The sequence below is a fragment of the Chlorocebus sabaeus genome, chromosome 8, assembly GCF_047675955.1.
Source record: "Chlorocebus sabaeus isolate Y175 chromosome 8, mChlSab1.0.hap1, whole genome shotgun sequence".
NCBI classification, from domain to species: Eukaryota; Metazoa; Chordata; class Mammalia; order Primates; family Cercopithecidae; genus Chlorocebus; species Chlorocebus sabaeus.
The window spans coordinates 56,301,648-56,590,005 of record NC_132911.1 but is presented as its reverse complement, the minus strand read 5'-3'; the positions used below and the strand labels follow the sequence as shown (position 1 = coordinate 56,590,005).

General features: G+C 39.3%; 1 protein-coding gene and 1 long non-coding RNA gene across 5 annotated transcripts; one reads left to right on the top strand and one right to left on the bottom strand.

The window, feature by feature from the left end:
- Nucleotides 1–149,408: 149,408 nt before the first annotated feature.
- ST18 (ST18 C2H2C-type zinc finger transcription factor) lies at nt 149,409–286,499 on the top strand. 4 transcript variants are annotated; one of them, XM_038000511.2, is made up of 25 exons: nt 149,409–149,487; nt 165,974–166,019; nt 174,582–174,735; nt 175,488–175,595; nt 178,532–178,691; nt 182,166–182,220; nt 184,299–184,329; nt 216,414–216,604; nt 224,131–224,922; nt 230,043–230,177; nt 231,789–231,879; nt 232,918–233,022; nt 235,796–235,989; nt 238,254–238,465; nt 247,356–247,601; nt 254,355–254,470; nt 259,949–260,011; nt 260,785–260,853; nt 264,091–264,153; nt 264,255–264,335; nt 265,222–265,443; nt 271,214–271,302; nt 278,928–279,031; nt 280,936–281,079; nt 284,015–286,499. In XM_038000511.2, exons 6-25 carry the CDS (start codon nt 182,166–182,168, stop codon nt 284,153–284,155), a joined length of 3,144 nt encoding a protein of 1,047 aa, XP_037856439.1. In that variant the 5' UTR covers nt 149,409–149,487; nt 165,974–166,019; nt 174,582–174,735; nt 175,488–175,595; nt 178,532–178,691; the 3' UTR covers nt 284,156–286,499. The 4 variants fall into 4 exon arrangements, with proteins under 4 accessions (XP_037856439.1, XP_007998807.1, XP_072874182.1 ...); XM_008000616.3 differs by lacking the exons at nt 149,409–149,487; nt 165,974–166,019; nt 174,582–174,735; nt 178,532–178,691; XM_073018081.1 differs by lacking the exons at nt 149,409–149,487; nt 165,974–166,019; nt 174,582–174,735; nt 175,488–175,595 and having other exon boundaries at nt 178,579–178,687.
- LOC140712308 (uncharacterized) lies at nt 197,116–202,545 on the bottom strand. The gene is made up of 2 exons (XR_012093834.1): nt 201,965–202,545; nt 197,116–197,523 (listed from the first exon to the last, which is right to left on the bottom strand). It is a non-coding gene; the product is annotated as an uncharacterized lncRNA (long non-coding RNA).
- Nucleotides 286,500–288,358: the final 1,859 nt, after the last annotated feature.

The following is a 288,358-nucleotide window of genomic DNA, read 5'->3' as shown; positions in this document are numbered from 1 at the left end:
GGGGCTGATGGGGAGACTGGGACCAGTACTCAACACTTTATTCGTGGCACCTTAAGACACAGATGGAAACCTAGTAAAAACGCTAGCACTTTCATCCATGGTACATGGCTCAGCCGTGTGCAACGTGCTGCCATAAATATGGCACTTTACCTTGAGAAGGAAGACCCAAGGCTTGTTGTGGAGGTGGGAGTTGGAGGCGGATGGGAGGAGGAGTCTGAACTCGAGGAGAGGGGACTCACGATGAGTGTGGGTGGCTGAGGCTCTGCAGCTCCTGGGAGCTGGGAACCTGCAGGAATTCAAGGTGTGCTTGGAGCGCGCTGGCGTTTTCCTGGGCCCTGCTCAGCCGGGTGCACATCTTCGTGTTCGCCCAGTGTTTCTCACAGATGACATCGCACATAAGCAAAACAAAATTTGCCTTATGCTCCTTATGCTCAAATTGCTCCTAGTATATCAATCACGTTGGAACAAACTCGCATTTTCAAAACAAGCGTTACAGCAAAACTGACTGTATCTATTATATTGAATCATTTCATCTCTCTCCCCTGCAAGCATAGACTCCGGTCAGAGCGGACACTCTGCTAGCTTTCCACCTTCTGTAGAATAGTGCCCGGCATGAGGGGAGGGTGGCGGGGTGCTGGCAGTGACCTGTCCAGTGGACAAATGTCAGTGTTGGTTAAATGAACTCAAAACAGGAGTTATGTTTAGTCACTGATCATGTCACTTTTACTTAAAACTTTAGAAGTTACCTGTGTTCACAAACCAGTTCTTTTCTTTTTCTTAAAAAAAAAAAAAAATGTTGCAAAATATCTTAGGCTGTCAAAGGATCTATCCAGACATTCCTGGCAGGCAAGTTAGTGTAATTATTCATCTGGTTGGGTCATGGTAACTGTTATGAACGTACACTTTTTATGCCTTTTCTAACACTAGCCCTGAGAAGAGTCAGGATTTTGTATATCCTTCAACAGTGGTGGAATAATGAAGATAATGAAAGCGAAATTTCTATTTTGTGGAGAAGCAATCTTCTCCACAAAATAAGCCTGACCTGTTAAAAAAACACCATCTTTTAGGGAAGGAAACCCAAAGTCAAGCAGAGACAAACAGTTTAAGAGAAATACGATCTCGCATTGCCTTGGCTATTGACAATAATGATTCTGAGTTTGGTTTAACCCTAAACCTAGGGGCACACTCTAGTGGAACAAACATATTGGTAATAATGACAGTGACTTTTTTTGAAATATTTTTACCAAAACAAAGATTCCATCAAAAATGTTACTTGAACTCTCCAAGACAGAGGAGAAAAGGTAAAACAGGCTGAAGATAACTTGGCAAAGAGATTTAGAGATGATAATTTTTCATTGTATCTATCATCAGTTGAAATTTTAAAATCTCTGGACTTTTTCAGTTTGGAGATAGAAGACAAAAAACCAAAAGGAAGGAAGGGACGGATAGATGGATGCAGAAAAGAGGAAAGAAAAAGGCTAAGAGAGAGAAAGAAGAAAGGAAAGGAATGAGGGAAGAAATTATACGTAAATTTGGTATTATAACTTATCATGGAATGACAGTGACAGACTTTTTTCTTTTGGTTTTTAAAAAAGCTGAATATGTTTTCCAAAGTGCTTCCATTTAGAAAGCCCATTTAGAAAGTGTTATTTTAATTATACTAGTTGGATTACTAGAGCATTTATCTCTGATAGCTTTTCGTGGATTTGAGGAACAGAAAACCTACAGGATGATAAGATAATATGTTATGATCTTAGGATAGTGTGACTGTTTTCTGGTCTTTAAATTGGTGATTGTAGTAGGGTGGTTGCTTTGACTGGCACAGTTGACATGGCCCTGACACAAACTCCACTAAGGCAATGCTTTGATGTCTCTAGAGTTAGCAGGCTTATAAGGAGAACTCTCTACTTTTAAAATAAAAAGAAGGATAATATTCAAAAACGAACAAAAGTATCTATTCACAAATTTAGGAAGAGATGGCTTGGGTTGTGTAAGACATCAAGAGTAACATTCCTTTATAAAACTAACAATTTTGTTTTAGCATTAGTTTTTTTTTTTTTTAATATAAAGAACCAAAATTTGTCTCCCTAGTTTTTCTCATTTGCTTGCATTTTTTTTTTTTTTAAATACAAGACTGCCTTTTCTAATTATGAGAGTGGTAAAAACTCATTTAGAAAGTAGAAAAAACCTGGAAATAAAACCAATAATACCATTGCACAGAATCAAAGTGCTAAACATTTTGATAGTTCATTGCAATCTTTTTATGTATTCGTATTTTTGACATAGTTGGATACACTATATATACCAGTGCATTTCTTATTTTAAAATTTTTAAAAATTTATTTAAAATTGTATAATATAAATTCTATCATGGCATTAAACATGTTTTATAAAAGTAATTTTCAATGACTGTCTGATATTTTGTCCTATTTTTTGTAACCAGTCCCTTCTCATTGGATGGACGTTTCTACTATCTATCGTTTTCCTGTGATGAAGGAGGCAATCAATGTCTGTGTGTATGTGCATCTTTGTTTGCATTTGGATTTCCTTCTTCATAATCAAGTCCCAGGCATGGAATGACTGGGGTCAGAGGGTGTGATGAAGTAGGAGGCCTGTAAGCTACAGAAGAGGTGCTGACATTTGTGAGGGCCCTTCCCTAGGATGCGGCAAGAGAGTGAGAGGTTTTCCTTATTCTCAAACCAAGTTCAGAAATCTCCACTGCAGCACCCTGACAGGGGTCCCTCGACTCTACTGCAATTCTGTCAGCTGTTCTCTCTTTTACTTCCCTCACTGAAATCCATGCAAATAGTGATTACATGATGGCTTTATTGCATGCATGAACTGGAAAAGTCTTTTTTTTTTTTTAATTTGTTTTCTGTGAAGTTAAGTGAGAGGGCTCTGGGATAGTAGGAGGCATGGCAGAGTGGGCAGCAGGTGGAATGGGAGACCCAGGAATCCAAGCTAGGATATCCTTTTTTTTTTTTTTTTTTTTTTTTTTTTGAGTCAGAGTCTCACTGTTGCCCAGGCTGGAGTGCAGTGGTGCGATCTTGGTTCACTGCAACTTCCACCTCACGTGTTCAAGCGATTCTCCTGCTTCAGCCTCCCAGATAGCTGGGATTACAGGCTCTTGCCATCATGCCCAGCTAATTTTTGTTTTTTTTAGTAGAGGTGGGTTTTCACCATGTTGGCCAGGCTGATCGTGAACTTCTGACCTCAGGTGATCAGCCTGCCTTGGCCTCCCAAAGTGCTGGATCAAGCTGTGATCTCTTATGTGTGCTTTGTCGTTTCAACTCTCATGCTTAGCGTCCCTTCCTAGGGAGTTCCATGGGATACCATAGGGTGGATTAACAGTTGGGGATGCATTTCTTAGCCATGACAAGAGTTCCTGAGGGAACCAGCTCATCCCTGCCAGCTTCAACATACATTTACATTCTGTATTTCTAGTTCAATCTTGTCAATCAGAACCTTAGATGTCAATTATTCTAGAAACTGAAAAATTTCTGAGTCTCACGTTTCTATCTTAAGATGGGTAGAGGGTTGTTGGACACATTAAATGAAATAATTTGTGTGAAAGTACTAGTCAATATAAGGTACTACTATTAGTAATGTTAGTATGTTTCTCTTGAAATGAATTAACCGCACTGTAATTAACAGCACTGTAAGTGCTGCCGATTTCTTTCATGTCCTCCAACAGTACCCGGTGTTGGTACTGATGCCATACTGTGCTCACAGCACTGAAGATATCCAAAGTGGCACATGGCATAGTTCCACTTTTAAGGGGCCCAGTGATGGTGATAGATACACATACACATACACACACCCCTGTGCACACACATAAAGCCAAAATGCATGGTAGAAATGGATGAGTGTTATAAGAGGGAAATGAATGTATAAAAGTAAAGTGAAAGCAATTAGAATGACACTTGGGAAAAGGCAGCCGAGACACCTCTACCCAAAAGTGATACTTAAATTAGCCATTGAAGATTTTGGACAGGCTGTTAGGAGGGCAGGGGGGTGTGTGGCATTGTAGATTGGAGAGAGAGTTGAATTAAGGTGTGTAGCAATGAAAGAGAATGGCTGAATCAGGGAATATGGAGTAGCCTGGAGCGTGTTTGTGAGAGAGTGTGTGTTTGTATGAGTGTGTATTTGTGTGTGAAATGGGAGTGTGTGAGAAATTGTGTGTGTGTGTGTGTGGAGAGGATGAGTGAAGTGGGGAAGGAGGAAAGAACAAAGTGGGGGGACTTGGTAGGAGGGAAAGCGGAGAAGAGTTTGGAGCTGGATTGTGGGGTGCTCCCTGACTGCTTTGTTCCTGAGATTTGCCTGTAAATTATCTACTAAAATAGGAGAATAATAGAAGTGACATCCAGCAGGCACTTAGAGATTATGCTGCTATCATCAGACCTTCTCTTTGCTTTGATTTCTGTAAAAAGGTTACCATGATGGGACAGTAATTGCCAGGGGATAGAAATAGGTTGTAATTTTGGCTATACTGCATGTTTGCATGTTCAACATTATTCTCCCATTTATGTTTCCAAAATCTCAACTCTGATTTAGAGTCTTGCTGTATGGCAAGGATGGAATGTATGAAGTATATCCTGAGTATGGTATAGAGGTGCATTTCTTTTGGAAATCGTGTTTAAAAGTTAAAAGTCCTATAATCCCAGCACTTTGGAAGGCCTAGCTTGAGCCCAGGAGTTTGAGATCGGCCTGGGCAACATAGACCTCCTTTCCAAAACAAAGCAAAACTAAAACAAGCTGTGTGAGGTGGTGCGGGCTCATAGTCCCAGCTACTCAGGAGGCTGAGGCAGGAGGATCCCATGAGCCAGGAGTTTGAGGCTGCAGTAAGCCATGATTGTGCCACCGCACTCCAGCCTGGGTGACAAACTGAGATCCTATCTTTTAAAAATAAATAAAAATGGGGCCACGCACGGTGGCTCACACCTGTTATCCCAGCACTTTGGGAGGCCAAGGCAGACGGATCACGAGGTCAGTAGTTAGAGACCACCCTGACCAACATGGTGAAACCCTGTCTCTACTAAAAATACAAAAATTAGCTGGCATGGTGGTGCATGCCTGTAATGCCAGCTACTCAGGAGGCTGAGGCAGGAGAATTGCTTGAACCGGGGAGGCGGAAGTTACAGTGAGTCGAGATTGTGCCACTGCACCCCAGCCCAGGTGATAGAGCAAGACTCCATCTCAAAAATAAATAAATAAATAAGTAATAAAAATAAATTAAAAAATAAATAAAAGTCATCAAGGTGAGGTGGTTTTTCAGATCATTTTATGTGTTCATTATATATTTATCAGGACTCAGGGCTAACTTTGAAAACATTTCTGTTTGTGTATTTTTCTTGGGGAAGGAGCAAGGAAAACAGTTTAGAATAATAGAATTTGTTCTCCTTCTTTAAATGACTAGCAGTAAGCCACACTGAGAACTTGCACTTGCCTGTTTATCTTTCTAATAAAGTTAATTTGAAGGCTGAACCCTGAAACAGAAGTCGCCCTTTGAGTTTACTCTTCTCTTTGAGTTTCAGAACATAAAAGGTTAAGAGCTTGCTTTGAGTTCAGTAGCAGAGAAGTGAGGGAAAGTAGTAGAGAAGAAGAAGAGAAGAAGAAGAAGAAGAGGAGAGGGGAGAGAAGAGAAGGAGAACCCAGGCTTTACAATAGAAAGGTTTACTGGAAAGTGTGTACTTTGTGTTACCAGACAACCCTTGTGACACATTTGCTCTGAGCCTCTTCCTCAGAAGCTGGCTGCTGTCACAGAATGTCCACTTCCCCAGGGAGTGTCCCCTGAGAGCCATCTCTCCTGGCTGTGCTGTACTTTGTCGCCAGGGTCTGAAAATTTATTAGTTTCTCTTTCATGTGGCACTTTCTTGCCCTATATCTTTATATAAAAAAAATTGTAAATGAACTTCCTTGAAGGAGCTTCTCTTCCTTCCTGCTTCTGACTGCTTCACGGTGACTGTACTCCTTGGATTCCTCGCCTTTTCTGTGAAAATCTCTTCTGCTTTCCTTTCCTTTCATCTCTGTTCATCCTCTTCTTTGTGTCCTTTGGACGAGATGTTTTGTGTCTCAGCGATTCCAAGCAAACAAACTGTTCTGCTATACAAAAAGAATAAGAAAAAAAAAAAAAAAAAAAGAAAATGCCTTGAAACACTACAAAGTCAATCACTTGCCTTCAAGATTAAGCTAAAAATGTTTTCTTGAGCTTCATGCTTCATGTCTGAACATCTGAACATCCCACCACTTAACCAGATGATAACAGAGTGTTTTTTATTTTTGCTTCTTCTTTTTTTTTTTTTTCTGCCAGTAAACCATATCTGTACTAAACCAGGGCCACCTTTCAGTGAGAATGAGGCAGGAAGCTGCCCTCTGCCATCCAAACATGCCTCTAGCCCTATTTATTTATGAGAAGCTTTGTACTGGATACAAACTGCTGTAAATGTTATCCAGCTTTACGGGAGACATCACACGGTCCTGGTAATCTGATAGAAGGCTTTAAATGGATAGGCGGCTCTGCCAGGTTTGGATGCCAGGAGGTTTTGGGCTTTGAGAGAAATAAATAACAAACAAACCCCAAATCAGGATCCCTGACTACTATTGAATCACATACCGTTGGAAACATCTTAAGTTTTTCCAGAGAGGGTTTTCTGTAGCCTGTGGCAAATCTGTAACTTAGGTTTTTATTTATTTATCTTTTTAATTTTTTTTAATGCAGCATATAGCCCTTGAAGCTTACTTAGTAAGTTATTATTGTATTCTTTCAAATTTCATGAATTTTGTTCACAAAAAAGCAAGATTAATGAGCATTGTGCATTGTTTGTAATGTGCTTCAAATATAGTGTTTCCAGTTTGGAAGGAAGGCGGGGAAAAATTTGAGAAAATACTCACAGGTTGGCCTCAGATGGGAGAATTCTAGTCCTGATTAACAAGAACACATACTAATAACACTCAGTGTTCAGTATTAATTGATGACATTCCAGGATCTGGTGCAATCTGCCCAGCAGTGTATGATAATTATTAACGCGATGAGTTAACATGTTGTACTTATGAGATGAATCCAAGAATCTTTGCTTTTGGGGGATGGCAAAATATATTATGGCCAGTTTAGAATATTAATAGTATGTACTAAAATAAGTTGTAAGAGCAGCTGTTTTGATAGAAACCAATGAATTTGTAAATATTTTTAAGTAGTTATGAAGTATTTGTTAAGTCTTGGAGATGGACTGTAAAAATTAAAGTTACTCCCTTCAAGGGTTTCTGTCTCATTTGGGAGGCAAAGCTACACAGAAGAAAACAGAGAGAAGCATAAGATGGCGTATGAATCCGCTCCATGCTCCATGGTGCCGACTGTCTTTGTTGGGGAATGACGTCTGGAATCTTCCGAGAAGACGTTATGGAAGGTGAGATGACTCCCCTCACTGGATAGGAGCTATGTATAGGGTTCCAAAAGCATGTGGCCTGTACTGGTTCTTAGTCCGCAGGTAGCTGGGCCATGCCTCTCCTTTTCCACCCTACAGAAGAACTTCCTTCAATTGCTAAATACAGGGAACTTGTGGCGAGAATGAAAGTTAGGTAGCAGTGAGTTCCACGTTCCTTCATCAGGCCACCACAATACTGACCATATTTATAATCTTCTTCTCTTAACACTTTCTGTATTTGCAGTTAGGAGAAAATACCAGAAGGAGAGACTGTTGTTGAGAGGGGCCCTGCCCGTGAGCATTCACGGAACTCTAACGCTCCACCCCTGGGGCACAGCCTGAACTTTCCCTCCTGACACCCAGTACAGCTTCCGTTGCAAGGATTCATTCATTCATCGTCAATAGGTATTGACTGAATGCTGATTCTCTCCTGAACCATCAATCCCCCAAAAACCATGATGTTAGGGTCTAAAGGTAAAGCAGGGAATAAGATCAATTGCCAGGCCTCTAGGAGGAGATTAATACTTTTTTTAAATGAATGAATTTAGGCATCGGCATTTCCATAATTGTTAGATTCTTCTGGATGACACTGGATAGTATATCATATGGGAAGATATTTCTAACTATGAGATTGGAATTTGCCTCTAATGTTTTACACAAAGATAGAAGAATATATAGGGAGTGCTAGGGAGAGGAGACAGATGTGTTCTTTCTCTGTGGATCAATGCAACATTGTGCAGTGCGCCTTTGAACAACATGGAGATTAGTGGTGCCCGCCTCCCACGCAGTTGAAAATTCCTCGTATACTTTCCACTCCCCCCAAACTTAACTACGAATAGTAGTAGTTGACTAGAAGCCTTACTGATAACATAAACAATTGATTAACACATATTTTCATGTGCATTACATACTGTATTTTTACAATAATAGTTAGCTGGAAAAAGAAAATATTAAGAAAAAATAAGGAATGGAAAATGCGTTTATAGTTCTGTACTGTATGTATGAATATCATAAATTTATGTCATCTGTTTGCAAGATGATTCGTCTGAAATGGCAGGCAATTGCAGACCTCAATTTACTGTCCATGTCAAACAAATCAATGATTTCTTGTAATGTCATGACTTTTCTCTGCTTCTTGGGAGCTCCTGCAGGATCCCTAGTGATACTTTGTGTGGGTCCCATGGTGTTACTCAAGGTTTATGGTATTGCACTAAACACGATGAAAAAGATTCGGGAACTATGAGAGATCGCTTTTTACCATGAAATGCAATTTACTGGAGAGAAGAGCTGCTCACTTGGAGATGATGAATGTCACATGGCATTTTGAGCAGATACTAGCAACACTTGGGCTCACCACAATCACAACAGGAGGTGGCTACAAAATTATTATGGTAGTACAGTGTGTTCTAAAGTTAATCTTATACAGTTATGATTTTAATACTTCATTTTTCTATTTGTTTACATTTCTCTCAACTGTGAATGATGCCATGTATAGTCTGTAAGTGTATGTGTGAGTTTTGATAAACTTTAACTTTTTTAATATATTCGTGTGTATTTTATGGTAGTAAATGATACGATAGACTAGTATCTACATATATTAATATTTTATGTATTTGTGACATACCTTTTTCTATTCTTTTCAATATTTATAGGCTACAAAATCCATCTGCATTTTTTTTTGAAGTTTTGGAAATGTCCCCAAAATTTTGTAATATATTCGTTGAAAAAAATGTGCGTATGTGGATCTTTGGAGTTCAAACTATGTTGTTCAAGGGACAACTATACTTCATGGTGCACAGGAAATAGTTACCTATGAGCTTGGATCTATCTTAGCCTTAGAAATAGATTGTACTGGCTGGGCGTGGTGGCTCATGCCTGTAATCCTAGCACTTTGGAAGGCTGAGTCAGGTGGATCACTTGAGGTCAGGAGTTTGAGACCAGCCTGGCCAACATGATGAAACCCCGCCTCTACAAAAAATACAAAAATTAGCCGGGCATAACTGCGCACACCTGTAATCCCAACTATTTGGAGTGCTGAGGCAGGAGAATCGCTTGAACCTGGGAGGTGGAGGTTGCAGTGGTTGAGATCGAGCCACTGCACTTCAGCCTGGGTGACAGAGCAAGACCCTGTCTCAAAAAAAAAAAAAAAAAAAAAATTTTATTATTACTTTAAAGGAGATGTGTAGATAGCATTATTTGATGTGGCAACATTTGATCTTTAGTAAAATTTCGAATGAGGTACAATATATGGAATACAACAATTACGACACAATCAAAAGCATGATGAGGGACACAGAATCATTGCTTGCAGCAGCTCGTAATGACTCCGTGGTTCTTACTCGTATCACATAGATCTGTTTTGTTTATCATTACAATGTTTGATGCAATCAAGAAAATGAGGTAGGAATTCTAGCACATTCAATATTTGAGTGATATTCTCTCATTGAAAAACAAATGGGAGAATAACATTTTAGTTCTCCAAGTACTCAGTCTTTATTATCTCTAAAAGTATTCAGATTAAGTAATTAACAGATAAGTTATGGCACAAAGGGAAATCAGTCAGAGGTGAAGTTTCACACTCCCCAATGTGTGAAAAACTTATGCTTGGGTAGCATATATATATACAGGATTTATTATATCTTAATTAAATGTACACCTGAAGATCTGCTTCTCTTTTTCACATGACTGCCTGCCCTCTTGGCTTAGGAAAATGACACAACACTTTGAGAACATTAAAACATGTGATTTTCAGTGCACATGCACGTTACTTTGTGGTTCAGCACAGACATTTTTGTAAGAAAGGATGCCCTTTTTAGCAATAAATAGCTCGTTGCTCTTTTTATAAAAAAATTGTAATTATTGTAGATACCTTATAGTTGTATATACTTCTGGGGTACATGTGATATTTTGATAGAGACATACAGTAGGCAATGGTCAATCAGGGTAACTGGAGCATCCATTACTTTAAACACGTATAATTTCTTTGTATTAGGAACATTCTAATTCACTCTTCTAGTTGTTTTAAAATATATGATAAATTATTGTTGACTCTAGTCACCCTGCTGTGCTACCAAATACTAAGTTTTGTTTAATCTATTGAGCTGTATTTTATATGCTCATTAACCATCCTCTCTCTATTCCCACTACCCTTCCCTGCCTCCGATAATCACCACTGTATTCTTTATCTCCATGAGTTCCCAAACAAATTTTTATCTCCCACGAATAAGTGAGTACGTATGAAATCTGTCTTTGTGTTTCCAAATTATTGTCTTTCTATTCCAAAATTATAATGCCCTCTGGTTCCATCCATGTTGCTGCAAATGACAGAATCTCATTCTTTTTTATGACTGGATAATATTCCATTGTGTATATATGTACCACATTTTCTTTATCGATTCATACACTGATAAAGAGTTTGCTTCCTAGTCTTTGCCATTGTGAATAGTGCTGCAATAAACAGGGGAGTACAGATATCTGTTAGAAATACTGATTTCCTTTCTCTTGGGTATACATCCAGTAGTGGGATTGCTGGGTCATATCATAGTTCTATTTGCAGTGTTTGAAGAACTTCCACACTGTTCTCCATAGTGGTTGTACTAATTTACATTCCCACCAACAGTGTATAAGGGTTCTCCTTTCTCTTCATCCTTGCCAGCATTTTTTATTGCCTGTCTTTTGAATAAAAGTCATTTTAACTGGGTGAGTTGACATTTCAGTGTAGTTTTAATTTGCATTTCTCTGATGATTAGTGATGCTGAGCAGTTTTTCATTGCTCTTTCTAAGGTTGAACTCCCCTCATGAACCACAACATGAAATGTTATCCTTTCACTATATCTTGGAGCTGTTTCTTCCCATCATTTGGCCCATGTCAACTTATAGAACAGTAACTAAATATCCCGATTTATCAGTTACCACATAGATCTAGAGTTGTGAGGTTGTGTTGCACTAAATCAGATATAGGTAGAAGCATAAACACCAGAAAAGAACAAAGCTAGTTGTCCTGTGCGTTCTTTATTGAATCTTACTTGAATGGGTATGGTCAGCATTTAGGTTATGTAATTTTTTTTTTTCTAGGTTGAAATATTTTAACCATGTTGTATATAGCAATACATTGTGGCCTACATCACCAATGTTTTCTGTGTACTAATAGAGGTTCAAAAATACATTTGGCTATGGTTATGGTGCTCCCTTGATCTACCTTCGAGTGTATGTGGCATCTTTCTTAAGTACATGTATTGTCATAAGAGGACATCAGTGTTAACCCTAGACAGATCGCTAGTTAAGATACATGGTTTCACATTTAATTAATTGGGAACAGAGTTTAGCTGCATTTTAAGTACTTAATAAGGATGAAAATCCTGGACCCTTAAAGCCCAAATTGACTGAGCTTAGATTTATGAAGGCATTATGAAAGGAAAGGCATTCTTGTATTACCTTAGAATTTGATCATGTAAACTCAGATTCAGCCAGATCAGTGATGGGGCTGCCACCGACTTCCTCATCCTGTCCTCCCTAGAGAACAGGTGTGGCTTAAATGCTCACTGTGTACCGGGCTCTGTTCTAGGTGCTTAGGATGCACAATGAGTGAAGGAGACAAAGACGCTCCCCATAAGGGGCTTGGCGTCTAGTGCAGGGAGACAGACCATCAGTAATAGCAATAATAAATAAGTGAACCACAAGTATTTTAGAAGATGATGAGTACTATAGATGGAAAGAAAGAGTAGGGCAGATAGGGGAAGCCAAGGACCCTGGGGGTGAGTGAGAAGCAATTTGCAGTGTTAAGTAGTCATTGTGGGCTACATAGGGAAGGTGAGGTTTGCACAAAGATTTGAAGGAGGCCACAGAATCAGCTGAGCAGCCTCCTTGGAGAAGAGTGTCTTGGGCAAAGGAAAGAGACAGCACAGAAGCCTCATGGTGGGTAAGCTGGGTGTGTTCAGAAAAGGATCCCGTTGTGTTGAACTGTGTGTGGGTGGAGGAAAGAGAGAAGGTCAGAGAGACGAAACAGCAATGAACTGCACGGTCCCTTAGAGGTCACCGTGAGAGTGTTGGCTTGTACTCTGAGTAGTATGGGGAAACATTGCAGGTTTCGAGCAGATGAATTTTGATTTCTGTGCTGATAATCGGTTGTGGGGGGCAGGTGAGGGCAGAGGCGAGGAGACCTGTAAGGGGCTGTTGCTCTCCAGGTGAGAGATGGTGGCGGCAAAACCTGGGTGATCGTGACAGAGCTAGTCTAGACAGCCAGAATCTAGATGTGTTCTGAAGATAGAGCAAGTACAATTTCCTGAAAGACTGAAGATAGAATGTGAGCGAAGTAGTAGATGCAAGGCTCCATCCTAGCTTTTGACTTGAGTAAGTAGAGGGAAGAAGTTGCCTCTTTTAATATGGGAAAGGCTGCAGGTGGAGCTGGTGAAGAGCTGCAGGGGGGCTGGTGAAGACCTGCGGCTCGGTCTGGGCTTGTTGATTTAATGTGTGTGCTAGACATCCTAGTGAAGATACCAAATAGGCAGTCGATGTGAGTGTGGAGTGCTGGAGAAAGGTCTTGGCTGCAGAAGCACATCTGGAAGTTGTTGGCTTACAGAGAGTGTTTAAATCTGTGCCATCGCCATGGGATTGAGGATAGAGAGGAAAGAGGACCAAAGGGCATTCCACTGGGGCATTCCACGTTTAGGATGAGGCAAGTAGGAGGAACCAGTGAAGGAAATTGAGAAGAAATAATCAGTGACCACGAAGAAAAACAACAGAGTGTGCTTTCCTGAAAGCTGAGAGAAGAGAGACTTAGGAGAAGAGAGTAATAGCTCGGTCAGATGCTGCTTATTGGTTCAGTAAAATAAGGCCTGAGAATAGGTCCTTGGATCCAGCAAGTCAAGGTTTTCTGGGGCCCTGGTAAGGGAAGCTTCATGAGAGGCAAAGGCTAAGGCCGTGGTGTTGAGAGAGGATTTGAGGAAGAAGGAGTTTTCCTGCAAAAGGGAGCAAATAAAAGAGTTGATGGCTTCAGGGAACGTGGAGTCAAGTGAAGATTTTGTTTTGTTTTGTCATTTTGGTTTTAAGATGAGAGAAATAACAGCATGTTTCTGTGCTGTTGGGAATCATGCTGCCCAATTTAAAAATAGGCAGAGAGGGGGGGGGGGGAGAGAGAGAGAGAGAGAGAGAGAGAGAGAGAGAGAGAGAGAGAGAGAGAGAGAGAAAGAGAAAGAGAAAGAAAAAGAAAGAAAGAAAGGAAGGAAGGAAAAGAAAGAAAGAAAGAAAGAGAAAGAAAGAGGATGTTCCTGAGTGAGAGGAGACAGGATCAAGTTGAAGAGGGATTTGTTTGGACTAGGAGTCTGGAGAGTTTGTGTTAACACATGAGGAGGAAAGGTGTGTGGCTTCTGCAGCCTTCAGGTAAGTGCATGAGTGGAGTCTGTGAGTTTCCTGTGGCTGCCATAACAAAGTACCACAGATGTGGTGCATATACACAATGGAATACTATGCAACCATCAAAAGGAATGAGATCCTTTGCAGGCATATGGATGAAGCTGGAAACCAGTATCCTCGGCAAACTATCGCAGGAACAGAAAACCAGACACCGCATGCTCACACTATTAAGTGGGAGCTGAACAGTGAGAACATGGACACAGGGAGGGGAACAACACAAACTGCAGCCTGTTGGTAAGGGGGCGGGTGGGTGGAGAGCGTTGGGGAAAAGAGCTAATGCATACTGGGCTTAATCCCTAGGTGATGGGTTGATCTGTGCAGCAAACCTCCATAGCACACGTTTACATATGTAACAAATCTGTACTCCTGCACATGTACCCTGGAACTTAAAAAATAAAATAAAGAAAAAAATGGAAATTCATTTTCTCATAGATCAGGAGGCCAGAAGTCTGATATCAAGATGCCAGTAGGGCTGCTTCCTTCTGGAGGCTCTGAGGGAGTGTGTTCCTGCCTCTCCCACTTCTGGCGGCTGCCAGCGCTCCTCCGTGTTCCTGGCTTCTAGATGCATCACCCAGTCTCTGCCTCCATTCCACATGATCCTCCTCCTCACGTGCCTCCTTTGTGTCCCTGTATCTTGTTTCCTATTCTAAGGACACCAGTCATACTGGATTTAAGGACCACCCTAATGCAGTAGGACCTTATTTCAACTCCGTTACATCTGCAAAGACCCTATTTCCAAATAAGGTCATTATTTATGGGTTTTTGGTAGATGTGGATTTTGGGCACACTCTTCAACCGAGTAGAGAGTCTCTGGAAATTATCTTTGGATTGGCTGAATTTTCTCTAAGTAGAAAGCAAGGCCATCTGCTGAGAGAGAGGCAGGCAAGGAGGTACTAGAGAACTGAGAAACAGAATAACAGCGAGAACTGTTTGCCCTGGAGTGTGAGGAGTGCACGCCCCAGGAGGATGTTGTAATCTGTGACCTGGAGGCCCCACTTGAGATGCGTGCTTCTGAATTTGTGGGAGCTGGGTCAGTGTGGTATTGGGTGCTTCTCCAGCCTTGCTCAGTTACATGGGTGCGGGGATGGAGCAGGCATAGGGCTGGATGCTTCTGCCAAACAAGTACGACATAGCGAGGGAGAGGCAACAGAGTTGGGGGCATATCTAAGAAATGTATTAGAATAACTGACCCTGAAACTTACATTAGGAAAAGAGGAGAGTGAAGACAGGAAGATCATGAAGATCAGTGAAAAAGACAGGTCGTCCGGTGACCTAGGAGGGTTTGGGGTGGGGGTATTGGAGGAGGTGCTAGCAGATAGCACTCAGGGAGTGGGATGCATGAGACTGGCTTGTGTGGAGTCTGCTGGCTTTGAGTCTGGGAAGGAGCTCCTGAGAATGGGCGAATAACAAGATCACTGGAGAGGAGGGCTCAGGAAACCGAGAGGGCAGGGGTGGGAAGCATCACCTGCACATGCACTGACATTACCAAAAATTAATACAGGATGGCGGTGGTCACAGCAATAGAAAGCAGGAGCTAACATCTTCCAGAAATGAGGAGAGATGATTGGGAGTTGATAAGTAATTGTAAGTTGGAGATGGTGTGTGATACCACTTGATTGCGTAAGATTCAACAGTGGGGACTTTGGGGAGGAGGGAGGGCTTATTCTCTGAAAGGGGAAAATGAGGATGTCACCTTCTGTCTCCCAGGCTGATTGAACTGTGTGACCCCTTCCCCTCCTTTCCCAGAAACAAACTCTTATATGACATATGAGGTGTAAGTGGAGCAGCTCTGGCTGAAGGTGGGCAGAGACCTAGGAACTCTGTGCTGACCTCATAACTGAGGCTCCTCTGCAGAACTCCTGGGTACCCCCAGAACATGGCATTCTGCTGAAGGGAGTTTTAAGAATAAGCTGTACAAAACTTTTCATGGTGTTTTAAAAAATCCTTTCAATTTTTTATTTTGAAAAAATGCAGGTATGCACTGTACAATAAACATTTATACTATCCATTACCCAGCTTCATAAGCATAAACATTTTGCTATATAGTTATGTGTCACTTAACAATGGGGATACGATTTGAGAAATGAGTTGTTAGGTGATTTTGTCATTGTGCAAACATCTTAGAGGGTACTTACACAGACCCAGATGGTACAGCCTACTACATACCCAGGCTGTATTGCTCCTAGACTACAACCTGTACATGTACAGCATGCTATTGTAGGCAGTTGGAGCCCAGTGGTAAGTATTTGTGTATCTAAACATATTTAAACATAGAAAAGGTACTGTAAAAATACACTCTAAAAGATTAAAAATGGTCCACCTGCACAGGGCACTTACCAAGAATGGAGGTGCAGGATGGAAGTTGCTCTGGGTGAGCCAGTGAATGAGTGGTGAAGGCCTAACACATTCTTGTGCACTGCTGTAGACTTTATAAACACTGGACACTTAGGCTGTAATAAATGTATAAAAACTTGTTTTCTCTTCCATAGTAAGTTAACTGTAGTTTACTGTAACTTTTTAAATTTATAAACTTTTAACTTTTTTTTTAGCTTTCTGACTCTTTTGTAATAACACTTAGATTACAACACGAATACATTGTACAGCTGAGTAAAAATATTTTTTCTTTACATCTTTATTCTGTAAGCTTTTTACTATTTTTAAAATTTTTACTACTTAAAAAAAATTTTAAAAACTTTTTTGTTAAAAACTAAGACCCAAACCCACACAAAATCCTAGGCCTACAAAGGGTCAGGACCATCAATATCACCATCTTCCACCACCACATCTTGTCTCACTGGAAGGTCTTCAGGGGCAACAACATACGTGGAGCTGTCATCTCTATGACAACAATACCTTCTTCTGTAATCCCTCCTGAAGGACCTGCCTGAGGCTACTATATACTTAACTTTTTTTTTTTAAATAAGTAGAAGGAGTACACTCTAAAATGATGATAAAATTATAGTATAGTAAATACACAAAGCAGAAACATATTTATCATTATTAAGTGTCATGGACTGTATATAACAGTATGTGCTAGACCTTTACAGACTGGCAGTGCAGTAGGGTTGCTTACTCCAGCATCCCCACAGACACGTGAGGCATGCATTGCTCTGTGATGTTAGGATGGTTGTGATGTCACTAGGCGATGGGACTTTTCCAACTCCATTATAGTCTTATGGGATCACCGTGTGTATGCAGTCTGTCATTGACTGGAATGCCATTATGCAGTGCATGATTCCGCTATTGCCTTTTCTTTGGTGGAATGCTGCAAAAGCGTAAAGCTTATCATATCATTTTATCCAATATACTTCAGTTCAATATGCATCTCAAGAAAAGGATATTTTCTTAGATGATCACAATGTCATTGCCATAACTAAAATTAACAATATATATTTTTTAACAGCACCTAGTCTCTTGGTGTCTTTTCAATAATACATCATATGCATGATTTGACACAGTTTTGAGAACATCATTGTCACACATGAAAGCCTATATGGCTTCAGTGAAAGTTTGAAAATTGCTGTCCAATAATAACCAAATGATTGGTTTGCAAACTAGTATATTTTTAGTTACCACTTATTGGCCACTTTCTATATACCAAGAGCTGCTTTCAGAACTTTGATTAGGACTAGCTCATTACATTCATTAAATTCTCTCAATGTTATTATGGAGTAGATGCTACATTATTTGCCTTTGTTTTACCTAGGAAGCTAGGAGTCGAGCAGCATACAGCTCATAGGGCCAGGAGGCGGTGGTGGAGCACAGTGGTTGGCAGCATAGCGCCCAATAGTGAATTGCCCAGGTTCAAGTCTTGTTAAACAATAGGATACTAGTAAAACCACCGTGCAGTATTGTTTTGAGGATTCATGAGTTTATATGCATAGTACCAGGCACATAAGTGTTGCCTAGTGTTGTATTAGGATTTTAGGATTTTAATCCACTTTTATCTGACTCCAGAGCCCAAGCATTACCCTACTATAAAAGCCGCTACATTTTGTAAATTAAGACTTAGAAACATGTTTCTCCTTCTACATAGACTGGATCAGTTGGCTTATTTCAGTACACACATGCAAAAATTAATTGGTGGGGATATACATAGGCAGGGAACTAGGTTTTGTGATCGCCTCTTAGCAACTTCAGAGAGGAAGAAGAGACAATGAGTAAGAGCACCTGAAGGCAAGGGGTGATAATAGAAAGGAGCCCTCATACCTGCAGAGTCAGAAGTGCAAGGAAAGTCCATCAGTCCCAGAGGCAGGCCGTCATGAGGAAGCCTGCTTGATGCTAGCAGTGTGATTATTTCAGTAACATTGAGTATTAACTTCAAAATCTGTACACTTGTAGTTATGTTTTGTTTATGGAATGTCCAGAATGCTTAAACATGCATGTGTAGCTCCTTTAAGACTCCAGAAGGCCTGACCACTGGGCACATCATGGGCCTAGAAAAGTGTTGTAGCTTCCCCCCTCTAAGCAGTTCTAGCTCTTTGCTGCTGAACATGTGCACACACACACACAGTGACACGCATGCACACACACATACACGCACACATGCATGCATGCACACACACACACACATGTGCCTGCCTGATAAACATCCTTATTAAAGAGCAAAGAAATATTCCCATTAGGTGTTTGCATCTTTCATATTAGAGCTTAACCTACTTTGGCCCTTTGTTTACCTTGTCTTGGTTGTCACAGGAAGTTCCTTATTAGAGGCTAGACCCCTCACCTCAACCCTGAATAGCAACGGTCTTTGTCGTCTCTTACAACAATCCCCAGTGCAAAACCAAAGTGGTGCTTCTATTTTGGTTGGGGTTTTATTTACAGTGTAGTTTCCATGGAGCATGAGCTCTCACAGCTAACCTGGTCGCTGTGTGCACATGCGTGTCTGTGAGGAGTGGGTGACCATGCGTTGTGAATGACATCTGAAACCTGCATTGGTCTGACTAGGTGAATATTCTTTGGCAAATACTGCCACATGCTATTCTAGGGAAACACAGAGAACCCCTCCAGAGCATTTTCAGGCAATTGTCTAAATAAACCATGCAGCATTTTTCATGAACATCATAAGGATGAATTTGGCCCTTGAGCAGGGATAGTGATTATTTTTTATTATTACCTCACCTTTAATAGTCACACATTTAATGAAAAAGGCCACTAATATCTAGTTCAATTTGTGTTGTATGACTAGAATCAATACGTTTATATTTTCTGTCTTCAGCCAAGTTTCTTTTTTTCTTTCCCTTTTTATGACATTTTAAATGTTGAATCAGGTATGAACAGAATTCCATATTGTTTGCCATATGTATTAGTTATAGGTTTGGCATCTGTAATGGAGATTTATTAAAAAAAAACAGTGGCTTAAACAAGATAGAAGTGTATTTCTCTCTCATTTAACTGTCTGGGCATAAGTAGGCTGGTATGTTGTCAGAATCTGGGCTCCTTGAATCTTTTTGCTCAATGATACCAAAGGTTTTGCCCTCATCAACACAGTACCAGATGGCTTACCACGTCATCCACAATCCAGTCAGCAGGAAGGAGAGAGTATTTCTCTTTTTCTTAAGGGCATGACTCAGAAATAGTATACTCCAGTTCCATGCTTTTCCCTTTGGCCAGAACTTAGTGACAGGACCACAGCTAATTACAAGGGAAGCTGGGAAAAGTGTCTTTAGTCTAGGAGACCATTTGCCTGGTTAAAATTTAGGGGCCTTATTACAATAGAAAAAGAAGAAGAATTTGTTTGAAGGTCAATTAGCAGTCTCGACCGCATCATAGAAATATAATTTTCATTCAGATTCCAATAGACATTATTAAATAGTGCATATCTTTTGATATCTGGCAGATATGGCTTTCGGTCACTAGAATCTGTTTTTCCTTTATTCAGCAAACGTGATTGCTGCGGTGTGGTTGTCAAGCAAAGGACTGACTTTCTGGCCCTTTTTGCTGTTAGGTATGGTTAGGTGATGGTTTCTCAACAGTGGAACGGGATGTAAAAGGAGGAGAAGAGTGCCCCACCTAGACTGAGGGTGGTATGTAGTGGGTACCAAGGACCTTTCTATGTTTATGCCATTTGATTCCAATTGGTAGTGATTCTAATTTCTGAATATTTATCCTAAGGATATTTTAACTACTCTTTTATCAGTCAGTGTATTCATCCTGTTATTGTTGTTGCCCACTATTTTTTCAGGCATTTTTATAGATGTTTGAAGTATGTATGAATCTTCCAGGTTATTTTCTTTGGTTGTCAGAAGACTCTAAGGAATGATGTGGCCACAACATGCGGAAACCTGGATCTCTGAGTCACTATGTGGCAGTGAGCTCCCCACTGACCAACAACTCTTCCTTGGATTGTTATACGAGAAAAAACTAAGAATCCGTTATGTTTGAATATGATGCATTTTGGCGTCCTTTAGTTAATATCACTTTAGCCTACCCTAACTAATATATTCTCTCTTTTTAGGTCTCCATTTGCTATTGATTCTTTTAGTCATTGTGTTGTGGAACTAAATGATCCACAAGAAACACCAGAATTTTGATTTCTAAGCAGCTGGTGAACATTTTTGGGTTGTAACATTTCTCCAAATTTTGTTGTTATTCACAAATTCTCCATTTGTTTGTGAATTTTGTTCTCTGTCAAAACATTTAAGACTATTTTCCTTCTTTTAGAAATTAAACAGCAGTTTTTCTGACACTGGTATTTTTTTATGACAAATAGGTTTTTTTCCTTCTATTTTTGGGTGTTAGGGATGCTTAATGAAAAAAGAAACACAGCTAAGTGTGTACCGAGAGGCAGGAATTCCATATAAAACTTGCAAGAATTTTTCCCCCAAGAGATTGCCATTGCAATATATTCTTAGAAAGCAAATATCATGTACCTAGGAAATCCAAAGCCTATTAAGCTAGAGAAATAGACAAGACCCTATCTTAACACTAAAATCCCAAGTGAAAATGATGTTATAATCCTGCAGAAGTGCTAACTCAGACACCTTGTCAATAAGCTTCACTAGACTACTAATTTTTACAAAGTCAATCAAAATACTTAAAAGGTCAAGAAAACATGGCAGTCATTTGCTTCCCCCCTCCAGCTTTGAGTTCTTAGTTGAGGTTGGAGTTGTCATAGATTGAGGAATGGAAGGTGATTAGGGGCTACCGGCTCAAGCACCCTATTTTCATGATGAATCTCCCCACCCCCAAGCCTACCAGTTTAGTCAGGTTTGTTTAACTTGTTAATTGGTCACAATAAGGTCCAAGAGATGAGACCAAACACTAATTGGTGTATGGATTGGACAGTCTTAAACCATTGCCCCCCTTTTGGGGCTATTTGTAATTGGTTGGGTTCTTTAATGCTTTTGATGGTTAAAATTTAATGTAATATTCATCACACACATTTTCCAGAAAGAAAATTGCAACATACATCAATGACCTTTATATGTTTATATACTTTATCTGGTAGTGATTCCAATTTCTTAGTATTTATCCTAAGAATATTTTTTTAAATTTTTAAATTTTTAAGTTTTATTTTTTTGAGACAAAGTTTCACTCTGTCACCCAGATTGGAGTGCAGTGGACCGATATTGGCTCACTGCAACCTCCGCCTCCCGGGTTCAAGCGATTCTCATGCTTCAGCCTCCCGAGTAGCAGGGATTCCAGGCATGCGACCTAGAAGGCAAAATATATTTTTTGTGTGTGTGACAGCGTCCTACTCTGTCACCCAGGAGTGCAGTGGTACGATCTCGGCTCACTGCAGCCTCCACCTCCACTTCCCGGGTTCAAGCGATTCTGGTGCCTCAGCCTCCCAAATTGCTGGGATTACAGGCATGTACCACCACGCCCAGCTAATTTTTGTATTTTTAGTAGAGATGGACTTCACCATGTTGGTCAGGCTAGTCTCAAACTCCTGGCCTCAAGTGAACTGCCCGCCTTGGCCTCCCAAAGTCCTGGGATTACAGGCGTGAGCCACTACACCAGGCCTATCCTAAGGATATTTTAACTGTTTAATCAATCAGCTCATTCAATCTGTAATTATTGTGTCCCGCTATTTTCTAGGCACTTTTATAGATCTTGGGAACATAGTATAATGAATGACACACAGTCCCTGAACTCGTGGGGTTTGCACTACATTGGTAAAACTGATAAACAAATTAACAAATAAGTACAAACAATAAGACAATATCAGGTAATAAATTGGTGAAGAAAATAAAAGCAGGGTAAGGAAGTGGCTGGTGAGGAGGCTGATGTGGGTGCTTTTTCTACAGTTCACATAAGGCAGGGCAGGGGCATCTTTGAGGAGGTGATGTGGGCAGTTACCCAGATGAAGCGATGGGTCTCGTCCTGTGAACTCTCACTGTGTGAATATCCCAGGCAGGGGAAATAGCAAGTGCCAAGGTCCTGAGAGAAAACGAACAAGACTTATTCACAGAATAGCAGGAAGCCCAGCATTATTGGAGTGGACAGTGAGGCTGGAAACAGAGACAGGGGCCAGATCTTGTAGGGCCTCCTGGGGCAAGGGGAAGCCCGTAGGTGTTGTTCTGAGGAGAGGGGGAAACACGGTGGGATTTATGTTTTAGAAAGCTGCCTCTGCTCACTGTAGAGAGTAGTGGCTTTTGTGAGGGGCAACATTGAAACAGGGAGAGGCCAGAAAAGAGGAAGCTCAGAGGTAGGGGAGCAGAGGTGGGGAGCAGGTGCAGTGGGAACAGGTGGGCTAGTGTCCTGAGTGCTGAACCAATTGTGACTGAGGTCCTGAGACTGCATCCCTGGGATCAAGTCCTACCTACACCACCTCTGGACAAGTTGTGTGTCCTCTCCCAGTGTCATTCACCTCATTTGTAAAGTGGGAACGATGATGATAATTCCCTCAAAGGCTATTGTGTTGTCTAATGAAGTAATAATCCATGAGATACACTCAAAACTGTGCCTGGCTTTGGTAGGGCCGAGGCAGGAGAATTGATTGAAGTTAGGAGTTTGAGGCCAGCCTGGTCAGCAGAGTGAGACCCCTATCTCTACAAAAAATAAAAAATTAGCCAGGCATGGTAGCATGCACCTGTAGTCCAAGCTACTCAGGAGGCTGAGGTGGGAGGATTACTTGAGCCTGTGAGGTCGAGGCTGTAGTGAGCTGTGGTAGCAAGAACACTCATTCTATCTTGGGTGACACAGCAAGACCCTGTCTCAGAAACCACCCCCCCCAAACCCAAAACTGTGCCTGGCATTTGATGAGTATAAGATATTTGCAAGCTATTATCTTTATTGATGTGTTATAGTATAGTCATGAAAATAAATACGTAACTTTTTTTTAAAAACCAGTTTCTGGTTTCTATGAAGAAAGTTACCTCTATATATTATGTATATAACATTTTTTAGTCATATAAATTTTTTAAAGTTTCTTTGTTTTCAGGAACACCTCCATTTCATTTACTTCTGTTTAAAATATGTTCCTAACTCTTAACTCAATTCCCTGTTTTTATTTTAAGAAGTTATAAAACATGTCCTCCGTTTTCAGGGTGGTCTGCAGTGACTGAGTGTGACACGACTCAGTCATACAATCCTGGTTCTTGCTACAGCCTAAATTATGAACCAATTCCAATATTATACTGTGTATACCCATTTGAACACAAGCAATTGTAGGCAAGCGAGATGTCAAAGATATGGAATGGAGCGAGAAAGACATGATGAGCCTCAGGCCTGGCTCCCACTCTCCTATTAACCAGAGTCCTTTTCCTTGCAGAGCTGGTCTTGGGAAGTCTTCTTAGATTTCCTCATTTCAATGTATTTTTTTTTTTTTAAATATGGGCCAATCTACTAGAGGATGAAAAAAAAGGCAAAGGTTAGCTATAAAATAAGAAATACATATAGGAGGAAACCCATGCAATGATAAGTCATTATCTAATTTTCAAAGAAACTTTGCTGCAGCCTTTGTTTTACAAACTAGTGAAAGAGTGTAAATTGTCTGAAGCAAGAGCTTAAAGATGGTTTTGTGTGGTTGAATAATCCATACTGTCAGGAAAGTACCCCTACAACTGGAATAATGTAATAGATACCATAGTCCTTTCAAATTGTGGGGATCTTGAAAAATAATGTCAGACATCCCATGCTTTGATTGAGCCATTGACTTTTGCCAGTGATTCCTGTACTTCCTTCTTTGTAGAATAATCTTGCCAGAGACATGCCTAACGCACCTAGAATTAGGACTGGCCTTACTTTTATAAAACTGGATCATGGTTATTATAAAAGTTCTGAAGTTATAGAAAAACTCTCACATGCACAGATAATATCTACCACAACAATTGAAGTGAGAAATAATATAACCCTAGGAAAAAAAAAAAACCACTTGAATTCTTCTACATTATTGGCTTATAACCAAATTGAGGGTCTAAAGAGTTCCTTAGTTGGGCTCCTTATCTTGCTGAGGCCTAGCACATGTAACATGCTTAATATATGTTGAATGCATGAATGAACAGGCACTGCTAGATAAAAAAAATTATAAACCAATTCCAATATTATGATAAAAACACAATACTTTGCCAATGTAACGATCCAAGAAAATAATGGCATACTTAAAAATATGCAGCATAGAGTTCTCTATAGTGTGTATAATTCACACTGAGCCCATGATAGAAACCAATCATGTGATTGTTTTATTAATTAACAGGCTGAACATGAGAAAGAGATATATAAAAGACTAAAAGGAAACAGCTAGGAAGATATTCCTAAATAACCCCCAAATGGGCTGATTCACGAGAAAGATTCAAAAATTCTGAATGTTTACCCACTTAATATCATAGCCTCAAAATATGAAGCAAAAAATGGAAAGAATGTACAGGTGAAATAGACAAATCTACAGTCACTGTGGGAGATTTTTAACACACCTCTCTAGTCATTGACAGGGCTTGTATTTGAGGGAGGGTTTTGAATTCCTGATGCTGAAGTCCAGACGATGTGGACCTTGGGTACCAAAGGCATAAAGTGTAAGAAGGACCCTACAGGGAAGTCTGTGTCCTGCTGGAAGGAATAGCCTGGAGAAATCTACCAAATACATAAATTTGAATAACTAAATTTAAATAGTCATGGGTCAAGGATTGCTTGTGTCCTCAGCAATGCATCAGAAAGGGCACTGAAAAATTATATTTGCAGAATTCTATGGGAAAAATGTATTATATAATTATATCTAACAAGAATGCGACTTAGTCTGTGTGCCAAGCATTGCTCTAAGTATTAACTCACTTATTCCCACAATAATCCTATGTTTGTAGGTTGTACTATGATTGTTTAATCTCATAAATGAAAAAATCTAGGCAAAGAGAAAATAAATGTGCCTAATGCTGCCGGTTGATGAAAACAGCATTTGAATGGAGGCAGCCTGACAGCCACGGCTACTCACTGAACTGTGCTGCCTAAGACTGCTGGTCACTGATTATTTCTTGGTTTGATTTGATTTCTGGCAAAATTGCTAAATGAGCCTATTTTGTCTACCTTTAAAAATATGGCAGCTTACATTATTTATATTTGTGCAATGTACCTTTCATACCCAATGTAAGGGAATAATTTTTAAATGTCTATGAAATGACATCACATTACTGTATTTGTAAAAGTGACCATTAATGCAACCGTTGGTTAATCTGAATTGACTGGGAAAACATCCGAGGTTCAAATTCACTCGGATAGCATGAAATGAAAGCTGATTTTCTAACCCCCCTTTTTTTTTATAAATTAAAAGCCAGGTAGTGTTTTTAAAATTTTGAACTAGCATATTGGTTCAAAGTGTAAAGAATATAGATAAACCAATAATTAACCTAAGACTGAAGCAACACCTGTAGAAAAATTATTTTCAGACATATTGGATTTCATCCTGAAAGAAAAAAAAATAAAGTGTGAAATCAACAAATGCTTGGAATTGCAGAGATGGAAATAAAGGTCTGATCCCTAATCAGTTGAAATGATCACTAATAAATGAAATATAGAAATAAAACCCTACCTCTCAGCATGATCCCAAATGCATTTTTTTAATAATTAAAAAATGTGTTCTTAGAGATGTTAACTCTTTCTTTCTCTTTCAGCCACCTTAATGTTTCTTAGCATCGTTTAGCTGTTATGCAAAAGATTAAGATTTGAAATTAGGTGAAAAAAAATTGTTAAAAGGAATAGAAATACATAAAATAATTCATGCTACTTTATGAATTATAGAGAAGTCTCAAAAACATGAACAAAAGGAATTATTTAAATGTCATCCCATTTAAATGGTAAATTCTCCATGACATGTTTTTCAGCTTATTGGCAATGAGTGAACTGATCGACATGGCCCCTTGTTTTGAATGTCCTTTCTCTCCCTTCTCCCACTCTCAGGCATTTTCATGCCTTCCATATGTCTTGATCAATCTGCTGATTTCACTAATACTTTCCCATCCCCCTCAAGACTCTAGTGATTCATCTGAGACTCTGGTGTGATCAGAAATTAGAAAGTCTATTGATTATATATTGTCTTTTTTATAAATATTTCCCTGGTCCACTTCTTTCTTCTTGTTTGATGATTGAAGGTAAATTTCAAGAGTATTATAGCCAAAGATAATCGATTCTATATCTAAGTAAAGGAAGCTATATACGCTTTAAAATGTTGCACGATAACATTTTGGGGGGAAATATACTACAGTGAAATATTTTGAGACCAGGAGCTGATAAAATACATCACAAGCTTATATGCAATGCATGGTTTTCAATTCAGGAAGTAGTCAATGGTAAGAGAAAACTCACAATGGAAGGCTTTACAATTTTTTCTTTGAAATCCTCATGCAGTTTAAGAAGATTGGAGAAAACACATTTCAGCAGGCTTGGCAGTCACTCAAATTTGTGTGCTCTAAGTTTAGAACCAAACTCAATCTGCACCTCCCGTTCGAGTTCTGTTCTGTGCTGGCGAAACACCACTTGCTTGTTCAGAGGGAGAAGGAAGGCTTTGTAAAACTCAAAAAACTTACTGGGCATTAAATAACTCCCCAACAATTATATTGTTCTCAGCTTAAGTGAAATTGAATTAAACACATATGGGTGACATTTTCCTTCTAACACATGGGTATAAAATAAATCGAAAAATACTTAGCAACACCTGTTTGGGTTTAGCAAAACTTAATAATGCCTACAATTTGTCTCAGTTCACTTGATTTTTCCAAGGTGCTGTAGGATTTCCTAGCTCTTGTTTCTATATTCTCATCATCATGTCCTTGTATATTTTAAGAAAATACTTGTTTAGGTATAATAATTTTTTTTTTCATTATTTGTTGAAGTCCAACTACCACAATATTTTGTTAAGGAGCAAAAGCTGATATGTGAAAAGATGTACCATAATATATTTACATTTAATTATGTAGCCTGAATGAAGCATACTTCACAATATATTTATATTTAATTATGTGGCCTAAATAAAGCATTTATTTAAAATGATATTTTAAATATATATTTGTATATGCTTGTAAAAATTTCAACCTAAGTATTTAATATAAATATGCATATTTAATTATTTTTCATACCAACTCTCTGAAATTTGAGAGCTGGATCTACGTAGGTACAAGTACAGTATGCTGGAAAGACTGACAGGTTAAGATTTAGGGGATTGAACTATAAACTTTGGCACAAAGTAGCAAGTTATTTAGTTTATCCAAAATATTTTCCTAACTATAGAAGAATGGAGTTGAACTTGATGATATTTAAATTAGTTTCTCATACTAATTTTATATAAGTCAGTGATTCCAATAAGAAGTTTGAAAATTACTTGTGATTTCATGGTTAACAATGTGAACTTGGTTTGCTACTTGTTGCTGTATTTATTCTTATCACAAATGGATGCAAGGCAAATGGCACATTCCAAGTTCTTTTAAAATTCTTCAGACTATTCACTGTGTACTTTTATCAATCTTAATGTGTAGCAGCCAAATTTAATTATAGCAATCAAAATGTATGTCAGTAGAGTACTTAGGAATCTCAGCAGTGCCATCTCCAATACCCTGCTTTATTTTTTGCTCCCCAGAGCTGTGACATTATATAGTATAATAGTTATGAACATAGTCTGTGAAGTTCGACTCTTTGGATTAAAATCCCGGCTCTGCCATTTTTTTACTACTTGAATTGGGACAAGTCATTTTATCTCTCTGTGCTTTGATTTCTTTATCTGTTAAAAGGAGATTACCTGTTTCACTGGAAAGTTCTGATGAGTTCATGATTTTGTACTCAAAGTGCTTAGAATAGTGCCTGGCACGTAGTAAGTTTTCAACACATGTTAGTTATTTCTTTGCTTCTTATGTGTCTACTACATTCGCATTTAAGCCCTACAAGAGCAGGAAACCCATCAGCCTTGTTCATCGTGGTTATGGCAGCTATGCTTTCTTTGCCTCTTCCTCCTTCTCCTTTTTTAATTGAAGTAAAGTTCACATAACTGAAAGTTAACAACTTTAAAGTGTAAAATTCAGTGGCATTTAGTAGATTCACAATGTTGTGTATCTGTCACCTCTATTTAGTTGCTTAAATGCCTTTTACCATGTGGAAGCAGTTCTCTTCTCTTTCTATTATAGTTTGTTGAATGTTTTTGTCATGAAATAGTATTGAATTTTTCTCAAAGCTTTTTCTGTATCAATTGAGATATCATGTGTTTTTTTTCTCCATTCTATTAATGCCATGTCAATGTAGTTGGTTGATTGTGCACATATTGAACCATTTTTTTGCATTCCAGGGATAAATCACACTTGGTCATAGAGTAAAATACTCTTAATATGATGTTATTAAATAGATTTGGTTCCTAGTATTTTTGTGGAGATTTTTGCTTGTGTATTCACAAGCAATATTGATCTAGAGGTTTTTGTTTTTTTCTTGTGATGTCTTTATCTGGCTTTGGTATAAGGGTAAGGTTGGCCTCATAGAATGAGTTAGGATGTATTCCTTCTTCTTCTATTTTTTTTGGAAGAGTTTGAGAAGAATTTGGGGTTAATTCTTCTTTAAATGTTTGATAGAATTCACCAGGCCAATTCACTGATACTGGCCTACTCTTTCATGGTAGTTTTGTGGTTTATTATTATTGTTACTTCTTCAATCTTTTTACTTGCTAAAGGTATATACAAATTTTCTATGTCTTCTTGAGTCAGTTTTGGGAGTTAGTGTGTTTCTAGAAATGTTTCCATTTCATCTAGGTTATCTAGTTTGTTGGTATACAATTATTCAAAGTATTTTCTTGTAATTCTTTTTATTTCTATAAAGTTAGTAGCAATAGCTCTACTTTTATTTGTGGTTTTAGTAATCTAAGTCTTCTCTCATTTCTTGTCAGTCTAGCTGAAGTTAGTCAATTTTGTTCCCTTTTTAGAATAAACTACTTTAGGTTTTGTTGATGGTATTGTTCTTCTACTCTATTTCATTTAACTCCACTCTAATTTTTATTCTGCGGTTCCCTCTAGTTTTGGGTTTAGCTTGCTCCTATTTTTCTAGTTTCTTAATGTGTAAAGGTGGTTATTAATTTGGGATCCTTTTTCTCTTCGAGTAGAGGTGTTCATAGCTATAAATTTCCCTCTGAGCTTGGCTTTCAGTGGATGCCATAGATGTTGGCATGTTGTATTTTCATTTTCATTTATCTCAAAGTATTTTCTAACTTCACTTATAATTTATTCTTTGGCCCACTGGCTGATTAAAAAGTGTATTGATTAATTTTCACACACATGTAAATTTTTCAGTTTTCATTCTGTTATTAATTTCAACTTTTATTCCATTGTGGTTAGAGAAAATACTTTCTGTAATTTTAACCTATTAAAATTGATTGAGACTTGTTTTGTGGTCCAACATATGGCCTATGTTAGAGAATCATCTATGTGTGCTTGAGAAGATGTGTATTCTGCAGCTGTGAGGTGGAGCCATCTAGACATGTCTTTTGTGTCTAGCTGGCTTATACTATTGTTCAAGGCCTCTATTTCCTTATTGATCTATTCATTAACACAAGTGGGGAATTAAAATTTCCAAAAATTATTGTGGAACTATTTTTCCCTTTGAGTCTGTTTTATATATAAATACATATATTTATAGATTTGGGGAATTTGTTATATGTAAATACGTTTATAATTGTTATATCTTCATGATGGATTGACACTTTTGTTGATAAACAATATCTTTTGTGTCTCTTTTAACAAATTTTGTCTATATTTTATTTCATCTCACATTTGTATAGTAAAATCATCTCTGTTTCGGTTACTATTTGCTTGGAATATTTTTTCCGTCCTTTCACTTTTAATCTGTGTATTTGGAACTAAAGTGAGTGTTTTATAAGTAGTATATAGTTGGGTCATATTTGTTCATATCCATTCTTTTGATGACTGCATTTTAATTGGATAGTTTGTTCCATTTACATTTAAAGTAGTCACTGGTAAGAAAGGACTTACTTCTGCCAGTTTTCTGTTTCTTTTCTGTAAATTTAGAACTTTTGTTTCTTAATTCTTCCATTAATGTTTTCTTTTGTGTAAAAGAGTATAATTAGATTGCTTGTAACACAAAGGATAAATGCTCGAGGGAATGGAAACTCCATTCTCTCTGATGTGATTATTTCACATTGCAAGCTTGTATCAAAATATCTCATGTACCCCATAAATACATACACCTACTATGTACTCACAATAGGTTTTTTATATTTTTATTTTAAATTCAGGGGTACATGTGGAGGTGTGTTACACAGGTGTCATGGGGGTTTGTTGTACAGATTATTATGTCACCCAGGTATTCAGCTTAATACCCATTAATTATTTTTCCCGATCTTCCAGACTGAATAATCTCAGATGACTTATATTGAAATCCATGAATTCTTTCTTCTGCCTGCTCAAATCTGCTGTTGAACCATTCTAGTGAATTTTTCATTTCAGTTATTGTGGTTTTCAACTCCAGAATTTCTATTTCCTTTATTTTGAAAATTTCTCTCTCTCTTCATTAATATTTTCTATTTGGTGAGGCATTTTTAGTTTGTTTTCTTCTTTCTAGAAGGCATTCTATGGTTTCCTTCAACTCTTTGAACATATGTAAATTTTAAAGTTTTTGTCTAGTAAGTCCTATCAATGTTCAGGCTTCCTCAATGACCATTTCTACTGATTTCTCTTTTTCTGTGAATGGGCCATAATTTTTTGTTTCTTTTGCATGCCTTATAAATTCTTGTTGAAAACTAGACATTCTGAATATTATAATGTGACAACTCTGTATATCAGACTCTCCGCCTTCACTGAGGTTTGTTTCTCCCGCTTGTGAGTTGCTACTGTTTGCTTGTTTAGTGACATTTCTAAACTATTTTCATAAAGTCTGCCTTTGTGTGTGTATGTGTGGCCGCTGAAGTCTGTGTTCTGTTAGCTTAGAGGTCACCTAGTGTTTTGACAGAGTTTTCTTAAATACTTGGGGCTAATGAAAGAAAAAGAAAGAGCAATAAATATTAATAAATACTCTCCCAGTCTTTTCAAACTGACTCTGTATTGGGACATTCCTTTAATATTTAGCCAGGCTATTTACAACTCCACTTTAGCCTTCAGTTCCTGCTTGTGTGAAGCCTGAATGTCAGCCAGAGGTGACAGCTTAGGGTTTTCTCAGGCTTTTTCAGAACATACATCCAACTCTAAGCTTGTGCATGTCCTTCCTGATTCCCTGTGTACATGGGAACTTTTAAAATCCTTTATTCTCCCATGTACTTCCTTTTCTAACCCTTTTCTTCCACTGCTTTTCAGTCTGAGTGTTGCTTGTCTGGTTGTTATCCCTTGCTCCTGGCTGCTGTGCTCAATACTTGCAATTTTTTAGCAAAAACTTTTCAGGAAGCTGCCCTAGTCCTTGTAATGCTTCAAGTCAGATGAAATGAAGGCAAGCCTTGTTCCATTTGTTCAGGGAGCTACTCGGCAGATCAAAATAGACAACCACAGTCCCTTGAGAATAATGCCTATATTGCTCCCTTTGAAACTAGAAACCTGAACCAGCAGTGTGGGCTGCTTGACCTCACTATCACCACTTACCTAATGATTGGAGAATGGTAGGCAGTTTAAGATGTCACGGTAAGTTTTACTGCAAAACAGTGGCTTCTTTTATTACCACACCTATCACTCATTGTCATAAGTTTTTGACGGAATTCCAAAATTCTATAGAAGATGATTCTGGTGGTTGTTGCCAGCTTACTGCTTTTGTGGATGAATAGAGACCTAGAGTTCCCACCTCTGTCATTTTCAACCTAGCTTTATGTCTCCTTTTTTAGTAATCTTTATTATCATTATCCACAAATGTGAACATACCAGCCTGTGTGTCCTCATTCTGTCTACATTTTTGCAAACAACTACATTTTGGCTACTCTAGGGATTGGGGGCATACAGTTGAGAGGATAAAACTGGGAGGAGGCCCACACAGGCCCCGGAGGTAGGTTCACGGCCATTAGATAGATCCTTCCATGAGCCCGGTTACCAAAGCATGGTCTATAGATAAGGGCACTGGCTCCAGATGGGAACATTCCTTTGGCACTGTGAACTTCTTGATGGAGTGGAAGGGAGAGGGTGGTCATTAGCAGATAATAAGGGCCTAAGTCTTTTCCAAGTCTAGGAGTGAGCTGGGATGTTCACACTTGTGTCTGCAGGAATCCTCACAGTGTGGGAGGGAAAAGGGGATGGGCCAACACCCCTGTGCTGCTGAGTTCCCTCTAGAGCTATGAGGAGTCTGAAAAGTCTCCATTTGGACATGGCCTTCTAGGCTTTTATGAAGGTGTAATTCTCAATGTGAGAGAATGGAATATGTTTTATCTTAACAGTCTTTGAATTTGATTTATAATGTTCAAATATTTAGACACATGGGGAGCCCATATTTGTGCTCTAGTGCCAAGCACTGCCAGCATTAGAGGTGGGCTGTTGAAGGACGTCTGTCTTGACCAGTCTAAAGCTTGAGCCTCTTGATTCCTTCTCTTTCTTGCTCAACTTCTTCACTAGGCATCAGGGACAACACACTGTCTTGAGTTTCCTCCTATCTCACTGGTAACTTCCCTCACTTTCCTTTGTTTATTCCTTTTCTCTTTCCATATAAAATAACACTGGAGGGCTCCAGGGCTCAGTCCAGGGTCCTCATCTCTTTCTGTCCATGCTCTTATTATTATATCTCCATCCCAGACTTCTCTTGTGAAGTCAAACACTATGTATCCCCTGCCTGCTCAAGATTTTTACTTGGATGTCTTGACTTTCTGTATCAGAGACCTGCTTCATCTTTCATTTACTCAGGCTTCACATATTATCCTTGACTCCTTTCCTACTCTTGCATACCATATCCAATCATTCAGGAAATTGTCTTGGCTATGCTTTGAAAATACTGTATCCTGAATCGGACCACTTCTCAAGACTCCTCCTGCCTTTACCCAGTCAAGGCAACCATCATGGCTCATCTGATTGCTGCTAGAGCCTCTAGACTGGATTTCCAAGTTTCACCCTCACTTGCCGCAGATTGTGTGATTCTTGTAAAACTAAAGTCACATCATGCCTCTCTGCTTCTCAAAAATCTCCAGTCACTCCCCATTTCATTTTTGGTAAAAGCAAAAGCCCTTCCAGAGGTCAAGTGGTGAGCACATAACTCAGTAACTCAGTCCTGGCTGGGGACAACTGAGTATATGACAGTGATTCAAACATTTGGAAAGATTGGTGCTCTCTGGTGCTGGACTTGGGCAGGGAGAGTGAAAGCCTGTATTCGGAAGACGCTGTTCAGCAGGTGGAGTGGGCTGGCCCAAGAGCAAAACACTGAGGAAAGGGGCTGAGAAATAGAAATAGGCATCTTCTGGACTTTGTAGCTACACCACGGGCCAATATACATAACCTAGTTTGGCTTAAAGCAGATGGAGCTGTATTCCTATTTCCTGCAACTGGGAGTCTTAAGTACAGCAGAGGCAAAGGGAGAGGCAGAAATTGACATTCACTGAACATTGCCTTTTGGTCAGGCACCATGCTAGGTGAGTTACACTAATTATCTTATTATATTCAACCCTTTCTTTTCTTATTTGTTTACAGTTCTAGTCCATTTCCCTTATCTATAATTATCTTTCAGTTCTTCTCTGGCACATGCTTTGAAACACCTGATTAAAACTCTTATTTTCATAATAGTACATTCACTTTGCCTCCCATTAATATTTATGTAAATAGTTTCTCTATGTTAATTCCTAGTTGCTCATACATTTTTGTGTGTGTGTCTGTGAGAGTGTGTTTTTATTTAGACTAGAAACTTTCTGGCAGCAAATGTAACATTTTCTATTTCTTCTTTATCTCCTCTCAGCATCTAGTACCATTGTTTGTTGTGATCAAAGGACTTTCTAAAACATTATTTATAGTGGTTAAAAATATTATTTGCCACAGGGCACTACATTATTTATGGTGGCTTTAAAATAATTTATTTATAACGAGCCATCTAAGAGAGATTATGCTTATTTTATCCTTTTAGAAATTTAGACAAAAACATGTAAAGTGCTTCGACAGTGTGAGGTACATTATTAAATGTTCAATAAATGGTATTATTATTAGTATCTAAGAATTGTCCCACATTAGCATATTCTATTTGTCTTTTTACTCTATCTTTGGATACTGTCATTTATGTCCACATCTTACTCCCTTTGATATACAACAAACCCCTTGATGCTGGATCGCTGTGTACTGCCTGTTTGTGGGAAAAAGTGTGGAAAAGTGGAAAGAACAGGAGTTTAGAATCAGACTGGACTGGATGATTCTTGAGTCTACCATAGTAGCTGGAAGATCACAGCTTGTTTATTTTATTACGTGCTGAACTTCAGTTTGACCCTTCCGTGAAATGAATATTGGTCACCTAACTCTTAGAACACTCATGAGCAAGAAATGAGGAATTTTAAATACATACTGCCTGGTATATAGGTGGTAATTCAGCAGTTAACATTTCTTCTCCGACAGTTCTCTGCAATGTTTTGCCCAGTACCGTGATTTTCCCTTTTAATGAAGGCAGATTGAAAACACACAGGGCTTATTTATTCATCCCACTGGAGCAGGGGATGGTGTCTTCTTCATGTGTGTCGCTAGTGCCCAGCGTGGGGCCTGGCAGAGAGTAGAGGCTCCTTGATTGTTGCTGATCCAAACCTTTCACACACCCTGTGTCTATCTTCACCTGGAAAACAGCCCTAGACCTAGCCAATGGGTTCATTCAGGTGACATTGTGACTTTCCCTTAAAATAAACTCATAAATATACAGAGAAGAGATGCACACATAGATTCTGGGGAAAATGAGGATTGTGAATCTTTAAATCTCTGAGCACTCTCTGGGTTCCATGACCATGTTTAAGCTAGTTTCAAAAAAAGCACCCAGTTGAGAGTATTGATTTGTCTTTGTGCTCACTGTGTTGCTTGGATATTGAGGAAATCTTACATTACACAATGTGCAAGTGAGCCCAATGCCTGGGGAAAGCTGGGGCTTGTGGTCTTGTCTGCGCCAAGTGCAATCTAGGCTGACTTTGTCTCCATTGTTTCTCCATCGCCTCTCACTCCTCAAGAGTCACTCTTAGCAGACGTGGCAAACCGTGCCAAAGTATATGGGTATACAAAGAGGTGGGGGGCAGGTGCTCTGTTTGGCATTGGAACCTGCCAAATCGACTACACTTTGCATTTTGGCTCTTTCATCCACCTGGTTTCCAACTCCAGGTGCTCTGCAGGTTTGGGTTTTCATCGATGCCACATGTACATTGTTTTCTGAATTTCCATTGCAGCTACTTGCATATAAATTGTTTTGATCTCTATAAAATTGATTCCAGTGTTAACACACATTTGTACCAATGATTGAAGTACTCTTCTCGGACTCTGTGACTGCATAACTTGAAGTTCTTGTTTTTCTACACAATCTTTAGATTCTAGAGTTTTAACTGATTGTTCATTGTTGTGAACCACCCGAGGTCATGCCATTTGTCCTTAAAATAAATCAAAGTTAGATCAATGGAGTTTTAATTTGAAGTTTAAAGAAGTTGCCCCACATCTTCACTCATAATATAAATATTTGAAGATCACATTTAACTTTTTAAAAGTATTTTTCCCTCTCCCACTTGAGCTGGTATAATTAACATTAGTTCCACTTGACAGGACAATTCATGTGTTTGCTTCCAGAATTACAAAGAAGACGTATAAAAAATTTGTCAAAGATGGCAAATAGAAAAGATGCTGTTATGTCATGAGAGTTCAGTATATCTCAGTGTTGATTTAATAAGCATTGGGCCCCTATGGGGAAGGAACCATTGTGTGAAAAATATGTAGTATGCAATTAAGTTTTGTTTTCAAGGAATCTGTAATTAAGTACCTGGTAGTGAGGAATAACTGGTGTGTAGAAAAAATTGCTAACAAGACCTGAAAGGCAAGTCAGTGTACTCTGCAGATTCGGTGGAGACAGCACTTTCAATTGTTCATGGAAGGCTTCCTGGAGGAAGTGTCACTTGAAATAGGAGTTTATTGTTTTCTCATCTCATCAGATGCTGATAAACTAGAAAGTGGTAGTGAGGTATTCTGAAATGATCCATTTTGTACCAAGTAAGCCTTATGCCAAATAATGTGTTGGAAAATAAATATATTTTGATATTCATTCATTTAACAAACATTAATTTAGCATCTACTAGGAGATACCAAGACAGACTTATTATCTGTTATTAACACACTAACATTTATTGAGAGTAGCTGTCAAAAAAAGACGGCCGGGTGCGGTGGCTCACGCTTGTAATCCTAGCACTTTGGGAGGCTGAGGCAGGTGGATCATGCGGTCAGGAGATAGAGACCATCCTGACTAACACAGTAAAACCCCATCTCTACTAAAACTATGAAAAATTAGCTGGGCTTGGTGGCACATGCCTGTAGTCCCAGCTACTCAGGAGGCTGAGGCAAGAGCATTGCTGGAACCCGGGAGACAGAGGTTGCAGTGAGCTGAGATTGGGCCACTGAACTCCAGCCTGGGCAACAGAGCGAGACTCCATCTCAAAAAAAACAAAAAACAAAAAAACAAAACAAAACAAAAAAAACCCATCTCAAAAAAAAAAAAGTATATATATATATACACCAAGTGATACGAGAGGTGAGTGTTGTGATGAAAATGGCATAGAGGGATGATAGAAGGCCCACGATCTTGCCTCCCCCACTTCCTCTCTGGGAACATACAGGGTTTGTTGTAGTCTGTCTCAAAACTTTGAAAACAAGTTTTCAAGAGTTAGAAAAGGATTGTTCAGTTTGCAGTTGCTGTTTCCAAATGAAGGATGACTGTACCTAATTTCACATTAAAATAGGGATGGTACTTGAGTACCCTCTGATGTTTGGGGCCATGACATAGTTTTCTGGCCATGGGGATCTCTTCTGTCTAAATCAGACCTTGCATATTTGTACACAGGAGATCACCAGATTCATTTGTCTTAAGGCCAAACATGTCACAGAAGTTTATTTTCCCTCAGATTTTTGGGAAACAATCTCTAGTGCTATAATCCACTGTGTTGCTCTGTCCCTAATAGAATACAAGGACAGGGATACCTAATAAGAGCTTCTGATGCAAGGAGTTATTTTTCATGAGCATAATGATCAAGTTAGAACCTCAAAGGATATTTTAACCCACACACTTTGGGTTTTCTGTCTTGGGAGACCTGGATGGCTATTGTCCCTGGTCCCTCCATGCTCATCCCCACACTTCCCACCCTGCTCCCTCCTCAGACTTCAGGCTGGGTTCTGTGATAGGAGGCCCTGCGGGGTGTGGAACAGGAGGAAGGGCGTGGAGCTGCTGTGTTCAATTCCTGATCCCTCTGTTTCTCCCTGCACAGTTGCTGTGGGGAGAGGTGTGCCTATCTCAAAACGTCCAGCCCCTGCTAGGTGCTTTCCAAACAGTCCTCCTCCTTCCCCCTGTCCCCCACCTCCCCCTCCTTGCTCTTCCTGGGATATTCCACGATTCCTTACTGATTCCCACATCCTGCTCACACCTTTGCAGTCTCTTTATATAACACTCCTCACATTACCCGGCTTGAGCGTGCCATCTGTTTCCCACCAGGACCCTGACTGATACACAGAAAACCTAGATTTGTAAGTTGAGCTACACATTTGTGCTAGAAATCAGAAATTTGTTTTGCTTCGATCCCTATAAGTCAGATTGGTTTCCACTCAGTATTCTCACACCTTTATATTTGTCCCAGAAAACAGAGTTAAATGACTACTTAGGTATAGGAAAAGATGATCATTTTGTTTCAATTTGAAAAGCATTACCCTATAATATGGAGTGAGGACCTATTTTTAGATGGTTGGGCGGGATGAGCTCAAACTCTATGCAACATCTTTGAGTAAGTTACATTAACAAAACATAAGAGTAATACATTGTCATATTTTATTGGTAAGCAGTAGGTTTAGCTGAGAGAAGCAAATACTTAAAATACAGTGATTAATAAAGATAAAAAGGCATCTCTTATTCACATGAAGTTTAGAAGGTTGGCAGTTCAGGACAATTATGGCAGCTTTACCCCACAAAGCCTTCAGGACACAGGCTCTCTACCACGTCTCCTCCAGTGGGAAAGATAAAAGGAAAAGAAGAGAAGGGAGAAAGAAGGAGATATTGTCAAGTGCTGCAACGTGGATGAACCTGGAGGACCTTGTGATCTCCAGATTGAACAAAAAACGAGCAAGGCTTGGAAAGGCAAATACTGTACAGTCTCACTCATACGTGGAATCCAGAAGTGCAGAGGAGCATGGTGGTGACCAGAGAATGGTTGGGGCATGGGGGTTGGGCGTGGGGGAGATGTTGGTCAAAGGGTACAAAACTTCAGCTAGAAGAAATCAGTTTGAGAGATCTATTGTATGATAGGGTGTTGCAAATATATTGTATCCTTGGAAAATGCTAAGACAGTGGGTGTTAAGTATTCCCAGCACACAAATGATAACTATATCTAATAATGCATATGTTGATCAGCTAGATTTAGTCATTTCACAATGTATATATACTTCAAAACATCATACTGTACAGGATAAATATATACAATTTTTTTTTTGAGATGGAGTTTCGCATTTTTTTGGCCCAGACTGGAGTGCAATGGTGTGATCTCGGCTCATAGCAACCTCCGCCTCCTGCATTCAAGCAATTCTTCTGCCTCAGCCTCCCAAGTAACTGGGATTACAGGTGTACACCACCATGCCCAGCTAATTTTGTATTTTTAGTAGAGACGGGGTTTCACCATGTTGGCATGGCTGTTCTCAAACTTCTGACCTCAGGTGATACGCCCGCCTCGGCTTCCCAAAGTGCTGGGATTACAGGCATAAGCCACTGCACCCAGCTGAAATATATACAATTTTATCTGTCAGTTAAAACATTTTTTAAAAAATAGAAGAAGACAGGACAGTGGTGAGGCATGTCTGCTGTTTTGAACCAAGATGTTCAGAAGCTGCCGGTGGTTGGGCTTTCTCTTATTCAAAGCAAAGCAAAGCCTCATGGTCTTCCTTAGTTCCAATGAGGGTGAGAGATGCAGTCCTTATCTGAGGCATCCACTTGCCTGGCTTTTAACTGTAGAACTGAGAGAACTGGGGTTGGTAAATCATTTCTGTAAATGATCAGATATAAAATATTTTAGGTTTTGTGAGCCACATGTGATACCTGTTTCTCCTCTCCTTCTTTACCTCCCCTTCTTTCATCTCTTCCTTCCCCTTCCTTCACACTTAAAAAATGTAAAAACCAGCTCATGAGCCACTCAAAATCAGGCTTCAGTCCACATCTGGCTCATGGATCGTAGTTTGCTCACCTCAGTTTCTTCATCTGTAAAATGAGAAAAATATTGATACACATCTATATTTAAATATATGTTGTCTTAATATATGTCCATATTAAATCAACTCATCTAAAGAAATTGGATTGGTGCCTGGCACTCTGGAAACACTCCGTCTGTGGTGCTGTGAGAAGGAAGTTTATACCTTGATCAAGTGCACAGGCTCAAAGCCAGACGAGGTGGATTTGAATCCAGGCTCCACCATTTCCCGAGATGGGTTTCCCTGGGCAAGTTCTTTAACATCTCTGTGCCTCAGTTTCTTCATTTTTCTCTTTGGGTTGTTGTGGGAATTAATGCATAAAACTTCCTAGTATAGTACTTGGGATACAGTAAGTAGTCATTAATGGCGAACTATTCATACTATAAACCGTGTTTTTATTTATGAATTTTAGGAAATATCTATTGACTCATCAACAAGAAAAATGAGGAAAAATCACCTTTATTCTATCCTTTCTCCTCTCTCTTCATCCCAATGTTTGATATATAAATATTTTTAGCTCTTCTATTGATTACTTTGACATTGCCTATAATGTATTTGAACTGTTCTGGTCCATATCGATCACACCATTTTCTATCAACACCCTGCTTTGTAAGATGAGTATAAGCACCTCTGCTGTTTTCAGTGCTTTCTTGTCTTTTATGTCCCACTTCTCATCAATTTATACTTTCAGAATGTTGAGGAATGTCTGTATTTCATCTTGTAGTCAACACTAAGCTTTTCCTGCTTTTATAGTAAAAGCTATGTATATTTTATGTCATTATAACCTTACAGATTTATATTATTTATTACTTCTTACTTATTATTTCTTGCTTACTATTTATGTCACCATAACCTTACAAATAACATTTTGTTCTAGACCAAGAGGCATTGTGCCAGGACTACCTAGCTACCTTTGTGTGCCCAATGCTCTGACTGCTGGATCACTCTAGGGAGATTGTTTCCATCATCAAGGCCAAATGAACTCTTTTCTTACACGCCTTTTATTTCTTCAGATGAAACCACAGTTTAAATTACTTTTTACTTAGACCATGGTTTTGTTTATATTTTTTGAATTTTCCAGAATTTCTCTTTGCTTTCCCCTACTCCAGCCATTTCCTCCTTTCTCCCCAAGAGATTGTTCATCTCCCCAAGAGATTGTTCATCTCCCATTGTCTTTTCCTAAAATCGTACCACTCATTCCCATTTAGTCCTTCTCCATCTCTCCCCACCCTTGAAATCTTTCTATCCTCTTGAATCCACAGCTATCTAAAAATGTCTTTATTTTGATCTCGCACTTGAAGTTTTGCTGGAGCTAACATTCTAGGTTAAAACAAATTATTTTCCTTCAAAGCTTTTAAGGTACTATTCTACTAACTTGTAGCAACAGTGTGGCTAGCGAGAAGGCTGATGCAGTGTGTTTATCATTGCTTTACAGTTGGCTTTATTTTTCCTACTAGAGCTCGTGATGCTCTGACATGTGATGATAATGCGTGTGGGTCATCACATTGTTTATTTATTGAGCTGCCCACTAGGGGCCTTGTAGTTTGGCAATTCAACTCCTCTTTCACTATGGGAAATTCTTTTATTGTCATTTCCTCCTTTCTACTTTCTCAGTTTTTCTAGGGGTCTTTTTCATTGCATGTTGGAACTATTGGACTAGTCTCATCTTTTCTCTCATATTCCTGGTCTTTTTGTCTTTTTATTTTACATAATATAAAATTTTCTTTTTTCTTAACTTTGTGTTTTAGGGCTTCTCTTCAGATTTTTATTTTGGCAATTCCATATTTAAATTTTAAGAGAGTCCTCTTATTTTCTGTTTAAAAATTTTACATACGGCCTTTTTCTCATTGTATGCATATAATATCTCAGCTACTATTTTTAATTTTATTATTTGGGGTTGTTAGTTTTTCGTTTTTATTGTGTTCCCTGAATTTACTCTAATTCCTCTGGGGTCAGTTTTTCCATTGATATGTTTGGTCTTTCTCTTTCTAGTGATTATTTTTTCATATAACTAATGATCTGTTTATGATTTCTTGGGTAAAAAGTATAACTGTTTTTTGTTATTATATATTTAAGATATTTTTGAAATTCTGTATCTCTTCTTTGAGTAGAAATTCTGGCTGAAGATTCTGGGCAGAGTAGAGAAAGTTTTAATCACTAGGAATCTTTGCTTTCTAGTAAGCAGATAAGAAAGGAGTCAAGCTGAGGCCCTACCAAATGTCAGAATAAGAAGGCTTTTCCCTGAAGGTAGAAATGCATGCATGAGATGTCTTGGAGCTTCCCAGACACTTAATGACAAGTATTTAGAGGACAGCTGTCGAGTTTTGCCTGTGTGGACATTTCAACTTCACATCCTCTATGGGAGTGGTTGGAAGAGCTGGGGTTGAGATGAAGGCAGCTGGGACTGCTGCAGGTTTACTCCTGCTTACGCCATCCCCATCACTTTTAGACTCACTGGAGTTTGTCAGACAGACTGGTATTATCTCTTCTGCAGCCTCTTAACAGAACATTCTGGGTCATAGCTTTCTCCCTTCATTTCATGCATCCATTCACTCTTATCTGCTTTTCATTTTCTTGAAATATAGTGAAGTCATCATTCTTTGACAAGCCCTCTCCAATTGTTGATGTGAGGTTCTTTCCTTTTTTTTTTTTTTTTTTTTTTAAATCAGTTTTAACATTCATTTCTGTGGGATATCAGGAAGGATAAGAGACAAATCTGGCTGACTAATTTGTCATCTAGAGCCCCAAGTCTAGGTTTATCTTTTAAATTGAAAAGTAAGGGATATTGTTATGATGAGTATGTCCTGGAGATCTAGTGTACAGCATAGTGGCTATAGGAAATAATAATAAATACTTGAAAATTTTTAAAAGAAAAAGAAAAGTGACATTTTTCCTAGTTTTGGTTTGTTTGGAAATTAAAGAATATGTTATAATTGTATGTATTGCGAAAGCAAAGCATATTAGCCAAGCACATAAACTTTGGAGTCAAAGTCACTTAAGCTCAAATTCAGTGACTGCCATATTGTAACATCTCAGTTTTCTTATTTATACAATGAGAATAACAATGACAATAATAATAACAATAATACATACCTTACAATCAAATAATAAAATAAAGTATTAAACATGGTTATTGGCACATGGTAAAACTTGCAAAGTTATCAGCTTTATTATTATTTATTAAACCTTTTATGGTTAAATGTATATATTAACTACAAAATGTGAATAATTTCAGGTGATGTATCTATTTTGATATGTTACTGATTAAGATCTTCCCTTATTAGAAATGGCAGTTATTGGTCGGGCACGGTGGCTCATGTCTGTAATCTCAACACTTTGGGAGGCTGAGGTAGGCGGGTCACCTGAGGTCGGGGGTTTGTGACCAGCCTGGCCAACATGGCAAAATCCCGTCTCTATTAAAAATACAAAAACTAGTGGAGCAAGGTGGTGGACTCCTGTAATCCCAGCTACTTGGGAGGCTGAGGCAGGAGAATGGCTTGAACCCGGGAGGCAGAGGTTGCAGTGAACCAAGATCGTGCCATTGCACTCTAGCTTGAAACTCCGTCTCAAAAAAAAAAAAAAAAAAAAAAGACTATTATTGTAGGGGTCTTTAATCAGATTTAATGTATTTCATTAGGGATGTAAGACACTTTCCAGGCTCCTGTTTAAATTATTCTAACATTTTTCTACATCTTAAAAAATGGTAAGACTCTAAAACTTTGTTACACACACTGTATTAGTTTAGAAAAAAAAATAAGGCTTCTTTTATAGTATCTTGCTCTTTATTAATTGGCTGAACTACTTAGAACGCTTTAGGGGCACATTAAAATTCTACATAAAAGGAGTCTTAATAACTTTTTGATAATAACAAAAGTTCTGACTAAATTTAAATTGATTTTGTACCTCAGTATTAATAGCTGTACAGCTATTATATAGCTATTAATGATGATACAGCTATTATAATTACAGCTATTATAATAAATGAGGGAATTATTTTACTGGTTAAACATTACATTATCATCTGCATAAAATGGTAATTTTTTGCTGCTTGAAAATACTTTATTAGCATAGCCATACTGTGTGTTTATGTTAGCTGAGAATACCTTCCCAATAGAGTATAATATTTCCTTTAAAATAGCAGGAAATATTAATACTTTCCAGTGAAAAGATAAATGAGTACTTAAAATACCTTTAGAAGTATTTTAGGGATGTGGAATCTGGGTTTGAAAAGAAATTTTTACAAATCTGTAATTAAATAACGTAATCCCATTATTCTACTTAACTCCTTAGCTTGCTGAGTGGTATCTGTGTATCAGAAATTGTTGATTCATAGCGACCATTTTAATCCTGTGGTGAGACTTTTAATTCACTTACAAATGACTCTCTGTGTGAAAGGTCATAGCTGCTCTGTCCTTTACGGTCAGCGATGGCTCCACTGCGTGTGAGGGATTTGGTTTTTGGCCACGGGGACTTTGCTCGGAGGACTAATGGAACTTTTATAAAGCTAGCACAGTCCCCACCGTTTGTTCTTAGGGGAGATTTTATAATCAAGCTTTAATGATAGAAACGTCTATGGTTGGTACATTCAAGGACATCGTTCCCAGCTCTGTGAGTAAAAGATATGATCACCTCATATAAAGTAGGAAGGGAGATGAGGAGCGTGAACCTGAACTGTGCATCTGGGAGCAGTTCAGGCACGGTGCTTTGTGAAATATGGTAGTAAAACCCAACTCTCCTGAAGCTTTATTGTCTGGCGGGTTAGTAACGGCCTAGTTTATTTCCATACGCAGGGCATTCACTTGCCCTCCTTGCCCCCACCTCTGCCCTGGCTAAAGAGCTTTACTTCCTTGAAAGCTCTTTCTGAACCCTCCAGTCCCTTGTTTATGACAGGCACCTCTTCCTCATCCTGCTGACAAATGCCGCACCTGCTTGCTTCGTCAGTTCAAGAGCTTCAGAGCTGTTGACATTTTGAGTCATTCTATTTTGATGACTGTAGGCAACGTATTTCCAGATTGATACCTCATCCATATGTCTCTCCCTCACACAAAAATGAAAATATACCTTGTTCTTTCGTTTTGCCATTCACTTTTATATGACACTTACAAAGGTCAACATCCAAAAAGATTATTGCCTTGTGTAATATAGTTGTGCAGTAGTGATGGGGAAACATATCTTGTCTCAGGATTTCATAAAATGTTCTTAGGAGAGAAACAGTGAATTGAGGTGGATGAAACAGAGTCCTGGATTATAGTGCCCTGCTACTCAAACTGCAGGCCCTGGACCAGCAGCTGCACCATCTTTTCACATCCCATTAGAAATGCAGGCTCTCAGGCACGACCCCAGACCTCCTGCATCAGAGTGCTCCTTGCAGGCCCCTAGAAGGTTTGTGTGCACGCTGAAGTTTGTTATGTGCTGCACAGCTGGCTGACGCACATAAAGTTGTTTCTAGAAATGTCACATCTGATGAAAGACTTTACAACATAATAAACTAACACTCATGTTCTCATCTCCATCGTGGTCTGGAACATCATAAACCATAATGTTTGTTGAATGAATAAACAAAAGACCTGGGCTGCTCTTTGGCAACAGCTGTTGGTCTCCTAGATGGTCTTGTAATATTTTGGGGGTGAGAGTTATGTGGAGTCATATATAAGGTCCTAGAGTCTTTTTCCTTTTCTCTTTCTTTTGGCTTCATTTCTGTTCTGGATTCCTCCCATGAATATGATTTCTTTGTGTTTCTTTTTGGCTGTGAATACAACGTATTTTTTTAATTGACAAGTAAAAATTGTACATTATTTATGGTATAAAACATGATGTCTTGATATGTATATACATTGTGAAAGGGCTAAATTAAGCTATTTAACATGTGCATGACCTCACATATTTATCATTTATTTTGTGGTGTGAACACTTAAAAGCTACTCTCTTAGGAAGACTAAAAAGTAATCAGTATACTGTTATTAACTGCAGTTACTATGATATGTAATAGATCTTTTGAATGTATTCCTCCTGTCTACTTGAAATTTTGTATCCTTTGACCAACATCTCCCCAGTCCCTCCACCCCTCTAAATACAGCAGATTTCTAAAGGCCATGCTCTTTGGAAAAATATTCCTTAAATACAAGGAGGTGGGTGCTCTTTGGCAGCCCATGAGGGGATCCTGCCACACCAGCTGTCCCCGCACTGGGCCAGGCAGTGGGGAGCTGGGAGCCTGAGGGGCAGAGGCTGCTCTGCGTCCAACAGTACAGCTCTGGGAGCCATGGATCCTGGATGTAGAGCTGCAGCATTGAGTGGGAAATGCAAGGAAAATCTCACTATTCTATCAAAGTGAATCTCAGGGAGCACACACCAACTCTGTCTTATTTGTAACAAATTCTGACCACAGACTCTTTGGGGATAATTTAAAAATCTGGACATATGTGGGAATATGATGTAAATTCTAACATTGGTTGAAGGACTCTTGTGATGACGTTGGGCCCTCCTGGATGCCCCAGGAAAATCCCCTCATCTGAAGGCCTGTTGATTAGCAGCCTTGATTCCCCTTTGCCATGCAAGGCAACGCAGTCTTCATTTCTAGGGATGAAGATGCGGACTTCTTTAGGAGGTTGTTACTCTGCCCAACACAAACAGATGTGCAGAAAAGGACTCCAAGTCTTAGCAGATTTTTAGACATTTTAGATACTTTCCTTCAGTGTCTTAAGAAGTTGAACCTTATTTGCATGTATTTCAACTCAAAGTCAACCGTATCATCCTGATGGAAGTCAAGTGGAAGAACTACGTTTTATCTCTTTCTGCGTGTTTGATTTTGGGGTCTCCAAAGTGAAAAACAAAACAAAAAAAAAAACTTTAACTTTTTTAAGGGGAGTGGATGGCAATTTATTTCGTGTGAACTAAGATGCCTAGTAAGCTGCATTTTCTCATGTGAACTACAGGGTGCAGTTTGATTGGGGGGAGGTTGCAGTTAGAAGAGAATAGACTTTCCTAGTATTTAGCATGATTTAGGGTAATGTCAATCTCATTCACCCCTGTATTTTTATGCTTTTGGCCCCAGGACTCCAGGAAATCTTAGGTTTTCAGTTGTGCCCATTTTGAACTCAGGAAGGAGGCATAGAAACTCAGTTCTTTCGTGAAGCATTTCTTGGAACGATCCCTTCTCATCGTTGTTAAGGTTCATTGCAGGCACTTCACAGTTCTTTATTTCTCACTACACAATTAAGACGAGTTTGGTGACGACAGGGAGGTATATTTGAACTTTGGAAGTAGGTGGAGAACAAACAGCACTCCTATTCCTTGTGTAGACAGCACTAGAGTGTGTCTTAAGGAAAGTGGGTCATGTTTTCTAGCAGTTTTGTGGGGTGAGGGGCAAGGGGACAGATAACAAAGGGAGTGGAGAAATTTTTGTTTTTTATTTGAGAATGAGTGCAAATCATCCATCTCTTCTGCACTGAGATACAAATGAAATCATACCCACGTGATATCGCAGGCCACTGATACATGATGAAAACACTATAAATAGACTTTTTGGAACATTAAAATGTGGCTCTTTTCCACTTTGTCCATGTGGTCATAGAGCCACATCTTGTCTCTGAGTTTCCCGCACTGGATCCAGGCCCGCGGTAACGGAGGACCAGAAGGAAGTCTGAGTAGTTCTCTGTTTATTCATATGAGTCAGGAACAAATATAAGCTTCAGGGCACATCAAACGTACACCAATGAAATGTGCCAGGGCTTGAAGAATTGTTGGTCTGGTATCGATGGTAATAGTTCTGTGCTTTAGCTTTATAACGACTTTGAAAGAATTTCAGTGTTGGAATAATGTTGTAACTCTTTCTTAGAGTTGAGGCTCACGGTCTGGCTGAATAGGCACACTGTAGCTGTGCGCCAAAAGATGGCATTGAACTTCAAAGCAAATTTGCATTATTAACTTGCCTTTGCTTTTAGTCAGTATACATATGAAGAAATAAGACTTTGAATCTAGGAAGCCCTACAATCTTGTGTGTAAAATAACCCAACTTCATGCTATTTAACACTTTACAGCAAAATTAATACAGGGTTAAAGGCAAAGCAATGTAACTTACAGAAAACAGCAGTGGTAAAACATTATTTGGCAAATTATTTAAAATGCTCCTAATGCCAATATCAAAGGGTGAGAAAACTTAATAGGCGTGGGAAGAGAAGAGCAATTAAAGGTGTCAAAAGATCCACAAAAATGAGTAACATCCAAATAACTAAAATAGAACTAGGAAAGAGGTGACACAGGAAAGAAGAGATGACAGCTCAGAGCAGTGGCCCCCGAGCGCCCTTTGTGTGGCCGTGAGGAGTGGCCTTGGGCTGGCCTCAAGCCCAGCAGAGGGTGAAGCGATGGTGCTGAAGGAGTGAGCTGAGCTGTCTTTAGACCTCAGACCTCGGACCTCAGCCCAGTGCTCCGCCACTGTACACCGGGTAGAAGCCATCAGGCAGATCTGTGAAACTGGGGACTCCTTAAAATTCAAAACTTGTATGGAGGCAGGATTCTGAGGTGGCCCCCAAGATCTGCGAACCCTGCTGTATGTGCCCTGCAGGATCCTGGGACTGTGAGCAGGATGGAGCGTACCTCCATGGTGAGGTTTTGTTGTGTGGTACAGTTGGTTTAGGAAGGGAGCTTATCCCCAGTGGCCTGACCGAATGTCCTGAGCCCCTGAGATCTAGGTCTAGAGGTTGGGAAGGAACATGTCAGAGAAGCCCAGCAGGAGAGGAGTTTGATGTGAGAGAGTTTTCTGTAGTTGACTTTGAGGATGGGGTCCACATGGTAAGGACTGAGAATGGCCTCTTGGGGCTCAGAGCAGTCTGGTGCCAGCCAGCAAGAGAAGAGGGACTCAGTCCTAAAGCTACAGGAGTGAATCCTGCCATAGCCTGGATGGGCATGGAAGAGGTTTCCAGCCTCAGATGACTGTAGATCCTGCCAAAGCCTTGATTTTGGACTTGTGAAACCCTAAGCAGAGAACTCAGCCATTTTGCAGGTGAACTTCTGACTTAAAGAACTGTGAGTATGACAGACTGGATTAAGAAAATGTGGCACATATACACCATGGAATACTATGCAGCCATAAAAAATGGTGAGTTCATGTCCTTTGTAGGGACATGGATGAAGCTGGAAACCATCATTCTCAGCAAACTATCGCAAGAACAGAAAACCAAACACCACATGTTCTCACTCATAGGTGGGAATTGAACAATGAGATCACTTGGACACAGGAAGGGGAACATCACACATCAGGGCCTATTGTGGCTAGGGGGGAGTGGGGAGGGATAGCATTAGGAGATATACCTAATGTAAATGATGAGTTAATGGGTGCAGCACACCAACATGGCACATGTATACATATGTAACAAACCTGCACATTGTGCACAGGTACCCTAGAACTTAAAGTATAAAAAAAGAAAAAAAAGAACTGTGAGCTACTTGGGAGGCTGAGGTGGGAGGATCACTTGAGGCCCAAGTTTGAGATTAGTCCGGACAACATTGTGAGACCCTCTCTCCCCCCAAAAAATTTTTGAAAATAGCTGGGTATGGTGGCATGTGTCTGTTGTCTCAGCTATTCAGGAGACTGAAGTAGGAGGATCGATTGAGCTCAGAAGGTTGAGGCTGCAGTGAGCTGTGACTGGGCACTGCGCTTTAGCCTGGGTGACAGAGCAAGACCTTATCTTTAAAAAAAGAAAGAAAAGAAGAAAAAATAAAAGAAGCCAGGTGTGGTGACTCACACCTGTAATCCCAGCATTTTGGGAGGCCAACACGGGTGAATCACTTTAGTCCAGGACTTTCAGATCAGCCTGGGCAACATGGCAAAACCCTGTCCCTACTAAAAATACAAAAATTAACTGGGGGTGGTAGCCTGTGCCTGTGGTCCCAGCTACTTAGGAGGCTGAGGTGGGAGGATCACCTGTGCCCAGGAGGTCAAGGCTGCAGTGAGCCGAGATGAACCAATCTGCCTTGGATACTGAGGGATGACTGTAATTCCTGTAATTCATAAAATATTTTAAATCAAAATTATAGATTTTAATTTTGTATTAGGAATCCCCAGAAGATATGCCATTTTAAAGGATGCCTGGCTGGGCACAGTGGCTCATGCCTGTAATCCCAGTACTTTGGGAGGCTGAGATGGGCCGATCGCCTGAGGTCAGGAGTTCGAGACCAGCCTGGCCAACATGGTGAAACCCTATCTCTACTAAAAATACAAAATTAGCCAGATGTGGTGGCACATGCCTGTAATCCCAGCTACTCAGGAGGCTGAGGCAGGAGAACTGCTTGTACACAGGAGGTGGAGGTTGCAGTGAGCCGAGATCGTGCCATTGTACTCCAGCCTGCGCGACAAGAGTGACACTCTGTCTCAAAAATAAATAAACAAGTAAATAAATAAATAAAATTGAAAAGGAAGTCCTTGAAATAGATGTAGCCATATTCCCTACATAAAAATGCCATCTAATTCATCCTGACATTCTTAACCTGGTAGATACTGTCACCAAATATAAAGGGTATGGGCTAGAGTTTTAGATCAATTTGGCCTTAAAACTTGGGAAACAAGGAAAACTGGTTAGGCTTATTCACACAGTCTTTCTTCAATGACCACTGCTGAGTGAAGCAAGGTTTTGTACAACCACTGCACTGAGGCTGAGGTGCCCTGCGATACAGCTTACTGAGGGCTTTGCTGTAGATAGAGAAGCTTTGGTATCCCTGAGAATTGTCTATCAGCAATAAAGACAGTTGATGGCTTAGCCTGAATAAATTAGTTCCAAGAGAGCATGTGATATATCTTTCTGGGTTTAGCCCCACACCCTCACACTGCTCATCAGAGATATTTCCCTGATACATATGGGAGAGGCTAAGTAATTGAACCACCAGTGAATGGAGCTATATAGATACATCACCCGTCTGGATCTTTCGAGCCAATGGTGGAATAGTTTTCTTTTAATTCCTTTTAGTTCCTGTTCACAGGCTCATTTCTTCTTTTCACTCGTCCAGGGTGGAAAGACAGAGAGAGTACTTGCAGTTTCCACTCACTAGTAGACAGGCATAATAATAATCAAAGAACATGAAGCTGAAGCCAAAACCTTTGCCAGACGAAGAGAAACAAATTGCACCGAAAAATCATCCCAGACTTCCTGGCGGTTGCAGTGGCAGCTCTTGTTATTGTATTTCTCAGCCCCATCTTTCTGTTTTTCTTATGGCAAATGTCACATTGTTGACTTTCCATCGTGTAATGTCAAAAAGAATGATCATTAAGCAACCTTTTGAAAAAACAAACATCTTTACTTGGTCTATGAAAGATCTGGAATAAAGACATTTCTGAAAATGTTTCCTGCATATTTCAATGGAGTGGGCACTTGAAAAGGCGATGTTATTCTGAAAGCACTAGTTGATTGTTAGAAACTGGTTGCATTACTTTGTGTCAAAATCATGCACAATGAAGGTAGATGGTTTTCCTATTATTTTAAGGTAGAAAAATATTTTATGAATGACTAAGGAGTGTGACAGAAACTACAGAAGGGGCATGGTAGGGGTCACTCTGAGCCTCAGGGCTTACAACCTCTGCCTGCATACACCACCCTGGAGTGTCAGAAAGTGTGGTCTTTAAAAAAAAAAAATTAATTGATTATATTTCATTGACAGATACAAACGTGGCTTCTTGCCCAATTCCAATGTTTATGTATTTTCTTTCATAATAAATATGCTTGTATCACTGACAAGATAGGAAGCAAGATGTCACTAGGTCTACCCGCTTCCCACCTCACCTCACCTCACTTGTGAATAGAGAAAATCTATGGCAAGGCTTTTCCCGATTTCCTCCTTCTCCAGTTAATACTGGTGCCATTGTTTTTATCCAGCTAGCTATGCTCATCTTTCCTTTCTTCCTGACTGTGGGAGAGCAGAAAATGTAGACCTGGCTCCAGAGACGACTCTGTGAATTTTCTTGCATTTTCACCTAAATAATCCAAGAAGTAGGCCGGTGTGGTGGCTCATGCCTGTAATCCCAGCACTTTGAGAGACCAAGGTGGGCAGATCACTTGATGCCAGGAATTTGAGACCAGCCTGGTCAACATAGTGAAACCCCATCTCTACTGCAAATATAAAAAATTAGCTGAGTGTGGTGGTGCGTGCCTGTAATTCCACCTACCTGGGAGGCTGAGGCAGGAGAATCACTTGAACCTGGGAGGCAGAGGTTGCAGTGAGCTGAGATTGTGACACTGCACTCCAACCTGGGCAACAGAGGGAAACTCTGTCTCAAAAATAATAATTAATAATAATAATAATAATCCAAGAAGCAGTAGGGACATCGGTTAAGAATCCCATCCACTGCATTTCTGTTCACTAGTGCCTCTTGAGATAGGAGTTAACTAGGTGAAGAGGGCTTGAAGGAGTATTCTTTGTGAAGAATAGACAAGATGGGCAGCAGGGAAGGGGAGATGATGGGGCAAGAGGGGAGACGGATGGGGACCACACAGGCTGACCCTGTAGGCCACGTGGAGATTATTGCTTCTATTCTAACAGCACTGAGAAGCCTCTGAAGTGTGTAATCGGAGGGCGAAGGGAGGTGCTTACAGAGGACACCTTGTTGGCTGCAGTATGGAGAATGGATTAAAGGAGGGAACAGAGAGGATATCCAATCAGGAGGACATTCGAAGGTCCTGGCAAGAGGTGGTACAGGTTGAGCACCCCTGATGCAAAAATCTGAAATCTGAAATGCTCCAAGATCCAAAACTTTTTGAGTGCTGACATGACACCACAGGTAGAAAACTTCAAATGTAAGTACTTCATACAAACTTTCATTCATGTGCAAAATTACCAGAAATATTGTGTAAGATCACCTTCAGGCTAAGTGACTAAAGCATATGTGAAACATACATGAAATCCGTGCTTTGACTTGTGTTTCATCTCCAAGATATCTTATTATGTGTAGCAAAATGTTCCAAAATACTAAAGTATCTGAAACTTGAAACTTTTCTGGTCCCAACCATTTTGGATAAGGAATAATTCACCTGTATTCCCTTGGGTTTGGGAGGAGGTGGAACAGAGAGGATTGGTGGTGGATCGTCTGAGGCAGGTGAGAGGGAGGGAGATGTCTAGGAAGATTCCTGGATCTTGGGGTGGTTATGCTATTCTCTGGAACCTAGAACCTTGGAAAAGAATATTTACTTATTTAAAATTTTACTTTGTTTCAGATAGAGAGCTTGCATTCCATTTTGGATGTATTAAGTTTAGGGTTCATTTTAGAAAATCAAGAGATGTCCTGAAGTCATAAGATAGCTAATTTCTCTATCACCTGGTGGGAAAAAATTGAGAAAACAAGGTAAAATTCTAGAAATAAAATTCTATAGTGTTAAGGCAAAAATCAGAGAAATTTCCAATTCAATTTTCAAGATTCTCTTTCACATACTGTAATTTTGTTATTTTTCCAACAAATTGTGGCAACATTTACATTTTCATGATGACTTTTGAGACAAGAAAAGGGACGGTGGTGACAGAAGGTGGGTGGAGCAAGCTTGGAGGTAGCTCTGTGGGTTGGCATGCGGGAATGGGCAGTTGGTGAAGGGTTCCTTCTGAGTCATCGGATTTGCTGAGAGAAATGAGCAAGGTGGAGCAGGTGAGCTGATTTGATCCAATCCTTAGAACCGTAACTGCCAACAGAGAGAAAATACAGAGGTAGCTTTAAGGAAAACGTAATTTTTTTTTCACATTTCCCTTTGGGAAGACATACCATTTAGCTTGATTTTTGAGCACAGAGATACAAAAAGCCCCATAGTCCCTCTTAAACCTCAATCCTTGGAAACATAATTTATCAGATCCTTAAAATGAGTCAAATATTTTCCTATAAGAATGTCCTATAGACCATAAGAAGGAAACTAAATAAAAGTTCAGTATCTGTCTGGATATCCTTGTACACATTTAAATTTTCTAGTGGTGTCATTGCATGATCCAGATTTCTACAAGGAAGAGTGAGCTTTCTATGGAAATTTCAAAGGTGAGTTATACATGTGAGTGCTTTCCTTTTCAGCCAAAACACATACTATTAAGAACAGTTGTAAATCAGGTGAAATAATTTTTTTCCTTCACATTTTAAACCATACTATCAAGGGAGAATTAGGAAACAGAATTTGCCAAATATGACATTTTTTAGTGAAAATTTATTTATTTATGTATTTATATTAAATTAGAGAATGAAGGCAACAAATAGAGATAAGCTAAATGTTGTTGGCTAAAGTGTGGAAGAAAGATTCAAATCATTTCAACTAAATAGGGATTCTGTGGCATCAAATACCCTGCAGAGAATATAAAACAAAGTTTTAAATGTACAACATATGTCTGTTCTCAGGGTCATCAAACTGCATTTTTATCATTTTTATCACCTGGTCTGAGAGAGCGAAGGGCCTCTCCTGCGATATCTGAGTGCTGCCCTGTAGCTGACAAGTGTCTCTCCGGGGATAGGGCTGACCCACTCCCCCAGAACAATTCTCTTTCACCGAAGTGGAGCCCCCTGGCTTTTCTGAGACCTTGCAGAAACTTGTCTATTTCTTCTGTTAAAAGCAATAAACTTGCGCAATTATTAATACTGAATATATGTAGAAGTAAGATATTCTATTTGGCGTGGCCCAGTTTCAGTAGCAAGAGAGTCATACTTTCCTGGGACTGAAAGATTGTACTTAATAGTTTTTAATGAAAGTCGGCACAATTTCAAAGTTTATCAAACATAAAGAAAGAACTAGAGAAGTATGTTCCTCTTTTTCTTTTCTAGAACTTATTTTTCTTATTTTCAGGTTTCCTTTTTCTCCTCCCTGGCTTCACCCCCACCCCAGTTTTCTTTCTCTGACTTTACTTTAGCATTGCCTATTTCTATCATTTGCTCCTTTCAAGAATCCTATTGTTCTCAGAGTTCTTTTCTCTCTTTTCCTTCACCACATTTTTTTCTGTCTCCTTTCAACTGAAACTACAACCTATTGGTTCAGCCCACTGGCTTCCTAGGTAAGAAAATGTGTCTGACTCATTGGCTAAATATAGGTGCCCCTGCTGAGCTGGTTGCTTTCTTTAAAGAATTCTCAGTGGTGTTCTCTCAGCTGCTTGTCTTTTCTATTTAACCTCTTTTTTTTTTTAAAAAAAAAAAAAAAAGAGCATAGAAAATGCTATGCAGGTCTTATTTGGTAGAATGATTAGTTATACAAGAAAATGCAGAAAACTTTCCCTTGAGAAACACTTAGGATAACCTAGTTGAAAAATTTCCTCTTTAATACCTCAAATATGTATCTCACTTTACAGCTCATCAATGGCTCAAAGCAAAGTTGAGTCTCTCCTCTGGCCCAGAAAGGTGGACATCAGCTTGATGGATGAAAACTTGGGCTCCAGAGTCGGACAGGCTTGGGTCTGAATCCCGCCTCAGTTCATGTTGTTCTACATTTGTGGCAATTGATTCAACCTCCCCAAGAGCCAGTATGCTCAGCTGCAAAATGGAGGTAGTAATAAGGTCCTCTAGGGTTGTTGAATGATTAGTTCTATGTGCCTTGTGCATAGGCAGGACCCACTGGATTTTTTTTTTTTCTTTGACAGTCTCACTCTGTTGCCCAGGCTAGAGTGCAGTGGCACAATCTCGGCTCACTGCTACCTCTGCCTCCCAGAATCAAGCAATTCTCCTGCCTCAGCCTCCTGAGTAGTTGGGATTACAAGCACGCATCACCACGCCTGGCTAATTTTTGTATTTTTAGTAGAGACGGGATTTCACCATGTTGGTCAAGCTGGTCTCGAATTCCTGACCTTGTGATCCCCCCACCTCGGCCTCCCATAGTGCTGGGATTACAGGCTTGAGTCACCGTGCCCGGTCTGAATTTTAATTTTAAAAAAAGCTACTTTGGATGCTCTTGGGAAAGTGGAAGTAGTATCTTTAACATGCCTTCTATAGCAATAAGAAAGATTGAGTTCTAGGTCCAAGTGAATATGCTTCCATCATAAAAGAATTCTCTTCTCTTAAATTGAATGTGGAAAGAAACATTGACCAAGGTTTAGGCACTTCAAGATATTTCTTAGAGAAAATGTTGTGATCATAGTTCTTAGAAATGATAAAAAAGAAAAACATACATCAATACAGCATAAGCGGGACCATGCTCAAAAATTAAGACCTATCAATCAAATATTTCTTCCTGTTACAAATATTATTTATCCAAAATAGTAATTTGATTTTAATTTAATTACTGTTTAGGTTGTTTAGTATCATATTTAATATATAACTGGTAACAATGAGTAGTTATACTTATAATGGCCAATGTAACTCATTTGGTTATATTTATTTTATATATTTGTTTTGTATATGTATATATACATACACACATAAATATATATTTGTTTTATATGTGTATATATGCATACACACTCACATAAATATATATTTACATATACTTTTTCACACAGAATTATTTGACAAAATTGCTTGACTTTTTAAAAATAATTCTGTGATGATGGCAGAATGTGAGGAGTCCTTCCTTCTCTCCCCAAAAACCCCAAAACATTTACTGAGGGCTTGCTAAATATGAAGATTTGGCTCCAATTATCTATTATTATAGGTAATTGAAATGACCACCTTAAGCCAACCGCTCACCCACTACATAAAATCATGATCCCCAAACTGGTGTTTCCCAGTGGGGCTTTGCACTTTGAGATGCACACGTGTCCCCCATGAAGGACCTGTTTGAAAAGAAAAGTTTCAGTAATTATAACAATGTGTGATAGTTCACTTATTCATTCATTCAGTCATTACATTTATTCTGTGACTATGATTTTTCAGCCATTTTTCTAGTTTTTATATATGTAGATGTTAATGTCCTACGTAAAGCCGTGTCTTCCCTGAGTTTTCTCCCTCTTCGCTTCTCATTGCAGCGACGGGCTGGTTGTGTCAAGTCTTGGTTACTTGTGTATGTGTGCATAGGCCCATACAATGCTCTGGAAGTAACCTCTTAAAAAATAAATTTTGTATTTACACGGACCTTAAGATAATTTAGGAGATATATGTGTGTGCATAGATATATGCATATATTAATATATGTGTATATTATATAACAAATATTCATAAATACAGATAAACATATATGTTAATAAATATATAAAGGACATGAACACATATTTGTTTATATCTATATCAGAGCTTCAAGTGGAGGTGGGTTGACAAGATGTACAGTGTGCTAATTGAACCTACCTCTTCCAGTCGAAGGTGTGGCTCCTCAGATGGCTCGGCAAACAAGAGGTTAAGGGAGGGGGAGAAGCAGACAAAGTCAATAAAGTCAGTTAATTGCAGGAAGCAGTTGCACAGCAACTGCCGCCAGGGAAACTGTTCTCTAGGAGCAGCCAATCACACAGGGGACCGAGTTCACCAGGAAGTGCTTGCCTCCGCCTGCCCCTTCCCCTGTGCCTTGGCTCTTTGCCGTCTGTATGTCTCTCCATCTCTCTGTCTCTGTGGCTTTCTTTTTCTGTGCCTCTTAGGCGCTCCCTCTTGGTCTCTGCTTCTTTGCCTTTTTTGTCTATGGGCTCGCTAAGATGTACACACACGAGGTTTATAGAGGCAGACAAGGAGCCCTTTTCTAGCTTGTCCTCTTCAGTTCTTTGCCCATTGCCCAGACACAGTGTTCACGTAAGGTAAAGGCAGACTTTGCACTTCCTGCCCACGCCATCACCTGCCAGGTGAGCACAGGGCATGCCCAAAGTCAGTCATCTCCACATGTTGGATGTGACGTCATAATGTGTGGAAGCTGTATTGTATCAGCATAAACTCCAACGTAGCCATCAAAGTAACTTGACTTATGATAGAGAATGACCTGGATGCCATATATTCTATCAAAAGATTCCTGGGCCCACCATTTATTTTTCCGTTATCCCCTGTAATGAATTTTAGATTAGCTATTCTTTGAAAAGGGACATTTGCTATCAGAGTTCTAGTTAGGCTTTTAATTTTTATGAAAGAGGTGTATTGGCCTACAGCCTAGAAGAGTCTTATTATTTTTTGTCTGTCAAAGCTGGGACTGGCAGGGGATTTCCCAGTATTAATTAATTAACTCCAAGCTCTTTTGGCAAAATGCCTTGAAAGGGATGGCCTGTCCTGAGTGACCCTCTCGTGTACTTTGTGCCAGTGATCATTAAACTCGCAAAATTGTCTCACCTGGTTCCTCAGGACATTAAATGAAGATAAGAATAATAAACTCTCATATTAACATAAAGGAAATATTAATCTACTAGACACATAAAGAAAACGGTGTAAAATTCCTTCTGCATCCTAGGGCAAATGAATATCTTAAGATCATTTTTAATGTTTTTTTTTTGCCCAAGGTTCAATAAGAGTCCTGAGATATTCAGGGCTCTGTCACACTCAGTCATTTATAAAACATGTAAACATGCAAGACAAAGGGCCCTTGGAGCCCACCGTGGCACTCCATAGCACAACAGAAACATTCACTAGCCAATCCACTATTAGCTAGGAAAACAGATGGCTGATCCTTTTAGATATACAGAAGGGTAGGTAGTGATATTTTGCAACCTCTTTAACCTTCTGGAGAAGCACGAATAGAAATTGGGTTTGGGTTCAACCTTTCCTGGTTTCTTTCTTTTCTTTTTTCATTTATTTATTTATTTATTTATTTATTTATTTATTTATTTATTTGACAGAGACTCGCTCTGTGGCCCAGGCTGGAGTGCAGATGCAGCGGTGCAATCTCGGCTCACTGCAACCTCTGCTTCCCAGGTTCAAGCAATTCTCCTGCCTCAACCTCCTGAGTAGCTAGGATAACAGGCACCCACCACAACACCCGGCTAATTTTTGTATTTTTATAGGGACGGGGTTTCGCCACGTTGGCCAGGTTGCTCTTGAACTCCTGACCTCAGTTGATCCGTCTGCCTCGGCCTCCCAAAGTGCTGAGATTACAAGAATGAGCCACCATGCCCAGCCTCCTGGTTTCTTTAGAGACTTCAGGATTTCACAAACAAGGAACATGTTCAGAGAGGATCCTGTGCTGTCATGAATGTGCAGTTTGGGATCTGCTGGAGGCTATCTCCATGAAGCCTGCACTCACAGGAAGTAAGAAATCTCCCAACACCTGTAACTCAAAGGGCAGTGCCAGTCTTTTTTTACCATTCCCCTCACATGGAAACACACACACATACAGAAACACACACACATGCACAGAAATACATACATAGGAATACACACCCAGAAATGCATACAGAAAATCAAATGCAGAAACACAAACACAAACACACACAAATACACACAGTATTCCTCTAAAAAGGTTCTCCTGTTTTTTAGTCATTGTAATATGCTGAGTGACAGAAAGCAGAATTAATACCAAATTTTAAAATGAACTGAAATAAATGAATCATCAGGGCATAAAAGGTGATGTTAGAGAACCAAGGAAATATGGCTGGGGAAAGTTGTGTTTTATGAATCAGTCACATTACCAAGTTTCCATGTGAATTACTTGAGGGCTGGGGGAGAGCCAGCACTCCCTACCCCAGCAGACAGAAACTTCCCCTGTTTATCGGCAGTGGGCCTGGCACACTTTCATCCACATGCAGTCCACTTGCCGAAAAATGCTGGGTTTTTTTATTGGAAAAATTAAACTGTAAATTATCTCTGAAAGGCTTGCATCTTTATGATAATTTTCTAAATTATTATCATTTTTACAAACATGTGAAGTCACACATGCCTAGGATAATGCTGTATACAGTAGGCTGGAGATCTCAGTGCTAGGGAACACATAATGTGAGGTGCTGCTTAACCAGACCTAGGTGATGAAGGGAGCTTATGTTGTCATTAAAATGTCTTTAAGAGTTTTGTAAATTCTGGAAGTATGAACACCACGTGCTAAGTTGTGGATGTGAATCGTGATTCACATCCGTGTTTTCATTTCTCAGTAACAGTCAATAAATGCTAGTTATTATTATTATCACCATAATTATTAACAGATGGGGTGGAAAGTTATATCAGAGAGCAAACCAGTGTTGAGCCACTACTGTGTCTAAGCCTCGTGGCCATATGGTGAGGTGTCTTCGTCCTACTAATGTCATTTTACATACAGCAAGTTATGGCCAAGACCACCCTGTTAATAAGTTCTCATTCTGGTTCTATTACTCTAGGCTGCTTATGATTGAATAGCTTAGGAGACAGGAAAACTATTGAGGCTTTATTAGTACAGGATTTGCACTTCCCTTGTGTGATTCAAACTTAATCACAAACCGAAAGTAGGATAAATACTCAGAGACAGCTCTGTTTCCTGGGGCTATTCTCTCACTCTGCTAAGGCTATAGGATGCACTTTAGGCTTTGTTTCTTGAGTTAAGATTATTCTCATGTTCCTGAAAGAAAAATGTTCCTCCTCCCATTTTCCAGATGGGATATCAGCACACGTAGCCATCTCAGCTATAAAGACAATTGCAAGAATAAGATCTCCGAACATGAATTAATGATCATGGCTGAGTCTCCTATTGAGTTTTCCTATGGAGGCATTTCAGGGGCCTGAATTACAGCTAAAATGGAGTGGCTTTGTGTGTGCCCTGTAAGAGGGAGGTATTGCATTGAAGCAAGTGTTGGCTCAACTTCATAATGAGAAACCTGGATACTGATGAGGTTTAGCTTTGATTGCATTCTGGAACTTACTGCACTCAGCTGGGTGTAGTCCAGCAACTGGGTGGCACTGGCAGAGGGAGGCCTGCTTCTACAACAATTACTGGTCAATTGCAAGTGATTATAATGGCACCATGTCTAAAACAATATGGAGAAAAATCCTGCCTGGAAAACATAAAACAGTGGTGCTCTACCACAGAATGAGCAAGATGCTGAGAATATCAGAGTAACCAGAGATGCTGGAAATTCAAGTTGCTACTCTAGATCACAGGATGATGGTATCCTTTTAAAAAATCTCCGTGGTATATTTTCAACTACGTTCTTCATCACAGTCAGAAGAAGACTCAGTGGGTTTTATACAGACTCTCTTTTGGTGAGTTGAGACGGCTGGACAGAATTCAAGAAAGAGCAGGGCTGACCAGTCTTGCCACATGAATCCATCCAATAAATAAGAAGAACTGAGAAAAATACCTTACTGCATCTAACTTCACTTCTACCAAAAGAGACGTCCCATTGGTATGGGAGAATGCAGATTCCAGGAGATGACTGTACCTGGAAAACATCCTGGAAATCCTTATGAGTACATGATCAGTAGGTAATTGCTCTGATATTTGCAGACAGAATAGAAGAATTATCACTTTTGCTTTTACATCCTTTATTGGTTGTGAGTGATTTGGCCAAAGGAGGTTGCAAGCAACTGTGGACCAAGTGACAATAAAACCAAGCTTAAACGAAGGCTATGGGGCTCCCTCTCCAGTGGCACCTTGAGAGAGTGGGCAGTCTCCCTTGAACACTGCCTCTCTGGCTCCCCAGAAACACTACTTGGAGTTGGCTTGGGCCAGTGGACTCTTTGCAGGCTGTCGATTGGCTGCTGCCAGTCCTGTGGTGGTTTCTTCACTCCTGTGAGAAGCTGTGACATATTCATTCTTGGCAGTCACCATCTCAGGCGTTAAATCACTGTCCTCAAATTTCCAGAGTTCTGACACGTATAATGGGCTTGGTAGGGGACCTGCAATAATTCTTTTTCAGTATTTATGAAATCGTGTGTTCCCTATGGCTTCTGGGCCTTTCAGCTGCCTTTCAGATATCCCTCCTATAAATTTTCCATGATTATCACTTTCTAGCTTTGAAATATACATTTTATGCATTGTTATTGGGATACGGGAGGCACCATTGACTTTGCCTTCTGTTGTGGATTTGTAATATGCCTATAGCCTCACCTGCCTAAATATATAGTTCACTTGTGGCCATTTTAATACAGAATGAGTTTCATTACTATGCATCTTTCATTTCTGCAAATCTGAATCCTGTGGTTCTCCCCAATCATATAAACCTTCACACACTAAACCAAAGGTCATGCCAATAAACATTTCCTACATGGTGGCGCCTAATATTGCCAGAAAAGTCTTGCTTTTAGCATCCTGTGCCTCTATCTGTGGTAAATTCTCTCATTCCCAGTTCTTGTGAACTCACTCTGTCCTCCCCTTTCCCATTGCTGCAGGCGAAATCCCACTGTCACCATTGTGGAAATGAGACTCCATGGTAAGATAGAGGCTTGCCAATCAAATTTTAGCCTAATTTTTTTGAGTTTATACCCCACTGTTAGAAATATAAGCAGTTGAGACTGTGTCTTGTGTTTGGAGGCACAAGGCTTTTTAAATTTTTCTCTATGCTTTGTATTTTTCTACCTATAACCTCTAGCTAACTATGGATGAGGGTCTGAAGTCAGGCTAGGACTCAATCAAAGGTTTTATGAAACAACGACTAGGTATTCTCTACAGCATCTCAGAAGCAGCTTACTGCTGATATCCCAATATATTGAAAAGGAACACTTGGGAGAAATGAACAGTTTATTGGGACTTCCAACAAATGGGTGTCACGGGGCTAGCTCCCATTTATTTATGAAGTTGAGTGGCTTATGTGATCTTTTTTCTTTAGATCCTCGGTTAGCCTAAGTGAGGATGGGTAATAGCAGAAAAAGAGTAGCACAGAGTCTTGTTTGGAAAGTGTCTGGGCAAAAATTCCTAGCTGGAAATAGGGAAATTTTAAAAACATAGAATTTTATATTTGAATTTTAATATACTGAAGATCAGAAAAGTCACTCTAAGTATAAAACATAGGGGAATTATTCTGTTTTCGTTTTATCATTTAAAAAAAATTTATGTTGTTATTCATTAGTATGATGTAATAATAATTATAACAATGCATAAATACCTTGTTCTAATTAAGCATTCAGGATGCATAACGATTATAGGGAATATGTCATTCTTAGATATGGTAATACCAGAAATTGACCATTCTTAGATTACCTCCAGTAGAAACATATGAATTTCTGTTCTGTTGTAAGCAATATGGATTCAGGCATTTATAAATTTCTTAACAGGGAATAATAAACTAATTCCTTTTCAAATGATCTCTTTGGGTCTTACCTATTTCCATAAATGGGGCTATTGTTTTCTCAGGTACCCAGAGTTGGAACTACATCGAACTAGTCATGAAGCATTTCAATGATTTCCTTTGTCAGATTTGTATTTTCCCCCTCTCTGCAGTATGTTCCCTCCCTCATCAGCAGCTCCACCATTGTGATTAACTTTTCCATATTTTCCCCCCTCTCTCCCGTTTTTTTTTTGACTCACAATTTGCTCAGAACATTGCAAATTGGTTAATTTTCATAAGGTGACATTTGATTTTGCAGCTATTATCTGTAAAACCTCTATTGGTCCTTCATTGCTTAAAAATTAATTCCTCCATCCTTATAATTCTTATAGACTAGTATTAAAACATTTTTCAAATGTCCAACTTATTTTTCCAAACTTATTTCTCAATGGGGTTTCGCAAGGGGTCTTGATTGGCTGTTTGGATCAACATGTCTGGACGTTAAGTCCAGCTTTGTCACATATTGATTTTATTATTTAGAGCAAGCTATATAATTGCTATAGTCACTGTCACAAAAATAGATCTTCCTTCATAGACTCTGACACAGATTAAATGAGGTAATGAATATCAGGTCATTTTTCTATGCCCAGTATAATCACTAAAAATGTTAATTATTTTTTCCTCTCTTAAAGGACATTGATAATATGTACCCTATAAAGTTGCTACAAAGAGTAATTGAAATGGTTTTCTGTAAAGCACATAGTATGCTACCTGGCATAGAGTAAGCACTCAGAAATGGCACAACCATAGCTCCTGAAGTCAGAGTGATCATCACTAGTTCCCATTGCCATGCATCTGCCTATATGTTTCCTTCCATCTGGAGAGCCTTGTCTCTTTGCTATGGTCCATCCTTCAAAGTACCTTTCTAAGCCCCTCCTCCGTGAAACCTTACTTGCCCATAGCGTTCCTTTAGTCCCCAGAACTCTTATGACCCATGCTACATATTTGAGACCTCTATCTGGTCATTCTATCTATCTGTCTATTCATCCATTCATCCATCCATCCATCCATCCATCCATCCATCCATCCATCCATCCATCTATCCATCCAGTCATCCATTCATCATCTATCAACCTGTAATTGACTGCTAGTGAGATTGTTCTTATTGTCTTGGAATTAAGGACAGTAACGAACCTGAGGCCCAATGGCACTAAAGATCCCAGAGGACCTCATGCCACCTCTCCCCAGAGCTTCATGATAGGAACCAGCTCAGAAGGGACCCAAACACCTACCACCGCCATCCTCATTCCTAGCTCTCCAGGGACCCGTTGTTTGAGACATAATCTGGGGAACATTCTCCCCCCATAGCCAAGGAACAAGGGTTGAGTTTCAAGTTGTGAAGCCTGGAGGGCAGATGAAGTTCCTTGTCATGGTTGGACATGTGCCCCAGTAGTAAGGGGCATGAGCCCCCTGACATGTTGGGGCTGCTCTTCAGGTTACTGAAACCTTAGACAAATGGCTGCAGTTAGAGGAACAAAGAGTACCTTGGATCTTTCCCATTACAAAGGTCATACTTCCCATCTCTGTGTTATTCTGTCTGGAAAAGTGAGAAGAGCGAGCACTAAAGAAAGGCCAGAAGTGGAGGTGTGTGGGAGCAAACCATACACAGTCACCCCACCCAGCCTCCCCCTCACCCAGAGTCTCTGAGCTATGGATTGGTCTAGAAGCTCAGAGACTGATGGGAGGCAGAGGATTTTGGATTTAAATTTAAACAAGACCAAGTCGGAAGTACTCAAAAGAGACACTGTTGGTACCTGAGCTTGACTACAGAGTTACTCAATCCTCTCTAGTTCTCACTGTGGCACTAAACACCATCTCCAGCAGGAAAAACAGGACAGCTGTAGCCCAGCAGGAGAAAGGAAGCTTTAAAAAGAAAGATATTTGAAGTTTACATCGCATCACGCTGGACACCACAATAAACCAGAAATGCTGGACAGATCTTTGTCCTTTGTGACAATGTTAGCTGCCTCCTTCAGGAGGACGTAGTACTTCTTAATTCTTTAAAGTCCCTGCATGGTGGTTGTTAAACATAGTTTGATGGTGCCACATGTATTTCAAATTAAATCTTTCACTGAACCTCAAATACAAAGTAGACCAAATGGAACATCTGTCGTTAAAATGTGGGTGGGAATGAAGAGCTCTAGCCTCTTGGCCTCTCCTGGTTTTATGTGATTTTTAAAAAATTCATAATTCTAGACATGTTGCTTTTGTGTCTAGAGCCCAGCTCTTTCCCTCCATGCACAGAGTTCCTGAACATAGCTATTATGTAGAATGGGACCCGATTTCTTGGCCCAGGGCTCCTCTGAGGAGCTAGGTCCAAGGCAACCTGTTTGACTCCTACTGCTCTGAAGCCCTGAGGCCATGCCCAGTGAGAAATCAGTGCTCAGTGAAGGGCTATCACTAGATGAATGAGAGATAGCAAGTTGCTGATTCCTTTGGTGGTGATGGTGGATGCAATATTCTCAAAGTGTTCAATAACACACCAAATCATCAATGATAGCTATCAGATTCTTTTAAAGTGAACTCTTTACTCTGAACTCTGAACTCTTACTGTGGTATTTTCTTTGCATGGGATTATGACTTCACTGTGGATATTGTTTAGTTTTTAATCAAAACGAATTACATGACAAGGGAAGTTCCGTATTCTTTGGATGTCGAAACAATTAGTGCTCCATTTGATCTACTCTACTGGAAAGAAATACCTTCACGTGAAGGAGCAAGACACAGCTTCAGGATCACACTGAGCTCTGTCTCTCTGGACCAGCAGGACAAATAATTCATCCTTAGGGATGAGACAAACGGTTGAGTGATATTTTATTGAAAAGAATGTGTTAGGAAATAACCACATTATGTATAGCTTATTCTGTATTATATAATTCAAGTAGTTGTTTGATTAGAGTTGTTTTGATGTAAACAAGTTGATCAGATATCATTGTCACAATGTTTATAATTTTATTTTTAATCATTGTACATATGATAAACAACAGCCAGTAATAGCATTCGTGAAAACTGCCCTTTGTTGCAAGTTCAGAAATTCAATCCGAACTAACTCGAGTAGATAAAGGGAAGGAGAGATCTACTAGGAAAGTATCTGACTATCTCACAAGACAGCCAGCCTGTGGAAAAAATGAGAATTGCAGGAAAAACTGAAGAAAGGAACTCACAGATTGCCAAGACTCCTCTCCCTCCTCCTTGCCTTCCATACCAGCTTCATGCTTCTCTCTCATTACAGAATATTTTTCCAAAAATTTCAGAGAAGAACCCTAACTGACCCAACTTGTTAGAAGCCCACTTCCAACTCAATACAAGAAGGCAGCATTGTATTGTACAGAATGGTTGCTCCCACAGTCACCATATGGATGGGAGGGAAGGCAGGACGCTGGGAACAAAAGCAATGTGTCTAGTTTAATAACTTAAAAATATGGCTTTGCTGTGATTATTTAGGAGATGATAGAGATGTTCTGTTTAGTGGGTAAAGACTTAGAAACAAAGCACCTCTAGGCTCTATTTGATGGTAATTCTAATGATATCTCTTGAGTGGCAAGGCATCAGGGTGAGGGCCTACTTTCACTGTATAGATCTCTACAAGGAATTTTAAAAACATATTTAAAATATATTAAATCCTTTTCTGACTTAATTACTTAAAAACTTTATTTGTTTGCCACTGTTTTTGACAAGCATTGTGAAACTCATAAATGACCTAGTTGGTGATTGTATTGGCATCACTCTGTGATACTAGGAATATGAAAATAAGCTCACTGCTTACCAGGAGGCAACGGGGTGTTCTCCTTTCACAGCTGTTTGCAGCTAATTTCCATTCACATTAGCCAAAATGAACTAAATAAACAAAATAACAAAAACATTGTGTCAATTATTTGCACTTTGTGGCCATTGTCTTGATTATTATTTAAATAGTGATTGATTAAAATCGATCCTTTAGAAAATAGGTCCTTTAAAAATGCTTCCTGGTCGTTGTCAAAGTATTTCACATTGACAGAGAAGTGTAGATGACACTGCAGCTAACAGTTAATAGCACTACCCAGATATAAGAGTATTATCATGTTGCCAAAGTTCTTTAGATCTTCCTTAAGAAATTGAATGGTCATTCCTAGGCCCAGCTTCCTCTGTGCTCCACCCTGGCCATGCTCCTTTGTCCCCTCCGAAAGGTAGCCTCACCCTGAGATTGGAGTGTCTCTTCCTGTCCAGGTTTTTATATTTTCTGCACACGTGCTTATAGGCATAAACAATACATGGCCCTGCTCTTGTGTGACTGAAAATCTGTGACTTTGGTGACATGCTAAAAGGATCCTTCTACAACTTGACATTTCTTCACTCCAATTATGTTTACTGAATGTAATCATTTTGAAACATGATGTCAAAGGTAAGTTAGTCAAATATTTTAACTACATTTCACCGTATGAATATACTCCACTATATCCCTATTGATGAGCATTTCTTAATTTCCACTGACATGAACAATGCAGTGTGAGCATCCTTGTGGATGTCCTCATACACAGTCTAAAGTTTCTCTAGAATGCCTCTCCTGTGGCTGAACGGCTGGGTCATAAGGCAGATGCATCTTTAACTTTTCTAGGTGTTACCAAGTTGTTTCAATGTTGTCTTAATTTACAGCAGTGCCTGAGCTGCTTTGTTCTGCATCCTCACCAGATTAGGTATTATGATACATTTTAATGTTTGCCGATCCGATAGTATCTCACGGTAGTTTCAGTTAGCACTTCCCTGATTATTCGTGAAATCGAGCATTTTTGTTTTCAGGATTTGAGTGTCCCAGTAAGTTGATTGTGAATAGACTTGTCTCGCCCTTTTCAAAATTAGGTTGTATGTGTGTATTTATTAATTTACATGAATTCTTTATAAATCCTGAAAAAGAATTCCTTGTGAATTACATGTTTTACATATATCTTCTCCCAATATGCAGCTTAAGTTTTTATTTTTAAATTCAATTTTATTTATTTGTGGTAAAAAAAAAAAAACAATAGTATGAACATTTACACAGCCTCCTTTCCATGTCTGCCCTCCAGCCCTATGGGTTTCCTCCACAGACGCTACCTAGAAGATCACTTTCTTGAATATCCTCCCTAAAACATTCCTTGGCATACAAAAATATACACACACATATATATATGCAATTCTTTCTTGTTTACATAAATTATAGCAAACTGCACAAACGTTTCTGTACTTTCTACTTTTACTTAACACTGTATCTTTAAGGAAAATGTTTACATACTACATATATATACAGAGAGAGAGATTTTAAAATATAGGCCCAAATTTTCTTGACATTCCTCTTATTGAGAGGTAGACAGTTTCTGTCTCCTCCTCTTGAATCTGGGATTGCTGGTCTTTGTTTCAACCAGTAAAGATGGCTGTAGTGATGTGATGTGAGTTTCAAGACCTGGTCAGAAAAGGCCATCCAGCTTCCACCTGGTCCTCTTGGAATACTCACTCTTTGGGGAAGCCAGTTGCCATGGAAGAAGTCTGCCTATTCTGAGACCATCATGTTGGAGAAGGCACATGCAGGTACTCTGCTAAGATCTTCAGAGGATTGCCAGCCGTGCAAGTCCAGCCTGGTCAAACCTTCAGATGAGGTTGCCCCAGCTCACATCTGACCAGAAGCAAACAAGAAACCTCAATTGAGAATCACCCAGCTGAGCCCTTCCCGAATTCCTGTCTCACAGAATTATGAACCAAATAAAATATTTGTTGTTTTATAATACTAAACTTATGGGGTACTTTGCTACACAGCACTAGTAACTAAAGAATTACTATATTGCAACAAAGGGTTTATGGTAAAAGAAAATTGTTAAAAACTATAAGGGAAGATATTTCATAATGATAAACTAAAACAGAGAAACATATTGTAGATGTGTATTTATGCATCAAAAATGAAGGTCTGGGCCGGGCGCGGTGGCTCAAGCCTGTAATCCCAGCACTTTGGGAGGCCGAGATGGGCGGATCATGAGGTCAGGAGATCGAGAACATCCTGGCTAACACGGTGAAACCCCGTCTCTACTTTAAAAATATACAAAAAACTAGCCGGGCGAAGTGGCAGGCACCTGTAGTCCCAGCTACTCAGGAGGCTGAGGCAGGAGAATGGCGTGAACCTGGGAGGCGGAGCTTGCAGTGAGCTGAGATCCGGCCACTGCACTCCAGCCGGGGCGACAAAGCAAGACTCTGTCTCAAAAAAAAAAAAAAAAAAAAAAAAAAAAAAAATGAAGGTCTGGAAAGTGGAAAGAAGAAATGAAAAAAACTATAAGAAGAAATCAATGAATGCACAATCATAAAAGAACACAGCAGGCATTTCTCAGATAATAACAGATCTAGTAGACAAAAACCTATAATGATTTAGAGGATTTGAATGGCGTGGTTAATTAATACATACATATATACACACAGAAATGCTTTGTATTGAATGAAAGCAAATGCATTTTCTTTCAAACATACCTGAAAGCAACAAAAATGGATCATATTCTCCAGAACTGAAAGTTTCCACAAATAAAGTTACAGGCCACTTTCACCAATATTTTTTGTTTGTTTGTTTTCTGAATGGTGTCCTAAAAATACATATTTTTAAATTTCCAACTTTTATTTAAGTTCAGGAGTACATGTACAGAATGTGTAGACTTGTTACATAGGTAAACATGTGCCATGGTGATTTGCTGCACAGATCATCCCATAATCCAGGTATTAAGCCCAGCATCCACTAGCTGTTCTTCATGATCCTGTCCCTCTTCCCACCCCTGAACATCCAACAGGCCCTGGTGTATGTTGTTGTCCCACATGCCCATGTGTCTATGTGTTCTCATAATTTAGCTCCCACTTATAAGTGAGAATATGCAGTATTTGGTTTTCTGTTCCTGTGTTAGTTTGCTAAGGATAATCCATCCATGTCCCTGCAAAGGATATGATCTTTTTCCTTTTTATGGCTGCATAGGATTCCATGGTGTATGTGTACTACATTTTCTTACCCAATATATGTACCACATTTTCTTATCCTAAATGCCCATCTTATCATTGATGGGCATTTAGGTTGATTCCATGTCTTTGCTATTGTGAATAGTGCTGCAATGAACATATGTGTGCTTGTGTTTTTATAATAGAACAATTTATATTCCTTTGGGTATATACACAGTAATGGGATTGCTGGGTTGAATGGTACTTCTGCCTCTAGCTCTTTGAGGAATAGTCACTGTCTTCCACAATGGTTGAACAAATTTCAACCAACAGTGTAAAAGCGTTCCTTTTTCTCCACAACGTTGCCAGCATCTGCTGTTTTTTGACTTTTTAATAACAGCCATTCCCACTGGTGTAAGATGGTATCTCATTGTGGTTTTGATTTGCCTTTCTCTAATTATCAGTGATCTTGGGCTTTTTTTCTTGTTTGTTGGCTGCATGTATGTCTTCTTTTGAGAAGTGTCTGTTCATGTCCTTTGCCCACTTTTTAATGGGATTGTTTGTTTTTTTTCTTGTAAGTTTTTTTTTTTTTTTCTTGTAAATTTAAGTTCCTTATAGATGCTGGATATGTCAGATGCACAGATTGCAACAATTTTCTCCTATTCTATAGGTTTTGTGTTTACTCTGTTGATAGTTTCTTTTGCTGTGCAGAAGCTCTTTAGTTTAACTAGATCCCGTTTATCAATTTTTGCTTTTGTTACAATCGCTTTTGGCATCTTCATCATGAAATCTTTTTCTGTGCCTGTGTCCTGAATGATATTGCCTAGGTTTTCTTCCATTACCAATAATTAATGTGAATTTAGAAATGTACAATAAAAATGTGGCCAAATATTCCACGTAATATTTCTAAGTAAATTTTACCATGAGAAAAGTCAAATGGACATGGTAAACTATTTAAAATGAGAAATAATGAATAATCCATGTATTCAGCTTTGTAGAATATCATGAAATTAGAATGCAAAAGGAAAAATTTATATCCTTAAATGAATGTATTAGACAAAAATTGAAACACAAACAAACTGCATTTTAAGAACTTTTATTGTACAAATGAAACAGCTAGATAGTTCCAGAGAAAGTGGAAGAAATAGTAAATAAACATACCATGATGGCATAGGGAGAAACAGTCAGGTCCAGCAATATAATAATTTCCTAGAGCTGATTTAACAACTTTGCCACAAGCTGGGTGGCTTAAAACAACAGAAATGTGTCCTCTTACAGTTATGGAGACTAGAAATCTGAAATTAAGGTGTTGGCAGGGCCACGCTCCCTCCCAAGGCTCTAGGGTGGATCTGTGTTTCTTCCAGCTTCTGGTGGTTCCAGGTGTCCCTTGACTTGCGGCAGCTTCACTCCAAGCACTGGCTTCACCTTCATTCACATGGCCTTCCCCTGTGTCTGTGTCTTCTCTTCGATCTCTTATAAGGACACATTATTGGATTTAGGGCCTACCTGGGTAATCCAGGATGATCTCATCAAGATCCCTAAATTAATTACTTCTGTAAAGACTCTTTTCAAATAAGGTCACAGTCACAGGTTCTGGGGATTAGAATGTGAATATATCTTTTTTGAGATGACCATTCAAACCACTACAGTCAAAAGATGGCTTTGAAAAAAATCAAAATATGAACACAGCTTGCTACGTGAGATTAGTTGAAGTTTGAATTAGAGAGAATAATAAACATTTATGAAGTTTAAGACTCACGATAAACATTGCTTGTGAATTGGGTAGAGATGAAGCCTTCTTTAAGATAAAGGACATCTTCCTGAATTCCTGATAAAGGTGATACTTTAGAAAAATCCCCCTTGAAGCCAAGCATGGGCATTCTCACCACTTCTTTAATGCATGGATCTGGAGGTCCTTGCTAATACGGTAAAATAAGAAGTTTTAAAGATGTAACATATTCAAGAGAAGATATACCATACAACACATGATCACTGAGCTAGAAAGTCAAATAGAATCAAGTGACAAATGCTGAGAAGCAGATGTTAACAATGCAAAATAGTATTAGCTTTTCTATATATAGGTGATAGTGACTTAGGAAATGTAATGTGAGGATGGCGAGGACTATTCAAAATAGTAATAGTAAGTCTAAAATGTCTACAGTAACACCCAACCAAAGTAACCATCATCCTTATGGAGAAAGCTATAAAAAAAGTAATGAAGTTCATAAAATAAAACTTGAATGTGGAGTTATCTTGTGTTCATGGGAAGACTCGATATTATAAAACTGTAAATTCTACACAAATTATAAAAAGTTTTGCAAAAATTATAAAGTTTGGTAATGTCACAGGTAGATGAGGGTCTGTGCACAGCACTCTCATTGCTGCTGGGAGAGCCCCTACCAGCACAGGCGCTGGGTGGCATTTTGATGGTAACTATTAAAATTTAAAATATGTAAATCTGATTGCCTGGAAATTCTACTTCGTCATATTTGCTCTCAAGAAATACTTGCATAAAGGGAGACACATTCAATGATGTTATGACATTCTCAGTGGCCATGATTATGGGATAACTTAATAAATGTTGGTATATTCACACTGAAATTCTAATTACAAATTTTAATTTGACCTGTGTTATATAATATGTATATGTCACATCAATGAACCTTTTAAGTTGTAGGATATGCACAATTGATACCTTTCACCTAAAAATGCAAAACACCACAATAATTTTAATGGGTCCATTTATGTGTGTATCAATAAGTAGAGAAGATTCCAGAAGACTGCACATTAGACTTCTCATAGTGATTATGTTTCAGGGTGATGTCAAACGTTAGTATAATCTGTAATAATTTTCATTTTCATAATGAGGCTTTTTTCTTGTTTGACTTGAGTACTTTAAAAATGGCAGAAGAAAGAGCAAATAGTAGGGAGGTATATAACCAAGAAAACATGGGAAAGATGGTTAACTGAAGTTTCTAATTTAAATTTGCTTGACAGCGATATAGCTAAGTTGCAGTTACTCATAACACACACTTTCTTTAACAAACATTCACCAGTACTACTCTATTCTGAGTACTGTTTTAGGTATTTGGTATCAGGAACAAAATAGGTAAAAGCGTAGAAGCTTCCTCCTCTAATGAAACCTAAATTTTTGTGGAAGATGGCTGATAATACAATAATAGTAAGTAAATTAAAGAGAATACAGAAGATAATAAGTACTATAGACGAACAAACAAACAAGCCAAAAGGTTAAGGTGGATAAGTGGGGGTACAGTGTTGAACAGAAATGTACATGTTGGCCTCCTTGAAGGGACATCTGAGCAAAGGTTTGGTGAGGTGGAATCTGCCATGTGGATCTGCTGCCTTAGTGATATCACTCACCTCCCAAGGTTGATGGGTCAATGAGGGGCTGTTATATATGCTTAATTAAAAATGCGTTCTTTACAATGAAGCATCTTAATAAATAGCCTCTTCTATTTTCTACCACATCAGAAGAGAGGATCACCATGGAAATACGGCAAAGCCTTGTTGAATTTCCTTACTGAATAGAGTCAGTTTTGTTTCTATACAAGGATGGAAATAGGATATAATTAAATCAACACTACTTTAATTGTTTTAGTTTATTTCACTTCTGGATAAGCAATGTAGAATCAGAGCATTGGCCATTTATGAAAGAGGAAATCTGATGTCTCTTTAAGATTGAGCCTCCCTGCCAGCATTTCAGTTTTCTGAAGAGTGATTTGAAGCCACACCATCTCCAATGCGGGCCAGGGTTCATGCCCTTTCTCCTGGCCCCCTCTGTCCACTGTTCTTCGGAAAGTGAGGTCTGAACCTCTTAGGTCCCAGCTGCTTTAGAATCGAGGCTGGCTGGCTGTGTCAGGGCAGGAATCTCTCTGTGGAACGATTAATGGCTGTGCCAATCCCTGCTGCCCCACAGATCTGGAGGGAGGACCAGGCAGTCTCACAATGGGTAGGTAAGAGGGAAGGTGCCAGTGGGCACAGAGGAGGCTCTGGTTGGGGCCAAGGAGGGTTCTAGGGGAAGATGGGACTGAAGAATGATGGAGGCCGTGGTTGGTTGGGTTGTTGGACAGCCTAAGGTTGCAGGCATTTTCAGTACCCTGGAAAAGGGGCCATCAGCAAAAGGGAGAGGAGAAAGCTGGGCTATAAATCATGATTTACACAGAATCAGAACCTGAAGCAGAACCAGCTATTAATCTGGTCTGCTCTGGAGTTAGCACTAGTTAAGCTGAGTTTGAGGCCTGTGCCTTTGATGACTGTCATGGGGACAGATACAGTAATGTCTTCAGGAAATAGAGGCAGTGAGACACCTCAGCTGTTACATGCCCTAGAGTAGGGGCAGATAATTCCTAGCAGATTCAAAGGGTCCATTAAATGGGCCTGTTGGGTCCATTAAAGAATATCATATTCTCCAGATCTGTATCCTCACCCAACCAGTGGCACACAGTCCTGTGCCCATGGCCTGGAGGCAATGCCATGCCATGGCCACTTTCTGGAGCAGGTTCTCAGTTAGGAGTGTTGGAGGTTTCCTGGGAGTTAAGGCCAAGAAAAGACAAAAGGGCGAGCAATTGGGACAGGGCAGGAGAGCCTCAGACCACCATGCAGCTCTTAGGCCCCATTTTGGGCAGGAATGGTGGGCCCTGGTGCCCCTGTGGTACTGTTATCAGCAGAGACTGCCAGGGAAGAGTCTAGCTTTGGCTCGAGAACTGTGCTGGGTCCTGAAAGTAGCCCAGTGGAGCCATCAGCTGACTGCACTCCCATGGCCAAATGGAAGCTCTTTCATTGTGGCCTCCACTCCCTGGCCAAGGGGCTCCACTTTTCCTTCTGTGTTTGGGGAGCAGTACCTCTGGGATCCCAGTGGCCTCTCTCTCTGAGCAGAAGCTTCCAGGACTGAGCTTGTGGGAGGAACCACAGCTCCCATTGCTGCGGGTGGCCTCGGGGCAGCAATGATCCCTTCTAAGTTCCTCTGAGCCACAGTCATTCCCTCTGCTGGTCTCAGTGCTTACCCAGTGGTGTGGCCCAAGCTCTCCATCCTAAGGTGTCTGGGCCCTGGTAACCACACACTTCTTAGGCAAGGGTGGCTGCACTGTATTTGTCTCTTCACAGCCAAGGGGTGCCCAGATAGACAGAATCCTGCACATATTCCTTCCTACCTTAAGTATAGAATAATCCTGCCACAATTGAGCTTCTTTTACCTCTTTCAGAGACACTGTCTAGAGGCCCTCAGAATGGCCCAGCATTTGATGTACTGTCGTAGGCTTTCCTACAATATAGCGTCTAACAAAACTAGGCTGTCCCAAGCCCTGGTAATAGAGTTGTTTACTTTTATACCAAGACTTTTGGGGAAAAACCAAAGTCTGCATGTGGTGTGTACCCAGGCACATTTTGAGGGCTTCTTGCTGTGAGACCTGAAGTTCTTATGAAGTTGTCTAGAAGGAAAAAAAAAAAAAAAAAAAAAAATGCCAGCAGGGCTTGCAGTGGTGCCACGTGTGCGGAATGTATTTGTGGTGGGATCAAACATGTGTTCCTTATCAGGGAGCAGAAAATCATGAAAGAGTTCAAGGTACAAACACAGAGTCAGAATGCTAAATTTAAAAATGAAGTGTTTTGAGCAGTAACAATTAAAAGGCTAAAACAAAATGAAACAAGAAGAATCCTGCCACAATTTCTCAAAGAGCTTGGGCTTGTCCTTCCATGGAGCGGGGAGGAAGGGGGTTATTCGGCTGGACACCACACAACCATAGGTGCAAGCTGGGAGAAGGGCCTGGGAGCACATGGCTTTGGGCTACCTGCTCATGCAGCTTACCTGTGCCCTCAAGTCTCATTCAGGATCAATCTTCAAGGACCTAGTTCAGGATGGGCTGTTTAGGACACATAGATACTTGGCGCCCTATGGTACCAAACATGCATAAAGTTCTCAGTTGTGGATACAATGCCCTTGCTCCAGAAACCCAGGGGCTGGCATTGTTTCCTGCCCTGGAGCTTGAAGCGCGACACAAATGCTACACTGTGTCTTTTTTTCATCACTGACCCCTCCAACATCGTAGGGTCTATAGCTCAGGTGGCCAAGGCAGCAAAGCAGCTGGCCCTGCAAAGCTGTGTATTTCTGCAGGTCCACTCAAGCTAACTGCTTTCTCGTGGCCAGGCATTTGGGCTGGAGCATCACTAAATGAACACTGCTGTGCACTCCATGTTTCTGGTCTTTTTTCTGATTGGGATAGAGAAGAATGCACTCACCGCATCAATATCGTGTGGCTGATGCTATATTGATCTGCTCTAGCAAAGATACTGCATCTGACCATTCTCCTAGGATCCATCTGGTTTCAGGAGGATCCATTCTGGTGAATCGAATGGAGATATGATTGGGAACACCATGCTACATCCTTGAGACTGCCAAGAATGGCATTAATCTCTGCCACCTCTCTTCTCCATGTGAGGCTGTTTTTGATTTATCGTAGTTGAGGTAGTGGAGGGGGTCAGTTATAGAAATTCCTTTGAAGGCATGTGGCATTATGAAGGCATTAACTGCTGGAGGCAGCCTGTTAACAGCCCTCTTTGTGATAGAGTAAATGGCAAGTGCTTCCCTGAAGGATCCTGGGTGCCACCTGTCTACATCTGGACCCTGACCTTGAGGAGTAGATCGATCATTTGAGAATCCTAGTAAATTGGATATAGATAGAATATGGGCTTGAGGGAGAAAGATGTCCAGGCCTGTTTCAGCATCTGTCTATCTGTCTGATTTGTGTAAGTTATCAAATATCTCTCCACTCATTTCCTGAATAATAAACATGGAATAATAACCCATAACATATTTCATGAGGTCTTATGAGAGGTTAATGCAAAAGTACATATGAACGGGCTTGTGTTTAAATAGCAATAAACGCATGTAAAAGATATTATTTCTGTGAGCTTGTTTTTTAGCCAGTTACTCAATGCCAACATTGTCCAGTGGTTTCATATTTCTAAAGATTGAGCTAAGTGCCTGATATGGTTTGGCTGTGTCTCCACCCAATCTCATGTTGAATTGTAATCCCCATAATCCCCTAATCCCCACATGTCGAGGGAAAAACCTGGTGGGTGGAGATTGAATCATGGGGGCATTTCCCCCATGGTGTTCTCATGATAGTGAGTGAGTTATCACAAGATCTGATGGTTTTGTGTATGTTTGACAGTTCTTCCTTCATGTGCTCACACTCTCTCTCTCCTGCCACCATATGAAAGGTGCTTGCCTTCCCTTCTGCCATGATTGTAAGTTTCCTGAGGCTTCTCCAGGCGTGCAGAACTGTGAGTCAATTAAACCTCTTTTTTAATATAAATTATCCAGTCTCTGGTAGTATCGTTATAGCAGTATGAAAATGGACTAATACAATGCCTTTAATGAAGTCTTCAGAATGGGATCATTAGATCATTTTGTTGATGAAACAATAGAACTATAGAGGGGGAATTCTCACAGGCAGGGAGGAGCCAGTATGGAAAATACTCCTTGACAGAGGTCTTAGGAGCTGCTAGGAGCAAGGACAACATTAGGCTTTAGGCTGCAGCAACTTTAAAGCCATAAAGGTTTTTAAAGTTCAGGGGAGAGAACATAACAAGAGAGACTGTGAAAGATGCCCTCAATGTCCAGCTCAGTGTGGTCCTCACTGATGAGCCCCGCAGGAATGTCCAGTTGCCCACAGTGTAGCCCCCGAGGGTTGGACAAACATTTCAAACAGAACATGTCCAGGAAAGAATGTTGGCAATGGACCCTTTCCCTATTTGCTTCTTCCCCAGCCTTCACTACTCACCTGTTTGCTCTGGAGAGGATCTTGGAGTTTTCTGTCTTTAGTTCATTTCCATGTCCAATCCATTGAGAGATCTGATGAGTGCTCTAGAATATATCTTGAATCTGACCACTTGTCCCTATGCTCACTGCACTACTTCAGTCTGTGGCATTCCTGGTGACTGCTGCTGCAGCTTCCCAGTGGCACCCAGCCCACCTGCCTATTCTCCGCAGAGCAGTTGCGACCTTTGAAAGTATGGCTTGGGTCTCATCACTCACCTGCTCATGGCTCCCAAGACTCCCTGCGGCACCTTGAATGAAAGTCAACTCCTTATCATAGCCTAAGACACCTACCTCTCTCTGGTTAAACTGGAGGCCGCAAGAAGAAACAGAGAGGAAGAGAAGGTTGGAAACAGTAGACTGCAGCCACATTACAGAGGCCCCGGAATAGGAGCCATTCATGATCACTAGAGTACAAAATGCAAAAAAAAAAAAAAATGAGTAGACTTAAAAATTTCCTCTATTTTTCCCTTAAATTTCTTTGTTCAGCATTTTTTCTTTAAAAACGAAGCCTAGAATAACACAAACAACTCCTGTCCACCTTGCCTGCATGAAATTTAGATATAATTCTAATTCAAAAACACAATAGAAACTATGTCAAAGACACAGGGGATTATAGTGGAAATATTGAGCAACCTTCAATTAAGGGGAATAAAATACATAATAGTTACTCAGTGCTCATTGTTTATAATGTACATATGTAGGTGTGCAGAAAAACTTCCTTGTGGAACTGTTGCTGTTTTAGTATCACAAACAGACATTACACAGAGTCCTTTGGTTGCTTTACCTATTTGCTCCTAACACTGATGACATCTGTAGCAACCAAGATGCATAATTGCCAGGCCATCATCACTCCCATTAAACTGCAGGAAAGAAAAATGAGGTCTCTTGTTCTCTTCCTAATCCATATTTTAAGCATTGCAGTGCCATGGGTACAGAACATGTCACAAATGTAGGATTGAAAATACATATAGATTAAACACTAAGTGAGGATTTGAATGACTAAACATGGCCTCTCTGAATTCGGGATGCAGAATGTGCATTTCTTGATTTCTGTCTTTCCCCTGCCCCAAGCACAGTATACATTATGCACGTAATGTAGAACGTGGGGCAGGTAGAAAAAGAATGGCGTTAACATCATTGTATTAAATGTTTCTGCTTCTAGTCCTGGGTGAGGAAAGTAAAATAGTTTGGTTTATGAGATTGTGCTGCTGACTCTGGAGTCAATAATGCCCTGAATCTGAGTAGGTCATGGTGGTCTGGGCTGCAGGTATTTGCAGGTAAGAGAAGGAAGCAGATGATGTATGGTTTCCCCCACCCACACCCTACATGCTTGCTATTTGGGTACTACTTTCCTATTTATTTTATATTTTTGCATCACTTTACTATTATTTATTCTTACTATTGTTTAAATAATCTCACTGCTTAAAGAAATTGTATTTTAGTCTCATGATAAGAAAATAATACTCATATTTCATAGTTTCCATGAGTCACGTGATTTCTCTCTCTCTCTCTCTCTTTTTTTTTTTTTTTTGAGATGGAGTCTTGCTCTGTTGCCCAGGCTGGAGTGCAATGGTGCAATCTCAGCTCACTCCGCTTCCCAGGTTCAAGTGATTCTCCTGCCTCAGCCTCCTGAGTAGCTGGGATTACAGGCGTGTGCCACCACACCTGGTTGATTTTTGTATTTTTAGCAGAGATGGGGTTTCACCATGTTGGTCAGGCTGGTCTCCAACTCCTGACCTCAGGTGATCCACCTACCTTGGCCTCCCAAAGTGCTGGAATTACAGGTGTGAGCCACCACGACTGGCCTATGCCGCTGGATTTCTAGCATAATTAAAAGGAACTCATAATTGACCATTGCACCTTGGGTAGCCACCGCCACCCACCACCCTCACTCCCTCGCCATTTACTTGGCTTTGTTGTTCTTCACTGAGCCTAGCAGTACCAACCCTTATATAAGATCTCTATTTCAATCTTTATATTCATCAGAAGGAAGATGAGGTTTTGTTTTTTCCCCTTGGCTTCCCCTGTTTTGTCCACTGCAGTGACTGATACACAGTAGCCACTTAGCTAATGTTTAATACATATTTATAGAAATAGAATATGTCCATCTGTGTACCATGGTGAGCACTAGCTTACTTGCAACACTTAGTTATAGCCTTGGCTTTGGCACTCATTAGACAACTACCCCAGACCCCCCGAGCCGACACAGGCACCTGGACAACAAATGTGGAGGGTGCAGTCCAGATGGAGCTGGTGGCCATTCTAGCATCTCCCCAGTTGTTCCCTGTTGGATATCAGTATATCCAACATTAGAGAGTAGTCAATCAAGTTATACATGCAGAATATATTATGCAATCATTAGGTGAGTCATGGAAAGAGTTTCAGCAACAAGGAGTTACCCATTTGTCCTTGGAGGCTCCTACCTCCCTCCTAGGATAGCTTCAGAATCCTGGCCAAACCCACTCACTTCCCTGGACACAGTTCTCCTTTCAGGAAGGTGCATATGACTCATGTAATGAAATTCAAGGTGACGTTTCTGGGAAATATTTCTTACTTTCAAGAACTTCCAATCATCAAACATTTTTTCCTCTGAAAGAGTAGAATGGAGAGAACACAGGGCAGGAGTGAGTAAGGCTGTCTTTGAGCTGTGGCTCTGCTTATTTCTGGCTGTGTGAGTTTCAAGAAACATTATCCAGCCTGTCTGAGCCTATATCTATTAAATGTGAAATAATGGAATTGTCTGTACTGCCAAATTCACAGAGTTATTTTGGAAATTAAGTGAGAAAACGTATAGTACAATGTTCTACAAGATACAAAATAATAATAATATTCTTTGCTTTGGATTTTAAAAAATAGTGAGAGTGGCATAGCTCTGTGCAGGCACTTTTGCTCACTGCCGATGTGGTTTGTTTGCCTCGGTTTAACTGTGCTCTGGGACCAGTCTTGGTATGAGACAGCAGACTAGAGTGAATGTTTAAAAAAATATCTAAAAATGTAGAGAACAGTTTGATGCATGCTCATTCATTCTCCCTGGGTCTTCCTGGCAGAGCTCCTATGACCTTCAACATGGTTCCAAAGTATGTCACTGGCAGGAATCAGGGAGATAAGAAAAGGCTCTTCAGGTTTCTTTAAAAAACATTTTGTGCTCCTATTTCAAGATGAAGACATTCATGCTACCCAAGTGTCTATTTTCTTCTCTCTTCACTTCATTGTACACGTGAAAATTTTATTTACCCTTTCCAAGCAAAATATCAGTATATCCAACATTAGAGAGTAGTCAATTAAGTTATACATGCAGAACATATTATGCAATCATTAAGTGAGTCATGAAAAGAGTTTCAGCAACAAGGGGTTGCTTAGGCTACTGTAATAACTAAGAAAATACAGACAAGTGTACACAGCATTAAAAACTGCATGTCTGGGTATCACATCCTCATATACACATTCATACATAAGAAATAAAAGGGCTATATCAAAATCTTAACAGTGATTATTTGGTTGCTAAGAGATGATTTTTCTTACTTTTTCTAAATTTTCACAATTGTCTGCTTATTGCTTTTATAAATCAGAAAAAGTATAGTCATTTAAAGTTACGCAGTGGGTGAGGGAAAATCTAAAAAATAAAAATCTAGAGTTCCAATAGTTAATATTGTTATGATATATAATGTGTATATGACTTCCTGAATTCCCTAGTAACTAAAGATTATTGTTTAACATGGACTTTGACAGAATGCCCAAAAGTATGATGAAGATAATAGAACTCTTCTAACCATTAACAAGACTGAGTTTTGTTCACTGTTTGTCTTCCCTTCTGGATCTTATTCGAATTACCACATTTTGGAGCTTGGAATTTGGGCTAATTCAAAGAACTTTAGGGAATCATTTTATGGGTACTGGTAATTTCATATAATTCTTGCTCTAGAATCACCTCTGGTATATTTTCTTCTTAAGTCAAAATTCCAGCAGTTCACATCTTGATTTTCTTTTTATTCTAGAGACAAGACCTCACTATGTTGCCCAGGTTGGTCTCAAACTTTTGGCTCAAGTGATCCTTCTGCCTCATCCTCCCAAGTAGCTGGGGTTACAGGCTTGAGCACCTGAGCCCAAATGAATTTTTAATCTTTTTATTCTACAGACAAAACCTCAGTTTGAAAGTTGTACCTGAGAACATTCGGACCCTAGTTTATATTTCAAATAAATGTTGGGCTATTAAATATGCTAAATTTAATGTCTACATGTATTACATATTTATAAACTTAATAATATATTAGGTTGGTGCAAAAGTTACTGTGGTTCTTGCCATTGAATGTGACTTTTCCATCAAAGTTTGGGAAATAGATTTGATTTCTATTTCTTTCTTTCATTTGTATTATATCAATAATTAAACCAGGTAAGTCCAGGATCCTCAGGGTCCCTGGTTTCCACTTGCACCACCACTGACCTATTTCAGGCCTTTGCTTCTTTCCAGGGCCACCACATTCCAGCAAGTGTCCTGACTCTTTTTCTGCTATTGTACTTTGTTCTTCAAACTGTTATCAGATTATTCGGCTACTATATAGCCCATTATATTTTCTAGAAATCTTGCATGGATTTCCCTTTTGACCTCACACACTGGACTTACTATACACCCCTCGCCTTGGTGCATGATGCCCTTCACAATATTTGTTTTCATGTATTTATTTCTTCATGTATTTGTTTTTTTCAACAAACTCACTGCACATCTTCTCTATGTCAGCCCTGTTCTGTCCTACATATCAGGGAACACAACAGGCCAACATCCCTGCCCTTAAGGATTCTGCATTGCAGCAGAGGGACCAGAAAATCAGTGTAATAAACAAGGGAATTGCTGAGCATGCCAGAATGTGATCATTCTAGGGAGGATCCTCAGCTCACGGCAAAGAGGCACCAAATTAGCCTTTTAGCTAAGACGGCCAGAGCTGGCATCACTGAAAATATGACATTTGAGTAAAGATTTGAAGGAGGTGAGAGAATGAGCAATACAAATGTGGGGAAGAGTGTTTAAGCCTAGGCAGCCGTGCTACCTGATGTGGAGTGTGGCTGTGTGGCCAGACCAATGTGGCCGAGTGGGGAGGTGTAGGGGAAGACGTCAGACAGATCACGGAGAGCCACTGGGTCTGCAGCCCCAAGGCCATTGGAAGGATGAGGCCTTCCCTCTGAGAGACACAGGGAGGCCCTGAAGAATTTGCAAGGTGCTTTATCTGACAAACACTTTAAAAAGAGCATTCTGACTTAGTTGAGAGGACATAGTGAAGAGGCAATGGTGCAAGCCAGGAGTCCTGTTAGGAGACACTTGCAGTCATCCAGGCAGGAGATTGAGTGCTTGCACCATGGTGGTAGATGGGCACTCTGCAGGTGGTGAGAAATGGTCTTCTCTGGAGATATTATGAAGGAAGAGCCCAGAAGATTTGCTGATACACTGGATGCGGGGAGTGAGAGAAAGATAGAGGACAGGGAGGCTTCTAGATTTTCGCACTCAGCATCTGGATGGATGGGTTGGCATTAGCTGAGATGGGGAAGACTAGGCAGCTGTGGTGAAAGAGAAGGTAAGAAGTTTTCATATGAAATTTTTATTTCACATCCTAGAGAAGATGCAAGTAGGCCGTTTGACAGACAAGTGAGTTCAGAGAAGAGGTCCAAGCGGGAGCTACAACTGTGAGAGCTGCAAGCTCAGAAATTGTCTTTAATGCCCCGAGACCGAATGACAGCAACACAGGAATGAGGGTAAGGAGAGGATCAAGGAGACCAACAGCTTAGTACTCATGCACCACACAGACACAGGTGAGACCGAGGAGTGAGAATCAGGTGTGGCCACTGAGTTGGGAGGAAAACCGAGCAAGGTTTTCTAGGATGCCCAAGTGAAAGGCTTTTTCCAAAAGGAGGACATGACCTACTATAATAAATGCTTCCATTTACTGTGGTATAAACCATTTTCTAGCCATATCATATAGACATTACCTAAACTATATTATTCTTATGCTACATTGGACTAGGGACTGTCCATGAGCCAGACCCTAGAATTTCCTACTACTATTTAAGCTATTATTTATTTTTAAATGATCTTTCAACATTTCAGCACAATGTACTTCTTACATTTATATTTTTAATTACATGGATTACCTAAATTTTAGTCATTAAAGAAAAAAGAGCAAATACAAATAAAGCATGCTATAGACTGAGTGTTTGTGTCCCTCCCAACATTCGTATGTTGAAATCCTAACCCCCAAGGTGATGGAACCCTTATGAATAGGATTAGTGCTCTCGTAAGAGAGACCCAGAGAGCTCTCTTGCCCCTTCCTCCATGTGAGAACACAGCAAGAAGATGGACATGTAGGAACTAGGGAGTAGGCCCTTCCCAGACGCTGACTATTGCAGGAACTTGATCTTGATGAACTGCAAAAAATAAATTTCTGTTGTCTAAACTACCCAGCTTATGGTAATTTGTAATAGCAGCCCAAATGGACTAAAACAAAGCACAAAAAAGAAAATCATCCTAAATCCAACAATATGCACATCATTGTTCATTTAACTTGTTTGTAAGTTTTGATATGATAAACATCATTTTAGTGAGCTTCTTTTATGTATGTATCTTTCTTAAGTTATATAATTTCCTTCCAGTAAGTTTTTAGAATTAATATTTCTGAATCCAAATGATTTTTTAAAATTCCATCTAACTGCTTGAATTAATATAATCTACATTTTAATTCTCTGATATTGTTTCTCTCCTTACTTTTAACCTTATCAATACAGATAGGATGGTGTGCGGGTGCATGTGTGGGTGGGTGTGTGTGTGTGTGTACTCACACAGTGATCTTTTTCAGATTTACTCTATTCAGAAATTCTTCTAGTATTTTAATTGGAATTTTATATGATAACTTTATTTTACACATACAGATTATTTCTATCTAGGAACATAGTCTCTTTCTTCATTTAACTAAGTTTATTTTATATCCTGCAGTTATTTTAATCTTTATTGCTTTTTATGTTATAAATGATGGTTATTGAGAAGTAATTTTAGGCTTACAGAAGACATTCATGAATAGTAAAGGGTGCTTTTTCCAAAACTATTTTAGAGTAAGTTGCCAACATGATGCCCCATCACCCCAAATACTTTAGTAATTCCTACAAGAAAGGATGTAATCACAATATAGTAAATTACCATGAAAATCAGGAAATTAACTCCTTGGATTTCCACCATGCAATCCAGAGACCCCATTCAAGTCTTGCCAATTGTATCAAATAACGTCTGTTACAAGAAAACGATTCAATCCAGGACAAAGCACTGCATTTAGTTTCTTATTTTTTTATACTCTTTCAATCTAGAATAATTCCTAAGTTTTTCCTTAACTTGCACTACTTTGATGCTTTTGAACACTATGGATCACTTCATAGAATGTCTGTCCATATGAATTTGTGTTTCTTCATGTTTGCATTGTTTGTGGATCTTTGGCAGGAACATCACAGAAGTGATGTTACCTCCTCTTCATTGCAGCCTACCAAATGTTGTGTAAGTTGTATTGGTCCCATTACTTATGTCCACTGTGATCTCTTGATTAAGGTGTGTCACGTGTTGAATTGCGTACCACCAAAAGATACATTGAAGTCTTAACCCTGATAGTTGTGAGTGTGGTCACATGCACATACCTTTGGAAATAAAGTCTTTGCAGATGTAATCCAGTTAAGATAAGGTAATGCTGGATTACAGTGACCTTAAATCCAATAACTGGTGTTCTTTCAAGAAAAGAGAGACATGAAAATACAAACATAAAGGGACGAAGGCAACATGACAAAGGAGGCAAAGACTGGAGTGATGCGTCTGCACACGAGGGGACCCCAAGGACTGCCCATGGCCACTGAAGGCAAGAAGTGGCAAGGAAGGATCCTTTCCTGTGCCTTCAGAGGGTTCATGGTCCTGCTGACACCTTAACTTCACACTTCTGGCCTCCAGGGCTGTGAGAGAATAAATCTGTTTCATTTTAAGCCACCAATTTTGTGGTAATCTGTTATGGCGCCCTTCAGAAACTAACACAAGGTAGTACCTGCCAGGTTTCCCTATAATAAAGTTACTCTTTTTTTCTTTTTAATAAATAAGGATATTTTTTTTTTTTTTTTTGGAATGGGAGGTCCTTTGAGACTAGGTAAGAAAGTTTCCTATCAACCTTCACCCATTGGCTTTTAGCATCCATTGATGCTTCTTGGCTTATTTAATTATTACTATTAGGATTGACAAATGATGATGTTTCTAATGACTTCATTCCTCCTACATGTATTTTTTGGTATTCTACTCTAAGGAAGGGGTTGTTTTGCTCTAGTGTTTAAAATATATTTTTATACCTGTATAGATTTATTATTCAAGGGGTTATAAGTTCGTATCATTATTTATGTTGATGCTCAAATTGCCCCAGATATGGCCAACAGGACTCTGTCAAGCTGGCTTCATGTCCTTTTGACATATTCCCATAATTTTTTCACACTATAAAGTGTTCAGGTCCACTTTGTGCTTTTCTGCCCTTGCCTCAGCCTTGGATTCAGCCATTTCTCTGAGGAGTCCAGTTCCCTGCTAGTGGAGAACAATACTTAGCAACCAAGACCTGGGTGCTTGGTGTGCCCATTGCCGTGGAGGTGTGGCTGCGGACAGACTCTCTCACTGAACAGAGTTAGGGAATAGATTTCTACATAAACAAATAAACATACATAAATACAGGCATGCATGCACCGTTGAAATCTATATTTATTTCTACATCTATCAATTTATATACTTATTGAAAAGCATGTACTTATTGAAAGCAATGATTCTATACCTCCAATTCCAGTCCAGCACCTGAAAGTTTAGTTTAATTTTCTCCCTTTCCACATTTGTAGCATTCCTCTCTGACGCTGGGAGATGTGGCTTTGAACATCCCCAACATATATTCTTACTCATTTATCATCCCTATATTTAACCAATCTCTGCCACTGTGTCCACTCTCCACCTCGTTGCTCCCAAACTTCTCCTGCACCTGTATGGATGCCTTCCTCAGAAACAGACAGGCTGCCACTCTCACTCTGCATAGATGCCCTCTGCAGGCTCGGAGTCCCGCAGCCCCTCTGAGGGAAGCCATCTTCACTCTGCTGTGGCTCTGACCCCACGTGCCAGTCTTCCTGGACTCTGTGGACACCGTCCTCTCCTGGCCTGCACTCCAGTAACCTTGCCAGGGCGTGCCCACGCCACCTCCTTACTTGGATGCCTTCCTCCGCAACCTTGACTCTGACATATAGTACCATCCTGGAAGGAAGGAAGGAAAGGAGGAAAAAAAGGAGGAAGGATGAAAGGCAGGCAGGAATAATATGTTTCATCATTTTTCAATTGCTTTTCTTGGATTTTTACAAGCAGATCATAATATCTGCAAATAGTGATGGATTTTCTATTGACTTTCTAGTATTTCATAGAATTGTACTTTCAGAGAAATGTTGAATAATGTGACAATAATTTATCTTTTCTTAATTGGAAATGTTTTCAGTGTTTCAATTTGTGTAAATGTGGGCAGTTGATTTGAGATACACTTTTTTATATATCATATTAGAAATAAATATCAATTCTTGTTTTACTGAGTTTTTATCAAGAATGTTGAATTTTATCAAATGCATTTTTGACATATGCTGAGATGATAGTTTGCTTTTCCTCTATGACTTAGTAACATAACCAGTGCATTATTAAATGTTTTAATACTGAACTATTCTTACACTTTTAGAGAAGATAGTACTTGTTTATAGCACACCATTCTTTAACTATATGGTTAGATTTAATTTGACTATTTTTCAGTAGTTTCGTGTCACTTATGCTATCTTTTTAATATTTTGTTATCAAGATTATACTATTTTAGGAAATTGAAAAGATTGTTTTTCTAATTTTTTCCTCAAAGGAGTTAAATAGAAATTATTTGATTTGAAGAAACCTGCTTGTAATAGCATTAACATATATGGCCATTTTGAAGGGAAGGAGGTATATCTCTGTGACAACTTTAAACATTTCTTCCATTATTAGAAACCTATTCAGACAATCTACTTTTTCCTGATGACATTTTGGTAATGTGCATTTTCCTAGAAAATACTTTGTTTCATTGATATTTACAAATTTACTTTCAAAGAAAGTTGTAATGTTTAAAATCTCTTCTGTATCTGTGGTTATATTCCATTTTAAAACGTGTATGGTGAGTCTCTACTTTCTCTTTCTGTTTCTGTCTCTCACATCTCATTCTGACAGTTCTGCTAGAGGTTTTCTCTCTTTTTTTTTTTTTTTTTTCCAGGAGTTAGCATGCTTTTCTATAAAGGGTCAGGAGTAAATAATAGTCTCTGTGGGCCATACGGTCACTATCAGAACTATTCAACTCTGCTCTTCTAGCATGAAAGCAGCCAGGGACAGTATGTAAATGAGTATGGCTGGGTTCCTATAGAACTTTATTATAAACACTGAAATGTAAATTTCATATAATTTTCATGTATCATGAAATATTATTCTCCATTTCCCCCCAACTATTAAAAAACGTAAAAACCATTTTAAATTGAAAGTCATACAAAAACAGGTGGAGGGCAGGATTGGGCCCATAGTTCTGTCTTCCAACTCATAGTCTATGTCATAGATTTGGGCAAAAAGCAAAAAAGAAAACAAAGAACGAACCGCTTAAATATATTTGTCATAGCTACATATAATTCTCTGTTCTCTAAGTTACTTACCGTATTAAGAATTTAGTCATCTCTTTAATCTACTTTTATTAAAGTTTGTTTTCTAAAATCTTCTTGAACTTAATGTTTGGTTCCTCTTTTATTCTGTTCCATGAATGTTCAAGTATTCAGGAATCTGTACAGTAATATAACACGCAGCCATCTCCTCACTACCTGGCTTAATAAGTAAGAAATTACAAACAGAGAAAAGCAATTCCATGTTTGGCAGCAGGGTGGAAGAACCAACTTACATACCCTCTCAATGGAAACATTTTAAAAATTGAAAAAGCCGGATTATTTGTGTTTTGAAATATACCACTGAGTTAATAAGCAGAAGGAATCAACAGGAGGCTGAAAACCATTTACAATCAGGGACCTCAACGAATTTATCAAAAAGTGTCAAAGCAACTTGTGCCCTAAGAGTGCTATCTGCCAATGCTGTGGTCTAGAGCTTCTGTTTTGATGACACAAGAGGCACAGGAAGGAAGAAATCCATCATGGGCTTCCCAGAGCAGAGCCAGGACCCAGGGGCTACACCTAAGGAGAGGTAACACACCTTAAAATAGCATGACTTGAACTGAGCTCTGTGGCAGAAAAGTAAACTTCCATGAATATTTGTAACCCAGAGGTGAAGCTTACACCCACTTTTGGCCTGAGTTCATACCACTTATGTAGTTGAAAAGCTGAAATTGAGAATTTAATTTAAAGTGGTCTCAGGTTGATAATACTTTCAGGTGATTGGCAAAAAAGCAAATAAAAACCTGCTCCAAAACAATGCTACTTCATGTAGGCTTGAAAAAATTTTTGCAAGACACATGGACTCACATTTTAAAACCTCCAAAGGAAATAAGAGAAATAACAGAGCAAAGCACAGCCTGCACATGTTTCAGAGAGAGTAATTATCCAATTTCGAGTAGAAAATAAGTAAGTTTAATATGTTTTAAGATAAAAAGAGAGGCTTGAAAATACAAAACTGGAGACTGATATTTTAAAATTGACTTTGAAGATTTGAAAAAGAACACAATGTAACAACTAGTAATAAAAATGTGATTGAAAGTTTTTCAAGATTACAGGAGAACAAACTAGACAAAATTAAAGAGAGAATTGAATTCATGAATAGAAGGTAGACTAAAAACATTATCTAAAATGCTGCCCAGAGAGAAACAAAGAAATAAGAACTATGAAAGAGTAGCTAAGAAATCAAATGGCTGATAAGTTTATATATGTACACATATGTGTGTATACATATGTGTGTGTGCGTGTGTATGATTTTATATATATGCATATAAATCTGAGCCCTAGAGGGAAAAAATAGATGAGTGGGGATGAGGCAATATTCCAAAATATAATCACTGGGAATTTTACTGAATTGTTGAAAGATACCAAGGCCCAAATCCAGGAAACCCAACAATTCCAAAGCCAATTAAAATACAAAGAAATCTACACGCAGTAATAAAAATTCAGACCAAAGAGAATGACTAGTTAGGGAAGAGAGATCACTTACAAAGACACAGAAATTAGACTGACAGCTGAATTTCTAGCAGTAACAATGGACGCCAGAGAGGGGAGATTATCTTCTTTGTGCCAAGAGAAAAAACCAACAAAACAGTCTTTCAAGATTGAAGAGGAAATAAGACAATGATTAGTTCTCTATTTCAGGTAGAAATAGTATCTTGAATGGAAAGTATAAAATGTAAAAAGGAATATGTGTAAAAGTAATGGTAAATCTATTGATATAATTTCATATAGTTTCGTGGCTCCATGCAGTTGAATGCTAAGCTGAAATCTCCATCTTCAAAGGAAAGTTTCTCAGTCTTTTTTAAATTTTAAAATAATTATAATACATGCTTGTCACACATGGTTTGGAAAAGAGAAAAGTAGAAAAAAAAATGTAAGGTACCTGTAATTTATCAGTTGTTAATATTTTGACATATAACTCTTAGTCACATCTATTTATGCCTTTTACTTAATTAGATTAATGCTAATTGTCTGATCCAACATTTTGTTTTGAATCATGACCATAAAATGAGGCTTTCTCCATGTCATCAAATATTCTTCAGAAACATCCCTTTATAGTGCTACTTAATATTCAATGCTTTGAATGTATCATAATGTAGCTGAAACCAGCTAGATGCCCACCAATCCCAGTTCCTCTTCCTGGGCACACAGATTGTTTCTCTCAGCCTTTCTGGCATTAATTTTGAGCCAATAACTGCACTCTGGCCAGTGAAATATGTGCAGCACTGAAATGTACCATTTCCGGGGTAAGCCCTAAAATGCCTCATAGGGTCCCCCTCTAGCTGAAAGCCAGGGACCAGCGGAGGACTCTGATGAAGCTCTCATGGCTAGCCCTGCATCAGGGTCTGAAATTCCACCTGGCAGTGTCAATTTAGAAGTAGAGAGCTGGGTCCAAAGGGTGCAAGAATGAGGTTATAGAAGATAACATAAAGGGAATGTCATTGGGGAAAACAACGAGAATTAAAATGTTTTCTATTGTCAATTAATTTCAGGTGAGAAACCCCGTTTTAGACAACTTCTGTGAACAGCTCTCATTTACTCATAGTTGTAGTAATGGTCACTTTGTTTCCTGGGCATGCATAGCAGACATTTAGAAAAATGTCCATTTGGCTTTCTTCGTATGTGACTTGTCATTTCTTATTCTTTGCCATTTGACTGATTAACTTAAAATGTGATTTTTTTAAAATCTGGGAATTAGTTACACATTACATGTTTGTTACAATTATTTCTACTTTATTAATAGCTTTTATAATTTATGATGTTTTGATGCAGGCACCTTTAACTTTTCAAGTTTTATAAAGTCAAACCTATTGTTTTTGTTGTTTATCATTTCTTCCATTGATTTTATCTTAGAACCTTAGTCCTGCCAGAACAGACATACTATTTTTCTAGGCTGGCTTTAAGTTCAACATTAAATTTTTACTTTTCAATTTGTCTGGAATTTATTGTGTTATATTTACAAGTTAGGAATGCATGTAAATTATTGTTTAAAAATTTTTTTAAAACAAGATTGTACCATATATTGTCTGCTTATTGAGCAAGTACTCTGTGCTTTACATGCACTGCTTCCTCCTTGCAGGAATCCAGTGAAGTAATGCAGCTATTAGCACCCCATTTTAGAGATGGGGGAAGGGGGCTGTGGCACTGTCACATACTTCATGTACAATGACAGGGCCTGGAAGTTGGGGAGCCAGGCTCTGAGCTCATGTGCGACTGCACGCCCCACAGCCTGCGCTGCACTGCAGTGTCAGCATGCAGGGCTGCAGCTGGTCCCTGTGGAATCAAGGTGAAACTTTCTACACTACACACAGATTCTTATATGAGTTGGGATCTGTTCACGGGATGTCAGTTCTGTCCCATTTATTTCTGGGATTTGCGCATTATTATCATTATTAAGAGCTAGTAATTCTTATAAAAACCATATTAGGCCAGATGTGGTGGCCTAATATGTTTTTTTAAATTATACCCTATTGATATTTTCTTTAGGAATTCATGCTTAGAACATGTCTAGTCTTGATTCTATTTGTTTAGTACTTAATTGCACACTTGTCTTAGTTCCTGTACTAGATTGCAACCTCTTTAAAGCATGCGAGATTTATCTGTAGCACCAGGCACTGTGATTTCTCATGGTTATTTAATAAATCATTGTCTGATTAATTATTTTAAAATGAAATACGTTGATTCTATTTAGCTTAACAAACATAGTATTATAGCGCCTACTATGTGCCAGACTTTATTCTAGTGCACACAGTAACTTGGAAAGGTAGAATCAATTACTGCCCCATTCTAGAGATAAGGAAGCTGAGTTACAGCAAGCAAGAAAGTAAGTAAGCTGAGTTACTTACATTACCACCAGGAAGTGACGGTCAGAACTCGAGCCTGGGCTTGCTGGTGTGCATGCTCGATGTTCACTGTGCTGTGTGCCTCTCTGCTGATGGGAGCATTAGGTGGTGAAAGATGGGTGGCTTTTGACATTCTTGCAGAGGACAGGGAGTTCCCTCAGCCTAGGTGGGGCTGGTAAAATACGGGTAGGCTGTAAAAGCACTTTGGGCCAAAGAACCAGCTTCCCTAATGTGGGAAAAGCAGAAACATGCCGTTTGTGGAAATCAGCCAGATGTCAATGAAAGGTGTCTGTTGAGAAATCAAATAACCGTAGGGGAAAATATGTTACCAACAAGTCATTGTTATTTTTAAAAATAATTTTTGATCGCTACTTTTTCTTTATCAAATCTAAGCAATTGAAAATTCTCCTTTCCCCTAGCATTGCACTATTTCTTTTTTTATATGCACGATGTTAAAACAAAATGACGCCAAGCAGCTGCCGAACTTGCTTGTTAAGTTTGGCTTGCATTTTCCAGGCAGGGGTTAAGTTGGGGAAATTACGTTGTCCCCATTTTTTCTTCCAGAAAGACATCATGGTAGATTATCTGGCTGCCACCACTCATCCCATGCAGCTGCTCCCCTGTTCTGTTTGTCCTAAGCTCCCTCGAACTCTGCGGAAGTCAGATGGGACGCAGAACATACTGGGAGGCAGGCTGGCTTAACAATAATAAGGAGGCAGATTGAGCGTGCGGGGAAGAGGCAGGCAGAACTGGCGCTGCAAGTCCAGCTTCGACAAACTATTTTCTATCTGATGTGCTAACACATTGTTGGAGCTTGTCTCCCTTAATTCAAAAAAAAAAAAAAAAAAAAAAAAAGAGAGAGAAGCTCTTTAATTTGAGCCTCAAAATCGTCCCTGAAACCCCTTTACTTTTCAGTGTTTGACCTTACTAAAGAGGGACTATAACCACTCCATTTTTAAAAGGGGGAAGTCAGAGATATGTCAGAGAGAGAGAAAATGAAATTTTGCATCAGGCGAAATTTCTGTACTGATATTTCAGAAGGCTTCATAATTCTGTGGCTGTATACAAATGATCCATTTTGTTAATCTGAATTTCCAGGGTCATTAAAATTTTTTTTCTCTCCTCTGGAGTAGTTTATTACTTAGAGAGAGAGGGGAAAAAAGCCAGTTTAAAACCAGGTAAGGGAAGAAAGCTGACAAAAACATAAATTAGAGGAAGAACTTAATTTAAAAAGTGTCAAAAAGGATAGATAGTCTTAGTTCAATAATAAAGCCTGGTTCAAGAGCCTTCTATCTTTAAATAAAGCGTTCAAGCACTCTATTACCTGTATACAACCAATCTTTGATTTCCAATCTAAGTCTATTTTTGCTTCTCGTGATTAGCATACAAATGTGAAAAAAAGAAAAAAAGTGGTTACATGCGTGACGATTAGGACATGCCTTTGCTTTAATGTCACTGGTTTGTCAGGCTGGAGGTGATGAAATGAATTGCTGCCTGGCAGACTCCTCAGAGGTAAATCTTGTCCGAAAATGACTCCTATCCATCTCCTTTTATTTTCATTCTAAGTTCATCATACAAACGGCAAGCATATAAGCATATATTTGTTTTAAGAGATAAAGCACAGTAGCATATAGCAACTTACAAATGTATGTGAGAAGGCGGTAAGCATGGGTCCTGCAGCAATACTGTCCTCTCCACAGAGTAGCCATGAGTCCAGAGAGTTAGCCTAAATGTGGGGGCTCTACCCTGCCAAGAATCACATGTTCCATATAAGAACTGAGAGGATGAAGTATAGAGACAAATCTTATGGTGCTCCTGACTCAGTGCCCAGGAAGAACTGAGACTGCAGGAATCTGCTTTAGTTTTCGCTCTAGGCATATGTTGAAAAGCACCACCTGTCTTATTTACTTTTGTATGAGCAGGGTGTAAGCCTGCCAAGGCTAAAATGCAAAACTCTCTAATAATATTGTCAGGGAGGGACAGATGCCAGATCCCTGCCTACCAGTTTCTTCCGAGCCTTCTCCAGAGTCTTCTCCGAAGCCTTGGTCCCTGGTCAGGAGGGGCCCTGACTTGCTGGGGGTGTGCTAGAACGGCAAGTTCCTGGGGGTCTTGGTCCCCATGGGAGGGGCCTCACAGGGATGAAGGGGAACCCACAGCATCCTGCTGACTGATGGCCCCATTTACATTCAAGGCAGTTATTATGCATGAAACCACTCAAGCATCATTTGTTTCAGGGAGTTCAACCAGTCAATTTTTCAGTTCCTTTCTGGTTCAGGGTCAGAAGCGAATGACGGATCTCAGGTTGGCTTCATTTTGGGCCAGTGATACTTCCCACCTTATTCAGAGCAAATTTGTTTAAAGACTCTTCCACTTATGATATGTGGAAACGTCCTTTCCTTGTGCCTCACAGAGGCCCTGGAGAAGCTCTGGTGGGACTGGAGCCCCATTAGCACTGCACTAAAATTCACCTAAACAGATAAACTGTGCCCTGGACTCACTGGTCGCTTGAAGTCATACACCTGTGAGCCTTGTGCAGTGAGGAGGGTGTGTGCAAAAGCACATGGAAAAGTGGGCTATGGGCCACTGCGTGGAACTCCGAGTCAGCTGTGAAAGTCACTTGAATCTGAACTTAAAGGAAATCATCTTTCTCCACTTTGAGATGAGGCTTCAGATTCAATTCTAGGACAAGAAATTATTGATATAATCTTGGAGCTCCACTCAGAAGTTTACTAACATTTGTGTAGTGTGTTACAGTTCAAAAATGACATATTATTTATAAATAATATCCTATTTAATCTGCATGATAATCATAGGAAGAAGGCATTACTCCCATTTATCAATGAGGAAACTGAATCGCCAACAAGCTCAATCAAATTTCACAGACAAAAGAGAGAAAGTAAAAGCAACAAATATAACAAAAGCAAAAAAAAATTATAGGTCATACGAAGAACTTCCGCAAGAACCATGCTCTGGATGTAAGAAATGAGAGAGCCAAGCGTTGTGACAAATGTTATGTTGGCCACTGACCCGAGAGACAGAAACACTGGGGCAAAGCATTCTCCTTTCACTTTTATTTTGGACTGCAGAGCAGAAGAAAGCTGTTTCAACACTAAGCAGATAGGAAAAAACACACTTACCACTAAGCACGTGCTCCCTAAGTTACCCGTCACATTGGCACATGCACTGTACACATGAAATCACCCAGCCTTTCCCTCTTCCCTACAGATCAGTCATGGTGGCCATCTCTGGTTCATGCAGCAGAGTCAGGGCTTCCCTGTCCTGCACAGCCTGGCCCTGCAGAACAGAGCAGCCAGTGCTGCCTCCTGACCCTCCACTGCATTGTTTCTGCTCTCCCTTGCCACCTTTGGTAATTCTCTAATGAAGCAGAAAGTGAGATGAAAAATTAAAACACTTCCTGTGTCATGTTGGAGAATGCTACTTCTCACAAGTGGCAAAACCACATTTTAGGGGTATGTGTGTGGATACATAAATATCTACACACAAGGAATTCAAGGTCCAGAGGGAAAGCACATAATTCTCATGATTGATTAATTGCCAAACTTGTATAGACAGAGCTGAGGCCATCCTAGAATGATATATAATTTGATGAGTTCTGGGTGCCTATTTGTTCATAGGAAAGAGGCCAGAATAACTTCATTATACACAGATCCCATATCTGAGGTTTCCCTTCTTTATTGGAAGGGAGGAGACCGAATTGATTGACAGGCCAATTTCTAAACACTAGTGTCTCAGTATTACAAAACCAAGGCTTTGTGTGTGTTTGCTTGTGGAATGAGGTTTTGTAGATGAGTCCCATCATTTAAAAACACTCAATTGTAAATCTGAATAAAAGTAAAAAACAATTAAACTCAATAGACACACATTGGAGTTAAATGGCTTCCTCGGTATTCCCAGTGATCGCTGACAGGAATGCTGAGCCAAGACTGCTCCCCATAGGAGAGTGTGTCAGTAGCTTATTCATTTTATGTTAATAACACGTCAGAGTCCAGAGTGTAAAGATTCTGTTCGATAGACACACACCTGAGGCTGCTTAAGGCATTAGGTACATATACTTGTAAGAAATAATATCTTCTAGTATCATCACATCTCCTAGCAGATAGTTCATGCACACATAATATATTTAATCAAGCATTTCTGCCACTGATACACACACACAGGCACACACATGCATGCATAAAATGTAACCAGTTCTGTTTGTCTTCCCACTGTCATATGATGTGGTACCATCTGGCATCCAAGCAGCAGTACCTCTGACATCAGTGCATTTCTGTGTGTAAGTAAAGTGACACTGCATTATTAAAGCATTTAAATAGGTAATTCTTAAGCACTGTGCAGAAATAAATGTTTTTTCAACATTAATGCATGGAGCCCCAGAAGTGGTATCAGTGAGCATATGTCTGCTTTGCAAGTTAAATATATTTTCTCAAAGAAGAGTTAATATTTACTTTAGAGATTTTCAGTAAATAAAAGTTGTTTTTGGTGGGGTGTGGTGGCTCACATCTGTAATCCTAGCACTTTGGGAGGTTGAGGTAGGCAGACATCTTGAATCCAGGAGTTCGAGACCAGCCTTGGCAACATGGTGAAACATCATCTGTACAAAAATATAAAAATTAGCTGGGTGTGGTGATGCGCACCTGTGGTCCCAGCTAACTTGAGAGACTGAGGTGGGAGGATCACTTGAGCCAAGGAGGTCGAGGCTGCAGTGAGCCGTGTTCTTGCCACGGCACTCCAGCCTGGGTAACAAAGCGAGATCCTGTCTCCATAAAAACAAACAAACAAAAGCAAAAAAAACCCCACAAAACTTGTTAATGTACATTTTCTTCCATCCATTATATGAATATTATGTAAAATAATGGAAATCACATCTATGAATGAAACTGAAAAGTGAGAATTTGAAGGATACAATATAATAAAGGTTTTTTTCTAAATCAAAAGAAGATATAGAAATACATATATGTTTTAATGAGCAGTTGTAGTTCTTTAAAGTGGATGAATTTATCTAGAGTATAATTTATGTAAAGCACTCATCAAGTGCATCATTAAATTGGTTCTGCAAAAGAGAAAGACTGCAAGATTAATTTAATATTCAACTTAACAATTTCCAACAATGTCAAACTTTTTTGATAAGTGGTTAAGCTAAAGGTGGTGGTAGGTCCATTTCACTTTTTCAAAGCAAATAACAACCTTAACAAGCAGTCAGCATCTCCACACACTGATAGGGCTTGCCCTGTGTGCCAGTGCCTTGCCAGCCACCATGGGCCTCGTGTGGGTGCAACTAAGAAACAGCCTGTGTGACCTGCCTATGGTGGGGAAGAAAAGGCATTGGTTGAAAAATGGGAGCTTAACCAGCAGATGTTTGGTGACACCTACTAGGTAGCATTGGGGCAGTGAAAAAGACTGATGGAATCTTTGTTCTTCTGCAGCTCATATTGTGGTGGGAAAAGAGATTCCTCCATAAGCTGATAGTATCAGGCAGTGATGGATGCTATGCTGAACTCAATGGGGCGCCCTGATGGACAGAGACAGTGATGTGGGGTGACTGCGGGGTGATGTTCTGAACTGGCACTTCACAAGGAAATGCTGTTTAAGCTGGTGATGGACAGACACCAGCAACCGACCACCAGGAGATCTGCAACACAGTGTTCACGGGGCGAACGATTGGTAGGAAGCCTTAAGGTGAGAACAAGGCGTTGGAGAGTCCAAACAAGGTGGTAATGAGGAAGTCAGGGAGGAAAGCACAGGAGTCCGTGAGGTTCTCTATCAGGAAAACCAGACCTGACCTCATGTGGTTGGTGAGGAGAGGATGGGAGAGTGGCGGTCAGGGCTGGTGAAGAAAGGCTTCCCTGAGCGGATTCTGTGGGCTAAAAGGAGACAACTGGATGCGCAGGGTTCAGAAGGGTCTTCCACACCTCATGCTTGGTCCTAGAGACACACTCAGAAGTAAGACTCAACATCCCTGCCTCTTACACGGAACTCTGTGTCAGAGAACTTCCTCTGTACTGAGGAATACTTGCCTCTGTTGATACATACTTGCCTCAATACAGAGGAAGTTCTACTGATGAACCTCCCTCTTTCTAATATCAAATGGGGCAAGTATGCATCAGCCTTTTTTGGCTTCTCCATCCTTTGTGCTTTAAAGATAATTTTGAAAGCATTATTTATTGATACATAAACATTCCATCATCTCAAGCTCTTACTCATTAAGCATCTTCACCTCTGAGCAGGTCTGAAGTGTAGCATTTCCCTTTGCGGGAACACAATGTGTTCACTGAAAATTCATCAGGAGAGTGAGATGTCTCCAAATCCTGTCATATGCCCAGCCCACCAAGGAGCTAAGGATGCTTATCAAGGAGAGATAAGGTCAGGTGGGAGCCTTCAGTGAGCTGGGTGTCAGCAAGATAAAGGGTGGTCACATGAAGGAGGAATGGATTTGTGGTTGGGGCTGGGCTAAGGGAAAGGCAGTGAGAGATCAAAGCTGCCGGAGACAGATGGTCTCCATGTGAGGAGGGACATGCCCCCACTGGAGTTGTACCCGGTGTATCATAAGAGTTTGATGCACCTGAAGATGCTGCCTTAAGACCTGTGTTCCAATCCTTGTTCCACCTTTAACTGACTCCCTGATCTCAGGCCAGTCACTTTGCTTCTCTGAACTATCATTTCCCAGTCTATTAAAACAAAGGGTATAATCACCCCCATCTCTAACCAGGGGTAAAAGGCAAGGCTTGTCAAAGCACCTAGCACCCAGCTGCAACCCTGTAGATGTGAGTATCTACCTTTCCAACAATGCAATGTGCTCCATGTGGCTCCCGCTTCCCACCACTGGGATGGAAGTCAAAGAGAAGCTGATGAGTGCCTGCAATGTGGAGGGTGAGAGAGTGAATTTGACAGAAGTGATCATCAGTTACTTCAACATTGTGAGCAGCCTGCCCCAGTGGTTTATTTTCCTGGAGAAAAAAGTGAATGACATCAGCTGGAGGAGCCCAGAGTAGCAGGCCTGCTAGCAGTATGGTGGTCAACATCAAAATCCTCATGACACTGGGGTGTTATGGGCAAAACTTCCTGCTTCCTGAAGTCTTCTTAGTTCATATCATCATTAAGCTACAATGGAAAGACCTAAGTTGTTGTTGTTGGTTTCTTTCTGTTTGTTTGTTTGTTTGTTTGTTTGTTTTTTGAGACAGGGTCCTTATCTGTCCCCGAGGCTGGAGTGCAGTGGTGCAATCACTGAAGCCTTAACTTCCTGGGCTCAGGTGATTCTCCTGCCTCAGCCTCCCAAGTAGCTGGGACATCAGCATGCACCACCACCCCTGACTAATATTTTGTATTTTGTGTGGACACAGAGTTTTACTGTGTTGCCTAAGCTGGTCTCCCACTGCCTTGGCCTCCCAAATTGCTGGGATTGTAGGCATGACCCACCATGCCCGGCCTAAGACCCAGGCTTTCACGTAAGCTTTCTTGAAAAATTCAACCCTATTTTTACCATCTGTAGAGGGGTAGCATCTAAGATGCTTTCTGACCTGCAGGGGCTGGAATTCTTTGATTCAGAGGAAAGGTTGTTTGCTACAGCTCAGTTACCTTTCATTGCAGTTACAGGTGCAGATGGAGAGTTCCTGAACTCTCATGGTCATGTAGGAAAATGGAGAAAGATTCCAGGACCTTGCACACATGCCATGAATCTCCCGGTGCCCAAGGAGGCAGAGCTAGTGGTGGAGTCAGCAAAGCCCGCATTGCCAAGATTTCTCACCTTCCCTCTTCTTCTTGACGCTGTTATCAAAATTCCATCCTGTACTCAGAATCTGCTCTAGCCAATATTTTTGATGACTTTTTTTTTGATGTTTGTGGGCCAATAACCACAATCTTTATCCTCCTAAAGTTTTCTGGTGATAATAACACTTTTTTTTTTTTTTTGAGACTGCTTCTCACTTTGTCACCCAGACTGTAGTGCAGTGACGTGATCTTGGCTCACTGCAACCTCTGCGTCCCAGGTTCAAGTGATTCTCCTGCCTCAGCCTCCCAAGTAGCTGAGATTATAAGCATGCGCCACCACGCTCAGCTAATTTTTGTATTTTTAGTAGAGATGAGTTTCACCCTATTGGCCAGGTTGGTCTTGAACTCCTGACCTCAGGTGATCCACTGGCCTCTGCCTCTCAAAGTGCTGGGATTATAGGCATGAGCCACCACGCCTGGCCTATTAATACTCTTAATAGGCAACACTGAATGATTACCTGAATTTCTTATTGTTTTAAAGGCATTTTCTCATTATACTTTCTCATCTTGGCCTGATCTTGTTCCTTTCCTTCCTCATGCCCTTCTTCTGAGTCTAACTGGCAGATTTTCTGAATCTGTGTGAGGATGCAACGCTCCCACCCAGCACATCACAGTGGAAGTGAGTGGCTTCTGCTGCTACTCAGGGTCATACCAAGGGATGAACTGGTTGTCCCATGGAAGGGACTTTTGAAACACTGCTAGCAGTACTGAATCAGGCATAGGGCCGGGTGGTGAAGTCGGCATTTAGCTTCAGTTCTGTTTATGTTTGAGGTAGATTTCTCTCAGATTAGTTGGAGAAAGAAAGTTTTCCACAGGATGCACATAACATGCTTCAGTTTATGGTTGTGACTGATATTTCCTGAGCCTCTGAGCCCTTTGCACGGGAAAACTGCTCAAATCTGCTTCAGTCAGTCTTAGAGCTTTCAGCTTGGTCCCTGGGTCTTTTGTTTGAAGCCCTCGGAAGCTGAATTGACTCCTGTGAAATTAGTGTAAATTAAGATGTAATAGGTGGGAATCTCAGCCCACTAGCTCACATATGTAGCATCATTTTAAAAAATGCCTCTTAGTTTTTAGTTCAGAGCGTCCATTATGCTGGGTGAGCAGAAAAACTTAACTTCAGTTCTGCCTGGGGTTGCCTGTCCACTTTTGTATACGCAGTGCCAAAGCTTGGAGGTTACTTGGTTGTTAGTGCACGCGGTTTACTCTCTGCATAGCCTTGAGGCAGGGCAGCTCCCTTCTCCTTCATGGCCACCGGTATCTTCCCTTCTCTCTACTTGTTCTGGTAGAATTTCTATTAAGGATTTGTTTCAGATGTTGCTCTGTGTCTGAAAACCCCCTCAACTGGACGAAGCTTTTAAATTCTATATTTCTTTGCTTGTTTATTGGTTTTCAAAATAAAAGCACTAGGAAGACTTGGAGGCTCCCCTACCTCCTCTTTGAGACAAAGAACACACAGACATCATCTTCTTGAATGTAATAAAACACAAAGAGAAAAAGAAACTGGTTAATATAGCAGAAAAATTACCCAGATAATTTTACCGTAACCTTAGCATACTATGTAATGCTTTAAAAAATGTTCAGCAATGCTTGCAAAACCTTTGGTATTGTGGATAGATTCTATGTACGTAGAAATTTGGGGATGACCATCATTTTGAATTTCTTCTAATTTATCTGGACCTTCATAGATCCTGCTGTTAATGTTTAAAAGCCTTACTGAAATTCTAGATTTTTTGGAAAAGTGTTTGTATAAAAAATCAGTAACGTTTCAGCCTTGGATATTGTAGATTTTTGCCCAGTTTTTTTTTTTTTTTTTTCTTTAGACCACTGGTTTTCAAACTTGAGCATGCCTGTATCACACTTAACCAGAATCAAGCCCTGGTGGATTGGTTAAACCACAGACTTCCAAGCCACAGCCCCAGAGTTTCTGATTCAGGAGGTCTGGGGTGGGGTTTAAGAATCTGCACTTCTAACAAGTTTTCGGGTGATGCTGGCCCAGAGACCATGCTTTGAGAACCAAAGACTTGATTATCTAGTAGCCAGACACCATTGCTGTGAAGCAGTATGGCTTGGTGCAATGAGCATGAATTGTTGAGTCAGACATAACTGGTTTCAAACGTGAGGAAAACCCCAAATGCTTGACCACACATAATCAGTACAAAATGGAGGTGACCCATATTTCTGCACCTATATGTATATCCTAGCTACTGGCCAGCTCTCACAACTTTTTGTCATCTTTATAGCCTGTTAAGTTAAAAGAACTTGCAATAAAGAAGAGCTGATCATAATGATGGTAAGAATATTTTTTACTTATGTGAAGATCACAGACAGCTTGAAAAGCATCATGCATGAAGAGGTAATGTAGCATAAGACAGTTATAGAATTTGGGTCCGATACCTTTGAAGCTCTACTCTGCTGTTTTCCACACAATGATGTGACTTTAGGCAATGCAGTTAATCTCTTCAATGCTGTTACTTCTTACATGTAAAATGGGGAAAAAAAATGCCATTTTCATACTGTGCCCAATGCACAACACAACGTTACTTCCTTTTAAAGCTCACCCTCTTCCATTTTTGAGTGTGGACATTTGCAAACTGACCAAAACTAAACTTCATGTGAAGGAATATTCACTGATACATGGTCCTCTAAATTCCTGGAGAACAACTTCGATTTCAGTTAATTATTCTAGGCAGCCAAACGAACTTAATAGGAAAGAAAGGCAAAAACAAACTCCTTTTGGCAGGATATAGCAGAAAGATTTTTTAAAAATCTTGTCTGGCAAAAAAATAAATGTCTGGAATCATCAAGCAGTGGTAGTAGCAGCAGTAGCAGTGGGTGTTGTAGTGAATAAAAGACTAAGAGGCTTGACCAGATGGTTTAGGGTGAAGTGTGTAAGTTTAACACTGTCCTGGCTCCAGGAGAAGTAGAGAACTATAAGGCAACGAGAAGTAACCTCAAAAGTGGTATTTTGATTTGTCAATGCACCTAATTCAGGAGAGACATGCTTCTCTTGGGAAAGAGCCACTGAAGATCACTAGAAAAATGTCGCAGAAATTGGATATATTCCAAGGAAGTTGAAGGCCTTGATAGCATTTCTCGGCATCAGCAGGGGGCCCATCATTTCAGATCACAGCCTTGAGTCCCTCTGGGGACTCAATGTGGTTTCAAATTCTAGCCTTGATCCCCAGGCTCTCGGATTGAAAGCTTTGTGTGTTTCTTGTCATTGGCAGCCACCTTTTTCTTGGACTCAGAAGCACCTTTTGCTCCCCACACAAAGCTAATGGCGATCACTCTGGGTCAGAGTCTGGCATCTGACTTCTTGCGTTAGGAGGAGAGGCTGGGCACAAATGACAAAGCAGATAAAGAAAACACAAGGCAATTCTATTGTTGAGGTATAGAGTTTTCTCAGCAACAGAAAGTTAACAACAGGTGTTGGATATAGGGAACAAGAAGTTCCATCGTCATTACATGTAAGGAATTATATTTTTAGTCTTTATTTTTTAAGAGTAAAAATCAGACTGTGTAAGGGGAATGGTCCAATATCATTGGTTTTAGTTTGGACCAGAATCGAGCATTATGGCAACGATGAATATGAGGATAAATGTTTATTTTTCTCATGTAATGGATACCAAATCCTGAGAGTCTTGGAACTGAAAAGGGTCTTAGAAACCACCCATCCAGCTTTAGTCCTTGTGGAAAATCTCAGAAGCATCCCACAGACAGCCGTCCAGTCTCTCCCCACACCTTCCAGTGATAAGTTAGCACGTTCCATTTTGAACAGCTCTTATTGTTAGGAATGTTCTTCCTTATGTTTGTTCAACATTTCCTCCCTCTTGCCTGTGTCTTTTGTCTTAATTGTGTCGTCTGATATGAGACAGAATTACAGAAGGGAAATAAATCCTTAAAGGTATGATAACCAATTTTCCTAAAAAAAATTGTGATGAGAATGAGCCAATGCATAATTAAAGCTACATTTGATTTTTTGGGGGAGAGGGTTATATTTCTCCTTCACTGCAGTTCCCCTGAGGGTCTTCACATTCCCTAGTCCATTTCAATTTCCTGTTCCTTCTCAGTTCTCAAAGCTCTGGAACTGTCTGGGACTCATGGTTCACCATCAGTAAAGCTTTCTGTAACCTGGACTTATTGAACCTGCTCTTCTAACCAAAACCTGGTGCTCCCAGAGGACACTGCCTCCCCTTGAGTGTGATGCTTTTCCTCTCTCAGGTCCACCCCAGTGAGACAGGTGTCCTCCTGGCTCCCTGTCACTGCTTCTAGACCATCCTGGTTCCTCCCTGCACAGCCATGCCCTGTGTTCTCTCATAGGGATGGTCACTTGGAAATACATTGGTCATCCCCCTCATTTCCCTGAGCTCTAGGCTTACACTCTGGGTGATATCTTCTGGGCGATTTCAACATCCACATAGAAGCTGTGTCAGAGATGATTCTTTCCAAGACCTAGCCCTTCAATTACTTGTATCCCTCCTCATGCTCAAGGGTCTGCCACTGGCTTCCTTACCTCACCTTAAGAAATACCTTTTGAGAAGACATTTATGCAGCCAACAGACACATGAAAAAATGCTCATCGGGGCGGAGCAAGATGGCCGAATAGGAACAGCTCCAGTCTCCAACTCCCAGCGCGAGCGACACAGAAGACCGGCGATTTCTGCATTTTCAACTGAGGTACTGGGTTCATCTCACTGGGGAGTGCCAGACGATCCGTGCTGGTCAGCTGCTGCAGCCCGACCAGCGAGAGCTGAAGCAGGGCGAGGCATTGCCTCACCTGGAAAGCGCAAGGGGGAAGGGAATCCCTTTTCCTAGCCAGGGGAACTGAGACACACAACACCTGGAAAATCGGGTAACTCCCACCCCAATACTGCGCTTTAAGCAGACAGGCACACCAGGAGATCATATCCCACACCTGGCCGGGAGGGTCCCACACCCACGGAGCCTCCCTCATTGCTAGCACAGCAGTCTGTGATCTACCGGCAAGGCAGCAGCGAGGCTGGGGGAGGGGCGCCCGCCATTGCTGAGGCTTAAGTAGGTAAACAAAGCTGCTGGGAAGCTCGAACTGGGTGGAGCTCACAGCAGCTCAAGGAAACCTGCCTGTCTCTGTAGACTCCACCTCTGGGGACAGGGCACAGTAAATAATAACAAACGCAGCAGCTCTGCAGACGCAAACGACTCTGTCTGACAGCTTTGAAGAGAGCAGTGGATCTCCCAACACGGAGGTTGAGATCTGAGAAGGGACAGACTCCCTGCTCAAGTGGGTCCCTGACCCCTGAGTAGCCTAACTGGGAGACATCCCCCACTAGGGGCAGTCTGACACCCCACACCTCACAGGGTGGAGTACACCCCTGAGAGGAAGATTCCAAAGCAAGAATCAGACAGGTACACTCGCTGTTCAGAAATATTCTATCTTCTGCAGCCTCTGCTGCTGATACCCAGGCAAACAGGGTCTGGAGTGGACCTCAAGCAATCTCCTACAGCTACAACCTACAGCTGAGGATCCTGACTGTTAGAAGGAAAACTATCAAACAGGAAGGACACCTACACCAAAACCCCATCAGTACATCACCATCATCAAAGACCAGAGGCAGATAAAACCACAAAGATGGGGAAAAAGCAGGGCAGAAAAGCTGGAAATTCAAAAAATAAGAGCGCATCTCCCCCGGCAAAGGAGCGCAGCTCATCGCCAGCAACGGATCAAAGCTGGACGGAGAATGACTTCGACGAGATGAGAGAAGAAGGCTTCAGTCCATCAAATTTCTCAGAGCTAAAGGAGGAATTACGTACCCAGCGCAAAGAAACTAAAAATCTTGAAAAAAAAGTGGAAGAATTGATGGCTAGAGTAATTAATGCAGAGAAGCTCACAAACGAAATGAAAGAGACGAAAACCATGGCACGAGAAATACGTGACAAATGCACAAGCTTCAGTAACCGTCTCGATCAACTGGAAGAAAGAATGTCAGCGATGGAGGATCAAATGAATGAAATGAAGCGAGAAGAGAAACCAAAAGAAAAAAGAAGAAAAAGAAATGAACAAAGCCTGCAAGAAGTATGGGATTATGTAAAAAGACCAAATCTACGTCTGATTGGGGTGCCTGAAAGTGAGGGGGAAAATGGAACCAAGTTGGAAAACACTCTTCAGGATATCATCCAGGAGAACTTCCCCAACCTAGTAGGGCAGGCCAACATTCAAATCCAGGAAATACAGAGAACGCCACAAAGATACTCCTCGAGAAGAGCAACTCCAAGACACATAATTGCCAGATTCACCAAAGTTGAAATGAAGGAAAAAATCTTAAGGGCAGCCAGAGAGAAAGGTCGGGTTACCCACAAAGGGAAGCCCATCAGACTAACAGCAGATCTCTCGGCAGAAACTCTTCAAGCCAGAAGAGAGTGGGGGCCAATATTCAACATTCTTAAAGAAAAGAATTTTAAACCCAGAATTTTATATCCAGCCAAACTAAGTTTCATAAGTGAAGGAGAAATAAAATCCTTTACAGATAAGCAAATGCTTAGAGATTTTGTCACCACTAGGCCTGCCTTACAAGAGACCCTGAAGGAAGCACTAAACATGGAAAGGAACAACCGGTACCAGCCATTGCAAAAACATGCCAAAATGTAAAGACCATCAAGGCTAGGAAGAAACTGCATCAACTAATGAGCAAAATAACCAATTAATATCATAATGGCAGGATCAAGTTCACACATAACAATCTTAACCTTAAATGTAAATGGACTAAATGCTCCAATTAAAAGACACAGACTGGCAAACTGGATAAAGAGTCAAGACCCATCAGTCTGCTGTATTCAGGAGACCCATCTCACACGCAGAGACATACATAGGCTCAAAATAAAGGGATGGAGGAAGATTTACCAAGCAAATGGAGAACACAAAAAAGCGGGGGTTGCGATACTAGTCTCTGATAAAACAGACTTTAAACCATCAAAGATCAAAAGAGACAAAGAAGGCCATTACATAATGGTAAAGGGATCAATTCAACAGGAAGAGCTAACTATCCTAAATATATATGCACCCAATACAGGAGCACCCAGATTCATAAAGCAAGTCCTTAGAGACTTACAAAGAGACTTAGACTCCCATACAATAATAATGGGAGACTTCAACACTCCACTGTCAACATTAGACAGATCAACGAGACAGAAAGTTAACAAGGATATCCAGGAATTGAACTCATCTCTGCAGCAAGCAGACCTAATAGACATCTATAGAACTCTCCACCCCAAATCAACAGAATATACATTCTTCTCAGCACCACATCGTACTTACTCCAAAATTGACCACGTAATTGGAAGTAAAGCACTCCTCAGCAAATGTACAAGAACAGAAATTATAACAAACTGTCTTTCAGACCACAGTGCAATCAAATTAGAACTCAGGACTAAGAAACTCACTCAAAACCGCTCAACTACATGGAAACTGAACAACCTGCTCCTGAATGACTACTGGGTACATAACGAAATGAAGGCAGAAATAAAGATGTTCTTTGAAACCAATGAGAACAAAGATACAACATACCAGAATCTCTGGGACACATTTAAAGCAGTGTGTAGAGGGAAATTTATAGCACTAAATGCCCACAAGAGAAAGCAGGAAAGATCTAAAATTGACACTCTAACATCACAATTAAAAGAACTAGAGAAGCAAGAGCAAACACATTCGAAAGCTAGCAGAAGGCAAGAAATAACTAAGATCAGAGCAGAACTGAAGGAGATAGAGACACAAAAAACCCTCCAAAAAATCAATGAATCCAGGAGTTGGTTTTTTGAAAAGATCAACAAAATTGACAGACCACTAGCAAGACTAATAAAGAAGAAAAGAGAGAAGAATCAAATCGACGCAATTAAAAATGATAAAGGGGATATCACCACCGACCCCACAGAAATACAAACTACCATCAGAGAATACTATAAACACCTCTACGCAAATAAACTGGAAAATCTAGAAGAAATGGATAATTTCCTGGACACTTACACTCTTCCAAGACTAAACCAGGAAGAAGTTGAATCCCTGAATAGACCAATAGTAGGCTCTGAAATTGAGGCAATAATTAATAGCCTACCAACCAAAAAAAGTCCAGGAGCAGATGGATTCACAGCTGAATTCTACCAGAGGTACAAGGAGGAGCTGGTACCATTCCTTCTGAAACTATTCCAATCAATAGAAAAAGAGGGAATCCTCCCTAACTCATTTTATGAGGCCAACATCATCCTGATACCAAAGCCTGGCAGAGACACAACAAAAAAAGAGAATTTTAGACCAATATCCCTGATGAACATCGATGCAAAAATCCTCAATAAAATACTGGCAAACCGGATTCAGCAGCACATCAAAAAGCTTATCCACCATGATCAAGTGGGCTTCATCCCTGGGATGCAAGGCTGGTTCAACATTCACAAATCAATAAACATAATCCAGCATATAAACAGAACCAAAGACAAGAACCACATCATTATCTCAATAGATGCAGAAAAGGCTTTTGACAAAATTCAACAGCCCTTCATGCTAAAAACGCTCAATAAATTCGGTATTGATGGAACGTACCTCAAAATCATAAGAGCTATTTATGACAAACCCACAGCCAATATCATACTGAATGGGCAAAAACTGGAAAAATTCCCTTTGAAAACTGGCACAAGACAGGGATGCCCTCTCTCACCACTCCTATTCAACATAGTGTTGGAAGTTCCGGGTAGGGCAATCAGGCAAGTGAAAGAAATCAAGGGTATTCAGTTAGAAAAAGAAGAAGTCAAATTGTCCCTGTTTGCAGACGACATGATTGTATATTTAGAAAACCCCATTGTCTCAGCCCAAAATCTCCTTAAGCTGATCAGCAACTTCAGCAAAGTCTCAGGATACAAAATTAATGTGCAAAAATCACAAGCATTCTTATACACCAGTGACAGTCAAACAGAGAGCCAAATCAGGAATGAACTTCCATTCACAATTGCTTCAAAGAGAATAAAATACCTAGGAATCCAACTTACAAGGGATGTAAAGGACCTCTTCAAGGAGAACTACAAACCACTGCTCAGTGAAATAAAAGAGGACACAAACAAATGGAAGTACATACCATGCTCATGGATAGGAAGAATCAATATCGTGAAAATGGCCATACTGCCCAAGGTAATTTATAGATTCAATGCCATCCCCATCAAGCTACCAATGAGCTTCTTCACAGAATTGGAAAAAACTGCTTTAAAGTTCATATGGAACCGAAAAAGAGCCCGCATCTCCAAGACAATCCTAAGTCAAAAGAACAAAGCTGGAGGCATCACGCTACCTGACTTCAAACTATACTACAAGGCTACAGTAACCAAAACAGCATGGTACTGGTACCAAAACAGAGATATAGACCAATGGAACAGAACAGAGTCCTCAGAAATAATACCACACATCTACAGCCATCTGATCTTTGACAAACCTGAGAGAAACAAGAAATGGGGAAAGGATTCCCTATTTAATAAATGGTGCTGGGAAAACTGGCTAGCCATAAGTAGAAAGCTGAAACTGGATCCTTTCCTTACTCCTTATACGAAAATTAATTCAAGATGGATTAGAGACTTAAATGTTAGACCTAATACCATAAAAATCCTAGAGGAAAACCTAGGTAGTACCATTCAGGACATAGGCATGGGCAAAGACTTCATGTCTAAAACACCAAAAGCAACGGCAGCAAAAGCCAAAATTGACAAATGGGATCTCATCAAACTAAAGAGCTTCTGCACAGCAAAAGAAACTACCATCAGAGTGAACAGGCAACCTACAGAATGGGAGAAAATTTTTGCAATCTACTCATCTGACAAAGGGCTAATATCCAGAACCTACAAAGAACTCAAACAAATTTACAAGAAAAAAACAAACAACCCCATCCAAAAGTGGGCAAAGGATATGAACAGACATTTCTCAAAAGAAGACATTCATACAGCCAACAGACACATGAAAAAATGCTCATCATCACTGGCCATCAGAGAAATGCAAATCAAAACCACAATGAGATACCATCTCACACCAGTTAGAATGGCGATCATTCAAAAGTCAGGAAACAACAGGTGCTGGAGAGGATGTGGAGAAATAGGAACACTTTTACACTGTTGGTGGGATTGTAAACTAGTTCAACCATTATGGAAAACAGTATGGCGATTCCTCAAGGATCTAGAACTAGATGTACCATATGACCCAGCCATCCCATTACTGGGTATATACCCAAAGGATTATAAATTATGCTGCTATAAGGACACATGCACACGTATGTTTATTGCAGCACTATTCACAATAGCAAAGACTTGGAATCAACCCAAATGTCCATCAGTGACAGATTGGATTAAGAAAATGTGGCACATATACACCATGGAATACTATGCAGCCATAAAAAAGGATGAGTTTGTGTCCTTTGTAGGGACATGGATGCAGCTGGAAACCATCATTCTTAGCAAACTATCACAAGAACAGAAAACCAAACACCACATGTTCTCACTCATAGGTGGGAACTGAACAATGAGATCACTTGGACTCGGGAAGGGGAACATCACACACCGGGGCCTATCATGGGGAGGGGGGAGGGGGGAGGGATTGCATTGGGAGTTATACCTGATGTAAATGACGAGTTGATGGGTGCAGCACACCAACATGGCACAAGTATACATATGTAGCAAACCTGCACGTTGTGCACATGTACCCTACAACTTGAAGTTTAATAATAATAAATAAATTAATAAAAAAAAAAAGAAAAAAAAAAAGAAAAAATGCTCATCATCACTAGCCATCAGAGAAATGCAAATCAAAACCACAATGTGATACCATTTCACACCAGTTAGAATGGCGATCATTAAAAAGTCAGGAAACAATAGGTGCTAGAGAGGATGTGGAGAAATAGGAACATTTTTACACTGTTGGTGGGACTGTAAACTCGTTCAACCATTGTGGAAGACAGTGTGGCAATTCCTCAAGGATCTAGGACTAGAAATACTCCTTCCTGTGTCCAAGTGTTCTCATTGTTCAATTCCCACCTGTGAGTGAGAACGTGCGGTGTTTGGTTTTCTGTTCTTGCGATAGTTTGCTGAGAATGATGGTTTCCAGCTGCATCCATGTCCCTACAAAGGACATGAACTCATCGTTTTTTTATGGCTTCACAGTATTCCATCGTGTATATGTGCCTTCTGACATGAGACAGAATACAGAAGGGAAATAAATCCTTAAAGGTATGATAACCGATTTTGAACAGCTCTTATTATTAGGAATGTTCTTCCTTATGGTTGTTAACATTTCCTCCCTCTTGCCTGTGTCTTTTGTCTTAATTGTGCCTTCTGACATGAGACAGAATATAGAAGGGAAATAAATCCTTAAAAGTATGATAACCAATTAGCTATCCCATTACTGGGTATATACCCAAAGGATTATAAATCATGCTGCTATAAAGACACATGCACGCGTATGTTTATTGCAGCACTTTTCACAATAGCAAAGACTTGGAACCAACCCAAATGTCCATCAGTGACAGATTGGATTAAGAAAATGTGGCACATATACACCATGGAATACTATGCAGTCATAAAAAAGGATGAGTTCATGTCCTCTGTAGGGACATGGACGCAGTTGGAAACCATAATTATCAGCAAACTATCGCAAGAACAGGAAACCAAACAGCGCAAGTTCTCACTCATAGGTGGGAATTGAACAATGAGGACACCTGGACACAGGAAAGGGAACATCATACACTGGGGCCTGTCGTGGGGTGGGGGGAGGGGGGAGGGATAGCATTAGGAGATATACCTAATGTAAATGACGAGTTAATGGGTGCAGCACACCAACATGTATACATATGTAACAAACCTGCATGTTGTGCACATGTACCCTAGAACTTAAAGTATAATAAAAAATTAAATAAAAAAAAAAGAAATCACTTTTGAGCACACTGCCTTCCCTCATCCAGGCAGTTCCTCTGATATTCTAACTCTAACATCCTTTGAACACAGCAGGGCCTAAAGCCCACAATTCCATAATCAGTCTTTAAAATCACCTCCATGTACACCACCTTGGCTCTGCCTCTCACTTGCTTCATCTTGCTGTCTTGACAAAATTCCAGTCTTGGTGAAATCCTATTTTTGCCTCCTTGCATGTGTACCAGTGTGGGTTAAATGCTTCGGGAAAAATCAACCAAGCTGACGGATCCCATTGCAAAATCAGCCCCAATTCCACGTGGCCATCACTATGGATTTGCCGTGTGCATTCTCGACAAAAGTTTCTACTCTTGTAGAAGACTATTTCATATCTTTTCTTGTCTTCTCAAACCTCCCACGCTTCCTCCTCCATATTCACTCTCAGTTGATGAAATTTTACCAAGGAAATTGCAGACTCAGAAGAGAACTTCTGCAAGTTCCCATCTAACCGCCTCCCAGGGATGTGACATGCAGTTCACTTTCCTGCCAGAACTGTCAGTACTCCTCTCAAAGGTCACTGTTCCATGCAAAGAAACTGCCCCTGTGAAAACCAACAGTGCCTTTAACACGTGACTTCCAGCAGCTGAGTCTCGATCTCGGTCTTCCTGTACTTGGCCTCTCAGCAAGACTTGACGTGATGACTCTCCTTTTCCTGAACCTCCATCACTACCATTGACTTCTGGAAGTGTCTTTCTTTTTTTTAACTGGGCTTTCAGTTCACTGCCGTCTCCTCATTTTCTTCCTGTCTCACTTGCTCTTCCTTCCTTCTCAATTGTCTTTGCTCATTCTTTGTCAGTTACCAGACTGTGGAGTGACCTGGGTCACACCTGAGTTATCTCATAAGCAGTCTTGCAACTTTGGACACAATCGCTGTGCTGCCAATGCTCGCCTTTCCCTGATCTCTAAACTCGTTACCAAACCTTCTCAGCATCTCCATCTCAATGTCTGACAGTCACCTCCATCATGGTGGGTTAGGCACGAGTGCCTTATCTTTGCCTTAGCTCAGGTCTCTCCTAGTTTATTTCCATCCACTGTCAAGCCCAAAACTTCGGAGCCATCTTTGACTTCTCCCTTTCTCACCCGTTCCATATCTAATCCATCAGCAAGTCATCAGTTCTAACCAAAATACATCCAGAATGCGAACACTTCTCATGGGTTCAGTCCCCAGTGCCCTGATCCATCCTAGATCATCTCTAGCCTGGATTGTAGCCCCTTACCTGGTGTTCCTGCTTCCTCTCTTGCTTTCTTATATACTATTCATGGCACAGTAGCCAGAGTACCTCTTTAAAAGCGCACGTCACATATGCCACCTTTCTGCCCAAACCCCTCCATTCTCTTGGATGAGAAAGCCAATTCCTTACTATCCAAGGTCTTGCATCCTCCTCCTTACTCCCGAAGGCACTGGGCACCAAACTTTCTCAGGGCCTCTTCCCTTACTGTCCCCTAAGTGGCAGGTGCTGTAAGAGCCCCACCCTTCCCTGTGACTCACCCCAGCGGCACTGCGGCTCTGGAGGATGGTTCTCGTACTGGCCGAGGGGTTCATACCTCGAGCACCTAAGCTTCTCTGCCTGTGGACTATTTTCTGAGATTGTGCTCAGCCTACACAAGGTAGACCAGGGGTGCCAGGGAGATCCTCACATCCAGTAATGGAGGGTGGCACCTACCCAGCTTCCTCACCCCTGGTGGAGCCATCCTCAGTGTGTTTCTCACAGGCCCTCAGAGGTCCCCAGTGACTTGAACCTCCCATGGCCTACAGTGGTGAGCCACCCATCGGCATACACTTAATTTTTCAGTGTAAGCTGTTACATGATTAGAATTTTTAATGTTGAATCAACCTTTACTTACTGAAATTAATTAGCCCAATTTTGTCACAATGTATTATCTTTTTGGTACATTATTAGATGGGTTTAATAATATTTTGTTCAGGATTTTTGTCTATGTTCACAGGTAAGATTATCCTGGAATTTCCTTCTCTTGGGTTTTTTCTTCCTTTTCCCCCCCTGGTTTTGGAATTATTCTACTTTACTTCATAAAATGAATTGAAGGGTGTCTGTCCCCTTTGTGTCTCCTTTCTGTATGAGTTGCATGTGATTGGAATCATATCTTTGTTAATGTTCTGGAAAAAGAAGTTCCAGAAAGCTTAGCTTTTTAAATTTTTATTTCAATAGGTTTTGGGGGAACAGGTGGTGTTCGGTTACACGAATAAGTTCTTTAGTGGTGATTTCTGAGATTTTGGTGCACCCATCATCTAAGCAGTGTACATTGTCCCCAGTGTGTAGTCTTATATCCTTCATCCATCTCCCACTCTTTCCCCTGAGTCCCCAAAGTCCATTGTATCATTCTTATGCCTTTGTGTTCACATAGCTTAGCTCCCACTTATGAGCGATAACATGCGATGTTTGGTTTCCATTCCTGAGTTACTTCATTTAGAATAATTATCTTCAAATCCATCCAGATTCTTGTGAATGTCATTATTTCATTCTTTTTATGACTGAGTAGTATTCCATGATGTATATATGCCACATTCAGGATATTTAGCTTTGTTTTGTTTGTTTTTCAGGGGATAATTTAATGTACTATTTCAATTTAATTAATTCTGTGATACCATTAGCTGTCTAGATCATTCTGAGACAGGCTAGCCTATTATGTTTTTAGAGGAATTTGTGTCTGCAGTCTTCAAATATAAGGTTGTTCAGGTTTTTCACATTCCTGATGTTTCCATGAGTTTTCCTTCTTTTGCATTTCTAATACTGTTTATTCGTACTATTCTTCTTTCCTTGATCATTCTCATCTGAATTTTTTCATTAGTCTCTTCAAACAATGCTTGACTTTGTTGATCCTTTTAATTTTATCTTTCTTTTCATTTATGTTAAATTTGCTATTTGTTACTTTGTTTCTTAACATTTCTTTATGATTATTTTCTTGTTTGTTTTTCCAAATTCTTAAACTGGTTGTTTAACTCATTACTTTTCAAGTTTTCTTCTTTTTAATGTAAAATATACATACATTTAAGGCTACACATTATCACTAAGTAGATAACATTTCCTATATCCCATGAGTTTTCATGCATAATATTTTTGTTATTTTTCTGTAAGAGTGTTTTCTAATTACCACGAGCTTTATGAGTTATTTAGAAGCATTTAAACTTTTAGTTTTTTTATGTGTGGTTTTAATTTACTCTTTGTTATTGATTTCTAAGTTAATTGCCTTTTGCTTACTTAACATGGTCTCTATGATATTACTAATTTGAGTTTATTTTCTAGTATAACATTATTTTTATAATGTTCTGTGTATGTTTATAAAGAATGCTTGGGGTGTATGTGTCTTTTAGTTCAAGTCTGTGTATTATCTAAATCATCTGTGGCCTGACTGACTTTTGTCTGATTTATCAGTCAGTTACTGGAAGGATTTGTTTAAAACTTTTATATTATGATAGATGTGTCCATTTTTATTAGATTTGTCTTAATTTTTGCTTTACATGTTTTAAGTCTGTGGTAATGGATGCTTACAAGTCCCAAATTGTTATATGTTCCTGATAAACTGAAAATTTTGTCATTATAAAAGAACTTAAATAAGGTCATTGATAATAAAGTCATTTAATAATGCCTTTGCTTTTGAATCAATTTTGCCAGATATTAATATAGTTTCTTTTGATTTGTGTTTGCTTGATACATTTTACAACTTTTTACTTTCTGCTTTTTGTTCTTAAGTTCTAGGTGTATGTTATACACATATAAACGTAAGTGATTATATATCTCATCCATAATATAAATATGTAATATATACATGTATATATGTTCATGTGTACATAGATTATAAGGATTTAAGAAGCCATATAGTTGTATTTTTAAAAAGTGAGCCATGAAAATGTTGTTTTATGACTAGAAAGATTAGTCCCCTTACATTTATTGTGATTTTTTTGTATATTTCAATTTATTTTTGCCATTGTATCTGGTAATTTCTCTTTGCTCTGCTTTTTCTTTGTTTCTTTCCCTCCTTCTTACCTTATTTTAAACTGATTAATTTTTTTAATTCAACACTTCATTCTTTTAGTGGTTATTCCTACAAATTTTCACATTTACGTTTTACTTAAATTTAAAATTAACAAGACCTTCTCCATTCTCTCAAACAATGCAACCATGGGCTTCTTCAACTCAAACCCACCCTCCTGCCTCCTGTATAATTTTCAAACTTTAATAATTTCCCCCCAAATAAGGTGTGAGTCTTATTCTTTCTAGCATTGGTATCTGTTTAGCCCACAAACTAACCCTCCTCTCCAGTCATCATTGCTTTTGCATGTCAGATTTTCGTTTTGGATGATTTTTTTCCTCCTGGAGTACATTCTTTAAGAGACACCTTAGAGGTGGGTCTATTTGTAGTGAAGTCTTTTAATTTGTGTTTATTTGAAGATGGTGAAGACAGAATTGTTCACGTTGCATATCCAACTTGGTGGTGTTTCTCTTAGTTTCTCTCAGCCTTTAGAGATGCTCATCCACCAACACCTGGCTTCTTTTTTGTTGTGGAGAAGATAGCTACCAACTCACTATATTTCCCTTCAAATAATCTCTGTTTTACAAATATTCTTGTCTCTTTATTAAGTATTCTGCATTTTTACTGTCTTGTATGCAGGTTTAGATTTTTAAAATTTATTCTGGGTAGAGTTCATTGTGACTCAGAAATCTGAGGAAATTTCCACCCAGCTTCTCTTTGAATATTGCAGTTCCCCGATTCTTCTTACTATTTTTTTCTGTGATTTCTATTAGATGTGAGTTAAGATTTTTCACTCTGTGTTCCACATCTTTTCATAACTTTAATATTTTAATCTCCTTATCTCTGTGCTGTAGTCTAAGTAATTCCTTCAGATGTGTCTCCCAGTTCTTTACATGTATCTAACCTGTTGTTAGGTACACATGCCAAGGTTGTTATTTTATTTGTTATATATTTTTTATTCCTAGATGTTATACTTAATTCTTTGTCAGTCTGCCTTGTCACTTTTAATAGTTTCCTCTTCAATAATCATAGATTAGATATGTTCATTGACTGCTTTAACTATGCTAAATATTATATATTCTCTAACTGTTATTCCCACAATTTGCAGTCTTTATGGGTCCGACACTGCTGTCTTTTTCTTCTGTTTACTGTCTCTCACTCATTAGTTTCATTATTTTTTAAAAAATAATTTTCTGATTTATTATTGTCTTTTAAAAGACTTGAGCATTTGTATGCATTGGAACTTTACCTGGGGAATTCTTCCAAGATTCATTGCAAATCTCTTCCTTCAGGGGAATTTGTACTTGCCTCCAGCAGGAGGCAACCCAGACCACTTGAAAACTAAACTCTTAACTTGGCCTTTTTAGGGGCCACAACAGTAGGTGAATTCTAGTGCCATGCCCATGTGAGGGCCGAATTCTTGTTAAAAGTTATTATTATTGTTTGAAAGTGGGATTTTTACTCTGCATATCTAGGTAGGTGGTTTTCCGCCTTTTCTCAGAGACAGGTCCGAGGCATGACAGTTTTCTGTCAGTGACTCTTGGTAGGGCAAGTGTGTTTGTTTGTGTGTGTGCTTGTGTTTTTTTCCTCGTTCTCTTTTCATCATGAGCATTTCTTTCCAAGGCTCTGGACTTCCCAAGGAGCGGGGGTTGGGAGTAGAAGGAAAAGGGGTGGTATCTCCAAATCTCCTTCCCAAATTGAATAGCTAGGATAGGGCTTTATCTCCATTCACTTTGCAGTGTGAACTAAAACCAGAGCTCCAGGGAACCAGAGGTTGGTGGATATCCCCCAGATATCTGTCAGCTTCCCTTCTTGACTCCATGTATATGTTATTTAATCATTTGCCTATGTTTAAAAATATTCTGTATATTCATTTTTTTGCACAAGAAGATGTTTTTATTTTTACACCATTGACTCTCCATATAGCCCAGCAAATAGAATCTACATAATGCCTTATCATCCTCTGTGAAGAAAGCTCTTTCCCAGAATGTATAATGTCAGGGGACAATCATTATGCTCATTCCTGGCCTAAAATCTGTTAAGAGGATGCTGTTAACGTTTAGATTAAAATCCACGCATCCAACTCAAGAGAAGCAAGCCAAAATGTGTAGCTTTCAGAGTCATTGGTAAATGTGGTATTGTTATTATCAGCTAGGAAGTTCTGTCTACTAAAGCATATTGTATCTTTATAAAAACAATTAATAATGTTTTGTGCATTTATACAATATTATGCAAAACCTAATGATGTGTCCTGTTCACTCCAGTTACCCATTTTCTATTTTATGGCTGTTTTCAATAATGGAATTGCTATCAGGTCGGTGTGGTTGCTCTAATAACACAGAAAATAAAAGATTATGAGATAAAAATGGTCTCAAAGGATAACTTTTTCTTCATATGAAAATATACTCATCTCAGCAACAAGACCTGGAAAATGTAGAACTTTTAAGTAATCCTTGAATTAAAAGATGACCTGAAATGCTTTTGTTATTTTATGATTACTAAGTATTGCTGATGGTGAGATTAAGCATCTAAGTTTATTCCTACTCTTAAAATTATTCACCTTGGTGAAGAAATACAGTATTTTATATGTTTAGCATGTTTTTAAGAGCATATTTATAAGTACTTCAAATCCTCTTTCCGATGAGGCAAAGCATAGATAATCAAAACCACAAACATAGATAAAATGATATTTAATACATTTCTTCTGCAGTCTAAGAACATCATGATAGGATACATTCTTTCCTTGGTTAGAAATCTCAACATTGCAGTGGAAGAAAGTGGAGAAAAGTACTACATTCTGCTATTAGGGGGGTATCATCATGCTTTAGGATAAAGAGAAGATCCTTGATTTCCATGGTTCAGGGGCTGGAAGCGGAGAGGACTTGAGGTGGTTTATGATGTCACCCAAGAACCAGGCTCGAGATGAGCAGGAGTGGATGTGAGATGAGCAGGAGTGGATGTGATGGTGACGAGTGTCTTTAGCTGGTCTCTGTTTCTCACATCCAGAGTGCTTCCTGTGGCTCCTGAGGCCTCTCTCAGCACCGCGCCACCCCGTGCCTGCTGCAGTCCTTCAGGCAGTGTCTGGCCCAAGAGGTCTCCAACACAGTTGAAACAAAGTTTTATAGCCTTTGGCCGGGCGCGGTGGCTCACGCTTATAATCCCAGCACCTTGAGAGGCCAAGGTGGGTGAATCACCTGAGGTCAGGAGTTCATGACCAGCCTGGCCAACATGGCGAAACCCCATCTATACTAAAAATACAAAAATTAGCTGGGCATGGTGGCGGGCACCAGTAATCCCAGCTACTCAGGAGGGTGAGGCAGGAGAATTGCTTAAACCCGGGAGTCAGAGGTTGCAGTGAGCCGAGATCACACCACTGCACTCCAGCATGGGCAATTAGAGCAAAACTCTATCTCAAAAAAAAAAAAAAGATTTTATAGCAGATAATTCTTTATTTTCCACCTTCAAAATAGAGTATTTAACTCCCTGTGGAGATAAAGGCATGGACTTGGTTTTGTTGATGGTAATTGAGCTGATCTGCTGTGGTGGCATTGGGGGTGTGTGATCGGAGAGAGAATGGGCAGAGGGGCACCAGGAGGGACCGCGTCCTCACTGAGGCAAGGTGTTTGTCTCCTGCCACACAACATAGGCTCCTGGAATGTCTAGCATCATTTTCCTAAAAGAACTGGGAAAATAACTTTTCTTTCTTTGGTTTCATAGAGGTCATCTTATGTTTGGTGTGCATGCGTTGTGTGTGGTGTGTGTAGGTGTTGCATGTGTGTGTGAACATATGGTGTGTGTATGTGTAGTATGTGGTGTGTATGTGGGGGGCTGTGCATGTATGGTGTATATGTGTGAAGTGCGGTGTGTTTGTGTGAGGTGTGGTATGTAGTGTCTGTGTGGTATGTGTGTATGTGGTATGTGGTGTGTGGTATGTGTATGCATGGTGTGTGTGGTGTATGTAGTGTGTGATTATGTGGTATGTGTGTAGTTTGTGGTGTGTGTGTGATGTATGATATATGTTATGCCTGTGTGGTATGTGTGGTGTGTGTGCATGTGGTATCTTATGTGCGTTTGATGTGTGTGGTGTGTGGCTTGCATGTGTGATGTGTGTGTGTGGTGTGTGTTGCGTGCGTGGTGTGTGTGGTGGGTATGTGTGATGTATGGTATATAGTGTGCATGCGTTATGTGTGCATGTGGTGTGTGTGTGTGGTATGTATGGGGTGTGTGTATGTGGTGTGTGTTTGGTGTGTGTGGTGCGTAGTTTGCCTGTGTGGTGTGTATGTGCTGTGTGTGGTGTGTGGTGTGCATGTGGTGTGTGTGTGGTATGTGATATGTGTGGCGTGTGTTTCATTGTGTCGTGTGTATGTGTGATGGCTTGTGTGCAGTGTGCATGTAGGGGGTGTGTGTGTGTGTGGTATGTGGTATGTGTGGTCTGCATGTATGATGTGTAGGATGTGGTGTGCATATGGTGTGTGTGTGTGTTGTGTAGCGTAGGGTGGTGTGTTTTCCTGGGTCCGTAAAGAAGTGCTTCTCACATTTGTTTCTTGCTGCTTGTTATACTGATGGACTCTCACCTCCTAAATTTAGGGGACTTCTGTTTGTTTTCTCTTGTGTCACTTACGAGGTGTGGGTATGAGAAGCACCATCTCACAGTGCTATGAAGAATCTCATCTTGGTAACTGTGCAGATTTACTCATGAACAGGGCTCGCAGGTTTTATTTGCTTCACAAAATGGTTTGTGATGCCCTTCTCCTAAAAAATATTAAATGATTTATTCTAACAGCTTCATTTTACAGATATGTCTGCTTAGTTTCTAAAAACCACAGCCTGTTTTCTATAACTCCTCCAACTTTTTAGTTAGAGGATAATAATTTACCCCAGATACACATCTACTTTCCGTGCACTTGCATTTCATAATGAAGGAATGATTATGGTTTGGACCTTCAGTTGTGATGGATTGAATTTGCAAAGCATGATGATATGACACACGAAATGCCCTGAGACAAAATTGCTTCAAAGTTGATAAACTGAAACAAATGAATTTAAACTTGAACTGAACTTTAGCAAAAGTCATCCATCTCATTTTATTTATAATTTACTTTTTAAAAGGACAAAATAAGCAACATCATATGTAGATGGCAGAAAACAGTGTCGTTGCCATTCACAAGGTCACAAGTTTTTATTTACTCACGTAGTTTCCCTATTTCCAGGTTCAATAGTTAAGGTTTATTTTTAGTTTTTGCTTGAAGTAAAAAAAAAAAAAAAAAGATATGGAAACATCTTTCATTAAATTATTTTTAAGTATTTAATTTCAAATTTTATATTGGTTAATGTCTAGGGCTTTTGCTTTCTGTGTATCATACAGAAACCAAACCTACCAATGCTGGCAGGTTTCTAATCTGGTGGAATAAGTAACATTCTCAGTTTAAAAAAACATCAGAATTAAAATGTCACAAAGCTCTTGTGACTTTTGACTTGACTTAAGATAAAAACATAAACAATATTCTGTATATTTCCCACAAGTAAGTACTTAACAAGTAAAAAGGTGAAATTTAAACAAAATGACACTGTTTCATAAGTAGCTTTCTTTGAAACAAAAAATTGGGGAAAAGGGAAAAATACAAGAATTATTAAAATATGAAATTAACTGGTTTTTATAGACTCCAAAACATGACTGGAGATCTGGACAAGTTTTAAAAATTGGGTTGTTGCTTATAATGTAATGGTTCCTTGAAAATTGATGTGTTGTGTATCAAAACTATGTGCAACGAGAATGCAATACAATGTGACTATGAAAACAAGTCAGTGCATGCATGAATTAAGGTGTTGAAGAAGATGGAGTAAACAGGACCTACCCCTGTCTCCTTCTCCCCACTTATTACATATTTTTAGGAAATGGCTGATTTTTGACAGAACAAAAAATAAAAGAAATTTGCAACGGAAACATCATACAACTCTTTTTCCTATTTCTGTTACACTCGCTACTGGAATTTTGGTTGAGAAATAACTGATTGCTGAAAGCCAAGTTTGCAGGTAAAGGAAATGTATGCTTTCATTTCTAGTATTTAACATATATATGTATATACACATGTGAATGTCTTATCTACATGAAACATTTTATCTACATAATGTATTTTAAGTTAACCTTTTTTGATGTATTTTCTTCTAAAGGAATTCTGTGTAGCACCTAAATATCAATCATTACATTTCAGGAGTGAAAGTGTGGAAATAGGACACTGTTTAGTGATGATTGCATTTGATACATTTCTATCTTTTAGTCTCAATTATTTTCAAGGTTTCTATTAACAGTTGGCCTATTCTTCTTTAACTTCTTTAAAAAAGTTTGCGAAGTTATCTGGTTTAAGGCCAGAAGTGTTACTACTGTAGGGGCCTTCAGTGTAGTGAAGATACACAGATGTGTCATGATTTAAAAGAAATTCACTTAAGAGAGTAGTGTCAACGGGTTATAGAACTGCTGAACTCGTCTGAAGCATTGTGGAATGAAATGTATGAGAAATATAGTATGTGTAATTGAGATTTTAATGAATTGCCTTGTTAATCCATACACTGTATGCATGTTGCAACATTTTCTAGGCTTAATTAGTGTGCTTGATGATTATGTTTATTTTCTGATATACACACTGATTAAGCATTGTCCATACACTAGAGCTTGAAACAAGATCAATCTGTAAAGTAGCACCTAGTCATCTAACTGGGGACTCAAAATGCAAATAGACCAACTTATGGAAAATTAAATTAGTTCTAATAGAACCCATTTTGCCTGAGCAGCCAGTGTCACATTATAAACAGTGTTCTCTTGTTGTAAAAGAAATAAAAGGCTTCTGTTGACAGATCCTTGTATACTTTTAAGCTCGAAAAACTGAATGCATATGATGTTAGAGTTGACTGTAACTCTTAGATGTAGGGAATTGTGGAATATTCAGAGTTAACCCATACTATTGTGCTCTGGAAATGCAACTCATTCTGCTATTATGGCATTTGGGGGCCTGGGGGCTCTCAGGTTTCAAAACGTTTTTTATTAAGATCTCCTATGAACTACAACTTTTGTAAATTTTCTTCTGTTGTGTTGAAATTCTCCAGATAGTTCTTTTTTATTCAAATTTAATTTATTCTACTAGATGTTTATTGACCACACGTGAGTATAATTTGGGCTCAGTCTGTCCTCCCCTCTCCATGATTCCCAGCTTAGACTGCAACTCAGGCTGGTTTCAGACGGATGATGGATAAAGCTGTCCAACTACTGCTTAACATAGATATGGATGTTATGTTAGTGATTCAGATGGACTTTTTGGCTCTTTTCAGAACCTTTCCAATCTTTTTCTTTTAAACATATAGTCTTTAAAATAATTGTGTTGAAAACACTTAATTGAAATCTGCTCTCTTAACATATTTTTAAGTGCACATTATTGTTGACTCTAGGTTCAGTGTTGTACAGCAGATCTCTAGAGCTTATTTCATTTTGCTTGACTGAAATTTTATGCACATTGATTAATAACTCCCCATTTCTTTCCCCTCCCAGCTAATTTCCATCTTATTATTTGATTCTATAAATTTGACTATTTTAGATAACCTCACATGAGTGAAATGCAGTTTTTGTCATTTATGAAGGTTGTTTTCACATCTTAACTATAGTGAATAATGCTACAGTGAATATGGGCGTGTTGAGACCCTGATTTTAATTCCTCTGGATATATACCCAGAAGAGGGATTGCTGGATCATATGGTAGTTCTATTCTTAATTTTTCTGAGGAAAACCATACTGATTTCCATAATGGCTGAACCTGTACTAATTTCCATTCCCAACCACAGTATACAAGTGTTCTCTTTTCTCCATATCCTCGCAACACTTGTCTTTTTTGTTGTTGTCTATAATCGCCTTCCTGATAGGTGTGAGGTGATGTCTCATTATTTTAATTTGCATTTCCTTGATGATTAGTGATGTTGAACATATCTATATCTATATCTATATCTATACCTATATATCTGTTGGCCATTTGCATGTCTCCTTTGGAGAAATGTCTATTCAAGTTCTTACACTGTTTTTAAATTGGGTTATCAGATTTTTTTGCTATTGAGTTGTAGAAGTTCGTTATATATTTTGGAGATTAACCCGTTATCACACATATGGCTTGTAAATATTTTCTCCCATTCTGTGGGTTGCATTTTCACTCTGTTAATTGTTCCTTTTCCTGTGCAGAAGCTTTTCAGTTTGCTGTAGTCTCGTTTGTTTATTTTTGGTTTTTTGTTGCCTATATTTTTGGTGTTATGCCCATGAAATCACTGCCAAGAATAATGCCATGAAACTTTTCCCCTTTGTTTTCTTCTAGGAGTTTTACAGTTTCTAGTCTTACATTTAAGTCTTTAATCCATTTTAAGTTGATTTTTCTATATGGGGTAAGATAAGGGTCTCCAGATAGTTCTTAGGGAAGAAAGTCATGTATTCAACATTTTATGAATGACTACTCTGCCTTAATCTGCAAAAACTTTAGGCATGTCCTCTTGTTCTCTCTTCAATTTAATGACAAAATATATAAACCTAAGTTTAGCCTTTAAGAAGTGAATAGACCAAAACTTTATTTTAAAGTTACTTGCAGCACCAGTAAGAAAGCATTTGTTCATTTATCTGTGTATTCCACAAACATTTGTTGAACAGCTTCTTCTCAGTATTACACACTGTACAATGCACTGCAGTTGTGTAAAAGAATAGCTACTGTCTTCAGGGAGATGATGACTTAAAGAAGAATATGTTAGGAAGGAAGATAAATGACAGAATCGCAATCTGAATGTCATTTGGAGGTATTAATAATGCACGGGTGGAGAACAGAGAAACTAAAGGAAAACTATTATTATAAACCACACAGGTACTCATACTCATGACTTCTGTGAGATCTGTTTCCTACAAAAATCTTAGATTTCATGATTCCATGCACTTTCAGGGAGGGAAAATTGGGGAAGAGTTATGAAGTGGTGGTATTGAGTATCTATTGGTAAGCCCCTAGATGTTACACATGGCAAGGAATAGTGCCTTAGTGAGATTTGAAAGCTATTCAACAGCACTACGGATTCACTATTGGAAAGAGAATGGGAAAAGTCTCTCTTGGATCCATGGTGGCAGTGTGCGTTGGTACCACTGTAGTGGAATACAATCTGGAAGAAGATATCAAACAGTTTAAATACATGGATACACTTTGATGCAGTATTTTTATTTTTAAAAATCTTTTCTGAGATAATTCTAAATAAGGAAAGAGACTTTAAAAATTTATAACCCTCTTTGGGAGGCTGAGGCGGGTGGATCACGAGGTCAGGAGATTGAGACCATCCTGGCTAAGTCTCTACTAAAAACACAAAAAATTAGCCGGGCATCGTGGCGGGTGCTTGTAGTCCCAGCTACTCGGGAGGCTGAGGCAGGAGAATGGCTTCAACCCGGGAGACGGAGCTTGCAGTGAGCCGAGATCACACCATTGCACTCCAGCCTGGGCGACAGAGGGAGACTCCATTTCAAAAAAAAAAAAAAAAAAAAAAAAAAAAAATTATAACCACTTGATTGAGTCATAATTCACATAATACACACTTCACCCACTTAAAGTGCGCAATTCAATAGATTTAAATAAATTTGAAGAGTTGTGTACACTTCTTCAATTTTAGAACATAATCACTACCTCAAAAAAAATATATAGCCTTCAGTTATTACCCCTTACCCCTGCATCACCCCCAAACAACCACTTGCCTACTTTCTTTTCTTAGAAGATGCATTTTTCAAAGTTGTGTATATTCAGGGTGTACAACATGATGATTTGGTATGCGGATACATTGTATAATAATCACTACAATCAAACTAATTTCATATCCATCACGTTACTAATTTTTAAGTTTCTGTTGTGCAAGATGAGTAGGTTTTAAAGATCTAAGGCATGGCATGGGGACTTCAGGTAACAATGCTGTACTACATACTTAAAATCTGTGAAGAGGGAAGGTCATGAGTGTTCTCACCACACACACACAAAAGGGAAAAAGACGTTTTCAAACAAGGATGTCCATCACAGCATTGTTTATAATGGAGAGCCACTAAAAAGCCCCTGGAGCACAGCAGGGGAATGCTTGAGCTTATCACAGAGCAAACATTTGATGAAATTAAGTGTGTTGATGTCATCCACTAAAATGATTTTTGCAGAGTTTAGATGATTTAGCTCTTATGCTATGAGGTTAAATGAAGTTAAAAGGTAAAATTTTATATGCAATATATTCACAACAATATAAAACAAGAAAAACATTTTTACATGAGAAAATAAAACAAATTATTGTCGTTCTGTTTTATTTTCCAAATTTTCTCTAGATAAATATTACATGTGTGGGGGAGGGGAAACTAACTTATTAAAAATTACAGATCACTTACAAGGGATAAAAACGTGGTTTTGCCCTGATTAACACAAGCTGTTTTTTAAACTCAAGGATGACTTTGACTTTTCTTCAACAACATTAGTTTTAAGAGCCTTCACAGACTCACTCGGCAGTTTCCATCTCTGAACTTGTAAGAGAGAATGTTTCTGCAGAGAGTGCTGGAATAAAAGACATTAGATTCTGGGTCAGAGATCCAATATGCAATCCAGTAAACTGGGCCTGCGCCAACTTCTATCAACTTCCTCATCTGTAAAATAAGGACATCTGTAAAATAATTCCCAGTGACTTCTAAGGACCATCTCCCATTTTGACGACATAATCCCACCATGAAATTGGCAGTGCAGAGAAAAGAGTCACTCTCCTTCTGGCTCTCAAAGTATACATGGAAGAGTCACTCAGAGGAGAATCCAAACAGCTCATAACGCACTCTAATTTGCCCAAAGACCACTCCAACACGTGGCTTCTGATTGCATGGAGTCACCCTTATTTGCGCTGAACTCGCACCTAGCCCAGCTTCTTGCTGGCCTAACAGGCAGCTAGTATTGTCTCAGGAATGTCTGTAGCAGTGACACAGACTTTGCCTTCATGTAGTTCTAACATCTTATTAAGTGACAACCTGCAGATCTTTCTGAAGCCTGGTTTCCCAGAACTACATTAATCTTATCCCTTAGAATGGGGCATCCGGTTACACCTGTCATCACCATTTTCTTGGAGAAAACCATCAGATTCAGGCTATGTGAGAATGCATTCACCCATTTATCTCTGCAACAGAATTCATCAGAATGGTTTCCTGGGTGTAAACCCTCAGTCCACATCCAGATAGAGGGTGATGGGTCACTTATTCAGGTGTAAAGTCATTGCCACCCAGCATTGGCCTACATCTTTGACAGAAGTAATATCTAGCGATAGTGTCTGAAGAATATCCTGGGTAATCTAAAATTTTTCCATAGATTAAGTTACAGCAGCAGAACTGTTCAGTTTGGACTCCACACACTGATGTCAGCATTCTATACTGAGGAACAGCATCAAAACGTGCTGTGAGGATGCTGCAGAGGGCACTGCCCGCTGTGTTCTGCAGAGTAAGACAAACATTCAGTCTGACCTCAGTGCCAAGAGTAGCTGCACTTCTCCCAAGCAGCAGGTCTGCTGTGACCTTGTTGGTGCTGTGAGCTGTGTAACAGGTGCCCCTTACATGGTGCTTGTCAAGAGGCTTTACAGCAATGTTGGCGGCATGCGCCACCTTCCAGCCCCAAGGGATCAGGGCTTTCTGCTCTGCGTTCTTGTGTTCTTCAGCGTATGCCTGGCCTCTTTTATGTCTCCTAGCTTGGTTTTTTCTTCCTTTACTCCTCCTCTAGATTTGTTACACACCTGTGCATTTCATGAATTCCTATAAGCTGCTGTAAGTTCTTTCTAGGCAAACAATGCATTGGTAGATAGAGATAGATAGATAGATAGATAGATAGATAGATAGATAGATAGATAGACAGACAGATGCTCTTCTCTGCTTCTGTGTCCTCACCCAGCCATCTGTAGAATGCGCCAGGCCTGCTGAATGTCGGGAAGGAGCTCTTCCTTCATGTGTGTCCTTGGTATGCTTGAGCTTTTAAAACCCATTGAGTCAGGAGCTAGTCTATACATCTTTTGTCAATGCTTAGTACAGTAGTTGAAACACACTTAAAACTTGCAGACAACTCTTTGAATAGGAGAAGACCTGGGAAGGCTGTGATTGCTGTCTTCATTACCACTCAGTTGCTGGAGAAAAAGAAGGATGAGGATTCATTTTAGGATGTACAGACCCATTCACAATGGACCAAAATACTCTCTGATATTTCTCAGTGTTTGAATTTTGTCCTAATCAGCAAACATGCAGTGACACATTCCAATGCATTCTATTCTTTCCAAAGGGAAATTGCTGATGAGGGTAAACAAATAACAATAAGTCACCAAGTTCATATTTTGGGGTGAACTATGATCGTTACATGTATTTTCCTGGCCTGTGTCCTATTAATCTCACTCTGATCTCAGATGTCTGCCCTAGATGAATTAGACGCTGAGATGGAAGTGGAAATGAGACAGCAGTCTAGGAATTCCCAGAGAGAATGTGTCTAAGATCAGCTCAGGACCTGGCAGCCAGAAGTTTCAGCTTTTTACCACCAAGCCTGGCAGCCATGTGCTCTCCATGGATTCCCAGGTGAAGTGTGTTGAGAGAATACCCAGCTTAACATTTTTCTGCAGCAAAGGAAACGTATAACACTTATCTTAAGTACAGGCTGCATAATAATTATTCCACCGTGCTTTTTTGGTTGGCTAATAATAGGTATGTATTTCCCCATTCAATACTAAAGGTCTTGGAGATGTGACTTTTAGTACACCGTCTTCTGAGGACACCGTCAGCACTAAATCTCCTCCGAGGGGAGTGTAGAGGGTTTCAGGGGTGTGTTTATTTTTTAACTTACCTCTGAGTTAGAAGGAGAGCTGATGGTCTTGCACCCCATTGCTACTTTCAACTTATTTCTTCTGCAAATTTCCAACATTCCAATGTATTGCAAAGTCCTGCTCTCTTAAGGCTCCTTGCTGTTCCTTGTTGCTGGTTCCTGCATACTCCTGCATATTCCCAGATGGTTCCAGCCCCAGTCCAGGGTCCTCTTTCTCACCACCCTCCTAATACCACTCTTGGCAACATGCTTGGCTCCCTAAAGTATGACCTTTCATTCACCACCTCCTCACCTCCCAGGATCTTACCTGTTAATCCCCTCAGAGTTCATCCCCATTGTCATACCTGTGACCTTATCATCACCAACGACTGCACTGCACTGTCACAGAAGTCATTCCAAGCATCCCGCCCCCTTCCCCCCGCCCCCTGTGATGACGTCCCCAGCCTTTCCAAGCACAGGTGTCCATGACTCATCATTCCGCCCCTTCAGGGCCACCACAGCCCTCTGCTGCACCTGCCCTCGATTGTATTCACCTGCTTAAGACTTAATCTTCCTCCTCTCCAGAGACCCCTCAGCTCTACACCTACACTGACCCAGAGGCACAGGGCTGCAGAGAAAGGGGACTGCTTTATAGCCCCCACTAGTCCCAAGCCACCAACACTTTCTTGCTCCTCTAAGAAATAGTGGAAGAGGCCAGGTGCGGTGGCTCACATCTGTAATCCTAGCACTTTGGGAGGCTGAGGTGGGCAGATCACTTGAGGTCAGGAGTTCGAAACCAGCCTGGCCAACATGGTGAAAACCCATCTCTACTAAAAATACCAAAAAAATTAGCCAGGCATGGTGGCACATGCCTGTAATCCCAGTTATTCGGGAGACTGAGGCAGGAGAATCACTTAAACCTGGAAGGTGGAGGGTGCAGTGAGCCAAGATCGCGCCACTGCACTCCAGCCTGGGCAACAGAGTGAGACTCTGTCTCAAAAAAAAAACAACAACAACAAAAAAAGTGGCAGAAACTCTGCTATCCTTCCCCCGTGAGATCTGCCTGCCATCCTGAATCTATACATTCTTTTCATGTGTGCAGTGGATTCCACACCTGTCCACTTCTTTAAGGGGTTTGCTCCTGTTACCATACCCTCTCTCTATTTCGCTAGCAGTTTGTCCTTCTCTGGCGTTTTCAGCACAAAACAACATCTCCAGTTTAAAGAAGTTTTTCCCTGGTCCCATCTCCAACTACGCTTACATCCCTATTACTCTGCTCACTGCCACAGTAACAAGTCCTGAAAGATCCATCAGCCCAGCCTCCACTTCTGGGCATCCTGGCTTTCCCTCAGATCATTGCATTTTATCCCTACAATAGCATTTTTCCCTTTAATTGTTCTTGACAATCTCACCATTTTCAAAACTGCTCTTGCACAGTTTAAATAGTATTTGACCACATTATTGACCTCAAATTGCCGATTCAATGATCTTTTCTGTCCTCAACTAATTTGTCTGCCAGTACTTAATACAGTTAATCACGTGCTCCTTTTTAATCAACTGTTTTCTCTTGACATCTGTGACTTCCGCTCAGCCTCCTCTCCTGGCTTCACCTCCTGTGCTTGTCCCTAAATATAAGCTTGTTCTATGGTGTGGCCCTTAGATTTCTGTTCTTTCCTCACTGTAGCCTCCCTATGGAATCTTATCCAGTCCCTTGATCTTGAAATACTAGCTACATGGCTATGACACCCAAATTCCAAATGAGACTTTCCACTAAAGTCCAGAATTATCCCTAAATAATAATTTTATTCTTAATTTTATCATGGCTACAAGATAACTCCATTTTCCTAACCCACCAGGGCATTTCTTTCAGTTTCCCTTTGACACTAAATGAACTACCTTCCATGAAGTTGTTCAAGTCCCCAAAAATAAGTATTTCTTATTTCACCACCAGCAAATTCTGTGGATTCTATTCCCAAACTATTTCCTGAATCAACCATACTTCTTCATCTCCATGGCCACCTTTCTAGAACATAAGCTGCCTTTGGCTGTCTGCTTTGTTTCAATGCCATTTCATTTGTCTGCTTGCTTGCCCTCTGTATCCCTTCAATTTATTCTCCATACTGCTGCTAGAGCAATCTTCTAAAAACAGAAGCCAGATTGTGTTTCTCCTCTAACTGGAGCCCTCCCATAACTTCCCATCACACTTACAGTAAATCCAAACACCTTGGCACAGCCTTAAACCCCAAATCACAGGATCCTGGCCAGGTCTCTGACCTCATTTCCTCTTCTCCCCATTGTTCACCTGTTGCACCGGAGGCTCTTCCTATTTTCTTTCAAATATACCAGGCTCCTGCTCTATCTCCTTAGGGTTTCAGCAGTTGCCTTGTCCTCTGCTTGGGGCTCTCTGCCATCAGATATTTAGTCTTTCAGGTAACAAACATCATCTTTTCAGTGACGCCTTCCATCATTTGTCCCACGCTTAGCCAGTCATTCTCAGTGCCATCGTGCAGCTTTGTTTCACGCACAGCCATCACCTTGTACTCATTTGTTTTTCTGTTTATTCTGGAATTTAAGTTCTTGATAGTTGGTACCTGTCTCATTCTCCACTAAGAGACTAGAGAGGAGCATTTGGGACCAGGTAGAAGAAACGTTTTCTAGAAAATGAACAATTACAGACAAAAATTTGCAGAAATCATTGGTGTTTGAAGGCCACCTTCTCACATTTCCCCTGAGCCAGAACTTCTCCTTTAAGCTGTGTCTTAACTCTTTGAGCATCTTTAGATTCAGGTGTCCTGGGCAGTCTAGATTTGTCTTCAATATACTTCTGTTTGTTTTCTCATTTTCAAAAGCTGTTCTTGAATATTACTCAGCTTCTTGCACTTAAAATAAATACTATGTATTTATCAGGACTCTTGTTCACAAGGACAGAATTCTAATAATTCAAACTATGAGGACAAAAGTCAGGTTTCGTGGGAAGGGTAGGAATGCATTTGAGTTTCAGAAATGATTAAAACCGGGAACTTTATCCCTTAAGCCTCTTGTGTCTGGATTTCTCCCTTTTTTTTTTTAAATGAGCTTCATTCTCTCCTGCTAGTGTCCATAGCTTCAAATAAATATCACAGCCACCCAAGACAGTCAAGAGCTTTGTTTTGCTGAACTGAATTACAAAAAATCTTAGAGACATGTTTTAATTGGCTGATATGGGTAATTTTTAAACCCCAGATGGGTGAAACATGATTTGCAGTGATTTTCACGCTAGATTCATTGATAAGAAAAAGGCATCTCTATAATTTCCACATGGGTATCAGTTTTCTTAAAATCTTATTCCTTAACGTTCATGAATTAGGACACTGTACCCCAAAACACTTGGACATAAATTCAGTTGAAAAAATCAGTGTTTTAAAGAGTGTACAATAACTAAAGGGAGCTCTGATAGATTTCACTTACAAAAATCTACATGGTATTGCCAGGCGTGGTGGCTCACGCCTGTAATCCCAGAACTTTGGGAGGCCAAGGTGGGCAGGTTACTTGAGGTCAGGAATTCATAACCAACCTGGCTAACCTGGTGAAACCCTGGATCTACTAAAAATACAAAAATTAGCCAGGCATGGTGGCAAGCACCTGTAATCCCAGCTACTCAGGAGGCTGAAGCAGGAGAATCGCTTGAACCCAGGAGGCAGAGGTTACAGTGAGCCAAATCGTGCCACTGCACGCCAGCCTGGGCGACAGAGCAAGACTCTGTCCCCACCCCCCTCCACAAAAAAAAAAGCCAGCACAGTGCCTCACACCTGTAATCCCAGCACTCTGGAAGGCTGAGGTGGGTGGATCACCTAAGGTCAGGAGTTCAAGACCAGCCTGACCAACATAGTGAAACCCTGTCTCTACTTAAAAAAAATAAAAAATAAAAAAAGAAATAAAATAAAATCTACATGGTATTATGAGAAACTAGTAGGATTAAATATACACAGAAAAATGAAAACACCAAGATATTGATCATAACCACAGTTAAAAATGAGGAACAACACTTGGCACTCAGAGTGCCACGCTAATAGATAGATAGATAGAACTGATGCCCTCCACAGTCACTTGAGTACATCCTTGTCAGAGATGTTCTGTGAAATTCAGGTCTGGGTAAGCACTTGCATTTGATAACTTCAAAATCTTCCAATGTCAATGGTTTATAGATCTATTTTAATATTTTGGGATTATGTAGGTAGCTTGTTTTCTCTGCAAAGCTTGAAGTATCTTGAGCTATCTGTATATCTACCTGGGAAATGGGTTAGATGGAGGAGCCCAGGAGCAACCACATCCTCTCTGTACATGCCAGAAGAATAAAGTCTTCTCAAATTGCAATGTGCTAATCACTGATCATTCTCTAATCTGGATGTGTGTGGGAAATGGAAACCAGCACTATTTTTAAACTGCTCTTTGTGAGAATTCAAACTGGGGCAACTAAAAGCCAAGGAGACAGGAGAAGCCCTTCACAGAAGCACTGAGGAACAACGTCAGCTGAAGTGGCTCTACAGATGTGGGCTTCAGGGGAAAAACCGCAACCTTTGTAAGAACTCAGCCTGAGTTGAGCAGTGGAAAAAGTTTTGGCCCCTTTTGATAAGAGTTTTCTGGGAGACAGTCACTTATGCCTCGCAAATGATGTCTAGAGATTAAATAAAGTTTTCCCCAGGCTAGAATGAGCATGATGCCTTCAGTAAATGGAGAGAAGTCAACAATGCAGTCTCTGTGCAGCGAGTAGGAGGTAAGGCAGTTGCAAAGGCAGCCTTGGGCAAAACAGAGAAAGTTCAAATGGTACTCAGAAATTCGGACTTAATCTTATGGGTGAAAAAGACTCTTACGTAGGAGATGTATTTATTTGGGTAATACTAACTTTATTAGAAATCAGCAGAAAAATGTACAATGACACAAACACAAGAGTAGTTCATTTATTGGTCATGTAAATAGTCTTAAAGGTTCTTGTTTTGTGAGGGAAGTTGTGTGCTTTGGTACACATAGTCATTCAAGACTCAGATTCACTGGAGCTCTGCCATCTTCAACATGTGGCTTTGGAGGTCATCCTGTGAAGTCGGTAAAAGGGAATAAAACTTACAGATTTGTTTGGGAGGGTTTTACTGCCATACCAGAAGTTCCATATACATATACTGCTGCACTGCATTGGCACATACTGCTGCACTGCGTTGGCACAGACCCACACCTAACTTCAAAGGCGTGTCAGTGCTGTGGTTTGAATGCATGCCCCAAAAGTTTATGTGTTGGAAACTTGGTTGCCATTGTGGTGGTGATGATAGATGGGGCCTTTGAGAGGCAACTGGATCATTAGGGCTCCCCCCTTATAAATGGATTAACTCCATTATTGCAAGAGTGGATTAGTTCTCACTAGAGTGGCTTTGTTTTAAAAGCAAGGTCTCTTTTTTGCACACATGCTCTTCCCCTTCCATCCTTTCATCATGTTTTTGACACAGCAAGAAGGCCCTCAACATATGCTGAGCAGATGCTGGTGCCATGCTCTTGGACTTCCCAGCCTGCAAAACCATAAGCTTAATAAACTTTGTACCCAATCTGTGGTGTTCTCTTATAGCAACAGAAAATTGAGTAAGACAGTTGGAAACATAGTCTAATTGTTTGTCAGGAAGAAAAGGAAAGCCATCAGGATGGGGATCACTGGATTTCCTTCTTAGAAAAATAATACTGAAGGCTGGGAATAGGATGACCTGGAATGAGACACATTTCTCTGGGGCTTTTAGAAAGACTGGGTCCTGGGAGATGTTAAAAGCCCAGATAATGGAGGATGAAATGTTGGGACAAAACCTTGGAAATAGGGTTGGAAAGGTAGTTAAAGACATTTTTAAAGGGATGTGGGGAGCTGTGGGAATGCTAAAAGGTTTGTTTGAGCCTCAAGGCCCTGGATGGGTAGATGTGTTATAGAAACCAAATTGGAAGCAAAGAGAAATAATTCTCAGCATAGTAACTAGTCAGTGACTCAACAGAACTAGAATCTTAAAATCTGAACATCCTGCTAAGATTGAGAAAGTTTATATTTGGGAGTTAACATAGAACAAGCAAGGAGAATGAGAAAGGGTCTTGAACCCTACAGCAGTGAAGTGGTGAACAATCTCATTAACAAACCGAACATTTCCACACGACTGAAAGCTCTTAACCACGGTGTAGAGCAGAGATGAATAGTGAATGACAGGAGACTCACCAAATCTGAGACAGTCCCCCAAATCACATCATTTGTCATCTTTGCCTCATTTCCTGGGATTAGGGCCAAAATAGCCCCTGGTCATGATGTCTGTTCAGCAAAGTGTAAGAAAAATATTGTGTGAACTCTGGAAACACTTCACCCATTTTTAAAGTCTTTGCAAATGATTTATTTAGATGTGTTTTTTCTTTTTCTTCCCTCTTTAGCCATCAGTGGCAGCAGCTGAGCATCAGCACAGCATGTCACCCTCACCTCCAATCCCAGGACATTCAGAGTGTTTGCCAACAGGCTTGTTGGTTTTGCTTAGGCCATTTTGAAACCATCCTTCCTCTTTTGCTCTGTCATTTCTTTTTGTTGTGTTAAATGCCAACTATTCAGTCATAAAGACACTTATTCCAAACACATTTACAAAACTAATTGTGGAAGCTGCAGAGAATCCTTTGTTTGAGACATTGTGGTCTACTATGTCAAATCACAGCTAGAAGACAACTTGGAACTTAAATTATCTGTCCAGGAAATGTGTGTTTTTTTTCTAAGTGGAGTCATTATAAGCTTTACTTGCCTTTCTGTAAAAAGGAGAATAAACTAGTTTAAGACAAATCAATCTAAATAGAAAAAAACTGTGGTATGTGTATGTGTATAGAAGAAGGAAATGTGCATAGAAATGAGAAATTACCGACCTGTGCAGCTAGAATGACTTACACATGCCCAGTGCGTGCCCAGTGCTAGGCTTCCAGCTCTAGTAATGTGAGGGAGTAAGAGGGTTGAGGAATGAAGTAGATGAACACTTCAGGAACCGTTTCAGGTCACCTACAGTCCATGATCTAAAGCTTCACTTCATCATACATATAAAGTGTGCAAAGGGATCTTAAGCCAGATTTCCTGCAGCTGGTGATGCCACATGTCACATGATAAATAAGAACAAGACAGAGTGATTGAGCTGTGTACCAAATGCATGGACCGTATATAATTCAGTTGCTTTGTGAAGAACAAGAACTTTTTCCATCTGATATGAAAGCCATATTGAAAAGATATAAATGTAGACATAATAGACAAATATAGATGCAGCCATAAGCGTAGGCATAGGTGTAGGTATAGATATACATACAGGTATAGAAATATACATAGATAAACAATACTCCTTAGCAAATACCTTACGCCTCGCCATATTGTAAACTACGTCTTAGTGTTCATATTCATTTTAGATTATGGTCATGTTCATTTTAGTGTTCACGTTCATTCTGCTAATGGAGCGAATCACCGGCTAAAAGAAAAATAAGTAAGATTTCTTATTGATGACATCAATTTGAAGAAAACTTCACTTTGTTAAATGATAACAGCTTTGTAAAAGTTTAGAAGATGCAGCATTGGAAACCTTTTTTAGTGGTATAAATTTCTTATAAAAAAGACAAAGGACAAAAGAAAAGGGTCACTGAAAAATTCACTGGAGAGTTTCCTTATCACATCCATGGTGGTTTTTACTGGCTGGTAGGATGTGTAGATGTAAGTGAAATTCACAGTATTGCCTTGTGGTTAAGAGCATGTACTTGTGGTTAAGAGCATCTGAGTCTGAATTCTAGCTCAGTGGCTAACGGTTTGGACTGGGAAAAGTTAGTTGGAAGAGTGCCTCTGCTTCCTAATTAACCCATGAAAAGCACTCAGAACAGTGCATGGCATAATATAAGCACTAGAATAAGTCTTAGCTATATTACTGTTGCTAATATAATCATCATCATCATCATCATCATTATAGGAATCATTTATCATCTTTCATTCATTATCAAAATGTCATTTGATTTTACAATTTTAATAATATCTGATTTTACTTTGCTACATCTTATTGACTATAAATATAACTACTTTTGCAAATAGATCAAGAAATTACCCAGAGTCCACATGTAGAGATTAAATATTGCAAGTATGAAGTGAACAGGCAATAAACTTATGTCTAGAGGTTGATTGGTTTAATCCCAGGCAGCAGGTGGAATTTAGGTGTGCTGTCTACACCTGAATCTGACTGAGCATGGCACAAATGCTGGCATGACAGGTGGAAGACCCAGAAGTCAAACTTGCAGTTTGGCTTCTCCAGCATCACTGAACTTGGGGTCCAGTTGACCCTTACTATGAGAACCTGAAGTATCCAAAGGGAAACTCTGCCGCTTAGCCCTGCCAGGCTGTTACTGACTACCTCAAGGATGCTCTGAGTCATGAAGATAGCCCAATCTAGAGAGAATGAATGCCCTGTGTCAGGCTCTTCTAGTTGTGTCTCAGCAGGTTTTAGAGGGACAGCTAGGGATTAGGTCTGGCCAGCACCATGACAGGTCTCACACAAGAGACTTGTAAAATTTTAGAGTAGAGGATTTGTTTTTGGTCTCCCTAGGGGTTACACCAATGTAGGGCAGGTTACTGTGCCAGAAAGCAGTTAGCTTTTTAAGTTGAAAACGCTTTTAAGCTGAGCTTCCAAAATTCCAAAATTAGCTAATATCATGCTAAAAACCAAAGTATTTCCCCATAAAATTAGGAACAAAACAATGATGTCTGCTTTTGCCACTTCAACCCTATATTGGGGTTTTAGCCAGGACAGCCAAGCAATAAAAAGAAATATAAGTCATCTGGATTGGAAAGGAAGTAGTAAAACTATTTCCATTTGCAGACGACATGATCTTTCATACAGATTTGTATTTAGAAAATCCCAAGGAAGCCACTAAAAATGCTATTTAGAGCTAAGAACCAAGTTTAGCAAGGTTGCAAGATATAAACATAGGGAATCAATTTTGTTTACAATGGCTTATAAAAGCATAAAACAATTAGGAATAAATTTAACAAGAGAAGTGTAAATCTTAACTCTGAACACTATAGAACATTGCTGAAAGAAATTTTTAAGAGCCAAAATAAATAAATGGAAAGATATGTTCATGGATTAGAAGTTGTAAGTGATGTACAGATTTAATACATTCCCTATCAAAATCCCAGATGGCTTATTTTCAGAAGTTGACAAGTTGATCCTAAGTTTTATATAGAAATTCAATGGACCCATAATAGTCAAAACAATCCTGGAAAAGAAGAACAAAGTTGGAGAACTCACACTTCCCAATTTCAAAACTCACTACAGAGCTACAGTAATCAAGACAGTGTGGTACTGGCATAAGGATAAATACATACATCAATGAAATAGAATTGAGAGTCTAGAAATAAATTCCCATGTCTATGATCAATTGATTTCCAACAAGGGTGTCAAGACAGTTCAATAGGAAAAGAATATACTTTTCAACAAATGTTGCTGGAACAACTGGATATTCACATGGAAAAGAATGCAGTTGGATTTCTACCTCACAGCAGATACAAATATTAACTCAAAATGAATAAAAAACCTAAATGTAAGAATTAAAATTCTAAAACTCTTGGAAGAAAACAAGTGTAATCTTTGTGACATTGAATTTGGCAATAGTTTCTTAGCTATGACACCAAAGCACAAATAATTAAAGAAACATATAGATAAATTGAACTTCATCAAAATAAAATCCTTTGTGTTTTAAAGGAAAACATGACAGTGAAAAGACAGCCCACACAATGGGAGAAAAGTTTTGCAAATTCTATATCTGATAAGAAACTTGTATCTAGAATACACATATAAAGAGCATCTACAACTCAATAATGAAAAGACAAATAACTTAAAACTGGGTAAAAGCTCAGAATAAACAGTTCTCCAAAAAAGATATACAAATGATCAATAAGCACAATAAAAAAAATGCTAGTGTCATTAGTCATTAGGGAAATGCTAATCGAAACCACTGTGCAATGTCACCTCACACCCACTGAAACAGTCATAATAGAAAAGATAGACAATAACAAGTGTTAGTGAGTATATAGAGAAGTTGGAACTCTTATACACTGCTGGTGGAAATGTAAATTGTGCGGACACTTTGAAAAACTCTTTGGCAGTTCCTCAAACAATTAAATATAGAGATTACCAAATGATCCAGCAATTCTACTTCTAAGTAGTTATTCAAGAGAAATAAAAACATATGTCCACATAAACACTTGTACATGAGTGTTTATAGTATCCTTATTTATAAGTGTCCATCAATCAATGACTGGATAAATAAAATGTAGTATATCCAAATAATAGAATATTAATCAGTAATACAAAGAAATAAAGTACTGATACATGCTACAATGTGGATAAACCTTGAAAGTATTGTGGTAAGTGAAAGAGGCCAGTAATAAAGGACAACATATTATGTGATTCCATTACTATAAAATGTCCAAAATTGGCAAATTTATACAGACAGAAATAGATTAGTGGTTGCCTGGGTGTGAGGGAGGGAATTGGTGGGTGGAAGTGTGGTGAATGGGGAGTGACTGCTAATGAGTATGGCATTTTTGGCAAGGAATGATGAAAATGTTCTAAAATCTTGCTAACAGTTGCACAACTATGAATATACTAAATATACTACAAATTATTTAATTATATACTTAAAATAGGTGAATAGTATGGTATGTCATTTGTGTCCCAAAGAGCTATTATTTTTAATTCCTATTATTAGGTGACTTTATTTCTATGATAATGATATTCATTAAAACCACTAAAATTGATCAGGTGAACTGTCAGCTAGAAATCCATGTTGTCGCCACACTGTACCTGTGGCAACCACATTTGCCTCATGTATTGGTTCACTAATGCTATCACTGATAGCTCAGTATAGAGATTCATTTCACGTGGAGTTTAAGTTCTCTGTATACTCTTAGTGTGAGAATTTTCAGATTAGATGACTGAGCGCACTGACTCATACCTGTATTCCCAGCACTTTGGGAGACTGAAGCAGGAGGATCGCTTAAGCCCAGGATGTTGAGGCTGCAGTGCGCTGTGATTGCGCCACTGCATTTCATTCAGCCTGGGCGACAGAGGGAGACACTGCTCAAAACAAACAAGCAAAAAATCAGATTGGACATTTGCTGCTCCAAATTTGTCTTTGCGTTGGAGTATCACCTTTAAATAGCACAATGAAATTTTGCACTAGGCAATTATATTCTTCACAATGCCAAATGTACTGCAAAACATTGATGAATTGATATTAGCCCACATGCTAAGAAGGAAAGTGAATCTGCATGCATACACTCCCTCGCATGGGAAAGATAACTGTTTTTAAAGTCAGGTGGTAAAGCATGTAGTGTTGCACCCCATTTAAGCAAGTGATGGACTGGCTTTATTTTGATGGATATAGACTTGGAGGAAGTTAGCATCACAGGCTAGGAGGCTCCATTTCCTCTCCTGTACTTCCTGTTCCTTGGGAGGAATGAACTCCAGGGAAAGAAAGCTGGGGCCAGCCAGAGGGGGTGAAGGTGCCTCTCAAAAAACCAAAACACTGTGAGGGAGCAATGCGGCAAGGGACCTCGAACAATTTATTTAGATCTTTCTGGAAGAGAAGACTGAGCTATTTTCTCTCATGTTCCTCATCTGTACAGAGAGCCTTGCACAGTGTCTGAGGTTTATTGAATGTTGAAAGGACACGAAAAGGTTTGAATTCCTCTTTGATTTTCACAACTCTTCTCTTCTAAGGCAACAAGTTCTTATTCATGTCTTTTTTATAATGGACACAGAGTAGAGTTTGCTCTTATAAGATGATACTTCCATGGTGGTTTTCTTAAAAGCAGTGAAAAATAAGGAATCTTAAAGTTTTAAAAATGTTAATATGTAGTTCAGCCCTACAAGCAGAAAAAGATTAAATCTTTATATTGATTAGGATGAAAAATGTTGTAGAGGGTGTTTTCAAAAGAGTTTCCAGGAAAATATTTGGAGACAGGTTTTTCACTCCATTTTTCATCCTTGCATGTTTCATAAAAGCTCCCATCGGTTTGGGCAGTTTGACAGTCATTCCTTTAAGATGTAAAAGGGTTTGTGGCAAATTTGGGAGGATGAACTGCCTTTTCCATTACTTAATTTTTAAAAATACTGTTAGGAGTGGGAAGGGTATCAAATGTCCACTTGGAGTCAGGGAAAAAAGTAGCCCCGTGAAAAAAATCCCTGTGAGAGCAGCATAACCTGCAGAGACGTGGGAGCAAGTGTCCAATCCTGACAGCCAGTCATGGAAATAGAGTGCTCCGGGCCGCGCAGAGACCATTCTGTGTGCCACTCACACGGAGTCTAGTGCAGCATAAAGCTTTCCTAAGCTCCACCTAGAAGTGTGGTTGCCTTTGTCATTTTAATTGGTCTGTGTTTGTGAAGTGGGGCCTCTATTTACTTATAGCTTGGGGCTTGTGTTTACCAAGCCTGGTGGAGGCCAAGTGACAGGGCCCCTGCAAGCTCTCCCGCTGTATCTTGAGGCACTTTTCTTTTCAGTATCTGTGCCTGTCTAATTCGTGAGCTTCTGTGAAGCAAGCACAGGAGGGTACAAGGCCTACAGGGAGGAATTACACCTAATTACTCAAATAATTGCTAGGCTGTTGCCTTCTTAGTCACTGAAAATAATTTCCAGGTCCCTGGCTTTTATAGATAGTCTTCTAGAGGCAGGAGGACACAGCCCCCTTTTTAACTCAGCCCATTCACTCACAAAATCAGAACACTCGAGCCTGCAAAATTAATAAGCACCACTTCCATTACATATATTTTAGGTTGTTGTTGCCGTGGCGATAAAGTCAGGGACATTGAATCTCCTCTGTTGAGCCATTGTTATCATCCCTGGCCATCTGCTGCAGAGGAGTGATATTCCATCTCATTTGCATGATGACTGATATATGGGAGGTTTGGAAGGACATATGCCACAGCAATCATGTGATGAAAATTAAAGTGAAAGTTTTGGGCCCAGAGCCGAAAAAAATCTGTGTATGCGCATGAGGCTGTTGATGTGCAAATGTGAATCATATTGAGAAGGTCTGAATAGGGAGGTGTGACGTAAGGAGGGGACACAAACGCAGGTGCTTATCTCTAAGCAGTCAAAGGCACTGGATGTCATATCATGGGAACTACCTTTCAAAGAAACAGCTTTAGTGTTTCCGTTCAGCACACCAGGGAGGAGAGAAATATAAGTTTTGGAAACAAACAAAAAAGTAAGTTTAAAACTTTTGAACTGCATACTGCTCACACTGACATTTAAGTCACTCGGAATTTTAGCAAGTTTTTAGGTCTTAAGTCAGAACATTCACTTTTGTTTTTTTTGGGGGGTGGATGTTAGCAAAGGTTGAAGTTTAGAACTGTGTTGATGGTTTTTCTGATGTTTGTTTTGAACTTCTGTTTCTGATGTCTGTTGTGATGTATATTTAAGCATTATTTTAAATGTATTTCTCTCTCTGCCTCTTTCTCTCAATCTCTCACACTTTCACTCTCTCTTTGGCAAAAAAAAAAAAAAAAAAAAAAAAAAAAAAAAAGCTTATTGTATCTGGTTTGAGAAGAATTTCAGAATAAAATGTCATGGTGCAATTACATTTATGCTGCACCAGTAACGCCTTTGTTCATATAGATTTTTGAAACATGCAAATTTGCAACAGAGACTATTCGATATGAAATGAGACTTAGTACACTTTTTGCTTAGCAAAAAAGTAAAGTGGAAATAATTTATGAGATTGCAAAAATTACCAGTGAGATCCCAAATCTGACATCTCTCTAGAATTGTGGAGATCTTTGCGAGGGATGAGAAGTTAACACAATTGTATACGAATAACCGATATTAAAAAGATGTTTTATGTATGCTTTTTGAAAAGTCCAAAATCTGATAGTAGCTATACATAAGGAAAAGAGTTTGTGGGAGGTCCCCAGGAAATTTAAATTGATAAGTATGGTAGTTATAATTTTGTCTTTAAATATTTAGAGAATTGGATAAGAGTAACCTCCTATAAAAATGATACTGTTCACTTTTGATAAAAATAGATGTCAGAAGACTCATCAGAAAGTTAAAGAATAAGTAATACCAGAAAGGCTGAAGAATGAAAGAGAAAATACTAATCTTGAACAAAATTTTGCGGAAGGGTGATTTCAATGAAATATTACTTAGTTATACAGAAAAATTTCAAAACCTTTGATAAACAATACTTTGCCTCATATTACTTTCATTTTAATAAAGCATTTATTAAAGATGCTTACTTTGATACATGTGGAAATAACTGGAGTGTTTTTCAGTTTCAAAGAACAAGACAGTCAACAGTCAAAGTATGCACTGTAACTTCTATCACCTTAATTTTCCAAATAAGAAAGTAGCTAATTGTCAGAAAAAAAAAGTTCTATCAACTCTCATGCCACAGCTAATACTGCAAAATCCAGTACACTAAAAAGAAAAAGAAAAAAAAACTGATGAAGAAATGTTGAATATAATCGTGTGCACTATCATTACGTTAGGGAAATAGTAAATAAGTTCCAGGCAATAATCAAATTCAGAATCCAAAGTAAGACTAAAATTAGACTTCCCTAACTTTGCTTTTTATTTTGCTTTGCAAATATCATCTGCATGGTATCCTACTTTTATGCCTGTAACTTAAGATTACCAATGTTCTCTTTTCTCCTTCTTCTAAATATTCAATTACTCAGTGGTGATTATTATGTGGCCTTCTTGGCTTACTACAATATTAGATTAATATAGATTTCTCTTGCCAAATTAGCGGAAATCACTGTTGCACATAAAAGCAATTCACTCTTTTTTACTTGTATTTATGTTATGGTAGGAGCATCATTTTAAGCTTAAAAGCTTTTATATTTTAAATTTGGATATACTGTACCTTAGAGAGCATAAGGTGGTTGTATTTAAAACGTTTCAAAGTACATTGAAACTTTTATGAGATCCTAATGTGGTTATGTTTAAAAGAGTCTTTTTTTTTTCAGAGTGGTCATTAGTATTCAACTATAACATGAACTAGTAAGATTTGAAGTTTCCTGGTTTCTCTTAAATTAGACAACTGCAAGTGACCTAGAAAAGACCAGAAATGTTAGGAGCTGTCCATGGTAGCTGCCTCCTTAAAAAGTTAACATACATACTCTGAATAATTGTCTTTATTTCCATTTTTAGAAGTCAGAATTAAATTCTCATTATATAAATTAATCTGGTATATACAGAAATTATTTGTAGATAATTAACAATCTTACTTGCAGTACGTAACAACCTTACTCCTATAACTAATTGCAAAACCCAGAAAAACTTTAAGCTTTCATAATGTTAATGAATGTTTCCAGTTGCAGCTTTAAACTATTTATGCATAAATAAACAAAATGTATAGCTATTAAATGTATAAGTCTTTAGGTTGACAACAGTTAATTGCAAATAGTTTCTATGGTAGTAGAGCAATGTGAACAGACATATCAAAAAAATGTAACTTGCATGACTTTATTGCTCTTGAAATTAATTCTTGTCCTTATGTGACCTGCCATGTCTGCTATAGAAATCCAAAAGATCATAATTGTTTGATATGAAATGCAAAAAGAATAGTTAAATTGAAAGTTTAACATCATGAAATTCAAAATCCCAAGCGGTATATAAACATTAAAAGAAACTTTGGACGGCTAATCCTAGGAAATGAGTTTTATGGATTGAATTCAACAAGGCTTCAGAAATGGTTCCATCTGCTGCCTAGCAGCTGGTGAAAGGATAAATTTAATTCATTAATTCATTTGGAAAAAAGGATCCAAGTAGTAAAGACTTCATTGCTCATAATGCATATAGGTGAAAACACAAACTGAAATCTGGACCAATTGATCATCCTAGATAATGAGCTGCATTGTCTTTCCTTTTACTGGTAAAGATCTTAGTGATTGAGTCAATGCGGTGTTGATTTTTATGACAATAACCAATCATTCCCAATCATTTCAATGATTTTAAAAAACCCAGGGAAATTTAAAGTAAATCTCAGTTTTTAATCTGAGGAACTCCAGGCATTAGAAATTATGCACTTCTCATTTTGTGTATGTGTATATGAGAGGCAGTGTGTATACCTATGCTTATAATATATTCATATATATACGTCTATACATACACATATATATTATATACAAATTCTGAATCACTTCAAAGAAATGTTTATATTAAGCAGGGCTTTTCCCATTTGTTGAAATATTCAGGTAAGTATTTAGCACTTAACATTAATATAAGTAAAGTTTTCAAGATTCGTATTTCCTCAAAGGTTACACAGCTCAAAAAACACTTATTTTATTTTCTCCTCTTTCCACACTTTAAACTAGTTGCTCCAATCTCTGTTTTTGATCACACCCTGCAGAGTGCTTCAAAATATTAAAAAGTTGTCCATGAAGTAGTCTTCTCCCAACTTCTCTGCCATGCTAATCATTTTGACATAAGGAGGTAAAATCCACAAGACATGAAGAAGATTTCATTGATTGAATTGTACAGGACTTTTTAATATATTTACTTAAAAAAAATGAGGGTTTAATACCAAGAGTCTTGAACTGTTTAAATTCAATCAGTGTGATAAGGTGTTGGAAAAGTTGGTGTTGCTTCATCCTCTTTAGCTTGTAATCATGTTGGTGGATATTTTTTTAACTGCTGGCATTTTAATGAGAGCCAGGCCTCCCTTAGAAATGTATAGGTCACCTTTCCCAGCCAGGTAAATATCTCTTGGTGGCCAGTTAATTGATCTATGATAGAGATAAGAATGTCCCTGAAAGTAAGGCTGCTTCAGTAGCCAGTGTATATTTTAGCAATTTTTTTTTTTTTTTTGGATGGTGATTTCATGAATGGTGTTTTGACTTTTCTTTCTCTGCGGCCCACAGCTCACTGTGGTGGGTTTGTTGGATTTACTATAAAGGTTCTGTTTGCACCCTGTGGGTTGGGTTAAGAATCAGGGTTTATGCATTTACTTGTACTGTGGCATTGTTTATACAGCTTTGGTTTAGTTTTGATCTTTTTTCTTTTTTTTTTTTTTTTTTTTTTTGCCTTTGAGGCTCTTCCACAGTGTCAGCTGCTGACTGATAGTAGGAAAACGGCCTCGTGGTGTGAATGAAAGGGACCTAGCGGTTGGTAAACAGAGATAAGGAATAAATAGAGCACAGGCAAAAGGAGATAGTTCTGTGGGGGCCCAGATTGCTGCCAGTCTGTTCAAGGGAGATGCAGAGCCTGTCCTTTTCCCAGATTAAATTAGTGTGCGAAATCTCCAGTGACCTCCTCCCCTTCTCCCCACACTCTTTAGCCAAGCTGAACAGCCTCTGCTGTAAAGTATTCATTTTATCCAGGGACAAGCTGGACAATAGAACTCTCCCTGATACTTATGGACAGCTGTCGTCATTCATAGTGCTCTCAGCATTTCATTTTTCATAGGAGTTAAAAGGGTTTTTACCTTGTAACTGAAAGAGGGCATAAATGCAACTTTGCCAGGTCTGAGGCTGCTTGGGTAGGGGGTAGGACTGGGGTGGGGGCGAGGAAGGAGGAAGGAGAAACTGCTCAAGAAAGCAATTCTTTTTTGTTGTGCTAATATGATTAAACTAACACAGAAATTAAATTTCAAATCTGGGCTCCTTGCTAAGAGAAAATATCTTTGATCTGAAAGTTTCCTAAAATTAAGGTCACCAGTGCAAACCAGACAATTCATCTCCACCTGCTCTATCCTTGTTTGGGCTGAATATGCATGCATTTTATTACCTGCAAATAACCACCAGGAAATATTAAGTCTGTAAGATACCTCAGTATTCTCATATTTTTAAAATTTTTTTAGTGATTTACTGCAAATATATTCAGCATTTGACTGATTAAATAGACCTTCGGCAACCTTGAGGGTCACTGTGTGGAGTATGTACATAGAAAATGCATCAGCCCATTGTACCCTGGCAGCTAATGAGATTGGTCGTTAAGTAAATGACACAAAGCCTACAAAAAAAGCTTAGCAGCTCACTAGAGTATCACAGAGTGTCCCTGCACACCACACAACGACACAAACACTGGACTAACCTAGCCCACCCCTGCTTTATTCTACATCACTGCTTCCCTGATGTCAGCGTGAGAGGCAGAACAAAGGCTAGGAGGCACCGGTAAGTCAGTCTGGCAATTAAGCCCTAGGGAGAAAGTGGAACAGATCTTAGCCTAACCGTGGGGCTGAAAGTCCGTTTCTCGACAAGTAGGTCAGAATGAAGGGATTTTGCTATCACTTCTGGAAATACCGCTTCAGTGATCAGTGTTCTTATTTTGTTGTTATTGTTGTTTTGTTTTGCTGTTTCACAAAAGTTTGTAAATTTAAAAAGTAAGTAAACCCCAAAATGCAAGTGAACTTGAATTTGAGAGGTAGGCTATTTGTTGGAGAAATGGTGCTTTTGCCCATAACTACCATTCAGGTTATTGGTTCAGGTTTGAAAACTTTCAAATGTACGAGGCAACTTTAAATTTAGTTAGTCTTACTGCTTCTGAAAGATAATGGAAACCTGGGGCACGAATGTGAGTAGTGAAGTTCATTCTTGACAATGCAAAATTGCCCCAGCCCCTAATATATATTTAATAACATAGATAGAATAACTATTTCCTTCATCAGTGTCTTAAAAACCAACCAATCAAGCACAACAAAACAAGAAAACAAAAGCTCCTCTTTTCCTCTTGTATTTAATTTCTCTTCAATCTGGAAATAGAATCATTACTGTGAATCTGTAATATTGAATAGGATTAGTGGTTATTTGCTTGCTGTACTTGGGAAAAAAATCAAAGCTTCTGACACTGGAGCAGCATTGGCTTGCTGTGTCCCTTGGAAAAATACGTTTGCAGGATTGAAGTGTAACATTGCAGGATCCTTTTAGAGAAATATGGCAACAGGAAGTTGCCAGAAAGTCTTATTTGCCTTGCTGAAATGTCTGTCTGCCTTAGATTTGTGTATTCAGAGGATGTTTAGTTCAAGAGAGGATGATATTGTTACAAGACATTCAGGTAAATTAAATATTTTATTCTAAGAACTGTCCGCTAAGTGGGTTGTCAGTGGTTTAATAAACTCTGACGGTCTCATTGAAAATATTTAAAAAGTATTGTTAATGTAAGTGTGGTGTTTTAAAATAGATGTGTTCATAATATCAGTATCAGTATTCAATTTTAAAGCCACTGTCATTTAATGTTAGAATGGCATGTCATAATCATCTGTTCATGAATTAAAACTCTGTATAGAAATCAGTTTGCTAACTTTCATTACTTATACTGAAAAATATTTATTTCTATAAGGATATAGCAGTGTTGTGATACTAAATAAATAGCTTATTAGTAGTATTCATGAAAGATTCATAATATAGGTAAATAATATGGTCTGGGTGATCAGAGGTCACATACCTCTTAACCATTTTTTTCATGAAGTACTTTTCCTCTATTAAATGTGCCCCTAACATTCATTTTGTTTATCTAATTTGTTTAGAACTATATGCGTGTCTGTAGAGAATGTAATATATGTTGTATATTACCAACTCTAAGTATTGTTTTAACAATAGCCAGAAATAAGGAGGCAATAAATTTTGTGAAGAAAGTGGTATAATAGTGTCTTTTTAATTTCAAGTAAAATATATGTGGGGAAAATAGATTTTGATTTTACTAAGTTGAGATTTTTCTAATATGTCATAGCATCATTATGCCTTTCATGTGATAGAAATCATGGAAAAAGCAAACCATCTAAAAATGGCTACAGTTGCTGCCTAACAAATTTAGTTTAAGGCAGAGTTGTGCAACTAGTTCACTCTTTCAGGCATTATAAATGTATTAGGCTATCTTTCTGTGATGAATGTTTTATTTTTGAATCTCATGTACTACAATTTTTTTTCTATAGTTGTTGATGTTCCCTCCTGTTAATACAAGAGTGAATGTTTCAGAAAACACGTAATTGTTTTGGCTGGCTGTAAATATTTTACCCCCATCCTTACCGGTACAGCAAAGGGTGTACAAACTTGACTGAAGTTCATTTAGTTGCATCGCTGTGGATGAAAAGGAGTGGAGCTACTTTTACAGAAATGTAATTGTCATTCTTCAAAACAGAATAGGTCTGTGTTGTCATTAAAATGAGAAGGCCCAGATCATTACTTTTGGTTTATGTAAACTTGTTTCCACCTATATGGGTCTTGCATCTGAAATATATATTTTTTTTATTTAAAGAAAATATGCATGGCTTTATCTATTTGACAACTTCCTTCTTTAAAGAAATTTGAGAAACTTATTTTGTGTTGTCAGAAATAAACTTTGTATTACTGAACTTTTATTCTGATTCACTCATTTAACAAATAAATATTAAAACTGCTTAGTTCAGAGGACTGTAGTAGATGCTGTTAGTAATACCTCTTTTCCACCCCTAAGGATCCCCATGTAAGAGGAGCTATAAAATGCTTGCTAGAGAATAAGGCAGTCATCCTAAGTGCATATGAGGGACAAAGTGACAAGAGAATCTACAACACTCCCTTTTCGAGTTCACAGATCTGAAACCTGGTTCTTCCACTGACTCAGTCTGTGCCCTGGATAAGTTCTCTAACTTTTCTGGGCCTCGGTTTCCTAGTCTGTTAGATGGGAGCAAGAGTGATGGGAGATAAATGTTGCCTTATAACTTATGTGAAAATTAAGTAAGATCATCTACCTAATGCCCCTGGCATATTGTGTTTGGTGTTTTTAACTTTCACTTGCGGTTTGAGGCAGCGAGTGGACGTGCCAATGTCATGTCACACACCGCCTGTGCATTCGCTCGTACCAGTACAGAACTCTTTCTCGTATTTTCACTTCCAGAGCCCCCAATTTTGTGAGTGTCCCTGAAGCATTGTGACAATTCCATTTTATGTGTCTGCGTGCTCATATCAAGACTAAGGTAACATGTTAAAAATTCTAAACATATATTAAGCATATGTGATTAAATTGGCTTATTATGCAGAGTTTTATTAGTAGCTAACAAAAGTATACCTAAAAATTTTATTACTCGTCAACTTAAACTCCCTATAAGCAGAAATATTTAATTTCATTGAATTTAAAAAGGAAACATCTATAACTTAAGTATTTACAGCATAGGTCTTTAACTCTTAAGATTATGGGGTTTTCTTCTTTCTTTTTTTTTTTATTTTTTTGCCCCTTTGGGATTTATTTCATAAGTTTTTTGGCTTAGATTGTTTCTTTTAATTGATACATTGAATTTGGTTTAAGTTTTCCCTCTTTAAGGACGTTATAATTGAAAAATATTTTACTTTATTTATTTTTATCACCTATGTAAAGGATCTTGAACCCAGTTAATTGATGAATATTTAATCTTAGGAGATAAAATTCCATTCCAGTGAACTCAAGAGATATCTGAATTTCTTTACGAGTATTTGAATATAGTGTTGTCAAATGTTACATCAAATTTATAAATTTTTAGGCAAAAACTTATTACTCTTTTGGTTTAACTTGTCAGAACATTTGTTCTGATAGGGTTTGATCTATATATTTAAGTTGTAACTTGAAAGAATTTTGTTGCTGAGAATTTCTGATCTCGTATATCTTGTGTCCATAGGTAAATTGCATTGACCTGCAAAAATGTCAATGCCTTTAAAGTTTTATTAGTAACTTATTTATACTATTAAGTGGAGTTAACTACAATACTATAAGAACATTTTTGATCAGACTGTTTTAATTTTTTTGATTTATATAGTGCAACTAACTTTGAAGGTGCTAGAGATATCTGCACTAAATATGGGTTCTCCAGATATTCTTAAATATTATATTTGTTGGTATGCTGGGTGAAATGTATATTAATTGATACTATTCTAATGAAGAGTTACACTTGGTAATTCTATAAAAATATTTCTATTACTATTTTATAAAAAAATAAGAATGAAAATTTTTGTGGTACATTTTCTCTACTCCTTCCAAGATTTGAAAGTAAACAAAGCTAGCTTAACTTAATTCCCTAAATTCTGAGGTTCCTTCATGAAGGAAACATGGCAGAAGGCCAGTGTGTAAACCTCACCACATCCTTTTTTTCAGATGTGTCATATATATATCCAATTTCAATATGAGTGAATTCATGCTTGGCATGAGATAAAACTTAGTTACCCTTACTTATAATGACAGGCAGAAGCAAACTGAAAGGAAATGGTTAATTATTTAAATAGAATAAAGAGTATTTTCATTCCTGGAATGTAGATTAAAGAGAATATGAAAACAAAAAAGTGTTATTGAAAATCTAATTTGTAAAAGAATACCATTAGATAGAAAGATGTGTCCACTGTTTGCTCTTTTGTTTCTATAGTATACTTGGTATGAATTAGAATGAAGGTATTTACCTCTTTTAAATTTTCTTTCAAATATCAGACAATGGTGGAGAATTAGTCTTAACATTTCTATTCTGAAGGGTGAAAATGAGGTGAGGTTGAAATATGTTCATGAAGTAAATGAAATCAGGAAAAGATTGAGGCTGACACTATGACTACTCTAGAAAGGGGCAAAAATTCGAGTACACAACCTACTATCTACGCAGTCCTGGATCTTTTTTGTGTGTGAAAGACACCAGTGTCTACCAAAAGGGTTAAAGAAAATGCATTCTGTTGCATCTGCTTACTAAATCCCTTACTTTAGTAGAAATTCAAATTTTGTAAAGATTATTCGTTTTATTGATGCATATAATTATAATCACAAGCCATCTGCTGGTTTGGCAGGCATGGTTAAAATTCTCTAACTCTCATAACCTTTCAAGTACAGTGCCCTTGGGACTCTATTTCACTTTTATATTTTGGAAAACATGTAGGGACAAATAAGGGCGGTCATCTGCAGAGTGTCAGACCTGGGGAAATGGAAGAATGGGGATAGGAGTGGATGCTGTGGTTATTTTAATGGTAGAGGAAGTTATTTCCTGTTTTCTTTTTTTTGCTTCTGACTTCATGAAGGATTATCCTAGTTTCTATGATGTATTTGGGAATTTTTTTGCTAGGGATTATAGCTCTGTCATTTCATTCCTGAAAAGCAGGTTCCAACTCTAAACAAAATGAGCAAACAAGAAAACTCTTCCAGATATTGCTTACATTGGTTTTCACAGGTAAATCAGATATATTTCACTTAGACTTTCAGAACTAATAGAATATCCCGCTGGTATTTATTTTTCTGAAATACTCACATTCAGTTGAAAACCCTTCCAGCTTTCGATTTCAGATTGTAGAACAGCTACAGCTGATGATACAGACCTTTTGGTTTAAAGGTCAAATTTCCAAGCATTTTTATCTTGGTATAAATCATGTACTGACCAGGTTTCCCATTCAGTCTCATCATGGCCCATCTTTGCTACTGTAAACATTTGAAGTTTGGTGAAGTTCCGTAACCGATGCCCTACTTCCTTGGGAATGTTTCTTCCATAATCAAATCTTATCAGCTGGAGGATCCAAGGGTCAGGTTTTACATATTAGGGTTAGCACACAGGCCATTATCACAGGGACTGCAAGTAAGCTGAGGGGAATTGAAGAAGCCATAGGATCCAGGGCTACCTGACTTTGTCAAATAATGGAAACATGCATATGCACAGCTCTCTCTCTCTCTCTCTCTCTTTCTCTCTTTCACACCCACTCCCTGCCACCCTATGGAAAATCATTGACTGAAGAAATATGTCTTAGGGTTTGGTAAATGAGAAAAAGAACTTTTGGTACCAACATTATACATATAATTTGTTCAGAACAATGGTGATATATGTGACAATAATTATAATAATGATCCTTAACATTTGTGAAGTCCTTACACTGTGCCAGGCATTGTGTCAAGTTCTTTAGATGCATTATGTAATTTAATGCTCATAATAATTCCATTAGTATCCTATTTTTACAAATGAAGCAACTGACTAGAGATGTGAAGATGCCCTTCCTTATGTCACCAGCCTTGAACCCAGATTGAGCCCAAATCTGACTGTTCCCCACACCCTTTCCCTTAATCTCTCCTTAGGGTACAGTGTCTCTGGGAACAGAATAAAGAGGAAAAATCTGTGTCAGCAATATAGTGTCAAATGACGCTGAGTCCCAAGTACACCTGGGTTCCAGTCATAGTTAAATATCATTAAGTAGTTGAAGGATCCTGATGAAGTGACTTGACAAGTTGCTTTATTTTTCTTATTAATAAGATCTGTCACATTAAGGGTCATGCTAGGGGACCCCTTGGGCCCTTTACATCCCCCAAATTCTATAACTCTGTGAACTTTTTAAAATTTAAAACATCCTATGAATTTGAAAAATAATTCAAAGACTGCAGAAGCACTCATTATACCTCTGTAAGACATGTATATTTAGCACACCAATTAACCTTGATATCAGAAGTAGCCTGTTCTGAGAATCACAGGAGCTTCAGCTCTGATGCTACACATTAGATCCAAAGTTCAACATTTGGCCAAATAGCCAGAAATCTTAGCTCTATGAATATAAACATAGATACATAGAAACATCTGGTAATTGAATTCTTCCTCTGAGTATTTTAGTGTCAAGCAGAAAACATTTTTGTCCAATAATAATAATAACAACACTGACATAGAGCCAACCACTCTTCTAAGTATATATTTTTTTTGAGGCAGAGTCTCACTATTGTTGCCCTGGCTGGAGTGCAATGGCATGATCTCGGTTCATTACAACCTCTGCCTCTGGGATTCAAATAAATCTGCCTCAGCCTCCCTCCCAAGTAGCTGGGATTACAGGTGCCTGCCACCACCCCCAGCTAATTTTTGTATTTTTAGTAGAGGTTTCTGTTAAACCTCTACTAAATCATGGGGTTTCGCCATGTTGCCCAGGCTGGTCTTGAACTGCTGACCTCAAATGATCAGCCTGCCTCGGCTCCGCAAACTGCTGGGATTGCAGGCATGAGCCACAGTGCCTGGCTACCTAAGTACTTTATATTAATTAATTCTTTTTATTCTCACAACGTCACCAAAGCAACAGTCTATAAGATAAGGTCGGCTAGCATCCCCTGTTTATCATGGAGAAAACTGCACCATGGAGAGCCATGCAATTTGTCCGTGATGCCGGGGCTGCTTGGTCAGAGACTGGATTCAACCTCAGGCACCATAGCCCCCAGAGCGGGTGTGCAGCCACCCAACAGTCTGCCTCTGTGCTTTTACTCTATGGGCTTGTCACTAAGATTGCACTTGAAAGAAGGCTCAATTGCTTTAAAAAATATTTGAAAAGATAGATTACAGGTTGCTAATATGTTTAGACAGACTGTAATATTTATTTTGTATTTTAGATCTTAATTAGGCAGTTACTGTTACAATGCTTGTATAGTTTCCTTAACTTATTATAGATTAATCTGCAAGCGTTTTTTAGTCTTTTGAAAAATGCCATGTTGAAAGTGTACTAATAAGTAAAAAGAGTCAAGTTATTGAGGGTTGACAAAAATCACTTAGAAGAGAAACTGTATTTAAAATCATTTTATTCTTCTCAGTACCTAGCGGAGAAACTTTAACATATTGAGAAATGTGTACATGTTTGCTTTTATAAAAGAAAGCATGTAGAAATGAAGAATTTCCCCAGTTTTGTGCCTCTAATGGAAAAAAAAGAAGGAAGAGTTTCAATTACATTATTATAGTTCCTCCTAGGTAGATGTCACGTCATGTTCACAGGAGATTACGATATTTTATTCCAGCTGAATATGATTTAGAATGATGTTTGTATTTTTCATGTACTAAAGTTTCCAAGACAATGAAGTCAAAAACGTTAACTATCAGATCTAGAAAATTGTGAGCAAGTTATTTAGGTTCTGTGCAATCAGTTGACTAAGAAATATTTACAGGCCTAAAAGTATCAGAAGTGTAGACAGTGAATATGAGCCACGGCATCTGCCCCTAATAACCTTATGAGCCACAGTAGAAGAAAGTGATACGTAGGCAAAGCTGCCAACCTTGTCTGGGTTTTTGTTCACATGCTAGGACAGACTTGCACAGCACCCTCTACAAAGACAGAATAGGCTGTGGCCACATCCAGTTTCACTATATTACTCAGCCTTAATGTATGTGGGGCCAGAGCATCTTCACCAGGCGTGGCCAATTCTATTTTCCTCTAAAAAATTAAGTTCTGTCTTAAAGAATAGAAGGACCACCTTTGTTTAAAGGTAGCATCAAGGAAGATTTTATAGAACAGGCATTTAAGGAGTCTTGAATCCATCCATTCAACAAACGTATTGAACATTGACTAGTTTCCAGCAACTGAATCAAGAAGTGAGAATGCAGACATAAGTACTCAAGGAACTTATTCCAATGCAGGTGACAGGAGCAAGTGGCAATCACAGTACAGTAGGACCTGTCCTATGCAAGAGGCAAGCCCAGGACATAAATTTGAAAACTGGTAAAGACTCATAAATGACAGGTATCTGGCTTGGATTACCAGATGAATGGTTAGCCAAGATAGGAGATTCGGAAGGAAGAGGTTGTTTAGAGGGAAAAGTAGTGGGTCCTTTCTTGTACATATTGAATGAGAGACAACCGGGTGGTGACATTGAATGTACAGTTGATTAGTGGATCTGAAATTCAGGAGTGAGACCTGGGATGAAGAGATACACTTTTGGATGTGGTTTCCAAGGAGAATATATAGAGTGAGACATAAACCAGAGACATAAACGGCTTATTTAGGAAAAGACTGAGCAATCATGTGAGTTGCTCTGAAAATAGACTGATCCGGCACCATTAGATGTGCCAGATAGCAGTCCATGAGTTGTGTAGTGAAAGCAAGGTAAGAAAAGAAAGGAAGCCTCTGGGACTATTAAGAAGTTTGACCCTGAAAAACAGAGATAGTAATATATAAAGAATAAATATGTTTCTATGCCAAGGAGAAAGAACCAGGAGAGATAAGAAGACAGAAAATTTTTCAGATACAGAAGAAAGAAAAAGTAGATGAAGTAGGAAACAAATGTAAAGTGAGCCCAGTAAAGAACCCATCTTTAGAAAGGAGAGGATCTCTTTTCTTCCTCTAAAACCAGAAGAAAGGAGGAATGTACACAGATTAAAGACACCTGTATAAGCCTACAGATGAGATGTTAAGACTATTCAGAATTAATAGTCTCAAAATTTTCTGTAAAATGAGGTAGCAAAATTCTGTAGACTCAGTGTGAAACGGTTTTAAACTACAAGTTCCTTTAACATGTTAGTTTTTGTTAATTATTACATTTACATAGTATAATTAAAAAGAAAACATTCTATCTAACACTTAAGTTTTATATTATCATACATCAATTATATATAATTGATATTGGCATAGAAACTTAGAAAACTAAAAAACTAATGAGAACCAGAAAAGCTAGCGATTTTTCTTTTGGATTTGGAACAGTCTTAAACAATTCATGCAATTAGAAAGGCTAAAGGGAAAGTGGAGGCTGGGCTTGGTGGCTCACGCCTGTAATTACAGCACTTTGGGAGGCCGAGGTGGGCGGATCGCTTGAGCCCCGGAGTTCGAGACTAGCCTGGACAAAATGACAAAACTCTGTCTCTACAAAAAATACAAAAATTAGCCAAGTGTGGTGGCATGTGCTTGTGGTCCCAGCTAGTCAGGAGGCTGAGGTGGGAGGATTGCTTGAGCCAGGGAGGTCAAGGCTGCAGTGAGCCATGAGCCTGCCACTGCACTCCAGTCTGGGTGAGAGAGTGAGATCCTGTCTCAAAAAAGGAGATTGGGGTTGGGAAATGGAAACTGTTCTCCCCATCTGGGGTCCTATAGAGAAAAAGTAGGCGGCGTGAGAGAAGGAAGAGCTTGCCTTCTCTAATAGAGACCCCATGTTGGGGAGTTGAAAGTCATGCGTTTGGATCATAGCAGGCAGCTGATACACATCTGTTCTTAATTTGTGGGGTGGTTTTTTTTTTTGTATTTCTCTTTTTTATAATGGAGTTAGAACTTCAACTGCTTGCATTCTCTTCACCTTTACCACCTCCACCCCATCTAGGCTCATCTTCTCATACCCAGTTGACTGCCATGGTCCAAAAACTGATTTCCCTGTGTGATGCCAGCACTCAAAGTGGTCCAAGAACTGCCTATCATTCTTAAAATAGCATGCAGGCATCTTACTGTGGTCTCTGTGTTTCCACCTGTTTTCTTAACAGCTTTCTTGAGATAAAATTCACATATCATACAATTTACCCATTTCAAGTGTACAGTTTAATGGTTTTTAGTATATTCAGAGTTTTGCATTCATCATCATGGTCAATTTTAGAACATTTTTATTTTCCAAAAAAGAAATTCTGCACCCCTTATCTATCACCTTCCAAAGGGAAGATGCAACATAGTCCTTCCAGCTCTGTGCAACAACTCATCTACTTTATGTATCTATAGATTTGCCTATTCCGGGCATTTCATATAAATGGAGTCATGTAATATGTGATCTTTTTGCCTGGCTTCTTTCACTTGGCATGTTTTCAAGGCTCATCCATGTTTCGGCATATATAACTACTTCATTCCTTTTATTGGTATAGATATAGGAGGTACAAGTGCAGTTTTGTTACATAGATATATTGCACAGTGGTGAAGTCTGAGTTTTTAATGTCACCATCATCCAAACAGGGTAGATTATACCTATTAAGTAATTTTTCATCCCTCACCCTCCTCCCACCTCCCACCCTTCCGAGTCTCCTATGTCTATTATTCAACTTTCTATGTCCATGTTCATACATTGTTCCTATTTATTAGTGAGAACATGTGGTATTTGACTTTCTGTTTCCAACTTACTTTCCTTAAAGTAATGGCATCTAGTTCCGTTCATCTTGCTACAAAGGACATGGTTTCACTCTTTTCTGTGGTTGAGTAGTATTCCATGGTGTATACATGTATATGCACATGTGTGTTTAAGCCACATTTTCTTCATCCAGTCATCCGTTGATGGACAATTAGGTGGATTTCATGTCTTTGCTATTGTGACTAATGCTACAACAAACATACATGTTCAGGTATCTTTTTGGTGTAATAATTTTTTTCCTTTGGGTAGATACCAGTGGTGGTATTCCTGGATTGAATGGTAGTTCTGTTTTTAGTTCTTTGAGAAATGTCTTTACTGTTTTCTATAGAGGTTGCACTAATTTAGTACTTCGTTCCTTTTTATTGCTGAATAATATTCCACTGATTGGATGTACCACCTCTTGTTTTCCTTTAATTGGTTGATAGACATTTGGATTGTTTCCAATTTTTGGTTACCGTGAATAATGCTGTTATGAATATTTGTGTACAACTTCTTAAGTAGACACATGTCTTCATTCTTCTTGGGTATGTACCTAGAAGTCAATTGTTGGATTATATAGTAACTCTATGTTTAACCATTTGAGAAATTGCCAGCTATTTTTCAATGTTGCTGAACATTTTTTCTACTAGCAACATGTGAAGGCTGAATTTCTTCACACCCTCTTCGACACTTGCTATTGTCAGTCTTTTTTATTTTCACTGTCTTAATGGGTTCACAGTGGTATCTCATCGTGATTTCAATTTGCATTTCCTTAATGACTAATGATGTTGAACATCTTTTCATGTGCTTAATGGTCATTCTTTGTAGAAATGTGTATTCAAGTCCTTTGCCCATTTTTGATTGGGTTGTCTTTTTATTACTGAGCTGTAATGGTTTTTTATTTATTCTAGGTACAAGGGCTTTAACTGTTTACACTATGGCACATGGTTCTTGCATCCTTTCTTCAGTCAGCAAAGGTCATTCCTGCCTCAATGTGAAATAGCCCATCCTCTAGCCTACATTATTGTCCCATTGCATTTATCACTGCTTTCAACTGCATTGCATATTTATTGTTTCCTTGTTTTTGAGTTTGGCTCCCACACTGAAGTATAATATCTGTGTTATCCATCCCTTCATCTCCATCACCCATCTTGTGATGATGATAGATTGTTTTGATCTAACAAATGGGCTTTAGTGCAAGAGTCCAATCCCAGTGCTACTCCTCAGGAGCTATGTGGCCCCAGGCAAGCACTGAGATGCTCTGCATTTCAATCTCCTAACTTTAAAGATGGAAATAATTAATAGTTCCTGATTCATAAATTTATTATGCAGATTGAGTTAATATACATAAAGCATTTATAATAGTATCTAGTGTAAAGAAATAATAGAATAATAGAAAAAAATGAATATTTTTTAATGAATGCTTAACAAATTATCCTACTAACTCCATGTTCTCTTGAAGAAAATGAGCTGCTTAATCCTCAGAGATGTAATTACTCTCATCAACACAAGTCCTCGCCATGCCCACATTGGGGCATTCATTGTGGACCACATACCTGTGGGCTTTGCCTAGGGACTGATCTCTTTTTGGATCATGGCATTTTACTGAATGTCCACTGTGTACCATGCTTTTTATCCGTGGCATCTCATGCGATCCTTGTAGTTCTAGAGGGAGGATCTGTTTGTCCCTTTTAACAGATGAGGAACCTGATGGTGAGGGAGGTAACTGCAGTTCTGAAATCACAGAACAGCAGAGTTAGGATTCGAACATAGGTTGGTGTTACTTGAGAGACAGAGTGTGTCTCCGTTCTAACTCTGCTGAATCAGACAGTGCTCACGGTCTCCAATCATCCGTAAAGTATTTCCCAGGTCATTTATTGCTGTCCTCCCCAGCATACCAGGTTTATGATTTTTACCGTATTTCAGTGTTCCCATTATCTTAGCTTTTTTGACTGGTATTCCAATAGTCTATCCTGTTATTTCCTGTCTAATTCAGCACAAAAACTCACATTCCCTAAGAGACCACCCTATCATTGTGGGTCTTTCTATGATTTTCTCAAAGAAAGATGTTCAGGTATCTTGCTTCCACTGCCATCTTAGCTAGAGCTACACAGCAGAAAGAATGTTGGCATCAGATATCGTTGTTTTTTGTTTTTTTTTTTTGAAAGGGAGTCTCACTCTGTTGCCCAGGCTGGAGTGCAGTGGCGCCATCTCGGCTCACTGCAACTTCCACCTCCTGAGTTCAAGCGATTCTCCTGCCTCAGCCTCTCAAGTAGCTGGGATTACAGGCACCTGCCACCGTGCCCAGCTAATTTTTATATTTTTAGTAGAGATAGGGTTTCACCATGTTGGCTAGGTTGGTCTTGAACTCCTGAACTCAAGAGATCCACCCACCTTGGCCTCCCAAGGTGTTAGGATTACAGACGTGAGCCACTGCGTTCAGCCTAGATATAGTTCTGAATACTAGCTCGTACTAAAAGAGCGACTTAAGTTTGCTCAGCTTAAATTGGGAATCATAATGTGAACCTCCTTAGATTGTGGTGAGATTTAAATACCATAGCTATGCAATGCCTAGTCCAATGCCTTCGTCAGTGGCAATGTATAGTGACTGCAGCAATTGCTGGAAGCCTCCTCTGATTCATGCTTACTTGTTGCCTCCTTTAGACCATTTTAAAGCATCATCTGCTATTTTCTACATCCCACCACTGCCACTATTTAATCCAAGATCAGTATGTTGCTTAGCATATTCATTTATATTGTCATGATAAATAATATTTTATTTCTTCTATTTTCTTTTTATTTATTGCCCGGTATTTTCGGAACTACCCAGTTTAGTTTAGTATTTTCTTTCGGCATTTTTAATATGCCAGTCACTCCTTTAATTGTAGCATATGATTGATCTGGCAGTGGCGGTCCTTCAGTGTTAATATCCGCTCCCCCTGCACCAAAGCTGATAGTTGTTCTTATGTCGAAGATACAGCAATACTGCATAGGCTTTTTATCCATTTGTATTTTCTTAATTTGTAAAACTAATCTCAACTTATGAGTAAACTGTTCATAAGATTATTTCCTACTTCACTAGTTTTGAAATATAACAAATAATACAGAATTACCTGGTTTAAGCTTCACATGTATGAGTCTTACAAATGAATTGGAACTGCATGTTTTCACCAGCATCACTTTTTGCTACAGGCTGTGGATATTTACTGTTTTATCTCTAAATATTTGGTCCATAGTTTTCCTAAAATTCAAATCACAGGGTCAGGGGCCTCATCATACTTCCCTTTTTTCTTAATACAACACTTAGTCAGCTGGTTCTCATGTGAATAGGCCATGCCCTCAGGAGCACCTTGCTTACAAAGGAGAAGCAGAGAGAAGAGCCCCCTTGCCCTTCCTGTAGGAGCTTCCAGTCTGAAGCTGACCATGAGCTCTGAATCAGGACTCCTCTGTGGGTTAGGGGCTACCGTAGGAGCAGGTGTGGTTTCCTGTGGGAACCCAGAGACCAGGTGTGGGTCAGGAGAAGTTCAGGAGATGAACTCTAGTTCACCTAGTTTACCACAAGGCAAGAATTTCCTTTAAGGAACATTCTTTTTTTATTTTTATGTATTTTTTAAGTGGCATTCGTCTGTGTCATTTTTTTTTTATTAATGCTTATTGCTTTTAAAACTTTTTATTTCCATAGGTTTTTGGGGAACAGGTGATATTTGGTTACATGAGTAAATTCTTTAGTGGTGATTCGTGAGATTTTGGTGCACCCATCACCCAAGCAGTATACACTGAACCCAATTTGTAGTCTTTTATTCCTCACCCTCTTCCCACCCTTTCTCCCAAGTCCCTAAAGTCCATTATATCATTCTTATGCCTTTGCATCCTTGTACCTTAGCCCCCACTTATGTGTGAGAACATACAATGTTTGGTTTTCCATTCCTGAGTTACTTTACTTAGACTAATGGTCTCCAATCCCATCCAGGTTGCTGAGAATGCCATTAATTCATTCCTTTTTAAGGCTGTGTAGTATTCTGTCACACACACACACACACACACACACACCCCACAGTTTCTTTATCCAGTTGTTGATTGATGGACGTTTGGCTTGGTTTCACATTTTTTTGCAATTGCAAATTGTGCTGCTGCAAACATGCGTGTGCAAGTATCTTTTTGGTATAATGACTTTTTTCCTCTGGGTAGATACGCAGTAGTGGGGCTGCTGGATCAAATAGTAGTTCTGGCAGGGCCTGGTGGCTCATGCCAGCCCTTTGGGAGGCCGAGGCGGATGGATTACGAGGTCAGGAGTTCAGACCAGCCTGGTCAAGATGGCGAAACCCTGTCTCTACTAAAAATACAAAAAATTAGGGCGTGGTGGCAGGCATCTGTAATCCTAGCTACTCAGGAGGCTGAGGCAGGAGAATCACTTGAACCCGGGGGGCAGAGGTTGCAGTGAGCCGAGTTTGGTAGTTCTACTTTTAGTTCTTTAAGAAATCTCCACACTGTTTTCCTTAGTGGTTATCATTCACTTTGAAAGCACCTTGTATAAATTAGATCTTTAAAGGCTGGGATTCTGTTGTTCTTCTAAGGCATTTTTTTGGGAATGCCTGTGCATGCTTTTTTTTTGGAAAAATTTAACATAGCCAAAAAATACATAATCTGTTACCTTGGACAGAAAACCAAGAAGGACTGGACATAGAGTCAGGGAACAGAATGGTGGTTACCAGAGGTTGGGGTAGTAGGGATTGGGGAGATGTTGGTCAAAGGTGCAATGTTTCAGTTAGGCAAGAGGAATCAATGATAAATATTTGAGGTGATGGATGTGCAAATTAGCTTGATTCAATGATTCTGCATTCTACATACACATCACTTTGTATTCCATAAACATATAGTTATAATGTGTCAATATCCAATAACAAATTCGATTAAATTTAATTTACTTTAAAAAGAAAACCAAAAAGGTCAGATTCCCTCAGTAATTTGCCACAGCTAATGAGACACTGTGATCTAGAGAGAAGCCAATTGGCTGGTGAAAGCCAATGAAAATAATGACTTAAATTGGATAAGCATTGGACAAAACGCCTGACATAAACTGTACTGACCTCTCATTGGTCATGGAAGACAACTATCAATCAGATGTTCAAATAACTAGAGGCACTTATTTAATCTGAATCATTGTAACTCTTGAAAGCCATCCAAGGAGAGAGGGATCAACTAGGATCTTGACATTCACACCATGACAACAGGCTCACACCATGACAACAGAGTGTATGTCCATCCTAGATCTGTAGGATTAGGAATTCTTCTTCACTCAAACTACACACCCTGATGTTTGTACTCCTAGGGTGGAGTTTTTGTCAAACTTATCAGATTGTTCTCCCATGTTATCAAGAAATAAATTTGGTCTCCACATCTGCAGGGAGATTTTTATTTTATTATCTCTTTGATTTATGCAACAGAAATAGATTCACTATTGGAGTGGCATTCACTATACACCCCTCTCCACTCTGAGGACTCCACTGGTTTATACAAACATTCTCCAGAAGAATAGGTGCTTAATGAAGATTTGAGTACATAAATTAATGAATTAATTAAATAATAGTGTTCTATACCAAGAGGGTTAGTTACACTGCTATTAATCACATTTTTTTTATTTGTGATATTATCCTCTTGTATTTAGATGAGACTGATATTTTAAAGTAGCTTTTTAAAATAAGTATCTGTGGAACAGCAAAAACAAGTAGGTGGCAGTGAGAATTCAGAAGGGGCACTGATTCTTTTAAAATCTTTCTCATGTGCTTACATTCTCCCAGCTTTACTGGAGAACTAGTTGATAAGCTCATGTTCAGAACACTAACTAGTCCTTTATGAACTGAGCAGATCACTGCCAAAGCACCTAACTTCTGCTTGGTGAATGACTTGCTGTTTAGAGAAGCACCTTCCATCTCTTTATTGAAAGATATTCAGCAGATGTTTTATTCTATAATTTATCTTATTATTGCCTTCTTCCTGAAATATGTATTCCTGTGAACAATATTGCAAAATACCCTTGTAACAGCTTTATCACAGAGATATTTACGTGAACAGCAATGCAAATATATTTTTAGTATTAGACTAAAATGTTTCTATCCTCCAAGAAGTTTTCAGGATAATATGTTCTTCAAAATAGCAATGATCAACAAAGAACACCTCATATACCACTGTATATAAGAAACACGCTGCACCATTTGGAAAGTAAGTCAGAATTTACTAGGGCTGATAAAAATATTGAATGTCTCAAGGAAATTTGCATCTTTGTTTGACATTTAAATTTGTTTTTATAATATAATTTGTAATTAATTCATTCCCATATTTTATTTGCTTTTGGCAAGTTTAAATATTGTGCAAACTCCTAGATTTGTAATTTGTGAGCTTATATTTGATAATGGCACCTTGAATGAAGAAGTACATAATTGCCGTTTCTTTCTTGACATGAATGGCTTCATCTGAAGGGAAGATCAGGTTCAATAAGCTATAAAGTGGATCTGAGAATGTATTTCAATGATGGGCCAGAACATTCACTTTTTATCTATTCCTTTCTATCGTAGAGTATTAAAACCAGAGCAAATAAATAGCTCAAAAATAAAGTGGAAGCGCTTCTGCTCTATGTGGGTATATTTAGCTTTTGGGGGTTGGGATTCTTCAACACATTTAATATTGAATACCTGAGAAGTAGTTTTCAAAGTATGGTCTGCAAACTTATCAGCACCAACACCATCTGGGAACTTAGAAATGCACATTCTCATGTCCCACCACGGATCTACGGAATGCATAGCCTGGGCTTTCACAAGCCCTCCGGGAGATTCTGATGTCGTTGATGTTCCACAGCCACTGCTCTGACACTTTGCTGTTCAGTGCAGTCCATGGAGCAGCAGGGGCACCTGGACCCTTGTGAGAACCTCAGAGTGTTGGCACCAGAACATGCCACTTAAGAAGCCACCCGGCTGGGCACTGCAGCTCACGCCTGTAATCCCAGCACTTTGGGAGGCTGAGGCGGGCAGATCACGAGGTCAAGAGATCAAGACCATCCTGGCCAACATGATGAAACCCCGTTTCTACTAAAAATACAAAAATTCGCTGGGCGTGGTGGCATGCACCTGTCGTCCCAGCTACTTCTGTGGCTGAGGCAGAAGAATCGCTTGAACCCGGGAGGCGGAGGTTGTGGTGAGCCAAGATCATGCCACTGCACTCCAGCCTGGCCACAGAGCAAGACTCCATCAAAAAAAAAAAAAAGAAAAAAGAAAAAAAAAAAAAAGCCGACCAGGTGATTCTGATGCATATTGACGTCTGAGAGTCACTGTTCTAAAATTTTAAGATTTAGAGTGAGGAACTTACCAATGAGAGGGTATCCTTTACTCAGAGGCATTCTGGAAGCTAGGAAAGTGGAACTCAGTGTATGCTTACTGTTTGGACATCCCTCTCAGTTACCTCTGGAAATAAAAGGAGGGAAGTGATGCTTAAACTTCTGGTTGCCACGATAAAAAATATATAAGGGCCCACTGTGTCTGCATTATGGGATGGAAAGCAGAGCCACTATATGAAAGAGCTATTATCTGGGTAATAAATTGTATGTATATACATACATGCACAGACATATATATAATTTCCCACAGTGATCTAGACATATTAGGTCAAAACATAGCTTTCAAGTCCAACTTTTTTTTTTGTGGAACTTGCAATTTTCTAATTCACTTTTCATGTACAAGCAATGCTAAGATATTTTGGGGATCTTTTTCTCTTAGGTTGTTTTTTACCTTCAATCTAATTTTCTGCAGTATGAATTTTTCCAGAAGTCTTTTTACTAGTGGTAGAAGTTGCAAACTTTTGAGGCTATCCTTCCACCCTATAGGGTGATTGTTCTGGTGTCAAGGCATCAGTGAGACAAAGCTTTCTGTGGAGATGGTGAAGTTCGCCTCTTTCCAAGGGTTCGGCACTATTTTATATCTACTAGTGGTGAACCCAGGGATCTGGGAGGAAGAACAGTAGCTGACCAAGTACAACCTTCTTTGTAAAAATATTTTTAGCGTGGAGACACATGAGAATTAAAGGATTTTTTAAAAAATCCTTTTGAAATCTTTACACAACATGCCCCCACCCAGTATGTAAATGGGACTGTCACTCCTGTGTTTGTCCACAGCTAGAGTTCCAGATGAACCAGTGTAGTGTGCAATGACAGGAACAGCTGACTCATTAGTAGAGAGCAGTGAAAGGTAATTAACCCTGGGAAAAGTACAGCTGCCGTGCGGGCTGTTCCTTTCTGTAGGATCTGATTAGAAATTAGTGTTAAACCACTGATTCTTTTTTTTTTTTTCTAGAAAAGACTGTCATTGATAATTCACTTTCACTCTCAGGTGTGTCCCTAAAAAAGGTTCTCAAATGTACTTATGAACAAAAGGCCTCAAATCTAAAAAGCATTTTCTGATAACAGTAGACACCTGTTTTTCTCATTAAGGCAGAGTTCTTTCAAATGAATATTGTTTAACTATTGAAGATCAGTAATACCTTAACCCGTATTCTAATAGTCAGCATGGAAATTACTTGAAAGGATTGTTTTATACAGTTAATAAGCTGTAGATAAATAACATTTAATTACGTTTTCTTTTTGTTTTTCTTTCCATTTTTCCTCCTCCGATGCTTTTCCTCAGGAGTGATGGAAACTCTCCAGTTCAGATCCAGTAGCTTTTAGGGAAGGTAAGTAAAATCTATTTAAAAATAAACTTTTCCCCCAAAGAAAAAGAATCTCCAACTTTTCAACATCCATCAAAAACCTGAGAAGTTAAGGAACTTCATTCTAGAGGACCAGAAAAGATGCTTGCTTTGGTTATTGTTGGTATCCTCATGGTTATTGTTGGGTTATATTCATATAGATTTTTGAGGAGTGTTTATACCTGCTCATCCTGATTCATGACTTCATATGTCTGATATTAGGGGCATTAATATGTAAGACATTCAGAATTAACATATATGATTTAAAAATGTGGTAGACAGGATAAGGTACCCTCCCCCCAAAATATCCATGAAATCCCTGAAATCTGTGAATATGTTATCTTGCATGACAAAAGGGATGTGATTTAATGAAGACCTTTGAGATTATCCTGTTTATCTAAAAAAGGTCAACTAATCACATGGTCCTTCAGAAAAAGGCCAAGGAATGAGCTGGGGAGATGAGATGTGAGTGGGACTCAACATTACCCAGCATTGCTGGCATTGAAAATGGAGGAAACAGGCCATTCACCGAAAAAGGAGTGGGCTATGGAAGCTGGGAATGGCTCTCAGTTTACAGCCTGCAAGAAAACAGGGAACTCAGTCCTACAACAGCAAGGAACTGGATTCCACCAACAGCCCAATGAGTGAGGAAATGCATTCTCCCTTGGAACCTCCAGAATGGAGTGTAGCTGAACTTGGTTTTAGTCTGGTGAGACCATACTAGACTTTGGACCTCTAAAACTGTAAGATAACACCTTTCTGCCTTTTTAAGCCATCAAATTTGTACAAATTTGTTACAGTAGCAATAGAAAACTAATACATAATAAGTTTAGCCCCCAATAGATGGGACATATTTTGCAGCTGGCAATCTAAATCCTATGAGTAAATTTCTGTATTTGAGTAAAGAGAAAATGTTCTTGAGAGGCTAAGATTGGTAGTCTGTAAGAATTGGAATATTGATTTTGTCGATTAGAATGATGGTGATTGCCAACTCAGAGAGTTCTGTTTTCTACTTTGTGACACCCTCCTTCCCCAGAAATTCTTTATATGATACATTTGTAAATGCAATACCTGTGTCACCCAAGGTACAAATGAGTACACGCTTTATTGGACTTTTTAGTGAGTCCACGTTTACCTGAGCATGGCTGAGTGGAATGGAACATTGAGGGACAGAAGGCCAGGTCTCTGCTGCAGAGACCTGACAGTCAAAGGATGCCGAGCCTAGTGTTTGAAAGCAGATGGTGGCCATGTGAATCCTGGTTCTACCTCTTTCTACCTGTTTGAACCCCGGGTAAGGTGATGAGCTCAATTTCCTTCCCTTTTCTCATATGTAACATCAATAATACTTCACCATAGACATGCTAAGATGACTAAGTAAGAAAGCACATACAAATTCTCACAAGAATGCCTATCGGCCGGGCGCGGTGGCTCACGCCTGTAATCCCAGCACTTTGGGAGGCCGAGGTGGGCGGATCACAAGGTCAGGAGATCGAGACCATGGTGAAACCCCGTCTCTACTAAAAATAGAAAAAATTAGCCGGGCGCAGTGGCGGGCGCCTGTAGTCCCAGCTACTCGGGAGGCTGAGGCAGGAGAATGGCGTGAACCCGGGAGGCGGAGCTTGCAGTGAGCCGAGATTGCGCCATTGCACTCCAGCCTGGGCGACAGAGCGAGACTCCGTGTCAAAAAAAAAAAAAAAAAAAGAGAATGCCTATCACTCTGAGTTTGGTAAAGGTGAGGTGTATTTATTTAGAAAATACTGTGTTGCCTCATCATTTTGATTAAAAAAATAAATTGATTTTGTCTTTACTTACGGTGAGTGCCATTTTCTCTCCCATACAAAAGTCATCAGTATGAATATATGAACATACATTGCTTAAAATAAATGTAGGTGCACAATAGTCAGGCCAGTCTGGAAAATATAAGTGAGAAAAGTGAACTCTAAGAACTAGGGACTGTGTTATAGTTTAAATGAGTTGAAGATCTTCCTATATAGTTTTCTTTCCAAATCTGGAAAAATATGACTATTATTTCTATTTTACATTTAACTTTTATTCCTGCAAAAGGATCCATTTAAATCATAAGCCATAACTTTTCATGTAAATGAGATAAAAGTAGATATTTGAAAAAATCTGACCATAAAATCTATTACACTTCACACTTGCTCTCCTTTGCATGTTGGGAGCTGATGTTTTCAACATAAAAGAAGACAAAATTGTAAATTCTTCTTAACTGGCATAGCAATCAAACAGATAAAATCTATAGTATTCCAGATGCTAAAATGTCTGGGTTGTTTTGTATTGAAATCCAATTAACAATTATCTCAAGCATCTGAAAAGTGTTATTTTTCACTTATTTCAATTCATTTCAATAATTATGTATTGAGCACCTATTATGGCCACAAAATTATGTTACATCAAAAGGTCAACAATAGAGCTCTTTGCTTCCATGAACCAACACCAGCCCAGGGAAGGGAAACTGGACCTAGACAAGCTAATATCAGGCAGAACATCGTCATCAAGATGAGAGTGCCATCAAAACACTATTGGAATACAGAATTCTGGGTGATGCCGTCAACCACAATATGAATGACAAATCACATTTCAGCAGACAGATCTTGCAGTTCTGATGCTAAAGGAAAAAGTTCCTTTGAAACGTAGAAATGAAATCATCAAATTCAAAACATTTCATTTTAGGTATCTAAATACCATCAAGTCTCTGACCCTCTCGTAACTATATAAAAATATGGCTTTAATTCATTGTTTAACAAAGCCAAGAACAATTTCAACCATTGGTGTCCTTTCAATTGGTCTTTGGGGACATTGCTTTATCCTAGTCATAGTTCTCTGAATCTCTCTAGGGATGAATTTTTCAGGAATCATCATCTTCTGGAAGCTTTTCCAGTCTGGTCTAAGTCTGTGTTCCCATTGTTCCTTCTGCTTCCCTCTGTAATAATACCTTGCACATAATATCAGAATATTCAACTTCCTGGTTTGAACTCTTGAGAACAAGAATTGTGCTTTACGTATCCTTTTATGCCCACTGTCTAGCATGGCAATCTGTAGATTTCTTCTCAATATGTGTGTACTGAACAAATAATGAGTAAATTCTTAGGAGAATAATACTCATATTTTTTAAAAATCTGTATTAAATTAAACACTATAGTGAGAATAAAATCCAAGGATCATGCTGCAAAAATCCAGTGCCCCATTGGCCTCCACAATTGAGTTGTGTCATTTGCTTTGCAAATTTCAGTATATTCTCCCATTCCATATTTCATAGTCAGATAATAAAGATAAATAACTGTATTTTATCTTAATTCAAATGTACAAAATATGAGGAAGATTTTATGAAAAACAAAGTTACTGTTGGGAAAAATAGCAGACTTTTTGAAAAAATTCTAAAGAACCTCTTAAAGATAAACAAGGAAAATGGTAAATATCTAAAGCTATCAAGTACATTGTGTAAGAATCTATATAATGAAATAGCTTAAATAGAGAAAATTCCCTTTACATAATAAAAAGCTTTATTTGTGAATCAACAAGTGCTCTTTGAACTTTATTAAAAATGTTTTGACATTATCAGGTTGTTTAGTATAGATTTACTGAAAATAGCACATTTAGTTGCAACACAAGCCTTGAAGTTAAGTGGTTAGTTTAATAAAACAGAGTTTCCATAGTTACCACAGGAAAACAGAGAATAACTTTTATTTCTTTGGAAGCCAGGAAGGAGCTTTAGAGAAAAGATTAAGCAAACAGACCCAGGCAGGTTCATTATGTGGAGCTTCGTACCTGATTGGTTTTTTAAAAGAGGAAACTTAATATTACAGAAAATTAAAATTTTCCCACTAAAATCTATGGAAGCACATTAAGAAGTGTGAACATTTCCTTTCTCTAGGTGTTTCCAAGTAGATTCTGGGTTACAGGGAAAGCTAGTTTAATCCAGCATCTCTGTGAGATGCGTTTTTTGCTCATAGTATTTTGTTAATAAACCTTGTAAACAAGTGGTTGAAAATGCCACCCCAAAGACAGCAATGCATTGCTCTGCTTGACGAATCAAGCAATCTTAGATCTAACTTTACTATTCATGGTCAACGTTTTGTTGAAAGGCCTGATGGAAGGGAAATTGAAATCCATGCTAGTGAAGATGTCGCCTTGTGCCAGCTTCATTGTTTTTTCAGTTTAGCATGGAGATGTGCTCTCTCTGAGTGTTAATGGAGGTCACTGTTGCTCTGTCCTTTGCTACATCTAACCCAAGGAGTTCTTCACAGTTGACTGTTGAGAAACAAAATGATATGGTTTCTAGTATCTCACCTTCAGCTCGCCAGCCTTTAAAGCAGCAGTGATTAACAGGACTTTTACAAAGTTTCTATGTAGTTACAAGGACAGTTTCAATCTTCTGTCATTTTTTTGCATTAGCTATGATTATGCTTTTACCACAAAAATGCATTTGTTTTAAAGGTAACAATACAGACTGGGAGAATAGCTTATGTTTCATCTATATTTATCAGCACTCACTGTACATTTGTGTCTTCATTACCAGGAAATATTAAGGGACATTGTGCCATCTATTCCTGTTTACAGTTTATTATGCAGAGATAGGAAACACTTAGCATGTAAAATGAATGTAGAAATTATTCCTGGATAGAAACACGGACATTTCCCACTCGTTGGCTCTTTCTCCTCCATCACCGGATCAGAGTGTAATTGTCAGTAATCAGGCCTGCTTGCTGCTGATAAAACCACTCTGAATGCTAGCAGCCTTCTTTGTGTGATGACTCAATTATTCCAGAAGTGCCTCATCAAATCTGCCCCATCAGCTGGGCTAATAAATAAGGAGAAGAAACTGGCCCCCCAAAGCAAATTATAAATCCATTTGCATTAACCATTTCGCTGGTCCATGATCTAGGCAGAAATAAGCATGGCAGATTGTGTTAAGCTTATTTGAATATGTTTATAATGTTTACAGCATGCAACTTTTTTTTCCCACAAGGTGTTAGAATTATCAGTCATGAATGGCATCTAAATGCAGTTGTGTTAATTACAGCAAGGCTTTAAGTATCTTTGAGGGCTATTTTGTTACTTAAATCAGGTGAAAGTTAAATCATCTTGCAGAGAGAAATATAGGTCTTGCATAAGTTATTGGAATTGCTTCAGAGCTTAAGGAGAAGAGATCTATGTTTTATTTTTACAGAGACTGGAAGGACAAATACAAACACTGTTATGCGTACTAGTGTAAGTGCAATTACTTCATATCTATCACAGTGAGAACCGGAAGTTATTGTGATGCTCTGGATGACTTCAACAATCTGCAAAAGCAAAAATTGCGTTTTTCTGGGAGCCTATGAGAGTTGCTATAGCATTCCCTGTACTGAAAATTCTTTGAAAGGTTTTTAAGGCAGAGATTTCAAAAAGCTGGGCAAACTGGTAAAAATCATTTAAATTCATCCACAGAAATTGTGTGCATTGACAAATTTTATTCTTTTAAAATGACAAGCTATACTGAATAACAAGAAGTTTTGTGTGTATATTTACAGCAATCACTCGGGGAGGCAAAAAATGTTAAAAGGTGATCAAGAAAAGTAGTCTGTTTGCTAATATCAAATAATTCATCTTGTTGAATATGCAACGATTTAAAATCTGAGACATCCTCCCTAAAAGTAAGCGAGATACCATTGACCAACTTTGCCATGGGAGCTGTTTATCCTGCAGAGTGGTTCCAGTTTTGCTGAAGCTCTTGTTTCTACTCCTGCTGTGATCAGGGGCCTAATTCTGGGCTGGTGGTAAAAATGAAGTTTATGGCCAACGAAGAGTGTTTGTCTTTGCCTAAACATCTTAAATGAAATTTAGTGCTTATCTTCATTTGCTCCAGCCAAGGAAGCATATGCCCTAATATCAACCTGGAAAGCTAGGCAGAAGAAAGTCATTTTTGATGGCATAAATATAAAGTGGAAAAGGCTTACATAATTTTTGTTCATCAACTTCTAAATATATAATCTCTTGCTATGTTGAAAATACCAATTCTGCAGCTGATTGATTAGGAACTCCAAAATAAAGGGTTTAAGTTTTCATTAGAAATTTAATGGAGCAATATGGGTTATACAAACTTGACTATAACTTAAAGTATCATACTGACTAATATAAAACTAAAACTAGAAACTTGGGACTGTAAAGAACTTGTGTTAACATTCAAAAACCTGAGCCAGGCAAGGTTAATCCCCTCTTTTTCATCATTCCAACTAACAAATAATTGGTGAAGATATTAACGTTAGAAGAGCGATTAAGAGCTCAATCTATTGTAAATTGTGGAGATATGGCCTCAAGGCATAGCAATACTAAGGTAAATGTGCTAAAATTTTTATGTTTACTTATTTTAAAAAAAAAAACAAATCTCAGAGTGGTCTTTGGAGTCTGTATCAACATTCTGAACTTCTGAGAGGATGCTGTGGTTTATATCAGAGCCACAGAATGGTCTGGTTCCCGTGGTATGCAAGTTCCAAAATGAAATTGGTGATGCTGATGACCTTGTATTAGTTACTATAGTACAAGGCAATGAGTGCTACATACATTTCATATTAAACTCATTTGCTGTTTCAGCAAAGTTTTCCCTTTGACTTTAGTTCTGAGGACTTAAAAAAAAAATACATCCTTTGGAACCATAAGTAAATTTTTTTTTTTTTTGAGACAGAGTCTCACTCTGTTGCTCAGGATGGAGTATAGCGGTGTGATCTTGGCTCACTGCAACCTCTGCCTCCTGGGCTCAAGTGATTCTTGTGTCTCAGCCTCTCAAGTGGCTGGGATTACAGACGTGCACCACCACACTTGGCTAATTTTTGTATTTTTCGTAGAGACGAGGTTTCACCATGTTGGCCAGGCTGGTCTCGAACTCCTGGCCTCATGTGACCCACCTGCCTCGGCCTCCCAAAGTGCTGGGATTACAGGTGTGAGCCACCACACCTGGCCAAGGACCCATAAATAAATCTATGATTGTCTACTTTGGGGATACAATTAACATGTATATCATTATCAGTTTAGGTCATTCATTCTACCTGAAAAAATATAATCTGATATACTCTATTTTTGAAGAAAGTAACACACCAGACTCATTACCTTGTAGCACAGGTTTAAAGAATTGTCTTTCTCAGAAGTAGTACTCACCCATTAAGCAGCCGTAAAGGACTGAGAGTCCCTACTTATTGGCAGATAGTAAAGTGGACAAATGTAGTTCTTCGTGATGACTTCATTTAACAAGTGAAGCCATGTCATCATCAGAGAGCACACTTAAGAATTAGGTAGCCCATTAGGTTACTAACACCTTGCTTGTCATATTGTTTCCTTTTTGAAGATTCCTTTTTCATTAAAAAATGAGTTTCAATGCAGAAGTATTCATCTAAGCAGGCGGGGGCTGAAACTAACTGTTACAAGTTCTGAGAGCTTGATCAAGATTCTAAGTCTTAGGTTAACTGCCTTCAAAAATATGTATACTGCATGAATATTTTGGTAAGGCCTTAACTCTCATAACATACTTAAGATCAAACTCAAAAAAGTATGGCAGTTAAGACAAATGGTTTTTTAAAGGTATCTCCTTGATCTAATAGTGCACATGCAGGGGCTAGAGGGATCCGATGTCAGTGGCAGATTCCTTTTGGTATCTGCCAAGGGTGTGCTTCCAAACAGCAGGTGGGTGGAGTTATTAATGATAGACACATGGATGGAGAGCCTCTGCAGGGCTCCTCGTTCCCATTTGTATTTTGGTGTGCTTAGACTTCATAAGCTCTATTGTGTCAAATCATATTTCTAAACTTATATTTTGTCAGTGCCCTCTGTGCACTTCTCCAAGCCGATCTCAGCTGTGCTGCCTTCACTCTCTTCCCCAGGGAGGGGAGCCACGGCAGATGGGGTTAGGGCAGAGGGCTGATGCATCTGACAGCAAACGGCCGGGCTGTTGAGTGGAAGCTGTGAGCGTCAGGAAGCTACTTTTCCCCTGAGAACCAACTAACCACTGAAGAAAGTTGAAAATGAGCCCTTTGAGAAATGCTATTAAAAGTAGTAAAAAATTGCAATTGTGCAGATGATGTGCTGCTGTGTGCTTATTCGAATGCTAATGAGTTTGACATTAGGGAACTCAGAGGCTTTACAGCTACTCCCTTATGTGATTCAGTTCTTTATTGGCAATCTTTGAGAAAATAAATGGAAAATGTATTGCTAATAAATACATAACACGATAGGGTATTAGACAAAAAGCCATTACTTTCAGGATTTAGAAAGAGCTTTGTTTGCCAGTGTGACTGTTTTCCAGGATCTTTTGTTTTAGGTTAGTGTATGGCAAACAAAGGGGAATAGGCAGGTGGAAAGCTTCAGAACTCTTTCTGAACTGAGGGTGCAATAGAATAGGCCAAAAACATTTGGAGAGAAAGCCATTTTTTTTTCTTTTAGTTGCAATCAAACACGAACTAAGAATTCCCAAGCTCCTGTGCTACTTTTCAATTCTCACATCATGTGCAGTAATCTGCTCTATCACTTGAGAATTTTATCTCCATTTTTCCACAGGAACTATAGTTGCTGACTTGAGTTGAAGAAGCATCTACTTAATGTCTGGTCAAATCCTACAAGAAATACAGAAATCTATGATTAAAAAGCTGAGCACTTTGATATACTGCAAAGGGTAGAGAAGGCAGGACGGCAGAAATCTTCTGCAAGGAAGGTTGGTGGCTTGCGTTTTAAAACATCAGAACTGCCAGACATAAACATTTTAAATGTGCATGGATATACATGGTATTTGTATAAATTGGTTCCTGTAGTATGTTGAGTGCACCACACTGAATTTCAAAGTTTTCTCTCAAGGGCCAAATGGCCTGATAAAAACTGATTCTGTGCTCATCCGCAGGACCAAATAGAGGTGAGGCAGCTCTGTGTATGATGACTGAACACAGAGTAAACCAAGGGCAAATCGTTTCATTGGACAAAAAGTTAAAGCATTAGCAAAAGGATTAGTATCATGTTATGATGGTCTCTTTAAAAAGAACCCTAAGTAACAAAAGAATACATTTTGGATCTGCCTTTTGTGACCGCTTGAGTATAGTACATTCCAAATCTTTTCTAAACTTTTTATTTTGGTGGTTAAAAATAAAAATAATAGTAATGATCATTGAGAGTCCCTCTTATCGAACTTCCCAACTAAATTGAAGAAGTAATACAGAGGTAAGTAGATGGATAGATAGATAGATAGTTTGGTAATAAAGACAAAAATAAATTTGACTTACCTTAAAAAATAAAAAACAATTTTTCCCATTGATACATAGTATAAGAATTGTCATTCTATTTGTACTCTAGTACAACCAAACTATAGATAAGTGTCAACACTTTGTTGATTGTTCACTTAAGTGTTTATTGCTGCTCTTCTATTTATTCGTCCAGCCTGATATACTTTTCTTGTTTGATTTCTTATCTCAATAGAATGAATTTCAGGATTTATCATTAAATCAGACAAAGTCATTTATTTAGTACCCCTGACACAGCAGGGCAAACTGAGTTGGCATACAAGTTACCTGGAGAAAAAGAGAGGTAAGGCGACATTTTTATTTATTAAAAAGTAGAACACGTTGAAAGAAAGTGAATTCAATCAAAGAATTTATATGAAAGCTCTCCTCTACAACAGATCTTTCTCTGTGGATTTGCTTACAAATTTATTGTTAGTGCTGAATTTAGAATTGTGATTTTTTTCAGAAGCACAGCTATTTAATATTTTAAAATATTAAATAGGCAAAGTCCTCTGAGCCTACAGCCCTTTTCATATTGATTGATATGTGTTATTTGTTCACACATGTTTGCCTTTAAAGAAAGTTTCTTTGTTAAAATGTTTTTCGAAATCCAGTTTACATTCATTTGTTAGAAATTAGTTTGTTTATGGATTAAGAGTAAATAAGCGAGATTTTTTAAAGCACAGTGTTTTAAAAAGTACTGTGGATGACTTCTGGAGTGAATTTATGCAAACACTAAAAAGTAAGGAATTGGATTATACTTGAGAGAAATCTATTTCAAATGATCTATCCCTATATGAAGGAGCTTGATTTCTAACATTGACATATTTTGCAACAGATGCATCTCAAAATATCAGCAAGAAAAAAATTTTAAAGGCCCTTTTAGTGTGTTACTTGCCCCGAGTTATCTTTAAACTGGGCATATTAAAAATATATATCAAAAAACAAACCGTCTTCTAAAACATAAAGCTGGAGATTGTCCCCTAATGTCACAAAGCTGTGACTCTGAGGCCGTGGTACGGCGACTAATAGAAATCCTTGGCACAAGTTGGTTACCTAAGGGAATAATAGGACTATTTGCTGGAGTCGTTTGGCAAAAAGACACCAACACATGGCTTTGGTTTATATTCAGCATTGCCAGTTGCACAAAGTTGCAGGATGAAGTCTACAACAGCAGTGACAACTCAGAAATCAGGGAGAATGAAAACCAACCATTCACCTTACGATGCTACCCAAGCTTGATTCAGGTCTCAGATTTCTTTATGGCAGGCATTTCTTTTTTTTTCTTTTCTTTTCTTTTTTTTTTTTTTGAGACAGAGTCTTGCTCTGTTGCCCAGGCTGAAGTGCAGTGGCGCCATCTCAGCTCACTGCTAGCTCCAACTCCCGGGTTCACGCCATTCTCCTGCCTCAGCCTCCCAAGTAGCTGGGACTACAGGCACCCGCCACCGTGCCTGGCTAAATTTTTAGTTTCACCGTGTTAGCCAGGATGGTCTCAATCTCCTGGCCTCGTCATCCACCCGCCTCGGCCTCCCAAAGTGCTGGGATTACAGGCGTGAGCCACCGCACCCGGCCTAAGGCAGTGCATTTAAGGCAGTGCATCCTAAGCTCTAGGAAATTCCCTTTGAAAATCATCTCCTCTGAGGGGAATGTGCCTACACATGGCCCTCAGGAAGATCTGCTTCACAGAAAACTGTACTTAAAATGACAGCGGACTGAATCTAGTTTTTCCTTTGAGTTTGGTATTTACAGGGGTAGGAGCGATTAGGGGAGACAAGGAGAAAGATCATAAATCCAAAGTGCACACATCCTTCGATTCTTCAGCTCTCTATATAGAACCAAAGACAGTACAATAAGAGGTATATGAGAACAGAGCATTGAAATCAAGAATAGTGTGCAAATAAAAGATGAAAAGTTCTGAAAATTATAAATATGTCATCACAGATGGCATAAAAAAGATATGGGTTTGTTAGAATTTAATTTTTTTTTAAGTTTACTTTCTGAATTTGTTCCTATTCTTCCTGAGTTACTAATAAATGTATGAAAACAAAACTAGAAAAATAAGAGGAAGGGAAGAACAGAGAAAAAACATACTTAAACATTCTTAGTATTCCTCTCCACAAGTCAATTAGCATCCTTTTAGTACTGCAGCTCATTTTTCCCATGATTTCTGCTGTGTGACAGGTAAACATCTTTGCTTCCATTGTGAGCTGCCCCAAAGCTATGTTTAAAACACAATGATGCCAGAATCATCAAAAGAAAGGGCACTCAGTGGAAGATTCTTTGTTCTTCAATTTGGCCAAGTTTCAGTCCAAGATGCTGGCGTCATCTAGTAGTTTGATTTTCTGGGCCTAGCCATTTCCAACTTCCTGAGTTTTTCTTCACCATTTTTTTTAAACACTTGTTTTTTGAAAAGGAAGCGTCCACTGTAGATAAAGTGTTCCTCATGGAAAGGACCCCAGCTGCTCTTCTCAGCAGTCACAGATCTTCCTCCCACCATTGCTGTGAGTCCCCAGGATTGAAAGGACATCTCACAAGAGCAATGTGAAACAGCGATGGAGCCGCACTGCCAGGTCAAAAATCTCAGGAGATGAGCAGAGCAAAATCTGGTTCAAAAGGGAGCTTACTGCAAGTTGAATGTGTGTGATGGACTTCTTAAATTAAGAGTGGCAGCCGGGTGTGGTGGCTTACCCCTGTAATCCCAGCACTTTGGGAGGCCAAGGCAGGTGGATCACCTGAGGTCAGGAGTTCAAGGCCAACCTGACCAACATAGTGAAACCCAGTCTCTACTAAAAAAAAAAAAAAAAAGATTAGTCAGGCATGGTGACACAAGCCTGCAATCCCAGCTACTTGGGAGGCTGAGGCAGGAGAATCACTTGAACCCGGGAGGCAGAGGTGAGGTTACAGTGAGCCGAGATCATACCATTGTACTCCAGCCTGGGCAAAAAGAGCAAAATCTCATCTCAAAAAAAAAAAGCAAAGAGTAGCTACCTGCATGATATATCTATCTAACTAGACAGTGTTTTTTAATAAGTAATTAAATTTTTACTTGGACAGCTGGGTTTTGTTTTGTGTTTTTGTTTTATTTGTCATTAGGTTAAAATAGAATTTTAAGTGAAAATGAAATCTTAAGGGAAATAAAACCTCCACACATGTCAGTAATTGGCTTGTGTGAATGAAAGCAAAATGGAGTTTATGAATTCTATGTCCTGCTCCTTGAATCTCTTCCCTCCCACAAAACAGCAATTCCAGGACTTCCTCTTCAGCCCAAAAGAAGGTACCAGATCTGTGCACTGGGGCGATGTGGAAGAGACCTGCTTATTGCCCCTGATGTAAACTCCAGTAAGAAAAGACGTCAAGTACAAGTACTAGGAAATCACTTTATACATCTGTTTATAGGTTTGTAAGTACATAAAGATATTAAATGAGAGCTTTCCAAACTCAACTCAAGAGTTCAATTCCATTTTCTGGTCATTTTTCTTCCTCATTGTATACCTGCTTATTTCCATTTCTAGCTCTTGCATGTTTTCCTCCAAGTTTTGCTTTTTGGCCTCTTTATTTTATACATGTCTTTTCCTATTGCCATTTCACCTTGCATTCATTCACGCCTCTCCCCAGAAAACTGGGACATTAAGCCCTTTTCAAAATGTTTTTTCATGGCATTATTAAGAATTAGAGACTAAGCAAGAACCACTTTCTTCTCCTTTTTATGTAACTATTGTACATAATAAGTTGATAGTTATCATTTAAACTGAACTTTTTTCTTAAAGTAGTTTCAAGTTAGGGAAAATAAGAGTGGCAGAGTTTACCCTTACTGTTCTTACTCCTATCGAGAAGTAGATTCTCAAAGCCAGGAAGAACCCATTATAGGAATTTCAGAATATATCTTCTGTCGGTTTTCATCTATAATGAGGTATATGATCATGAAGTATATAAATGCCCTAAGAAATTTGGAAAGGGACAGCTTTTTAAAAAAATAAAACCTCTGTTTTGAGAAAAGAAATGACTCGTTAGGTTTTACAGAATTAATTACAAGCTTGTCAGTAGTATTGGGGCTTAAGCAGTAAAGACGATCAAGTCTTCTTTTCCAGGGAGAAGAAAACAAAGTTCCCAATAAGAAGTGTAATTTTCAAGACTGCAGTACAAATTAGGTTGATTTCTTGAATCACACCATAATCATGTGCCTCATCTCTAATTCTGGAAGACTTTGAAAGAATGATAATCTACCTCCACCCCATCCCAGGGGCCTGAACACACACACTGAAGTAGAAATCTTTTTCCACTTCTAATGATCCATTACTTGGACAAGGAACTCATTGAACATGAGACCTGATTTTACAAAACTTAAACCTTTCCATTGGCAATTTATTGGGGTCCATGAGAATAATCCAAATGAAGAATACTTAAAATATCTACTCCCATAGACAAGGTTCTAGAAACCAAAACCTATTTTTGAATTGAGATTTATGAGAAGAAAGAACCATCTCCTGAGCAATAAACTCTCCACACTGAAAAACACATACGCCTTGGGTTTCTTATGTTCTTATTTCCCAATGACCCCCAGACTTGAGTAGACACAATGTAGTAACTTTTGTTTTTTACGTGTGAAGAAGAGAAAGCAAGTGAAACAGTTGAGTTGTATATTATGGCCTTGATCCATTTCACTCCTGCAACTTGACCCACAAGTTAAATTTGAAAACTTAGTTCTATGAATGAGTTCTCAGTTTTTAAATATGTTTGTATAGGATATCTATATCCTAGACCAACAAGAGGACAATAGCTCAAACAGAACACAATTATGAGACCAGCATTCCAAGCACAGTCAAAGGGAGGTCCATGAATATTTATGTATCCTTTCCAATGACTTTAGTGGGGAGCGGCTGCCTGGAGTGGTGACAAGGCAACCAGGCCCTTGGGTAGCTGAATTGCAAAATAGAATTCAGCTTAAAGCCGGTCTAAAGAAGATTGCACTTAAGTGTGCTTCTGAAATTTTGATTTGTGTCCACTGGCACTCTTTGCGGGTTATGTTTAGTTTTGCTAAAGAAACTCACGGAGTTCATCCTTGCCTTCTGGGTAATTCTTCAGAGGGTTAGGGTGAGTTAATAGCATCCATGTGGCAAGATAACAATAGATTGGTGTTGCTTTGTGGAGGCTCACACATAGAAGTGGCTTCCTCAGAAATATGTGTTGGTTTTCATTATTTTAACCCTCACATGCTACTGATCTCTTGTCATCTAGTTATTCATTTAGCACATGGAGGGGCGTTCGCTAGAGTTGAGCCACTTTGTATGCAACAGAGATACTCACGGGCAGAGGGGGATTTCACAACGCAGTGCTTACTATCCTGAGTAAACCAAGCCATTTTCATCTTAGGCAGTGTCACATCTGTCATAAACTCATATGGCTTGAAAAGAAGGAAAATCGACAGGAAAAAAATCGCCCGTGTTTCATTGTTGTTTTCTCTTATTTTGTAGTTTTAAAGTATTCATAACAATGGACCATTTTATTTAGACCATAGCAACTGCCGTTCAGCAAAGGCAGTGAACACTTTTTGTTTGCTAGTTTAAAAAGCAGTTCAACGATTGGTGTGGTGTTTATTATGAAATGATGACAAAAGAGTTCTGGTGGTTTTAATAGTTTTAGCTTATGAGAGCTGTCGTTAATTTTGTCTGTAGTGTTGCAGGTGAAAAAATGCACAATGGATAAATAGTCTATATTGGTTTAACTGAACATAATATATAGTGTGTTCTGGAGTTGTTTGTCTCAATAGACTATAGTAATCAAAAGTAATGAACCTATTATGTGCAGGACCTTGGAGAGCGTCGAATGGCAGTAAAAGTGTGGCACATAAAAGGTTTATTAAAGGAAATTAAAGTCCATCATTGCCACACCTGCTCCCCTATTATAAGTCTATGGCAGGTCAGTGCCTTCAATCACAACTCAGCCTCTGAGAGCAGAAATGCAGCTCCCATTACCATTGCAGTCACACCGCATCGGAGCTAGTATCAGGATTTAAGGATGGGAGCCACTGAGCACACCTTCTGCCTGCCTCTGATTTTCAACAAGCAAAGCAACTTATTTACGTTTAAGAATTCCTTCTGATAATGTGCAGAAGTGAATTAAACTAAGAGATTATTAGCAGATTCTAGTGAAATGGATGAGTGTATCAAGGTCAGAGTCTGAAAACAACAGGCTTTTAAAGTCTTTGCATCCCTTTGATAATTGATTTGATGACATTTAAAATATTTAGTAATGATGTTTTGGGGAATTTGATACTGACACATATATCACTCAAATTTCACCTTCCTTATACCTTTGAATGATTATAACTGGTATTTATTCTGAAATTATAAGAGTAAACGTATGTTGCTGTTGATAATCAAAATTTCTAATGGTATTTTCTGGGGGCATTTCAGGGGTTTGTCTTCATGGTACTTTTTTACACAAAGAATCATTTTTTTTCCCAAGCTTAGAAAGAGATATGTATTCGGAAGAAAGGACTTAGATTTTAGTAAATTGGTCTGAAATCTTTTGGTTTGACACGTGAGGTTTCGTCTCCTTCACAGCCACTGTTAATGAGACGAGCCTTTTTCCATCTTTGTAATGCCAGAAGTGTTTGAGTCACTTCAAACACTTGTGGACAAGGACATCTGCCCTCTTGTCGCTGTTCTCTCTGGTTTCCAGCAACTGTGGATGTATTTCCAAAGCTGGTGGTGTGTGGGGGGAGTCACGGTTATGTACTATAGAGCCGGGCTGTGAGTCAAGAGCATGGAAGGCTACAGTTTTTCATAATGACCTTCAGAACTTCTAATTACATGTTTTCGTATTTTGGTCAATGTCAAAGGAATGACCTTAGGACTTTGTGTTCATGTTATAGATGGATGCAGAGGCTGAAGATAAAACGCTGCGTACTCGCTCTAAAGGAACTGAGGGTGAGTTAGCAAGCAGGTTCTATGACACTATGCCTACCACACCATGAAATATGAGAGTTCCAGTGCTCAGTCCCTCATGTGCAGTCAGAATGATTACAACTTCCTCAGGGCTTCTTTTTTCAAATCAAGCCAGGACACTGGCTCTTGGCATGGAGAGGCAAAATATTATGAACTAGGAGTTAAAGAATTCAGAAAAGTCCAAATGATATATGATGCTAATTTTTACAAAATGCAATCATGAGTGGATTTGAACATCATGCAAAACAGCATAAGGTTCAGCAAGTGAAGGATGTTTCATGGAAAACTTCAAATTAATGGCCAAAGGAAAAGACAGAATGATTAGTTTATTGCCAAAGCAGGTTTTGATTTTTATGTTATCTGGTTTAGTGGTTCCCAACCTAAACTCAGTTCAAGTAAAATGATGGTGTTTGTTTTTTGACTGTCTCTACTGGGAATTTCCAGCAGCTCTGATGTTTGGAAGGTTTAACTTGCTGGTTATCCCTCTCTTTTTGTAACCAACAGATGGTAATGTAATATTGAAATATAAACAGACCCTTGATGATCTAAACATCTGGAAAACAGGATTGACTGGCAATAATACCCCTTAAGGAAAATAAATTTTATTATAATTGGCTATATTTTTGTGACCCTTAATTCTAAGTGGAAAACTCTAGGTTCACCACAGCCTCTGAAAACACTCGGATAGCTGTTGCCTACCCACCCCACCCCACCCTCCTTGGAGTTCACCTCACAGAGGAAGAGCTGCGGCAAAGCCGTAACCCTACAGCTCTTTAGAAGGGTGTTGAGATGTACAGTTGACAGTGGCTGATCAAATGGAATGCTTTCATTATCTGTATATTTGTATATGTAGTCAAGGTAGTTAATTCCTCTTTGAGCAAAGTCCAGAATCCCAAAATTTTTAATAAATTCAAGGATAATTGTTTTCAGTTAAAATATAACCACGCTTATCATTAACCATGGTAACCAAAATGCAGAATAATGCTGTGCTCATGAGACTTTTTTCTACCTAAACAGAAATTTTGTACTGTATTATTTTCCAGTCTTACTTTATATTACTTTTAAAGTAACCACATTATATATCCTAATATTTGGAATGTAGTATTTCTAAACAATAGCTTTTTTATGGAGCAAACTTCTCAATAGGATACCAGCTTAAGAAAAGCAATTTGACCCGTTATTTGGAATAAGTTTATGCCTGCCATAAATATCAGCATGCTAGGGTGTGTATTTGGATTATTTGAATTTCTTCTTTTGACTTCTAAAAGCACAGTACTCTGTTATACTTTTAAAATGTGGGTTTTTGAAAATTTGCAATTCCTTTTGGACTTTAAATTCCTCTGGCACAGGCATGAACACCCTTAATAGAGCCAAAATGTTCTTCTAGAAATGAAACAACTGTTTCTCATGAGGCATGAGTAATCTTTAAAACCACCTGTTGTCTCTGTCAATATGCTGCTTATCCTTGTGTAGGCAGGTATTTATAAACATGAACTTCTTTAGTTCCCATCATTTCAGTCAGAAAAATCAAAGCTGTTTTTCCTGTAAGTTCTTCATTTTTAAAAGGTTGGTGATATTAACATGGCTGAAGCTCATCCTCCCCTTTGTATATGGCGGAAGTTTACGAGTAAAAGCATGGGACATATTTATTTAGTAAAGTTTTACCAGTTTTATTTGAATATGCGTGAATATTAATAAAAATATAATCTTGAGATTCCTTTTGAATAATTTTCTACTAAAAATAAAATGTATTTAAAAAATAATCTGAGTCATTTGTGCTCCTGTGAATTTTCAATGAATCTTTAAGGACAGGTACCTGGAAAACCCAATCTATGATTACCAGGCCCCAGGGTCACCCAAGGTACTCAACCCACAGTCTGCCTATTCTGGGCCACATCCATCTGTCCTTTCATCTCCAAAGAACCAGAGCAAGAAAAGATAAACCCACCCAGTGAGAAACTTGTTGGTCGTTACCTCTAGGTGGGTGAAAAGTTTCCATTATACAGTTTTGAAAATTATCAACCGATTAAGTCTTCTTTTTCTTCTTTTTTTGTCAACAGTGCCAATGGATTCGCTAATCCAGGAGCTCAGGTAAGATTTGCCCTGTATTACTTTTTTTCACATTAATGGACTTTGATTATTTGAATAATTTGTACTTCTGAAGCCTCAGAATACTTGTTTTAACAGAAGGAATTGGCTAAAGGGCTTTTTTCATCCAGACGCTGTGTATGCACCAGGAAGGCAGAGGAGAATAACTGTACTGATATTTGATCCTGAACAACTCAATCTATTGTATTAATGACATAACAAAACAACGTTTTGCTGTGATGTGAGTGGTAGCCCACTTTTCTTCATCAAGCGTGTGCTCCCTTTGTGCACACCTCGCATGCGGTTGGATTTCACGCTGATGGTCAGGGAAGAGCTGAGCTGTTATCCATGAACCTGACTGGTGGATAACCCAGATCCTAAGTTATCCACTTCTTACATTAAATAATTAGGTGATTCCAGGCCGAGGTGAGCAGATTTCCTGAGCTCAGGAGTTCGAGACCAGCCTGGGCAACACGGTGAAACCCCGATACTACTAAAGTACAAAAAATTAGCCGGGCATGGCGGCGTGAACCTATAGTCCCAGCGACTCAGGAGGCTGAGGCAGGAGAATTGCTTGAACCTGGGAAGTGGAGGTTGCAGTGAGCTGAGATCATACCACTGCACTCTAGCCTGGGTGACAGAGTGAGACTCCATCTCAAAATAATAATAATAATAATAATTATTATTATTATTATTAAATGATTCCATCGGGTAACTAATTTTTTAACCTAAACATGGGAACATAGTGTGACCAATAGTTTTTTTGAGTGGGTTCATGCATTTTCATCACAGATATTGTTGCTACTACACCTAGACAATATTGTGAAAATTCCACCTTAACATGTTTTTCAGGATAAATTCTAATTAGATTTTCTTTCAGTGTCTTTGTCAAGGTATAGTCAAAAGAAAGTATGTTTTTTTAGGAAGAAACACATGCAGATGACACATTTTCTGTCAGGAACAAGATAATTGCTCTGTCTATTTATCTACATGTGCTATTGACAACCTAGGAAGTCCCAAATCCACTATTTAGTCCACCTTTCCAGAAACAGCAGTGGTCTGTATTTGTTCCTCAGGGAAATGTTTGAAAAATGGAGGATGTGTAACAGTGTCTAATACACTTAAACTTTCTAAGGTATGCAGTTTACACAGTTCTTTCTCCAGGCAACTGAGCTTGTGATTCCCCTAAAACAGGCTGTCACTGTTGCTTCCATGTGGCTTATGATCTCTGTCATAGCGTTGGTTTATTTATGTAGCAAAACACTTATCTGTTAGAATTCATGCAGATGCTCTTCTCTGTGGAGTTTTTCAGTAGGGAATCCATGGCCCTACCTGTGTAATCAATTTTGTCTTATGAATTTTATTTTATTTTTATCTATTTATTTTTTTGAGACATGGTCTCAAACGGTCTCACTCAGTCTCTCAGGCTGGAGTGCAGTGGTGCGATCATGGTTCACTGCAACCTCAAACTCCTGGGCTCAGGCAATCCTCCTGCCTCAGCCTCTTGAGTAGCTGGGAGTACAGGTATGTGCCCCCACACCTGGCTAATTTTTATATTTTTAGTAGAGACAGTGTCTTGCTATGTTGCCTAGGCTGGTCTCAAACTCCTGGGCTCAAGTGTTCCTCCCACCTTGGCTTCCCAAAGCTCTGGGATTAACAGGAGTGAGCCACTGCACCCAGCTTAAGAATTTTGATTTTGAAAGTATTTTGATAAGAACAGGACATATAGTATACCCCTACATTTGGACAGGATTAAACTGTTGAATAACCTTGGTCATTTAAATTATTGCCTTTAGAATTTGCTCTTATTTAAAATTCTTATCTTTCTGGAGGCTTTATTTATATCCCCTGTTCAAGAGAAGTTTTAAATGGCCCAGTGCTCCAAGTGGGGGACATGTTTGCAGTCCCTGGAGTGGTTTCTTGGTTCTTGTTGTAGAATCAGTGTGCCCGTGGACACGAGGCCACTTACATGGTGAGGGACACCAGAGCCTTTTAAAGGAATCAAGCCATTTGGAGAAAAAAGGCCTTAATTTTAGTGATGTTTCTTGAAGGCAACTTTTATACAAGATAATCTTTAAGGAATTAATGTGTGTACATTGACCTAAGAAGAAAAATATAATTCATAGATAAAAAGTTAGGTATTAGCAGAGAGAAGCAAATTTGTGGGAAGAAATGTTTACTGTGCTCTATGTGGAGAAATAGGAATTACTATTTGAGCATGTCAGTAGCATTAATAATAATTATATATATGTGTGTATATATATATTGAGATGGAGTTTTGCTCTTGTTGCCCAAGCTGGAGTGCAATGGTACAATCTCGGTTCACTACAACCTCCGCCTCCCGGGTTCAAGTGATTCTCCTGCCTCAGTCTCTAGAGTAGCTGGGATTACAGGCGTGCGCCACCATGCTGGGCTAATTTTGTTTTTTAGTAGAGACGAGGTTTCTCCATGTTGATCAGACTGGTCTCAAACTCCTGATCTCAGGTGATCTGCCCATCTCGGCCTCCCAAAGTGCTGGGATTACAGGCATGAGCCACTGCACCCAGCCAATAAACTAATATTTATTGGGGTCCTATGCCAGACACTCTTGGGCTTTCTTAACCTCTATTATCTCACTTAATCTTCCCAATAACCTTATAAGGCAGAAACTCTGATATTTCAATTTTCAGATGAATAAAGTGAAAATAAATAATTTATGGAAATAACCCAAGGCTACACAGCTGGTAGACAATCCAGACTTCGGACTCAAAGGCCAGCTTCTCACCCACCAGACTAGTCTTTCTCTCACACACAATTAATACTGTTTAGAGTAGAAACCAAAAAGCGATGTCAGCAACAGATTTCTCACAGTCTATATTTTTAACCCTTATGGTTTATCTTTCAAACAGCCTAGTTTTCTTAAATTTGGACAAATAATATAGTTTAAGATAATAATGTTTCTATTTTCCTAATTCTCTAAAGATTATTTTTTGTCAGATATTTCATTTTAACTAATTCGTTATTAGAGTAACTCAGAAAGCTGATGATAATTGTTGGGAAAATTTATAAACATCATTAATTCACCTATTTTTCTTTAACGAGATCCAGCTTATAAAAATCACTAAGTGATTATTTGAAATTTTATAATCATTTCTGTTCAGCAGAATGACCGTGCTTAGACAGACAAGGTCCCAAGTTGTTTCTTTTTGGTTTTGGTGGAGCCTCACTGTGTTGCCCAGGCTGGACTGCAGTGGAGCAATCTCGGTTCACTGCAACCTCCGCCTCCTAGGTTCAAGCTATTCTCCTGCCTCAGCCCCTGGAGTAGCTGGGACTACAGGCGTGTGCCACCACGCCCGGCTAATTTTTTGTATTTTTAGTAGAGACAGGGTTTCACTGTGTGAAGATAGGGTTTCACTGTGTGAGCCAGTAGAGTCTCAATTTCCTGACCTCGGGATCCACCTGCCTCGGCCTCCCAAAGTGCTGGGATTACAGGCATGAGCCACCGCGCCCGGCCCCAAGTTGTTTCTTAAGTAGTTTAAGTTGACCCAGACATAGATTTTAATTATTATTCTATGTAAATCTTGGGGGAAAAGTACTGATTCATATGGAAGCTTATATTTTTAGCATCTTTTAAATTTTTGTCCATTTCCTGCAATTCCTCTTCCAATTTTTTCCACAGGTTTGTTGTGATCTAGCACAACTGTGTGCCTGAATTCTGAATATCTTAGGAAATGTGGCATGTTTTCCCCAGCGTAAAAGTTATGGCTATTTTGTAGAGAACACTGGCAACTTTATTTGGTTCTTCTTTTTAGAATGCATTGGACATGTTATTGCTTCTAGAGCGACTACTTACAAAAGTACTAATACAAATGAAGCTAATTTAAACATACTGTATATTGTTCATGGCACTAATAAAATTGATACTGACATTCTCATCTTCTTATTATACTCTATGTCAGCTACTATCATCACCATTAAAAAAGCAATTTATAACCGCAGGCCCACCTTTAATAATATTCCTTATTAGCATTTCCAGTCTTTCCTCTAACACGAATCAGGTTACAGGTGGTGTCGAGAAGGCTCTCCTGTGTCTTTCTAAATCATGACCATTGAATTATCTCTGCGCTTTTCTTTTATTACTATTATCCTTAGTCTGAACCTCATGCTATTGCATCTACTAATATTGGTAATTGTCTCTTGCATTGGCAAAGTGTTTTTACGCCAGTCCAGCCCCCTTCCTCTAATTAGGAAAATATATTCTAGCCCCTGAAATGACTTTAGTATGTGACTACCTAGAGAGACAAATGAATTCAGCCCTCTTAAGTATATTAGAGTAAAATCTCTCCGTCCGTTCATGGTCTTTTTCTGTGTACCAATTTGTCAGCTTAAGTTTGGTAATGAAAGTTTAATTTAAGCTTCTCTCTTTGTTTTACTTGATATAATTTCTTACTTTATTTAAAATCCTATCATTTGGCATTTTCCTCTAAGTTTTAAAATGTTAAATATTTTATGAGCTCTCTTTATTTTATTTATTTATTTTGAGACAGGATCTCACTCTGTCACCCAGGCTGGAGTACAGTAGCGTGACCTTGGCTCATTGGAGCCTTAACCTCCTGGGCTCGGGCAATCCTTTGACCTCAGTCTTTGGAGTAGCTGGAACTACAGGCATGCGCCACCACACCCGGCTAATTTTGTTTATTTTCTGTACAGATGAGGTTCTCACTATGTTGCTCAGCTTGGTCTCCATCAAACTCTTGAGCTCAAGTAATCTTCTTGCCTTGGCCTCCCAAAGTGCTGGGATTATAGGTGTGAGCCACCATGCCTGGTCTAGTTATAGATTTAACAATAACATTTCATGAGTATGTGAAAATTGTTATGAATTACAGATCTAGATGGCTTTCTAGTTTTTCTTTTATCTTATTTCATTCACTATAGTCTTTATATCAGTAATAAATACTTTAATATTTTGGAGGTTTTTTTTAGAATTCAGTTTCCTTTAGTGGTCATAATTTTATTGGAACTTATTACTTAAAGATTTCTGGAGGTGACAACTAAAGAAAAAAGTGAACTGATCCTGATTTCTAATAGTTAAGTGTTCCATAAGTCCATCAGCCAGGCAAAAGGAAATTAATCATTTTAATCATGAGGTTAGAGAAAATAAGGGAGAAACTCTCTTCTTTCCTTTTTGTGGTATTATTTCCAAATGTGGGGCTCAATGCATGTTTTAGAGATTTAATAGCATAACTACTATATCATGTTGGCAATGTATCTTTTTCAATACTAGGACAGACCTGAACATTAGAATCCAAGAAACTAACGCCTTCAAGAAAACCCTTTTTACCTATAAGCCACTTTGAGAGGGACTCGAGACTGATCACCCAAGAAGCTGATGATAAGGATTAATTTAGAAGGGAGAAGTGTCCCTCCAGGGTGTGGGGGAGTCGTCTGTAGGGTTCAGTCACCCCGGCATCGGTCTTGTCCCTGCCTCTGTATGATGGAGGGACTCCGTGTGGAACATGAGGCTGGAGGTCTCACACCAACAGAAGCATTGCAGAGATTATTTTATGTTTACTGTACTGTCCTTACTAGGGCAGAAAATGTCTTAAAATATATTGGGGAAGCCTTCAATAAGAATAAAAACAAAAAAGAGTTTGTAGTTTAACAAGAAAAGCTGATGAACTCTAATGCTCTTGTATGTTTATGTATTTGCATAGCCTATTCTAGCATTTAGCGCTGAAGGTGTATTGAGTGGGCCTCAACAGGTACGCACTGAATGATTTGTTGGAACAATGTGCACAGCGTCTGGTTGGAGCCACAGGGCAAGCCCACAAGGTCGTCAGGACAAATGATATTACCTGCATTTACTCATATGTGCTGAGTTCATGGAAGTTAAGTGCTTTATACCTGGCCTGTGACAGGGAAGCGACTGAACCAGAGACAGGACTCAGGTCCCGTGTCCAGTCCAGAGCCCGCACCCCCTGCAGCCGCGGGCTATTGTCTGCTGCCACTGCAGGCTGCTGCATGCCACTTTACCATCCATACTTGGGGGGACTATTAATTTAAATTTTATCAATAAATTAATATATCAAGCTGAAAAGTATCCTAACCTTCCGACAAACCGTGCCACATCTTCATAATTCCCTGCACTGCTAATTATAAAAAGACTGCTGGCTGGGCATGGTGGCTCATCCCTGTAATCCCAGCACTTTGGGAGACTAAGGCAGGTGGAACACTTGAGGTTAGGAGTTTGAGACCAGTTTGGCCAACATGGTGAAACCCTGTCTCTACTAAAAATATGAAAATTAGCTAGGGGTGGTGGCACGCACCTGTGATCCCATCTACTCAGGAAACTGAAGCAGGAGAATTGCTTGCACCCAGGAGGTGGAGGTTGCAGTGAGCCTAGATTGCACCACTGCACTCCAGCAGCCTGGGCAACAGAGTGAGACTCCATCAAAAATAAAATACAAATAAAATCAAAATTAAAAAAAAAATTTTAAAAAGCAGACCACTACCATTTCCTTATAAATTGTTTCCTAGGAGATAATTATGTGATTTTAAGGAGATGTTAAAATATCTAGGAATGACTCAAATATACATCCATTTTATTTGTTTTTTCTTTTGAAATGCCATCTCCCAAGCGATGACCTATCAAGGGCCTTGTACTTCCAAGGCTGATTTTGCAGTATGGGAGGTGTGAGTCACTTAACCTACACCTGAGGCCTGTAATAGTCATTTACAAATGGACTAAAAGTGGAATCCTCTTCCTTTATAGTACCCTAACCACAAAGGACTAAATAGTTATGATTTTTCCAGTTTTTATTACATGTATGTAATAAAATGTATATATTATTACATAAATTACATAGTGCATAATATATATAACCATGATTATACCAACCAACACACTGTAATAAAGCATAGTGTGTGTGTGTATATATATGTATGTATATGTATAAAATGGTGATTACACAGGACAGAGCACTCCCCAACTTGTCTAAGGTGTACTTTAAATCTTAGTATCTGTATTTTCAGCCGGGCGCGGTGGCTCAAGCCTGTAATCCCAGCACTTTGGTAGGCTGAGACGGGTGGATCACGAGGTCAGGAGATCGAGACCATCCTGGCTAACACGGTGAAACCCCGTCTCTACTAAAAAATACAAAAAACCAGCCGGGCGAGGTGGCGGGCGCCTGTAGTCCCAGCTACTCGAGAGGCTGAGGCAGAAGAATGGCGTAAACCCAGGAGGCGGAGCTTGCAGTGAGCTGAGATCTGGCCACTGCACTCCAGCCTGGGCAAGAGAGTGAGACTCTGCCTCAAAAAAAAAAAAAAAAAAAAAAAGAAAAATACTTTGGAGCTAATGAATAAATGTCCATAGAGTTAAGAGACTCAGAAACAAAATAAGAGCAGGAAAACGTGCTTCATTTTCTTTGCTTGTTTTTCTCTACATTCAAATATTATCACAAGGATATTGGTGGCCTCTGTCAACCAATAGATTACAGGATTTGAGAGTCTAAGGCACTAACATCTCTAAAAATCAGACATCTTCTAAAACTGTGGCAAAATATCACCATTGCAGGCTATATGTGAGGATTGACTTTCATTGCTGCTTTTGCATTGTCAGAGCTTACCTACAGAGATAATTTTTTCATCCATTTAGCTTTCCTTTTCTTGTAACATAAATATTTTTACACAGCAGACTTTGCCACTCTTGACTGAGGCATGAATATTTCCTTTGATATTTGTTCTTGTGCTGTAGCACAGTATTAGATGTTGCAGTGGGTATGCAATTCACAGCATTGGTAACAAACCCAGGGTGTTATGTAACAGCATTGTTGAGGGTGAGAGGAGATCACGTCCAGCTTGGGACTCAGAGGTGCCCCCAGAACCTGCCGGCTCAGAACCATGGCATCCCTTGGAGGCTCACTAGAAATGCAGACTCCAAGGCTCTCTCTGGCCTTTTAACAAGATTTATAAGACATTAATGGGTGTTTGGAAGTTTGAGAGGCACACATCACAGAGACCATAGATTGAACTTTACTGATTACTTAAAAAAACTCTTCTCACCATTGCTAATTTTTAGTGGTATGAAGGTTGGCTGAAAAGTCAAAAGACTGGGTTTCTTTGGTATTTTCTTGATCTATGAATTCTTGGGGAATGTTAATCATTGTTTGCATTTCTATTTGAAGAAAAGTAGCAGAATACAGGACAAATGTCCACATCTTGACAGTAGTGTGGCAAAATGCACAACCCTTGGTCTATCTTTGTTTTTATCTCTTAGAAGTATTTGAAATCAACCAGATCTTCCTTAAACATTCATCATGTATCAGAAATCAGAGTTTAAGGATGGAAACTTTTAAGATGCTATTTTATATGCTTCCACAGATGACTCTATAACCACCTAGATTGTGTTCTCAGAGTATTTCATTACATGTCTCTGACAGAATCTGAAGTCTCCGTCAAATTCCATAGGTCTGTCACACAGCTCCCTTGCAGCTTTGGTAATTTAGAAACTAAATTGCTAAGGCTCCTTTGGACTTGCTCAGGCACTGCACAGGTCGTTGGCTTTCTTTGGTCCAAATCTTCTCACCCTCATGCACTCTTCAGCACCTCCAATGCAAGCAAAATTATTTGACTGCATATCTCGTTTCTCCCCGGTCCTACTTGGAGAAATGCATGAACTGTAATCATCAGGCAGAATGCTTCCTATCTTGCTATCTTTTAAGTAAACGATACCCATTTGAGGTCTCATTTTAATTATATTATATGCTTGAAAACATAATGTTTCTGACACCTTGTAAATTTTTTTGCTGCTTAAAATGTGAACTGAAATAAAATGTGTCCCATAATGTTGACAAATGAACTCCCTACAATCCAAATATCATGTGCTTTGGTTTCCAATATTTCGTCTCAATGGGCAAATTCTCAAAACTCTATGGCAAACCCTCGCCTAGAATTTGACTGGTTTGTCAAATTCTATGGTATGAAGGTTGGCAGAAAAGCCGAGAGTTTTTGTGGTGGAAGGAACACTGGGTTAAGAGCAGCCCTGGGTTCCAGGGCTGTTTCCCTGCCTAGCTGTGTGGTCTTGGAAAAGTGTTCAAAGACCAAGCCTTGTTGCCTTCTTGACTAATGAAACTTTTTGCATAGAGCACTTTGAGCCCTGGTGTCACAGTTCCCCCTGCCCCCGCCATCTCAAAACATACCTTTAGAAAAAGTTTTAATTTATCATACCTAATTCTGAGTTTTTAATATACTGCCTACTTTTTGAAGACAAGGAATCTATTTTATTTACCAGTGTAGGCCTCATACATGATGTTACTTGAGAAATATTTTATTTTACATTATCTATCCCTGTATGTTTAACCTGTTGATGTATTCAGCTGTATCTTGTGAGTTCATTTTTATCTTTGATATTCTCCTTTGCTACCTTTTCATTTGGGTTTTTTGCTTGCGTCATTTTTCTTCTCATTTAGTTTCTTCTCCCTGTAGGAGAAAATCATTTTTATCCCCCTTCCCAAAAAATTTTGTTTTTTCAATATCATCACCATCCTGTTTTCTGAGAAAATCCTACATCTAACGCTACTTCTAATTTTTCATGTTAGAAAACGTTCTTTCCATCTCAACTCTGTTCTAGGCCATGCCTGACATAATTCTTTCCTTTGTCTTTTGACGTATGGAATTTGTACTCGTTCTTTCAGGCTCAGGACTGACACCACCTTCTCCATGAGGTGTCCCCATGACCTCCCAGACTAAGACTTTTTCCCATTGTGTTCCCCAAGCACTTCTTTACTTGTCTGTTTCAAAACACTTATGACTTTGAATTGTAGCTATTTCATCATTCACTCATCCATCTGTCCACCCATTCAGAAGAAGAAAGCAGATTATCTGCCTTCGGCTTTACAATTTCGTTGGGGAGACAATAAAAAAAGAAAAAACTATATTTTTTTAAAAAACAAAACATTATCATATATAATTCTGCCTTTTTAATATACTGACTACTTTTTGAAGACAAAAAATCTGTTTTATTTACCAGTGTAGGCCTCGTACAGGATGTTACTAGAGAAATATTTTATTTTACATTATCTACCCTTGTTTGTTTTGAGAATAAATAATGTAGCTTGTAATTCATGATAAAGGCATTTCTATTTAACATGTTGATTCTCTACAATTGTCTTTAAAGTGCCTACAACTTCTTTCCTTCCAAGTTCGTAAGTTCTTTCCCTAATTCTATCCCTTTACTTATATTTTTAAGAAAATTTTATTTTATTATGATAAGAACACCTGAGCCCTACCCGCGTAACAATCTAGTTCTGGCCCCTTTAAAACCAAGGCTGTTTAGCCAGCAGTTCCATTGGCCCCTCAACTACAAATCAGCCTATTCTGTTTAATCGTTTCTAGTTCATTTTTCTACAATCAATAAGGGTCTTCCTTTATAAGTGTATTTTATCAAAGTATCAGACATACAAAGGAGATGTTCTTAATTCTGCCAATGTCTCACTTGGTTTCATTTGGTCATTTTCAACTGGGAAGAGAAAATAAAACTGGAAACAATGCGCCCACTGCCCATTCCTGAGCTGCTTGTAGGAAGGGGTCAGCCCAGGGAGTCTGAGGACCGGCGTGGTGTCAGACTGCCGAGCCAGAAAGCAAAGTGACTGCCAGAACCCAGGAAGGCTTAGACGAGATTGAAAGCTGAGCAGCCGGGCACAGACAATGTAGATTGGGATGAAGAGTTGCATCTGAACAGTGGGTTTTTTGTTTTGTTTTGTTTTGTTGAAAGGATTCTCACTGTGGTTCTCTGCCTGAGGCACAGGAACTACTCTGGGAGGCTAGCCTGGGGGTGGTTCTCAAAACTGGGGTGGGGAATGTTCTTCTAGGGTCTCCTGCAAAATCAGGGCAGGGGAGTGAACCCTGCATAGGGAAATGTTGTAACATGCCCCTGGGGGCGTTCTGTTTGCCTTTGCTCCAGTGTCGAGGCTCAGGGTAAATTCTATTCTTCCAGATTGCCCCTGTGAGAATAGAGTGAAGTAGACTCCTAAACTCCTCAAAGTGCTCAAGGTAATTCTCCCAAGCCCCTAAGGGCCATCCTCCTGGTCTTTGGAAGCCGACCCAGAGCCTACAGTCTGTCCTGGAGGATCAGCAAGCTCTGCGTTCTTCAAGGAAGGGCTGGAAGGCTCACACAAGCCTGGCCATTGTCAAAGAAACTTGGCTTCCCAACACTGCAACCTCCCTGGTTTCCTCTACCTCTCAGACTGCATCTTCTCAGGTCTGCTTGCTGGTTCCTCAACACCCCAGTCTCTGACACTGGATTCCCCAAGGTGCATCCTTGATCCTCTTTGGTGGTAATCTTTTGGTGATCTCCGTGGGGCTTTCAATACATTTGCATGTCCATAATTTTACATCCCCAACACTTCTCTCTTTCCTGAATTTCAGACTCATATAACCGACTGTGTAGACAGCATCTGCAAATGGATCTCTGATAAGTATTCAAAATTAAAATCATTATCTTCTGCCATAAATTGATATACCCATCATCTTCCCATGTCAGTAAATGGGGACATTCAAAAGTCTTGGAGGCATCCTCGACTCTCCTCTTCAGACTCGGTATCCAGTCTGTCCAAATATCCTGATGGCTCTAACTTCAAAATGAATCTGACCATTTCTCACCACCTGTGCTGCTGTCACAGGCCCCTAAGCCATCACAGCTCACTCCAATCACTGTCAGCACCTTCTCACGGCTTTCCTGCCTCTGTTCTTCCTCATGTAAGATTCACTCCATGAGACAGTCAGAAGCCCTTCAATGAGTTTCCCCTTTCTTAAAGAAAAAGACCACATCTTTACTCTGGCCTGATCTCCCTGCCTGTTCATTGCCCCCTGCCCAACTAGAATCCGCGCTGGGTCCCCCAGACCTGCCAAGTCTCAGGCTTTGGCATGCTATTCCCGCTGTCTGGAATGTTGCTCCCTGCACAACTGCGAGTCTCACATGCTCACTTGCACCAGGTTTTTGCTCAATGCCTCCTTGTCAGCAAGAACTTCCTTGACCTTAGCCTTTACAATTACAAGCCCCTATTCCAGCTTTCTTTATTATTCTCCTTCTACTTTATTTTTTATGAAAAAAATTTGTCACCTTTTGACACACAATCCAACTACTTATTTACTTTGTTCCTAATCTGTATTTTTTTCACAAGAATATAAGTTTTGTGGAGCAGGAATCTCCTATCTCATTGATAATACCCACAACATCTAGAATAGTGCCTGCCACATTATAGGAGGTAATGAAAAAAAAAAAAAAACTAAATGTGTTCTGAGTACTGTAGAAGGCATTGGAATGAGACACAGGAACTCACAGTTTTTGAAAGCTAACACCTACAAGTCATGAAAACACATTGTGGTAATTCCTATACAACAGATTTATGTTAGGGAGCACAGTGGAATGAGCAGCTCCTTCTGACTGGGGGTTTGACCTGAATTTGAAGGAAAAGAAATTGCCCAGGAACTTCTGCTGTCACAGAGCAGGCACTCCATACAAATGAGCTAAACAAGAGTGTGTGGCAAACTCTTCCAGAAGTCTGGTTCTTGGCTTGCTATGGGTTTAGGTGGCCTTGGGTCAAAGGAGCAAGGATATATAGGAATAGAGATTGCTCCTTGAGTACATGTGAAACACAGTTCTCTCCATTACTTTGAATTTACTTCTACTGGCCTTTGTTTAACAAGATATCCTCATCTTTTAAAAGCAACAGAAAATCATATATCAGAAGAAAGCTTGTAGTTCATGATCCAAAAGTCTTCAATTTTTATAATTTTATGCCTTCATGAATCAAGCTTTGATGTTCTGTTTATTTCTATATTTATAACAGATGCAGGGCAATCTCTTGGCAACACAGTAGACCAAGGCTGCAGACAGGTTTTTAACCCCACACGATGCCTGTGTACCATGGGAACAGCCCTATAAGTAACGATTTACATTTGCAGGATAGCTCCCAGAAGTCCAGCCAGCCAACATGAGGTTCAAAGGGTAAACTGAGCATCCTGAGCCCTTCCATGCCCTGAAGCACTGCCTGTGTCTCAGAAACTGTGCAGACACCTTTAAATGCCTTGTCTTGCTTGCTTGATCTTTAGTACCAGGAGGTGGGTGCTACTGTCCACGTTGTCTAGATGAACAGACTGGCTCAGAACCGTGTCACGGGTGGCTTTGACATTCTCCAGAAACAGCAGTTGTATAATAACCTGAATAAGAATATGAAATGTTAAAGAAAAAAAGGTTATGTGATGAAATCTTAAACTAGGAAGTAAGCACTGGCAAAATAGCCACTTCCACCTCCACCGGTGAATGGAAACATCAGGGCACCCCATGAGTACCAATGAGGCCATGGCAGAAGCAGTGTCGGGGCTAAGCCTATTGACCTCTAGGTGCCCACAGCTCCTCAGTGGGGCTGGAAGGAGGTGGGCCTGGGGAAGTGTCATTTGTCAGTAGCTCTGGTATTGCATATGGAGGAAGGCACAGGTATGTGTAGAAGGGGTTAGGGCTACAGGAAGTGATATGTGGAGCTTGCAGGCTTCATTTTCAGTTGAGTGCTCCTCTATCAGGTTATTTCTGTTTCAAGTTATTTGTAATTCAACAGGACACTTGGCTGCAGAAACATTCCACAGATTTGTGTGTATACATATATATATACATATACACACACATAGAGATACTACACATACATTTATACACACATAATTATAATAATATATCAAAGTAGGTGATCCTTGCTAACTCAGTATGCACATGACTACTGTAACACATGGTCCTTCTTTTAAATATTACTCCAGGATGTTAGTGAGTTCTGTTAAATGATTCATGCAATGTTCCAGTGAAGTGGAGAAGGATAAATGGAAGTATTCCAAATATCAAACAAATCTTATTCATATTTAGCAAAGACCTGTGTATATCTATAGGTTTTTAGTTTTTTTGTGTGCAGAAAACTAAAAAAGGAGCCTAGATTTATGAGCCAAACCTCCATATTCGGCTAAATGTCAAGAAGTGAAATTGACATGTATGATAGTAGTTATAAAACAGCCACTGTCGGCGCAGTGGCTCACGCTTGTAATCCCAGCACTTTGGGAGGCCGAGGCTGGGGGGTCACAAGGTCAGGAGTTTGAGACTAGCCTGGCCAGTATGGTGAAACCCCATCTCTACTAAAAATACAAAAATTAGCCAGGCCTGGTGGCAGGTGCCTGTAGTCCCAGCTACTCGGGAGGCTGAGGCAGGAGAATCACGAAGGTTGCAGTGAGCCGAATCGCTCCACTGCACATTGCACTCCAGCCTAGGTGACAGAGCAAGACTCTGTCTCCCAGAAAAAGAAAAAAAGAAAAAAAGAAAGGAAAAAAAAACACAGCCATATGGTCTTTAGAAAGCATTTTGTCTTAGTAACTTAAAAAGCTAGAAAAGTACTATATTGCTCATATTACTGAAGAAGTTCTGTCTTTGTGTATGTGTGTGTGTGTGTGCACGCGCTTGTTTTGTTTTGCTTTTTTCCCTCTGTGGGTCTCTATCTTCTATTATCATGTCTGCCCTGTAGGCTGTCTCTCTGTGGGTTGTGCTGTGTCTGTGTTTCTGCTAGCCTTTGACTATGTAACTGTGACATATGCACACTTAGTTCCCTTCCTTCTTTCTGGCCTCCCTGCCTTCATTCCTTCTGTTTTCTTCCATCTTACCCAGTCTTTCTCACTGTTCCTTCTTTCTATTTTATCTTTCCTTCTTCAGATTTCTACTCTAAATGTTCATGCTAGAGAACAGAAGGACATCTGTACTTTATTCATTACCGTACTAATTAGACCTTTATGTTTCCTGGTCTTCACTTAAAGCCCTCCTAAATTAACTCAATTTTACATATGTGGCCCTGGTTTGAGTGCTTCTGGGGGTGACTGACCCAGAGTAACAAAGAAGCTCCAACCCCATCATCAGCTAATGATGTTTACTTTGTGAATAAATGAGATCGTTTTCATTAGTAAGGCTGTGTCTGCATCACAAACATAAATAGGAACTTAGTATTTGATGGATTTGGACATGATGTGTTACAGAGACAATTTTCTTAGGCTGTCCACAATAACCTCCCCAACACATCCCAAGTTGTCTGGATAATTCACATGAACTTAAGTTTAGGTACATGAATAAAATATTAATTGCCCTTGTTACTTTTGTTTAAGAGTAACTTTGCAGCAGGCATTTTTCTAAGTATTTTACAATCACTGTCACTTACTATGTTCCAATGTCCCCATTCAACACTGAAAGCCGAAATAGAATTTTGAAATGGATTTTGCTAGGATGTGGCTCCTGGTTCTGCATTCTATTCAACAATCTTCGTTAAAATGTAAAATTCTTATCTTGTTTATAAAATAACTGCAATTTACTTTGAACTCCAACTTTTATGACAAAGTTAACTGTTTCTCCTTTTCTTGGAAGTATGCATGCAAGGGTTCCATTTCTCCTCAAACTGCAAAAAGTGTTTCCACAGTGCCTAGAAGATGCATAGCAAATAACCCTTACCTCCAGGAGGCCCTGGGACCTGTGCTATGCGTGAATGGCAGTTGGCTCCCTTCTCCTTGAGGGTTAATTCCAAGACCCCGGTGGCTGCCTGAAACCTCAGATAGTACCAAACCCTATATACACTATGTTTTTTCCTATACATACATACCTATGATAAAGTTTAAGTTATAACGTAGGCACATAAAGACATTAACAACATAACTAATAATAAAATAGAACAGTTATAAAAATAGGCTGCAATAAAAGTTATACGAATGAGGTCTCTCTCTCAAAATACCTATTATACTATACTCACCTATTTTTAGACCTCGGTTGACTATAGTCAACTGAAACCATGGAAAATGAAAGCATGGACAAGGGGGGACTACTGTATGAAATCAGGGAGAAAAGACACGGGACATCAGTCCTCATAGGACATCAGTCCTCACAGGACGAATGCAGGCATTTGCCAAATAAAAACAGAGGAGGTGGATTACGTGGTGGGGTGAATGAAGCTTCTGCATCATTCGTGGGCGGTTTTGAAAAGAATATGAAGATACTTGTATTTAAGGTTTCTTTTTCTTTTAAGTATGACGTTTAGGGTTTACCAAACTTTCTCCCAGGGAAAAACTGAGCCGGCATGGTTGGTTCCTCCACTGACCCAGGAGCAGCCTTGTAGCCCTAGCCTAGGCAGGTGGGAGGAAAGAAGGGGAGAGACAAGGGCACCTCCCAGTCTTACCCTCTGCCCTAGACCTCTACTTCTGTGCCTAAGCAGCACCCAAGTCTTTTTTGCTTTTAATTAACCATTTTTTGCAAGCATATTCTGCTAATAAAATTTCTGCTTGGTAACGTGATTGCTATTTCAAATTAGATGAAATACTAAATGGGGGAACATTTTATTTTCTTCTAAGAAAAGAAACTAGGTGTTTGTGAATTTACAAAATGTGGAATCTATGTGGTCTGATCACATGCTAAGATGATATATACAAATAAAGTACAGGATTTTTATCCCCCATTATTGTGGCATTTCACAGCTCTTATTGTTTTACTTTATTTTTTGGTTAGAAATGCAAACTTCAAGAAAAAAAAAAAAAAGAAAAAACAAGATAATTTAGATTATTCACCAGGTTAGTTAAGATAAAATTGAGGCACTTTGAACTCAATTCTATAAATTCATTTAATGGGAATATGATTACCTAGATGATTAAGGTGCTTTTGTTACTCAACCACATTTAATATTTTTTAGCAGATACAGTCTATAATAAAACTCAGTACTTATCCAAGATCAATTAAAATGCTGCAATAATGTTCTTTAAATGTTTTTTTAAGATTATTTTAAATATTCCTTCCTCAAATGTAGTGATGATTTTGGTAAGGCAAATATTCATAAACTAAGTAAATTTTATTTTTGTCTTTATGATCAAAATAAGATAATTCATTTAATTTTTCCTAATACTTTTTGTTTTATAATGCTGTTTGACAAAATAAGTATAAAATCACATATATTTTATTGTATTATATACTCAAAAGAAAGTATTTTGAAGTATTACTCAAATTAAAATAACAGTGTGGGCTTTAATGAAGCCAAATTCACTAGCAAACAAAAATAGTAATAAATCTCTCTTTGTATCTGAATTCTTTCAGTATGTTGATTCTAAAATCCACATAAAGTTCATCTCTTAGTATCTTCAATTTTCTAATTTTATCTTATTATATTCAACTTCTACTCTTTCCGGTACATCCCTATGATCCATTATGTTACCTTTTTGAAGAAGCCAGATCCTGTTTCTATATTGTATAGCTAATCCATGGCTATGCAGTAGCTGAACTGCTCAGTCAATTTCTAGGCACTTAAGAGGAGTTTGGGAGTGCCCAAATGATTTAACTAAGACATATTGTCTTTGAGTGTAAATTGGAAGACATTTATTTATATTTTATATTAAATGGTATTTCAAATGTTGGTGTATAATTTTGTGTTTTAGCCAATGACTGAACAGTTGTTTCTTTAAAAACTTTGGTCCATGTGAGGATTAAATTATCTTTAAAACTGCATGATTGTTCATGTTTTTGAAGAGCAGATTTTGGAACTGATCAGTTCATGATGTCGCGGTCATTCAGTCAATCTTTGTGTGGACCAGTTAGGGTTACTTGGCTCACCGGCTTCAGCTGACTTACTTCCTGTCTCTTTGGCTGTCTAGCAAAACACATCCTTAGTGGTGGGGAGCTGGGCAGAGAAGCCCACATGGATAAGGGAAGTTAGTCCCATCATCTGCACAGTAATAGGTGGCTGTTGATGGCTCTCCCGGAGGAAGGCAGTTCTCCAGATGCAAGATGTGTGCTTTCACCAACATACATCTTCATACACTCGCATCTGACTGGGGCTGAACTTCAGTGGTCATTCACTGAGCATGCTCCTAACACACAGACCTTATGTTATGCACAAGAGATATAAAAACGAGCAAGAAACGGTTTCTGTTCTCTTGTAGATGTTTCCAGGTTACTGGGGAAGATAACTATAATGTAGAGAGATAAGGTTTATAATCAGGGTGAATGCCAAATGCCTTGCTGGCACAGAAGCAATGTGTTGTGACGGTGTCACCGGAATTACATCACAAAGAAAGGTCTATTCATCCAGCGTGAAGTGGTAGCCGGGGAATCCCACCTACCTACTATTACCTCACGATTCAGAGGAAATTTCCTGTTACTCCTCTTACTGTTATTAAATTGTATCTTGTAATGGCTTGGTTATTTTATGAAAAAAATTCTGTGGTAGACGATATTCAATTAATTTATCATTTATAAGACTTAATCCCAACTAAATGAGAAAAAAAGCATCTGTTAGCTTTGGCCTTATGGTAAAAAATTCTCCCCTTTTATAAACCTGATATTATCAGATAACCTTGTCAATGGAATCAGTGTTCCATGACAGCAAACCAACCATCAGTAAATAGCAACAACTTATTAGTTGCTGAATTTATGACATGAGTAATAGGAGAAGGCTTCAATTATAGGTTCACTATTGGACACACTGTAGCTCTGTAAACATGAGTGTGGTCACAAAGTTTCTAAGACATAGGTGAGAGAGTCGGCTCATGAAGTTCAGGGATTATCCTTACAGAAGGAGCAATAGCTTCACAGTCCTCACTGGGTAAAAGTGAATTTGTCATTTACAGTGGCCCGTTAACTCTCTTAGGAATCACAAGGCCTATTTCAGATGAATGCACAAGACTGTAACTTTTCCCCAGGGTCCTGTCTCCTGATTTCCTAAAAATGCAGCCCAGTTAGCCATGTACAGATTGTTTGTGTATCTTGCAGCATAGCCTGCCAGGGAGTAGTACCTGTCAGATGTGAGGGAAGCGGGACTGGGCAGAGAGAAGTTGAATTGCAGTGCAGGTTCTATGGAAGCCTTAGCCAACTCTGCCAAGAGCTTTGGTGATAGGTTCCTCTTCAGAGTCGGTCCTGCCTTGAGGCAAGTGTGAATATGGGCTGTCCCAGGGAGATATGACTTTGGGTTAAATGGCTCTCTGGTTGAGGGCAATTTTCAGAAGTGAATTCAGCTAAGGCCCATCAGCTCCCCTTACTTTCAGCCAGTGGGGAAGATGTGCACCTTAGTCCTGAAGGGAGGAGGAAGTGCATACCATGGTATCCACTAACATCTACACCTTTTCAACTTGAATCCTTTTATACTTGCTTTGTATATTAACTTCATTATGTACCTATACTTCTACCCATTCCCTTCATCCTTGCCAAGTTCCTCTGCTTATCTAGACAGTTTACTTGGTTGCACGACTCAGATCCTTTGAGCCCTTGGTCGCCATGACCTTCAGATTCTCTGCCTGCTAACCTGTTGATTTGCTGGCAAGTTTGGGCCAGAAACAGTAAAGAGATACCTCCAGTGGATCACTTGGGTGCTATATATATCCTGTCCCAATATGTAATAAGCCCCCAGCCCTACAACTTCCAGTGACCAGGGTCAGTGACTCCCGCCAGGATGGTGACTATTTTCCTTGCCTGTTGTCTCTCAGCACAAGAACCCAGGTGACTGAGAAGGAGTCTGAGCTCAAAGTTGAATAGGACTCTTGCCATGTACCCTAGTGGCAGCATTCTCACCTTGGGAACCGAGATCCTCAGACCCACAGGACCTAGATTTGGGGTAATAAATGTACAAATCCTTTAAGTAGTAAAGGAATTATGGCAAACCAATCTCCTTCTAACTGTACCTTTTTTGTTTTTGGATCCTTATATTCAAACTGTTGAAGACATTGCATTCTCTAATGATTTTTTATTAGGCATGATGCCTCTCAGGAAGACACTCATCCTGGTAGGTGTCACCTCCAAGCTAGCTTCTCAGCTGTGCCTCCACGAGGTCATTTTGCTGCTCCATCAGGCTAGCAATTTCTGAGCTGTGTGGTATGTGATAGTATCAGTGAATCTTAGGATTGTATTTCCACGGTTATTTTCCTAAGTGGGTTCCTTGGTCCAGGGAGATGCATGAGGATTTCCTGTTGGTAGAGCAGACACTCTGCATGACCTCAGGTAGATATTGTCCCAGCTGAGGCCCTGAAGGCAGAGAAGGCAAACTCATGCCCAGAATTCGTGTCAGTTCCAGTCAAGTTCAGTTACTGCCCCTTCTAGAGTGGAAGGGTCCAGTGGTTGGTTGGTTTCTTCCGGGAATGGCTCTGTGTTGGGAGGATTCATTGTCAACATTGATTTCTTTTGGAGGCAGATTGGACATTGGGCTGTGGGCATAGCTACATCAGTCTTAGTGAGAACCTGTGCTGTTGGGCCTGTTCGATGCCCCAGTCCCTGCCCAGTCCCATCAATGACCTCACTGTGCCGGCCCTGGGAAGCTTGAAAACAGACTAGACAACACCTGGTCAGGTTGTTCTGTCTGTGGGTGGATTAATGCCTCCTCTGGTAAATGCCCTTCAGTGACTGTTATCATGCAAAATTAAGACCTTCCCATTTCACCCCCAGTCTCCTGAGTTGACCCACGTGCCTCCTCCTCAGACCTCCTTTTCCCTGATATTCCAGTTAAATCATTCATCCCCTTGTCCCTGCCTGACTAGCTAAGCTCTTCACTTTGCCCATGGGCCCACATATTTTCTTACCTCAGCCACTTTTCTCTCCACACAAAGTGGAGAACCAGCTGCACCGAAGCCCTGCCCTATCACTCTGCCCATTGGGAAGACTTCTTCTCTCTGCTCCTCTCAGACTCACCCTCAAGTTGCGACCTGCTGACCATCTTCAGACTGCGCTCAGATGCTGAGGTGACCCATGTACGAACTAGCTCTTCCTTTTCTTCATAGCTGGCATTCAGAAACCTGCACATGCTCTGCCTGTGGCAGTCAAAGGTGAGGAACTCCTGCCACTGTGGTGGATGTCGTGGGTCTGGGCTTCCTGCTCATGTGGCTTGCTTGTTCCCGCTAGACTTGCTTCAGCTGAATCTTGGACTTTCCATCTCATGATGGATTGTTTCTGGGCCTGCTTGACATTATGACTTGGTGGGTCTAATAGAATCCAGTTCATGATGGTCAGCTCTGACATATGGTCAGGGATTTTATCTCTACTAGGGCTGTTTTTCTAGCAGTGTATCATTCTCTCCTACACATGACATGGCATTGCTCCAGTCCCCTGTGGGTCTGCATTGTGATTTGTCTGTTAGACCCTGCCATGAATTCCATTGGCATCTTTTCTGAGCACAGATACCTCTAAACAAACCATTGGCTTTACCAGGTTGTATGGTCCAAGCAACAGGGCTTCCCACACTGCAGCCTGGACTCACTGTGCAGCCAAAACTGGCCTTGTCTCTCAATGTGTGATTCAGAGCAGTAGTCCCAAGTGTGAAATATGCTATCACCAGAGCCTAAAACAGCCAATACGACATTATGCTTCCTTCCCAGTGGTGGGAAGTGTGAGATGCAATATAATTTGTCCTTTGTTATAAGTGGGCACATGCCAGAATGCCCCAGACCACTGAGCCCCTAAGGGCTTCACTGATACGGTGTGCCCCGAATCTTCATTCGACTTACCTTCCACCTCTCAAACACAGATGTCTTGCAAAAGCCTCCAAAATACTTGCCACTTCTTGCTTCTCTATTCTCCTTAGCATGGTATCATCAACACAATTTACTAATGGAATGGTCTGTGGGTTATCCAGGTTCTCTGGGTCCCTTCAGACTACATCCTGACAAAGGACAGCAGTTAGCACGGCCTTCAGCAAGATCACAGCTTTGCATGATCTCATCATCAGAATGCTAACTACTCTTGGTTCTGCTTCCTGATAGAGATGGAAAAGAACACATTTACCATGTCAGGAACTGCAAAACATGCATTTGAGTCTATGTTAATCCACTAAAGCAAAGATCTCATATTTTGGCATAGCAGCTATGTTGGAATCAGTACTTGTTTGACTTGACAGCAGTCCACTGTCAGCCTCCAGGGTCAGTCTTGTAGGGTCCACACTGGTTAATTAAATGGAAAAAAAATGATAGGGACCATCAACCATGCATTCTATAAGTTTTAAGGGTGGTACAACTTGAATCTCCCTTATTTGAAATGCTTGGGACATAGAAGTGTATTGGATTTTGGATTTTTCAGAATTTGGAATATTTGCATATACATAATGAGATATCTTGGGAATGGGACCCAAGTCTACACGTGAAATTCATTTCTGTTTTATATACTTGCTTTGCGCATGGACTGAAGTTAATTTCGTACAATATTTTTTAAAATTTTGTGCATGAAACAACGTTTTGACTGCACCTGTCACATGAGGTCAGGTGTGGAATTTTCCACGTGTGGCATCATGTCAATGCCCCCAAAGTTCAAATTTTGGAGCATTTTGGATCTTCAGGTTTGAGATACCCAATCTGTACTAGTGTTTGCCATTCCATCTAGAATATAATGTTTAAATCTACTATCTGGTAACAGAATGGGAGAAGTTTTAGAGGATTTCATTTGTGGGTCTCACTTTATTAGCTCCTACCACACTAGCCAAGAAGCCAATATGTATCTGCACCAATTGTACATGCAGAGACCAGTGGTACACACATGAGAAAAATTTGTAAAGCCAGGACACCCCCAGGACAGGGTTTAATTTGTGATCTGCCTCCATATTCTCCTACTCTATCAAAGGACCATAATGAAGCTTCGGTCCCTAGGTATCAACTCAGACAATGAGTGCAATAGTCCTTGAATGCTGTGTAGTCTTTTTTCCCCAGGGCAATTGTTCTCCAAGTAAATGACCATAGGTCCTTAAGAAAAGAGACTAGGGAGACCTTCACCATAGGGAACTTCCTTGAAAGGATGGGCTCTTCTCTTTCAATCATTGGGTTCTGAGTTTAAGAACTGCCTCAGGCCCAGAGACAAAAAGCCAAGGATCATGGATTTTTATTGGGATGGGTTTCCTGGCCTATGCAAAGTATATGTCCTAGAATGTCCACTTCTCTGAATCTTTTGATGTCTTCTTTATCCTTTGCGATGGCAATTCTGGAATCACTGATTAGTGTGAGCCATTGTTTTTCTAGGCTTTCAAAAGTCAATGCAGTATAGGAGATGGCTTGCACATCAACTTTCCCTTATCCAAGTTGATATTCCATACCTTTGATCCAGCACCTTCAGGATCCAGCCTGTCTGTACACCTCTAGCTCCTGCCATGCATATGAGCTAGATCTTGCAGCCCCTTTTGGCCCATGTACCCTTCCCACTCTTAGAAAGCCAGATGCTGTGGTGTGTTGATGTTGGTTATTGTTAAGGGGCAAGGAGGGGTGATGGAAGCATGTATTCATCATCTCCAATGTGATGCAGGGAGAAGGGGACTAATTGTTTGGCCCAGAGGGTCCAGGGCACTCTCAGGACTTAATATTTTTTAGTGCATCAGCCAAACAGTCCAGATCCTGTCACCATATGCCGTAAGCGTTGCAAGTTTAACGTGCTCCAGTTTGAACTCCCGATCTCCAACCCTTGTGAATCCCGCTTCTGCAAGTCTTATCCATCTCAGAAATGGTAACTACATGATTCCAGTTATTAAGAGAAAACCTTTGTAGGCATCCTTGACCCTTTACTGTCTTTTACATCCATCATCTAATCTCTCATAATCCCATTTGCTTTCTCTTGCAAATGTATTCAGAATCTCACCAGTTCTCACCACCACTGCTAGTACAGCCACAATCCAAATCACTCACATCTCTCATCTGGTTTATTGCCATAACCCCTGACCATGCTCCTTGTTTCTAACCTTCTATCTACAACCTATTCTTAACATGGAAGCCAGAATAGTCCTCCTAAAATACAAATCAGCCCCTCTCACTCTGTCAAAACACTACAACATATTTGAATCTCACTAAGAGTCAAAGTTCCTAAAATGGTCTGTAGTTCTCAGCATAATCTGAATCCATTATTTCCCTGACCTCATCTCCTATTATTCCTCCTCCCTCACTGCGCCTGAGCCTTCGTGTTCACCTTCAAATGTGCCTTGCACATTTGTGCTGTCTCAGGGCCTTTGTACCTGCTGTTTCTGCTGCCTGCAATCTTGTGCCCCACTGTTTCTGCATTTTCTCCCTTACCTAACCTCCTTCGGATCTTTATTAACATTCAATCTTCTTAATGGGGCTTTTCCTGACCACATGATCTCAAACTCTGGTCCTTTGCTAACTTATATTTCCTATTTCCCTTCTCTGATGTATCTTTTTCCAAAGCAAGCATCCTCGAACATACTAGTATTTTACTCAGTTTAACAATTTTCTATCTTGTTTCTCCATAATAAAACTCTAGGAAGAGAGACACTTTTTCAATTTTATTCAATGCTATATCCTTAAAACTTAGGACATTGCTAAATAAATGTTTATTTAGCACTTATTACATATTTATTGAATAGGTGAATATTTCCAAAGGTATACAAGCTGGAAATATAGTACTGTCCATATACATTGATATTGCTGAATAATTGTTGAGTTTTGTTTTAACTAGAAGTATGCAAAAGGAATTAAAAATCAATTGCATTAATTAATAATCATTATTTTAAGTATAGATTGCATTTGTTTTAGAAATGTGGTATAGAAATGCAAATTAACTCAGACATGGTTCTTTAAGTAATTTATGTATTGGGTAATTAGGTCAAATGTACACACGGATACCACTGAGAACATATGCAAAACAAACTCTCAACCAAAAAACAAAAAGGATCACCTCTCTTTAATCATGCCTCATCTTATATTTAGTAAATGAAAAATGCCTGTCCTTTCCTAGGTCAAGGAAAATTTTCTCCATCAGTATCTCAAAAAAGTGATCTATTATCCTTTAAGAAAAAGTTGAGGACTGTAATTCTAAACCAAATAAAGTTCAACAATTAGCCTCTACAAAGTACGACCGTCAATTTGAAAAGCTTTTTATATTCCTCCATCATTGGCTGTGTTCACTCACTGGAGCAAGTCTGCTCATTAAATCATTGAACAGTATGATATGGAGAGTTTTAAGGATAGTATTAGGTAATTATAGGTATAATTTAGGTCCAGACTGCCTGAGTTCAAATCTGGGCTCTTTCATTAATGGCTGTTTTATATTTTACAAATCAACCTCTCTGAGCTTTAGAGATATAATATCACCAACCCCAGGATATTATTACAAGAATCCAGTGGGCTGATACATATAAATTATTTAGAGCACTCCCTGGCACATTGCAAGTACTCACTAAATCTTACCTGTTATCATTGGTTCCACTGAGTTAGAACCTACAATTAAAGTCAGGACCTTTAACTTTAGTCTATAAACACTTTTGGTAATCAAAGAAATTTGCAGCTCACGTTGGCTGAACATAATCAGGCTGCAAATGGACCTACTAAGACTTTTTTTTTTTTTTTAAAGTAACACTTGATTGAAGTATAACACATATCCAAAAAATTCACAACTTATGTATGTAAGTTTTCACTAGATGAGTTTTCACTAGATGAACATACCCATGAAACCACCATCAGAACAAGGAACAGGACTTTATCAGCAACCCAGCCACTTCCTTCATACCTCCCCCAGCTGTGACCCTTACAAAAGTCATCACCCCTGACTCCGCCTTCATCGATTAATTGTGCTGGTTTTGGACATTATGTATGCACTTTCATTGCCTAGATTCTTTGATTCAACCATATGTGCATGAGATTCATCAGGGTTATTTGTAGCAACAGTTGTCTTTTCCTCATGGCTAGCATATTCAGGGGCATGAATATTCCACCATCTTTTTATTCATTCTGCAGTCAAAGGACTATGTGATGTTTCCAGTTTGGGAGAGACTACTGCTGTGAATATTATTGAACGTGCCTTTTTGTGCATATATAGACATAGCTCTTTCAGGTATGCACTTAGGAATGGAATTTCTGGGCCATGGGTAGACATCTGTTCACCTTTAGTAGGTATTGCCGAGCAGTTTCCAAAGCAGCTATACCGATTTACCTGTGCCAGTAGTGTATGAGTGTTCCAGTTGCCTGAGATCCTCACCGACATTTGGGGTTTGTTGGTCTTTTCATTTTAGCCATCCCAGTTGGCATGAACAGTACCGAAGTGTAGGTGTTTGCATTTCCCTGGAGGTGAAAGAATCTGAGCACGTTTGCATTTGTGTATCAGCCAAAAGTTCTTTTGTGAAGTGACTGCCCATGTACTTTGCCTAGGTTTAAAATTGGCAGTCTGTCTTTTCTTATTTATTTGGAAGAATTCTTTATATATTTCGTATATAAGTTATTTTTTGATGTAGGTACTGCAAATACCTTCTCCCACTCTTTGGCTTGCATCTTTTCTCTTAACGGTCTTTGGAAAACCATATAGCGTGTCATACATATAGAAGAGTGTGCATATGAAGAAGCGGGGTTCATGGCTCTTTACAACCTGACAGTGCTTGTGTAAATGGATGGAGAAGTGGAATGTTAATAGGAGGCTCCCCTTACTGGTTGGCAACTTCGGATAAATAAAAGTTTTTCATTTTAATGTGTTCTGATTTGTCAGTGTTTTCCTTTAAATTAGTGTTGTTTGTAACCTGCCTGAGAAAATTTTGCCTACCCCAATGTCGTTAAGATATTATCTCACATTTTGAAGATATTATCTCACATTTTCTTCTAGAAATTTTATTATTTTACAGTACAAATTCACAATCCTTCTGGAGTTTATTGTATATACTGTGAGGTACAAGTAGAGGCATCTCTTTTTCAGATAGATATCCAATTAATCAAGCACTGTTCACTGAAGAAACAACCCTTTGCCCAATGATGCCTTTGTCATCAATTAACCATATATATGTGGGTCTACTTCTGGACCCGATGAATGGAATATCTATGCTGTTCCATTGGTCTGTTTTTTTTTTGTTTTTTGTTTTTTGTTTTTTTTAAGTTTGCACCAATAATACCTCATCTCAGCTACCACAGTTTTATGATAAGTTTTGACATCCAACATTGTAAGTCTTCCAACTTTGTTGTTCTTTTCCAACATTGTATTTTCTCTTCTTGGTTCTTTTCATTTCCACAGAAATTGTAGAATTAATTTGTTAACTTCTAAGAAATATCCTCTGTAGGTATTATTAGGAATTGCATTGAATCTAATCGACAAAGAAGGGGAAAGTTGAAATTACTATACTGAGTCTTTTCATCCATGAACACTTTGCATCTCTCTATTTATTTAGGCCTTCACTGGTTTTCTCACTATGTTCTTTATTGTGTATAGGTTTGTATATCTGTTAGATTTATTCGTAGGTATTTCATAGTTCTATGCTATTGTAAATGTTTTTAAATTTTTATTTTCTAATTGTTTGTGACTGGTTTATAGAAGTACAATGAATTTTTGAATAGTGAACTCACTAAATGTACTTGTTTTTAAATTGTATCTGTAGATTCCTTTGGATTTTCCTCAAACACAATCATGCCTCTGCAAATAATAATAGTTTAATTTTTTCTTTTTAAATCATCATACCTTTGTTTTTTTCCATCAATCTTCTTAGTCTTAATTCAGATCCATACTTCTTGGCCCCTTTCAATGAATCTGTGGTGTTCTGTCTAATTAGAAGAAATCAGTAGGAATACCTGTTAAGAATTTTCCGTGAAAATATTAAAGCATGTAAGTGTTTTCCTCGGACTCAGAGGTTCACAATCTTTGTTTATTTTTGTATTTTATTCTTTTTGGGATGTGTGCACAGAATGCATCTATTGCTGAACCTACATTTAAAAAATATGTTGCATACCTTCTGAAAACTTCATTGAGAATGTATTACTATAGTAGATAAGTTGAAAACTCTAGATGTGGGGGTTTCACATTTTCCTAATGTATCTTTTCTGAAACCTGAAAGGTCAACATATTTGACTTCTCAACATACTTCCAGTGCAGAATTGATCACTAGTGTTATCTAATTATGGTTTGCTTCAATTGTTTTTCAAAAAAATTTTCAGCCAACTGTTGTCATCAAAGGGAATACCATTTCAAATGAGAATTCAAGTTTCTAAGTAAAGGCATTTCTCAAATATGTAATCAAAAAGTTTCAAGTAAAAAATACAGATCTTTTAAATATATTTTAATATAGTCAAAACCTGAAAAGTATAGAGTTGAAAGATATTTGGTGCATTGATAAAGTTCCCTGGGGGACGTTGGATGTTTAAAGCAACAGTTTGATTGAATAGAACAATAAATGCAGGGCTGAGTGTATTTTTTCTCTTTCTTTCTCATCTACTAGAAAAATATAGATAATAGAGCTCATTTATTTCCTTAACATTTCAGAGCTCCGCAGATGGGAAAACACAACCCAGTGGAAATGATTTCTGGCAACCTTGAGAAGATATGTTAGCATTTTGTGGCATTTCTCTCAGTGACATGTAAAGCATGGCTTTCCCTCATTGCAGTGTCACAGTGAAGTGTCACAATAAAGCCAAAATAGTGTGCCCTCGGGGAAAACTAGGAAAAGGGACCATTTTCCATACACACACAAAGAGTAATATTTATTATAAAGCCTTTCATTTTAGTTCCAAATGCTGCCGGAGCTGTGGGTATTTTCCAGTGGAGAAATGCACAGAATGTGAGACTTAAAGCAAATGTTATGTGTAAATCTAATGCAATTTATGTAAATATAAATAATATGTTAAAAAGTAGAATGCATTTATGGACATACATGCATGCATAAATCTCTGTAGCGTGCCAGGGAGAAAGCTTGTGATGCTGCAAAGTGACAGCATTAGCCAGTGTTGATGGAGTCCAGAGAGCCCTGAGCTGGGAGCCAGGACAGTTCCATCTTTACCTATTTTTGTCACTACTAGCACAGATATTATCTCTTTTATCTACAAACCCTGTGATATGGAAGTTATTAATTCCATTTGGTAGATGAAGAATTTGATATTCCAAAAATTTAACTATCTGTTGCAGATTACACAGCTAGTATTACTTACATGATTTCACATACTCTTATTATCAAATACAATAGTTTATTATAAACTAAACTTGTAGTTCTGATAAAAGCCTTACATATACTCTTCATCTTACACTCACACAGTTATTATTTGGACTCAAATGTTGAACTTGATTTTTATAGTCATCAACTGCCATCTCATTAGGTTCATTCTCCTGCCCCAGGCTATAGACATTTTGGGAGTGTCTTAGTTATTATTTTGCAAGGTGTTTCTCATTGCTGCAACTCAGTGTCTTCTTCAGGCTGGATGACTGTTGTATATATTCTCACTAAATCAGTGGGCAAGGTCCTGTGTCAGGCACCTTTCTTCTAGTTAGAGAGGTTGCTGTTTCATCCGGGTTCTACTTTAACCAATTGTCAAATGCATACAGAAATTACCCACGTCTATGTCCTGATGTAGTAAAATGGAGAAGAGGGTGTGAGCTTTGGGGCCCTATAGACTTGGATTCAAATATCAGCCCCACTATTAGCAGTTAATGTGATTCTGGGAATGTTACTAGCTTTTATAAGTACATTTGAATGATGATATTAGCAAGATACAGTTTGTAAGGATCTTAAAGGTAGTATGAGTTCAGGCCCATTCACCACTCCAGTCATCAAAGAAAGAAATGACAATCTTTTTGATGACCAATCTTTTAGTAACCACCCCTGCCACCCGAGGTCTCATTGATGAATGCTTCCTGATGCCAACAAATAATCTCTTCTTTCTCCTTCTCCTCCTTCCTCAGTTCTATTATGGAAGATGCAGCATGAGATCTCACTTTTAAGTGTGCCGTACACTATTGTTGACTCTAGGTATAGTGTTGAACAGGAGATCTCTAGAGCTAATTCATCTTGCTTGACTGAAACTTTATGCCTGTTTGATTAATAACTCTCATTTCCCCCTCCCCCATTCCCTGGAAACCACCATCCCACTCTGATTTTATAATTTTGACTATTGTAGATACTTATAGTGCAGTCACACAGCATTTGTCTTTCATCTGTCTGGCTTATTTCACTGAGAATAACATCCTCAAGCTTCATCTACATTGTTACATATTACAATATTTCCTTCTCTTTAAAGAATGAAGAGTATTTCATTGTATGTATGCACCACATATCAATTTGTCAATTATTCATGGATATTTAGGTGGTTTCCACATCTTGGCTGTTGGGGATAGTTGCAATGAACATAGAAATGTAATGGATGTAGAAAACTGGGTGAATGTTCCTCAAAAATACAACCACCATATGATCCAGCAGCTCCACTTCTGGGTATTTATGTAAAAGAATTGAAATCAGGATCTTGAAACATCTTCACTTTAACACCCTTTATTAGCTGTTTTCCCAATACCAATGTTATGCTTAAATTACTATGACTTTTAGAATCCATTTCCTTTCCCTGCTTTAATATCTGAATGACGTAGAAGCCTCTCCCATTTGCTACAAATCTTCGCTCATGACGATGGCTTAATGATCTTAGTTTTATATTTTGCAAGGATTTTTTTTTGGTGGAAATTCATTTGACTCAGGATACTTGAACTACTTTAGGGAACCTCTTGAACCTCCTGAAGAGAGTTTCTCTAGGAACTCGATGCCTCTTTGATCTGTTTATTCTGCCTCCCTGTTCAGCCCCTCAAAGCCAGTCTCCTTTGACAAAGAAGGCAAGCATAAGGGTGTTTCTGCTTCTTTGTGCTGGCTCTCACTACATTATAATCTATGGTGTAGACTTCTGTTTTCCTTGACAAATGAGCAGATGCAGTCCATGTTGGTCCTCACTTCCTGCCCCATCTTCTTATCATGGCGGTGTTTGCTCCCATGGTCATCTGGTTATATTCTATTTTGCTCCATATTCTGTACATGGTCACTTTACATTTAGGTTCATCAGAGAAGTTTTGTGAAAGCACATTGCTTGATTTAGAAACTTCACTCTTCTTTTACCCATCAGGGTGATTTTTAATTCTCTACTTTTTAATCTTCTTAAAGACATTTCCAGCTCTCTAATTATCTCTTCTTCCAGGATCTTTTTTCTTCTTTCTTAGAAGAAATGACACTTTTTCCCCCGTTGGAAGTTTTTGAATCTACTCTTCTAAAGCCAAGAGTTCTTGTGTGACTATAACTGAATCATTGTCATGAATAGGCCACCATCTTTTGCTTTGATGTTTGTAAAATAATGGTTTAAGGCCTTTCTTTATTTAGTAATATTCCTGAGGATTTAGTCGTCTTCTAAGTCATATCTTTTTACTTTGAGTCTAGGATTCTCTTCTCTGGATCTTTTCATCTAAAGCTCCACATTTTTCTTCAAAGTACATTTAATAAATATCTCTCATAGACTCACAGTTGGCTAAACCCTCTGGTTTTCATGGATCTTGCCAAGAGAATGTTTGTCTTAACTTCACACATAGAGTGATCTGCATTAATTCTGAGCGAGCTATATGTAGGAAATCTATTTTGAAAGGGCCACCCTCAGGAGCATTTCCAAATAAAACCATATGAGAACAGGAGTGAGGATAAACTGTTGTCCATTTTTGTGAAATCCAATCTTACTTCTCCTCCTTTTATTTGTTCTGTGTGCCAAGTGAGTGAGAATCAGAAGGCAGAGTGCCATGTAGCATCTTTCCACTTTTTTTGTGTTTGATGACTGGAGATGGGAGACAGGATGTTCATAGCTAGCCCCCTTGCTCTATGCTTCTTTCTTTTAAGTGAAAGTACAAGATATGTGACATTTCAAGTTTGAGCCACAACTGTGGCAGAGATAAGCAGTTTCAGTAGCAAACAACTGTTTGAAAAACCTTGTGATTTATCCATACTGGACACATTTTTTTTTTTTTTGTATCTGGTGGTATATTTTTCACATTAGCTGTTTCTTAGGATTAGCAAACCAGTACAAATCTTGTTTCATCCCTCCCTGGGTATTTAGTGTAGTGCCAAGCAAAGCACAGATTAACATATGCTTACTCAGGATTAAGGATGATTTAAAAAAAAAAAATAAATAAAAAAACTCTTCTGATAGGCAGTAAAATAGAATCCACACAATTCAGTGGAGTCCACACATGGGATGTTTTTGTTAGTGCCAATGACCAACCCTAAACCTCTAGTCCCAAGTTTCCAAAGGCTTTAGGTTAGACTTCAAGAAAGTTAAATGCCAAACAGCAGTAAATGCTAGTTTACCATATTCTTAATTTTCCTCAATCACTACAGTGTTGCCTATGATTGTTCCATGGCAAAGAAGAGAAGAGCTGAAGATCCGGCTTTGGGGGTTCCAGTCAACAAAAGGAAATCCCTGCTAATGAAGCCCCGACACTACAGCCCAAACGCAGACTGCCAAGAAGACCGCAGCGACAGGACAGAGGACGATGGCCCCTTGGAAACGCATGATCACTCTACTGCAGGTAGCAAGGAGGAGAGCCTAAACTTTACCTGCTCCCTGGCTCCAAGGACTCTGTGCTAATTCATGTAGAGCGTGTGGTTTGTATGGTTGGTATGGTTGTAAAAGTATATTCAGATTTGGAAGCAAAATCAAACATTTATTTTACCTGACATTTATTTATTGAGGACCCACTTTTTAATCAGTAACTGTGGAGGGTCCATTGATAAGCAACAGAGAGTCTTGCCCTATCCATTTTCAAAAGCAGATGATTGAACTATGCCTCTTTTTGAAGAAAATACAAGATACTAAGTCTTAGATTTGAAGAGTACTTTTTCTTCCTAATAGGAAGGATTCCTGAAAGAATCCTTTAGATTGATGGGCATATTTAAACTTTAAGACACCTTTGCAATGATCAAGTTATATATAATGTTCATTAGTGATTATGATATATATGTATATATTACAGTTAAAATGTTTTTTAAATTTTTTTATCAACATGTATGGTTTTTACTCCAAAATATAATTGGTAATAACAACATGAACCAATGTAAATGGTCTGTGGCCTTAATATTTTTCATATTTTTGAATAAATGCTTATAGCAATCACATATAGAAGCAACCTCAAGTTGGCAGACTAGAGTCTTCTTCAGAAGGAGACTGAAGGAAAATGATGTATTATAGAAAAGATATCGCTGTGCCCATTATTTCAAAAATAAGTTACTTAAGTTTCCCTTTAGCAGCACATTTTAGTTCATTGATTCACTTCTTCACTTACTCATCAAACAAACTTTTGTGTGCTAAGTGAAATGTAGTTACTGTTTCAAAATTTGAGGATTTCTTTTTTCCCCATTGAATGTTATTCGCATTAGTTCCTGGTAGTCACATGCCTCTAGGAGTTGGAATTCCATCACTGATCACTTTGTGCATGAGGCGAAGCTGAGCGACATGCAAAAAACTCTCAAAAATTATAGAAAACAATTAAGATCTAAAACTTGACTTAGTAGAAAAATGAAACTAGGTGTATATTCTACTAAACATAATTTTTTTCTGAATGTGAATTTTAAAGGAATCAAAATATACTAAATAATTTGTTACTTAAAAAGAACTACTAATTATGCAAACAAAAGGCAATGAGATTCTTACATAATACATTTTTATGGTATGTAGAATTATAGTTAGCAATAAGAATTAATAGAAAAGATTTAAGGGCATGCTTATGAGTGAGCACAAATCTCAGTTCAGAATCATCCTAGATTCAGTAATATTGACTTGAAAGTAGAGTTTGCAATTCTGTGGTTAAAACAAAGCTGTATTCTGATTTGAAGGTATTTAAGTAAATTCTTTGGCTTTTGTGTATTTAGCATGTGATTTAAAGCCTCATAGCTCATCTGTAAATTATAATCACCCTTGACTTTTTTGTTTCCTTGAACTGATCAATTTTATTCATTTTGTTGTTGTTGTTGTTATTGTTTTGTTTTTGTTTTTTGAGATGGAGTCTCACTCTGTCACCCAGGCTGGAGTGCAATGGTGGGAACTCAGCTCACTGCAACCTCTGCCTCCCGGGTTCAAGCTATTCTCCTGCCTCATCCTCCTAAGTAGCTGGGATTACAGTCACACCCAGCTAATTTTTGTATTTTTGGTAGAGACAGGGTTTCACTATGTTGGCTAAGCTGGTCTCAAACTCCTGACCTGAAGTGATCGCCTGCCTCAGCCTCCCAAAGTGCTGGGATTACGGGTGTGAGCCATCATGCCTGGCTCAGTTTTATTTGTTGATTCATGAAAATTTGCAGGTTGAATCTAGTATTAGGGAAAGTCTTTGAATCATTTGTGGTTGGACTTGCAGTATAATACACAAACTGACATTAATTAGCCAAGCGTTTAAGAAAATATGTGTGCTTTTGCATCAGCACATTCTTGTAAGTGTTGTGAAAACAGACTATATCTGGCTCGCTGACTTGTCACCTTCTATTGTAGTTTGTTGACCACTGTACATGTTTAATATTGACCAATTGAATATATTGTCCAGATGTCCTCCAGTTAAACACACAGTTACAGGCACTAATGGACATTTATTTGCAGGTTCACAAGAAAAGGTTAACTATTTTCATATTTCATATTAGAACCACTAATAATAATAATGAATACGCTAAAATTACAGCAGTGGTGACCATTGTTTTTGAGTTCTTAATATATTCCAGACACGTAAATGATATCGATTAGTCCACATAATGCCACGAGTATGTGTGATTATGGGCACAGTTTTACAGATGAAATCATTGGGGACCAAAGAGTTTTGATGCTGAAAGTAATGCATCTTATAGGTGTTAGAAGGAAGATAATTAGGAAACAATTGGAAGGACAAGCAAAAATAATTATTTCCCAGCTAACTATGCTCTGTAATTCAGCTGTCCTCACGCACTGACTACCTTCAGAATGCAGACTGGGCAAAGTTCCTACAATGTCAAATTATGCAGTCACAGTTTCCAGTAATGGCAGGCCCTGTGCCTGGTCAAAAGAACAAAGATTCTAAGTTGCCTTCAGACCTCTGAACAAGTTACTCTTCACCCCACAATGAGGAAGGAGAGCTGAGTTAGTGCCCAAGCCAGCATAAGACTTTTCATCTGGCCTCTCATTTACTCTGGTTGCCCCAGGGTATTTACCTGGCCAGGTGTGTTCCCAATTATATCATCTGCAGCTGGGAAGCTCAGATAATGAGAGAAGGGATAGTGCTCAGAAAGAGACTGAGGTCAGAAGCTTGAATGCTGCAAAGTTTTATTCCATTTTATAGCACAAACTTCATCCATATCCTCAACCTGCTATCTTTCAAAAAGATGCAGATCACTGTTAAGGGGATAGAAGAGAATATGGACAAACCATGCAGTTACCTCTTCCTTCTTGAGGAGACGAGCTTGCAAAGTACTGCCAGAAGGGAGGAAGATCAATAAGCACAGTCTTTCCTGACACAGGCAGGGAGAATGAGAGTCACCAGAAGGAAGATTAACCAAGCCCTGGTGTGGGGTCCCCAGCAGCATAACCACAAGCTCATAGGGAAATCTGCCACAGTCATAGAAGTTCTAGGGGCTGGGAGGACACTTTTAACACATATTATCTTTCAACTAATAGCAAATAAGGGATAAACCACTCTGCTTTCAGAACTTTGAAAGATGAATTCATTTTTTCCAAGGCTTTTATTCCCAGCAAAATGTACATATTCAAGAGGCCTGGAAAGCCAATTTACCTATAAAAGTAACGTAGCTAGTTACAGAAACAGAACTGAAATCCAATTATAATAAAATCCAGTGTTACTAAAGGAGACAAACTCAAAATATGCTGTGACTTTCAGAGGATGTTTTAAAGTTGTATCGTTGCAGAGAAGCCAACATCTATGCCAGGATTCATTAGTATGTATCTGTAGGATTACCAGAAAACTCCAAGTAGAGGTCTTGGTTTAAAGTAAATAAACAACTGTGACCTTGTATGTATCAGGCAGAAGCATTTACTTTTTACTCTAGAAAAGCATCCCAGCATCTCCCCGCACTGTGAATGCACTCAGGATGGAGAAAGGCCTGGACCAGTGAACAGTCTGCTCTCTGGCTGTAACCCTCTGGTTATGCCCTCCCAAGAGCTGACCCTAGAAATTTTCTAACCTATTAGAGTTTTGTTGTTAAGAAAGTTGAGGTTGGTTCACTTTTAGTTTTTTTTAGTTTTTGTTTGGTCGTGTTGTTTATTTTACTTATAATTTGAGCATCATCCTTCTTCTCCTTGAAAGTTACCTGACAACTGGCTGGGCGTGGTGGCTCACTCCTATAACCCCAGCACTTTGGGAGGCCTAGGCTGGCTGATCACGAGGTCAGGAGTTCAAGACCTGCCTGACCAACATGCTGAAACCCCCGTCTCTACTAAAAATACAAAAAAAAAAAAAAATAGCCAGGTGTGGTGGCACTTTCCTGTAATCCCAGCTACTCAGGATGCTGAGGCAGGAGAATCACTTGAACCTGGGACGTTGCAGTGAGCAGAGATTGAGCCACTGTACTCCAGCCTGGGCAACAGAGGGAGACTCTGTCTCAAAAAAAAAAAAAAGAAAAAGAAAAAGAAAAAAAAGTTAACTGACAATTGCATTCTAGTATCTTCTGCATATGAATTCACTCTTGAAAATATCCAAACTTGGGAAAATAATCAGCTACTAGTGCTCTTAGTCATTTCTCCTAAGGGTCACTGTGTTTCCAAAACACCAACCAGGACATATGGCCTTCCATGGCTGTGGGACCTGGAGTAGCATGTTTCAGAGGGCAGAGCTGGAGTGGGGTCCACGTAGCCCTGGTCCTGTGTCTCAGTCTTGCACTGGCTGGCCATGTGGTCTCTAGCAAGCCCAGCCCTCTGTAAAATTGTAGTTTCCTTCTGTGAACTGGAGTAGAAAATGCCTTTCTTGTGCTTATTGTGACAATTAAATGAAATAAACAGCTGAACACCATGCCAGGAACATAACAGTTTGTTGTCCTAGGAGGGATCCTTGAAGTACCCATCCAGTCATCAGATCATTGGATCTTCCTTGTTTTGAAGATGAGGACCCAGTCTCAGGCAACCAAGGGCCTGTCCAAGGTCACATAGCAGGTAGTGCCAGGCCAGCCACACCACCTCATCCCCCTAGAAGTTTCTCCCTCCACATTGCACATCGTGTACTCAGTTTCCAAAGGCAGTTACTGAACATGGCATAGTGTGCTGGGAGTGGGGATGAACTGAGTTGAGCCTTCTCAACAGTGGGACTCTGCTCGTCCTTTGGGGTCAGTGTTAGTAATTATCCTAGGTAAAAAAAATAAGCCCATCTTATTTATGATAAGGGTTGCATAGAACCCCTGCCATGACTACCTTCTAAAATAGTATCTGGGGCAGGGACAAGAGAGCCACCCTTGACTGGATACCTATTGGGTATTCCTGTGTGGCCCCCACAGGGTGCACAGGGTGATAGCTGTTCTCCTCAATGTGCCAGTGGTGGTGCCAAGCTCAGGCAGGTGACGCAGCCCCACTGAGCTCGCAAGAGAGGGTGGCAGGATCAGAACTCAAGCCTCAGTCCACCTGATGCTAACAACAGCGATTTTTAGGTTGGTTCAGTGGCAGAGGCACAAAATAAATCACCAGGCCCCCAAAGGAAATAAACACACACAGCCTGAGAAAATGAAGGCAACTCATTGCAAAGCTGGGAGAAACAAGCGCCCCATCACAGATTTCTCAGCTTCCAAAGCAAACCCAACTTTTTTTTCTTACGACTCCAGTGAAAGCCTGGGAGGGGGGTGGAATGTGGAAAGTTGGTTTGCAGATTTGCAGAACATCCCTAGAAACCCGTGTGTGCTGTGCAGGCACCTCTGTCGGTGGCGCTCCTCTTTTTCTGAGGAATAATTAATAAATATTTTCTTTTAGCATATAACAAACAGTTGAACCAAACAATTATGTAAACTGGAAATGACCCAAAATGCGAGCAGTTGGCAGCAGCACAGTGAAATGCATTGTCGTGCACATGTGCATTTTTGTCACTCCCGCCTCTCTGGTGATCTGCACTTAATAGGAATATTTTAAACTATGTAGCTAAGCAACAGAGGTAATTGTTGCTTTCTAGAGCTTTTGTTAGCACTCTAACACAGCCCAAATATGCATAATTAGGTATAATGTCTATAAATCATTATCGTACACATGTGGGTAGTTAAGTGGAGTGAGAGAATAGTTCAATGAATTGAGCATATTCACTGAAAATGCTTTTTATTTGTTTTCTGTAGTTCATAATACTTTAAAATTATCATAACCCTTTACACTTTCTCTTAATAGCCAACTGTGATATTGAGAAAAACTTCATTTGCATTTTAGACTATGTTTAATATATTATTTAAACCTGGAGTTCCTCTGATATGAATTCAGGAGAGGCTAGGCCATCCTATCAAATATTATGTGCCTGTTTATCCAGCCTCTTTTCTAGGAACTAAAATGTTAAATTTTTCAGTTTATGTTGAATAGATCCCAACAAAAGACTGCACCCTATAATCAGCATTATTTACAGGGGCTAGTGTTGTGACTGAATTCTTCCCTTCATCCAAAAATGCTTTTAGTTACTATGGCAATATTTACTTGATCCTGGCAGTCCAGTGTTGATTTAGGGAGATAATTACCAGAAAGGAAGATGATGGAGATGTATTTTTGAGTGTCCTTGTCAGAGACAATGTTTATAAAAAATTAAATGAGACCAAAAAGACACATTGTCTTCCACACAGACACTCTCTCCCTCAGCGCTCACACCGGATGGCTGTGCTTTTCTTCCCTCCAAAGATGTTTATTAGCACAGAATGCACTGCTCTTGGTGTCTTTAACAGTCTTTAATGGGGACTTATTACTGGTTGCTTCCCATCCCCCCACCCTGCCTTTGAGACACAGAAACAGGCCTCCTATTTTTTGGATGTCTGGGCACTGTTGCAGGCACTTCGCAGACTGGTGTGCGCTGGGCACACCCCAAGTGCCTGGGCCTGGGCTGGAGTCACCTGTGAATCCACTCTCACTTGCTGTGTCTTGCACTGGGACAGGCTTGGGGAGGCTGATTATCGTCTATACACTCAGTCACCGCAACCTGGCCATTCCCAGAGCAAGGGGGGGATGACACGGACAACAGTGGCTGCCTGGGACAATAGCCACTCCATAGACTGTCCTGGATGGACAGGTACGAGGGGGCTCCTCACGGAGTGCCTCTCACGGGGTGCCTTCACATTCAGGACCCAAAGCAGCCTTGTACTAAGAACAGCTAGTTACCATTCAGCACTCTCCAACGCCCCACCTTGTTTCATTTTCTTGTTACACAAGTGCATGCATGTAATGGACCAGAAAATGTGTTACTACTATTTAAGATATGATTTGATCATGCTAATATTCCTGTTTGTGTTTCCTTCAATATGGAATTTTAGGATGACAATTACAAAGGTAAACAGGAAGTCTTGAAAGTCTCAGAAAGATGTATTGTATCTTAGCTAACAGTCCATAAAATCTGAAAGTATGTCTGAGAAAGAGAGTAGAGAACATAAACCAAATGGCTTTGAAAATACATTGCCATGCTAACAGAGAAACTGATTAATATTTCCTTTACAATGTATACTAATATATATTTGATTTTCTTCTGGTTGGCTAAGAGTTGGGAATATAAGAAGTACAGTAACAATAATTTCACATTCAGCAAATACTATTATTGTTAAGTGTCTACTTCTTGTCTTGGTCAATACCTCAGAAGTACTTACCTCTTAACATGTTGGAAATTATAATAGCTCATTTCTTTTAACACAGTTCTTAGAATATTAAGGTCTAAGTTTTCTCTTAAGAGAATATATGTTTTTCTCACCAATGCTTATAAAATTAATAGAGATTATATATTACACATACTATGTATGTATATGTGTACATATATGTATGTGTATGTACATATGTATGTGAATACATGTGTTTGTATCCATATAACTTGTTGCAATTTTCTAAAATATTTTTTGTTCTTGCTCTTCAAATATTGGTTTTCTTTTTCTGTAGAGGAAGTCATGATAAAACCTATGGATGAAAGTCTCCTTTCAGCTGTACAAGAAAACTCCAGTAGGAAGGAAGACAGATACTCTTGTTATCAAGAGCTCGTGGTCAAGTCTTTAATGCACTTGGGGAAATTTGAAAAAAATGTATCTGTTCAGACCACAAGTGAAAACTTAAATGACAGTGGCATCCAATCTTTAAAAGCAGAGAGCGATGAAGCAGACGAGTGTTTTCTGATTCATTCTGATGATGGAAGAGACAAGATCGATGATTCTCAGCCACCCTTCTGCTCCTCTGATGACAATGAAAGTAACTCTGAAAGTGCAGAAAATGGCTGGGACAGTGGCTCCAACTTCTCAGAAGAAACCAAACCACCTAGAGTCCCAAAGTATGTTTTAACAGATCATAAAAAAGACCTATTGGAAGTTCCTGAAATAAAAACTGAGGGTGACAAATTTATCCCTTGTGAGAACAGGTGTGATTCTGAAACAGAAAGGAAAGACCCACAGAATGCTCATGCAGAACCCCTGGATGGCAATGCCCAGCCCTCATTCCCTGATGTTGAGGAGGAAGATAGCGAGAGCCTGGCAGTAATGACGGAAGAGTCTAGTGACCTGGAAAAGGCCAAGGGGAACTTAAGTTTGCTGGAGCAGGCAATTGCTCTGCAGGCTGAGCGAGGTTGTGTTTTCCATAACACCTACAAAGAACTGGACAGATTCCTGCTGGAGCACCTAGCAGGGGAAAGGAGGCAAACCAAAGTTATCGACATGGGTGGAAGACAAATCTTTCACAATAAACGTAAGACCCATTTTTGCATTTATTTTAGGAATAAAAGTGCTTTAGGGTTTGAAAAAAAAAGGCAGATTTGATTTTTTTTCAGATAGCTTTTTGACAGTTTAATGCAACTTAAAAATCAATTTATAATTATAAAATAAACAATTTCTTTCTTTTCCCCCACTCTCTAGATTATTCTCCAGTCAAGCTGTGTTAGTTTTGGGTATTTTCACACATGAAAAAAGGTTCATTGAATCTATTTCTTTTAATTTAACTGCTTTTTAAAAATGCATCATACCTTTAGAAATAACTTTATTTGACATTATGGGAAGTACATCAGTATTTACTGGATCTTAAATCAATTCCAGAAACTTAATTTTTCTTTGCCGCCCTCATCCTTGGATAAAACTGCAAGCCAGGCAGGATGCTCTGGTCCTTTTTGGGATAAACCTGGATGTTAATGCGTTTATGAGCCTATACTTTCACTGGCTCTCTAACTCAGGGCTCGTACATCTCTGGGCCAAACTTCAATGAGAGAGTAGGTGTGCTTTGAGGAGGTTTTAGAGTTGTTCTTCAGGCCTTGGGAAAAGTGTGTTCCTGCTTTGCTGGAGCATTTGCCCTGCTCTTTCTCCCCAGAGTCTTACACCAGATGAGCCTGAAGCTGGTTCTAGCAGTTTTATGGAGCTTCCCAAGAGCAATCCTTAGTGTCTAGAATGCTTGTTTAAGATGAGTATTTTCAGATTCCATCATCATCAGTGCTCCAGAATTTGCATTTTTTTCCCCATCAGCTTCCAGGTGATTCTTGGTCTCTCTGAAACCTGAGAGCCACAGAATTAGGGAGAGGAGTACCTTAGGAAAAATCAGGGCAGTGGACCCAAACAGCTTACAAGAATAACATGTTAGTGTGGTTGAGAAGTTCTGATTGCTGAGAGTTATCCAGAAACAAATTGTATATTTTGTCATTTTAAATCCATTTTAGCAGTCACCTGCAATCTTGACAAATAATGTCTTGCAGCTCCGAGCTGAGGAAACAAAAAAGGATAAAATGGTATCATGTAGTGAGGAGCAAGATAATGCCATGCAAACATCCTGCAAGGGTTGGAGTGGGGACAGAATATTAATGACTAGCCTGTAGTTCAGGACAGGACACTGTATCTAGCTCTGCACTCCCACTAATGTGCAACTTATTGTATTTAACTTTTTAAGTAAACTACAAAATCAGGAAAAAAAATGGAATTTACTCAAAATTCCCCAAATCCACAATTTCTGACATACTATATTTTATTGATCCTAAGAGATATCATTTCTATTTATTTATTTATTTTTGAGTTTTGCTCTGTCACCCAGGCCGGAGTGCAGTGGTGCCATCTCAGTTCACTGCAACCTCCACCTCCCAGGTTCAAGTGATTCTCCTGCCTCAGCCCCCCCCCGAGTAGCTGGGATTACAGGTGCACACCACCACACCCAGCTAATTTTTGTATTTTTAGTGGAGACGGGGTTTCCCCACGTTGGCCAGGCTGGTCTCGAACGTGATTCACCTTCCTCGGCCTCTCAAAGTGCTGGGATTACAGGCATGATCATTTCTCCATTTTATCATCTCTGAACTCAGAAGAATATACCATAGTTTAATTACCAATCATTTTTTTCTTTCTAAGTAGCACACAAAATGATGATTTGTTTTGTTTTGTTAAGCAATTGATGATACCTTACAGTCAATTAAACCTAGTGTTTATAGAAACTTAATTATTTGAGCCACATCTTAAAGTATTTGATGACCCTTTGGATAATTTTATAGAGCTTTTAAAACTTCTTTTTTTGTTTTCAAAAATTAAGGGCATATAATTTGTGCTTGTAAACTTTTGGGCCAGTTGGAGACTTACCGAATTCCTACTAGGGCTGGATGAGTCAGCGGTATATTCTAGTGCCTGAGGCATGGGGGCAGCCTCTGCAAGATCAAGACCAGGCAGGCTAGTCAGCAAAACAGGTGAAGAAGGTGAAGCCCACATTGAAGGGCCACAGGCTTAGTCTAGAGGAGGACTGCAGAGTCCAAACTGAGTATTCCTTTCCTGTTCCTTGTTCCCGATGTGGGATCCAATGGCACAAGAAGGATGTTTTTTGTCTCTGACATGCACTCCATGCTGTTAAGTCAATGCTCATCCCAACTGATAGCCATATTCTACAAAATACCAGCCTAACTTCCCAGACACCTTGCCCATGCAACTTCACTGTTAAGGAGAAAACTCAGGAGTTTTAAAATCTCATTTAACCCCAGTTTTCAGATGAGTCAGCAATTCTAAAATTAGTTTGGTTAGACTCTTGCCACTAAACATTTAGTGAGATTTAGGTTGCAATGTAAGTACAGTCGCCATGTCATTGACTGTCCTGCTTGTGAAAAGGGGAACACTATGAACCATTACATGAGTACATCAGATGTGAATGAGGACAGTCCCAGGAAAACCAAGGTGTAACATCACCAGAGTATAAGGTCACCCTCATTATGCAACACTGTACAAAGAAAACAGAGGAAGAGCCAAGCCTGAGAGTCGCCCCAAGCTCAAGCTCTGGCTTCTTATCATGCAAACAGGTTCTGCCCTTCAGAGCATTTCCCTGCATCTGTGTTTCACCCAGCAGAGGAGGGACTCTCAGACAAAGGGGCACGGTGGACTGTCAGTGGGCTGCACCTGGGCAGGAGCCAGCCTGCCTTATCTCTAGCACCCTCTCCGGCTTCCTGCAGACAAACAGTGTGGTGAGGAGGGGAAGTGTGCGACGCCAATCCTTTCAATGTGGTTTAGAAACGTGGCCTTACCTGGGCAAGGTCCAAGAGAGGAAGGGCATCGAAATACACATTTTTGCTCTTCTCCTTTTTTTCTAACTTACTCTCCTATGGTGTCAGGCCCCTCAGTTCCCCTAATCAGACTTTAAGAATTTGGACCTAGTGGTCTACAGATTTCACATCAACTTGAAATTTGGCACTATTTTTGGATTAAATAAAACATATCCACAAATCACAGAGCATCGCAAAACTTTTAATTTGTCTATTGCGAAATGCAGAGAGAATAGTGTTGACACCGGCACATTTAGGCCCTATCTTTCCTTAAATGCCCCCTGCTGGCCGCAGCCCCATCATCTGGCCATTCCTTGCTCATTTGAGACTTCCTGCCTTGTCTCCTGACCTCCCTGACCCTCAGCACAGAACGACTGGAAAGGATCCTTGGCTCTTCCCCCTTCTGCTGAATCCTTGCCCCCATATAATTGCATTACATTCAACCTGCTGTGCCCCATCTGCCCAGGACTGTTTATCATCCAGCAACTGGGGTGCCATGGTATGGCAGAGGCACGTCTGCTCTCGCAATACAGCGCCCCGGAAATGTCTGTCGCATCCTGTGACAGTGGCCAGACTTCATGCTCCGTTGCACAGGAGCACAGGAGACTCCGTACCCTCGCACGCAGGCCCCGTGTTCCATTGTCAGCATCTTCTCGGGCAGGACCACACTGCCTGTTTTCACTCCTTTTTTTTTTTTTTTTTTTTTTTTTTTTTTTTTTTTTTGAGACAGAGTCTCGCTCTGTCGCCCAGGCTGGAGCTCAGTGGCCGGATCTCAGCTCACTGCAAGCTCCGCCTCCCGGGTTCACGCCATTCTCCTGCCTCAGCCTCCGAGTAGCTGGGACTACAGGCGCGCACCACCACGCCCGGCTAATTTTTTTTTTTTTTTTTTTTTTTTTTTTTTTGTATTTTTTGTAGACACAGGGTTTCACCATGTTAGCCAGGATGGTCTCGATCTCCTAACCTCGTGATCCGCCTGTCTCGGCCTCCCAAAGTGCTGGGATTACAGGCTTGAGACACCGCGCGCGGCCCCTGTTTTCACTCTTAGCATCCAGGTGCTCATTATTCCTGAGGCCTCATGTTGCAGACCCCAGTAGCCTCTTTTCCTCCTGCATTGCCGCTCTCTGAGGGTTCCTGTGCATCTTCGCATGCTCTTTCTTCTCCACGACCCGAGTGCGGTGGGACAGGCGCTCCCCATGGTTGGTGTTATTCCCAGCACAAGTTAGGGGGGCAATTTGGCTCTAGGAGGGAATCTCTGTTTCAACTTTATCTGCCATCTCAGGCATGAATGTGAACATTTCTGAATAAGGCCTCATCGGTGTTAGTTCTAAGCTCACCAGTATTCACGTTTGGTCCTCATTTATTGCATATATTTATGTAACCCTTTAAGTTGTGGCAAAGTGTGTGCCAGAAAATCAAACCCCAAGCTTGTCTGGAGCCTCACCCTCCCCAGGCTCCCAGAAAATGCGTGAGCAGGTGGTGTCCCTCGCCATGCCTGGCTGCTCCCATGGGCCCCATCCACACTGGTGTTCCTGAGGGTGCTCTCTGGACTGCTGCTCCGTGGTCTGCACTCTTTGCACTTTTATTTTCTGTAAGCCTCCTGCAAGAACATTTCCCTTCCAAGTCTTCCTGCTGTCTCAGTTTTCGGATTCTGCATTTAGAGTGAGATCAGCAGCTTCTTCCCTGTACTCACTGCACGCTGATCCCAAGTGGCAACCCGTGGGGGTGTTGGACTCTCGAGACCGTGAATCACTAGCACGGGACATACAGGACACAAGCCAGTATCCTTGCCCTGTCCTAACTCTGCCAGCTGCTCTGCAGGGAGCAGGCTCTGCTGTCCACCCTCAAGCCCAAGGACCTGCAGGGCCAAGGCCAGACAGGTCTTTCTCAGATATGGTGGTTTCTTTGTTTTTGTCATTTTGAATCCATCTTTGTCTAGACTTTCAATAAGAAATGGTTTTGATTTAAATAAATTCTTTCTCACTTTTTTTTCTTTTCGGGAGCCTGTTCATCCCCTGGCACAGGGTTGATTTTTCATAATGAGGCTCTAACTGCAATATGTGACATGACAACTTAAAACCATCTCTGTATTTTAACACTCCCTTGCCCTGTGTCAGCCTTTACTTATGAAACCAAGAAAATTGAAAACATGTTTTCTGTTTCCACAGGTCTTAGTTGAGGGTCTTATTCAAGGCAACGTGAGAAGAATGTTTATAACAGTAAAACTGAATGAAGTGAGAATGTTACCCTGCAAGGCCATTCTATTGAATGGGAAGAAAAACAAGAATAACCCAATGCATTTCTCAATTTAATTTCTCCATAGATTCACCAAGGCCTGAAAAAAGGGAGACCAAGTGCCCGATCCCTGGGTGTGATGGCACGGGACACGTGACGGGGCTCTACCCCCACCACCGCAGCCTTTCGGGGTGCCCCCACAAAGTGCGGGTTCCCCTGGAAAGTGAGTACCGCTTGTCCCTCAAAGCAGAAGTCTCCTTCTTATACACGCCTGATCATCAAGATCTTTCTCTCCCAATTTGGAATTGGGAATGGAAACAAAGTTTTTTAAACTGTGTCAAGCCAATTCCATCTAGCCGTGGGTTTTAAAACACAGTGTATTTATAGAAAATTCAAGGTGCAAGAAAGCCAACAGATCAAGAGACAATTGCCATAGGGAAACAGCTAGCTCCTCACAGTGCCCAAAGGAAGGGCCAGGCCACAGCATCGAGGGCCACCCAGGAAGGCACAGGGAGTTCAGGGGTAGAGGGAGTGCAGACAGTGGGCCAGAGTCTTTATGGTGGTTTCTGATGGGGCAGGGTAAGCAACCTTAGGACTGGCCAGTTTGAATGATTTCAGCAGGCTTGGGGACATAAGGGCTGTCCCTAGTTGTCTAGTACCTGCCTCTGGAGCGATCAGGTCAGAAGAACAGTGCCCCAGACGGTGAGTGCCCAGTAAAGGAGGTAGTTGGACTGTGGGTTCCAGATAGGCTAGATTGCATTTTTAAAGTGTGCTGTAGGAAAGTTGTTCATTCTCTCTGGGAATTGGGTAGCCTGGGAGGAGCAGTCCCTCCACAGTCAGCAAGGCCCCAGATGTTAAATCATCAGAATATAAAAATAAGTCATGGTTATTAAGCTGTGTGACTACACAGTTCTGTTTCACCTGGAAGCATGGATTCCTTAAGCTCAGGACCAGTCTGCCTTGAGGCATCACAAGGCGGTAACCATTGTCCTCCTGGCTTCCTCTCGCAGTGGGAACACACTCCTTGGTGTTGTCTCAGGGCATCCTGCAGCAATGGAGGGCCCTGAGTAGGAGCAAGCCTTGGCCCCCTCTCTACCCTCAGCCCTGCTGTGAGCTGTCCACTGGCAGTGAAGTACAGGGCTGCCACCTTCTACACTGTACAATATCGACGTGTTCACTTTGTGAACCTGCTTATTGAGACATCTTTTGGGCCAAAACAAATTGCAAAAATGGAAGTGCTCAACATCAATCTTCTCAAAAGTGAGATTTTGCAAGTCACTAAGTCTCATCAGCTCAGTGCTGTCCTGCCAGATTAGCAGTTCCTCAGACTGGTTCTCTGGCTGTTCGCTCAACCATACTTTTCTCCCAGTAACCAAACGGCAGTGGGGTGTGGGGAGTAGCGGGTGGATGGACAAAGAATCAAAATAATATTACTTAGAAAATAAAGACGACTGTACACAGAACTTCAAACTGCGGGGAAAAGATAGAAAGAACTATATGACCAACGGTGTTCTCCATCCATCCCCCAGGGAAAATCACATTCATGTGAAGGGAAGGTTACAAGCTTTTCAGTATACGTCAAATATCAGCAGAATCATCTCATTGAAGTCTAGTGTAAACATAACGTGGAGTTTAGAGAACTTAAAACTTCATCAAGCTTGCTGGATTTAATTTCTGAAGTTCTTCCATGCTCACTTGTTTGTGTCTGAATAGAAAGAGCATGGTGGATGATGGAACTCAAGTCATTTAAATGCAAAGTTGAGAGATACATGTGTTAGTGTGCTTTGTATTTATGGTAAAGTATTCTTTCCTTTATGTGTTGTTTTGTGCTTAGTTCTTGCCATGCATGAAAATGTGCTCAAGTGTCCCACACCGGGATGCACAGGAAGGGGTCATGTGAACAGCAACCGCAACACCCACAGGAGGTAATTCTCATTAGACGACAATCACTTTGCATTTAAAAAAATGTGGTAGAAATGTTCCACCAATAAAATAATGGGTTAGCAATGTGTGATGAAAATGGCTGCATCACTATGCAATATGTGACACTTGAAATAGAGAAGAAATATTCTCAGCATGTGCATTGTCAAAAAGAAAGGACCTCATTTGCTTTCTTAGAAATGTGTCTATTAGCAGCCAGTTATGATAATGAAAAAATATTACATTTGAAGTTGCTGGGGTTACCTATTGATATAAGCATACAAATAGAATGTGTTGTCGTTTGCTCCAGAACCTCACCATTGCTGTTTTAACATTGCAAAGAGTTGCTTATCCTGTATCCTGTCCAATAGACATTAAAAAGGTCCCAACAGGGCTTCAGTGGTTATAACTATAAACCAGGTGTAGGGTAGACATCATTTCATTGAAATTGCAACTAGCATAAGACACACATATGTGCATTTACATGCAAATGTATTGTGTATCTATAAATATTTGGGGTGAAAATGCTGATGGTTTGATAGTCACATTTTATATTACAAGTCGATTATGTGGCAGTGAGGTACTATGTGACCTATAAGCACTATGCCAGCAAACTTCACATTCTGGACTTTGAATTTCAACTAAGATAAAGAACTGAGTTCCTAAAATGTTTCTAAAGATGCCAAGATAAGTCAAGGAGTTATCATGCTAACTTCTACCGTTGGACACATTGCAATTGGAATGAGCATATTCACTTAGAATATTAAGAAGTTTCCAAAAGCTTTAGTTATTTATCCCTTACATAATGCTTTTATGTTTAAAAATGAGTTTGCTACCTTTCACCTCTGAGATGGGGCTGGGAGCAAGTATTGACACTGTAGTTTGCAAAACCCTTTGGGATCTTTCAGTGTGTGCGTGGTGCTAAGTGAACTATTAATATGACTTAACATTTAGTGTGTGCCAAGTGTGCTGTGAGGCACATGCCAAAACAAATCATATTATCATTTTAACTCAAATCCTCCTGTGTTTCCTTTTTTAAACAGTCTTTCTGGTTGTCCAATTGCTGCAGCTGAAAAACTGGCAATGTCCCAGGATAAAAATCAGCTTGATTCTCCCCAAACTGGGCAGTGTCCTGACCAGGCCCACAGGTATGAACCCCCAACGATGTTCTCGGTGCTCTCTTCATCCAGGCTCCTGCACAGCGGGGCCTCTGGTCCTTCGTGTGTCAGTTCCCTGTGGCTCGGCCTCCCCTCTCAGCCCCAGTAGACCTGGGTGTGCGGCCCACCCCACTAGACCAGAGGCTGGTCTAGTTAATGACGTCACTGCTGAAATGAACTACTAAACCCTTCAGAAGTTTAACTTGAAAGTCATCTCTTTGCCAAGGCAACATAATAGGGGTGAATCTAAAAGAATTAATATACCATAGCTTACATTAATCAGAATTGTGGGTTACTAAGTATACCCACAAGTCAAATGAGCACCACTTCACCACTGACTTCACCTTTCCGCCAGGAGAAAATGCCATCAAAAGTCACTCCTACCTCTCCAAAATATGTGATGTTATATATTCATCCTTCAGTTCCACCAACACATATAATGTATTTTAAACAAAAATTCTTTCCATGATTGACAGCTATTAATAAAATATCTCCTATTGGTCCTGGTAGCTCCCAGGCTCTTGGTGATGTCTAGAAATTTGGCAGATCTTATATCTAAATACTAAAGTATGTATACATGATGATATTGAATGTGAAGTTATATGTTTATTGCCATAAAATCATTGTTGTAGGGAATATGATTTCAGGATTAAACTAGATGATCAGATAACTATTGTTACTGAGTCACTGAAATACAAAACCAGTTATTAGACATTTCAACGTTTTCAAGATACGGCTTCCCTTAATATTTTGCTTCTATAGATTTGATTAAAAGAGTCAAAATTGGCCGGGCGCGGTGGCTCAAGCCTGTAATCCCAGCACTTTGGGAGGCCGAGACGGGCGGATCACGAGGTCAGGAGTTCGAGACCATCCTGGCTAACACGGTGAAACCCCGTCTGTACTAAAAAATACAAAAAAAAAAACTAGCCGGGCGAGGTGGCGGGCGCCTGTAGTCCCTGCTACTCGGGAGGCTGAGGCAGGAGAATGGCGTAAAAACCCGGGAGGCGGAGCTTGCAGTGAGCTGAGATCCGGCCACTGCACTCCAGCCTGGGCGATACAGTGAGACTCCGTCTCAAAAAAAAAAAAAAAAAAAAAAAAAAAAAGAGTCAAAATTGGCATTTAAATCACATGTGTGAAGAACATACGTCAAGTGAAAATTATGAATTACTGAATAAGTAGCAATTAAAAATCTTAAAGTAGGATTCTTGGTTGGTATGACTGTATACTCTAGTTTCTCCCCAGGTAAGTTAGTTAGCAAATATAGAAAGAACATTGAATTTCATTTTGCTCATTTCTTAAAATATTAATATTGTTTTAGATTAGAATATATATATACAGCTTTAAGGCTCTCAACCAGGTTATATAGGCAATAATAAGATCAACTAGTTGCTCAGATGTTTTTATATAGCAGCTAAAAAGTTTTTGTAAAATCTAATCCAAAAAAAATCTCATTGAAAACTTTGGCATTCTGATGAGTTTGACAGTTTTTGGTGGAAAAAAGAGAAAAATATATATTTTAATATTGCTAAATTTTGAAAGTGTATTTGTTTATGTTCTCTTACCATTAGACCACCGCAGAAAATCAGTTGTGTTTTACTTGGCTGGAATCAGTGCTACACAAATATGATGCCCTTGTTTAATCCAAATACAACAATTCTAAAAGAATATATAATTCACATTTAGCTTAGATTGTGATAATTACGTTGAAAATGTGATAGATATTATAATACAGTAAATTTGATTCATATTGAAATGATGGTAATTCAATAGATAAAATATTGAATTGCCATTTAAAGTATTACATATATCAGCAAAAACATTCTGACTGAAGGCAGGTAAAAAGGTGAAAAGCCCAGGAAGAAACTCCCAATTCAGGAATCAAATCTCCAGTTTCTGCACTGCCCCTCTTAGGCATCAGATTTCTGCCAGCTCTGCAGGACTGAGCGGGGCCTAGCATCACTTCTGAATGGAATATAATGACACTTCCTCACTGGTCACAGTTGTGACTATTCATTGCCAATCTAATGAACAAATCTAACAAGCAAACATGCACACCTTGTCAGTGCCTTAACCAGTATTTACTGATGGTAACATGGCTTTTTTTTTTTTTTTTTTTTTTTTTTTTTTGAGATGGGAGTCTTGCTTTGTCTCCCAGGGTGGAGTGCACTGACATGATCTCAGCTCACTGCAATCTCTGCCTCCTGGGTTCAAGTGATTCTCCTGCCTCAGCCTCCTGAGTAGCTGGGATTACAGGTGTGTGCCACCACACCTGCCTCAGTTTTGCATTTTTAGTAGAGACGAGGGTTTCACCATGTTGGCCAGGCTGGTCTCGAACTCCTGAGCTCAGATGATCGACCCGCCTTGGCTTCCCAATGGGCTGGGATTATAGGCGTGGGCCACCACACCCACCTGACATGGCTTTCCTTTAAGAACTCAAAATGCTAACAAGTATCAAATATTTGCTCATGATATCTTCATAAGATTAATGGAGGATTGCATATTCTCAATTTGCTGATGGGAGGACTGGGACACAGAGTACGCAGCATCATGGTAGCGACGTACAGCCCAGAGCATCTTTCCATCTGGCCCTATGGGTCCGGAGCACGCTGCTCTGTCCTGCCATGGCCCCATCTCTCTTATTGTTCAGTGTCTCTGTGGATACCTTCAGGAGCGACGCACGTATCTATTGTAAATTCTGACACTAATGTGCTCACCAGTAGTTTCACTATATTTCTTTTGAACTGCTTCACGCCCCCCTCTCCAGGACAAGCTTGGTGAAGCAAATTGAATTCAATTTCCCGTCACAAGCCATCACCTCTCCCAGAGCCACAGTGTCAAAAGAACAAGAGAAGTTTGGAAAAGTACCATTTGATTATGCCAGTTTTGATGCCCAAGTTTTTGGTAAACGCCCTCTCATGCAAACAGTGCAAGGAAGAAAAACACCACCGTTTCCTGAATGTAAGCTTTGAGCTCTAATACCCATTTCTCCAAAATGCTTCTTGTGTATGGGTGTATGTGTGTATCAGGGGCCAGGGGGCTGTACTTAAATATATGATATACTACATACAGCTGGCAGGAGAGGAAATATATTCGAGTGAAATACAATAAGGAAAACAATAATAAGTTGATCAATGTTACTGATTTTACACTGAAGTTACACATAATATAGTGAATAGTTAATGAGTTAATTATTCTGCAAATATGATGCTATTGTTAAATCCAACTACAATAATTCTAAAGAAATATTTAACTCACAGTTAGCTGGAGTCTGGATTACTATATTGAAAAATGTGATGACTGTTGTAATGCAGTAATATTTATTTTTATTGAAATTATGGAAATTAATAGGTAAAATGTTGAAATGCTATTTAAAATATTACTCAACTCAGCAAAAGCGTTCAAACTGAAGGTGGAAGGGAAGGTGAGAAGTCTAAGAAACAATCTGAAAGTCAGGATTTTACTATAATAGAAGAATGGTGTGGCTGTGGAAACTATTCACAAACTGAAGCATTAATATGGAAACACTTAAAATGCATTAATATTCTTTAATGCTAACACATCCATATAGAAGACCATAACTCAAGTATGGTATAATATATAAAACCTGGTGTTTTTTCTTCTTACACATTTCTTCAACTCGTTGGGAGTCCTTAAACATTCTAATGAAAAGGTGTGAAAGGAAATATTGGGAACCAATCGAGGCCATGATTTCTTCATTATGGTCACTTAACTTCCACAAAGGAAGGAGCTAAATAATGCGCACGTTGCGTTCTCCTAGACCATGAATTTTTTACAACATTCTGCATAGCCATAGAATCCCTTTGAGCTTATACCAGGCTACGGAAACTGAGTGCTCTTAAGAGCACAGAATGTTTACCGCATTGTGTGATGTTGATGAATTCTTTCAGAGAACTAGAATTTCATGTAAAACCCAGTAGTAAACAGACTTGAAAGGAATTTGCCTATCAGGGAGAGGTACATTACACTCTAAAAGATATTTTACTTAATCTTATCAAATATACATTCCAACTAACATAAATAACCACTAACAACCTGTTAGATTTAGGGGAAAAGTTATACACACATAGTCTTATATCTATCTATCCATGCAATTTTATGTGTGCCTATACAGATATACAATTTTATTATATATACACGCAGTATACACACATACATACATGTTTAATTCTGGCAAAGCTAGTTACTAAGAGCATTCAATGCACTCATATAGTATGGCTATTGATTTTTTTAAGTGTAAAACATTCAGTGACATTTTCGTATTCTTGTAATCATAGAAATATAACATTTGCCAGTGTTTTAAGTTTTGTTTTATGAAAAGTAAGAATCAAGTATTTAAAATAAAAAAATTAATGTAAAATAAAAAGCTAAATGTTTTTATATTAACTCACATTAAATCTTGAGTATTTCTCCTGTAACCTTGAGTGATGTTTACAAATACTCAAGAATGAAGAGAAATATGTTTAATTCCATCTCTCAGTAATGCTTTGGTACCCACAACAGAAACATAAAATGGAAACTCAGCCTTGATAACTAAATTGCCTTTCTGTTCACCTTGAGAACATTTCCTCCCTGCCCTTTATTTATCTCTCTCTTCCTAAATATGCAAAATGCCAGCTGATTAAAGACTCCACCATCTATTTAGTTCCATCTAGTTGGATGAAGAACAACTTCTACTGGTTTAAGGACAAAACAAGCCTGCATATCAAATAATAAAAATACAATTCCATGTCTAAGCAGAAATTGTTATTGTGAAAACAAATATTGAAAGGACACATTTTTTTTTCCGCCGCTGGAATCACTGGTCCTCACATATATGCAGTTTTCCAGTGGGCTTGCCTTAAACTCTCTGTAGTCCCTGGTGGGTTTTGCTAGTGCGTTTTTCTATCTACAATTTTTGTCACAAATATTGCCAGTGCAGCTGCCCCCTAACATTAGTTATGGAGTTTTTGTCATAAGAAGTGTAAATACAAAAATATTAAGAGAATAGGTTTTCTCTCCACGCAATTACATCATTTGTTCTGTGAATCTCTGTGAAAACAGGTCTGGATAACCTTCATTTAATGTTCCCACGGATAATGGATCGTGTTTTAATTTATTCTTCACATATTTTAATGCAAGAAGTTACGTCTTTAAAAAAAACAAATCTACTTAATGACTAAAACCACGTACATGCAATTGCTAATCAAATCTCTCTTCAACAGCAAAGCATTTTTCAAATCCAGTGAAATTTCCTAATCGACTGCCTAGTGCAGGCGCCCACACCCAGAGCCCTGGCCGTGCCAGCTCTTATAGCTACGGTCAATGTAGTGAAGACACCCACATAGCAGCAGCTGCTGCCATCCTGAACCTTTCCACCCGCTGCAGGGAAGCCACAGACATCCTCTCCAACAAGCCACAGAGTCTGCATGCCAAGGTAGGCCAGTCCAAGAGCCTGGAGGGTGGGCCAGCGACTGAACCGTGAGAATAAACTGCCTTTCATGTTCCTAACCACATTCACTACCACTCCGCTCCCCCACCTCTGAAGCGATCCCCTCCCTGTCTCAGGAAAAGGCTCAGAGGAACGCAGGCAGGGATGAGTTTGGTGGGGTCAAAGAAGGATGAAAGTGTGCACATCTTGCTCGTGGCTCCTCTTGAAGTTGGGGTACCAAAGTTTGGGGAGAAGTGAGTTACAGAGATGGGTTGGGGAGAATTCACACATTTCAAAGCTATTTTTGAGTATGGGGAATTTGGCACACAAGAAAAGAGGGTTGCTATTAAAATAAATCTCAACAATGGAAGCTTTCCAGTGTCTGCAAATCAAAGATGGTAAGAAATGTGTGACCAAAGGGTGACTTGTAAAACATTTGCAAAATTGACCCATGAAATTTTATCATTGCACATGTTACTATTGTGTAACATAAGATAGTCTAAGTCGCCACAGTGTTCTCCAGGGACACGTGGTAGAACCTGGATACATTAAATCAACAGGAGATGATTCAGAGAGAGTTGAGAACTCAGGGCATTCAAATACAAAATCACATTCTGTGAAGTTTTAAAAACACCACATTTCTGAAGCCCATGAAATTAATCACATTTCTCCAATACCCTCTCCTTTCCTTCCCAATTGATACTGAGAAGTAACTTGATGAAAACAAAAAAACAAAGATCCTTCATGCCCTTTGACAGCGAAGGGCTTCTGATGCCACAGTCACAGCGATCCACAGAGCTTGTAAGAGCGGCTCAGCCATTTGCCCCTGCTGTCAGCTGGAGCAGAAACTCCTATTTACAGAAAGGGCTTCAGTTCAAAGAAATGATTTCCCTACCTAGATGGCTGAAGCCACGGAAATAAGTTACCCAGACTCACTTGAGAAGAAATGTTACCCTGCTTTATGTGGAAGATTTTCTGAGTTAAATGCCAACCCTGAAACCTGAGCACTTGAAGTCCATGGCTTCTCTTTTCCCCTTTAAGTGTGCGGGTCCCCGGCATGGTCAGCTGCTGCCTGTGCTGTGCCAGGCCTTCAGGAGAGCAGGTAACACGGTGCCACCGAGCATTTGACAGAAGAATCAGAATTAGCTTCTGGACAAAACTGAGCCAAGTAAACCCCAGGAAGAGTTGGTGGCCAAAAACCACTCAAAAACAATTTTTAAACAAATGAGGTTCTTAAACAAAGAGAAGCGCATCCTCTAAAAATAAAAAAGATATACATATGTATACCAGGCCATCCAAATTCAAAAGATTCCTAGTCACAAATTATTTACCTAGGTGATTTAGGGAATTTTTTAATGCAACTTTATTTTGAAATTCGTTTTTTAAAATCTGAATAAAGTTCTCATTTTAAAAGGTATATATATTCTAGTAGCTAGCTACTTGGAGAAATACTAAAATAGCTTCCTTCTTAGTGCCTTATCATTTGGTTGTTCAGGGTGTCCTATGAGAATATAGGAACCAATATTATAATTATTAATGTTACTGAAATTACTTGGGTAAGTGGTTCTAGAATGAATACTGTCCATCTGTGCCTACAGATGTGTTCCTGTTCCTCAGAATTCTGCCTCTCACCTTTAGATTCTCCGTCTTCTAGGACACTGACACCAAGCAACATATCAAAGATGACTAAAATTACAGTGCTTTTTCCCTTATCAATATACGTTCTCTTTTAAAAACATATTTTTGGTTAGAAAAGCAATTGGTAGATGGACACATTTCAAAAAACCAAATAGTCGATTTTCAGTGTGTGTTCTCGGGCTCCTGGCGGGAGAGCTTGGTGCCAGGCTGCTCCGCGGAGCTCATCCTGCATGCCCAGGTGACAGGAGCTCACCGCATGCCTCAGCCTTTCAGTGCCAACCAAGTCTTAACTGCAGAAACCAAACAATAGATGTGGTGACAAGGGTGGAAGAGACAGAGAGCACACAGATTGACTTCCCAAAGGAGTTTGTTATGCTGGGAGTTCTAAAAACCATTTTCCCATGAAAATTGTCTTCTTTGCATAGTAGTTGCTAAAATGGGATAAATATGGTGACCTAGATGGTCACTTTGTGCAGAATCCTTCTGCCAGTGCATGCATACACACACACACACGCACACGTGCACACACGCACGTGCACACATTTGCATACGACTGTAACAATTTCTAGAATTCTGTCCTGGTTGGACCTTATTTTCTTAATGTTGAAGAGAATCTCATATATACCTGAATTAACAAAAGATAATTATTTTAGCAAAAGTGAGAGAAAGCCAAGGTAATTCACCCTGAAACTGAGCCTCTGATGAAACCATGCCTGATGTGGGCCTTTTCTGTTGTCAGTTCGCCTTTTACTTAATGTAGGAATAAGCAGAGACAGACTTTGCCTCCACATTGAATGCGAGCCTGATTCTCTCTCCCCTATTATTTGATTCTTCCATGATGGTAGGCTACTAGTATGCTTATTTCTCATCGCTCAAATCCATAGATCTCTTGAGTTTCATGTGTAGAAACAAGGGTCTTGAAATATACAGCTTCAGCGGAGCACTTTGGATATATTAGCAAGATATCCTGGTAGATGGACTCATAGCTGAACCAACCAAAGGTCTCTAAGTGCTGGACAGCCCCGGCCACAGGTTAGGGTCAGTCATAGACTTTGCTCTTGAGGAGCTTACCAATAAAGCAGGAGAAAAGAAGTGACCCTCTGGGAGCTGTCCCTGCCTTCTGGGTAGAGAGCTAAGCTTGAAGAGGCGAGCTTCCTTTCGTCCAGGAAAGGCATGGTGGCTTTGCAGGGAATTTGACCAGAACTTGGTTGAGGACTGATTTCTTAGTTCCCCTCTATTTGCATCCAGTTCTTTCTTTTACACAATGAGCATCTCTCATTTGCATAAAGCATCCCATAGGAGCATGAATTACAGATCTTACTGTCACCCATGGGCACAACCTTTTTGACATCAAGCCAAAGAACACTAACTTTGAAATTGCCTTCATGCCCACATGTTGGGGCTAATACGGATTAACTGGCTGTACGCAATCTTACAACGGACTCCAAGCTTAATGGGCAATCTGAATTGGTGCTTTGTAAAATTGCTACTCTTATAGAAGATCATAGGTTGTTTTCAGAGGGGCAAAAAAACTTTGATTTCCTACACACTTTAAAAATATAATGAAGGATGATATGGACATTCCAAAATGTTCTCCTCCTTGCAAAGTCCCTTGGCTCCCAAAACTGGAACATGTCACTGATCCACCCCTTCCCAACACAGAGGGCTTATGCTGCTGTTCACATGGTCATCCATTCACTCAACCAGCATCCCTCAAGTGTAGGCTCCCATCACGCTCCAGTCTGAAGGCACCAGTGCTGTGACATTGCCAATCACTGCCCAAACCAGAGCCCATCATGTCCCGAAGGCAGAAGATTTTCAAAGGAATTATTTATTTGTTAAAATACAATCCAGCATATATATAACATATTTGTACCACCAATATTGACTACATATGTTTTAAGTATCTCTTTGAGGAATTAAATCAGGAGAAAACAATTAACACTATCAATGCTTAGTGGATGACATAATGGTTAAAGGTAAATTTGTCTGAAGTATTAGCTTTATTTACTTAATTTTTTTAAATTTTCTTTTATTATTATTTTTTTGAGACAGAGTCTCACTCTGTCACCCAGGCTGGAGTGCATTGATGTAATCTTCACTCACTGCAACCTCTGCTTCCCGTGTTCAAGCAATTCTCCTGCCTCAGCCTCCCAAGTAGCTGGGACTATCGGCTTGCGCCACCACACCTGGCTAATTTTTATGTTTTTAGTACAGACAGGGTTTCACCATGTTGGCCAGGCTGGTCTTGAATTCCTGACCTCAGGTGATCTGCCTGTCTCGGCCTCCCAAAGTGCTGGGATTACAGGCATGGGCCACAATATCAACTTTATTTTGATTCTAAAACTTTCTTTCTTTTTTTTTTGTTTTGAGAGAAGATCTGCTCTGTAACCTAAGCTGGAGTGCAGTGGTGTGATCACAGCTCATTGCAACTTTCAACTTCTGGGCTCAAGTGAGATTCTCCTGCCTCAGCCTCCCAGAATTCTAGGATTACAGGCATGAACCACTGTACTCAGCCTGATTCTAGAACTTGGTTGTAAGATGCATATAGTGTCCTTCATTTTAATTTGGAATTAATATGATTTGGAAGACACAAAGGGGCCACAGCTCCAAAGAGCTCCCCTTTGGTCTTGCCACAGGGCCACAGGTGGGAGAGAGTCCTGGGTCTACTGGGCCTCCTGAGCGTCTTCCTCTGGTACAGGCCTCAGGCAGATGCACCCCCGTTTTCTTCCTTCCTCCCACCCTGATCACCAGAGGTAGGAACAGGCCTTACAGTCTATCTTTATCCTCATCACTGCTGCTTGCCAGGCATTCTGTTGTTTGTTTTGGTGTTTTCCCCACCTGTTTAGACAAAATGGCATATGCAGAGTGTGCCTTAAAAGAAAACAAAAAATTGACACTTGCTTGAAATGTTTAAAGTTCAAAGTCTGTTTTGTGCTTGAACAAGGCCTAGAAATAACATGATGTGGCATCGCCATTCTTGCCGCCTGGTATCAGGAAGTCTGGCGGCCCTCTGGGCGGTGAGAACCCTGATGCCGCCTTTTCTGGTAACTTTAAGAGCAGGGCAGATTTGCCACACATTCTGAGTGAAATGTTATGAGGGTCTTGGGTCAGAGATCACAAGGCACTGGTTGATACAGGTGCAAGGAAACCAGCTATTTAATAATTGGCTTTTTAGCCCTGTGCATAGTAGCCTAAGGACATGTCTCTTTTGGTATTCAGAAACCTCGTCCAAATCCCTGAATCTAAAGTAAAAGTTGAAAAAACAAACTCGGTCAAATTATTATGATTATCAGCTGTCATTTATGCAAGATGTATTATGTGCCAGGTACTATAAGTAAGCATGTGGCTCACATTAATCCCTTTTAATCCCCTAGAATTTCTGTAAAGCAGATATTATTATCCCATTTTGCAGATGAAAAAACAGTAGTACAGAGATACTAAATTACTTTCTCTGAGTGGCACAACCATAATTATTGGAACAGAAATTTTAACTAATGCCTGTCTAACTTCTCTTCTTAAGATCTTAGAGCAGCTAAGCTCCTGGCCAACCAGTGTGGACTGTGATTCCAAGTCCCAAAGATCTTGGGGAAGCTGTTTTAAATTTCACTTGAATTTTATACCTTATATTAGTTATTTCTTCTCCGATCATTTCTCCTCTGTTTATATTGAGTATATTTTGCAAATTTATAATCTAAATAGCTTTAATAATTACCATTTAGTAAGAATAAGATATTTTCATTTCATCTGTTTACTATTAATACCCTGCTTACTTTGGAAACATACTTAATTTAACATAGCTTTCAGTATGGAAAAGATACCCCCAAAACAAAAAACCTTGAAGCAAGAATAAAAAACATCAGCTGCTAGATGAAAGCCAGGGGCTAATTATAGCAGAAACCTAATCAGAAGGACACTTAGTTTTGCACTTCCTCTCAGCCAAGTCAACAGGGAAAAGATGGCAGGTGACCCATCCTGTATTCAGCAGACAGCTTGCCAAGTCAGGAAAACAGTGCTTTCTTGTTTTCTCAATGTTTGGAAAATTAATAATTTTCACAAGATAACATTTAAGTTAAGATCCCAATTTTATCTTTACTTTGTCACAAACTTTGAATGTGTGATCACTTAAAATTGCTAAAACAATATAATGTTATCATTTTCCTGAAAAATAGAAGAAAATAGCCACAAGCCTACCTTCTACATACAAAGACCTACAATCGTTTTTGTATTTTCCTTTTGGTTCTTTTTCAGAAAACACATTTCTCTCTTTTTTCCCTAGTTGTAAATATAGTAGGAATGCCACATTGTTCTCTGCTGTCAGTGATACAAGTATTTTCCCTGTAGAAACAGTGTTCATAATTACCACTTTCCTGACCACATAATATGCCATTAAATAGGGGTAGCATATTTTCATTAAGTATTTCTCTGTTAGTGGCCATCTAGGTCACTTCTTATTTTGTAGTAAAGGTAAGGATTACAATGAGTAATTAGTTCAACCTTCAGTTTAATTATAATTTACATTAAATTATAAAATTACCTTCACTAAAAATCTATATGCATAAAAAATAAGTTTCTTGAAGGCAGAAACAATCTATTTTCCAATTTTATTTTCCCTAGAATATAGTGTCTTGAAAATGTGAAGTGCTTTCTCAATAACTTAATGAATAAATAAAACATAGGTAGTAGCATCAGTAGCTCAAAAGTGGCTGGAATCGATGGCCTGGGATATCCCCTCTCAGTCGGAAAGAGCATGAATAGCAGTAATCCTATACCTATCCCCAAGAGAACTTTAAATTTAAATACTTAAAATAAGGATCCAGAATAACACTTGAAGAAATCAGAAATTAGAAGTTTGAGGGGGTAGGGGATGCATATCTGCCACAGCACCCCCAGCCCCTCCCTCCCTTTTGTGCTGCCATTTGGAGTTTCAAGCACAGAGAGAAGTGATGCCCATTGATACTGCTCTGAATAAAAGCCCATGCTGTAAACGTGTGATCGCCCATCTATGGGCAGAAAGGGACCCTTCTCTGGTATTGCGTGTAATTGTTGAAGGCATCTGTGCGCTCACTTAAAGCCCATCTGTACCCTGCTCCCCAGCGAGCCGCCCGCTCTCTCCCAGTGAAGTCAGGTGCTCAGAGCAGCAGGCTGGGCGCAGGATGTAGGAAAGCGCCTCTTTTAAACATTAGGAGCGATTGACTCGAAATGTGTCATCGTAACAACTCCTAGAATCTATCATTGTCTTAATGGACTATTTAGAATTTTTGTCTGTAAAAACTAAAATATATATTAATCTTGTCTTGGAAGAGTTGATATTTTTCAGAGAAATCGAATCTGCACTATTTATGGGTTTTGCACTATAAAACTCTGCAGCCCAGTCACATGGCTTCTTTTTCCTAAGCCATCTGTCACAGAGGTCTGGAATTTTATGTGAATGTTGGTTGTGCAGTCTTAACCCAAGTTTTTTTTTTTTATTTTTTTATGAAAAATGTCAGCAACTACAATATTTAGCATTTTACTTTACGTTGGCCATTAAACTTGATTACTATAGCTCTGTTTCATTGCTATTTACATGTCAGCTACGAAGCCAAAAATTGTTTTGATGCGCTCCTGGCAGAATACATTGTGAGATCGTGGAGAGAGAGCACACGTGGCACTGATATGGTTAATATCTTGGATTTTTGTAACTAAGGTTTATTAATGCTGGTATAAAAATGTATTTGATATTATACAGATGGCATAAGATGTTGTGGTTACTAAGTTATTATCCCGGATAAGCTGCACTGCCAAATTCGGGGCTTAAAACTATCACGAGAGATTAAACTATTTACTAAAAAGGGACAGAAAGATACGGCCAAAGCATCTTAGCACAACATATTAGAAGTGTATTTACCTCCCACAAATGTAGTAAAGCATATCTATCTCGTAGGCTGAGAGATTGAAAATACGAACTTTGCAGGTAAAACAAGCAAATAAAAGAAGGGTTTTTATTTTCTAAGTCAGGAACAAGCAGCAAGACCAGCTGACGCAGACCAGTGGCGCCTGCTTGGGGGCTGGGAGTGAGGGTTGTTTAAAGGGAAGAGTTAAAACAAATCCCCTGGGAAGTATCTGGTTACCACAAGAGTTAAGGATCTCGCTAAATATTCAAAGAAGAGTGGTCAACCAAAAGAAAAAAAGAGAGTAGCCAAATTATCAGGAAGTTAATTTTAAATTGATGGAAGATGGAGAAAATACCAGAAAGGTGTTATTTGAGCCATTTAGGAAAATGACAGGCACCTTCCTCCTACCTTCGGAGAACGACTGCATAGTAATGCTCACAATTCATGACACCACATGAGCTGTCCCAGTGTGCGAATCTCGCAGAACATATGAGGCACGTGAGCAGTTTGCTGGAGCTTGAACCAAATACAGCATGGGGTACTGTTCCTCCTGACACAGAAAAACAAAACCAAGAAATAACACATGGCAAAAGGTAGAAGGTATCTCAAGAAGAAATATTGTGCAGTGAATTTAGTTTTAAGTCTCACACTAAATGTGGAGAAAATAAGCCCTTTTGTAGTATTCTGAAGTTTTCACTATAGGGCTTCAACCTCAGTCAGACTGTCAGCTGCTACCCAAAGCACGCCCTCTATCACCACCCGGGGGGAAGTGTGGTTTGCACTGTCTGCCTCCCTGTCCCTGCCCCCTACAGTTGAGCAAAGCGTTTACAGCTCAAATAGCCTAGGGTAAAATGTTGCTTTTATATTAGTTTAATATTCCAATACAAATTATCTTCCAGCGGGTTATTTTTGCATATTTCTCATGTGAGATTAATATTATGATTTGAAGGGTTGGAAAGTTATACATGCCTTTTGATAAACACAAATGTGAATGCTTTAAATGATGAATTGGGAGTGATAATTCGGTAAACTAGAAAAGAAAATGTAAAGCTAAACTTGTAAATGTGTGTGTGTGTATGTGTGTGTGTATATATATATATATTTTCATAAAACCATTTTAGCCAATACATTTAGTATTTGGAGCATCTTATTTACATTAAGCTTACTTTGTTTAAACCCAGAAACACAAAGCTCACTAATGGGGCTGTTCTTAAAGTCTGCCTAAGAATTGAACATTACCCAACGCAAATCAGAAAGCTAGATTTAAAAGCAGATACACTTACATAAAAGCTTACATTTAAAATGATCCCTTAAAAGCCCCACATGGCTAGGCTGTAACTGCAAACTGCTTAAATGTTTTTCTGTTTCCTATTGTATACCAGGGAGCCGAAATAGAAGTGGATGAAAATGGCACATTGGACTTAAGCATGAAAAAAAATCGAATCCTGGACAAGGCTGCACCCCTAACTTCCTCTAACACTTCTATTCCAACTCCTTCCTCTTCCCCATTCAAAACAAGCAGCATTCTGGTCAATGCGGCATTCTATCAGGCTCTTTGTGACCAAGAGGGCTGGGACACTCCTATCAACTATAGCAAAACTCACGGGAAGACAGAGGAGGAGAAAGAGGTATTGTTTCCATATGTCAATCAATAAGTTGAAGACAGCATGATTGCAGGGTATCACTAGCTCTTCCCTCGTAAATTATGTTTCACATTCCTGTTTAGATGATATGTAATTTTGTACCTTGCTTTAGATTTTGATAAAGTGATGATTTTTAATGCCAGAGGAAATTCATTAACAAATCCAACTTTCATTATCACTTGCCTAAAATAATGTCACTATAGTGAATTTTATTCCTATTAAGGCTGAACTTTTGTGCCCTGCACAAGAGATTATATTATCTATCCCTTCATATAACAGCTGTAAGGGGCAATGTATTGCTCAACATTGAAATGCCAGCTTACTAATTCTCTCCGAACCAGAGGGTTGAAGATGAAATCAAATCAGGGTCAAGTAAGAATCTTTGAGTCATGTCATATTTCTTTCCATGGTTTTGTGAAGGAACTGTGTTAGCATACCTGTGTATAGATTCATTGTTTGAGGCATTGGATCGAAATGTTGGATGTCTAAATCAAATTAATCTTAAAGTCAAGGAGAGCTATTTGTGTATTTGATTATCTTGGAGGTGGTTTTGGCCCCAAAAGCCAGATGGTGCGACGGTGCAGGAATCCATCTAACCTTTGCCTTATGGCTTGAGCCACCTGACTAGGCCTGATTAGCCATGGACTACTCAGTGTCATTCAAAAGAACTGATAGTCAGAACCCTCAATTGTTTAGACTCTATGTAATTGCAGATGTGACCTTAATTATTACAGTAAGTAATCCTATTTAGCTGTTTGTCAGGGAAGTTGTTGATGGGCTTGCCAGTTGATATGTGTAAAGAACTGAAATAGCCATTCTCTGCAGAAGTGTGCAGCGCCCTTTACAGCTTTTTGAAGTTTAGAGACTTTGGGTGGTGAGATCTAATTTGATTTTTGCACATGCTTAACATCTCAGAGTATAAGTCAACATACACAGTTTTGATCACAGGATTGGGCTGTTTTTCCTTTCCCTTTCCCTTTCCCTTTCCCTTTCCCTTCCCTTCCCTTCCCTTCCCTTCCCTTCCCTTCCCTTCCCTTCCCTTCCCTTCCCTTCCCTCCCCTCCCCTCCCCTCCCCTTCCCCCTCCCCTCCCTCCCTCCTTTCCTTCCTTCCATTCTGTCTTTCTTCCTTCTTTCATTCAGCACAGTTTTGCCAACATCTCCAAGTCCAGTCAGTGACATGGGACCTGAATATACAGAAATGAATAGGACACGCTTCTACCATGCCTGTGTGCCACAGTCATGTGTGTGCTCAGAAGACTGACCTGTAACCAAATATACTGATAAACAGAGTAGCACGCATAGGCACACAATGTGGAGAGGGAGGAATGGCTAACTGCATCAGGTGACTGGGTGTGGACCCCTGGAAGACGCCCTCAGCATCTGTGGCAGCCTGTGTGTCTCCACCACTCAAGCCATCACATGAAAGGATGAGGGGATTCACACACTGCAGCTTTTGATTCGATTCTCTCATACTGGCCTTAGTCATTTTATTCTGCTTGGCTTTTCAAAATTCACCCAAAGCATCTAAGGATGGCCTTAATTAATCTATCATAGTACTATTTTAGAAGAATCATTTATTAAAATAATACACGTTTGACTATAACGAACATGAAACTGACACATGCAAAGTATAAGAAGCTCATTTGCCTTAAATGATGACCACAAACTGGCAAGTGTGCATCTTTCCCCCGACCACTGTGCCCACTGCCACCTCAGACTTGTGCCAAAGAACAGAGGTTACACCTAATTCTGACTATGTGTATCATCTAAAAGTCTGTCAGTGTTCACATCCCTCGAGTATCCTGCACATCTTGTCTGAAATGGAAGTAAGCAGTAAGCTAGGAAGTGGGGAGGTTAAGAGGCACAACTGTGATGAGATCAAAATTGTTGATGCAGAGTTAGCTTTGGGTAAGGGAATGTCCTTCAACTCACACGACTGCTTAATCTCCAGCCAGGCCACTGCTGCTCAGATCATGGCACATTGCATCTACAGCCCTAAAGGGAAACCTGACCCTTGGCCCAGAATGTGTGGATGTGGGTCCAGTAGAAGTCCTTATGTTACAGGAAGGACAGTGTCTCATGAATTAAGTATAACTGCTTCGTGCAGGTTCAAAATCCCAACATGTTCTCATTTCTGGGAGTATCTCAGTGCCATGTGCAGAGTGGCATTTGGGCTTTCTGCACTCATCCTTGTGATTATGGCGAATGCATTCACCAGAAAGTGTTAGGCATAAGCATCCAATCCTGGGTAGTAACAAAACACATTTGCCTCAAGTAGGTTCTCATCTTCATCTAGGGTGTCTTGCATTGTTTGACACTGATTATACTTTTGTGCCCTCAGCAACGATGTCAACATTGCACTCTTCATGTTCTCAGAGACCCGTTCCTATCACCTCCTTAGCCACAGTTCTTGTCAACTAGAATGCCAGAAAATGAGATTTCATAAGAAATATTTTACGTTACTTTTTAATCCTGCTTTTGCTTAATTTCAGAAAATCATCTGGATTTATCTTTGTAGCTTTATAGATTCAACTTGAGTATGTTTTTATCTCATGCATATATATCTGGGACAGTATTTCATTTCCCAGCAAATTCACACACACAAAATGGGATTCTTTAGAGTGGATTTATGCTCTTTACAGAATGGCTTACTTACTCCAGGTCTGACAACACAGGCTTGGACTGCTACAGTTTTCAACCTAAGTATTGTGACATCTGGAATTTAGAAGCTATGTGGGAATTCAGTGTCACTAAGAGTATCAGGGAGGACTTTGCAGATGCTAAGTGAGCTCTTGGACTCAATGTGCTTCCCCTAGGTTTGAGCTGACAGAATATTTGTCTAAGCTAAATGCTTATTGTCCCAGCTATCTGAACAGGGTGATTCATTGCTTGGGGACGCTAAGGCTGGTGGAGACACACACATAAAAGTACTTCTGAATCACTCTAACTCCTGATATGATTTCTCACCCTTGTTCTCTGTTCCCTCATCTGTGCCAAGGTAACCTACTAACAGTACTTTTCACATCCTGTTCTGAATCTTGAAAATGAAAAATGTAATGTTTGGTAGGTATTATTCTGAAAAATTAGATTGTATTAAATGTGCTCATTGAGAAGCTATCAGAGGGATACCACGTACAATAAAATAAAGGGAGGGAACCTTTATATACAATATCTCGTTATCCCAATAACCTTGAAAGGCAGGATGATTATCAAATTTTTTAGAGGAGAAATTTGAACCCTAGGGAGCTAAAGTTGTTGCTCCTGGTCATATGAAATTAAGTCATAGGCCTAGAATTCCCTACAACAAAGAAAAAAAAGAGAAAAAGGTAAATGAAGAAAAGGAAAAGAAAAAAAAAAATCACCAAAAACTGGAGACTGCTTAGGGAATATTGAGAAAAATTTAATAGTACAGACAAGAGAAGAATGAAGAAATGGCAGGTGGCAAGGTGTGTTGGCAGCAACAGTTGTCTAATGTGTTTCTGCGGGTGCAGGACTGGAACTCGTGTGAGCCAGGCAAGTACACACGATGTGACTACAAAAACCAGTTCCAGGACTGGTCCTATCTTGTCACTTTCCAGTGAGCTTCCCTGGAATAGCTACGTGCGTTCCAGACAATCTATTGTTCACATTTGGAGACTGGAATGTGGTATGTCCCTGCTCCCACCCACATCTTTCCCTTTGCCACTTTCCTCTCCCCCACCACATAAGACACATACACAACCAGAAATTGAGTGATTATTTCTAATTCATTGTTATCTAGTTCATATGCACAACAGTTGCTTAATTTTGGTGGTAATTTTCAGAAAATATTGTCTGTCTCTCTCAGTGAAATAGCCTGTCCAGATGCCCCCTAAAAAAAATTCCTGAATTTGGAAAAAACTCAAAATATCTCGAAAGGAAAGTGTTGAGAAATAACTAGGGCTGTCACTTTCATTCAACTGTCAGTTCTCCAAAGATTTCAGGGCTTAAAATGTTAAGAGTGCCAGATGCTATTATCTGTTATTCATGTTACCATTATGTCCTGGTCTTTACTGAAATCAATATAAACTTCCATCTGTACATTAAAGGAATTTCATTGCATGCATGTACTCTCTAAACACACACATATATACCACATCCTCTTTTACATAACCACAGAATAAAATTATTATTTTCAAAATTATACTTTAAATTTTGGAAAAAGATTTTTACAAATGCTATTGATTTACACTGGCTGCCGTTTAGGAATTCATTCAATATAAAATGCCTCCATAACAGAACTAATTCTTTTAGTGACAGCCACCTGGATTTTAATACATATACTCTCTGCAGGTTTCTAAGGGTAGAATGTTGAGCAAAGAAAAGGGGAAAAGACAATTATTTCATAAAACAATTGTATGCATATGAGTCTATATGTTAAAGTTACGAAATATTTAAAAGGTCATATGCAATAAAATTATCCTGTTGAAACATTACCACATATTACTATACCAAAATAAATAACATATATCCTGCAAGTTTTATATTTATATTATTTAGTGAAATAATAACTTAAACTTTCATAATTGATTATTTCTTTCAAAATTCCCCATTCTCTTGCCTTCCGTAATTATAGATTCAGGCCTAAAACAACAGCTAGAAACTTGTAATCATCTGTAAATATACAGGTCTTCTTGGAGAGACTTTGTTCATAACTTTGCCATAAGTAATAAAATGGCTCTTTTTACTTTATGTCATTTTCATTAAAAAAAAAAATCAGCATCTAAACAGAAAAACGAAGGCTGTTCCACGTTGAGACAATATTGGATTTAGCATTTGTATCTACTTTCAAAAAGCCAAGACATTTTTAAATTATAGTGGAAATTACTACTCAGGCCAAATCCAGATAGGACTAAATAAAGTGGATGGTGGAATTATCAGGTTTAAGGCCTTAAAATTTGGAATTTTTTTCATTTTAGCCATTTGCAGCATAACACTTTAAAAGGATAAGCGCTAATCATCTATTTTGCTGTAGATCCCATGGAGGCAGCATTAAACTAGCACCTCTCTTTGCATCCTAGTGTGGAATTATGATCAAGCATACATTTCTCTTTATTTTTAAATTGTGTATTTTTACCGGCTTCTATTTTCAAACATTTACCAGTAAAACAAATGAAACACTTAATACCATCAACAATATTGATAAATTGTCCTAAATCAGGTTTCATTAATATAATCTGAAGACAGTGTCAATTGAGACTGTGTACCGATGTGTTTACTACAGTGTGCTCTTATGTAAAATAATTGATCGAATTGTTATCCAAGTAATTAATGAAAAAAATTACATTTGCCTTGATGACTGAGATCAGTATTTAGAATTTTTCTTTGGTTGGGAAAATCCAGGAATTTTGTTTTTTTTCTCATTGCTTTTGAATGTAGACTCAGAATTACTAAAATTATATTTTGCTATAGTATTTTTATATTCATTTAATTTAAAAATATTTATTTTGAATGATTCAAAATAGTTTACTTACCTTAAATATATCAGTACTTTTGAGATTTAGAAGACAGTTTTTTATATTAGTTCATCTGATTTTAATATTAAATCCAGAAATTATTATATTTACTGAATACAAGATTAATGATGAAAGTAAGCTAATTATGTGATCGAGAAAAACCATCATTTGTTATCTGTGAAATAATACATCACTTGGTAAATAAACTCTGAAAGGATTAGTGAGCCTTCTTTATGAAATCAAAGTCGGTATTAAACTTAAGAGCATGAAAATTAGGAACATCCAATAAGAGATTCCATCCAGGAAGGAAAGTGCTACAGGATACCAACTTAGAAAAATAAGTAATTTCAGAAAAACGGGAAGTAATACAAAAGTAAAAGGAATTATCCAGAAAGATCAAATTAAATGCCTAAATACTGTAGCCTCAGTTATTACATATTTAAACGAGTAATTTAGATCTTTAAATTATTTGTACATTAAAAAGGGCATTCAGTTAACCAAAACTTCCCCCTTTTCTGTTTAAAAGTTTGTGTGATTCATTTTTGCAATATTTCTTTGGCTTTACTGCTGTTATGACTGCTGGACATATAAACAATTCCTGTGCTCTCTAGGGAGCATTCCTAATACAAGAAACCTTGAAACATACTAAAATACTAATTACATGGCTCAAGAAATACCTACCTCTGGAATCACATTTGCCAAAATGTGAACTTTTGAAAGGTGTTCCATATCAATTCCACTTTTTCATTCTTCACTTAGGATAAAGATCTGTTACAACCAGGACATATTATTATTATCTCATTTATTTCTTTTCTTTTTTTTTTTTTTTTTGAGATGGAGTCTTGCTCTTTCGCCAGGCTGGAGTGCAATGGCACCATCTTGGCTGACTGTAACCCCTGCCTCCCGGGTTCAAGTGATTCTCCTGCCTCAGCCTCCTGAGTAGCTGGGACTACTATGTCCAGCAAATTTTTGTATTTTTAGTAGAGATGGGGTTTCACCGTGTTAGCCAGGATGGTCTCGATCTCTTGACCTTGTGATCCCCCTGCCTCGGCCTCCCAAAGACCGAGGATTACAGGCATCAGCCATGTTGCCTGGCCTATCTTATTTATTTCTTATACAAATCCTCTAAGGTATTTCGGCCAAGTCCAAGTCCAAATCCAAAGCCAAAACTCAATCCTGGCCCCAGTGATTTTAAATCTAGTTGTCTTTCCAGGATTCCCTAATGACTTCTGTGTTTGTTTTTGTTTGTTTCTTTCTTTTCCAGAAAGACCCAGTGAGCTCTCTAGAAAATTTAGAGGAAAAAAAGTTTCCTGGAGAGGCCTCTATACCAAGCCCTAAACCCAAGCTTCATGCAAGAGATCTCAAAAAGGAACTAATCACGTAAGTAGTGCCCAGTGCCATGCCCTCGAAGATTCTGGAACAAAGATTCAAGTTCATGACTTAGAGTTACAATATCCTGGCTTATACAGTTGACGTTAGGGTGATTTCTACCAGTCAGCAATTAAATGTTAGACATGCACCTCACCTGAGCTAAGAGGGTGTACGTGGTCATATGCTAACAGAATTAAAAACCTGTTGATTAAAAAACAAAATAAGATAACACAATTAGAATGCTTCTTAACCTGATAACCATTGACCCGCAGATCGAAGGGTTGACTTCGGGGACTCTACCAACCTTCTGACACTTGATGTAAATTGTTATTTGAGCAAGGGAGTTACTGGTTTTCATCACATTTTCAAAGGGGTTCTGAGGCCCAGAAGAGTTTAAAGGGCAGGGTACCCGAAGGCAGTAAGTACGAGTTATGTACTAGTGGGTGAATGAGTGAATGAAATGCAGGAAACTGTTTCCCATGTGTGATTAAATATTAATCAAATCTACTCATATGTAAATCTATTTAAAGCTGTCAGTTAATGAGAGTTTACAGCAAGGAGTAATGCGTCCACTTAGGACAGGCCTGTACCCTCTCTTCTATATCCCTCATCAAAAATATGTTTAAACTTTTCAAAGAAAAAATACTGTAAAAACCTCTCCTGACCCAGCTTCCACCTGGTCTCTCTATGTCCCCCTCCTTTTCCAGCTGAACATATCCAGAAAGTTGTTGCTACTGTGTGACGCAGTTTCCCTCCTGAATCTTTCCCAGACAGATCTCCAAGGACCTTCCTTCCCTCAGCATCCCCTTCCCCTGTCAGGATCTTGGTCCTGGAGCCTCCTGTTCCTACTTGACAGGCAGCAGGATGCCACAGAACTGATCTCCCTCCTCCACAATCCATTGGCTACACTTGGCCTCTAGGATGCTTCACCTCTGGACTCTTCCCTCATCTCACTGCTAGCCCTTCTAGACTAATGTGTAGCCATCTAAAGAGTAGGGTGCCTCTAAGCTCCATCCTGGAACCCTTCCTTCCTGCTATCTGCACTCACTCTTGCTGAGGACTCCTTGGCTGCCACCGTGCTGTGACCTCCACATGTCCACCCACCACCCCACAGGAGCAGTGAGTGCTCCCCTCCCCCAGCCTCTCGCTTTGTGCTTCTTGCTTCCCCTAAGCACTCCAGGAATTAGGCAGGGCCTTAGGCCTGCTGTTCCCTCTGCCCAGAATGCTGTCCCCAAGGCCTCTGCAGGGCCCACATCCTCTCCTCCCTCAGCACAGCTCTTCTCTCAAACATCACTTATGTGAGAGGCCTTCAGGCTACTGTGCTTCCCCACCCCCAGCCCTGATGCTCCCATTCCCAGATCTTTTCTTCACTTCCCTCCACTCTATTTTCTGCCTCCCTCACCAAGAACAAAGCCTCAGAGGGCACGAAGTGGGTGCTGGGTGTCTTCTCTCCTCTGTCTTTGCTCTCTACCTTGTCTGCATCATTGGTTCCTAATATTTATTGTGCAACCTCTTATTTCCCCTTATTTCCTCTTCTCTACCTTATTCACACCATTGGTGCATAATATGCACTGTGCAACATCTTATTTACCCACCTACATGGACAGTGACTTGGGAGCAGGCAATACATTTCAAATGCAGGTGCCAACAACAGGGCCTTGAACATAGTAGGTGTTCAGTAAAAATTATTCCAAGTCTGTCATTGGATTGCCCTGTTGACATGCGAATGACTTTAAAATAAGCTTAGACTCTGCATTCTCGAAGGATTTTGTAGGCAAACATTACTGGCTGAAATAGCATGCTCCCTTATAAACTTGATGTCTGCCTGGGGCTTGGTGGTTGATGGTAACGGATGGTTCCAAACATGCTGGAACTTAAATCGGATTGAACACGGTTTCAGGTTCAGTGACTTGAGACCTTAGAAGCCACTTCTAACTTTTTAGAAACTTCTTAGAAGCCACGTAGTCCAGCCAGACATCTTTTCCCATGTGGACCTGCTGTTAGAAACTTTTCATCTTTGTGTGTATTTTTTTCCATGTGTTATTTTTAATATCTTCAAAAATGGCAAATTTTTATCCTTCAAAGGTAGATTGTTGGAAATTGATAAAAGTCATCCCAAACTAAATGTAGTGTAAAAGATTGAAAATTAACCTGCAATACCATTTTGGGTCAGAAAAATGAAGCATGATTATTTTGCAAAGGGCATTTCTCCATAGTGTGAAGGTAAATATAAAAGAGGAAGGATTTCAAAAAGATTTTGAATGATTTTTTGAATATAATCATTCTAAAAATTCTTAAGAAATTACTCTCTCAGAGGCCTTTTAGTTCATCCATTTTATTTTATTTTATTTATTTATTTTGAGCCAGAATCTTGCTCTGTCGCCCAGGCTGGAGTTCAGTGGTGTGTTCTCGGCTCACTGCAAGCTCCACCTCCCAGGTTCAATCTCCTGCCTCAGCTTCCCGGGTAGCTGGGATTACAGGGGCCCACCACCACACCCAGCTAATTTTTGTATTTTTAGTAGAGACAGGGTTTCGCCATGTTGGCCAGGCTGGTCTTGAACTCCTGACTTCAGGTGATCCACTCACCGTGGCCTCCCAAAATGCTGAATTCCAGGCGTGAGCCACTGTGCCCAGCCGAATTCATGCATTTTAGACAGGGTGAGTGCTTTAATGGCTATCACTTATTTGCATGTATCTGCGTTGGTATATTTGTTTTGTAAAAGTCATACTACATTCCATGTCACCCTGTCCTTATTATATTATGCTTTGTGTTTCTAACAGTACCTTGATTACTTACCAAACACTTTGTTTAGATTAGGACTTTTTGGATGTCACTAATTATCTTAGAATTTCCTTACGGTTTCAGTGCCACTTATTGAGAAAACTAGCTAGTTTCTTTCTTCCAATTTTTATATTTTCATCTGAAAACCTTCCCAAAATATATCACCCAACTAATATTGGCACATGTCATTATGTAAGATATTTCACTCTAGATTTGTAATTTAGTCTAGCTATCAAAATTCTAAACTGCAACTTTTCCCTGTATAACGTTGTCTCCAGTTCTTTCATCATTTCTTGAACTTTTAATACCGCCAAACTTAAAAATAAATTATCAGCTAATTAAATGCATATTTTATTATTATATTTTATAGGTAATTTATAGCTGATGTTTAAAAACCGCTGGCACTTCTTGGCTTCTCCTGGCAATATTAATGGGAGTAACTTAAAAATATAAAATAGGTCAGGCGTGGAGGCTCACGCCTGTAATTCCAGCACTTTGGGATGCCGAAGCAGGTGGATCTCCTGAGGTCAGGAGTTCGAGACCAGCCTGGCCAGCATGGTGAAACCCCATCTCTACTAAAAACACAAAAATAAGTCGGACGTGGCGGTACACGCCTGTAATCCCAGCTACTCAAGAGGCTGAGGCAGAAGAATCGCTTGAGTCCAGGAGGCAAAGGTTGCAGTGAGCCAAGATTGAGCCCCTGTACTCCAGCTTGGGTGACAAAGCAAGACTCCATCTCAAAAAAAAAAAAAAAAAAAAATTATACATATATACAAAATGCAATGCTGTTTTTGACACTAGGTGGCGATATGTTTCTAAAGTGGGAATTCCCAGGCAATTGAAACACCTCTCTGAATTTTCCAGTTGTATAATGTTCAGAAAAGATTTTTTTACATTTAGTGAGTGAATGGCACTTGCAAGATAACTCAGTCAAAATGTTGATGACTGGTTTTTGTCTTTACTTTTTAACATATATTTATAGCTTTTACAGTATTTTTCTGATATCTCATCGAGGAAAAGGGACGGGGAAAGGAGACAGAATGACTTAGCTTGGATCAGACCCTGAAAATCAACCATTCCTTTGAAAGACGGGAATGCCGTAACCCTTACAGTTTCTTTAGATACCTGAAAATGATTGGAAAGTGGATCACGGGAATAAAAATACTTAGAAAGTGAGAACTCAGAAAATATAGGAATAGTGTTAGTCTATCCCAAAATGTCCCTTCAAAAAGCTAAAACCTGTATTCTGTATATCTGGATAAGGCCCTGCTTTAGGCAGGATGTCAAAAAAAAGAGCAGACACTTGACTGGCATAGTTGATGTTCCCCTCTGATTATTGACACCACCGCATATAACACTGAGTAGGCTGGGGTCCACCCGCTTATTACAAATGAGTGACTTTCGAACACCATCAGAGGAAACTAAATGACTGAGAAACCAAGGAATCTATTAATTGTGGAAGAAAACTGCTGCCTAACTACCTTCTTTCATGATTATTATTATTTTAGAGACGGAGTCTCACTCTGTCACCCAGGCCGGAGCACAGTGGCACAGTTATAGCTCACTGAAACCTCGAACTCCTGGGCTCAAGCAATCCTCCTGCCTCAGTTTCCTGAGTAGCTGATTACATTATTTTTACAACACACATAAGGTGGACAGGACATGACCAGGTTCTGAGATAAAATGAAATGCAGGGGCACAGATCTTAATGGAGTGAGATTCTTGGCAGATGGCCTGAGAGCCTATTCTTAGGCTAATGGTGAATTAGCAGTTGTCTTTGCTGGCTTCAAACTTTGGTTGAAATTGCTTGAATGCTTTACAGACTGAACTTCTTGCCTGCTTCATACTGTCAGCAACTTTCCCACCTAAAATATCAGTTTACATTTTAGTCAAAGGTTTTCAGTGTTTTCTAAAATGTTTATAAAGTTACTAGGCTGCCTTGCTCTTAAAAACTCACAAAAATTTCTTTCTGGAATATGTCATACAATTGGTGCTGGTATCATAGTAAAGCGTGGGTTTCTAATATTTATTTTTTGTAACATATGTATTTTTCTTTTCCTTTTCTTTCTTTCTTTTTTTTTTTTTTTTAGACAGAGTTTCACTCTTGTTGCCTAGGCTGGAGTGCAGTGGTGCGATCTCAGCTCACCACAGTGTCCGCCTCCTGAGTTCAAGCGATTCTCCTGCCTCAGCCTCCTAGTAGCTGGGATTACAGGCATGCGCCACCGCACCTGACTAATTTTGTATTTTCAGAAGAGACGGGGTTTCTTCATGTTGGTCAGGCTGGTCTCGAACTCCTGACCTCAGGTGATCCACCTGCCTCCACCTCCCAAAGTGCTGAGATTATAGGCGTGAGCCACCATGCCCAGCAACATATATATTTTTCAAATGAATTGAAACATCTTTGATTGCTAACTCACAACATCACTAGGACATCACTTTCCCACATCAGTGGAATCAAATAATCGAATGTGATGTTGAAACAGATACCTAAGGAAGTAACTCATCATGCTATGATTTTTAGTTTTCTTTTAGGTAGTCTGCTGGTTCTTATATAATATAAATCCTTGATACACTAGCTTCTGCATGTCCTATACTGTGTTAACTTATCTGGCACAGAGAAGCTACCTCCTCCATAATCTACTGGGCAGAGGAAATTAACCTGTGAAATTCGCTTGTCTCTAATGATGTATTTTCTATTGACTCAGCTGTCCAACACCAGGATGTGATGGAAGTGGCCACGTGACAGGAAACTATGCGTCTCATCGCAGGTACCCGATGACCTCATGTGCAGTCAGATTTTCATGGTCTTGTTCTATTTTAAATACTTATTCTCACCCTTTCTAGCGGTGTATTATTATCTGAAGCAGGAAATGGAGAGTGAGTTGGTTGAGTTTTTGGTTTATTTGGTTTGTCAGAAATAAAATTATGTGATATAAAAATCATGATTCTTGATCAAAATGGTTTTCTGATCCTGTAGTCCGGGTTGTAAGTGAAAAGTTGAGTTCATGTCAGGCTTCGGTTCTGTGTGGCTTGAGGACTCAGGTGGAATGAGGAATAAATACAACAGAGTGACTCAAATAGACCATTTGCCCCAGGGAAAGTAATACCCTCAATCCTGGGCAAATAACAAATTGAGGCATTCGAAAGATTAAACAGCGCAAAGGGGCTGCTTTAATCTTTCCACCTACTATCTCCATTGATGGGATTTGTCTTCCCTTTGGAAAAGCACCATCACCTGGTTGTGCAGCAGGAACAGACTCTGTATGTGGGTGATCATTGCATCCTGAGCATTAGAGCTGGGGAGTCTCATTGGGCTAAAGTCATTCATTTGATAAACAGAAACTCTGAGCCTACGAAAAACAGTTGAAGTGCCACCAGGCCAGACTGGTGAGAAAAGAAAAGCCAGATTCAAAGCCAGTTATATTTTTCCCCAATCCCCAGTCACCAATAATTTAACGTATGTTCACGACTCAGGACGCCATTTGACTCAGATTTGTATATGTCAGTGTTGTGTTGTGTTTTTTCCCTCATCCCTCTCTAGTGTTTCTGGATGTCCTTTAGCAGATAAGACTCTAAAATCCCTCATGGCTGCCAACTCTCAGGAGCTTAAGTAAGTGCGGGAAGCGTGGCCGGCTTGCCCTTCGTCCACACGGTAGGACCCTCTCGTTCAATGTCCATTCATTGCCCAAGTGATCAGCAACAAGCAGTACGTCCTGCCTGCTGAGATCACAGCAAAGGCACTTTCTCACTAAAGCGCTGGGATGACTGAAACAAAATCACTGTCATTTAATTTAGTTAATTTGCTTGCTTTGGGAGCTTTGTAAGGTATAATATTTTTTAAAAGAGTGATGTAATAAACGCAATACTTTTTTCTGTAAATTTCAGAATCTATGTATTAAATCAGACCTGTGAAGGTGTCACAAAGCATACCTGCCGTTTAATGTTAAGGAAATTGCATAATTCTTAACCTACTGAACATTTTGATTCATACAACTGCCTTTCACTTTGGGTGCCAAAAACAGTTTGGGCTCATTCCTGCCTCATCTACAAGATCTCGAAGTCACATGTATATTAACTTTTACTTAGTGATTTCATTTTTCCTGCTCATCTTCTTTTAATACAAAGTTCTCATTTGTTTATTTTTATATCTTATTATATTACATATAGAACAATAAACGTTTATAATCTACCTTTTACCTCCTTTAGAAATATGATAGGGCATAAATTTTAAAAGATAAAAAATAGGATTAAACAAAACTAATTAATTTTTTTTACAAATAATAAAGCGTTAGAAAAAATGAGTGTTATTACACCTACTGGTAAAACAATATACGTAGGTAGCAACATCAGCGTTCGGTGTCTAAAACACATGTAACATTTCATGTATTATATTTTCTTAGTGTTTTGTTAGTCTTTCACTTTTTCAAGTTGTTTAAAATATTTTTATCTAAAAATTTTAAAAACAAAGTTTATGAAAGAAGATGTGATAATGGACAGATAAGAAAATTTGGAAGCTTAGTACCAAAAATAGTAAAAGAAACTATGAAATATGCTTTTCTCATTTTCTTTCTTTTTTCTTTTTCTTTTCTTTTTTTTTTTTTTTTGAGATGGAGTTTCGGTCTTGTTGCCCAGGTACCCAGGCAGGAGTGCAATGGCATAGTCTTCGGCTCACTGCAACCTCTGCCTCCCAGGTTCAAGAGATTGCCTGTCTCAGCCTCCTGAGTAGCTGGGATGACAGGCATGCAACCACCACACCCGAGTACTTTTTGTATCTTTAGTAGAGACAGAGTTTCACCATGTTGGCCAGGCTGGCCTCGAACTCCTGACCCCAGGTGATCTGCCTGCCTCAGCCTCCCAAACTGCTGGGATTACGTGAGCCACCGTGCCTGACCACTTTTCTCATTTTTGGTGTAAAGTACAATTTACTTTGTCAGTGTGGATTTTAGAAGTCATTTTATTGACTTAGCAGTTTTCTAGACTAAAATGTAAGTAGTAAGTAGAAACTAAGAATTAACAGACTGAAGAGTGAGATGTACCAAAACATCTTACCGAATCAGCTCTACATTTCTACATTGCCACATCTTAATTATAGCTATTGGGTCTCTTAAATATTTTCTCTAAAACTAACTTCTAGAAAAATGTGGGTAATACACTGAAAATATGTAAATTTAGACATCCTATAGCAATACTCATTACTTAATATTTTATGCAGCTTTCCAATAAGTAATGTCTTTGGTTTTTTTCCATAGATATGTTTTTTCCATACAAGAAAATGTCTTCCATGCAAGAAAAATCCAAGAGACATTTTATTGACTTCTTGTTTAGATATTCATGGAGAATGCCCAAAAGCTGTTATTCAACACAGATATTTCCATATCAATATGCTATAAAACCACTTTTTTACTAAAAAATGTTAATAGAGAAAGACCAGCATGTAAAACTTTCTTATTATGGAGAATACGTATTATGTCTTTAAATGGTTGATAAAAGGCTCAATGTAGGTTGCTCTGGTTAGCCGGAAGAGATGCGTGCTCATTTTATATTACATTGGAAAAAAAAAAAGGCATTTATTCCCTATTTTCTGACTCAGACTTGAATATAAATGCATTCTGTGAAAGTTCAGGGGAATTGAATTGAAGAAAAGGGATAGTAAACAGATTTTTCTTTGGATTATCGTTTTTCTCAAATGGAAATTTTGATCTGAACCACAGTGTTCATTCAGAAAAGCAAATATTTTGTGATGGCCTCTAGTTTTTGTTTGTATTTGGGATTTTCTAAAAAAGACAGCAAAAAGGTGAAAGTCTACGTAAACTTTTATATTTAAGAATATTTTGAAACCTATTCCTAATCAGCATTCCTAGTAGAAATTGGATTCCCTGTCGTTTTTCACTTTTCTCATTCCAGATTTAATGGTTGATTGTTGATGTAGTTATTGATGGATTTTCCCCAAAGACTGTTTAACTTGGGCCATGAGGCAGGACAGACCAGGTGCAAATTATTGAGGTTCTTTGGTAATCCCATAAATGTTCCAAGTCTCTGCAGTTCACAAGTATCACTGTTGTTCATCTGAAATCGATGGATTATCATAGTGGCACAGCATATCAGAGAAAATAAATTATTCATAAAAATCATTTGGAGGCCAGGCATAGTGGCTCATGCCTATAATCCCAGCACTTTGGGAGGTCGAGATGGGCAGATCACCTGAGGTCAGGAGTTTGAAATCAGCCTAGCCAACACGGTGAAACCCTGTCTCTACTAAAAATACAAAAATTAGCTGGGTGTGGTGGCGTGTGCCTGTAATCCCAGCTACTTGGGAGGCTGAGGCAGGAGAATCACTTGAACCTGGGAGTTGGAGGTTGCGGTGAGTGAAGATCATAGCATTGCACTGTAGCCTGGCCACAGAGCAAGACTCCATCTCAATAATAATAATAATAATAATTTGGAAAAGTTTTCTTTTTACATAAAAGGTAATAGCTTTGCATGATGTAGACAGAAGTCCAGCAATAAGTTGTGGACTGATTTTTAAGTCGCTTCTATATGAGGTTTAAAAAAAAAAAAGTACAATAAATAACAATTAATCCATTGTCGCTCAGTAGTCATATATCCTAAAAAATATTTAAATTGATTATTAATCAAAACATAATTACGTTTAAGCAAAAACAGTCTCACACAAAAAGCAGCTCATTGTTTTTAGTTATATTTGGCTGTGTGACCCTGCCTACCTCCAAGTGAACTGCAGAGACTTGGAACATTAATGTGATTACCAAAGAACCTAAATAATTGGGGTGTGACCCCCGCTCCCTCCACTACAACTTCTCGGCCCATGCTCTCTTCCTGTGCCTTCCAGGTGTCCAACCCCAGGCTGCGATGGCTCGGGGCACGTGACTGGAAACTATGCTTCCCACAGAAGGTAGGACTAATCCTATTTCTGCGATGTGGAAATGAACTTGTCGACAGCAGTCAGAGAGATCACATAATTTTGTTTTGTTCTTTGTCGGGTCCCTATTTCAGCTTGTCCGGATGCCCTCGTGCAAGAAAAGGTGGTGTCAAAATGACCCCCACCAAGGAAGAAAAAGAAGACCCTGAACTGAAGTAAGTGCAACAGTTGAGACACGGGGGTCAGCTGTCTCTTGTTGGCAAAATGGGAGGGACCTTGGTTGGGATATAATTGAACATAGATTGAGTTTTAGGGAAGGTGTACCCTATTAAATATAAGCATGAGTCAAACTATTTGGTGGTTTGAGAAAAGTTTCCAATTTATAGCTACATTTCCACAGCTCTTTGATAATGCAAAAGATTTTTTTAAACAATAACAGTTTCACACGTTTCTCAATTGTTTTAAAGGAAAGTAGTATTGTGGAAGTGCTATACAGTAATAAATATGGCAGCATTTTCCCCTGAAACTTTAATTTTGCTTAAGGAGAAATTATATCTAAATTGAATTCCTTCCTCTAAGGAAGGTCATGGATGATATATGCAGATATACACGTAGAAATTTAAGTTGTTTTCTCAACAACAGTTCTAAATGCAATATTTAAACATTTAGAAACCCAAATTCCAATTCTATGAGTAATGTGCTATGTAGCATCTGTCAAGGCAGTTAACATGTTATACTTTTGGTCCTTGGAAGCAACATAACATAGTCCTTATGTGATTGGCTCTAGACCTAAAAAGTGTGGGCATGAACTTGGCTCCACTTCTTATAAAATGGGCGGCAAGTTACCTGAGCTCTCTAAGCCTCGTTATTCCTCATCTGCAAAATGGGATAATAATACTCTCTACCCAGTAGATTGTAGTGAATATTAAGTGAGATAATACATGAAAATCGCGTAGCTCAGAGCCTGCTTATGCAATGCTGTTTTGCTAGTTATGTTGGCATCTTTTATTAAAACTCTATAATTGCATGGCTTGTTCTCTGGAGAGCATAGGACTATCACTGTCTTCTTCCCGGCTGGTAATGTCTCTGCTTTCTCTCTAGATGTCCTGTGATAGGGTGTGATGGCCAAGGTCACATATCAGGTAAATACACGTCACACCGCACAGCTTCTGGTTGTCCTCTGGCTGCCAAGAGACAGAAGGAGAATCCTCTCAATGGAGCCTCCCTCTCCTGGAAACTGAACAAGCAAGAGCTACCACATTGTCCCTTGCCAGGCTGCAATGGGCTGGGCCATGTAAATAATGTTTTTGTCACCCACCGAAGGTAACATGAGTTTTCTGTCTTTTTGTTGTAGTGTTGTGATCGGTTGCCACCTAGGCTGCCTTGGGGAGAGGGTTGTGAACAACCCCCTAAAGGTTGTTCACTGTAACAGTTGAGATATCATAACATGAAGTCTTGTTATATAGATATTGGATGAGCATGAAGAATGAAAAATGTTATTTTCTCTATTTCTTAAAATTACTACACAGTTTTCAAGTGCTCTAGAAAATGTAGAGTTGGTTTTATTTGTATTCTAAAATATTGCTTAGGCTGCTATTTCTTAACGGTTCAGTCATTTAATGGTTTACTTCAGTTCCAAGTGGTGATATCTCTTCTATTATGTTATGTAATTGCAAACTTTCACTTTACATATTTATAGAATTCCCTCTGTCTTATGGACTGGCTCAATTTGGGGCCAAAATTGTAGTTACTTTGCTACTGGGAGGGTGTGACTCATCCGCAGCAGCCGGAAAGAAAATGACACAGTGACTGCAAAGTGAGCAGCAGGATACAGGAGATCTGGAAACCCTTTTATAGTTCCCAGTGACTGCGTTCCTTTACCACTGAGGGTCACGCATTCAGCCAAGCCCTTTGTTGGGTAATAGTGATCTTTGTCCAGCTTTTTGGTTCACATTCCACCTAAAGGAAAAGATTAGAAGCTTCCCTACATACTTCTGCCATCAGTGGGGTCTTGTCTCATCTTTTGGGTCACTGTACATGATGCTGGTTTAAAATCCAATGAAGCTTTAGGAAACCATTGATGTTTTGTATATGAGCAGTGTAAACATTGAGCAAAATTGGGGCTTTTTGAGATTTTGCTCATTTCTAAAGATATATATGGATGATATCAGAAAATAAAGCCTTCCAGGAATTGCTTGTTTGAAGGTATTTAAATATTCAGAAGGTATTTAAATATTCATAAACCTGTTTATGGAGAAAACTTGACTTTTTCAAGTGGTTTATTTTTTGATGGTTTTCAAATGTAGACCTATGTCCACAATAGCACACATTATTTTATTCTGAGTTTGAATTATTATTTCATATTCAGGAACTTCACTCACAAATCAAGTGTGCCTAATGGCACATTTACTGTACAGTAGCTTGACTTCCTTGTAATGACCTCAGTAATATCCATATTGATCCTGCTAATGAAATATTAATGCTGTACTGTGGTGAGCACATCCCTCAGTTAGCAATAATGAAGTTATCTTTAAAAATAGTGAAGAAGTTTTAAATGATGATGCCAAGGCTTGGTGAGGATGTGGAGCAACAGATACTCCCACACTCTGTAGGTGGCAGAGCAACTGGTAGTGCCACTTTAAGAAGCAAATTGTCTTTAAAGAGTCAAGTTGAAAACTGAACTATGCACTTGCCCCAGCACACGGCCAGACTTATGCCCAGAGGATCTCTGCCTATGAGAACCCGGAGGTCTGTCTGACCACACCTGAGCAGCGTTGCTCTACCAACTCCACGCTGGGAACAACCTTGGTGCCCACTAACAGTGGAGTGGGGAAATAAGTAGTGCTTATTGGTGGCGGTACATGCTTGTGGTTCCAGCTACTGAGGAGGCTGAGGCAGGACGATTGCTTGAGCCTGGAAGTTTGAGGCTGCAGTGAGCTATGATTGCTCCCCTGCACTCAAGCCTGGTGATAGAACAAGACCCCATCTCTAAAAAAAGAATATCCTTTAAATTGCAAATACACATCATAGGTAGCTGTTTACATATTCTGTATTTCGTAATGAGAGAAAGAAAATTCTGATTTCAAAAATATAGGCTGAAATATTAACGCCAAGGTACTATTTTTTTTCTTTCTTTCTTTTTTCATTTTCTTTTTTTTTTTTTTTTTGAAACAGAATCTCACTCTGTCACCCATGCTGGAGTGCAGTGGCTCAATCTCGGCTCACTGCAACCTCTGCCTCCCCAGTTCAATGATTCTTCTGTCTCAGCCTTCTGAGTGGCTGGGACTACAGGTGCACGCCACCACACCAGGCTAATATTTTATTTTTAGTAGAGGCGGGGTTTTGCCATGTAGGCCAGGGTGGTCTCGAACTCCTGACCTCAGGTGATCTGCCCACCTTGGCCTCCCAAAGTGTTGGGATTACAGGCATGAGCCACCGCACTCAGCCTCCAAGGTTTTATTTTCTAGGACATGGAAAGCAGTGAAGAATGTAGATAAAGGTAATTCAGATTTCAGCATTCTTGACTCAAAAGTTCTCTTGCAATTTAAAATATTTAAGAAATTGGATTTAATTTGGGGTATTCTCTTTAAGGTGGAATACTCTTTCTTTTCTATGTGTAGAATTTAATGGAATTGAATTTCTCTTGTGATTTCAAATATTTAAGAGACTGTATTTAATGTGGGGTATTCTCTTTAAGGTGGAAAACTCTCTCTTTTCTGTGCGTATATTTTATTTTATTTATTTATTTATTTTGAGATGGAGTCTCACTCTTACCCAGGCTGGAGTGCAGGGGTGCTATCTCAGCTCACTGCAACTTCCGCCTCCCAGGTTCAAGCAATTCTCCTGCCTCAGCCTCCCAAGTAGCTGGGACCACCATACCCAGTTAATTTTTTGTATTTTTAGTAGAGACGGAGTTTCACCATGTTGGTCAGGCTGGTCTCAAACTCCTGAACTCAAATGATCCGCCCATCTCGGCCTCCCAAAGTGCTGGGATTACAGGCATGAGCCACTGTGCCAGGCCTATCTGTAGAATTTAATGGAATAATATCGCAAAACGCCTGGCTTATGCCTGGCACACAGTAGGGGTTCAACACAGATGATCGCCTTTCCTGTTTGTGAAGATAATATTAAGCCTATGTGTATATATGCAGGATAACTTATATGACTTGGAATAAAACTCACAACTGACTTTTATATGTTACAAATTTGGTTCTGAAATCTCTGAGGTTCTTCATATTCTTTCCCATCACTTGTTACCTAAAAATAGCTGACACGTATTCAGAGTTCTCGCCCATAGACAGCGCTGTTATAAGTAGCTTGCATGGTTTATTCCTTTAAACCTTTACAAAACCCTGTGAACTACAGGTATTATAACTATCCTCAGTTGATAGAAGATGAAACAAGCACAGGAAAGTTATGGAATTGCTTTGAATACAGGTTGGCATGCTAGAGCCAGTGTCATCCTGCTTCCCCTAAGGTTTGATGATGGGTCCTCACCATGGGCCAGGCACCAAGCTGAGGTGTCACAGGCACCAGTGCGTAGACATTTTCTCAACCAAAATGGGAATAATTACAAAACACACTTTGTAGGATGGTTAAGAACAATTTGACCCACACACTATATCCATATTATATTTATATAATAACTACCTTCAAACCTTGCTTTAAATCTCTATATGACAAAATATTTCCTTTGAAAAAAATAGCAATCTGAGAAGATAACTGAATGTTAAAACACACACACACACTCACACACACACACACAATTATGGATATTTGTAGCTTTAAAATCAGAAGTCCTGTGACTGATAGAACTCATTTAGTGCTGTGCCATATCTTTGTGATTTTATTGAAGCTTAGTAATATATTGTAAGCAATTATGTTCATGACATACATTGTATCACCTGCTATTTTGCTTTAAGAAGGCAGAGGAAGATATAATTTAAAATTGCAGCTGGGCACTGTGGCTCACGCCTGTAATCCCAGCACTTTGGGAGGTCAAGGCGGGCAGATCACTTGAGGTCAGGAGTTCGAGTCCAACCTGGCCAATATGGTGAGACCCTGTCTCTACTAAAAATATAAAAATTAGCCAGATGTGGTGCGCACTTATGATTCCAGCTAGTCAGGAGGCTGAGGCAGGAGAATTGCTTGAGCCCAGGAGGTGGAGGTTGCAGTGAGCCAAATTGTACCAGTGCACTTCAGCGTGGGTGACTTAGTGAGACTCTACCTCAAAAAAAAAATAAAAAATAAAAAATAAAAAGTCCCTCACTATGTCATAATAGAATGGTAATTTTGGTCAAAACCATAGAAAGCACATTTTTTTTTTCTGCCTTTCCAATATGGAGCCAAATACCTCAGCCTCTTAACATCTGCCTTCAAAAGGAAAAAGAACTTTTAAAATGTTTTTCCTGCCCTTTTTTTTTTTTTAATTTAAGATTCATTTTATATTCTGGAAGATACGAAAACTCTACATTGGAAGATACAAAATCAAGTGGCATTTTGGAAGCAAAGCCTCTCTTTCATAACTATGTTCTTTGCTTCTAAGTCATGTAATTATTGATGGAGGCTTCATTAACTTTTCCACAACACTGTGTCACCCTGAAAGTTTTCCGGCGTGTTGTCTGAACAGAGTAGATCCTTTAAGGGTGAGGATCAGAGAAGTTCTAATGAGATATTAATATCCATTATGTTACAAATGGACTTACTAAAGGTCACCTTTGAATATCCAGTTTGCCAAATAAATATTCATGATTATTTTCTCAGAATACAATATGTGACATAAAACAAGACAGACGTGCAAACTCCCCGTAAAACAGATAATGAAACCTTTATAGGCCACAATTGACAGTGAGAAGCTTCTGAAAATAGAAGACACAGTTTCCAAGTTGAGTTTGTGCTTTTCTTTATTTTCTTTTTCTGTGTAGAAAAATGTATAGCTTATCAAATTAGGCACACTACATACCCTTTTCTATATATGTAATAGCATATGTCTATTATTTTTTATATTTCATAGACTCAGTGTAGAATAATTAGTATTCTTGAAAAAATACAGTAATTAAGCACACATTTATTAAGGGCTTTGCTTCAGAAATATTTTCTTTCACTCTGCCAAATATCCCAAGCTTCAGGGTGAAATGATTGCTTTATAGATGAGTTGTAACTAACTTTCTGTGGAGAAAAAGACTTTAAATGACTGATTATGCTCATCACTATTTTGATCTAAAAATTGTTTCTATGAAAACGCAGCAAGATTGCAAAAGAATTAATGGCTGGATAGAACAACAAAATTATCTGATCATAAATGATGAAAAACAAGTTTTCTTCAATGTTGTCATTTATCATGCTGGTGCAATTTAAATAAAACAGATGACATTAAGGGAAAGAAACCCTGCTGAAGAGTGCCACTACTAAATGGAAAGGGTTATAAACACCACTGCAATGTAATAGACTGCCTCTGCAGTGATTGCATCTGAATACACTTGTGGCAGCTCCTCTTATTCTCCTTCCAGGGTACAGATTTTTTTTTTTTTAAATGAAAAATGTTGTAAAAATTAAATAAAAAAATTAAATACATTCCCATAACCAAACTGAATTTGCCGTGGGGGCATGGGATAGGGCTTTATTTTGGCTTGTATTAAGTAATTCTATAAAGATCAAGGAACACTTTATATAAAGGCAGGAAGAACTGCTTTATTACTCATGGAATTTTGACTAATTGGGAACAATTCTTATTCATAATATATATGTACAATTTCACATTTACAGAAAATAAAGTAACCACTACTAAACAAAAGAACTTACTTAAAAGCAGATGAATAGCAATTTAACAAAATAAATTAAATAATAATTGTGTATCAGCAGTAACTATTTGTATCTTGATTTAAGGAAAGAAAGCAAAACATTTTACATTATTTGAGGGCATTTTGCCTTTGCTTTAGTGGGTGTGTATTCATTACTCTCTACAAAGAGACTATGGGTTATAATGTAATTAATCGACAACAAAAACACAAATAGTAGGTTGTGAATAAAACATCTTAATGTTTATAAGAAATAATATACATCTCATACATTAGTACAATTTCTATTTTCACAGCTTATCTGGATGTCCTCTCAATGCACAAGCTATCAAAAAGGGCAAGGTTTCTGAAGAACTCATGACCATCAAGCTCAAAGCAACCGGGGGTAAGAGCGCAGGGCTGGCTGTCACCACCTCCACCAGGGTGTAGACCCTGGCTCCCTAAAGGGTTTCGTGTGTCAAAGTATTCACTAGGTGGGAAGTGTAATTTTAATGTACAAGAAGAAAGGTTTCCTCAGATTTGAACTAAAATTATAACTGTTTAAAACCAATTTTTTGGTGTCTTCCTTATTTTTAAATAAGGAGTGATCTCCAACAGAGAAAGTCAGGCAGTGAGGTATGATGGGTTAAGATACACTGGTGGTTGGCAGGGCATGCTGGTTCATGCCCGTAATCCCAGCACTTTGGGAGGCCAGGTATAGAGGATTGCTTGAGGTCAGGAGTTTGTGACCAGCCTGGGCAACACAGCCAGACCGCATCTCTTTAAAAAAAAAAAAAAAAAAAATTAGCCCAGTGTGGTGGTGCACACCTGTAGTCACAGTTACTCTGGAAGCTGAGATGGGAGGATTGTAGAGACCAGGAGCCCAGGATCGAGGCTGATGTGGTAAGATATGATAGTGCCATTGTACTCCAGCCTGGGCGACAGCAAGAGAACCTATCTCTAAACAAAACAACAGCAACAAAGATACACTAGTGGAAGTTGTGTCCTTCAGTCTCTCTCACATGTGTGTGTTCTCTCTCTCATGTGTGTTTGTGTGTACGTGTGTGTGTGTATGTGCACATTTTTCTGGTATAAATCCGCTATAAAAATTCAGGAAGCAATTTCTAGCATCTGTATTTGAATCCTTCAATTGTGTTCTTCTGTGCTCAACATGATATTTTTATAGAGATTCTGGAAGGTTTGGATTTAGCATCCAGATCTTTACCTAAGTCTACATTTCCCTAGATACTTCCTTAGTGTCAATCCGCTTTGCGAGTTCAGAGATACAGTTTCTGAGTTCTCTGTTTGGATCCTCCAATTTTCCTTTGATTCTTGGATGCATTTCTTGAGATTTCTAATCAGCATTATCTGGGGCCTGTGTTGTTTTCCATCAAAGATCATTCCAAAGCATTTGAGAAACAATGGCAGAGCAATTATTTTGCTCTGGAGACTTTATTTGATGGCATCTTTGGCACATGACTCGAATTGAGCTGGGGACTTTCACTGTTGTTACTTTCCCTGAAGCTCAATCTTTTTAACTTGTGTGTGTGATTTTTAAAAAGCAGATATGCGGTATCCAAGGGAGGGAAAGCACTCGAGCTTCCTACTGTTTCCCTCCGAGGCCTTCATCTGCTTTATTTAAAGCGGTCCTTGGCGGGGGTGCTCTCTCTCCGTGGGTCCTCACCGCTAAGCGCCGAAGGAGGGGAGTGTACACGCAGAGGAGGAATGAAGGCCCGGCTGCCTCCTCCCGTCTTTCCAACATTCACATGCTCAGTAAAAGAGCTTTTCCCTAGATGTTCTGACTCCTCCTTGGAAATACTCCCCATTCCCTAAATACCTCTAAGTACATATGCAGTGACATTGGGACAATTTAATATGTATTTATTTATCGTCCCATTTCAAATAGTATTTAAAGAATAAGGACTGCAAAGCTACATGAACTTTTTTTTAAATGCTGGTTAAAAATTTCATTCGGCCAGGTGCAGTGGCTCACGCCTGTAATCCCAGCACTTTGGGAGGCCGAGGTGGGCCGATCACAAGGTCAGGAGATCAAGACCATACTAGCCAACACGGGGAAACCCTATCTCTACTAAAAATACAAAAAAAAAATTATCCGGGTGTGGCGGCACGCACCTGTAGTCCCAGCTACTCGGGAGGCTGAGGCAGGAAATTGCTTGAACGCTGGAGGCAGAGGTTGCAGTGAGCCAAGAAAGCACCACCGCACTCCAGCCTGGGCAACAGAGTGAGACTCTGTCTCAAAACAAAACAAAAAGAAATTAATTCAAAATTGAGACAAAGGAAAGTTGAAGGTAAGAATGCAAGAAGGAGCAAGCCTGAGGACACTAAGACGTGTGTGAAGAGTCATTTCTCCCTGGGTAAATAAGGATCGCAAATTTGACCTTACCTTTTAGAAACCAACAACAGAAGAAAGCTATAATCGCCATGTGGATCACGTGGTAGTAAGTAAATTCAGAGCAAAACTCCTTCTGGAACCCAGTGCATGAAGAAAATATTTCCTATGAATTCTCATTAGGAGAACACCAATACCATCCATACTCTAAACAGAATATAAATTACAAGGCCACTCCTAACAAAGATAAAAACAAAACAGTCCTCTGGCATCATTACATCAAATTGTGATGGAGCTTTGCAGGGGGCCAGCAGCAGGTGGTCTGTCGGAACCCACAACAGACTTGCACAGAGACCCAGGAGCAGCAGGGCTGCGCACATACACTTCAAAGGGTCCCTGTACGTCTAGCATCTTCAGCTGAGCTTTCAAAGAATATAGAGCAGCAGCGAGCTGGATTGAACCCATTGACAAGTGTGAGGGTGCAGTCATTCTATGTGGACAGGTAACTAACTGGAAAAGTACACGTTTTACAATCCGAGAAAGTAGAGGCTGATGCTCTGAAAAGCTTAAGAACTTACCATGACTTTGCGTGAGAAAAAGCCCACCTGAATTCAGGTCAGTGATTCGTTGAAGGTCAAGAAGGACCTAAAGTGATTTGGGGGTCTTCTCTAACAATGCTGTGTCTCATGATCCCTTACCTTAGAGTGAGGCCACAATGATTGTTCTCTGGATGATATTTAAAGTAGATGTAAACGAACACACCTTCAGACATTAAAAATATCAAATCACATTGCAATGAAATATAAAGTGCATATGGCTTTAACTTTAGCATACTATATTAATTTAAACTAGGTACAAATCATTCATGCAATTAGTTGAATTAGATAATATTTTAGGGGAATATTATGCACAAGCCAGTTTAAACATGGAGGGTCTATATCAAAAAATGTGTACATTAATTTTAGAATAATTGATCCTTAGTTCTCCATCCTTACCATAATTAAATTGCCACGTTAATTTTTAAAGACCTTTACTAGTCCTTGATAATAAAATTAGGCCATCTGTATAAGAAAGAATGCTAGTCCTTCTGTGCTTTGTAGAAACAAGCAGAAGTTGTGATAATTGGTCTATGTATATGGTCTTGCACTTAGGAGCTCCTTCTAGCTCTTCTCATGTGACAAAATAGTGTGTCCTAAACATTGTTATATATCATTTCTTTCTGGATATTAACTCTCTTCACTTCTTTAGTAACTAAATAGCCAAATTTACATTAATTCATTTTCCCATAAATAAAAAAAAGTACAATTTTGTGGTGTAAACACAATTTAAAAATCAAAGTTCAGCCGGGCGCAGTGGCTCACACCTGTAATCCCAGAACTTTGGGAGACTGAGCAGGGTGGATCACAAGGTTAGGAGTTCAAAACCAGCCTGGACAACATGGTAAAACCTCATCTCTACTAAAAATACAACAACAACAACAACAACAACCAAACAAACAAACAAACAAAATTAACCGGGCGCTGTGGCAGGCGCCTGTAATCCCAGCTACTCAGGAGGATGAGGTGGGAGAATCGCTTGAAGTCAGAGGGCAGAGGTTGCAGTGAGCCGAGATCAAACCACTGCATTCCAACTTGGGCAACAGAGTGAGACTCCATCTCAAAAAATAAATAAATAAATAAATAAAAGTTCACTCAAGAAATATAATAGAATTTGTTTGAAATATGGTAGAATTACTTCATTTGTATAATATGAAAAAACGTAACTATAGGACTTAAAACCTCTTATAAGTTGAGAATACCTGCTCTATACAGGTATATACATAACTTGCATAATTATACAGAATATAAAGAAAATATAATATATGACATAATCCCCAAATATACAAATTAGGCACAGATTAGTACCAACTAAACATTAGAATTATTAAATGAAAAGAAAGCATAATCTCTTGCTTTTACATAGATGAATTATATAAAGAATCAAAGTCGCTGAAGAGTAAGTAAAATATTTAGCGGAGGCTAGGCGCAGTGGCTCACGCCTGTAATCCCAGCACTTTGGGAGGCAAGGTGGGTGAATCACAAGGTCAAGAGATGGAGACCATCCTGGCCAACGTGATGAAACTCTGTCTTTACTAAAAATAAAAACATCAGCTGGGCATGGTGGCGCACACCTGTAGTTCCAGCTATTCAGGAGGCTGAGGCAGGAGAATTGCTTGAACCTGGGAGGCAAAGGTTGCAGTGAGCCAAGATCATGCTACTGCACTCCAGCCTGGCGACAGAGTGAGACTCTGTCTCAATAATAATAATAGTTATTATTATTATTGTTAGTGGATAGTTTATATGGTTTCCTTGATCATCAGCCATACCTAGCTAGTCCAACACCCTACTAGAAGTATATCTGTAAACATCAGGGCACACATTTTACTGATACTTCCAAAACAGATGAAACATCTATGAATAAAGATAACATTTTCATGGCTAAAAGAACATATTCTGGAACCAGAGAGCTTATGTTTGAATCCCTGCTGTACCACTTACTTTGTACCTTGGCTTCCCATGCATACTTTGAGGTAATAAATGTTTCTATCTCATGGTTTTTAAATGAGGATCATATGAGTTAATATTCGGAAGTGCAGAGTGAAATCCAAAGGTTTTTAAAGACTGTGTGCATAGAGAGAAGTTTGACGGATAAGTGACTCAGTGGAAACAGATAAAGTGATATGTTAACAGGAAACATTACAAAGAAATTGGTTGCATTTATCCTGTGGCTATAATAGCTCCCCAGATCCCAGAAATTATAATAAAAACATTAATTCTTTCATTGATTAATTCTATGAGCATGTATGGGGAGCCTGTTACGTATTAGATCCCATGACACTGTTTCTTTTTTGAGATCTCATCTTATGATCTTCCCTCACAAGCTCCAGGCATCTTCCAAATGGCCCCATTTTGATTATGAGTCTGGGGTGTCTTCAGGAACGTTGGCCCTCAGGGAAACATAATCCTAACATAGTCCCAGAACCAAGAACCCAGGCTGTCACTTAAACGGTCTTCTCACAAGCACTCATAACTTAGCCAAAATTGAACTTTTATTTATCCTGCTGCAAGTTTCAGCCCCCCAGTCTGCCTCATCACAGAGACAGCTCTACAGTTGCTCACCTACTCTGGCAGAAACAAGCAGTCGGGGTCGATTCCTCTCTTCTCTCGCCCCCTACCTCCAACCCTCACAAGTCCTGCAAATTCTGCCTACAGATTAGGTCCTGAGTCTGTCTCCTTCTCTTGGCCTCACTTTCCTACACCCAGCCAGGACTCCAGCAATCATCTCCCTATGGGTCTTCAGGCTTCTGCTCTGTCTCTTCTCCAATCTATCCTCTACTCAAAACTCCAAATTACATTTGTGAAAAGTCAACTAGATCATCCCGGATCCCCTACCTAAAAGTCTTCCCTGGCTCCTGTTGCACTTGGAATAAACCTAAACTCCCAGGATGTCCCCATGGCCTGTTCCCACTATTCACTGTCTTGCTGTCCAGGGGGCACCCACTCCCTTCCCAGTCTGGACTGTGGACTTCCTCCCTCCTCTTGGATGCTCAACTCCTGGCTGGTTTTTCGCAGGCCTGCCTCCTTCTGATCTTGAAAGTCTTGAAAGGAGTGCATCTTCTCCAGTGAAGGGACCCCTGCACCCTCTGTGCTTCCTTCAGAGCACTTCATGTTTTACAAGCATCTCCTTGGTTTTTGTCTGCCTCACCAGATATTATGTAAGAAAATAGAATTCTTTGAGATGGAATTTTACTGTAAAAAGGCAGAAAAGAAAAACAATATGTCAAAGAAATTTATAGCAATAGAAGTTTTCAATTGCTCAAATCAGAAAAGTTTCAAGTGCTGATAGCACTCCAAATACCTGTTTCATTGAGAACCTAGATATTTCAGTCCTTTCTTCCCCAGCTCTTACCCATCAATTGTCTGAGAGGAGATTCCTGCACCAGTGCACTAACCAGTAAAATACGGTGCTCCAAGATGCAGTGCAATTCTCCAGACACAGCCGGACAGTGCAGAATGAATCCTGAGTCCTAGATACTGTAGTTCCATGAGTATGGTCCTGGGTAACTGTTGGTTGTTTTCTTAGTAGCCATATCATACTGTTGACTCATATTCAGACTGGTCTAGCTACTAAGATACCTAAGTCTTATATGTTGGTTTGTTTCCCTTTTTTCATTAAATCTTACAGCCCAGAATTATATCAATCTTATGACACACTGTCTTCATTGGTCCATGCATGGCTCACTTTATCAAGTAGTTACTTTTAATAAAGCAGTAAGTACCCACAGAATAGCCATCTGTTTTATCATGCTGTATGTGACGTAACTTTCGGCTTACTTTTTTTCTCTTCCCACTAAATTACTAAGAGTCACCCGTGTTGTTTTTGATGGGCTTGTGGCTTCCTTTCAAGTTGTGCTTTTGGCGAGCAATACTGCTGTGTACACCTTCTGCACACTTCCTGTGTACAACCATTTGTTTTGGGTGTGTACCTAAGGAAGAAACTGGAGGGTCATAGAGAATGTGAGCATCCACCTTCAGGAGGTAATGGATTATTTCCCAAAGTAGTCACCCTAGCAAAGTATAAGAGCCCAGATCTCTTTCAAACAAATTGTCAGGCCAAGTACCCTTTATCCTGCTCTCATGAAATTGCTCCTATGAAGTCTCACTGTGGAAGTTCACATGTCCTTCTTCATTGTCACTCTGGTTCAGACTCATTCTTCTAGGAGATAAAATTACCTCCAATCCTGCTTCTCGCATCCTTAATATTAACTACCTTCTCCAGTCCTTGAAACCTTTCAAATGTAGTCATACTCTTTCTACAAAGTAATCATGGGAAATAACCACCATTCATTGAGAGCCTGTGGCATGTTTAGCGCTCTACATTTTATTGCATTCATTCTCACAGTGTAGATATCATGCCTATTTTACAGAAGAAGAAACTGAAGCACAAAGAAGATAAGTAAGTTGCCCATGTTCAAGAACAGGATTCAAACTCCCAAGCTGATGTCCTTCCCCCTAAATTACATTTTCCTCATCCATGTCCATGTGGAAGACTCTGCCAATGTGTCTCTGGACTCTAATTCACCTGCCAGCAGCCCCGCAGCTCTGCCTCCAGTCATGGTTCCTAAGGTCTAATTCAACTAAACAGATATTTAATTACTCAGCATAAAACTGTCCTTGCAGCATTTTGAATAAGGGAATGCAAGGGCTTTGAGGTTTAATCCCAGCTCTGCCTCTTAATTTGAACTTGGGCAGGTTATTTAACTTCTGTCAGTGATTCCTGAGGTCTCACTTAACCTCTTTGGGCTTGGTGTCTTCATATGTGAGGAGGGTATAATGGAGCGAGTCCCGCTGTAGGGTGCGGTGAGATGTAATTGAAGACACATATACAAACACGCCTGGCAGCACCCCTGGGACATAACTGAGCTACATGCAACGGTGGCACTTTTCTACTCTTTTATTTCTTACCGAGAAATTAAATCTGCAATTTCTCTTATCCACTTTTTCAGAATCCTGGATATGCATTGTTTTGGTAAAAACACTTCAAATGGAAGTCTCATTTTCAAGTAGCAAATCACAAATTAAACATATGATTCAATTGTTAACAGTTTTCAGTTCGAACTAAGGTAGTCTTACTCTTTACAGGAATAGAGAGTGATGAAGAAATTAGGCATTTGGATGAAGAAATAAAGGAACTGAATGAATCCAACCTTAAGATTGAAGCAGATATGATGAAACTTCAGACCCAGGTAAAAAAAAAAAAAAAAAGTAATTCATGATCCTTAATCTTTGGTGGAAACAAAACATTGAACTTTTTAAAGCTTGTGTGAAAATATATGATATCTTAGAGTCAATATGCTGAGTATTTCTAGATTCCATAATTATTGTAAAATTCTGAATAGCTGGATCACCCCAGGTTACCATTGATTCAGTAGCTGTGGGCAAGCTGTCTCCTGTTTTTGTCCTGGTAGCATCAAAGGTTTCATAAGCAAACAAGGCAGATTATCCTATAATCAAACAGTCTGGTGGAGTACGTAGTGCATTAGAAAAAAAATGTGATGAAAAGGTAAGAATCCTTGGTTTCATTCAAAATTCAAGTAAAATATAGCAACTTTTTCATTTAATGTTTTTGGAACACCTCTGAATGTGTAAGTATTTATTAGAAACAGATCTTACTGAACATTTTCTTGAGCAAATTCTTTACCTAAAAACCCAAGTAATTTCTCAATTCTGCATTTTTCTTTATGATGTCTGCCTCATCCCATGGAAATTAACAGTTCAGTTCAAGATTTTTAAAACACAAATCATAACTCTCTTGCAACAAGTTAGCAGCAAAAGAATGAGACAGAGAATAGGACTGAGTATCTTTCTCCCTTTCCCTGCAGGGGATTTTTATACCACCATAGTTACTGGATCTCTTGGAAGTCCTCACACAACAGCTTAAGACAAAGGGTTTTAATCCATCTGAAATTTTGGTTTCCTTACCCAGAGTGACCATTGTTGCCATCATCAATTAATGGCCATCTGGTCTACAGATTGACACTTTTGTCTAGGAATCATGGGAATTCCTCTAGAAAACCATTAGCAAAGAACACAAAAGCCTCTGCCGTCTTGAGACTTATCGTCTAGAAGGAGGAAGCGACACTAAACAAAAAAGTCATAAATGATCAATTATGTTGTATGCTAGAATGGCAGGGGGCTGGGTGAGTGCCTGTATTTCAATACTTAATGGGACCACCAGCCCCCAGGGAGAAGAAAGGCATCCGCAAAGACTTGAGGAATGAGGGAGTTGGCCAAACAGGTATGGAGAAAGAGTGTTTCAGACAGAAGAAACCCCGCAAGCACAAAAGCACTCATCATGAGAAGGTCTGGGGATTTGAGAAATAGCAAAGAGAAATGTGGTCGCAGGTGAGTGAGCTGGGTGGGGCAGGTCACAGGAGAACAGTCTCAGATGCAACAGGGCAGCTCACATGGGGCATCTTAGTCCATTTCAAAGACCTTGGTTTTTATTCTGAATGTATGCAGAACTGTAACACAGTTTTGACCCAACGAGTAACATCATCCTCTCTGATTGACATGCTGACTTGCATTTTAAGAGGCTCATCTTGGTGACTGTGTTGAGGAAAGGCTGAGAATAGATTAGATGGGGTAATGGCAGACACAGGGCCACCCACGAGAAGGCAGCACAGTCACACTGGCGGCTTGGCCCAGGGGGCAGCAGTGTGGAGGGGACAGTGGTCTCATCCTGGATATTTTGAAGGAGGCACCAGTGGAGGAGAGGTATGAAAGAAAGAGTCATGGGGGATCTGCACTTAAGTTGAGTTGCTGCTGGCTGGAAAAGGGAGACAGCGGATGGAGCAGGTTTGGGGAAAACAACAAAGTTTGCTTTAAGCATGTTGAGTTTGAGATATCCATCATACAGCCACGTGGAGAAGTTCCACAATTCCTGAGGAAGTCTGGGCTGAAGATGAAAATTTGGGGATGTGATTCCAGCACTTCAAACAATCCAATGGGCCTGCAGCTTCATGCTGAGAAGTTGCATGCATGCATCTCTTAGTGTTCAGATTCACTTGGTGCGTTTTCTTTCAGGGAGAAAACTTTTGCGATCCTTCCAAACTGAACTACTCACATTCCCAAGTTATTTCTGTTGTAGATCACGTCTATGGAGAGCAACTTAAAGACGATAGAGGAGGAGAACAAACTCATAGAACAGAACAATGAAAGTCTGCTAAAAGAGCTGGCGGGTCTGAGCCAAGCTCTCATTTCAAGCCTTGCTGACATCCAGCTTCCACAGATGGTAAGTTCAAGGCCAGATCCTTGCTGTTCCATTACAAGCATTTGCAGTGTCATCATGCATTTACCGACAGGGTTGCCATGACTGAGCTTTGAGGAGACCTGTGAGCAGTCACAGAGTGACCACACTTCATCACAGTCTGGTTTGGAGTAATCTCCATCTCTGGGAACGTGGTAGATACATTTATTTAAATTATATTAAGGCCAAGAATTTTTTTAGAGGCCAAAGTCATTTAAAAACAAAGGATTTTTTTGAAACTTGGTTCATAATGTCATGTGGAAGTTGAATGGGCAAAACTCCCTCAGTGAAAATGTTATTTCCAAGTAGAAGATTCCGTGTCTTATAAAATCTGAGACCATTATTTGCATCATCCACCCAACTCAAGAACTGTAATCAAAGATGTTCAATTCCCAATGGACTAGGTGCTTTCTTCATATGGAAGTATGAAGAACCTACTTCAGTTCTCCTCATATAAAATAAAAAGCAAAAAAAAAAAAAAAAAATGAGCAAGGAATCCTCATTTTCAAAATCAAAGCATGTCTTTCAGGTATGCAACTATAGACCTCCAACACTTAAGAATGGGCACACATTCTAAGAAATGTGTCCCTTAGGCAATTTTGGCACTGTGTGAACATCATACAGTGAACTTCTGCAAACCCAGATGACAGACCCTACTTTACTTACTGCACACCCAGGCTATATGGTACAGCCTACTGCTCTGAGGTTACCCACCGGAGCAGCATGTTAGTGTACTGAATATTTTAGGCAATTACTAGTATTTGTGTATCTAAACATGGAAAAACATATCTAAACCATAAAAATATGCTGTTGTTATCTTATGGGACTACCATCATATATTCAGTCTATCATTGACTGAGATGTTGTTATACGTTGCATGACTGTATTTGGAATTCATAGAAAATTAGCTTCTTTTACATATTCTTAAATACAGACAAATATTTGGAGGAGAGACTACATTGCTGAATGCTTTTAATCTCCTCAGAACCTAAATTTTTAGAATAATTTTTCCAAAGATGCCAATTTTATATATGAAATTATTTATGGAAGCAGCAATGTGATAAAGAAATATAATTGATTTTGGTTGAAACATTAAGCCCCTCAATTTTACCCAAGTTCTTAGCATGGAGTTCTTATCTTAAACAATTCCAAATATGTTTCTTGACTCCCACCTGCCAAAAAATCAATAATATAATAATGAACACAAAGCAAAAGAAATGATGCCACTATGGTAAGGATTAAGATAATTATTCAAAATCATTTTAATGTTATTTATTAACATTGCATAAATCATACTTTGAATATGCATTCCTTAGTATTTTCTTCTTCACCGCTGCCATAAAAAATAGGTACTACACAAGTTAACTTGTGCCTTGTGTACTCACCACACAGAGCACTCCAGTGGTGATTTTTAGGGCTGATCACACAAAATGTTACAAAAGCACCAAAGAGCGAGCATTAGTATTCCCATTCCATAGTTGAAATCAGGGCTCAGACAGCTTACTTAATTTGATCAAGTTTCCAGAGCTAACACAAGGTAAGTGGGCCTGGCCCTGCAGAGTGGCCTTTATTCACTGTGCTACCTGGGTCCCCATCCCATTCCCTGACTCTCCAAGAAACACAAGGCACAGCAAAGGCAGTAAAGTGAAGGGGACAGAGAATCACGATTGGACAATACTAATAATTTAGATCAGTGCTTTGCCGAACAGAGCACAACCAAATAGCTTCAAATTTAGAAAGCTTATTTCCTTAAATAGCAACAATAGCACTATACTTTGTCATTTAAATGTCCTTTCTTCCAAGCACCTTGCAAAGTAAGTCTCATGCCATGTGTTTTTAAAAAGGAGGGAAAATTGTGGCAACAGAAATGACTGAGTAACATTCCCCTTGTGATATTCATTCCGTTTCACATTTGTGTGAAATTTACACATATCCAGCCTGTGCTCTCCTTGAAGCATCACACTGGGTAAAGGAGAGACCAACACATACAAAAAGAACAGAGAGGCCAAGTGCAGTGGCTCACGCCTGTAATCTCAGCACTTTGGGAGGCCCAGGCCGGTGGATCACCTAAGGTCAAGTATTTGAGACCAGCCTGGCTAACATGGTGAAATCCCATCTCTACTAAAAATACAAAAATTAGCCGGGTGTGGTGGTGCACGCCTGTAATCCCAGTTACTTGGGAGGCTGAGGCAGGAGAATCGCTTGAACCTGGGAGGCGGAGGTTGCAGTGAGCTGAGATCACACCACTGCACTCTAGCCTGGGCGACAGTGCGAGACTCTGTCTCAAAAAAAAAAAAAAAAAAAAAAAAGAATAGGGGATGAATAAATTTAAACTTTGTGAAATTGATATTCTGCCTGCAAAGACTGAGAAATGTAAAAAGTGTTATTACAATGATGCCACAGGAGAGAAACAGGTTCAAAGGGTCTGAGGATGGAGGAGGAAAATTTTCCATCACTGTTACTGAGTAACTTGCTCAAATCTTAAATTCCTTAAGTTTCTGCCCAGTGCTGTTAAAGGCACCACTTAGTACAAGCAACCCTTCCCAGCCTCACAAATATTCACCTTCCACAAACAGGAGCCTCTGTTGTGCAAGGCATGTGCAGTCAAGGCTGAGACTGCCTCCCAAGAGAAGTAGAAAAGTTTTGTGGAGTCCGAGTCCACAGCCAGACATATACTTTATGCGCTCCAAATCAACCCCAAATACTGTACAAGTCAGTCACATTCGTCTCCCGAATTAAGAGTGAACAGATGAATCCCACATACACTCCATCTCTCTCCATCTCCTGCAACTCCAGCAGCCATATGCACCCTTGCCTTCCCTCCTGACTCCCGGATCACTGATCTTCGATGTCACTGGGTCCTTCTTTTTCCTCAGCCTGAACCACTGTGATTGGGTCAATGTGTTTTGTCTCCATTTAGGGACCTATCAGTGAGCAGAATTTTGAAGCATATGTAAATACACTCACAGACATGTACAGCAATCTGGAACGGGACTATTCCCCGGAATGCAAAGCTCTACTGGAAAGTATCAAACAGGCAGTGAAGGGTATCCATGTGTAGGATCACAGCACTGCCGGGCAACAGAAATTACCAACAGCAGCAAACTCCAGATGGATCTGTTAGTGGTTCGTGTACTGCTAAGGCGTGGAGGTTGCCGTACTGCATTTACAATTGCAACATTGCACTAATTTTATTTTCCCCAGCTGATATAAAAAGGAAAGAAAAACTATGATAGACTTCTTGGATTAAAAGCAATGCAGTCGATTATTAGATCTTATTTATTTTCATATGATTTTCTTTTATTTCCTCATTGTACTCTTTTTTTGTAAAGTATATGTAAAATAAATGTGACATTTTTATAATTTATTTATTACTAATCAAAGAGTTTTTTATCTTTTAACTGCATTTTGAAGTCTGCCATATTTTTACAAGTGTGTTATTAATTTATTTTCCAATAGGATTTAAATAGAAATGCTATTCTCAAGTCATCTTTCTTGCTGGGTTTTAATGAGGAAACAGGAAAGGGTGAAGGAAATCCTTGTCTAAGGACTGCACTATAGTTGAGTTTGATTTTTATTGCACACTTCTTCCCCCACCTTTCACTGGTTTTTGTATTTATAAATGAATTTGTGGTAAGGTGAGCTGCACAGAAGGAATAAGAAGACAAATGGCGCCCACTAGTGGGTAATCCGCACTCACAAAAGCACAGGATGCTGGAAAACAGCCTGCTCAGAATTTGTTAGCAATAATTAAATATAGCAATCAGCAAAGTATTCGACTTGGCTGGACGGTTTTCGTTAATATGAATTATTTATTTGAAATGTTTTAAAGAAACATAAGCTTTTTTAGTGATGCAGATTTGTCTGTTTGTTTTTCAAGTCATATCAGATCGTTGGCAACTCGTTTCCCAAGATGAAAAATAAGACTTGGTGTGACCAGCCAGGCTTTCCTGCCATATGTTGGTACAATATACAAGTGACAATATTGGTGTATATTTGTACTTAGCAAATACAAACACATCCAAATGAAAAATTTTGTAGATACCATATCCCCTGAAATAGCATTTATCTTACTGGGTTGACTGGAAAGGAATGGAAAATACAGTAACACATGAAGAAATGTTACTCCAATCTGAGTGATTACTTCAAACACTGGCAACTTGGGTCTCACCCTCCATAGGAAACAAGACAACATTCAATTTGATAGAAATCTTGCCATAGACCTTCAAGTACTACAAAATATACACACACACTCACACACACACAGGCATTCTCACACACACACACACACACACTCTCATCCACACTTTGAATTGAGCCCACAATCTTGAATTTCTGAATGGGTCAGAGTTTCATAGTTGCTATAGTAAAGGCAATGTCTATTTCAGGGATTGTAAAGTAGTTAAGCATTGTTTCAAAAGTTTTTTTATATTTATTTTTTTTAAGGAAAAGGTATAGACAACCAGCTAAACTGCCTTTTTGGTGTGCACACACATTTCATGTGCAGACGTGCCTCTGTGCAAATGTACACATGAACTTAGTGTGGGCTTAATTTTCTGTGCTATAAACTAAAGTGTTTATTTTTTATTAACCTCATGGATATTTAGATGGAACGTGATGGCATTCACAGGCTTGATATATTCCACTGTTATTACTGTTACCTGCACAAATGAAAAACAATACTCAACAATAATTCCACTCCCATGAAATTGTGGTCATTGTTATGCATTAAGTGAGGCTTATGTTTGGTTTGGAGTTCATTTGAACTCTTGAATCTTAGTTTAGTGAAGATGAACTGTCTGTTCTTAGGTAGAAACGGTGTTTATTTAAAAATCAATTTAAAAAATGAGCTACCCTATGTGCTGTCTATTATAAACGGGACACCAAACAAAATTTTCTATGACAGTTATGTACTCGCAGACATTTTGCTATACAGTACTTCATGGATGCATACAAATGAGTTCACTTATTACAAAGACAAACGTTTAATTTGCTAAATATTTTAACAAGTTTGTTATATATTTTATTTAATTTAAAAGAAATCTCTTACCAACCTACATATTTATTACTATGATTTACTATGACTTCAGGTTAATTTATTTGTGTTGGCATAGTTTGAGCAGGATGTTTTGTGAAGTATGTTTGTATTTATTTGCCTACTTTGTACTTGATGTGTTTTGTAATGTGCACTGAATTTGTTTTCTTTTCAACTATGTTAATGATCAATACTGTAAATTGGTCTTTTGTAAACAACAAAAAGGCAATGATGTATGCATTTTTTTATTTGAGGTAGTTTGTTTGTATACTGTTTCTCCAAACATTTAATATTTCTTACATCAAAGCAACAAAATTGTGTTCAGTGCTGTACATTTGGTGTATGGTAGGAAATAAAAACTGATAACGAGTTTTGATGTCATCTTTCTCAGGCTGTTATCTAGAGACTCGTATCCCCTTCCCATGGAATCCACTGTCCAGAACGAGCCCTGGTGAGGTCCCCAGAGTGCACTTCAGCCTGCCAGTCATTCGGAGACATTTCTGTTCTGACAGCTGGTCTGCTTGCCTTAAAGTGGACAGGACTTTTGGCCAGTTGACAAGCTGTCCCTGCCTTTGATGTGGCATTCACCTCCAGAACAGGGAATGCTTTGACATAAGGAAGACCTTTGCTAGGAGTAGCAGCAAATTCACTCAGATCTAATAGGTGGCAAGATACAGGGCCCGCCCTCCTGATTCCAAAATTACTTTGGATACGGAGTATATCTCTAGATTCATATAAGCTAAAATTAAAGAAACTTGAATTAAAGAAAAATGATAATAAATTATTGATAGCACGCCTTCTGCTTATGTGTTCTTTCTATCTAATGTCAAATAGTCATCCTAATTTAATTTTTCAGTTTCTGCCCAGATTCATACATCTCTAGAATAAGTTTCCACCTACATTTGATCTGGTTAAAAAAAAAAAAAATCTATTTAACACATGTAATGAAGCCAAATTGACTGAAGGGAAGTCTGGGTCCAAAGAGGAAAGTCAGAGTGGTACTTGGGAGACCTTCATTTACCAAGAGCCAAAACATAACCATTAATGCACAATATAGCTTTCATTTAGTCACCACACTCACATGTTGAAGACACGCATAAAATGGATCACAAAATGTAAATCTGCTCAGTCAGGCTTTTAGCTTACCCTTAGCCAAGCATGTGCATCTTGCCCTGATTGGAACTTTTTTTTTTTTTTTTTTTTCCTGAGATAGAGTTTCGCTCTTGTTGCCTGGGCTGGAGTGTGATGGCACAATCTTGGCTCATTGCAACCTCCGCCTCCCGGGTTCAAGCAATTCTCCTGCCTCAGGCTCCCAAGTAGCTGGGATTACAGGCATGCACCACCATGCCCAGCTAATTTTTTGTATTTAGTAGAGATGAGGTTTCACCATCTTGGTCAGGCTGGTCTTGAACTCCAGACCTCAGGTGATCCACCCTCCTCAGCCTCCCAAAGTGCTGGGATTACAGGCGTGAGCCACCACGCCCGGCCTCTGATTAGGATTTTATATCAATGAGTAGTGTCTACAACTCTGTCAACAACGCGTCATAAGAAGAGCACCAGTCTTACTGGAAATGGTGACTAAGAGTCACCCATTCATCAAAAAGATGTTTACTTGGAACACGTTTATGCCGGGCCCATTTCCTTACTCCTGTGGGAGTTCAGCCTCATGGGAGACAACGAAATAAGTGAAATATTTTGGTTTGGGTATACACAGGCTCCTGTGGAAACCATGTGAGGGTTACCTAACAAACCTGGATTTCCAGGAAGAATACTGCTTCCGATTCAGCAGGGCAAGTTTGAGAACACGTGCCGCAGGCAGTGACAACAGCATGGGCAAAAGTATGGCAATCATCAAGGCAGCAGCTTCACGTATTTAAAGCACTGAAAAACTGGTGAGAAGTGAGAAGATGAGAGGCCAAAGCCCAGGTGAGTGGGAAGAGGAGGAGGTCATATTGTAGACAGGCATGCTAAAGAGTTCTAACTTCCACAGACGTCAACATGTGAAAGAAAAATTTAAAATCGGAGAATGACAAGATCAGATTTTCACTGCAGATAATTTGTTCCAGCAATTCAGATGATTAACATTTCATACATCAGGGCAAGAAAATTGTGTTCAATGCTGTGTATGTGGGGTATGGTACAAATAAAAACTGGTAAGGAGTGTTGCTGCGATCATTTTCAGGCCAGTGTATAGAGACTATCATTATCATCCCATGAAAAGTCCTGGGG

Excerpts from the sequence above, each read along its gene's own strand:
- ST18 (XM_038000511.2), top strand. The coding sequence starts at position 182,166 with ATGGATGCAGAGGCTGAAGATAAAACGCTGCGTACTCGCTCTAAAGGA. Across the intron at positions 224,923-230,042 it reads ACAAATCTTTCACAATAAAC|ATTCACCAAGGCCTGAAAAA; the intron begins GTAAGACCCATT and ends ATTTCTCCATAG. Across the intron at positions 230,178-231,788 it reads AGTGCGGGTTCCCCTGGAAA|TTCTTGCCATGCATGAAAAT; the intron begins GTGAGTACCGCT and ends TTTTGTGCTTAG.